At 50.1% G+C, this 288,358-nt stretch overlaps 1 protein-coding gene, 1 long non-coding RNA gene and 2 pseudogenes across 2 annotated transcripts; 1 reads left to right on the top strand and 3 right to left on the bottom strand.

Moving 5' to 3' along the window:
- Nucleotides 1-50,813: 50,813 nt before the first annotated feature.
- Nucleotides 50,814-284,956, top strand: LOC144097589 (uncharacterized). The gene is made up of 4 exons (XR_013307078.1): nucleotides 50,814-50,956; nucleotides 194,953-195,056; nucleotides 269,132-269,221; nucleotides 284,743-284,956. It is a non-coding gene; the product is annotated as an uncharacterized LOC144097589 (long non-coding RNA).
- On the bottom strand, nucleotides 214,761-224,976 carry LOC144096898 (uncharacterized; annotated as a pseudogene).
- On the bottom strand, nucleotides 245,987-247,450 carry LOC144096897 (uncharacterized). Its single transcript, XM_077629721.1, has 2 exons — nucleotides 247,445-247,450; nucleotides 245,987-246,955 (listed from the first exon to the last, which is right to left on the bottom strand). Exons 1-2 carry the CDS (start codon nucleotides 247,448-247,450, stop codon nucleotides 245,987-245,989), a joined length of 975 nt encoding a protein of 324 aa, XP_077485847.1.
- LOC144096895 (uncharacterized) lies at nucleotides 248,975-250,146 on the bottom strand (annotated as a pseudogene).
- Nucleotides 284,957-288,358: the final 3,402 nt, after the last annotated feature.

The following is a 288,358-nucleotide window of genomic DNA, read 5'->3' as shown; positions in this document are numbered from 1 at the left end:
GCATTTCTTCGACGTACATGCTGACAGTTTCGTTTGGGTGCTGCATCCGTGAGTCCAGCAGCATCTGCGCCTTTTCCTTCCGGAGAATGTTGGTAAACGCCTTCACGACTTCAGACTTGAATAATTTCCAGGTCTTCAAGGTAGTCTCGTGGTTTTCGTACCACGTTCTTGCAGGACCGTCAAGGGAAAAGAAAACATAGCGGAGCTTCATGTCATTTTCCCACCTGTTAAATGTAGCCACGCGCTCAAAGTTGTCTATCCAATCTTCCGGGTCGTCGCCAGGGTAGCCGTGGAAGGTTGGAGGCACCCGTGGCTGGTGGAGCATGACAGGGGTGGACGTCGCTGGCTCGGTCATGGTGGGCGCTGGAGCTTGTTATCGTTGTCGAGTAGGATCCGGTAGTAATCCGTGCTGAGCTTGCAGGCCTTGTAGACGGCGGCTTATTCGTACTTCGGGATCTTCTTGGCTCTCGATCTCTACGGTGGATCTTCCAGGTTGGGTTGGGTGCATTTACCCCGCACCCCCACCAGATGTCACGAGGTGGTGACGGGAACTCCGCCGGGGTCACGTAGCACCGACTGGGGTCCGGTCTTGAGGAAGGCACAGAGCAGCTCGTAAAAGAATACTTTAATAGGCTGGCTTACGCCCACTAAGAACAGCTCTGAAAACTCAGCGGCGGCGATAGCAGCGAACGTGCTCGGCGGCCGTCGACTAACAGAATGCCCGCCGCTCTTAGCCGTGCTCGATTTTAAAGGCGGCAAGGAAAGTTCCAGAACATAGTAGGCACACTTGTGCGAGGCTAGGAATAATCGAGATAACTCCGGTCGCGTCTCGCGTCCCAGAAAATTGATGATGCGGCGTGCCTGCCGCGATAAGAAGATCAGACAAAAAGCAAGCTTCGCGGCAATATAAACATCCAGAGGTGTTTCACAAGGGCCAGCCTTGTCGCCTATGCTATTTAATATCATAATGAAGTCTATTTCCAGCCATCAAAACTTTCGCACGTACGTCTATGCGGACGACATTGCGTTTTTCACTGCTGCAGCTGACATTCAAAATCTTTATGTGCGTCTTCAATCGTACCTGAATTTGCTTGAATGTTGGTTGTGTGACTTACGTCTCAGCTTAAATATAAACAAGTTCGCTGTACTTGTTTTTCAAATGAAAGTTCCTGTTCATCTGTCTCTCAGTTACCAGCGATAAATTATTCCTCAAGTTAAGTCATTAAAATATCTTGGTGTCATTTATGATGACAGCCTCACATGGCGTTCTCACATTGACCATGGCGCCGCGAAAGGGGCTCGCGCTGTGGGCATGTTGCATAGATAAAGTAATCGCCTGTCCAGATTGCGGCAAGATGAACTTTTGCTTATTTATGTTTTGCATGTCCGACCAATTTTAGAATTTGGATCTGTGCTGTTTTCTGGTACGGCTGCTTACAAAATTCGCCCGTTCGTTCTTTTGGAGCTGGAAGCGCTTCGGTTGTGCCTTGGCCTCCCCAAATTTGTGGCCAATAACGTGCTTTATCTTGAATCCCGTATTCCTCCGTTATCATCTAGATTTCAATTCCTAACTGTTCAGACGTACCTGAGGATATATGAATCAGATTTACACAGCTCCTTGTCTGTTTTTTGTTGCCTACCGACTTCTTTTTTTGAAGTCCACTGGCCTAGATTTCATACCCCTCAGGTAGTTCTGGTAAAAAATTTGCTACAACCGTTAATTGTTCTTTTGTAAAACATCCTTCCGACAAAAACAGTGGGTACTCTGTAGAAATTGTCTATGATGACATTGTCCCGAAAAACGCTAAACATTTACCACCCCCTATTTTAAATGGAGTTTTAGAAGACAATTTACTAAGCCTACCTGTTAGCTTAACAATAGCTATTGACACCTCCCAATGTGATGAAAAGGCAGGGGAGGGAATATATTGCCCGCTTCTAGATTGGTCTTTTTCTGTGCGGCTTCCCGTCTACACCCCAATTTTCCAATCGGAGTTTCTGGCGGTGGTGTTTGCTCTTCGCAAACTAGAGCCAGCCTTCTCTGCAGTGGCTGTCATTACAGACTCTCGTTCTGTTGTTCCTTGCTTCTGCTGTAGATTCGCCAATCCGAAACACCTTCTGTGTTTACTTCATCCGCATTTGAGACTTGTTCACATGATATGGGTGCCAGTTCATAGCGGTGTGACAGCCAATGAAGTTGCGGACTGCCTGGCAAAGGCGTCCCTCAATGGCCCCGTGCTCAGCAGTCTCATCAGGCCCCGTGCTCATGATTCTAAACGTCAGAGTCGATCTCCTGCATGCGTTATGCATTTCCCGTTTCATTTCGTTTTTCAATTTTGTTTACTTCTTCCTTCCTTGCCATTCTTTTTATTTTCGTCCAGGAAATATTTACCTGAAAAACTCTTTGTGCCCCCCCCCCCAATTCTTGGTCACTCCCTCTATGTGGAAAAAGATGTAGCGCAAAAGAGACGAGCACGGTAGGGAGACAGCACAAACACCAACGCGTTCGTCTTGGTCGTGTCTCCCTCCCGTGCTCGTCTTTTTTGCGGTACATCTTTTTTCAAGTATGTGTCACCAACTCGCCCAGCAACAAGTTTTATTGAACACCCTATGTGGGAATGTGCCATAGTATGAGGATAACAACAACAACAACAACAACAACAACAGCAACAACAACAACAACAACAACAACAACAACAACAACAACAACAACAACAACAACAACAACAACAACAACAACAACAACAACAACAACAACAACAACAACAACAACAACAACAACAACAACTACAACAACAACAGTGAAGTGGAGGTTCCGGCGGGTCAGGAGCGCTTTGGCTGGAAGACAGAAACGCCGGCTACTGCTCCGGTCAGCTCGACTTCTAAGGCTTCGCACCGTTTGCGTCCTGCCTTTCCTGAGCCCATTCCGGGAAGTCAACGCTACCACTTGCTACGGCCAGGGGGTGCCTCTAGCGCTGTTGCCACCCACCCAGGTGGTGCCCGCAACGCCAACATCGCCGCCATCACCTCCACGGGCGCTTGAACCGGGAGCTTGTAGGATGAGGTCAACGACGCCCGCAGCGACGAGAGCCTGAGCACTTCGGTCGCCACCTCGACGCCGGCCACTGGACCCATGCAACGCTGCATCAACACCGTACCGTGAGCACGAACGCCGACCGCTATTTGTAGAAAGCTTGCAGTAGACGCTGGTAGTAGTGTCCCCTCGGGTCTTATGTATTGGTAGTCTGTTTTTGTGTTAGTTTTGTTAGCTTTGTGTGCTAGTGTTTGTGTCACGTGGGGTGTGTCAAGTGTGCGTCTGTGTGGGTACACTTGTCGCCTAATCCATTCTTTCGGCCCGAGTGCTCTCCGAAAAGACCCGCGACAAAGTTACAACTTCGATTAACTTAAACGGTTCATTCTTCATTCAGGCTTTTAATCTAATAGAGATAGAAAATACAGAGTCAATCCTAATCCAGATATTGGATACGTTACTACAAGCAGAGAGCAACAGATCCAGAGGAAATTCAGAATCTCTGAGATACATTCCAGCAAGGGCGCAATTCATTAAAAACGTCTTGCCCATGGTCAGATCATTTCCTAGTGATTAATATCGGCGCTTTATCATTTCTTTTTTCCTGCCGTGACCCGTGCTTTCACCTCTCAATCCTCACCTGTTTCTTTTTCTTTCCTTTTTTTCTTTTGTTTCACTGAATTTATCTCTCGACTTTTTTATGCTCTGCACCTCCTTTTATCGTTTCTAAGAACGCTTGGCGTCCATATTTCTTTTCCTCGTCCTCTTTCATTCGCGCTTTCTCTGAAGTCAACCCCATTTTCTTGATTCTTTCAATTTCCTTTCTTGTATTGCCCCCTTCCCCGAAAATGGTTCCGTCGTGCTGCTCAATTCATTTATCCTAGTTTTTAAGGTCAACGCAGCCAGTCATAACAAGCCTCGCGTCCAGGCGGACAAAAAAGCATTTCAAGCCCTGGTTCGCTCTTTCAACGCTCCACACCCCTTGTTAACCATCTTTTGCAGCCTTCATACCGGGACAAGATTCGCCCTTACTATCCTAAACCCTACCCATTTCACGCCCTCCCCTCACCGGGGCCTTCCTCATCGGAGTGAAAACCCAATGATAAACATTTTGCCAATACGAAGAAACGTCCTCTTGTGGAAACGGCGCAAGCATCCTGAGGATTTCCTCTCCCAAAGAGCTGGACAGTCCCTGAATCTATGTTTGCCATCTTCCCCCCTTTGTTTTTTCTGAAATTTTCAGGACAGATGCAGAATCGTAGTTGAAACACCCTTCTTCCGTATTTACTCCCCTATTCCCTCCCCTACTAAGAGTCGCATGTTAACGATCATTCGCGCCATCTAAAATCTGTTTTCCATTAATGAGCTCTCTTTCTCTCTCTGTGTGACTTCGAAAGGGCTCCCTTTCTCGCTCTTACTGTTTGGCGCCGAGGGCAGGGAGGTCGACAGGCTGACGACCTTAGCCTCTACTGGTTGGATCACACCACACATACTTCCAGTTTGTGAAAAATTGTGGAAAGCACTAGACGGCCTGTAGCTGCGCCGTCCGAAACAACCCCTGTGAGTCGGAATACCCGAAGACGTGGTCTGCGGTCGATACCGACTGTGGGACCAGCTGTCATGGTGGCCCCCAGGTAGCTAATCCCGTCGTAGGTTCTCCTGTCTCAGGCGGTCGGAGCCCGTTGCGTTTGATGGGTGGTCAGGCATCCCGTGAGCAAGGCCGCACCACTGGACAATCTCGATGCCCCCCTGTCCTGGTCAGGCAGGCCAGTAGTAGAGTCGAGACATTCAATGAATCTGAACGAAAAACTCGATGACCCCATTTCCCTCCAAATTCCCAAAACCCATTAATCCAACCCCTTTCGGCTACTTCCGAGGGGATATCAGGGGAGTCTCCCCGGGCCCGCTCCCCCGGCTATGGGTCGCTATAGTAGAATTCGCTTACTGATTTCTTTTTATCCTTGGTTGGCAAAATTGCAATTGCTCCTGGGCCGCATCTTTTAAGTTACCATTGGGATTCCAACCGCGATACAGTTGTGGTGTGGTAGAGGCCATTATTCTTTTTCATTCGGTTGCCCCGACTTACTATATATGTTATTGCACATACATGCCCAAGAGGAAGTTTCTCAAACAGGGAGTGTCGCCAACGTGGAATTTCTCCAACAGGGAGTTTCTCCAACAGGGCCAGCAAAGGAGTCGACATTCGAAGGATCAGAGCAAAAAACTCGCTCTCCCCATTCCCATCCATATGCCCATAACCCCTTTCTCTTTCTCCATCATCCTCTCCGTTACTTCGCAGGGGAAATCTGGGGAGTCTTCCCGGGCCCGCTACCCCAGCTGTGGGTCGCTAGGTAGCTTTTAACCCCCCCCCCCCCCGCCCTGTCATTTTTTTTTCATTTTGCCCACCTACGGGTGGTAAAACTATACCATTGCCCTCGCACCTTTTCATTTGTGTTCAAATTATATTAGGCCTGTTATACATAAGTGGTGCAGGCAGGGGCTTATTTTTTAATCTTTTTTAGGTTGCCCCAACCTAATATATGTTATCACAAAGTATAACTGGCGCGCACAGTATACGTCACCGGAAACTGTTAAGGGTTATTCATGGCGGTTGACGTGGCTACAGACACCTAACTTGACTGATCTATTTATTTACATTACTTGAAGCGCCCGATGCCATTATTGCAGAGAGAAGAATACTTAATGTCTGCACGAGGCCGATGAAAGAAAAAGAAGACAAGAAAATTCAAAAGCAAAAACAAACAAAAATGGGAGTGCGCAAGCTGCTTTAAAACCGACAATAGAGCCCGAAATAAGATTTCATTCTGGCATTCAGTAATTTTCTGCTGTAGATGATTTGATTTACTGATGGTGTGTAAAAAACGCGTAATGAAAGGCATTGGTGCAACAATTAAATTTCATTCTTTTGACCACACGATCGCTTCTCTCGGACGTTAAATGAGGGGGCAAAAAGTAAGTTTCCACGTTACACGAACAATGCTGAAATATATGCTGTATAGCAATTCGCACCGATGTTTTTCTTTGCGTCCGCTTAAGAGTTCTAATCACACCCCACCATTAAGCTCTCTAACCCTAGACTTAAGGTTTTAATTCCCAATGTAGACTACAAAACGTTCTGACGTTAGTAAAGTAGCTCTTTGATTTTAGAGGTGCTTTTTTGAAATTACCTTCGATAAAAGCCAGCATTTTTTAAGCCCTTGCTGATATACATTAAACAATCATTGTCCAAGTTAACCAAGATGAAATATAAATCTCCCGGTATTTACATTAGTCATTCGCGACAGCTGTACAATGTGTAATGTATAATCAAAGAGGTGTATATTTCGTTCGGTGCTAACGTGACTATTAAACACCTAAAGGTATTCGCCACATTTGCCACTGTTGCAGACAATCATAATCAGAGGAACAATTTCAGTTTCAGTGTAAAAATCAAAATGCCAAATTGTGGCAAGTAAATTAATGTAAACACTAAGAGGTAACGCAAACATTAGGATTTATTTCAAAGAAGCGCATATAATCTTCATGCTCAGTGACTGCTGAAAAAGCTTGGTTTACTGAAGAAGCAGGACGCGGCGATGGCCCAGAGGTTGAGCATCCGCGTCGCGTGCAAGAGGACCGGGATTGGAATCCCAGTACAGCACAATTATAAACCGCGTTTAAAAAAAAGCTTCGCTTGTCGATGGAGTTGAGTTCCCCCTTCAGGTGGCGATGAGTGAAAACACCTTGTTGATGATGAAATCGGGGTTTCTTAATGACCCGGTGGTTATAACTCGCAAACATTCACGTCACTTGAAAAAAGAACGTTAGCTATTTATTTACAACATAAATAAAACAAGAAGAAACAAAGCAAGGTGAAAACTATTTACATGACTAAACCGTTGATCAGACAAATTCAGCCCTCAATAAACCCAGAGCGCTTGTTTGTAAACCCTCTGTCTCCGCCCTTAGCGGGCACAGCAACCAATAAGATTTCAAGCGACTCAGCTCACCAATCAGCGGTTAGCGAAAGGAAAACAAGGTTTCCACCAACTAATCACAGATTGACGAAAGAGTGCTGATTAAACATTTGGGAAAGTAGAGGTTGCAATCAAATACAAAAACAGCAAAACAGCAACCACCCACTCCCACGACACCCACGGCACAGCCGTTACCACTTTCCTATCTCTTTCGCACAGGCGACAAACATATGCCGACGAGACGATCACTAAAGTTGTTTACAGAACATCCAAAGAGAAGAAGACAGTCGTTTTACGGGAATAGGGGGTTTCACGGTCACTCCGCTATTACACAGCCGTATCTCGTGCATTCCCGAAGCCTCGGCAACCCCTTGACAACGAACACATGTCGACAGCTGTACATGGTTAGGCTTCTTAAGACGGGCTATGCCCGTGACGCCGGACTTAAAGACGTCCGCCGCACAAAGGAGAGGCAGGGACGGGCCGGGCCCCTTCGTTGGGGACTTCCGACCGCACTGCTGCGGCCTTCTTTGCGAACACGGGACCGACCAGTTCGCAGAAAGGTCAGCGAACTCTACACCTCCTAACCAAGAATGCAACGCGGACAATTGCAGCCAGTGTGACAGAAAAGTCCAGCAACAGTTCCTGGAACAAAATTACACACACAAGCGCACATGTATGCTCGGCTGCTCAATCAGTCTACAAACCCTCACATACACACACATTGCAGTTAATTCAATCCGCACACATCAGGTTAGGACATCAATCTGCACATTCCAGAATACACTATGTTAGATCAGTGCACCAAATTGTCAGAAATGATTTTTAGCCGCCTACATCTCGAAAAAGACGTTCATGTTTCTTTTTAGCTTTGTCAATAAGATTGGCTCCACATTTGGAATTATCCTGCACATCGCTGGTTGAAAAGGCTGCCGCCGCTCTCGGATCTGCATTGTCACCTCCCTCAAGATCGACTGAGCTCAAAAGCTCCCTAAAATATACAAATATTGCTGCTGTTATCGCGTCTGCATTCTTCCGTTCTCTGAATCTCGCACTAAAGTTAGCTTTCAGATCTTCTGCTTCACATACAGCTTCACATCGGGGTTCAGTTGAGGCTAGCTGTTTGCAGAGCTTGCAGCCGACGTTCTCATGAAAGAAAACCATCTCCTCAAGCATTCTTGTCCCACAATTACCTGGACCAGCTTGCTTCCGCACTTCTGGTAATGAGGTATTATGCCTCATGTTTTGACTTACAGGAATGAATGCAGTATCCAAATCTCCGAGTTTTCTACCTGCTGTGAAACTTTTTGCAGCTGCCCCTTTTAACTCCCAATCTTCTGAAAAAAACATTTGCAGCTTCCGGATCTGCCTGAAGCTCTACTGAAGCCTCTGGTTTGTCGCTAACAGATGCGTGCGAAATTTTGAAATGCTCTTTGACATCAGCTTTCTCCTTTTCTTCCTGCAGCTGCACCTTTTCTGGCTGCTCTGGCAGCGCGGTTGTCTCAAGTGTTATCAACTTCCCTACACCTATCTCTACATCTGCTGTCACTGCGCGCACTGTCATGTCCAGCTGGTTAACCAACCTAACTTTGGCAGCTAGCTTACCATCACCTGCAAGGAGTGTGCCTTTTATCAGATCCTGATTTACCCCTTCCTCGCGCGTTCCAGCTTCCTCAGAGTTCGCACCGACCTGCTCTTGCGCAATATTACTCTTTTTTCAAGAGAAGTACACCCCTGCGCCTCCTGGGTCTGCTCTATATCTGCTCACTCTGGCAGTGCGTGCTTAGCAGGTGTGACTTACGCCTCTATACCTTCAGCGATCCGTTCTGGCACGGCACACACTGTCAGGTCAGCTTGTGCGGCTTGAAGAACAACACCTTCTTGTTTTGTTATTTCGGCCCATGAATCCACACGGACTACTGAACTGTGACCTTCGGATTTCAAGTTGCAGCATGCCGGATCGTCCACCTTATCTGGTTTAATGACCTTATCAACAGTCATATCCGACTGGGAACTTAACTTACCAGGCGCCAATATCTCTACGTGCGCTACTAGCTCGCACACATCCCTCACCGCGGGAACATATTGTTCTTGTTTTGTCGGACAGTCAGTCATCGAATGGCCAAATTTCATGTAGACTGTGGGATTTGACATGGGGAGATAAGTACTTTCTCCCCACTCAATCGCGGCTGACACGGTTCAAAGCCGCCCGGACCCCACCCCGTGATCGCGTACGCTACCGAGCGCTCGCCGACCACGGCGGGCCTTGCTCTGGGGGAACAAAGGAAAGACACATTGGCTGACACAAACAGGCATTTATTGCTACAGAAACAATAACGCCGGCTAGCAACAAGGTACGCTAATGAATCACGGACGTCCGACTCACCAGCAAGGTTCCGAGCGAATGTTCGCCCGCGCTAGGGCAAGGGATATAAACTCCGCAGGCCGGACGGGACGAGTACGGGAGCCTGTCTCCCCGTCGCTTCTTCGCCCCGTCCGCGAAGAGCGGAGACCCGAGCGACGCGTCCGCTCAGGGTGATTATCCCGGCCGAAGAGACCCCATACCCCATCTTCCGCGGGCAGGCTTCAGCAGTCTCCCGCGCAGCCATGCTGGCGCCCTCTCTTGCCAGTTAATGTAACTCACAAGGGAATGCGCTCAGCCTCGAAGAGAGACCGCCGCTGCACAGTGCCTCGCGGGAAAGCAAACTCAGAGGGCTGCAGGGCAGGTCCCCACATCCCCCCAACCTTAAATAGACCCATGCGCCTGAAGGTACATGCTGTGGAGGAGTCTCCTGGTCTTCATGTCCTTGAGGCACGTCTTGCAGCGGAGGTCACGCCGACAGCGTCCACGCAGACTTCCGTGGTATTCCGAAGGCGGCGTGAAGGTCTCCGCTGGGACGACTCGTATGGCCCGCGGACTACCGTGTCCGCAGGCCCGCGAATCGAAGGCCGGTGGGAAAACTGCAGGCCAGGATCCTGCAGTAGTCGCCAGGGCAGCAGCAGCCGGAGGTGACTGCTGACTGGTCTCGCCACAGCTGCCCCGGATGGATGCGGCGAACAGGATACAGGCCGCTCCGTCGCAGCAGGTGGCAGCGAGACGATGTGCAACCGGTCAGCAAGCCTGGGTGGCTCCACCGGATCTGCAAAATTGTCGAAACGCTCTCGGCGTGCCTTTAACGTAGGTCACGGGAGGGGAAACGGCATCCGCAAGGGCCTCGTGGCACAATGCCTAACTCGCTAGCAAAACGTGTCGGCGGCTGTGCAAACGCAAAGTTCGAGTGAACAAAGCCCTTTCTTGAGTTGAACGAGACTGCTCAGTTCGTGCGAGGTTACAAAAAAAACGGACGGGCAGCAAAGTGCGCCCCCTCTCAACGTCACGGTCCGGTGGTCATGTCTCTTTTAATGTGGTGCAGGCAGCTCCGAAAAGCCTCAGGCCTAACGACCACTCCGACAACGACCGTGAACACAACAAAGACCCGAAACGGGTTTTGTGCGCGCAGCCGCGAGGAGACATCAGCTTTGTGGGGTGGTCCTACCCCGCTCACTGCGCAAAGCAGCTTCTGAGCGGTCGGCGCCCACCGTATCGGACGGTGTCGGAGCGCCCGGTGCCGAGCTGCAATACCAGCGAGCTCGTAGCGGCACCCGTGGCCCCAGGCCACCCGGCTCCCGGAGCCGCGACTCCCAGAGTCGAAAAAGAGATAGTAGAGAAAATATATACAGAAACTCGGACCACCCACGCGGCTTCCGTACTCACCCGCTTCGGGCTCGGCGACTCCGCGGGCGCTAGGCCTCGAACTCCCTCGATGCGGACCAAGTCATTCTCACGAAGAAACTCCAGGGAGAAAAATGTGCTGAGCATGTCGAAAAGTTCAAACATGCTGCAGCGCAATACACCTCGCACTCAAGAAAGCATGCCGCAGGTCCTAGCGATCAAAATTCACTCTAGGCCTAGCACTTGTCAAGTCCGGACAAAGAGCCTTCCTCGAACCGAACCGACAGTCATCCAATGTTCCAAGAGCAGGCCCCACGTTGGGCGCCAGATGTGGGTTTTGACATGGGGGGCTAAGTACTTTCTCCCCACTCAATCGCGGCTGACACGGTTCAAAGCCGCCCGGACCCCACCCCGTGATCGCGTACGCTACCGAGCGCTCGCCGACCACGGCGGGCCTTGCTCTGGGGGAACAAAGGAACGACACATTGGCTGACACAAACAGGCATTTATTGCTACAGAAACAATAACGCCGGCTAGCAACAAGGTACGCTAATGAATCACGGACGTCCGACTCACCAGCAAGGTTCCGAGCGAATGTTCGCCCGTGCTAGGGCAAGGGATATAAACTCCGCAGGCCGGACGGGACGAGTACGGGAGCCTGTCTCCCCGTCGCTTCTTCGCCCCGTCCGCGAAGAGCGGAGACCCGAGCGACGCGTCCGCTCAGGGTGATTATCCCGGCCGAAGAGACCCCATACCCCAACTCCCGCGGGCAGGCTTCAGCAGTCTCCCGCGCAGCCATGCTGGCGCCCTCTCTTGCCAGTTAATGTAACTCACAAGGGAATGCGCTCAGCCTCGAAGAGAGACCGCCGCTGCACAGTGCCTCGCGGGAAAGCAAACTCAGAGGGCTGCAGGGCAGGTCCCCACAAGACAAAACATTGAACTGATGCGAAAAAGACCTATATATCGGCTATCGCCTCCTGCGTTAATTTCCACTGCATCTCTGCAAGTTTGCTCTTTTGCAGCTCAATTTGGAGTTTGAGATTTTCAATTCCACTCAGCTTTTCTGCCTGCCCCTGCTCAACGCGTCGCATCATGCCTTCCCAATCATACCCTAAGGCAGCCATCTCCGTTTTCCGTGCTATCGTTTCTAGCACGTAACACTACACCGACATGGTGAATTCGTAGAAAGCAGAAAGGTCTCCTACATTACTATTTGCTCTCTGCTTTGGTGATCCCGTCGTGCTCAGTGTGGACGACAGGCTCCACCATGCGGACGACTTGAGCCCTAGATCTCTCAGCAGCTCGCTGACCTCTGCCTCGTTTGACTGGCTTGACTTGGTATCCTGATTTTTTCTGAACCTTTTCGGTGTGGACGCCTGGTCCCTTTGAGCAGCTTGCTGACTCGAACCCACGATTGCTTGCCGTTGCCCGGCTCCTTCAGCTCCTCGATGACTTGGGCCTCCGACGTCCACTCGACCACGACCAGTGTCCCGAAGCTCTCGACGCAGCTTCACGTTTTCTCCTTTAGGACAAACAGCTTGTCCACCGATTGTTCTCACCTTCTGTCCAATGCCTCGAGTAGAAAGAAGTTGCGATCCTGTCGGCTGCGCCAGTTGAGTTTAGCCCTCTAGGCGGCGATGAGAGGAAACACCTTGTTGATGATGAAATCGTGGTTTCTTGGTGACCCGGTGGTTCTAACTCGCAAGCATTCACTTAACTCGAAAGAAAGAAGGTTAGCTATTTATTTACAACATAAATAAAACAAGAAGAAACAAAGCAAGGAGAAAACTACTTACATGACTAAGCCGTTGATCAGACGAATTCGGCCCCCAATCAACCCAGAGCGCATGTTTTTAAACCCTTGGTCTGGGCCCTTAGCGGGGACATCAACTAATAAGATTACAAGCGACTCAGCTCACCAATCAGTGGTTAGGGAAAAAAAATTAAGGTTTCCGCGAACTAATCAACGATTTTGGAAAGAGTGCTGTTTAAATATTTGGGAAAGGAGAGGTTGCAATCAAATACACAAACAGGACAAACGCGAACACCCTCACCCACGGCACAGCCATTACCGCTTTCTATCTCTTTGGCACAGGCGACGAACATATGCCGAAGAGACGATCACTAAAGTTGTTTACAGAAAATCCAAAAGAGAAAACAGTCGTTGCGGGAATAGTGGGTTTCATGGTCACTCGGCTAATACTCAGCCGTATCTCGTGCATACCCGAAGCCTCGGCAACCGCTTGACAACGAACACATGTCGACAGCTGTACATGGTTAGGCTTCTTAAGACGGGCTATGCCCGTGGTGGCGCGGAGTAAACAAGAACGTTCGCCGCACGAAGGGGAGGCAGGGACGGGATGGGCCCCTTTGTTGGCGACTTCCGACCGCACTGCTGCGGCCTTTTTTACTAACACAAGTCCGACCAGTTCGCGGAAAGATCAGCGAACTCCACAGATGGAATAGACGATGGATGGATACGGTAGGTAGGTAGGTAAACTCTTTTATTGCGCCCAAAAACAGGGGACCAGTCAAAGGACCGGTTGCGCTGACTTAGAGGAGGTCGGCGGGGATCCTTTGGGATGCCGCGGCCTCCACCGCGCGCTTGATAAGCCAGCGTTGGTCTGCTGGCTTGGAAGTACACAGGAGAGACTCCCACGTCTCTGGGGTGTTTGCGTTGTCTGTGTTGTAATGTGTACAAGTCCACACCATGTGTATGAGTGTGGCCGGAGTTGAGCAGTGTTTACACATGGGGCTATCTGTTCCGGAAAGATCCTGCTGTATAAGAGGGGGTGTGGGAAGCTGCCAGTTTGTAGTTTGCGCCATTGGACGGCCTCGCGTCTTGTTAGATCGCGGTGTGCGGGAGGATATGTGCACCTTTGGAGTCGGTAGTGCTGGAGTATGTCCGTGTAAGTGGTGAGTAGAGATAGTGAAGCGCGTGGGATATTAGTGTCAGCGGAAGCAGGGTGGCTGATCATACTCTCGGCTCGGCAGCTGAGATCTCGAGCGAGAGTGTGTGCCTGGGCGTTTCCGCTGAGCGACTCGTGGGCTGGAGCCCAAAGAAGTAAGCGAGATGTGGAAGAGGGTGCTGTAGAACGTAGAATGTATAACGCCTGGCAAGAGATACGGCCAGCATCGTAATTGCGAATAGCCTGTTGAGAGTAAAGTCGTCATCAGTGGATGGATACGGCTGAACCCTTTAAATCGGCCGGTGCCTCAAGCCACCTAGCCAAGACATAAAATTTTACTCTTCTCTTGATTTTAGCCACCAATCAGATAACATTCGCTTGGTTACTTCTACCCGCTTAAAATCTATTTTCCCTTCACTGTCCTTAAACCCCAATGCTTTGGAAAAATAAGCGGAATGCACAGCGCCATCTGTAGGCGCTCCAAGAAAGAGGCCCACCGTTTTGCTTCGGTAATGAAAATGAAACCGCTGCCCAGAGTTGGGTTAAACTGTTAAAATGACTGCGCTCCGTTTGAAATTTGAAATGCCGATATATTGTTGCGCTACGTTGTGCGCTCTGCGAGGACTGTATGATGCCTGCGGGAACCAAATTTTTTTTTATTTCTTTGCAAAAGTTTAAAAACACCAGTTGTCACGCCGAGGTATCATGCGTCAACACGCTGACCACTGCGCGCCTTTCGCTTTCAGTGCTGATTTTTCACAGAGATTTACAGGTGCCTTCTGTTCAAACTAGGTTACGAAATGCAGTCTTTTTTCTCTCTGATCAAAATAGGGAAATTTTGCCCATTTACTAACTCTCCGATAGCGCTTATTCGGTCGGACATGAACATGTCGACGCGTACTTCAACAAGGGAACAGACGAAGCAAATTTTTCAGTCGGCCTAGGCCTGTGTTGCTCAATCATGTAGTCCATTCGCGAAGTACGCTCCATCTATGAACATCGCTCGCTCGTGCCGTGGCGAACTAAGTGTGCCAAAAGAACCACACGGGGATGACTGTTTAGTTTCCTAAGTTTTCACTTGAGTTTTGTCCAGTTCAATTGCTTTTCGAAAGGCTAGGATCGAAGCTGTCTCGGCCGTAGAGCTCTGGCAAGGTCCCAAGCGCTGTTTTCTTTAATGTCGTGCGATCGCTCCCGCTTGTTTTGCGCATTTATGCGTCTGTGTGATGTGGTACACATGATGTTTAAAAACTGTCGTGTGAATGCGTTATTTTTTCAGGTCACCCACTTTTTAATATGAACTGCTAACAACGAAATATTCACTCCATGACGCAGTTTCAACGAGCCGTACGTCTCATTGAATCAACGCTGCCAACGGCTTTCAAACAGTGACGTTGAAAATCTCGGATATGCGTTATAGATTGCAGTTAAGGGAATGGTAGTACGCAGTTGGGCCGAGGGTCATGTGTTATTGCATCGCAGTCAACGCAGCTGCTAGCCTCAGCGCACAGGATAGTCCGCTGTGCCACAGAAGTCGGTGAACACGATCCAGAAAGCGCAAAACAATAGCGCCGAAAAAACACACAGGCACAGTAGAAGAACGACGTAGGACGAGCGCTAACTTCATCTGACTTTATTCCTTGAAAGGCGAGCAAATACACAGAAAAATCTTGGCGTGCGCAGACAGAAATCTGACGTGCGATGAACAAAACCGTTCAAGATATACAATCTCAGCTTTTGCAAGGTTCACAGACGTATCGCTGACACACTCTTTTCCTCTTTTTCTGATATGGTACGCCTCTAAAACCTCTCGTCCCCTACTATAACCGCTCCTGCCCAGAATCTTTACCTCATCAAGTCGTGGTTCACACTTTTTAGAATGTTTGCAATTTTTCCCCGCCGAATGTTCCGCCGCTCGGTGACGCACCTTGCACTCTGCGCAGTGTTTGGGTAGATGCGCTCCTCCTGCTTCCTTGAGCGAGCGCGCATGCTGAGCTGCACGGTCATTGATGCACCAGCCAGCCCGTTTGGCCCACATAGGCCTTCCCGCAGGTCAGTGGTATCTCATATACCACACCGGTGCAGCACTTCACAAAGTGTTTTCTATGTTTTGCTGCAACCGTTCCTCTTTCCATCGCTGGCTACGCGTGCGCAGAGCTGAGCAAGCTTCCGTGGAGCCGAAAACACGACTGGCACGCCATGCCTATTTGCCACCTTTTTTACGTTGTGAGCGACCCTATGCACATACGGCACAACTTCAGGTCTCGCAGCTGGCTTCTTACGCTCCGAAGGCCGCCTAAACATGGCACCCTTGACTTTTTGTAAGAGGCCTTCTGCCACGCTTGTGATAACCGAGCTTGGGAACACGGCCCCCACCAATCGAGCCATTTGCTTAACAAAGCTTCTTTGCATATTATGCTGACACGACTTCAGGAGTGCCGATTCTAGGCAAACATTAACAATAGCGCGTTTCACTGTCTTTGAATGCGCCGATGCATACGGTAGCAGCTCCTTCTTAGCTCGAGGGGCATACTGCCAACATACGTGTTCTCGAAATGTAAGCCTTAGGACTAAAAATTGTGTGCAACCCTGCAAGGGCAACTCATGCGTGAAAACCAACCCCTTGCCGTCCTCTTTAAAAATCTCTAAAACATTACTTACAGCACCAGTGTATACTGTTCTAAACGGCACCGGTGGTTTGTGCGTTTTGGCAGCAAAAAATACAGTGAGAGCATTGCTTCTGGTGCCAACAATCTCATTGGCCAACCTGTTCAACAAGTCCCTGCACATCATGGCTGCCTTGCCTTTCACTCTCGTCTCACTGGCCCTTATAATTTTAAAGTTCTTGGAAATCGCATCACCTGCTATTCTTCTGAACTCCCCCTCCGGTAGAACCACATGAGTGCGGCGGCTGTGGAAACGCAAAGTTCGAGTGAACAAAAAGCCCTTTCTTGCGTAGAACGAGACTGCTGAGTTCGTACGAGGTTACGAAAAAAACGGCCGGGCAGAGAGACACGATCCGGTGGTCGTGTCTCTTCTGACGTGGTCCAGGCAGATGAGAAAACCTTCAGGCTTAACTACAACTACGACACGACTTTTGCCATGGGATCCTTGCCAGGCTTGGTGACGGTGTTACTGGTCGTCCTCATCAGCGCATCCACCCCATCGAGTAGGCATCTTTCCTTGTTTTCTTCTGAAGCCTTCCCTGCGATGCGCCTATTCAGAGCCAGGAACTCATGGCTTCGACGTTTTGCTCAAGGCTAAACTTACGGCCTTTGTTAAAGACTTGACTTATCTCTCCGGGAAGCTCAGCTTCACCGACAACCGTCAGCCCCGAAAGAGGTGGCTTCCTGTTCCTCTTCAACTCTTCAACTGAGCAGACGGCAGCAACTGGTTTGGTGTGTGAGCCCACCAAAACTCGCTCATCCTTCCTGTAAGACGACGAATCGCACGGAGCTTAATCTCTGCCACCCATCCGTGATCCATGTTGTAGCAGAGAGCACGCACATGGTCTTGATATCTTCTTGTTTGTCGCCACAGCTCCGCTTTCAGCAGTTTGCAAATACGCTTCGTGCATCGTGGGAAAGCAAACAAGGGGAGGCTGCGGGGCTGTCCCCACATCCCCCAAACTTAATAGACCCTCGCGCATGAAAACACATGCTATTGAGGAGCCTACTGGTCATCATGCTCTTCAGGCAGGTCTTGCAGCGGAGGTCATGCTGTCAGCCCGCGTAGTTTTCCGCTGTGTTCCGAAGGTGGCGTGAAGGTCTCCGCTGGGATGACTCGCATGGCCCGCTGACTCCGTGTCCGCAGGCCCGTGAAGAGAAGGTCGATTGAAAGCTGCAGGCCAGGATTCTGCAGTAGTTTTGAGGGGAACAGTAGTCGGAGGTGACTGGTCTCGCCACAGCTGCCCCGGATAGATGCGGCGAACAGGATACAGGCCACTTCGCCGCAGCAGGTGGCTGCGAGATGATGTGCACCGGTCAGCAAACCTGGGTGGCTCCACTGGATCTGAAAAATTGCGAAAACGCTCTCGGCGTGCCTTTAATATCGGTCACGGGAGGGGAAACGGCATCCGCCAGGACCTCGTAGCACAATGCCTAACTCGCTAGCGAAACGAGTCGGGCGGCTGTGGAAACGCAAAGTTCGAGTGAACAAAGCCCTTTCTTGCGTTTAACGAGAATGCTCAGTTCGTGCGAGGTTACAAAAAAAAACGGCCGGGCAGAGACACGGTCCGGTGGTCGTGTCTCTTCTGACGTGGTCCAGGCAGATGAGAAAACCTTCAGCCCTAACTACCACTCCGACAACTACCGTTAACATAACAAAGACTCGAAACGGGTTACGTGCGCGCAGCCGCCAAGAGACGTCAGCATTGTGGAGTGGTCCTACACCGCTCACTGCACGAAGCAGCTTCTGAGCGGTAGGCGCCCACCGTATCGGACGGTGTCGGAGCGCCCGGTGCCGAGCTGCAACACCAGCGAGCTCGTAGCGGCGCCCGTGGCCCAAGGCCACCCGTCTCCCGGAGCCGCGACTCCTAGTGACAAAAAAGAGACATCTGAGACATCCAATACATATCGAGCACTGACGGTTTCAGTGACCACAAAACAGTTATTTTCAACCTATCACTCCCGTTTCCCCAACGGCAGCGCTCTGTTAAGTTCATTCGCGATTATAAAAGGGGAGACTTCGCCTGTATCAACTCGGAGCTTGAGAACTTTTTTCTTCATTTCAAGCAGTCTGCATCTAATAGGTCTGTCGAAGAAAACTGGCTAACCTTCAAAAACAAACTTTCAAATCTGGTCGAAACCTATGTTCCGCTGATATGCATTCGCGGTGACTCCAACAAGCCCTGGTTCTCTAACTCCTTAAGGAGGCTTTCTCAAAAGAAAAAGCGTCTTTTTCGTGAAGCTAACAGAACTGCACTGGCTTATAAATGGACAAAATATTTCTCGTGCCTGCAGGATTACACGCGTCTCCTAAGGTGTACAAAAAGAAAGTTTTTCCACAATGATCTGTATGGCATTCTACTAACAAACCCAAAGAAATTCTGGCGGATGTTATCACCCAAATCAGGCAACACTCATTGCATTACCCTTTTCTATCCTGATGGTTCACAGGTGCCTCCAGAACTTCGATCTGACGTCATGAACTCTTATTTTACATCAGTCTTCACACATGAACCTGCCTGGAATACATCACACAAAGATTTTTTAAACTTTTCTGCGATGGCACCTATCAACATCACTACTGCTGGCATTTGTGCTCTGATAGACAAACTAAAGTTATCCAGTGCTGCCGGGCCTGACAACCTCACTGCCAAAATATTAAAAGCTACAAAAAATGTATCTTCTCATTTTCTAAAAATAATCTTTGATCAATCTCTTGCGAACAGTTCCATACCTAGTGACTGGAAAATTAACAAAGTCATTCCTGTGTTCAAGGCTGGCAGCCGGAGTGACCCGTCGAATTATCGTCCTATTTCATTAACTTGCATACCATGTAAATTTCTTGAGCATATTATATACTCGCATATTGCATCCCACCTCAATTCCAACTCCTTTTTCTTCAAAAATCAGCATGGCTTTCGTCACGGCTATTCATGTGAATCACAGTTATTTGAGTTTACCATGGACCTTCACTTAAACCTTGATTCTTTGTTCCAAACCGATGTCATCTATCTTCATTTTTCCAAAGCATTCAACCGTGTCCCACATCAACGTCTTATGTTCAAACTTTCAGGTCTTCACCTTCACCCACTTGTTTTAGACTGGATTCACAATTTTCTCACAGCTCGCTCTCAGTTCACCGTAATAGGCGGACTTCCTTCAAATTCTACTTCCGTCTCCTCCGGAGTACCACAGGGGTCTGTGTTGGGTCCGCTTCTCTTCTTAATATTTATTAACGACCTCCCACACAACATCTCATCCACCATCCGTCTTTTCGCAGATGACTGCCTTATCTACCGCCGTATAAATACTAAAGACGATCAAGCTGCCGTCCAAAACGATCTGAAGCTCATCGAAAATTGGTGCTCTTTGTGGATGATGGAACTGAACATTAGGAAGTGCAGTTTTATGCAAATTTCTCGGAAACGCTCCAATTTAACTTATCCTAACTCTTTATTTTCTGAGGACCTATTGCAAGTTGAATCTTATCGTTACCTTGGCATCACAATCAATAGCAAATTAACTTGGGTTGATCATATTACAAAAATCACGGCCGACGCTTCACGTACACTTGGTTTTATTAGAAGATCACTTCCCTCTTCCCCAGCTAACATACGTAAACTTGCATATGAAACTTTTGTCCGCAGTAGGCTGGAGTATGCATCCGCGATCTGGAGTCCTCATCAGTCCTACCTAATTAACATGCTCGAAGCCGTCCAGAACCGTGCAGCACGCTTCATATCGTCAACATACGACTTTCATTCCAGCGTAAGTTCCATTAAATCATCACTTGACTTCACTTCCTTAGCTCTCAGACGAAAAGTTGCGCGCCTTTGCTTGTTCCATAAGTTATACTTCAATTTCCCCTATCTCCGTGGTTCCCTCATATCTCCTCCCTTTCGTACATCGCGCCGCCTTTTTATTTCAAATAGCGTCCAACGACTTCATGGCTCCACCAATGCTTTCAACAAGTCCTTCTTTCCGACCGCAATTGAAGAATGGAACCTTCTGCCCGACTCACTAACAAATGTGCACGATGCGACAAGGTTTAAGGCGATGTTGTTAGATCACCTGGGTTGACATGTTTTTTTTTTGCCCTAACCTCTCGCCGACGTGTGTGGTGCTTGTGGCCTAAAGGCATTTCTTACATGCACCGTTCTAACTATTCGCGTTCCTTGCTTCTCTTTATGTTCCTATATTGCATTGTTATATTTTTGTGACCTTTATTTTTCCACATCAACCTTGTATACGCTCCCCACTTATGTAATACCCCGACAGGGGCCTTTAAGGGACAATAAATGATGATGATGATGATAATATATCCAGAAAACTATGACCACCCACGCGGCTTCCGTACTCACTCGCTTTGGGCTCGGCAACTCCGCGGGTGCTAGGCCTCGTGCTTCCTCGATGCGCACCAAGTGGTTCTCGTGAAGAAACTCCAGAGCAACTTGACGAAAATCATGCTGAGCATGTCGTAAAGACCAAACATGCTGCAGTGCAATACACCTCGCACTCAAGAAAGCATGCCGCAGGGACTAGCGATAAAAATTCACTCTAGGCTTAGGAGCTGAGATGCCCGGACAAAGAGCCTTCCTCGAACCGAACAGACAGTCTGTCGTCCAATGTTCCAAGAGCAGGTTTCACTTTGGGCGCCAGATGTAGGGTTGAATTAGGGGATAAATACGTTTTCCCCCATTTAACCGCTGCTGACACAGTTCAACACCGCCAGACCCCATCCCGTGATCGCGTATGCTACCGACCGCATGCCAACCACGGCGGGCATTGCTCTGACGGAAAAGAGGAACGACACACTGGCTGACGCAAGCAAGCATCCATTGCTACAGCAACAATAACGCCAGCTAGCAACAAAATACGCTCATGAATCAAGGTCTTCCGTCGCACCAGCAAGGTATCGCGCGAATGTTCGCCCACGCTAGGGCAAGGATACTCAAAAGACCGGACGGGACAAGATACGGGAGCATGGCTCGCCGAGACTTCCTCGCCCTGCTGGCGAAGAGCGGAGCCGCGTGCGAACGTCCCCTCGCGCCGACGATCCCCGCCGAAGAGCTTCCTGCCTCTCTCCCGCGTGAGCTGCAAGCCGTCTCTCGTGCTGCGACGCTGGCGCATTCTCTTGTTAGTTAAGGTAACTATCAAGGGAATGTATGTGCCCCTCCTCGAGGCGAGGCGGTATGGTGCATCGCAGGAAAACAAACAAGGGGAGGCAGCGGGGCAGTGTCCACAGCCTCCACTTGAAAATAATATAGCATTATAATGCCTGACGCTTGAATCGGTACTTAAATGCGCGTATTAAAATGAAAACGGCACAGCGTTCGACCTACGACTTTCCAACCCACTTTCCTGTGCCGATTCCTGCTATAATCAGCGCCAAATTTTAAGCGAAGCTGAAGACGCGGTAGAAGCACTCTGGCGCTGAGTAAAAGGCCCTAAATCTGATGAAAAGTGCGCAGAGCAAGCAGCACAATGACTGAGGCATTGGCTTTTGAAACTCCACTTGGGAGATTCACAATTACACTGGTATCTAAAAGTACGCATAGTAAACGACGCACCTGCTCGACGAGCTCGACCAAACCAAGATCGAAACCGGAAGCTGTGGGCACGGTTTTGCGTGACCGCCAAGTAGTTCCTCATCTCGTCTATTGCATAACAAGGCTTGGGGTGCGGCCTGACCTCTGTGACCAGAACCGAAAATGCACTCCCTCAGCAGAACAGGATTTGGCCACTCTAGGTAGTAACTGGCCACACCTTCCTATATGAGCAAATAATTAAACCTCGGCCCGTAATCCCCAGCAGCTGCCAGACCTGTGACGCAGCGGAGGGTGTTAAGAATCTCTGGCTTCGGATTGGCCGCCATTATAAACTGATCATAGCAACGTTCAATGCTAGAACCTTATTCAGTAAGCTACAGTAGAAGTGCTCTTAGAGCAACTAGAGAACTCTTAATGGGGTGCCATAGGGCTTAGTGAGCGTAGGCCGACCGTTGAAGCGTAAATGGAGGTAAAGGGCGAGCGCATACAATGTTATCGTGGATTAGTGGACAGACGACAGGCAGATGTGGGATTCTTCATCAATCACGATTTAGCTGGCAACGTAGGAGTTTTATTGTATTATCGAGAGGCTGGCAGCTATCGTAATAAGGCTCAAGAGGTACAAGACAAATGTGGTGCAGGCCCTCGAGCCGACATCCAGCCATGATGACAAGACCGTTGAAAGCTTCTTTGAAGACGTGGAATGAGCAAGGAACAAGGTATTATCCCAGTAAATTGTACTGATGGGCTAATTCAATGCCACACTGAGCCAAAACTTGTCCAGTGGGAGCAACACTGACATATTAGCCATACTCCTATTGCACCCATTCATGCACTGTATGGAATGTTCAATATATCCTGCAAGACTAAAGGGAGCTAAATCGTGCTTATCAATAAAGAAGGGGACGGTCGGTATCGTCAGCATATGTTTTGAAATAAATACTGCGTTATACAGTTAGAGAAACTAATAGCCAAGTACAACCTTTGGCTGTAAAGTTTTAAGACTGATTTATTTTCTTCTCTAGAAATAGTTCCGCAAAACTAATGTTGGTGCTTATGTGTAGCTCCACCTTTTCATGCTAGCCTGACTTTTTTATGTTAATTGCTCTGGCACCCGCTAGGCGGCACTACATGTAGAAATATACGTTGTCACTAGTTGTCTGCGCATTCTACTCTGAGTGGAGAGGTGGACGTCTACCTCGAACAGCGTGTAAACATGAAATTCTCTGTGAAGCTTGCCAAGAAAGCCACACAAACGTATGAGCTCCTTTGTTACGCTTACGGTAACGAAGCATTATCGCAGGCACGAGTTTTCGAGTGGCACAAGAGGTTCGTTTCGGTAGAACGTCCGTGGAAGCCGACACAAGGTAGATCGCCTTTTAACCTCACGGAATGAAAACAATGTGGCTCGGATCAAGGAAATCATACAGCAAGGCTGCACCATTACAGTCCGCAGGCTATCAGATGCTCTCGACATTAGTAAGACAACATACCACCAAATTTTGGCGTGTGAACTAGGGTAAACGAAAGCTGAGTGCCAGACTTCGGGCTAGAAGCTGTGCAGCTTGCCAGAAGTACAAGACCATGCAAGGCATCTCCGTGTTCAAGACCCACCTAGAATTCGCCAAAAAATGCAAAGAAACCAAGGTTGTACCCCAGAGCTTAGGACTACGACGCCTGGTTTCCACACCGGAAGGACGAAACATCATCAACAAGGCAGAACAGCACCTAGTGACGGCACGGATACATGAGTGCCCTAGCGTGATTAGGAAGAAAGAAATCGACGCCTTCTTCGCCCGCCGACAACTCGAGCACAAGATGCCCAACCTAGTGACGTCTATCGAGACATTTGCCAAAGAAACCGCATCATCAGAAGCCGACAAACACCGCACCAAGCAGACCGAGAAGTTGTCGAAACTTTAACGCCGGACCGAACAACCCCACCGGACCATTCTGACCTGGTCGCCAACTTCTCCTCCAGGAAGCTCACAACCACCGAAACGTAAATCCTAGCCAAGGGACACAAATTCAACCTCCAGGTTAACAGACCCCCCCCCCCCCCCTTCCAGCGATCGTATCTGCGCTTGAAGTCGGTATCCGGACAACTGGAACCTGGTGAACGAGAAGAGGTCAGGCTCAAAACAATAGGTGTACTCAATTCAGTGCAAGCACACCGAAAAGAATCAAACCTAAATCCGGACGAAAGGCAAGCCCTGCAAGACCTCAAGACAGACACCAACATAGTGATCCTCCAGCGGACAAGGGCAACACAACAGTCGTTCTGCACAGACGTGACTACGAAGAGAAAATATTCACCTTACTCAGCAGTCAAGAATATGCAAAATTGAAGGACCCTACAACCACTACCCCACCAAGGCTAAACAAAACATTGAAAGAAGTATTCGAAAAAACATACCACCTTCCGAAACCTGTGCCTTCAGTTATTGAGCACCAACGGATCGGCTCCAGCATTCTACGTCTTGCCCAAAGTCTACAAACCCGGGATCCCTTTGCGCCCGATTGTCGACTTTATTTGTTCCCCTCTTCGCTCGTTGTCAGAATACCTTCACCAACTAATATCCCCAATCGTAGGAAAAACAGCGACCCATATCCGTCATTCCAGTCACTTCATCTAACTGGTGTCCCAAACAACCTTTGAGGCCGACGAATGCTTTGTCTCCTCCGACGTGGTGTCCCTTTTCACAAACAGCCATGTGATGCTTGCGGTGGCCGCTGCCCGTGACGCCCTACAACGCGACGACACACTCAGCGCACGAACCCCGCTGAGTGTAAATGATGTGGCCGCCTCCTGGAGTTGTGCCTATCAAACACATACTTCTCGTCAAACGGAGAATTTTACCTACATATGAAAGGAACACCAGTGGGAGCATCCATCTCTTTCGTCATGGCCAATTTAACAATGGAACACTGCCGAACAAGGAGCCCTCAACTCATTCCACCCGAAACCAAAGATTTTCGTCAGGTATGTCGACGACTGCTTCGCCGTCATCAAAAAATGTGACTCAAAATTTCCTTCGCCATTTAAACTCCGCAGAACCTGACAATCAGTTCAAGCTAGAGGTGGAACAAGAAACCTCCCTGCCGTTTTTGGACGTCCTCGTGTCCCGAAATGACAATACCCTTTAATTCTCCGTATACCGCAAACCAACCCACTCAGGCCGGTATCTCCACTTCTCTTCAAACCACCCGACAGTCCATAAAGCATCAGCGATGAAGACGCTGTTCAGAAGAGTTGAGACTCACTGCAGCACAGAACTTGACAGAAAAAAAAGAACAGCGCACGATATTCAAAGAACTCGTCATGAACGGCTACCCAAAAGACTTTATTCAAAAAAAACCATTTCACGTCAAAAACACCACATTCGTCAAGAAATCAACGCACAAAGACCAAAGCCACCACCAAAATACGTCACTTTACCTTATGTCGAAGGTGTCAGTGAAACCATCGCCCGAATCCTGAAAAAATCGGGTCTCCAGGTTGCGCACAAGCTCACAAACACTGTCGCGCTTTTCCTACCTGTTCGCAAAGACCGGCCGCCGAGAGAAAGAGCCCAAGGCAGTGTCTACCAAATTCCATGCGCCGACTGTGACGCAAGCTACATCGGCGAAACCAAAAATTTCAAAGAAAGAATTCGCCAACATAAGAACGACGTCCGCTAATTCGCAAGAGAGCGCAATCGAGTAGCCGAACATTCCGAGGACTCCGACCATAGAATCAACTTTGAAGCAACCCGCATACTCGGAATCGAAACAAATTACCACAAGAGGCTCCTTCTGGAATCCTGGCATATCCAACCAGCCCCGAACAATATCAACCGCAAAAAAGGAAACCTGCCCCCAGTATATGCCCAGGGACTTCGCTCTTCAACGCAACGAAAATAGTCGCCATTCTGCACCTCCCTGCAGTGCGCCAGCGTGACTAACAGCCTAAACCCCCTCCCCCTCCCCCGTGCCTTCCGCGACACAGCTGTCGTTGTTTTCACCCCTCCCCTCCCTTCCATACTTAAAAGACGCTAGCTACTGCCCTCAGTCACCCCTGATGAAGGAGCCGAGTGAGCTTCGAAACGTTGGGTTTAAGTTAAAATTTTGGTTGGAGATGTGCAGTTTATTATCAGACTTGTGCCGCACTTTCTCGCACAGGACCAGAAGGACACGCGGGCGTCAGTGAGCGCTGATTTGCTCTCCGAGGTAGAGAAGGATGCTGCATTCGTCGACAGCATCATTGCTGAAGACGAAACATGGTGTTTTAAAAACGATCTTCAAAAAAAGAGGCAGAGCGCCGAATGGCGGTCCACAAGCTCTGCGGCGTCGAGAAATGTGCGGCGATAGAAGACCGAAACAATGACGACGCTGGTAGTTTTTTCTGATGCCAGAGGTGTCATACACCATGATTTCGTCCCACAAGGGCAGACGGTGAATCAAGAGTTTATTGTCCGCGTGCTCCAACACATGCGTGATGCACTGCGACGGAGTGTCGGCCTGACTTATGGGCATCTGGTCAATGGAGCCTTCTCCACGATAACGTAAGGCCACACACTGCTCTCAGCGTGACAAATTTCTCGCCAAGCATAGCATTACGGTACTTAAAATTACGGTACGTATTAAAAAAATTAGCTGTGTTTAAACTTTGGCTAAACCTGGTGAGAAGCGAAAGCTTCCTTTGTATGGCTACGTTAACAAACGCCACTTAAACTGCCAAACGGATTGTCTATAAAGCGTCGATGAAATGCCCGATGAGGCAGTTGCCACCTGCCGTGGCGGGCAGATGGAGATGACGTCAGTAGGTCAAATGGACTTGCCACGTGACACCTGTAACGTGGCTGCACTGACGCTGCCCTGTTGAAAACGTAGAGCAGTGAAGCTTTCGCTTCAAAAGGCATTCGATACGGTTAATCATACAATCCTAGTTGATAAGCTCTTTAAGTGTGGCTTCAGAGGAAAATTATCAATTTTTTTTCAATAGTTTTCTTAGAAACCGCGTACAGCATGTTGTGATGAGGTAAGATAATTTTTGGGGCGCACGCCGTGCTTACTGGGGTACCACAGGTCTCAGTTCTGGAATCAGTTTTCTTCTCTCTTTATATAAATGACCTGCCGTCCTTACTAAAATGTCCCAAGCAGTAATGCCCGCCGAATACATAGCTTTACTATTTATAGCAGACACATTTAACGAACTCAAAAAATAAGCGAAGAGCTGGAAATGGTTCTCGGGTGGCTTACAAACAACCATTTTTCAATTAACATTCAGAAACCAAATATACCTCGTTCCGTTTTATTTTACTATGAACTATTTAACTATGAACTTTTTGCATTGCATTTAAATAACCATCCAATACAGGAAGTAAAAAAATTCAATTATCTAGGCATATGCATTGATTTTGATGTGGACTGGAAGAGTCAAGTAGAGCAATTTTGCTCAAAGCTAGCATTTGGTATCCATATTTTATTGCAAGCGCAAGAATGCTTTAAGTTCCTTACACTCCGGATACTCTACTTTGCTTTTATTTAAAGCCAGCTAATCTACTCCATAGAGTCCTGGGGTAACGCGTACCCCACGTATCTCGAACTTGTAGTCTGATGGCAGAAGGGTTAGATAATAATAATTACCTAATCAAAATGTTCTGACTGTACTGAACCACTTTTCAAGCCAGAGAGACAAAAATCATTACCGCTCAAAATATTCTGGCTCTACCAATCTTTTTTCCAAGTCGACCGGTATTATACCTTTGATTTACATATATACTTTACATGTAGCCCAGACAATTCATAAAATACTACAGATGAATGAACCATTTTCCTAAAATATCTTTAAAAGTCATAAAAGGGAGACTAGAGCTGCTAGTGCTGAACATTTCAATTTTCTCCTTTGTATCAATACTTAGGGGCAAAGGTTTTTATAGTTCATTAGAGCATTAATCTTGAATAGAATTTTTAATTATGTTAAAGCACAAACTTTAAACAATCCCTTAAAATGTCCATGATGAATGTGTGAAGTTATGGTGCGAATTTTTTTTTGTGAAGAAAATTTTTGACAGTATTTTGTTTTTATTCCTGTATTTCCATTAAAATGTTCTAAAGTTTTAATTTTAACTTTATGAACAGAAGTGTTGGGCTCCACGTCCTTTAATAAATTGTTTTTTAATGCGATGTGCCCGGAACTAGCCCCCAGCTACGGGTCCAATATCATTACACATATTTTACTGTGCTAAATATCTTTCCGGATAAAAAAAAAAAACAGCCGTCACTCCCAGTGAGTAGCTTGAAACCAGCAACTCTGATGGCGCGCGTGCATTTTGCAAAACTCACGGAAGAAATTCTTAGTCCTTGGCCTGGAAAGAACTAATTGAAGGACGAACGGCAGAATTTGCTCCTTCTGCTCCGCCGTTACTCCCCAAACAAACATGGTGGTGCCCTTCAAAGAAGGGCCTCTCGCTTTAGACTGATTTCGTCGTTGTTACTGCCCTTTTCATTGAATTCACTAGAGATAAATGATGCACCGGTCTTTGACTTCGTCTCATTTTGCCCATAACAAAACGTACGAGTCATAGATTTGTATTATTTTTCAATTCGAGTGACGATTCTCCTGCTTCTAGGCTTAAAAGATGCGTCGGTTTGTTGAAAATAATGGCTACCGCACTGCAAACACTAGCCGTCTCTTTGACGCTCATCTTTCTGCCAATCCTGGTAGGGCATGAGCGTCATACAGAGTGAACATTGTTTTAGGTGTGAATAAGGGGGCAGGGAAAAGGAACGAGGAGCGCACCTTCTGCTTAGCTGCCGTTTGCTAACGTCATACGACCGACGACCTATCGCGATGAGGTCGCGTTTGGCGCCACGCGAACTCTGCGTGCAAAATGTTTCTTGGCCTCCTCTTGTGATCTTGGTATGGTTGTCTTGTGCAGGCCTTGTTTTTTCGTGTTCTCGCGCCATTTTGCTTTTTCCCTTTGGAGTGAAGACGGCAAGGCTAGCGCTTGGATTCATGGAAGCGGCTGCAGTGTCAACCCACATGCGCCTACTTAAGATATCTGTGCTGCATGCTTACAATATCTGCCTATATTTGCCTTTGGGAACGTGGTGGACGATACAAGCGCGGAGAGCCTTGTTCGAGCCGTCGTAGGGTGCACACCGCGGCGGCCGGCCTACGTTTGTCTCCTCGTGGATTCATTTCGCGCAGTGCTCGCCCTTTTTCCTCAGCACTCTACACCAGGGTTACCATCGCTGCGAACTTTCTTGTGCGCGCTCCTTGTGATCCCGCTCCTTGATAACGCGAGAGGTGGCCTTGTATGCTTGTACACACATGTCAAGGAAACATGCGAGTCCGTTGCGATGCAAGCCGATTGCGCGCGCGTGGCTTTTTTGAGCAACGTACTGCTTTCTGCATTAAGATGTGGTGTGACTGCTATACACCCCGAAGTGCTCTTCCGGCGCGTATTACGCTTTGGGATTAAATTAGCCTCACTGTTCTTAAGATTGTTACTCTTCCAAAAGTAGCATGAACGCATCATCTTGCTAAAGACGTGACCTGCCTCCAGTTTTAGACCAGCCACAGGGGCTCGATCGGCCCGCGTTGCGACGAGCTCCCGTGTTCCTTACCGTAATGCCCCTACCTGTAGTAGGTGCGTTCGCCTCTCCCCCGTCTTTGCGCACACATCGGGAGCACGCCTTTACCATTTACGCGCGCTCTGCCACGCCCATTTTATCTGTCCGGACCTCTCCTGTAGCCCTTCGGTCGATTCTACTCGCCCAGGTTTCTCATGCTGTAGGCGTGCAAGGTGGCGGCAGTGAGCCCACTGGTTGTTGTATGTTCCCGCTGCACTGGCCGCAATTACGCATGATGACTTCGAGGTCCGGTACGCGTTGTGCTGTTATGTTGTGTTTAATGGCGCATAGCCATCTAATGCTATGATGCGGTAAGCAAAATGTATAGGAAAATTGTTTTCTCCTGAATTTTACGAACATGCGAAAAACCATCAGTGGTGAAGAAGGCCGAAAACCATAGTTCGTGCTAATTGGTAACGAGAAAGGAAAGAAAATTAAAAAATCGATATAACTGAAAGCTTTAAAGAGCGTAAGGTAACCTCAGTGACCATACTTGCCTGGGCAATAATCTCGAGGCGCTTAAGCCACCAAATAAAAAACATCAGCCTTCTTCTCATGAACGAGAAGGTGGCTGAGGCGTATATCTATATGTAGCAATACGCAGGGTCGGAATTCAAAGCTTTTCAAGAAGACCTGTTTTCCATAAAAAGGTGAAAACACTCCGGATATTCGTAACTGCATCTCGACCTTAAGCAAAGCTGGGTGAAGAGAAATATGTTCTTCGTAGCATTCAGTAAAATACTTTTCTCTCAGTGATTCTAGTTATGCGCGTGATGGTAAGATGTGGTGTACTGTCATTTAATTTTGCATTTTTCACAACTAGATTTTTCTTTTTTTTAGTAGGGATTCCTTTTAAAGGTGTGTATGTCCAATACGAAGACGACATAAAATTTTTTCTGTAAAAAGTTCCTGGCAACAACAGGTTTTTCTTTCACCAATTATGGGTTTTACCAAATACAATTAGCTATTTACTTTATTCCCTCAGGTTTCCTGCCACTTAGGTTTGAGCTGTGCATTAATTTTACATAGTCTCTATTGGGTATGTTAACTTTCTTGATTTCATTACTGCGAGCTTGTGCAGCACCTTTGTAGGCTCTTTCTTTACCATATATTCCAACATGGCTCGGCACCCAGCAGAATTTTATTGTACGTCCCTGTGTTTTGACTTCTTCTATATTGACCGACATGTTTCCTACTGAGGGTTCAACCGCATTTCAGCAATGCAATGCCGTTAGCACGCGAAGTAAATCCGTGTATATTATGCTGTTTTGAATGCTGTGAAGAGCATTTATTTTTGGTGACGCCGAGGACGATGGAAACAGCGGTGAAGCAGTGACGGTCCGCCGTCGATCAGGATGATTAGGGTCTCGCTCGGAGCGATGACAGTGTGGCTGGGCTAATGCCCTTCTTCGCAATTGCCCCGGCGCGAAAACGAGTCATCTTGACGACTCATGGTTCTGATAATACAAACGGGTCCTTGTACGGCTTGAGGAGCTGAACATGCACTGTCTCGTGGCCACGGCAGCGGAGATCGGCAGACGGCGTGAGTGGTTCAATGATGCAGTTAACAGGGGATGTGCACTCCAGGTCGCAGGACAGGTTATGATATTTCAAAATGAGCTGCTTGGAGAGGCGAGGAGTACTGGAAGATATCCACAGCCATACGAGTGAACCGTAGATGAACTGAAGATTGGGCTAGTTGGTGTTGATGCATAATGGTGGTTCAAGAGCGCAAACACACACAGACCAAGAACGAGACGAGACTCAGAAACCTGCGCTGAACTTAAAACCGATTTTTATCATGAAGAAGCACGTCATATATCACCGTTATCATCATCATCATCATCAGTCTGATTACACCCACTGCAGGGCAAAGGCCTCTCCCGTGTCTCTCCAATTAACCTTGTCCTTTGCCAGCTGCATCCACCCTTTTAATCTCATCCGCCCACGTAACCTTCTCCCGCCCCCTGCTACGCTTACTTTCTCTTGGAATCCACTTCGTTACCCTCAAGGACCACCGGTAGTTCTGCCTTCGCATCACATGCTCTGCCCAAGCTGATTCCTTCCTCTTGGTTTCGACTATTGTGTCATTTATCCACGTTTGCGCCCTCACGCATCCTGCCCGCTTCCGGTCGCTTAACGTTGCACCTATCATTTTCTTTTCCATGGTTCGCTGTGCTGTCCTTTACTTAAGCTGAACCCTTTTCGTTAGCCTCCACGTTTCTGCCCCGTAGGTGAGTACCGGTAAGATACAGCTGTTGTACACAGCTACACACAGGAAAAAAAAACAGCGCACATGCGCAATGTCAATGAACTCCTAGTGCTGGTAAAAGATAAAACTGCTTAAAAGCACGCGTGCATTCGCAGAACCGCTACCCACTAGGCAGCATATTCATTTGCCGAAGAGATAATGTGACAGGTAGCGTACTCACGCACCCTTTACTTTTTATGATCATATGAAACGCTTCAGCGATTTCTGTAGTACGCTGGTCAGTATGAACGAATAAGACATCAATGTCATAAAAAAAACGGCGTGCATTTGCACGTGGAACAATGCTTCGCTAGGTTAGATTCTTTCTTTCTTACAGAACTGGCGTGCTCCATGAGCTGCACGTTAGTGCAACGGCCAGTCTGGCCTGTGTAGGTAAGGCCACAGGACAGAAGGATTTGATATACTATGCCAGTATTGAAGGGAGCATAGGGAACATATAGAGACCCTTCACAACAACAACGTACCAGAGTGCTTCCGCGGGAACGCGTTTGAGATGTGGAAGACTGGCGTGACCAGTTTGAACAAGTGACCAAGTTCAACTAGTGGAGGGCGGACCAGAAGCTTTGCAATGTTTATTTTGCACTTCAAGATAATGCTAGAACTTTGTTTGAAAGTCATGAAGCCAGCTTGCCCACATGGAATGACTTCCGCCGCCAGTTGGTGGACACTTTTGCCAGTACTGATCGACGAGAGAATGCGCTGCGCCTGCTTGAAGTGCGCGTCCAGAAGCCGAATGAAAGCGTAGCTATGTTTGGGGAAGAAATGGTTCGAGTTGCTCGCCGTGCCGACCGCGATATTACTGAGCAAACGAAGCTACGACATGCCATGCATGGCGTTAAGGAGCAGGTGTTTGCCGGCGTGGTGCGCAACCCACCTCAAACCGTTAGTGAGTTCGTCAAGGACGCTACAGCTATAGAGCGCGCCTTCCAAGAATGGTGCCGTCAGTACGACCGACCCTTCCATGGTGTTCCAACCACTGCGGCGGCGCTCACTGCAACCGATATGACCACTCTTCGAGAACTCATTCGGGAAATTGTACTTGAGGAGCTGCAGTGAATTACTGCTACGAGCGTTCAGTCACAATAGGCCGTCGCCGCAGCAGTAAGGAAAGAGCTCCGGTACGCCCTGTCTCTTTCTGCACATACCACGAGTCTCACCCAGTTGACAACGCGGCAGCCCGATAGCGACACGCCCTTCATTACTGCGCCTTACTACGAGCCGAAGACGCAACCCGCGAGCAATGCGGCAGTCCTTCGTCGCCCGCCGTCAGACCACGCCCAACCGAGCTCACCGAGCCGTCAGCAGACGCGATTCTTCCAGGGGCCTCAGTGGGCACCTCCCGGCCGCTCTCAACCTAGCCGAACAGACATGTGGTGCTCTTATGACAGCCGACCACTCTGCTTCTTCGGCGGACAACCTGGCCATGTGTATCAGTACTGCCGCTACCGCCAAGAGGGGCAGGCCATTTCGCCTGCTTCTGTTCTCCGCCATTTGGACGGTGGCCCTGCCCGAACCGAGGACCCGCAGCTCAGCAGGGAGGCCGACTCAACGGGGTTCCACTGCCGCTCCCCATCTCCACAGCGCTTTTCTTCGCCGGCACGTCGTAACGATGCTGACGCCAGCGGACGGCGGACCCCGAGCCCTCGCCGGGGAAACTAACAGCCGCAACCTCGCGAGGGGAGGTTGCTACCAGTCGAAGAGTTTCAAAGCCCTCACTACCGCCGCAGCTGCCTACTGCAAACCGTGACTCTGGCGCCGCTGCTCCCGTTGGCCCTGCCCCACTAGCACCGAAAACACCATCTACATTACCCCCGAATATGCCGCACCAGATGAGCAGCCCCGGCGACGAAACTGATAGCGCCGACCTTACTGCACTCCCGCTGCAAAGCCGAAAGAGACGAGCAACCCAGACGACGTTGTTAACGCTGAACTCGTCATTTGCATTGATGGGCTAGAGGTACACGCCCTGGTGGATACCGGGGCGGATTTTTCAATTCTTAACCAAAAACTGGCTGACAGGTTGGGCAAAATAAAAACCGAATGAACTGGGCTAGTAATAAGAAGCGCTGGGGGTCAGCTACTGGCATCGACTGGGAAATGCACTGCCCGGATAGGAATAGGCAACTCAGTGTTCGTTGGCAGCTTCTTCTCTCTGATTGTTGCAAAGACCTCTTCTTAGGCATGGGCTTTCTACGCCTTCATGGGGCTGTAATCAGCTTTCGGGACAACGTCGTTGCCTTCACCAAAAATCATGGAGACATAGCTTGTGCGGAAGTACAACTGATGCCCTTACGCGTCCCGAATGAGGCGGTGACATTACCTCCGCGATCATGCTCTCTTGTTGAAGTGAAGTGCGACGTGGCACATTCCGAAAAAAACGGAGAAAAGTTGGTGGTGGATTCTGTAGCAGTGTTAGAGTCGTACGTTATATAGAGAATAACGAGGTTCGTGTGTTTGGCAGAGACGTACATGGCCAGCAAATCATTAAGGGTGAGATTAAAGCGTTCGGTTAAACCATTTGTTTGTGGATAGTAGGCGGTACCATTCCGATTAATCATATTGCACTTCGCGAGCAAAGCTTCAACGACGTGGGACAAGCAGACGCGTCCTCTGTAACAGAGCAGTTCGCGAGGAGCACCATTTCGAAGAATGAAACGCTGCGGAATGAACGACGCCACAACCCCGAGCTGTAGCGGGTGGGAGTGCAGCGGTCTAAGCCTAACTGGTCATGTGATCAATGGCAACAATGACCCAATGGTTGGCAGCAGCGGTGTACGGCAGAGGGCCGTATTAATTGATTCCAACTCCGTCGAAGGGGCCAGGCGAACAGGATAGTGGCTGCAACTCGCCAGCGGCGCGATGAAGCTGTCGCTTACGGCGCTGGCGGGCCAGGCTCGAGCGGATATATTTGACGATGAATTTGTACATGCACCGCCAGTTATACCTGATGCGAATGCGAGAGTACTTCTTGAATAATCCGGCGTGGCTGCAATGGGGTCCGCGTGGAAACAAGTGCAGATTTAGGAGCGTACACGGCATGGAATGACGCGAAGCCATTTGATCCATCATGGCTATAGTTACGCCGATAAAGGAGGTTATCGTGAATGAGAAAATGAGCAGCTTATGGGGCGAAGGACACGGGATGCTGGAACCGTAGATGAAGCGGATAGAAAGCCAACAAGGGAGGCAATTTATTTATCTTTGCGCTGCTCTGAAGATAAGTCGAGGATGTTGAGAGAAGGCGCAGTGGCTTCGAGGGCGGGGAGGCTGGCAATCTAGGCCGATAGCCGGTAGCGGGACAAGGCATCGGCATTCTGCTGCTTGCAGCCCGACCGGTAGAGGACGCGCATGGTATATTATTTGAGGCGGAGAGCCCATCGAGCCAGGCGGCCGAAGGGCTCTTTCAAAGAGGAAAGTCTACGAAGCGCATGGTGGTCTGCGGCGACGTCAAAAAGAAGCCCAAGCGGCAAGGGAAAAACTTTCTGAGGGACCAAACAATGGCCAAGCACTCTTTTTCCGTGATGTAGTAGTTTGGCTCAGGTTTAGTCAGGGTGCGGCTGGCGTAAGCAACTACATATTCTTCGAATACAGATTTGCGTTTACCGAGCGCAGCACCTAGTACAATAACACTAGCACCCGTGTGTACTTCGGTTGGGGCTTGCGGGTCAAAGTGTCGCGGGATGGGAGGTACCATTCGGAGAGGGCGCAAGGTGTTGAAGACCGTCGCATGCATGCGATCAACTCGATGAATCCACATTGCTGCCAAGGAGCTGAGTTAAAAGGGAAACAATCGCAGCAATGTTCCAAATAAATTGCAAATAGGAACAGAGGCATAGGAAGCAGCACAGTCCCTTAACGAAGCAGGTTTGGGAAACGCAACCACAGGAAGAAGTTTGGCGGCGTCGGGATGGACACCTTTCTTTTAAACAACGTGGCCTAAAATGGTTAATTCGTGAGCAGCACTGGGACACTTTCTCGAGCTGAGCTACAGGCTGGCGTCCGTAAGGTAGGTCAATACGTGCTTGAGACGGGGCAGATAAGTCTCGAGGCCAGGCAAAAACGCCACGACGTCGTCCAGATAGCAGAGGCATGACTTCACCCTCAGGCCGCGCAAAACACTGTCCATCATGCACTCGAAAGTAGCGACAGCATTAGAGAAGCCGAAAGGCATGACATTAAATTCACACAGGCCGTCAGAAGTCACAAGTGCTGTTTTTGGGCAATCTTCGGCTGGCATTACGATCAGCCCGTAACAAGACCTCATATCCTGAGAAGAGAAAACGTCTGCTCCGTGGAGGCAGTCCAGAGCGTCATCATTGCATAGGAGAGGTAAAGCCGAAGCAAATGACCTACCGAACGGAACATCGGCTGAAGTCACAAAGTTTTTCGTGGAATGCATTCTTCTGCAACATGGTGCCCTTGATGGGCTCATCATGGACAGATGAACAGCGTTGACGGCGAAACTGACACAAGCCATGCTGCGTTACACCCAAACAAGCCACCACAGGATAACTGCATACCATCCGCAGACCAACGAACCGACCAAACGCCGGAACTAACAAAACCATCGCTGGCATGCTCGCCATGTATGTCTGTACCAAACACAGGACCTGTGACATCATCTTCTCTTAGATCGTCTTTGCCTACAACTCCGGCGTGCAGGAGAGCACCCAGATGACGCCTTTTAGGCTCGTCTAAGGCAGGGAGGCCACAATCACGCTAGACGCCATGCTGCCCAACGTTACCGAAGAACATAATTTCGACGTCGCCGCCTACCTTCAGCGCGCAGAAGCCCGACGACTTGCCCGATTGCGGATTGAAGACCAGCAGCGAACCAACGCCCCACACTACAACCTACGAAGACTCAACACGGAATACAAGCCAGGAGATCGAGTCTGGGTTTGGACGCCTATTCGCCGCCATGGATGGAGTGAAAAGCTTTAGTGCCGCTATTTCGGGCCGTATCAGGTGCTTCGTCGGCTAGGTGAACTGGATTATGAAGTCATCCTTGACGCAATGACTGCATCCCAGCGACGTTGCGTACGACTAGAAGTTGTCCATGTCGTCGATTTAAAGCCTTATTATGCGCACTAAAAGACGCTGTATTTCCAAACTCGGTGCTTACTTTTTCACAATTAATTTTATTTGTTTCTAGCCACTTTATTTGCTTTAAAGCATTCGATCGATGCTTCTGTGAGAGAGGAGTGATGCCGCGAGTCTTTGCAGTGTTTGTTCATTCTCACATGCCGCCGGCATGCCGCTTTATCGCTTTGTTTCGATTGATCTCGATTGATCGCACCCAGGCGGAGCCGATTCTTTGTTGTTACAGGATGTTCTAGTAACTTTGCACGTTTTATCTCGAAAGTTCGCTATCAGCTTTAAATCGAGCCTGGTCGAGAGCGGCTGGCATTCTGTTCGACAACCGCCGACCACGTTTGTTGCTACTCAGCCGCCGAGTCATCCAGTTCATTGTGGGCGCAATAAAGAGCTTCGTTTAGAAACCCTGTTCGCTCTCTTCCTGCTCGACAAACTGTCGTCACTCCTACGCAGCATCTGGGCCAAATGCCCAATCAATAAAGCTCGCAGAATTAGACACGTCTTACACATGAGTCGGTGTTGCCATTGAAGCAACCACAGTTACACCTGATCTTTGTTTATTATATCATCTTTGTTTGACATGTCTATGGCGAACTTGCGCTGAAGTTTGCGGTGCTGATTGCTGCGCCATAACACACTGTCTAGCGAGAAGAGCGAGCAGTTTTGGGTAGTACTATTAGTAGTTTTCCGCGCCACCTTCAGGCGCTTAACGGCGTGAGCCTCCGCGCTCTGTCGAAGGCGCACGTGCCGTGCGTCAGCTATCTGGGCTACGCCAGAGAGAAGCTAGGCAATGAATGCTGTCAGCCAAACGCCGGTAACTAATCGCGCAGAATGTGTTCTCGTGTTTGTAGTGGCCCAAGCGGCTGACAAAAGCAGTTTTGAGTCACCGAGTAGAACAATTGCAGTGCCACCTTGACAGCGCAGGTTCGCAATATGTAGCACGCACGTAGACACATCAGAATTGTTTCACTGGATCGGTAACAGTGGAAACAAGTGACCAACTATCTACCTTTTACATTAACCCTTTATTTGCATGCTACATCTAACCGTCAAGACAATATATTTCGTTAATATACATTCGTTGAAACATTTGGCGCGCTAGCACTAGATAGGTCACTAGCGAAAAAAGCCTTTAGATGCTGCAGTCGAGGAGGAAAGACGGTAAGCTCTCACCAGTGTCGCGCCAGCGGCAGCCAATGTGAGGAAGCTCGGGTAGGCTCCGAAGAGTGTCGATAAGGTGCTCACAGTTGAAGGAGAGCGTCGCGTCAGCTGCAGCCGAAGAAGAGGAAAGAACGCGGTTGCGTACATAGGCAGATGCCAGAAAAAAGTTGAGAAGGGTGAAGCCACCAGGGCAGAGTGCAGTGCAACAACGGAAAATGCATGAATTAAGCCTGTCCTGCCACAAATTCAAAAGCAGAACGACGTGTACGGTGGGCTCAACAGCAATTCAGAAGAAGTGAGCACCAGCCTGACTCAACCAATCCAGTCAATAGAGCGAGGAGGGGAGGTAAGGCGAATGACGAAGTCACCGGAGCAACGTGCAGCAGAGAGGCGAATATAAGTGCCTTGAGACCACCGAGAACAGGGCGTGTCACTAAAATTGAAACAAGAAGCTCAGGCGGCTCATCGCAGAAGGAAAGGCGAGGAACAACTGCAGGAATATTGGGGTGCCAATCGTATTTTCAACCTTTTGAAAAATCTAAAGAAATATCATCATCATCCTGACTATTGGGGCGCAACTGGTAGTTTCAAGCTTGTGCAAACTTAAACAAATATCACCAGCCCCACAACACCGGCAGCCGGGCAAGGGCCTCCCCCACGTCTCTCAATTTAACCCTCTCTTTTGCCAGCTGGGACCACCATAATCCAGCAAACTAGCTAATCTCATCCGTGCACCAAACTTTCTGCTACTCCCTGGCACGCTTGCCTTCTCTCTGTAGTCAAGAGTTTGACGAAACGTCGTCTGGTCAGGTAGAGTCATAATAAAAACGTAGGGTCACTGACCAAGTCAAAATTTTAAAGAAACGTATTGACGTTTCGGAAGCCCTACGGCTTCCTTGTTCACAATGGGTGAAACCAGGCAAAAGCATGCGTTTATATCTTATTCAAAAAATGCGTCGTAATGATCTTGCGTAGTCAGCAGGCAGATTTCCTTGCGTCCGATTTAGTGTACCGGGAGTGGTTTGTATCATCAAGGACTCTAGATACAGGCGTCTAGAAGTGATTCGTTCTCTGGCAAGCACACGTGCCCCGTCCAAATTGATGACATGTCCAGTCTCTTGCACGTGTTCGGCCAGAGCGTTAGCAGCACTGCGTCCTTTCGCCACGTCATTTTTGTGCTGCTGGATCCGTCTGCACCAGTTTCCGGATTCCCCGATATAATTCCGGTCGCAATCTTCACACGGAATCTTGTACACGACCCCAGGATATCTGTAGGGGGAAGCGGGTCTTTCACATTGACGAGCTCGTTTCTAAGCTTGCTTGTTGGAACATGGGCAACTTGCACGCCATACTTTCGGAATACCCGACCAAGTGCTTCACTGATATGTGGCATGTAGGGGATGGATGCGCGTTTTGGCTTAGAAGCATTGGCGACGTCAGAAGGTGGCGGTCGCTCCAGTAGTTTCTTTTTTGTGTTTGCCACAAAACTTCTTGGATAGCAATTTCTCGCCAAATCCCTTTCAACAGTCTTTAGCTCTTCCTTCAGGGACTGCTCGTTCGAGCACGTGTTTATTGCTCTTTCGACTAAAGAGCAGACGACAGAGCGCTTGTGTGCCATCGGGTGGACAGAATAAAAGTCAAGATAACGGCCTTTGTGCGTAGGCTTTCTGTACACGGTGAACTCCAGGCTCGTGGGTTTTCGCGTCACACGGGTGTCCAGAAAAGAGATGCAGCCATTCGCCTCCTCTTCCACAGTGAACTTGATTGAGGCTTCTATGCCGTTAAGGTGGTTTAAGAACCGTTGGACGTATTGTTTCTTTAAGATGCAAAAACAATCATCCACGTACCTGACGAATAATTTAGGGCGTGGCTCGAATGTTTCTAGGGCTTTCGTCTCGATGGCTTCCATTGTGAGGTTAGCCGCCGTCACGGAAATTGATGCTCCCATGGCTGTGCCGAAGGTCTGTCGATAGTAATTGCCACCGTACGAGAAATATGTGTTGGCAAGGCAAAAGGAAAGAAGCTTACATAGGTCGGGTACGTCGAAAGGTGTGCGCTCTTCAAGAGACGAGTCCTCGTTCAAACGAAGCTTGCAGGTTTCCACAGCCAGGTCAACCGGAACGCACGTGAAAAGGGAACAAACATCGAAGGAAACCATCACTTCCCCACTTTCAAGTGCGACGTTCTTCAATTTTTTAATGAAGTCCACTGTATTCCGTATATGCGTCTCGGTCTTGCCAACTAGAGGAGATAAAATCTTGTGCAGGTAGCGAGACAAACTTTGGAGTGGAGACCTTGTAAAATCCACAATAGGACGCAACGGAACACCTTCCTTATGAACTTTCGGCAGCCAGTAGATAGCTGGCGCCGATCCGTTTGTGCAGAGTAGCTTGTAAGATAGGCTTCTTTTTGACGGTGGAAGGAACTGAAAAATCGTTGACAGTAGCTTTTGAAGGTCCCTCTGGACTTTAGAAGTGGGGTCTTTGGGTAGGCGGCTGTAAGTTTCCGGGTCCTGAAGCAAATCTTCAATTTTGGCTTTATAAGACTCACGGTCAAGAATAACTGTGACGTTTCCTTTGTCGGCTGGTAGTATCGCAATCCTGCGGTTACTGCGTAGCCTTTCTAGTGACTTCCGCTCTTCTGAGGACAGAGGGCACACAGGGTCAGACTTGCGTATACATGAAAGTATCCCTATCGCCTTCGTACGGACTTCATCCCTGAGACCAACGTCTAAAAGTTGAAAAGCGCTTTCAACGGCAGAGATCACTTTTCGTGAATCTGGTGGCTTTCCTTGGTTGAAGTTCAGTCCGTGACTTAGAACCTGGGCTTCGCTCGGAGTCAGAGTGTAAGAGGAAAGGTTCCGTACCTCAGACAATGGTGTCGCCCGTATGCCCCTTTTTTCGGAGGTAAGTTTGTCGAGCTTCGATTCCTGGGTCATCTCGTGTTTTTCCTTTGTCAAGCGGGCTTCTTGGTTGGCAACGAGTTGGATCTCGTGAAAAACGTCTGGAGCCGAAGATTCTAGGAGGCGCCTTTCACAGAACACATCATTGTCAAGGCGTTTCAGAGTAAGTTTGCATTCTTCAATGCGGGCTTGGACGAGAAGGCGCTCCGCTTTGTTGATCACTTGGTGTCCAAAGGCAGATCTTACGGGTCTGTGCGGACGAAGGGATCTCGGCGTCACACGGTGAATCTTACAGGCCAAGTTGAATTGCAGATGCGTTCGGAAAGCTGCCAGTTTTGACGAACTACGAATGAAATGGCGGATGCTTGTAATGACTGGCTGCCCATACTTATGGCGTATGTTGATGTAGTCAAGAGTTTGACGAAACGTCGTCTGGTCAGGTAGAGGCATAATAAAAACATAGGGTCACTGACCAAGTCAAAATTTTAAAGAAACGTATTGACGTTTCGGAAGCCCTACGGCTTCCTTGTTCACAATGGGTGAAACCAGGCAAAAGCATGCGTTTATATCTTATTCAAAAAATGCGTCGTAATGATCTTGCGTAGTCAGCAGGCAGATTTCCTTGCGTCCGATTTAGTGTACCGGGAGTGGTTTGTATCATCAAGGACTCTAGATACAGGCGTCTAGAAGTGATTCGTTCTCTGGCAAGCACACGTGCCCCGTCCAAATTGATGACATGTCCAGTCTCTTGCACGTGTTCGGCCAGAGCGTTAGCAGCACTGCGTCCTTTCGCCACGTCATTTTTGTGCTGCTGGATCCGTCTGCACCAGTTTCCGGATTCCCCGATATAATTCCGGTCGCAATCTTCACACGGAATCTTGTACACGACCCCAGGATATCTGTAGGGGGAAGCGGGTCTTTCACATTGACGAGCTCGTTTCTAAGCTTGCTTGTTGGAACGTGGGCAACTTGCACGCCATACTTTCGGAATACCCGACCAAGTGCTTCACTGATATGTGGCATGTAGGGGATGGATGCGCGTTTTGGCTTAGAAGCATTGGCGACGTCAGAAGGTGGCGGTCGCTCCAGTAGTTTCTTTTTTGTGTTTGCCACAAAACTTCTTGGATAGCAATTTCTCGCCAAATCCCTTTCAACAGTCTTTAGCTCTTCCTTCAGGGACTGCTCGTTCGAGCACGTGTTTATTGCTCTTTCGACTAAAGAGCAGACGACAGAGCGCTTGTGTGCCATCGGGTGGACAGAATAAAAGTCAAGATAACGGCCTTTGTGCGTAGGCTTTCTGTACACGGTGAACTCCAGGCTCGTGGGTTTTCGCGTCACACGGGTGTCCAGAAAAGAGATGCAGCCATTCGCCTCCTCTTCCACAGTGAACTTGATTGAGGCTTCTATGCCGTTAAGGTGGTTTAAGAACCGTTGGACGTATTGTTTCTTTAAGATGCAAAAACAATCATCCACGTACCTGACGAATAATTTAGGGCGTGGCTCGAATGTTTCTAGGGCTTTCGTCTCGATGGCTTCCATTGTGAGGTTAGCCGCCGTCACGGAAATTGATGCTCCCATGGCTGTGCCGAAGGTCTGTCGATAGTAATTGCCACCGTACGAGAAATATGTGTTGGCAAGGCAAAAGGAAAGAAGCTTACATAGGTCGGGTACGTCGAAAGGTGTGCGCTCTTCAAGAGACGAGTCCTCGTTCAAACGAAGCTTGCAGGTTTCCACAGCCAGGTCAACCGGAACGCACGTGAAAAGGGAACAAACATCGAAGGAAACCATCACTTCCCCACTTTCAAGTGCGACGTTCTTCAATTTTTTAATGAAGTCCACTGTATTCCGTATATGCGTCTCGGTCTTGCCAACTAGAGGAGATAAAATCTTGTGCAGGTAGCGAGACAAACTTTGGAGTGGAGACCTTGTAAAATCCACAATAGGACGCAACGGAACACCTTCCTTATGAACTTTCGGCAGCCAGTAGATAGCTGGCGCCGATCCGTTTGTGCAGAGTAGCTTGTAAGATAGGCTTCTTTTTGACGGTGGAAGGAACTGAAAAATCGTTGACAGTAGCTTTTGAAGGTCCCTCTGGACTTTAGAAGTGGGGTCTTTGGGTAGGCGGCTGTAAGTTTCCGGGTCCTGAAGCAAATCTTCAATTTTGGCTTTATAAGACTCACGGTCAAGAATAACTGTGACGTTTCCTTTGTCGGCTGGTAGTATCGCAATCCTGCGGTTACTGCGTAGCCTTTCTAGTGACTTCCGCTCTTCTGAGGACAGAGGGCACACAGGGTCAGACTTGCGTATACATGAAAGTATCCCTATCGCCTTCGTACGGACTTCATCCCTGAGACCAACGTCTAAAAGTTGAAAAGCGCTTTCAACGGCAGAGATCACTTTTCGTGGATCTGGTGGCTTTCCTTGGTTGAAGTTCAGTCCGTGACTTAGAACCTGGGCTTCGCTCGGAGTCAGAGTGTAAGAGGAAAGGTTCCGTACCTCAGACAATGGTGTCGCCCGTATGCCCCTTTTTTCGGAGGTAAGTTTGTCGAGCTTCGATTCCTGGGTCATCTCGTGTTTTTCCTTTGTCAAGCGGGCTTCTTGGTTGGCAACGAGTTGGATCTCGTGAAAAACGTCTGGAGCCGAAGATTCTAGGAGGCGCCTTTCACAGAACACATCATTGTCAAGGCGTTTCAGAGTAAGTTTGCATTCTTCAATGCGGGCTTGGACGAGAAGGCGCTCCGCTTTGTTGATCACTTGGTGTCCAAAGGCAGATCTTACGGGTCTGTGCGGACGAAGGGATCTCGGCGTCACACGGTGAATCTTACAGGCCAAGTTGAATTGCAGATGCGTTCGGAAAGCTGCCAGTTTTGACGAACTACGAATGAAATGGCGGATGCTTGTAATGACTGGCTGCCCATACTTATGGCGTATGTTGATGTAGTCAAGAGTTTGACGAAACGTCGTCTGGTCAGGTAGAGGCATAATAAAAACATAGGGTCACTGACCAAGTCAAAATTTTAAAGAAACGTATTGACGTTTCGGAAGCCCTACGGCTTCCTTGTTCACAATGGGTGAAACCAGGCAAAAGCATGCGTTTATATCTTATTCAAAAATGCGTCGTAATGATCTTGCGTAGTCAGCAGGCAGATTTCCTTGCGTCCGATTTAGTGTACCGGGAGTGGTTTCTATCATCAAGGACTCTAGATACAGGCGTCTAGAAGTGATTCGTTCTCTGGCAAGCACACGTGCCCCGTCCCAATTGATGACATGTCCAGTCTCTTGCACGTGTTCGGCCAGAGCGTTAGCAGCACTGCGTCCTTTCGCCACGTCATTTTTGTGCTGCTGGATCCGTCTGCACCAGTTTCCGGATTCCCCGATATAATTCCGGTCGCAATCTTCACACGGAATCTTGTACACGACCCCAGGATATCTGTCAGGGGGAAGCGGGTCTTTCACAATGACGAGCTCGTTTCTAAGCTTGCTTGTTGGAACGTGGGCAACTTGCACGCCGTACTTTCGGAATACCCGACCAAGTGCTTCACTGATATGTGGCATGTAGTTGATGGATGCGCGTTTTGGCTTAGAAGCATTGGCGACGTCAGAAGGTGGCGGTCGCTCCAGTAGTTTCTTTTTTGTGTTTGCCACAAAACTTCTTGGATAGCCATTTCTCGCCAAATCCCTTTCAACAGTCTTTAGCTCTTCCTTCAGGGACTGCTCGTTCGAGCACGTGTTTATTGCTCTTTCGACTAAAGAGCACACGACAGAGCGCTTGTGTGCCATCGGGTGGAAAGAATAAAAGTCAAGATAACGGCCTGTGTACGTAGGCTTTCTGTACACGGTGAACTCCAGGCTCGTGGGTTTTCGCGTCACACGGGTGTCCAGAAAAGAGATGCAGCCATTCGCCTCCTCTTCCACAGTGAACTTGATTGAGGCTTCTATGCCGTTAAGGTGGTTTAAGAACCGTTGGACGTATTGTTTCTTTAAGATGCAAAAACAATCATCCACGTACCTGACGAATAATTTAGGGCGTGGCTCGAATGTTTCCATGGCTTTCGTCTCGATGGCTTCCCTTGTGAGGTTAGCCGCCGTCACGGAAATTGATGCTCCCATGGCTGTGCCGAAGGTCTGTCGATAGTAATTGCCACCGTACGAGAAATATGTGTTGGCAAGGCAAAAGGAAAGAAGCTTACATAGGTCGGGTACGTCGAAAGGTGTGCGCTCTTCAAGAGACGAGTCCTCGTTCAAACGAAGCTTGCAGGTTTCCACAGCCAGGTCAACCGGAACGCACGTGAAAAGGGAACAAACATCGAAGGAAACCATCACTTCACCACTTTCAAGTGCGACGTTCTTCACTTTGTTAATGAAGTCCACTGTATTCCGTATATGCGTCTCGGTCTTGCCAACTAGAGGAGATAAAATCTTGTGCAGGTAGCGAGACAAACTTTGGAGTGGAGACCTTGTAAAATCCACAATAGGACGCAACGGAACACCTTCCTTATGAACTTTCGGCAGCCCGTAGATAGCTGGCGCCGATCCGTTTGTGCAGAGTAGCTTGTAATATAGGCTTCTTTTTGACGGTGGAAGGAACTGAAAAATCGTTGACAGTAGCTTTTGAAGGTCCCTCTGGACTTTAGAAGTGGGGTCTTTGGGTAGGCGGCTGTAAGTTTCCGGGTCCTGAAGCAAATCTTCAATGGTTCCGGGTCCTGAAGCAAGCCTTCGTTGGTTCACTCCACGTATGTTACAAGTCGTATTGAGCGAAAGAGTACCTACACTACGGGGAACACACTTGTCCCTTTGCGAAGATTTTGCTTGCAACTTTCAATGTGGTTTCCTTACAGAGACCAATGTGAGGTCACTATCATCATCAAGTATAGTAAATTTTGAAGTAGGTAGCTGCCCAGGTTCCTGGGACTAAGAGTGCATTATGTATGTGTTCAATGACAGGGCAGCAAGGAGTGTGGTGCTTCACTTTTACTTTTTACACACCGATTAGTGCTAGTTGCACACACATTTAAATAGGCGGTGGCAACACATGCACATGGTCATATTGATATTACACAGAAAAACACTTTCTTCATTTCTTCATAGAGACTAATGCCATACAAGATATTTAAAAACCAAATATATGTAAGTATGAACACATGCCAAAGCGTCCAAGCAAGTACATGAGTCCAAGCATCTTTGTCCTGCAGAGCAATGTAACTGAAATAAATCATTGAAATTCACACACAAGCACAGTGCTCTTGGTAGTTACTGTAACATTCCAGAAGGCATGGCAGCATTTTGGAAATCCAAAGCGAGCTGTCGAAAGTGATCCTCTGAAAAGTGCAGTCTGTGCCATAATCAACCACAAAATCACATCAGGAGAGTCCAGTCAAAGCCAGTTGCCCCTGGACCTGGTAAAAGTACTTGTGCGTTGGTTTAAAAACTCCATTCTTCAGGTAGGTTGCCGTATTCACAGCATTTTCTAATTCATCACCCCGTTCCTTGGCAGCTGAGAGGGTCTTAACTTCAAGGAGACCAAAATCTCCTCCCTCCTCTACTTCACGGTTAGGCGTTGCACCAAGAACAGGGACACCAGGGTTGACACACAACCCACAACAGTAACTCCTAACTGGCACTGTTGTCTTCCCTATGTAACGCTGCACGGCTGCATCTTCATTCCTTAAACCATCAGCCATGTATTTGGTCTGCATCTGGCTAGACCCGAACAGCCTCTTGAAAAACTTCTCGTCAGCTGGCTTCTGCCGTGACACCACATCTCCGAAGTGTGAAGCAGTCAGGCTCTTGGATCTCTCGTAGTTCCATGTTGTAGACCCGCTTTGCATCCTAGTCGCTTGCTCAAGGGCCCATGAGTCTTCTAAAGTAAGCTCACAGGAGCCGAACTTGTACCCAGCTGGCACATGCTCAACCCACAGGGATTGCACCGGTAACCTGATTGGCATCTGGCTAAGAGCCTCCTCGTGAAGTGTTCTTTTCACTGGTACTGGCAAAAAGTGGTTGTCCTCCAGCGTCTTGCACAGCATGGAGTTTGGAATATTTTTCTGTGTCTGATGCATTCTCTTAATATAGTCTTCTGTAACTCTCAGAGAAACTGTGGTTTCTTGAGTCAGATGCCTGCCAGCCTTCATTGGCATATGTTTCACAAAACGTAGTTGTGAGATCTCGCGTGTGTGCACATTGGCCTTCTTAGCCCCAGTACCCCATGCTCTGGGTTTGTCTGTACACGACTGCGTGTCTCGCACGTAGGCTGCCCCAGAGCGCTTCAGGTCTAGTACAAACCATAATAATGCAACTACATTTTTACAAACACCTGCAGCTCCAGCCCGGCAGTTGCAGGTTCCTTCAACCACAGTTCCATTTGACGAGAGCACAGCAGCGGTGTTATATGATTTTGCCAAAGAGAACGATGCCTCCGCAGTTGCTTTAACAAAAGTGGACTTGTCAGCCTTGCAAATAAGAACATTTTGAACCTTCTCTGATTTAAACATCCTGTATCCGCTCACAGTATATTTCTGAGCACTATGTGCATTCTGATGTGCCAAGATTTCTTGCTCTGAGAACCCATCCGGCACGTCTTTTAACTGCTTTGTCCATGGTCCTTTCGGTAACCTTTCTTGACGTGGACCGCGACCGAGATGGTATGAGCTGTCAAACTCGTTGAATATGGCACAAACAGCAACTGCTATCTGTATTGAGATGCTATGCTCAGCTACACAGAATGTAACAGTGCTAATACAAGAGCTTGGTTCTGCTTCGTACTTGCTGCGCGCTATTCAAACAACACTACACACAAGAAAATGCGCTGGCACAAGCTTAGCGCCAACTCAGCTACTTACTTCTTGCAAGGTGTACGTTATGAACGTATGCTCTGTCCGTTTCATTCGACCATATACTTGTTTCAGAGTCGTCCGTAGAATAAATATAGATTAAATAGCACGCTTTAACCAAAAGACTGAATAGGCAGTGCTCGATAACGACGTATTTTGCTAAAATACAGCGCATTCATTCTCGCAAGAGGGTGTCGCACTGTTGCAACAAACAAAAATGTACTGTACGCTACGTACTACGCTTGCCGCCGGGACAGCCGCACAAACTTGGAAGGTTCGCGACGGGCGACCAGTAAATAAATGCACTGTTAGCGCGTGCTCACCAGCAAAACACGCCTGCTAGCCGTAGGATCGCACTCGTGTCTTCTGCAGCATAGATTTATAAAACGCTGACAACGGTGTTGCTATGCAACGCAAGCTGCGAGCGCGCGACACTGGCACATGTGTGCGCTTCTCGTGCGCTCACGTGCGAAAATACTCGCTTCGCGCTCGTAGCGTCGGCTGCATAACCACAGAAAAGTTGTACGGGAATGTAAAGATCACTTGTGCGGCGCAAATATGCAACAAATGTATTACTAGTGCTCCAAAAAACTTTTTTTTTACCTGCTGTTGCGCGGCGTCCCTAGCGTACCACTGCTCCGGCGGATCCTGCCCGGCAACCTCGCTCACAATTCCCAGCCTGCTTTGCGGTGGTCGCGTAGGAGGTGCGCGCAACTTTCCGAAATGGTCCATTATCACTTGACCTTAGACGGTCTGCGACGAGGACGACGACGTCATCGCACCTTAGCGGCAGCTTCTCTCTGTGTGGTATTATCTGTTGTCATTTGTTTGAGTACCGCCCTGTCCCTTTTCAGGTGAGGACAATCTTTTAAGGTAGCTTCGTGAGGGCCGTGGTAGTTGGCACGGCCCGGCAACAATCACCGCTTTGTGGCTGAGCACACCATGAGCACACTGTGGGGAAATTGCATAAAGTACTCAGGTGTCCTATCTGCATGCATTTCCTGCACTGGAGAGGCTTCGGGTCGAAAGGCCTAATTATATGCCGAAAGTGCCCATCCTTCAAGTACGTTGGAATGCAGTCGCCTTGGAAAGTCAACTTGATGCGCTTTGTCCTCACAAGACGCTGAGCTTGAGGTATGGCTACACCGTCAGTAACTGGTTGAATCAGAATGGGCGGACCAGAGCCGCCGAGCGTTCCGATGTTGCTCAAACTTTCAAGCGCGTTCCGGTCATTGACATCAATGGCGACGATATTCATAAAACGATTCACCCTCACATCTTTTATTGTTCCGGAGACGCGAGCCTCCAGAAACACCGACGTGGCTTGCCTATTGATGTGGTTGAGATTGTCGGTGGGGAGTCCGTGGCACAAACTGGACAGTATGTGCCGATGATCCTCGCTCCAGAGAGATTGTGGACGTACTCGACGACGAGTCTTCACCTAGGCACAGTCTCCGTTTGGCCTTCTTGCTTAGCACTCTGATGAAGCCGTCGTCAGCCGGAGTCATCACTGGTGGTCGAATACACCACGGTGGCCTGGCTGATTGCGTCATTCGGGAGGCCAAGGCGCTTCCTTTGGGCGGCAGCTGCTGACCCACCAGACTGAAGTCCAACAGCGGCCACTTCCTTCACTGTCAGCAAAAAAATAGTGGTTTAAATATAATGTCGCAAATCAAGGAAAAAACTGAAGAGGCGAATGGACGGCGTTCTCGTTTAAAGCCACTTCATCGCCTTCGTCGGAATCGGTCACCACTTTTCACACTAGAAAATAGGATATAAGTCTAGCTCGCTTTTCTTTTTATTCACTATGAACAATATGGTACTTTAAGAAGGTTGCTTTCTTTTTAACAAAAAGTGAGAGGCCACATCGGTCTGTCTTATTTTTAGAGAGCAACCATTTGAAAAGAACGAGGTCACCATAAAAATAAGTGTTCTTTGGCCATGGTGCCAGCTATCTATCATAGAGCCCAACTAGGGGACGGGAGAGGAACATAAGTCCGGCCCACACCAGCTGTGCACAACGTATATAACTTAATATGGAGCAACTCAGGGTAGTTACACAGCACAAATTTAACATTAGCCGCCTGTGAAAAATGTAAAAGCCGAGAAGAGAGGAGTCAGCAAAAGTTGCGAGAAAGATGATAGGAAAGTGAAAGTTCGAGGGGACGATAGGAAAAGGCAACTGCCAATTTCCTCCGGTCGGGTCAGGCGGGTGTGCCGTGTATAGGAACCAGGGGCCAAAGTGGTGCGCTTCCTCCACCGATGGGCCTTAAAGGTCCAAACGCTCGGATCGGCTCAACCTCCAGCATCCCTTTGTCCCCTGTCACGCGATGCCACGCACGGGTAAACGTGGGTGCTCTGGTCCTTGATGACGCACTGCTCACCATCATCCCCCTGCGGGGATGTCCCTGCAGATGCTCGGAAATGCGTTGTGTAGCAACTCACTAACATCTTCATGTTGCAGACGCTTCTGCAAGGCCCTGACTGAGGGGGAATCCCACACCTACTTCTCGTCTGTCCACCAATCCACGATAGGAAATTACGAGCCCGCCTCTTAGTACTGTATACACCTAATCGGTCCTCCTAACCTCACTGAGCCCTACGAAATCCTAGTTATTACAGTCTAGTTTCTCGAAAGGAATACTCGGCTAGCCTCACCGGATACGGTTCTAGCGTTAAGCGTTGCCAGGTTCAGTTTCCAATCGCGGTCTGCCCGGGGCCAGAGGGTCATATAATGTTCTGCTGCGTCACAAGTCTGACCACCGCCTTGGTCAGTTGCCCCTTTGCCGTAGCCGCAGGGCTATGTTACCTGTCACCACAGCCCATTCTCGGCCATCGGCATGACGAGAAAGAAAAAGGGCAGCTCGCAGTTCACGTATGCGCTCACAAAAAAGACTGGGAAAGGTCTGCCGCAAGAACGTAGGCCAGGATACATCTAAACGGGCGGTTGAAATCGCAATCGTTGTAATAAAGCTCTTTTATGGCTTCTTTATTTCTCCCAATCAAGCGTGAGTTATTATCGAGTGTAGGAAGAGAACAAAAAGAGGAATAGTGCCACAGCTGCGCTCCCAGTCACAACAGAATCGTTGTATAGCCCCTCCTCTGTAAACGAGCCTGAGGCATCATGGAAAGAACCTCGACTGAAACTCAAAAAATTATCTGTGTTACCTTGTTGGCTCTCAATTCTATCACAGCACGAATAGCAATTCGGCGGGCCTCCTTCTGCGTTCTGGGTGAGTACAGCTGAACAGCTCTGCACAAAATGGAAGGATATTCCGCGGTGACGAAGTGGATTCGGCATTCGGCTGCTAATCTGAAAGTACCGGGTTTAAAATCGGCCTTGTGGTCGTATTTCGAAGGAGGCGGTGCACGAAACGAGTGTGCTGTGCAATGTTAACGTGCAATCAAGGCCCCCAGCTGCTCTGAATCAATCCACAGGCATCAACTTAGGCGCCCCTAATAGCCGATACGTCGCACCTGGAGGCAAGCCGCAATATTTAGTTAATGAACTTTTTTCTTTTTGTGGAGTTTAACGCTTCATAGGGTTTATCCGCTTGGTGTTCATTCTGAAGACATCGCAGGTCGAAGGTTTCCTTGCACACATCAACGCGGTTGAGCGTTCTATTCAGTTCACACTAGAACGAGAACTGAAAAACACGTTGACATTACTGCACGTCCTTATTGGAAAACGGGAAGATCAAAAGTTCTGTGTGTATTGGAAGCCAACTCAAACCAGCCGCTAACTAAACTTAAATTGCATATCGTTAAGTCCTGGCCTTCGGTCAGCTCTCATAGAAGACTCGCCAGTGGTTGCCCAAGTGTTTTCTGTGTCTGAAGATACCGTCGTTCCAGCAATGACTGCCATATTCGTTCCCGTTGTGTCCTCGAGCACGATTTCTGATGCCTTCGATGCTGTGGTGGAACCTTGTTCCCTTAACTGTGCAAAGAAAAGTGTGCTAGTACCCCGCAGCGTCGTCCATGTGACCAAGGGCCATGCCACTCTTTGGACTGTCAATCATTCCAACGAACCTGCAGTATTGCCATGTGGTTGAAAACTTGCTGGCTTTGAAGAACGTTTTTCTGTACCAGTTGCCGCGATCACTGACAACGTGTCTCGTCCAACTAGACGCCGCGATCTGAGCGACTCTCAATTCCTAGCCATGGTCAACAAATCCCTACCCACTAGCGACCGCCAGGTACTAGTGGCCGTTCTTATGAAGCATGCGGACGTGTTTGACTTTGGTCGCGACCAACCACCGCCGATTCCAGCTTCCCGTACCCATCACATGATCAATACTGGATCTGCACAGCCGATTCGCCAAAAGCCGTACCGCGTCTCGCCTTCCGAACGTCAGATAATCGATGAACAAGTCCGTGACATGTTGCGCCGCGGCATCATTCAGGAATCTTTAAGCCCGTGGGCTGCTCCAGTGATCCTTGTCAAAAAGAAAGATGGCACTTGGCGATTTTGTGTCGACTACCGCCGGCTTAACACTGTCACAAAGAAGGATGTTTACCCGCTCCCGCGCGTTGATGATGCCATTGACTGCCTCCACTCAGCCTCCTACTTTTCCTCGGTGGATCTACGGTCCGGGTACTGGCAGATCCCGATGCACCGGCAAGACAAAGAGAAGACAGCATTCGTGACACCTGACGGGTTGTATGAATTTAATGTTATGCCTTTCGGCCTTTGCAACGCTCCTGCCACTTTTGAACGATTTATGGATACGCTTTTACGTGGCCTGAAGTGGCAAGTTTGCATGTGTTATCTGGACGATGTTGTTATTTTTGGTAGGACCTTCGCCGAACATAACAGCCGCTTAGCCATTGTCCTAGACTGCATAGAGAGAGCAGGCCTCGTGCTGAACTCGAAGAAGTGTCGCTTCGGTGAACGCCAAATTACTGTGCTTTGGTCATCTCGTTGACAAGGATGGCCTCAGACCGACCCGCAGAAGGTTGAAGCTGTAAGCAGTGTCAAAGAACCCAAATCAGTGAAAGAGCTCAGGAGTTTCCTAGGACTTTGCTCATATTTTCGGCGTTTCGTTCCCAAGTTTTCTGATTTAGCCTGCCCGCTTACAAGTCTCCTGCTGAAAGACACTCCTTTCCACTGGACTCCCGAATGCGACTCCGCGTTTCGGCAGCTCAAGTTTCTCCTCACCTCGCGGCCAATATTGCATCATTTCTGCCCGACAGCACCGACTGAACTCCACACTGACGCCAGCGGCATCGGCGTGGGTGCTGTGCTTATCCAACGCCACGAGGGCAATCAACACGTTGTCGCTTATGCAAGTCGCACCCTCAGCAAGTCGGAATGCAATTACACTGTAACAGACCAAGAGTGTCTCGCCGTTGTTTTCGGCGTACTACGGTTTCGTTCGTACCTTTATGGACGTGCTTTTACAGTCGTCACAGACCATCACTCTCTGTGCTGGCTGGTCAATCTACGCGACCCCTGCGGTCGGTTGGCCCGCTGGGCGTTACGCCTCCAAGAGTTTAACTTCAAAGTGTCTTACAAAAGTGGCCGCCAACACGCCGACGCAGATTGCCTCTCGCGGCTGCCGCTCATGGTTACTACTTCCGATGATGAAAACTTCGATGACTATCTCGCTGCCGTTTCCCAAGAGTTTCCAGATCTTGGCACTTTCCAGATGGAACAACGCAAGGATCAGCACTTGGCGCCGCTTTTTGCCGAAGCCCGTGACCCGACATCCGCAAGCCCTTTCTGCGTTCGCGACGGTTTACTCTACAGAACGAATTACTCGCCTGGAGGAGCGCGCTTTCTCCTCGTCGTTCCGGCTACTCTGTACTCCTCTGTTCTGCAGGCAATGCACGATGACGTCACGGCTGGGCACTTGGGGTTTGCCAGGACCCTTAACCGCATCAAAGAACGTTTTTACTGGCCAAAAATGCGTCACATGGTTCAGCGCTACGTGGCCACCTGCGTGCAGTGTCAGCGGTTCAAGCCTCCCACGACTTCTCCGCCTGGACGCCTGCATCCTTTGCCACCTCCAAGCACGCCATATGAACAAGTTGGACTCGATCTGCTCGGCCCGTTTCCCCGCTCGTCCAACGGTAACCGCTGGATTATAGTGTGCGTTGATCACCACACCCGTTACTGTGAAACCGCCGCCCTACCTTGCGCCACCGCTGCTGAGGTCTCGCTCTTCCTTCTTCGTGCTGTCATCCTCCGGCATGGACCTCCTCGAGATGTTATCAGTGACCGCGGTCGCCAGTTTACGGCAGACGTTGTGGAAGAGCTTCTGCGTCTTAGTTCATGCCATTTTCGCCACTCGACGCCGTACCACCCCCAGACTAATGGACTGGTTGAACGTACCAATCGGACACTCACGACCATGCTGGCCATGTATGTCGATTCCCGCCATAAGAACTGGGACGACGTGCTTCCCTTCATTACATACGCCTATAACACGTCGAGGCATGAAATAACTGGTTACAGCCCATTCTTCCTTCTTTATGCCCGTCCGCCTCGAAGCTCCCTCGACAGCATCTTACCTTTCTCTCTCGACACCGAGCCTTCTATTGCCAACACTCTATGTCGCGCTGAAGAAGCCCGTCGAAATGCCCGGATACGCACCTTGGCATCACAGCATCGCTCTAAGCAGCGCCGGCGCAAGGATGTCTCCTACCTGCCCGGTGACGTTGTATGGTTGTGGACGCCCCTACGCAAGCGTGGCTTATCAGAAAAGCTGCTATCCCACTACACAGGCCCGTTCATCGTTGTTGCTCGCCTCAATGACCTCAACTATGTCATCTCTCTCCAATCAACGCAAGGACGCCGCTCAAGGACAACCCAGGTCGTGCATGTCGCACGGCTGAAGCCATTCTACTCTCGGGATCCCGATTGATTGACTGGCCCAGAGGGCTTCGTCTGCGAACGGGGAAATGTCACGTGCTGCGCATGGGCTCTGAGGAATAAAGAAGACGTGCGGCGGCTGGAAGTAGAAGAGGAAGTCAAGTATCCTGCCGCCGGCGCACCAGGCTCCTCTCGACCTGCCTTGTAAATATTATTTGTAAATAGAACCTGTAACAATATTGCATATGAAGCCGACCACAACAGTGGTTCACAGGAAGAAGCGCAATCTGCCTGATAAGGAGCTGTTAACGGTGCGGTGCCGTCACGTGCACTTATATGAGCGGCCCTATACTACCCGTCAACATTATGAACAACGAATTCGTGAGAACAGCCAACGTTAATGCTTTAGAACCAACGTTTTTTGGCGAGTGAGCGTTTTCTGGATTCTCTCACCAGACGGTCTTCTGACCGGCCCTCAACGACAAATACCTTTATTTGTGCTTGTGCTGTTGTCGTTGCGGTGGATTTGGAACGGGTTCGATTGATGAGATTTGGCGCGTGACTCAGCAGACAATACGGTCTTGTTTGCTGAGCCGCTATTTGTTATTTAAACCACTTTTCAACTGAACAATAACATTTGGCTAATTACAGACACTACATCCGCCCCAGGTGAAAGGTTCAAAATGAATGAGTATAGAGTGTGATACGCGTTTCTCTATTGCAGATTCATTTCACACGAATGTCTGCTACGAATTACAAAGTTTCAGAGTGACGTAGTGAGTAGATAAAGGGGACATGGAGGTCTTCTGTTTCTGTTTGGGCAGCGATCTACAGAACTCTGCTGCAATGCAGGCAGTGCACGAGCTGGCACTTAAGGACTGGTTGCAAATTAGGTGGTGAATGCGTGATGTAATGAAAATCAAGTGGTTTTGTGGCTTGTGCTTGTTTAAGTCATGAGGCGTAATTGAATAAAAATTGCTGGTCGTTCAGCTCTGGTTAACCGTTGTCTTAAGCGAAAAGCTCCTCTCTATGGCTACGTTTGTGTTCGAGCGACCACCGTTTTCCTTAGACAGCCATACTGTCATCAACTGTCCATAGTCATGAACTGTTAGAGTCGGGGTGCTCACGCACGAGTCAATGGTTTTATGATAATTAATCGCTTCACTGATTTCCTGATCAATTCTGACCATCAATCCCTGATTTAAGTGATTGATGTATCACTATGGCTTTTGGTGCTGTGCACGCGCTCCTGGTTCTCAAGCAGCATATTTTGCGTGTTTTTTCTTATAAACTTTCATTTGATAGTGTCGGTCCAGTTGCCTTCTTCTTTCTTTATCCCTTGTCTCAGCGCTGCTTTCCCAGCAATAGGTACCCACCTGTTCAACTCTCCGTTTATTTGAACTTTACGCGCAAAGGTTGTGTTTAAAAAATGTTCTTTAGATTCTAATGTGGCCATTACGAAAGGCATCGCTAATCAAATCAGTCCATACAATTTTAAACGCACATGGCAGCAAAGTACTGTCGTCTCTGAGAACGTTTCGCGCAACTTCGGCTGGAGATGGCGAATCGTTTCTTGATGTCTTGCATTTTAATTTTCCGGAGTTCGAACACGGACGAGACGTCTCGCTTCTTTGGAACAGGTTCAAGACTATTGTCATGAAATGCATGAACACATTGATTCGAGTCCGGCGTAAGAAAACAAGGCATCACAACCCTTGGATCAGCCGTGATTTCATCCACCTAAAATGACGCTTAGCACGGAAGCGGAAATCAAAGGGTTGTCATGCTGACTTGCGTGCTCTCAAAGAAGATCTGGTTTCCAAACTGTGAAATGTGCGCAAAAACTTATATGAGGATAAGCATGCTTCTTTTATGAACGATTCTCCTGCAAGTTCTGGCGCTTTCTGTCGGGTAGTAAGCAGGCTGTAGATCAGCTACGCATTAATATCATTGTTAATTCTGATTGAAAGACAATGCTAGTGCCCTTATAAAAATCAGCATCGCCATTTCGTTGACCAACTGTTGACATCTTATAGAATACACAACCAGCCAACAAAAACGGAATGCTTGTTGAGTAGAGCCAACAGCAGTCACTAAAATTTATATTAAACTTAGCCAACACTGTCAGTGCCATTGACTGCAATCAACGGTTGTAAACAAATTTTATATTTACCTTGTCAACCAACTCGATGCTGTTGACTGCATTCAACGGGCATCAACAAAATTTACGCTATGTCAACAATGTCGATGCTGTTGACTGCATTCGACAGGTTTCAACAAAAATTATACTCAACTCAGTAGCACAAATGGGGATCTGAATTGCGGGCCCTTCTGGGCCCGGCACGGGCTGTCCATAGGGGCCCGACATGGGATATGTGCGGGATTTGCAACTCGGCATCGGGGGGACCCACAAGGGCAGCCCAGTGGGCTTACTGCATAGCCCCACGCTGCTCCGCGCTGGATTACCTTGGGCTGGCCCATTCCAGGCTCTCTTGGGCTAGCCCACTCGGGCCTCTTGGACTAGCCCATTCAGTGGCCTCTTGGGCTAGCCCGTTCTGGTCCCACTTCGGCTAAACTATAGTGCCTAGAATATACTTGCTAGTGTGCCGAGGGAGCTCGCTCGCGTGGCCGCTGCGGTGATGCCTTCCTGCGGCCACCGCGTGGCGGCGCTGCCATTCGCTAAGGTGCCACCACGCCGCGTTCGCTGCCGAGGCTGCGTAGGTGCGCTGCGCTTTTCGCTACGGAAGCCTGCCTCTGAACGCTTTGAGAGCACTTTTTGCATAAAAACACTACTGGCTGCAGACAATCTAACCGGCCTGGCATTACGAGGAGAAAATCCGGGACTGATACAGCGCTCGCCGAAGCGTTTGACTCGTACCACCAGGTCCAGTGTACTCAATTTTTATTCGTTTATTCTTTGTGGTGAGCCGCGGAAGGACTTAAGCAGATGTCATATTGACTGCATAATGTTCAGCGAGGTATCCAACTTGAAATACTCAACGAAAGTTGATGCGTTGGCCGCATTACGTTGTTGTGATTGAACGATCGAGTATGGTCCGGACTCATTGTTGCTACATGGAAACTTCCGATCGAGATTTTATTCGACTAGGGGCCAGTCGATTGCGATCCACGCATCGCGATCGCGGGTGAAGGATATCGTATACACCTTCATGCTGAGTGAGCGCTCAGCTAGCTCTGTCCAGGTGGAAAGACCGAGTCGTGGCCCCCATTCTCAACGGCGAGCAGATCATCTATCCCGGAATGGCTCGCATATAGGTAAAAGAAAAGCAGGGCACTCTCGCTCTTTCCCACCACGGGTTCCGTCTTCAAAGATCGCATGCGACGATCAACACAAGCAGTTGGAATAGGTCTCACTATTGATGTGTTTTATTTGCTAATCACAGCTGGCCTCATACAACTTATGCAGGCGTGTATGAGCTTGCGCTTCCCTTTGTAACAGAACAAAAGAAAATGGTGATTGTACCATATTGATTCTTATTTACAAATCTGGAATTGTTACGTTTCGCCTACGACGCGCGGTATAGCCGGCGCGGATGCAACGGACGCCGGGGCTTCGTTCAAAGTGGCGGTCATTTTGGGCCCGTTCAGTGCTGCCGTAACGCCTCCCGCCAAGCGCGTCCAGGCAGGTTTCAATGCCACGTGTCGTCGTGTGTGCGTGTGTGTGTGTGTGTGCATGTTGGTGCCTACGCTTGTCAAAGCGCGGCAGCCGGGGAGAGGAGCTCCCCAACTGGGAGGCGAGGAGGTCTGACCGGCGCCGGCCCGGCGGACGCGTCACTTCACGTCTCAACATGTCCGTGCGTCGCCGTCTCGTGCGACTCATCCCAAGCCGGACTCAGTGGGTATAAAAGCAGCTGCCCCGGACGCCAAAGAGAGACTTCGATTCCTTCCTTCGAGTAACGTGGTCGCCCTGACCGGCTGCTCTTTTGCGATGCCAGAATAAACAAGTTGTTCTGTTGAAAGTCGACTCATCCTTTGCCAGGACCTTCGGATGTTTCCAGCTGTGCCCCAGGTCGCCAGGCCAACGCTACCCTTGGGGCTTGCAACCCATTTGCAACAACTGGTAGCCAGCGGTGAGATCCCAACAACGGAGGACAGCAGCGAAGATATGTGGTCAACTGTATGCTGAGCAGCACAACGACCATCCGGGAGCAGTGCAACGAGCCCTGTGTGATGACTGGTTGCCTGCAGCGGAACGACTGCGCTGAATTCTTGGCTGCGAGGTTTGGTGAGTGCGGGACTTTCTTCTTCTGAGTTTTGCCAGGCTTTTGTTAGTGTCAGAAACAGAGCTGGTAATTGTGTTGTCGTTGCTGCCGGGTTAGTTTGCGGCAAGACAATAGTAGGCAGTAGAGAAAGCAGCATTCGGAGCAGCCATGGATTTGATGTCGTTGCGCAAACCGAAATTGCTGGAGCTTGCAAGAGAGTTGGGTCTGGATGTCTCAGACAAACTCAGAAAACCAGAACTGCTAAGGGCTATTCTTGAGTTGGAGGCTGAGGATGACGAGCTGTCGGAATGCCTTGAGACCATTGAGGAGAGGGAGCAAAAAAAGGAGCGCGAACGTAAAGAGCAAAAAGAGAAAGACGAGCTCGAACGTAAAGAACAAAAAGATAAAGACGAGCGCGACCGTCAACACGCTTTGGAAATGAAGCGTCTCGAGGTAGAGATGGAACGCGCTCGTAATAGAAGTCAGGCACACGGTGCAGGAGAACGGGTATCGTTCAAAATGACTGACCTGATGCGGCCGTTTAAGCTTGGAGAGGACATTGGTTTGTTACTGGTGAACTTTGAGCGAACGTGCGAGAAGCAGGTGTTCTCTCGGGAAACGTGGCCCCAGCGCTTGCTCACTTTGTTACCCGGCGAGGCGGCCGACGTAGTCGCTCGCTTGAAGAGAGAGGAGGCAGAGGATTTCGACCAAGTGAAATCGAGTCTGCTAAAAAAGTACAGGCTGTCAGCGGAGGCGTTCCGTCGGAAGTTTCGGGAAAATGAAAAAGGCAGAAGTGAGTCATATACAGAGTTTGCGTACAGGCTTATGTCAAACATGCAGGAGTGGCTCAAAGAAGAGAAAGCGTTTGGTGACCACGAGAAAATTCTGCAGTGTTTCGGGCTAGAACAGTTTTATAGTCGGTTACCTGAGAACGTGCGGTACTGGGTCTTGGGTAGGCCAGACGTTAGTACCGTGGCTAAAGCCGCCGAGCTAGCCGAGGAGTTTGTGACGCGTCGGGCTCGCGGAGCTAAGGACGGTCAAAAGGGTGAATTTGGCTCCAAGTCTGAGAGGCCGAAGTTCACACCCATGAGAGCAAAGGGGGACACACGTAGTGCGGATGCGAGTGAAAGCAGTCCGACCGAACGTAAGTAGACGGCGGCAGCCGAAGCCGAACGCAGAAAGCGGTTCGAGACGAGGCAAGCGCGCGTGTGTTATACGTGCCAGAAGCCGGGTCACTTTTCGGCGCAGTGTCCAGAAACGAAAAGAAAAGTCGTGTGTTTGTCATTGTGTAGCACTGACGAGAACATGAAGATTCTCGAGCCTTACATGCGAGACTTCCTCGTGAACGGGAAAGAGTGCCGAGTGCTTCGTGATTCCGCAGCTACAATAGATGTAGTTCACCCCTCTTACGTAGAACCCGATATGTTCACGGGCGAGTGCGCATGGATCAAGCAAGCCGTGGAAGCTCATAGCGTGTGTCTGCCCCTAGCTAAAGTGCTTATTGAAGGACCTTTCGGAGCAATTGAGACGGAGGCCGTAGTGTCATCTATGCTGCCCCCCCCCCCCAGTACCTCTACCTATTTTCGAACAGGTCCGATCACCTCCTGCGCGAGAAGGGGCTTTTGTTTGGTGAGGCTAGCGTTCAGGCCTTAACCAGATCGAGAGTTCGGGAGCTCGCTGCAAATGCGGTAGTTGCGGGGCCGACGTTGTCGAACAATGAGAAAGGGTCGGAGGCGCAGCAAGCTGATATTCAGAGCACGTCCGAACTGAATAAAATTGAGCCTGTAGCGTTGAAGGCACCAGGTACTGGAGAGGAAATGCCCGACACGGGAAAGTTAGAAGAGCTTCCGGTCGAGCTTCCGGGACTAGGCTCAGTGACGAACAGGGAAGACACTGATCAGGTCATTAGTGACTTAATCATTAAAGCACCGCTGTCGCCTGAGCAGAAAACCGAACTACACCAACTCTTACAAGAGTTTCAAGGGCAGTTCTCTGAGAGGCCTGGTAGGACTTCTGTCCTTACTCATGATAGAGAACTTACCTCCCCAGAGCCAGTACGATCCAAGGCGTACCGGGTGTCACCCCGCCAGCGCGATATTATGGAGGCTGAGGTAAAGAAAATGCTACAGCTCGGTGTTATTGAGGCGGGTGAGAGTGATTATACCTCCCCTTTGATTTTAGTTGAGGTACCGGGCAAGGAACCTCGTCCTTGAGTCGACTACCGCAGGCTTAATTCCATCACTAAGGAAAAAATTTATCCGATCCCTAACATCGAGGAGCGCCTTGAGAAAGTTAGTAGCGCTCAGTTTATTTCCACCCTAGATCTTGTCAGGGGTTATTGGCAGGTTCCACTTACAGAAGAGGCTAGTAGGTATGCGGCGTTCATTTCACCAATGGGAACATTCCGTCCTAAAGTTTTGAGTTTTGGTTTGAAGAACGCGCCATACTGCTTTTCAAGCCTCATGAACAAAGTGTTGCGGGGACACGAAGAATTCGCTTTACCGTATTTAGACGACGTAGCGATATTCTCCGCATCCTGGTCTGAGAATATGGCACACTTGCAAGCAGTGCTAACCCGCCTGCGCTAAGCGGGCTTGACAGTCAAGGCTCCCAAGTGCCAATTAGCACAGGCCGAGGTTGTCTACCTCGGTCACGTGATTGGACAGGGTCGTCGCCGCCCCTCTGAAATAAAGGTGGCCGCTGTGCGAGACTTCCCGCAACCGCGCACGAAGACCGATATTCGGTCGTTCTTAGGTGTCGCCGGCTACTATCAGAGGTACATCCCCAGGTACTCCGATATCGCGGCTCCCCTGACGGATGCTCTAAGAAAAACAGAGCCCCAAACAGTTGTCTGGAGCGAGACAAAGGAAAGAGCCTTTAGCGCCCTAAAGAGCGCCCTAACAAGCCAGCCTGTGCTACGATCGCCACACTACACAAAAGGGTTCGTTGTTCAGTGCGATGCTAGTGAGCGAGGCATGGGCGTTGTACTGTGCCAACGGGAAAATGGAGAAGTGGAACACCCCGTCCTGTATGCTAGTCGTAAGCTGACCTGTCGTGAGCAGGCGTACAGCGCCACCGAGAAAGAGTGTGCGTGTCTCGTGTGGGCCGTTCAGAAATTGTCATGCTACCTTGCGGCTCGAGGTTTATCATTGAGACGGATCACTGCCCTCTCCAATGGCTGCAGACCATCTCTCCCAAAAATGGCCGCCTCCTGCGCTGGAGCCTCGCTTTGCAACAATATTCCTTTGAGGTGCGTTACAAAAAGGGGAGTCTCAACGGTAACGCCGATGGCTTAAGTCGAAGCCCCTAACGTAGGAATCCGCCTCAAAGTTGTTTGTTACTGGTGTTTTCTTCCTGAGGCAGGATTTTTAACATATTGCTTTTGTTTAGTGTTTCAAAGTGATTATGTGCTTTCTAGTGCAATTTTCCAATTTGTGGAGCGTTCTGAGTGCTGCTTGACTACTGTAAGGAACTAGGCAGTAGTATAAAAGGGGAAAGAGCCTGGCAGAGCTTAGTGAGGGTTGTCTCGTGCTTGCTGACTGAGCGGTTGCGTTTCGGCGTAGTTCTAACGCTTGCTGGGAACGAGCACAAAAATGGCAACTCTCCCGAAGTCACTTTGCAGTGTCCTGTGTGATCCTGAACCTGAGAACGAGGACTTCTGTGTGCGCTGCGCTCAAGCAACGTCGAGGGACGACCGGTTTCAATTACGAGCATCATCGAGCGACATCCCTCCGGACAGCGGATGCAGTCCCCTGACCATCGGGATCTCCTTCTCCTGGCGGGGCGGTCTGTTACGTTTCGCCTACGACGCGCGGTATAGCCGGCGCGGATGCAACGGACGCCGGGGCTTCGTTCAAAGTGGCGGTCATTTTGTGCCCGTTCAGTGCTGCCGTAACGCCTCCCGCCAAGCGCTCCAGGCAGGTTTCAATGCCACGTGTCGTCGTGTGTGCGTGTGTGTGTGTGTGTGCATGTTGGTGCCCACGCTTGTCAAAGCGCGGCAGCCGGGGAGAGGAGCTCCCCAACTGGGAGGCGAGGAGGTCTGACCGGCGCCGGCCCGGCGGACGCGTCACTTCACGTCTCAACATGTCCGTGCGTCGCCGTCTCGTGCGACTCATCCCAAGCCGTTCCTTCTTGCCCTCGACTCCGAAGGTATAAAAAGCAGCTGCCCCGGACGCCAAAGAGAGACTTCGATTTCTTCCTTCGAGTAACGTGGTCGCCCTGACCGGCTGCTCGTTTGCGATGCCAGAATAAACAAGTTGTTCTGTTGCCAGTCGACTCATCCTTTGCCAGGACCTTCGGATGTTTCCAGCTGTGCCCCAGGCCGCCAGGCCAACGCTACCTTTGGGGCTTGCAACCCATTTGCAACAGAATACAGTAAAAACAGATAAAAAACAGAGCTTGTTGTAAGCACGCGCTTGCTTTGTTCTTTTCCGAGAAAATACACTGTAGTGACTACAAGGCTGCGTTCTGGCATCAAGCTTCCAAATGTTAGCATTCTTTCTATATAAAAAGTGGCAAAGTTGTTTTTCTCTGCTACATAACGTGCGTAGTCTGCAGAGCCAGCAGGTGTTTCAGATATTTTGGTCCAGATTGCAGGGATACAAATTGCGTCCTACGGATGCTGGTCTTTTTATAGCAGATCCAGGAGGGGGGCTGCCACGGGCAGTGATGGCGCTTGCGTTGTAGGTTGATTATGATGGGCGGTGAACCGATTACTTGTGGGCGATTCAGTGAACGCGTGGCGGCAGGTAGCTACCAGGAATGGTTGATTGCCTGTCTTTTTATAGCAGATTCAGGAGGGGGGCTGCCACGGGCAGTGATGGCGCTTGCGCTGTAGGCTGTTTATGCTGGGTGGTCAACCGATGACTTAACGGTGATTCAGTGAACGCGTGGCGGCAGGTAGCTACCAGGAACGGTCGGTAGTCAGCAGATTCGTGCAGGCCTCGCGTTCGCCGCAGTCGTTCAGTCACTACAGGTGTGAATGTACAGAAGTGGTTAGATGCAAGAATTCGGCCGCAAATCCCACTCGGCAGCAGATTGTCTTTTTATAGCAGATCTAGGAGGGGTGCTGCCACGGGCAGTGATGGCGCTTGCGCTGTAGGCTGTTGATCATGGGCGGTGAACCGATGATTTTGCGGTGATTCAGTGGCGGCAGGTATCTACCAGGAAAGGTCGGTAGTCGGCAGACTCGTGCAGGTTTCGCGTACGCCCCAGTTGTTCCGTCACTAGAGGTGTGAAGAACAGATGTGGTTAGATGCAAGAATTTGGCCGCAAATCCCACTCGGCAGCTGATTGTCTCTCTTTTTATAGCAGATTCAGGAGGGGAGCTGCCACGGGCAGTGATGGCGCTTGCGCTGTAGGCAGTTAATGATGGGCGGTGAACCGATGATTTGGCGGTGATTCAGTGGCGGCAGGTATCTACCAGGAAAGGTCGGTAGTCGGAAGACTCGTGCAGGTTTCGCGTACGCCCCAGTTGTTCTGTCACTACAGGTGTGAAGAACAGAAGTGGTTAGATGCAAGAATTCGGCCGCAAATCCCACTCGGCAGCTGATTGCCTGTGTTTTTAAAGCAGATCCAGGAGGGGGGCTGCCACGGGCAGTGATGGCGCTTGCGCTGTAGGCTGTTTATGATGGGCGGTGAACTGATGATTTCGCGGTGATTCAGAGAACGCGTGGTTGCAGGTAGCTACCAGGAACGGTTGATTGTCTTTCTATAGCAGGTGTAGGAGGGGTGGCTGCCACGGGCAGTGATGGCGCTTGCGCTGTAGGCTCTTTAAGACGGGTAGTGAACCGATGATTTGGCGGCGATTCAGTGAACGCGTGGCGGCAGAAAGCTACAGGGAACGGTCGGTAGTAAGCAGATCCGAGCAGGTTTTCCATTCGCCGCAGTCTTTCCGTCACTACAGTGTGAATGTACAGAAGTGGTTAGATGCAAGAATTCGGCCGCAAATCCCACTCGGCAGTAGATTGTCTGTCTTTTTATAGGAGATCTAGGAGGGGGGCTGCGACGGGCAGTGATGGCGCTTGCGCTGTAGGCTGTTTATGATGGGCGGTGAACCGATGACTTTGCGGTGATTGAGTGAACGCGTGGCGGCAGATTGCTACCAGGAACGGTTGGTTGTCTTTTTATAGCAGATCCAGGAGGGGGGCTGCCACGTGCAGTGATGGCGCGTGCGTTGTAGGCTGTTTTTGATGGGCGGTGAACCGATGATTTGGCGGTGATTCAGTGAACTCGTGGCGGCAGGCAGCTACCAGGAACGATTGATTGTCTGTCTTTTTATAGCAGATCCAGGAGGGGGGCTGCCACGGGCAGTGATGGCGCTTGCGCTGAAGGCTGTTTAAGATGGGCGGTGATCCGAAGACTTGGCGGTGATTCAGTGAACTCATGGCGGCAGGTAGCTACCAGGAAAGGTTGGTAGTCAGCAGATTCGTGCAGGTTTCGCGTTCGCCGCAGTCTTTCCGTCACTACATGTTTGAATGTACAGAAGTGGTTAGATGCAATTATTCAATTCGGCCGCAAATCCCACTCGGCAGCAGATTGTCTGTCTTTTTATAGCAGATCCAGGAGGGGGGCTGCCACGGGCAGTAATGGCGCTTGCGCTGTAGGCTGTTTATGAAGGGCGGTGAACCGAAGACTTGGCGGTGATTCAGTGAACTCGTGGCGGCAGGTAGCTACCAGGAACGGTTGGTAGTCACAGATTCGTGCAGGTTTCGCGTTCGCCGCAGTCATTCCGTCACTACAGGTGTGAAGGTACATGAGTGGTTACATGCAAAAATTCGGCCGCAAATCCCACTCGCCAGCTGATTGTCGGTCTTTTTATAGCAGATCCACCACGGCCAGTGATTGCGCATGTGCTTTAGGCTCTATAAGATGGGTGGTGAACCGATGATTTGGCGGTGATTCAGTGAACGCGTGGTGGCAGGTAGCTACCAGGAACTGTTGATTGTCTGTCTGTTTATAGCAGGTCCAGGAGGGGGCTGCCACTGGCAGTGATGGCGCTTGCGCTGTAGGCTGTTTAAGATGGGTATTGAACCGATGATTTGGCGGCGATTCCGTGAACGCGTTGCTGCAGGTAGCTACCAGGAACGATCGGAAGTAAGCAGATCCGGGCAGGTTTTCCATTCGCCGCAGTCGTTCCGTCACTACAGGTGTGAAGGTACTCGAGTGGTTACATGCAAACATTCGGCCGCAAATCCCACTCGGCAGCTGATTGTCTCTCTTTTTATAGCAGATCCAGGAGGGGGGCTGCCACGGGCAGTGATGGCGCTCGCTTTGTAGGCTGTTAATGATGGGCGGTGAACCGATGATTTGGCGGTGATTCAGTGGTGGCAGGTATCTACCAGGAAATGTCGGTAGTCGGCAGACTCGTGCAGGTTTCGCGTACGCCCCAGTTGTCCCGTCACTACAGGTGTGAAGAACAGAAGTGGTTAGATGCAAGAATTCGGCCGCAAATCCCACTCGGCAGCTTGTTGTCTGTCTTTTTATATCAGATCCAGGAAGTGGGCTGCGACGAGCAGTGATGGCGCTTGCGCTATAGGCTGTTTATGATGGGCGGTGAACCGATGACTTGGCGGTGATTCAGAGAACGCGTGGCGGCAGGTAGCTACCAGGAACGGTCGGTAGTTAGCAGACTCGAGCAGGTTTTGCGTACGCCGCAGTCGTTCCGTCACTACAGGTGTGAAGAACAGAAGTGGTGAGATGCAAGAATTCGGCCGCAAATCCCACACGGCAGCTGATTGCCTGTGTTTTTATAGCAGATCCAGGAGGGGGGCTGCGACGGGCAGTGATGGCGCTTGCGCTGTAGGCTGTTTATGATGGTTGGTAAACCGATGATTTGGCGGTGATTAAGTGAACGCGTGGCGGCAGGTAGTTACCAGGAACGGTTGATTGTCTTGTCTTTCTATAACAGATCCATGAGGGGGGCTGCCACGGGCAGTGATGGCGCTTGCGCTGTAGGCTGTTTATGATGGGCGGTTAACCGAAGACTTGCCGGTGATTCAGTGAACTCGTGGCGGCAGGTAGCTACCAGGAACGGTTGGCAGTCAGCAGATTCGTGCAGGTTTCCCGTTCGCCGCAGTCATTCCGTCACTACAGGTGTGAAGGTACATGAGTGGTTACATGCAAGAATTCGGCCGCAAATCCCACTCGCCAGCTGATTGTCGGTCTTTTTATAAGAGATCTAGGAGGGGGGCTGCGACGGGCAGTGATGGCGCTTGCGCTGTAGGCTGTTTATGATGGTTGGTAAACCGATGATTTGGCAGTGATTCAGTGAACGCGTGGCAGCAGGTAGCTACCAGGAAAGGTCGGTAGTCGGCAGACTCGTGCAGGTTTCGCGTAAGCCCCAGTTGTTCCGTCACTACAGGTGTGAAGAACAGAAGTGGTTAGATGAAAGAATTTGGCCGCAAATCTCACTCGGCAGCTGATTGCCTCTCTTTTTAAAGGAGAGCCAGGAGGGGAGCTGCCACGGGCAGTGATGGGGCTTGCGCTGTAGGCTGTTAATGATGGGCGGTGAACCGATGATTTGGCGGTGATTCAGTGGCGGCAGGTATCTACCAGGAAAGGTCGGTAGTCGGAAGACTCGTGCAGGTTTCGCGTACGCCGCACTCGTTCCGTCACTACAGGTGTGAAGAACAGAAGTGGTTAGATGCAAGAATTTGGTCGCAAATCACACTCGGCAGCTGATTGTCTCCCTTTTTATAGCAGATCCAGGAGGGGGGCTGCCACGGGCAGTGATGGCGCTTGCGTGGTAGGCTGTTTCTGATTGGTGGTGAACCGATGATTTGACGGTGACTCAGTGAACGCGTGGCGGCAGGTTGCTACGAGGAACGTTCGGTAGTCAGCAGATTCGTGCAGGTTTCGCTTTCGCCGAAGTCATTCTGTCACTACAGGTGTGAAGGTACATGAGTGGTTACATGCAAGAATTCGGCTGCAAATCCCACTCGGCAGCTGATTGTCGGTCTTTTTATAGCAGATCCAGGAGGGGGGCTGCCACGGGCAGTGATGGCGCTTGCGCTTTAGGCTCTTTAAGATGGGTGGTGAACCGATGATTTGGCGGTGAGTCAGTGAACGCGTGGCGGCAGGTAGCTACCAGGAACGGTCGGTAGTAAGCAGATCCGTGCAGGTTTCCCGTTCGCCGCAGTCGTTCCGTCACTACAGGTGTAAAGAACAGAATTGGTTAGATGCAAGAATTTGGCCGCAAAAACCCACTCGGCAGCTGACTGTATGTCTTTTTATAGCAGATCCAGGAGGTGGGCTGCCACGGGCTGTGATGGGGCTTGCGCTGTAGGCTGTTTAAGATGGGTTGTGAACCGATTACTCGACTGTGATTCAGTGAACGCGTGGCGGCAGGTAGCTACCAGGTGCCTGTCTTTTTATAGCAGATCCAGGAGGGGGGCTGCCACGGGCAGTGATGGCGCTTGCGCTGTAGGCTGTTTATGATGGGTGGTCAACCGATGATTTGGCGGCGATTCAGTGAACGCGTGGCGGCAGGTTGCTACCAGGAACGGTCTGTAGTCAACAGATTCATGCAGGTCTCGCGTTCGCCGCAGTCGTTCCGTCACTACAGGTTTGAATGTTCAGAAGTGGTTAGATGCAACTTGCGACTTGGATAAGCTAAGAACCACAGCATTTTCAACGGGTGACTAACCTGATAGTTAAGGCGGGAGCCGATGGTGAACGTTACGTACTGCCACACGAGCTTGAAAGTCACCTAGGTCAAGCATATATGAAGTCTTTGAAGTGCTTTCACCTTAACATACGATCAGTAAAGCATAAAGAATCTGAACTTGGCCTCTTTTTTCAACAACACGATAACATGTTTAATGTGATAATGCTCAGAGAAACATGGAGCACAGATGATACGAATGTTTTTCGTTTACCTTCCTACCAGACGTTTTACTTAAATAGGGCAACTGGTCGCGGTGGTGGAGTGTGCCTCTTGGTAAAAAATGATTTCCCATGTGAACTACTCGAAACTTTCTGTACAAGTACAGGCGACTGTGAATTTATGGCACTGAAATTGCAAAACACTGTACTTGCCGTTGGTTATCGACCTCTGAATGGGGTGGTGGCATCGTTCTTAGATTACTTAGAAAATGGTTTTGAATTTGTAAACAATTCTCACTTTGACATTATTTTTGGTGGCAACGTGAATATAAACATGTTAAACAATGATTCCTCCAAACTAAAACTGGATGTTCTGCTGAGGGCGAATGGTCTCACAAATGTCATAAATCTCCCAACTAGAGTGACACTAAATACATCAACATTAATAGATATTTTTGTTACAAATATAACTCCGGAGAGAATCAGAGCAGGCGTTATTGTGGCTGAGCTGAGTGATCATTTGCCTATTTTTTTGTGCTGTACCAAAAAGGTCAACACAAAGAAAAACGTGCCTGCAAGCTTAATACAACGTGTGTCACAAAAAAAATCTTTCCACATTTCTGGAAAAAGTTTCACTGGCATCATGGGATAGTGTGTACAAAAAAACTGATGCTAGCGCAGCTTACGAAGAACTGCCTAATATTCTTAAACCTATATACGCAGATTGTTTCCCTTTTGTGCGATTGAAAGTAAACACAAAAATCCGCAAACCATGGATAACACCCGACCTGGCAGCGAAAATACGTGAGAAAAATACAATGTTCAGCAGGTTTATCAAGAGCAAGGATCCAGACGCGTTGAAGCAGTTTAGAACTTGCCGTAATCGTTTAGATAAAGAGCTGAAAAGGGCACGAAAACAGCATTTTAACAACTTATTCACCTCTCTTTCTGGACGCACACATGCTCTGTGGAAAAACCTGAGCTCAGTATTAAACTATAATGTTAAGAATGACTCAGTTCGTGAAATAAAATACAATGTTACCGTGCTGTCAGGCAAAGCCTTAGCCAATTCCTTCAATAGCCACATTGTAAATACTGCCGCTCAAATAACAGTGAATATTAATCTAGACAATGTTCACTACAATAATGGCTCAGTTTTTCTTGATCCTGTCAGCGAAGCCGAAGTGACGGAAGTAATAAAAAGTCTTAATAACAGCAGCGCTATTGATGTTGATGGCATACAAATGAAACCTTTGAAACACGTCATCTGTGTCCTTGCTCCCTGCATAAATTACGTTTTCAATTTATGCCTTGAACAAGCGGTATTTCCACACCAAATGCAAGTTGCACGTGTGAAGGTATTGTACAAGAAAGGTGATAAGAATGATATGGGGAATTACAGGCCTGTTTCCATACTACCTGTCCTATCAAAGGCATTCGAAAAAATCATTCTCAAGCGATTTTCGAAATTTGAAGAGAAACATAACCTCATAGTTGATTGCCAGTATGGATTCCGAAAGGGAGTTAGCACCGAGTCGGCACTTCTTGCCCAAAAAGAGTATATTTTAGACCACATTGAACAAGAAAACGTAATATTAGGCATATTTATAGATTTTTCAAGAGCCTTTGACCTCATAAATCATCAGATACTGATCACCAAGCTAGAAAGATATGGCTTTCGGGGTGTGGCTGCGGCGTTAATCCGATCATATTTAACCAATAGGAAGCAAATTGTAGATATAGAGGGATTTTGTTCGGATTCACTAGCAGTTAACTGTGGCGTGCCGCAAGGCAGTATTTTGGGGCCATTCCTTTTTAATCTCTACGTGAATGACATAGTAAGCGTAACCCCATCCACAAAATTTGTCATTTACGCAGATGATACGAGTCTATTCTTTTCAGCAAATGATCCTGATCAATTAATTCGCCATGCGAATGAAAGCCTAGCCAAGCTAGAGAAATGGACTGAAGAAAACCTTTTAAAAATAAACATACAAAAAACAAAGGCTGTTCTATTTCACGCCAGAAATAAAACTATAACAACTAGCCACAGTGTTCTGCTCAAATCAACCCCAGTTGAAATAGTGCCTTGGATTAAAACATTAGGTGTTACGTTTCATGAGAACTTATCTTGGGATGCACATATTAACTGCTTAACCAAAAAACTTTCTCAAGTAGTCGGCCTCATATATCGAAATGCAAGTGTACTACCGCGTAATGTAATGATAATGCTGTATAATACCTTGTTTTGTTCAAGACTTAATTATTGCCATTTAGTTTGGGCCTCTACGACGCAAAACAATATACACAAAATTCATATTCTGCAAAAAAGTTTCTACGTGCCGTTGCAAGTGTCCCCATGTGCTATCCCTCGGAACCATTATTTCACATGTATAACGTGATGCCTGTTACGAAGATTTATGGTTATCGTCTGTGCAAACAATACAAACAAGAGATAAAAAATGGTACTTGTTTCTTGCGTCAGATAGCCAACTTAAGTAGTCATCCTAAAGCATACAACACGCGAAATTTTGAGAGGTGGAAAGTTGAAACATGTAGGACAACATATGGATTACAAATGTTAAAAAACCGGTTACCAAGGCTTTTAAATACGTTGCATAAAAAAAACATAGCAACCCCGAAAATATTACTTTCAAGAAACTTCGCCACTACTTTACGAACTAAAAATAAGAACAACAATATAGTCTCACAATATTCTATCTCAAAGCGTCACTTTCATTTTGATATGTTGTCTATATAGCTCCGGCGATGAGATTTGTTGAAAGTGTGTGCCCTCTTGTTGCAGTCAGGTTTTCGTGGTAACTTCCTTTTTTCAAGGTATAGCTTTTGTATGCGGTTTCACACTTTCATGCATTTGTTTTGTGGTTGCTGACCGCTACCTGTAGTTGCCAGTGTGGGGGCCTGTGGCCTTGTCAAGCTGCCTTAATGACAGCTTTTTCTGCTGGCCTCCGGCATCATGTACGTGTGATGCAAATAAAGTTATTATTATTATTTCGGCCGCAAATCCAATCGGCAGCAGATTGTCTGTCTTTTTATAGCAGATCTAGGAGGGTGGCTGCGACGGGCAGTGGTGGGGCTTGCGCTGTAGGCTGTTTATGATGGGCGGTGAACCGATGATTTGGCGGTGATTCATTGAACGCGTGGCGGCAGGTAGCTACCAGGAACGGTTGATTGTCTTTTTATGGCAGATCCAGGAGGGGGGCTGCCACGGACAGTGATGGCGCTTGAGCTGTAGGCTGTTTATGATGGACGGTGAACCGATGATTTCTCGGTGATTCAGTGAACGCGTGGTGGCAGGTACCTACCAGGAACGGTCGGAAGTCAGCAGATTCGTGCAGGTTTCGCGTACGCCGCAGTCGTTCCGTCACAACAGGTGTGAAGAACGGAAGTGGTTAGATGCAAGAATTCGGCCGCAAATCCCACTCGGCAGCTTGTTGTCTGTGTTTTTATAGCAGATTCAGGAGGGGGGGCTGCCACGGGCAGTGATGGCGCTTGCGCTGTAGGCTGTATATGAAGGGCGGTGAACCGATGATTTCGCGGTGATTCAGTGAACGCGTGGTGGCAGGTAGCTACCAGAAACGGTTGATTGCCTGTCTCTTTATGGCAGATCCAGGAGGGAGGCTGCCACGGGCAGTGATGGGGCTTGCGCTGTACGCTGTTTGAGATGGGTTGTGAACCCGGTACATGACGGTGATTCAGTGAACGCGTGGCGGCAGGTAGCTACGAGGAACTGTTGATTTCCTGTCTTTTTATAGCAGATCCTGGAGGGGGGCTGCCACGGGCAGTGATGGCGCTTGCGCTGAAGGCTGTTTATGATGGGCGGTTAACCGATGACTTGGCGGTCATTCAGTGAACGCGTGGCGGCAGGTAGCTACCAAGGAACGGTCGGTAGTCAGCAGATTCGTGCAGGTTTCGCGTTCGCCGCAGTCGTTCCGTCACTACAGGTGTGAATGTGCAGAAGTGGCTAGATGCATGAATTCGGCCGCAAATTCCACTCGCCAGCAGATTGTCTGTCTTTTTATAGCAGATCAAGGAGGGGGGCTGCCACGGCCGGTGATGGCGGTTGCGCTGTAGGCTCTTTATGATGGGTGGTGAACCGATGACTTGGCGGTCATTCAGTGAACGCGTGGTGGCAGGTATCTACCAGGAACGGTTGATTGTCTTTTTATAGCAGATCCAAGAGGGGGGCTGCCACGGGCAGTGATGGGGCTTGCGCTGTACGCTGTTTGAGATGGGTTGTGAACCCAGTACTTGACGGTGATTCAGTGAACGCGTGGCGGCAGGTAGCTACGAGGAACTGTTGATTTCCTGTCTTTTTATAGCAGATCCTGGAGGGGGGGCTGCCACGGGTAGTGATGGCGCTTGCGCTGTAGGCTGTTTATGATGGGCGGTGAACCGATGATTTGGCGTTGATTCAGTGAACGCTAGCGGCAGTTAGCTACCAGGAAAGGTCGGTAGTCAGCAGACTCGTGCAGGTTTCGCGTACGCCGCACTCGTTCCGTCACTACAGGTGTGAAGAACAGAAGTGGTTAGATGCAAGAATTCGGCCGCAAATCCCACTCGGCAGCTGATTGTCTCTCTTTTTATAGCAGATCCAGGAAGGGGGCTGCCACGTGCAGTGATGGCGCTTGGGCTGTAGGCTGTTTCTGATTGGTGGTGAACCGATGATTCGACGGTGACTCAGTGAACGCGTGGCGGCAGGTAGCTACCAGGAACGGTTGGTTGTCTGTCTTTTTATAGCAGATACAGGAGAGGGGCTGCCACGGGCAGTGATGGCGCTTGCCCTGAAGGCTGTTTATGATGGTTGGTCAACCGATGACTTGGCGGTGATTCAGTGAACGCGTGGCGGCGGATAGCTACCAGGAACGGTCGGAAGTAAGCAGATTCGTGCAGGTCTCACGTTCGCCGCAGTGGTTCCGTCACTTCAGGTGTGAAATTAGAGAAGTGGTTAGATGCAAGACTTCGGCCGCAAATCCCACTCGGCAGCACATTGTCTGTCTTTTTATAGCAGATCTAGGAGGGGGGCTGCCGCGGGCATTGATGGCGTTTGCGCTGTAGGCTGTTTATAATGGGCGGTGAACCGATGACTTGGCGGTGATTCAGTGAACGCGTGGTGGAAGGTAGTTACCAGGAACGGTTGGTTGTCTGTCTTTATATAGCAGATCTAGGAGGGGGGCTGCCACGGGCAGTGATGGCGTTTGCGTTGTTGGCTGTTTATGATGAGCGGTGAACCGAAGGCTTGGCGGTGATTCGGTCAACTCGTGGCGGCAGGTAGCTAGCAGGGAACGGTCGGTAGTCAGCAGATTCGTGCAGGTCTCGCGTTCGCCGCAGTCGTTCCGTCATTACAGGTGTGAAGAACAGAATTGGTTAGATTTTAAGAATTCGGCCGGAAATCCCGCTCGGCAGCTGGTTTTCTGTCTTTTTATAGCATATCCAGGAGGGGGGCTGCCACGGGCAGTCAAGGCGCTTGCGCTGTAAGCTGTTCATGATGGGTTGTGAACCGATTACTTGACGGTTATTCAGTGAACGCGTGGCGGCAGGTAGCTACCAGGAACGGTCGGTAGTCATCAGATTCGTGCAGGTCTCGCGTTCGCCGCAGTCGTTCCGTCACTACAAGTGTGAATGTACAGAAGGGGTTTGATGCAAGAATTCGGCCGCTAATGCCACTCGGCAGCAGATTGTCTGTCTTTTTATAGCAGATCTAGGACGGGGGCTGCCGCGGGCAGTGATGGCGCTTGCGCTGTAGGCTGTTTTTGATGGGCGGTGAACCGATGACTTGGCGGTGATTCAGTGAACGCGTGGTCGCAGGTAGCTACCTGGAACGGCTGGTTGTCTGTCTTTTTATAGCAGATCCATGAGGGGGCTGCCACGGGCAGTGATGGCGCTTGCACTGTAGGCTGTTTAAGATGTTTAGTGGCCGACGATTTGGCGGTGATTCAGTGAACCCGTGGCGGCAGGTAGCTATCAGGAACGGTCGGTAGTAAGCAGATCCGTGCAGGTTTCCCGTTCGCCGCAGTCGTTCCGTCACTATAGGTGTGAAGAACATAATTGGTTAGATGCAAGAATTCGGCCGCAAATCCCACTCGGCAGCTGGTTGTCTGTCTTTTTATAGCAGATCCAGGAGGGGGGCTGCCACGGGCAGTGATGGCACTTGCGCTGTAGGCTGCTTATGATGGGCGGTGAACCGATGACTTGGCGGTGATTCAGTGAACGCGTGGTGGCAGGTATCTGCCAGGAACGGTTGATTGTCTTGTGTTTCTATAACAGATCCATGAGGGGGGCTGCCACGGGCAGTGATGGCGCTTGCGCTGTAGGCTGTTTATGATGGGCGGTTAACCGAAGACTTGGCGGTGATTCAGTGAACTCGTGGCGGCAGGCAGCTACCAGGAACGGTTGGCAGTAAGCAGATTCGTGCAGGTTTCACGTTCGCCGCAGTCATTCCGTCACTACAGGTGTGAAGGTACATGAGTGGTTACATGCAAGAATTCGGCCGCAAATCCCGCTCGCCAGCTGATTGTCGGTCTTTTTATAAGAGATCTAGGAGGGGGGCTGCGACGGGCAGTGATGGCGCTTGCGCTGTAGGCTGTTTATGATGGTTGGTAAACCGATGATTTGGCGGTGATTCAGTGAACGCGTGGCGGCAGGTAGCTACCAGGAAAGGTCGGTAGTCGGCAGACTCGTGCAGGTTTCGCGTACGCCCCAGTTGTTCCGTCACTACAGGTGTGAAGAACAGAAGTGGTTAGATGCAAGAATTTGGCCGCAAATCTCACTCGGCAGCTGATTGCCTCTCTTTTTAAAGGAGAGCCAGGAGGGGAGCTGCCACGGGCAGTGATGGGGCTTGCGCTGTAGGCTGTTAATGATGGGCGGAGAACCGATGATTTGGCGGTGATTCAGTGGCGGCAGGTATCTACCAGGAAAGGTCGGTAGTCGGAAGGACTCGTGCAGGTTTCGCGTACGCCGCACTCGTTCCGTCACTACAGGTGTGAAGAACAGAAGTGGTTAGATGCAAGAATTTGGTCGCATATCACACTCGGCAGCTGATTGTCTCCCTTTTTATAGCAGATCCAGGAGGGGGGCTGCCACGGGCAGTGATGGCGCTTGCGTGGTAGGCTGTTTCTGATTGGTGGTGAACCGATTACTCGACTGTGATTCAGTGAACGCGTGGCGGCAGGTAGCTACCAGGAATGGTCGGTAGTAAGCAGATCCGTGCAGGTTTCCCGTTCGCCGACGTCGTTCCGTCACTACAGGTGTAAAGAACAGAATTGGTTAGATGCAAGAATTTGGCCGCAAAAACCCACTCGGCAGCTGACTGTATGTCTTTTTATAGCAGATCCAGGAGGTGGGCTGCCATGGGCTGTGATGGGGCTTGCGCTGTAGGCTGTTTAAGATGGGTTGTGAACCGATTACTCGACTGTGATTCAGTGAACGCGTGGCGGCAGGTAGCTACCAGGTGCCTGTCTTTTTATAGCAGATCCAGGAGGTTGGCTGCCACGGGCAGTGATGGCGCTTGCGCTGTAGGCTGTTTATGATGGGTGGTCAACCGATGATTTGGCGGCGATTCAGTGAACGCGTGGCGGCAGGTTGCTACCAGGAACGGTCTGTAGTCAACAGATTCATGCAGGTCTCGCGTTCGCCGCAGTCGTTCCGTCACTACAGGTGTGAATGTTCAGAAGTGGTTAGATGCAACTTGCGACTTGGATAAGCTAAGATAAGAACCACAGCATTTTCAACGGGTGACTAACCTGATAGTTAAGGCGGGAGCCGATGTTGAACGTTACGTACTGCCACACGAGCTTGAAAGTCACCTAGGTCAAGCATATATGAAGTCTTTGAAGTGCTTTCACCTTAATATACGATCAGTAAAGCATAAAGAATCTGAACTTGGCCTCTTTTTTCAACAACACGATAACATGTTTAATGTGATAATGCTCACAGAAACATGGAGCACAGATGATACGAATGTTTTTCGTTTACCTTCCTACCAGACGTTTTACTTAAATAGGGCAACTGGTCGCGGTGGTGGAGTGTGCCTCTTGGTAAAAAATGATTTCCCATGTGAACTACTCGAAACTTTCTGTACAAGTACAGGTGACTGTGAATTTATTGCACTGAAATTGCAAAACACTGTACTTGCCGTTGGTTATCGACCTCCGAATGGGGTGGTGGCATCGTTCTTAGATTACTTAGAAAATGGTTTTGAATTTGTAAACAATTCTCACTTTGACATTATTTTTGGTGGCGACGTGAATATAAACATGTTAAACAATGATTCCTCCAAACTGAAACTGGATGTTCTGCTGAGGGCGAATGGTCTCACAAATCTCATAAATCTCCCAACAAGAGTGACACTAAATACATCAACATTAATAGATATTTTTGTTACAAATATAACTCCGGAGAGAATCAGAGCAGGCGTTATTGTGGCTGAGCTGAGTGATCATTTGCCTATTTTTTTGTGCTGTACCAAAAAGGTCAACACAAAGAAAAACGTGCCTGCAAGCTTAATACAACGTGTGTCACAAAAAAATCTTTCCATATTTCTGGAAAACGTTTCACTGGCATCATGGGATAGTGTGTACAAAAAAAACTGATGCAAGCGCAGCTTACGAAGAACTGCTTAATATTCTTAAACCTATATACGCAGATTGTTTCCCTTTTGTGCGATTGAAAGTAAACACAAAAATCCGCAAACCATGGATAACACCCTACCTGGCAGCGAAAATACGTGAGAAAAATACAACGTTCAGCAGGTTTATCAAGAGCAAGGATCCAGACGCGTTGAAGCAGTTTAGAACTTGCCGTAATCGTTTAGATAAAGAGCTGAAAAGGGCACGAAAACAGCATTTTAACAACTTATTCACCTCTCTTTCTGGACGCACACATGCTCTGTGGAAAAACCTATGTTCAGTATTAAACTGTAATGTTAAGAATGACTCAGTTCGTGAAATAAAATACAATGGTACCGTGCTGTCAGGCAAAGCCTTAGCCAATGCCTTCAATAGCCACATTGTAAATACTGCCGCTCAAATAACAGTGAATATTAATCTAGACAATGTTCACTACAATAATGGCTCAGTTTTTCTTGATCCTGTCAGCGAAGCCGAAGTGACGGAAGTAATAAAATGTCTTAATAACAGCAGCGCTATTGATGTTGATGGCATGCAAGTGAAACCTTTGAACACGTCATCTGTGTCCTTGCTCCCTGCATAAATTACGTTTTCAATTTATGCCTTGAACAAGCGGTATTTCCACACCAAATGCAAGTTGCACGTGTGAAGGTATTGTGCAAGAAAGGTGATAAGAATGATATGGGGAATTACAGGCCTGTTTCCATACTACCTGTCCTATCAAAGGCATTTGAAAAAATCATTCTCAAGCGATTTTCGAATTTTGAAGAGAAACATAACCTCATAGTTGATTGCCAGTATGGATTCCGAAAGGGAGTTAGCACCGAGTCGGCACTTCTTGCCCAAAAAGAGTATATTTTAGACCTCATTGAACAAGAAAAAGTAATATTAGGCATATTTATAGATTTTCCAAGAGCCTTTGACCTCATAAATCATCAGATACTGATCACGAAGCTAGAAAGATATGGCTTTCGGGGTGTGGCTGCGGCGTTAATCCGATCATATTTAACCAATAGGAAGCAAATTGTAGAAATAGAGGGATTTTGTTCGGATTCACTAGCAGTTAACTGTGGCGTGCCGCAAGGCAGTATTTTGGGGCCATTCCTTTTTAATCTCTACGTGAATGACATAGCGTAACCCCATCTACAAAATTTGTCATTTACGCAGATGATACGAGTCTATTCTTTTCAGCAAATAATCCTGATCAATTAATTCGCCATGCGAATGAAAGCCTAGCCAAGCTAGAGAAATGGACTGAAGAAAACCTTTTAAAAATAAACATACAAAAAACAAAGGCAGTTCTATTTCACGCCAGAAATAAAACTATAACAACTAGCCACAGTGTTCTGCTCAAATCAACCCCAGTTGAAATAGTGCCTTGGATTAAAACATTAGGTGTTACGTTTCATGAGAACTTATCTTGGGATGCACATATTAACTGCTTAACCAAAAAACTTTCTCAAGTAGTCGGCCTCATATATCGAAATGCAAGTGTACTACCGCGTAATGTAATGATAATGCTGTATAATACCTTGTTTTGTTCAAGACTTAATTATTGCCATTTAGTTTGGGCCTCTACGACGCAAAACAATATACACAAAATTCATATTCTGCAAAAAAGTTTCTACGTGCCGTTGCAAGTGTCCCCATGTGCTATCCCTCGGAACCATTATTTCCCATGTATAACGTGATGCCTGTTACGAAGATTTATGGTTATCGTCTGTGCAAACAATACAAACAAGAGATAAAAAATGGTACTTGTTTCTTGCGTCAGATAGCCAACTTAAGTAGTCATCCTAAAGCATACAACACGCGAAATTTTGAGAGGTGGAAAGTTGAAACATGTAGGACAACATATGGATTACAAATGTTAAAAAACCGGTTACCAAGGCTTTTAAATACGTTGCATAAAAAAAACATACAACCCGAAAATATTACTTTCAAGAAACTTCGCCACTACTTTACGAACTAAAAATAAGAACAACAAAATAGTCTCACAATATTCTATCTCAAAGCGTCACTTTCATTTTGCTATGTTGTCTATATAGCTCCGGCGATGAGATTTGTTGAAAGTGTGTGCCCTCTTGTTGCAGTCAGGTTTTCGTGGAAACTTCCTTTTTTCAAGGTATAGCTTTTGTATGCGGTTTCACACTTTCATGCATTTGTTTTGTGGTTGCTGACCGCTACCTGTAGTTGCCAGTGTGGGGGCCTGCGGCCTTGTCAAGCTGCCTTAATGACAGCTTTTTCTGCTGGCCTCCGGCATCATGTACGTGTGATGCAAATAAAGTTATTATTATTAATTCGGCCGCAAATCCCAATCGGCAGCAGATTGTCTGTCTTTTTATAGCAGATCTAGGAGGGTGGCTTGCACGGGCAGTGATGGCGCTTGCGCTGTAGGCTGAATATGATGGGCGGTGAACCGATGATTTGGCGGCGATTCAGTGAACGAGTGGCGGCAGATAGCTACCAGGAATGGTTGATTGCCTGTCTTTTTTATAGCAGATCCAGGAGGGGGGCTGCCACGGGCAGTGATGGCGCTTGCGCTATAGGCTGTTTATTATGGGTGGTCAACCGATGACTTGACGGTGATTCAGTGAACGCGTGGCGGCAGGTAGCTACCAGGAACGGTCGGTAGTCAGCAGATTCGTGCAGATTTCGCGTTCGCCGCAGTCTTTCCGTCACTACAGGTGTGAATGTACAGAAGTGGTTAGATGCAAGAATTCGGCCGCAAATCCCACTCGGCAGCAGATTGTCTTTTTATAGGAGATCTAAGAGGGGGGCTGCGACGGGCAGTGGTGGGGCTTGCGCTGTAGGCTGTTTATGATGGGCGGTGAACCGATGATTTGGCGGTGATTCAGTGAACGCGTGGCGGCAGGTAGCTACCAGGAACGGTTGATTGTCTTTTTATGGCAGATCCAGGAGGGGGGCTGCCACGGGCAGTGATGGCGCTTGAGCTGTAGGCTGTTTATGATGGGCGGTGAACCGATGATTTCTCGGTGATTCAGTGAACGCGTGGTGGCAGGTACCTACCAGGAACGGTCGGTAGTCAGCAGATTCGTGCAGGTTTCGCGTACGCCGCAGTCGTTCCGTCACAACAGGTGTGAAGAACGGAAGTGGTTAGATGCAAGAATTCGGCCGCAAATCCCACTCGGCAGCTTGTTGTCTGTGTTTTTATAGCAGATCCAGGAGGGGGGCTGCCACGGGCAGTGATGGCGCTTGCGCTGTAGGCTGTATATGATGGGCGGTGAACCGATGATTTCGCGGTGATTCAGTGAACGCGTGGTGGCAGGTAGCTACCAGTAACGGTTGATTGTCTGTCTCTTTATGGCAGATCCAGGAGGGAGGCTGTCACGGGCAGTGATGGGGCTTGCGCTGTACGCTGTTTGAGATGGGTTGTGAACCCGGTACTTGACGGTGATTCAGTGAACGCGTGGCGGCAGTTAGCTACGAGGAACTGTTGATTTCCTGTCTTTTTATAGCAGATCCTGGAGGGGGGCTGCCACGGGCAGTGATGGGGCTTGCGCTGTACGCTGTTGTTTGAGATGGGTTGTGAACCCGGTACTTGACGGTGATTCAGTGAACGCGTGGCGGCAGGTAGCTACGAGGAACTGTTGATTTCCTGTCTTTTTATAGCAGATCCTGGAGGGGGGCTGCCACGGGTAGTGATGGCGCTTGCGCTGTAGGCTGTTTATGATGGGCGGTGAACTGATGATTTGGCGTTGATTCAGTAAACTCTAGCGGCAGTTAGCTACCAGGAAAGGTCGGTAGTCAGCAGACTCGTGCAGGTTTCGCGTACGCCGCACTCGTTCCGTCACTACAGGTGTGAAGAACAGAAGTGGTTAGATGCAAGAATTCGGCCGCATATCCCACTCGGCAGCTGATTGTCTCTCTTTTTATAGCAGATCCAGGAGGGAGGCTGCCACGGGCAGTGATGGCGCTTGCGCTGTAGGCTGTTTCTGATTGGTGGTGAACCGATGATTTGACGGTGACTCAGTGAACGCGTGGCGGCAGGTAGATACCAGGAACGGTTGGTTGTCTGTCTTTTTATAGCAGATACAGGAGAGGGGCTGCCACGGGCAGTGATGGCGCTTGCCCTATAGGCTGTTTATGATGGTTGGTCAACCGATGATTTGGCGGTGATTCAGTGAACGCGTGGCGGCAGATAGCTACCAGGAACGGTCGGAAGTAAGCAGATTCGTGCAGGTCTCACGTTCGCCGCAGTCGTTCCGTCACTTCAGGTGTGAAATTACAGAAGTGGTTAGATGCAAGACTTCGGCCGCAAATCCCACTCGGCAGCATATTGTCTGTCTTTTTATAGCAGATCTAGGAGGGGGGCTGCCGCGGGCAGTGATGGCGCTTGCGCTGTAGGCTGTTTATAATGGGCGGTGAACCGATGACTTGGCGGTGATTCAGTGAACGCGTGGTGGCAGGTAGTTACCAGGAACGGTTGGTTGTCTCTCTTTTTATAGCAGATCTAGGAGGGGGGCTGCCACGGGCAGTGATGGCGTTTGCGTTGTAGGCTGTTTATGATGAGCGGTGAACCGAAGGCTTGGCGGTGATTCGGTGAACTCGTGGCGGCAGGTAGCTAGCAGGAACGGTCGGTAGTCAGCAGATTCGTGCAGGTCTCGCGTTCGCCGCAGTCTTTCCGTCACTACAGGTGTGAAGAACAGAATTGGTTAGATTTTAAGAATTCGGCCGGAAATCCCGCTCGGCAGCTGGTTTTCTGTCTTTTTATTGCATATCCAGGAGGGGGGCTGCCACGGGCAGTCAAGGCGCTTGCGCTGTAAGCTGTTTATGATGGGTTGTGAACCGATTACTTGACGGTTATTTAGTGAACGCGTGGCGGCAGGTAGCTACCAGGAACGGTCGGTAGTCATCAGATTCGTGGAGGTCTCGCGTTAGCCGCAGTCGTTCCGTCACTACAGGTGTGAATGTACAGAAGGGGTTTGATGCAAGAATTCGGCCGGAAATCCCGCTCGGCGGCTGATTGTCTGTCTTTTTATAGCAGATCCGGAAGGTGGGCTGCCACGGGCAGTGATGGCGCTTGCGCTGTAGGCTGTTTAAGATGGGTAGTGAACCGATAATTTGGCGCTGATTCAGTGAAGGCGTGGCGGCAGGTATCTACCAGGAACGGTCGGTAGTCAGCAGATTCGTGCAGGTCTCGCGTTCGCCGCAGTCGTTCCCTCACTACAGGTGTGAAGGTACATGAGTGGTTACATGCAAGAATTCGGCCGTAAATCCCACTCAGCGGCTGATTGTCTGTCTTTTTATAGCAGATCCGGAAGGTGGGCTGCCACGGGCAGTGATGGCGCTTGCGCTGTAGGCTGTTTAAGATGGGTAGTGAACCGATGATTTGGCGGTGATTCAGTGAACGCGCGGCGGCAGGTAGCTACCAGGAACAGTCGGTAGTCAGCAGATTCGTGCAGGTTTCGCGTTCGCCGCAGTCGTTCCGTCACTACAGGTGTGAAGGCACATGAGTGGTTACATGCAAGAATTCGGCCGTAAATCCCACTCGGCAGCTGATTGTCTGTCTTTTTATAGCAGATCCAGGAGGGGGGCTGCCACGGGCAGTGATGGCGCTTGCGTTGTAGGCTGTTTAAGATGGGTAGTGAACCGATGATTTGGCGGTGATTCAGTGAAGGCGGGGGGGCAGGTAGCTGCCAGGAACGGTCGGTAGTCAGCAGATTCGTGCAGGTCTCGCGTTCGCCGCAGTCGTTCCGTCACTACAGGTGTGATGAACAGAATTGGTCAGATGCAAGAATTCGGCCGCAAATCAAACTCGGCATCTGATTGTCTCTATTTTTATAGCAGATCCAGGAGGGGGGCTGCCACGGGCAGTGATGACGCTTGCGCTGTAGGCTGTTTATGATGGGCGGTGAACCGATGACTTGGCGGTGATACATTGAACGCGTGGTGGCAGGTAGCTACCAGGAACGGTTGATTGTCTGTCTTTTTATAGCAGATCCAAGAGGGGAGCTGCCACGGGTAGTGATGGCGCTTGCGCTGTAGGCTGTTTAAGATGGGTAGTGAACCGATGATTTGGCGGTGATTCAGTGAACGCGTGGCGGCAGGTAGCTACCAGGAATGGTCGGTAGTCAGCAGATTCGAGCAGGTTTCGCTTTCGCCGCAGTCGTTCCGTCACTACAGGTGTGAAGGTACATGTGTGGATACATGCAAGAATTCGGCCGTAAATCCCTCTCGGCAGCTGATTGTCTGTCTTTTTATAGCAGATCCAGGAGGGGGGCTGCCACGGGCAGTGATGACGCTTGCGCTGTAGGCTGTTTATGATGGGCGGTGAACCGATGACTTGGCGGTGATACATTGAACGCGTGGTGGCAGGTAGCTACCAGGAACGGTTGATTGTCTGTCTTTTTATAGCAGATCCAAGAGGGGAGCTGCCACGGGTAGTGATGGCGCTTGCGCTGTAGGCTGTTTAAGATGGGTAGTGAACCGATGATTTGGCGGTGATTCAGTGAACGCGTGGCGGCAGGTAGCTACCAGGAACGGTCGGTAGTCAGCAGATTCGTGCAGGTTTCGCGTTCGCCGCAGTTTTTCCGTCACTACAGATGTGAATGTACAGAAGTGGTTAGATGCAAGAATTCGGCAGCAAATCCCACTCGGCAGCAGATTGTCTGTCTTTTTATAGGAGATCTAAGAGGGGGGCTGCGACGGGCAGTGGTTGGGCTTGCGCTGTAGGCTGTTTATGATGGGCGGTGAACCGATGATTTGGCGGTGATTCAGTGATCGCGTGGCGGCAGGTAGCTACCAGGAACGGTTGATTGTCTTTTTATGGCAGATCCAGGAGGGGGGCTGCCACGGGCAGTCATGGCGCTTGAGCTGTAGGCTGTTTATGATGGGCGGTGAACCGATGATTTCGCGATGATTCAGTGAACGCGTGGTGGCAGGTAGCTACCAGGAACGGTTGATTGTCTTTTTATGGCAGATCCAGGAAGGGGGCTGCCACGGGCAGTGATGGCGCTTGCGTTGTAGGCTGTTTATGATGAGCGGTGAACCGAAGAACTCGTGGCGGCAGGTAGCTAGCAGGAACGGTCGGTAGTCAGCAGATTCGTGCAGGTCTCGCGTTCGCCGCAGTCGTTCCGTCACTACAGGTGTGAAGAACGGAAGTGGTTAGATGCAAGAATTCGGCCGCAAATCCCACTCGGCAGTTGATTGTCTGTCTTTTTTGTCTTTTTATGGCAGATCCAGGAGGGGGGCTGCCACGGGCAGTGATGGCGCTTGAGCTGTAGGCTGTTTGAGATGGGCAGCGAACCGATGATTTCTCGGTGATTCAGTGAACGCGTGGTGACAGGTAGCTACCAGGAACGGTCGGTAGTCAGCAGATTCGTGCAGGTTTCGCGTACGCCGCAGTCGTTCCGTCACAACAGGTGTGAAGAACGGAAGTGGTTAGATGCAAGAATTCGGCCGCAAATTCCACTCGGCAGCAGATCGTCTGTCTTTTTATAGCAGATCAAGGAGGGGGGCTGCCACGGCCGGTGATGGCGCTTGCGCTGTAGGCTGTTTATGATGGGTAGTGAACCGATGACTTGGCGGTGATTCAGTGAACGCGTGGTGGCAGGTATCTACCAGGAACGGTTGATTGTCTGTCTTTTTATAGCAGATCCAAGAGGGGGGCTGCCACGGGTAGTGATGGCGCTTGCGCTGTAGGCTGTTTATGATGGGCGGTGAACCGATGATTTGGCGTTGATTCTGTGAACGCTAGCGGCAGTTAGCTACCAGGAAAGGTCGGTAGTCAGCAGACTCGTGCAGGTTTCGCGTTCGCCGCAGTCGTTCCGTCACTACAGGTGTGAAGGTACATGTGTGGATACATGCAAGAATTCGGCCGTAAATCCCTCTCGGCAGCTGATTGTCGGTCTTTTTATAGCAGATCCAGGAGGGGGGCTGCAACGGGCAGTGATGGCGCTTGCGCTGTAGGCTGTTTCTGATTGGTGGTGAACCGGTGATTTGACGGTGACTCAGCGAACGCGTGGCGGCAGGTAGCTACCAGGAACGGTTGGTTGTCTGTCTTTTTATAGCAGATGCAGGAGAGGGGCTGCCACGGGCAGTGATGGCGCTTGCCCTGTAGGCTGTTTTTGATGGTTGGTCAACGGATGATTTGGCGGTGATTCAGTGAACGCGTGGCGGCAGATAGCTACCAGGAACGGTTGGTTGTCTCTCTTTTTATAGCAGATCTCGGACGGGGGCTGCCACGGGCAGTGATGGCGCTTGCGTTGTAGGCTGTTTATGATGAGCGGTGAACCGAAGGCTTGGCGGTGATTCGGTGAACTCGTGGCGGCAGGTAGCTAGCAGGAACGGTCGGTAGTCAGCAGATTCGTGCAGGTCTCGCGTTCGCCGCAGTCGTTCCGTCACTACAGGTGTGAAGAACAGAAGTGGTTATATGGAAGAATTCAGCCGCAAATCTCACTCGGCATCTGAGTGTCTCTATTTTTATAGAGATCGATCCAGGAGGGGGGTTGCCACGGGCAGTGATGACGCTTGCGCTGTAGGCTGTTTATGATGGGCGGTGAACCGATGACTTGGCGGTGATTCAGTGAACGCGTGGCGGCAGGTAGCTACCAGGAACGGTCGGTAGTCAGCAGATCCGAGCAGGTTTTCCATTCGCCGCAGTCGATCCGTCACTACAGATGTGAAGGTACATGAGTGGTTACATGCAAGAATTCGGTCGTAAATCCCACTCAGCGGCTGATTGTCTGTCTTTTTATAGCAGATCCGGAAGGTGGGCTGCCACGGGCAGTGATGGCGCTTGCGCTGTAGGCTGTTTAAGATGGGTAGTGAACCGATGATTTGGCGGTGATTCAGTGAACGCGTGGCGGCAGGTAGCTACCAGGAACGGTCGGTAGTCAGCAGATTCGTGCAGGTTTCGCGTTCGCCGCAGTCGTTCCGTCACTACAGGTGTGAAGGCACATGAGTGGTTACATGCAAGAATTCGGCCGTAAATCCCACTCGGCAGCTGATTGTCTGTCTTTTTATAGCAGATCCAGGAGGGGGGCTGCCACGGGCAGTGATGGCGCTTGCGTTGTAGGCTCTTTAAGATGGGTAGTGAACCGATGATTTGGCGGTGATTCAGTGAAGGCGTGGGGGCAGGTATCTACCAGGAACGGTCGGTAGTCAGCAGATTCGTGCAGGTCTCGCGTTCGCCGCAGTCGTTCCGTCATTACAGGTGTGATGAACAGAATTGGTTAGATGCAAGAATTCGGCCGCAAATCAAATTCGGCATCTGATTGTCTCTATTTTTATAGCAGATCCAGGAGGGGGGCTGCCACAGGCAGTGATGACGCTTGCGCTGTAGGCTGTTTATGATGGGCGGTGAACCGATGACTTGGCGGTGATACAGTGAACGCATGGCGGCAGGTAGCTACCGGGAATGGTCGGTAGTCAGCAGATTCGAGCAGGTTTCGCGTTCGCCGCAGTCGTTCCGTCACTACAGGTGTGAAGGTACATGAGTGGTTACATGCAAGAATTCGGCCGTAAATCCCACTCGGCAGCTGATTGTCGGTCTTTTTATAGCAGATCCAGGAGGGGGGCTGCCACGGGCAGTGATGGCGCCTGCGCTGTAGGCTGTTTAAGATGGATAGTGAACCGATGATTTGGCGGAGATTCAGTGAACGCGTGGTGGCAGGTATCTGCCAGGAACAGTTGATTGTCTGTCTTTTTATAGCAGATCCAAGAGGGGAGCTGCCACTGGTAGTGATGGCGCTTGCGCTGTAGGCTGTTTATGATGTTTGGTCAACCGATGACTTGACGGTGATTCAGTGAACGCGTGGCGGCAGGTAGCTACCAGGAACGGTCGGTAGTCAGCAGATTCGTGCAGGTTTCGCGTTCGCCGCAGTTTTTCCGTCACTACAGATGTGAATGTACAGAAGTGGTTAGATGCAAGAATTCGGCCGCAAATCCCACTCGGCAGCAGATTGTCTGTCTTTTTATAGGAGATCTAAGAGGGGGGCTGCGATGGGCAGTGGTGGGGCTTGCGCTGTAGGCTGTTTATGATGGGCGGTGAACCGATGATTTGGCGGTGATTCAGTGAACGCGTGGCGGCAGGTAGCAACCAGGAACGGTTGATTGTCTTTTTATGGCAGATCCAGGAGGGGGGCTGCCACGGGCAGTCATGGCGCATGAGCTGTAGGCTGTTTATGATGGGCGGTGAACCGATGATTTCGCGATGATTCAGTGAACGCGCGGTGGCAGGTAGCTACCAGGAACGGTTGATTGTGTTTTTATGGCAGATCCAGGAGGGGGGCTGCCACGGGCAGTGATGGCGCTTGCGTTGTAGGCTGTTTATGATGAGCGGTGAACCGAAGACTTGGCGGTGATTCGGTGAACTCGTGGCGGCAGGTAGCTAGCAGGAACGGTCGGTAGTCAGCAGATTCGTGCAGGTCTCGCGTTCGCCGCAGTCGTTCCGTCACTACAGGTGTGAAGAACGGAAGTGGTTAGATGCAAGAATTCGGCCGCAAATCCCACTCGGCAGTTGATTGTCTGTCTTTTTTGTCTTTTTATGGCAGATCCAGGAGGGGGGCTGCCACGGGCAGTGATGGCGCTTGAGCTGTAGGCTGGTTATGATGGGCAGTGAACCGATGATTTCTCGGTGATTCAGTGAACGCGTGGTGACAGGTAGCTACCAGGAACGGTCGGTAGTCAGCAGACTCGTGCAGGTTTCGCGTACGCCGCACTCGTTCCGTCACTACAGGTGTGAAGAACAGAAGTGGTTGGATGCAATAATTCGGCCGCAAATCCCACTCGGCAGCTGATTGTCTCTCTTTTTATAGCAGATCCAGGAGGGGGGCTGCCACGGCCGGTGATGGCGCTTGCGCTGTAGGCTGTTTATGATGGGTAGTGAACCGATGACTTGGCGGTGATTCAGTGAACGCGTGGTGGCAGGTATCTACCAGGAACGGTTGATTGTCTGTCTTTTTATAGCAGATCCAAGAGGGGGGCTGCCACGGGTAGTGATGGCGCTTGCGCTGTAGACTGTTTATGATGGGCGGTGAACCGATGATTTGGCGTTGATTGTGTGAACGCTAGCGGCAGTTAGCTACCAGGAAAGGTCGGTAGTCAGCAGACTCGTGCAGGTTTCGCGTACGCCGCACTCGTTCCGTCACTACAGGTGTGAAGAACAGAAGTGGGTAGATGCAAGAATTCGGCCGCAAATCCCACTCGGCAGCTGATTGTCTCTCTTTTTATAGCAGAGCCAGGAGGGGGGCTGCAACGGGCAGTGATGGCGCTTGCGCTGTAGGCTGTTTCTGATTGGTGGTGAACCGGTGATTTGACGGTGACTCAGCGAACGCGTGGCGGCAGGTAGCTACCAGGAACGGTTGGTTGTCTGTCTTTTTATAGCAGATGCAGGAGAGGGGCTGCCACGGGCAGTGATGGCGCTTGCCCTGTAGGCTGTTTATGATGGTTTATCAACCGATGATTTGGCGGTGATTCAGTGAACGCGTGGCGGCAGATAGCAACCAGGAACGGTCGGAAGTAAGCAGATTCGTGCAGGTCTCACGTTCGCCGCAGTCGTTCCGTCACTTCAGGTGTGAAATTACAGAAGTGGTTAGATGCAAGACTTCGGCCGCAAATCCCACTCGGCAGCAGATTGTCTGTCTTTTTATAGCAGATCTAGGAGGGGGGCTGCCGCGGGCAGTGATGGCGCTTGCGCTGTAGGCTGTTTTTATTGGGCGGTGAACCGATGACTTGGTGGTGATTCAGTGAACGCGTGGTGGCAGGTAGTTACCAGGAACGGTTGGTTGTCTGTCTTTTTATAGCAGATCTCGGACGGGGGCTGCCACGGGCAGTGATGGCGCTTGCGTTGTAGGCTGTTTATGATGAGCGGTGAACCGAAGGCTTGGCGGTGATTCGGTGAACTCGTGGCGGCAGGTAGCTAGCAGAAACGGTCGGTAGTCAGCAGATTCGTGCAGGTCTCGCGTTCGCCGCAGTCGTTCCGTCACTACAGGTGTGAAGAACAGTAGTGGTTATATGAAAGAATTCAGCCGCAAATCTCACTCGGCATCTGAGTGTCTCTATTTTTATAGAGATCCAGGAGGGGGGTTGCCACGGGCAGTGATGACGCTTGCGCTGTAGGCTGTTTATGATGGGCGGTGAACCGATGACTTGGCGGTGATTCAGTGAACGCGTGGCGGCAGGTAGCTACCAGGAACGGTTGATTGTCTGTCTTTCTATAGCAGGTGTAGGAGGGGTGGCTGCCACGGGCAGTGATGGCGCTTGCGCTGTAGGCTCTTTAAGATGGGTAGTGATTCGATGATTTGGCGGCGATTCAGTGAACGCGTGGCGGCAGGTAGCTACAGGGAACGGTCGGTAGTAAGCAGATCCGAGCAGGTTTTCCATTCGCCGCAGTCGATCCGTCACTACAGATGTGAAGGTACATGAGTGGTTACATGCAAGAATTCGGCCGTAAATCCCACTCAGCGGCTGATTGTCTGTCTTTTTATAGCAGATCCGGAAGGTGGGCTGCCACGGGCAGTGATGGCGCTTGCGCTGTAGGCTGTTTAAGATGGGTAGTGAACCGATGATTTGGCGGTGATTCAGTGAACGCGTGGCGGCAGGTAGCTACCAGGAACGGTCGGTAGTCAGCAGATTCGTGCAGGTCTCGCGTTCGCCGCAGTCGTTCCGTCATTACAGGTGTGATGAACAGAATTGGTTAGATGCAAGAATTCGGCCGCAAATCAAACTCGGCATCTGATTGTCTCTATTTTTATAGCAGATCCAGGAGGGGGGCTGCCACGGGCAGTGATGACGCTTGCGCTGTAGGCTGGTTATGATGGGCAGTGAACCGATGATTTCTCGGTGATTCAGTGAACGCGTGGTGACAGGTAGCTACCAGGAACGGTCGGTAGTCAGCAGACTCGTGCAGGTTTCGCGTACGCCGCACTCGTTCCGTCACTACAGGTGTGAAGAACAGAAGTGGTTGGATGCAATAATTCGGCCGCAAATCCCACTCGGCAGCTGATTGTCTCTCTTTTTATAGCAGATCCAGGAGGGGGGCTGCCACGGCCGGTGATGGCGCTTGCGCTGTAGGCTGTTTATGATGGGTAGTGAACCGATGACTTGGCGGTGATTCAGTGAACGCGTGGTGGCAGGTATCTACCAGGAACGGTTGATTGTCTGTCTTTTTATAGCAGATCCAAGAGGGGGGCTGCCACGGGTAGTGATGGCGCTTGCGCTGTAGACTGTTTATGATGGGCGGTGAACCGATGATTTGGCGTTGATTGTGTGAACGCTAGCGGCAGTTAGCTACCAGGAAAGGTCGGTAGTCAGCAGACTCGTGCAGGTTTCGCGTACGCCGCACTCGTTCCGTCACTACAGGTGTGAAGAACAGAAGTGGGTAGATGCAAGAATTCGGCCGCAAATCCCACTCGGCAGCTGATTGTCTCTCTTTTTATAGCAGAGCCAGGAGGGGGGCTGCAACGGGCAGTGATGGCGCTTGCGCTGTAGGCTGTTTCTGATTGGTGGTGAACCGGTGATTTGACGGTGACTCAGCGAACGCGTGGCGGCAGGTAGCTACCAGGAACGGTTGGTTGTCTGTCTTTTTATAGCAGATGCAGGAGAGGGGCTGCCACGGGCAGTGATGGCGCTTGCCCTGTAGGCTGTTTATGATGGTTTATCAACCGATGATTTGGCGGTGATTCAGTGAACGCGTGGCGGCAGATAGCAACCAGGAACGGTCGGAAGTAAGCAGATTCGTGCAGGTCTCACGTTCGCCGCAGTCGTTCCGTCACTTCAGGTGTGAAATTACAGAAGTGGTTAGATGCAAGACTTCGGCCGCAAATCCCACTCGGCAGCAGATTGTCTGTCTTTTTATAGCAGATCTAGGAGGGGGGCTGCCGCGGGCAGTGATGGCGCTTGCGCTGTAGGCTGTTTTTATTGGGCGGTGAACCGATGACTTGGTGGTGATTCAGTGAACGCGTGGTGGCAGGTAGTTACCAGGAACGGTTGGTTGTCTGTCTTTTTATAGCAGATCTCGGACGGGGGCTGCCACGGGCAGTGATGGCGCTTGCGTTGTAGGCTGTTTATGATGAGCGGTGAACCGAAGGCTTGGCGGTGATTCGGTGAACTCGTGGCGGCAGGTAGCTAGCAGAAACGGTCGGTAGTCAGCAGATTCGTGCAGGTCTCGCGTTCGCCGCAGTCGTTCCGTCACTACAGGTGTGAAGAACAGTAGTGGTTATATGAAAGAATTCAGCCGCAAATCTCACTCGGCATCTGAGTGTCTCTATTTTTATAGAGATCCAGGAGGGGGGTTGCCACGGGCAGTGATGACGCTTGCGCTGTAGGCTGTTTATGATGGGCGGTGAACCGATGACTTGGCGGTGATTCAGTGAACGCGTGGCGGCAGGTAGCTACCAGGAACGGTTGATTGTCTGTCTTTCTATAGCAGGTGTAGGAGGGGTGGCTGCCACGGGCAGTGATGGCGCTTGCGCTGTAGGCTCTTTAAGATGGGTAGTGATTCGATGATTTGGCGGCGATTCAGTGAACGCGTGGCGGCAGGTAGCTACAGGGAACGGTCGGTAGTAAGCAGATCCGAGCAGGTTTTCCATTCGCCGCAGTCGATCCGTCACTACAGATGTGAAGGTACATGAGTGGTTACATGCAAGAATTCGGCCGTAAATCCCACTCAGCGGCTGATTGTCTGTCTTTTTATAGCAGATCCGGAAGGTGGGCTGCCACGGGCAGTGATGGCGCTTGCGCTGTAGGCTGTTTAAGATGGGTAGTGAACCGATGATTTGGCGGTGATTCAGTGAACGCGTGGCGGCAGGTAGCTACCAGGAACGGTCGGTAGTCAGCAGATTCGTGCAGGTCTCGCGTTCGCCGCAGTCGTTCCGTCATTACAGGTGTGATGAACAGAATTGGTTAGATGCAAGAATTCGGCCGCAAATCAAACTCGGCATCTGATTGTCTCTATTTTTATAGCAGATCCAGGAGGGGGGCTGCCACGGGCAGTGATGACGCTTGCGCTGTAGGCTGTTTATGATGGGCGGTGAACCGATGACTTGGCGGTGATACAGTGAACGCGTGGTGGCAGGTAGCTACCAGGAACGGTTGATTGTCTGTCTTTTTATAGCAGGTCCAGGAGGGTCTGCCACGGGCAGTGATGGCGCTTGCGCTGTAGGCTGTTTATGATGGACGGTGAGCCGATGACTTGGCGGTGATTCAGTGAACGCATGGCGGCAGGTAGCTACCAGGAATGGTCGGTAGTCAGCAGATTCGAGCAGGTTTCGCGTTCGCCGCAGTCGTTCCGTCACTACAGGTGTGAAGGTACATGAGTGGTTACATGCAAGAATTCGGCCGTAAATCCCACTCGGCAGCTGATTGTCTGTCTTTTTATAGCAGATCCAGGAGGGGGGCTGCCACGGGCAGTGATGGCGCCTGCGCTGTAGGCTGTTTAAGATGGATAGTGAACCGATGATTTGGCGGAGATTCAGTGAACGCGTGGTGGCAGGTATCTGCCAGGAACGGTTGATTGTCTGTCTTTTTATAGCAGATCCAAGAGGGGAGCTGCCACTGGTAGTGATGGCGCTTGCGCTGTAGGCTGTTTATGATGTTTGGTCAACCGATGACTTGACGGTGATTCAGTGAACGCGTGGCGGCAGGTAGCTACCAGGAACGGTCGGTAGTCAGCAGATTCGTGCAGGTTTCGCGTTCGCCGCAGTTTTTCCGTCACTACAGATGTGAATGTACAGAAGTGGTTAGATGCAAGAATTCGGCCGCAAATCCCACTCGGCAGCAGATTGTCTGTCTTTTTATAGGAGATCTAAGAGGGGGGCTGCGACGGGCAGTGGTGGGGCTTGCGCTGTAGGCTGTTTATGATGGGCGGTGAACCGATGATTTGGCGGTGATTCAGTGAACGCGTGGCGGCAGGTAGCAACCAGGAACGGTTGATTGTCTTTTTATGGCAGATCCAGGAGGGGGGCTGCCACGGGCAGTCATGGCGCATGAGCTGTAGGCTGTTTATGATGGGCGGTGAACCGATGATTTCGCGATGGTTCAGTGAACGCGTGGTGGCAGGTAGCTACCAGGAACGGTTGATTGTCTTTTTATGGCAGATCCAGGAGGGGGGCTGCCACGGGCAGTGATGGCGCTTGCGTTGTAGGCTGTTTATGATGAGCGGTGAACCGAAGACTTGGCGGTGATTCGGTGAACTCGTGGCGGCAGGTAGCTAGCAGGAACGGTCGGTAGTCAGCAGATTCGTGCAGGTCTCGCGTTCGCCGCAGTCGTTCCGTCACTACAGGTGTGAAGAACGGAAGTGGTTAGATGCAAGAATTCGGCCGCAAATCCCACTCGGCAGTTGATTGTCTGTCTTTTTTGTCTTTTTATGGCAGATCCAGGAGGGGGGCTGCCACGGGCAGTGATGGCGCTTGAGCTGTAGGCTGTTTATGATGGGCAGTGAACCGATGATTTCTCGGTGATTCAGTGAACGCGTGGCGGCAGGTAGCTACCAGGAACGGTCGGTAGTCAGCAGATTCGTGCAGGTCTCGCGTTCGCCGCAGTCGTTCAGTCACTACAGGTGTGAATGTACAGAAGTGGTTAGATGCAAGAATTCGGCCGCAAATCCCACTCGGCAGCAGATTGTCTTTTTATAGCAGATCTAGGAGGGGTGCTGCCACGGGCAGTGATGGCGCTTGCGCTGTAGGCTGTTTCTGATTGGTGGTGAACCGGTGATTTGACGGTGACTCAGCGAACGCGTGGCGGCAGGTAGCTATCAGGAACGGTCGGTAGTAAGCAGATCCGTGCAGGTTTCCCGTTCGCCGCAGTCGTTCCGTCACTATAGGTGTGAAGAACAGAATTGGTTAGATGCAAGAATTCGGCCGCAAATCCCACTCGGCAGCTGGTTGTCTGTCTTTTTATAGCAGATCCAGGAGGGGGGCTGCCACGGGCAGTGATGGCGCTTGCGCTGTAGGCTGTTTCTGATTGGTGGTGAACCGGTGATTTGACGGTGACTCAGCGAACGCGTGGCAGCAGGTAGCTACCAGGAACGGTTGGTTGTCTGTCTTTTTATAGCAGATCCAAGAGGGGGGCTGCCACGGGTAGTGATGGCGCTTGCGCTGTAGGCTGTTTATGATGGGCGGTGAACCGATGATTTGGCGTTGATTCTGTGAACGCTAGCGGCAGTTAGCTACCAGGAAAGGTCGGTAGTCAGCAGACTCGTGCAGGTTTCGCGTACGCCGCACTCGTTCCGTCACTACAGGTGTGAAGAACAGAAGTGGTTAGTTGCAAGAATTCGGCCGATAATCCCACTCGGCAGCTGACTGTCTCTCTTTTTATAGCAGATCCAGGAGGGGGGCTGCCACGGGCAGTGATGGCGCTTGCGCTGTAGGCTGTTTCTGATTGGTGGTGAACCGGTGATTTGACGGTGACTCAGCGAACGCGTGGCAGCAGGTAGCTACCAGGAACGGTTGGTTGTCTGTCTTTTTATAGCAGATACAGGAGAGGGGCTGCCACGGGCAGTGATGGCGCTTGCCCTGTAGGCTGTTTATGATGGTTGGTCAACCGATGATTTGGCGGTGATTCAGTGAACGCGTGGCGGCAGATAGCTACCAGGAACGGTCGGAAGTAAGCAGATTCGTGCAGGTCTCACGTTCGCCGCAGTCGTTCCGTCACTTCAGGTGTGAAATTACAGAAATGCTTAGATGCATGAATTTTGCCGCAAATCCCACTCGGCAGCAGATTGTCTGTCTTTTTATAGCAGATCTAGGAGGGGGGCTGCCGCGGGCAGTGATGGCGCTTGCGCTGTAGGCTGTTTATAATGGGCGGTGAACCGATGACTTGGCGGTGATTCAGTGAACGCGTGGTGGCAGGTAGTTACCAGGAACGGTTGGTTGTCTGTCTTTTTATAGCAGGTGTAGGAGGGGTGGCTGCCACGGGCAGTGATGGCGCTTGCGCTGTAGGCTCTTTAAGATGGGTAGTGAACCGATGATTTGGCGGCGATTCAGTGAACGCGTGGCGTCTCTATTTTTATAGAGATCCAGGAGGGGGGTTGCCACGGGCAGTGATGACGCTTGCGCTGTAGGCTGTTTATGATGGGCGGTGAACCGATGACTTGTCGGTGATTCAGTGAACGCGTGGCGGCAGGTAGCTACCAAGAATGGTTGATTGTCTGTCTTTCTATAGCAGGTGTAGGAGGGGTGGCTGCCACGGGCAGTGATGGCGCTTGCGCTGTAGGCTCTTTAAGATGGGTAGTGAACCGATGATTTGGCGGCGATTCAGTGAACGCGTGGCGGCAGAAAGCTACAGGGAATGGTCGGTAGTAAGCAGATCCGAGCAGGTTTTCCATTCGCCGCAGTCGTTCCGTCACTACAGATGTGAAGGTACATGAGTGGTTACATGCAAGAATTCGGCCGCAAATCCCACTCGGCAGCTGATTGTCGGTCTTTTTACAGCAGATCCAGGAGGGGGGCTGCCACGGCCAGTGATGGCGCTTGTGCTGTAGGCTGTTTATGATGGGCGGTGAACCGATAATTTGGCGGTGTTTCAGTGAACGCGTGGCCGCAGGTAGCTACCAGGAACGGTTGATTGTCTGTCTTTCTATAGCAGGTGTAGGAGGGGTGGCTGCCACGGGCAGTGATGGCGCTTGTGCTGTAGGCTCTTTAAGATGGGTAGTGAACCGATGATTTGGCGGCGATTCAGTGAACGCGTGGCGGCAGGTAGCTACAGGGAACGGTAGGTAGTTAGCAGATCCGTGCAGGATTTCCATTCGCCGCAGTCGTTCCGTCACTACAGGTGTGAAGAACAGAATTGGTTAGATTTTAAGAATTCGGCCGGAAATCCCGCTCGGCAGCTGGTTTTCTGTCTTTTTATAGCATATCCAGGAGGGGGGATGCCACGGGCAGTGAAGGCGCTTGCGCTCTAAGCTGTTTATGATGGGTTGTGAACCGATTACTTGACGGTTATTCAGTGAACGCGTGGCGGCAGGTAGCTACCAGGAACGGTCGGTAGTCAGCAGATTCGTGCAGGTTTCGCGTTCGCCGCAGTCGTTCCGTCACTACAGGTGTGAAGGCACATGAGTGGTTACATGCAAGAATTCGGCCGTAAATCACACTCGGCAGCTGATTGTCGGTCTTTTTATATTAGATCCAGAAGTGGGGCTGCAACGGGCAGTGATGGCGCTTGCGCTGTAGGCTCTATAAGATGAGTAGTGAACCGATGATTTGGCGGTGATTCAGTGAACGCGTGGCGGCAGGTAGCTAAGAGGAACGGTCGGTAGTCAGCAGATTCGTGCAGGTTTCGCGTTCGCCGCAGTCGTTCCGTCACTACAGGTGTGAAGGCACATGAGTGGTTACATGCAAGAATTCGGCCGTAAATCTCACTCGGCAGCTGATTGTCTGTCTTTTTATAGCAGATATAGGAGGGGGGCTACCACGGGCAGTGATGGTGCTTGCGTTGTAGGCTGTTTAAGGTGGGTAGTGAACCGATGATTTGGCGGTGATTCAGTGAAGGCGTGGGGGCAGGTAGCTACCAGGAACGGTCGGTAGTCAGCAGATTCGTGCAGGTCTCGCGTTCGCCGCAGTCGTTCCGTCACTACAGGTGTGAAGAACAGAATTCGTTAGATGCAAGAATTCGGCCGCAAATCAAACTCGGCATCTGATTGTCTCTATTTTTATAGCAGATCCAGGAGGGGGGCTGCCACGGGCAGTGATGACGCTTGCGCTGTAGGCTGTTTATGATAAGCGGTGAACCGATGACTTGGCGGTGATACAGTGAACGCGTAGTGGCAGGTAGCTACCAGGAACGGTTGATTGTCTGTCTTTTTATAGCAGGTCCAGGAGGGTCTGCCACGGGCAGTGATGGCGCTTGCGTTGTAGGCTGTTTATGATGAGCGGTGAACCGAAGACTTGGTGGTGATTCGGTGAACTCGTGGAGGCAGGTAGCTAGCAGGAACGGTCGGTAGTCAGCAGATTCGTGCAGGTCTCGCGTTAGCCGCAGTCGTTCCGTCACTACAGGTGTGAAGAACGGAAGTGGTTAGATGCAAGAATTCGGCCGCAAATCTCACTCGGCAGTTGATTGTCTGTCTTTTTTGTCTTTTTATGGCAGATCCAGGAGGGGGGCTGCCACGGGCAGTGATGGCGCTTGAGCTGTAGGCTGTTTATGATGGGCGGTGAACCGATGACTTGGCAGTGATTCAGTGAACGCGTGGCGGCAGGTAGCTACCAGGAACTGTCGTTAATAGGCACATCCGTGCAGTTTTCCCGTTCGCCGCAGTCGTTCCGTCACTACAGGTGTGAAGAACAGAATTGGTTAGATGAAGAATTCGGCCGTAAATCCCACTCGGCAGCTGGTTGTCTGTCTTTTTATAGCAGATCCAGGAAGGGGGCTGCCACGGGCAGTGATGGCGCTTGCGCTGTAGGCTGTTTATGATAGGCGGTGAACCGATGATTTTGCGCTGATTCAGTGAACGCGTGGTGGCAGGTAGCTACCAGGAACGGTTGATAATCTGTCTTTTTATAGCAGATCCAGGAGGGATGCTGCCACGGGCAGTGATGGGGCTTGCGCTGTAGGCTGTTTAAGATGGGTTGTCAATCGATTACTTTACGGTGATTCAGTGAACGCATGGCGGCAGGTAGCTACGAGGAACGGTTGATTGCCTGTCTTTTTATAGCAGAGCCAGTAGGGGGGCTTCCACGGGCTGTGATGGCGCTTGCGCTGTAGGCTGTTTATGATGGGTGGTCAAGCGATGACCTGGCGGTGATTCAGTGAACGCGTGGTGGTAGGTTGCTACCAGGAACGGTCGGTAGTCAGCAGATTCGTGCAGGTTTCGCGTTCGACGCTGTCATTCCTTCACTACAGGTGTGAAGAAGTGGTTAGATGGAAGAATTCGGCCGAAAATCTCACTCGGCATCTGATTGTCTCTATTTTTATAGCAGATCCAGGAGGGGGGTTGCCACGGGCAGTGATGACGCTTGCGCTGTAGGCTATTTATGATGGGCGGTGAACCGATGACTTGGCGGTGATTCAGTGAGCGCGTGGTGGCAGGTAGCTGCCAGGAACGGTCGGTAGTCAGCAGATTCGTGCAGGTTTCGCGTTCGCCGCAGTCGTTCCGTGACTACAGGTGTGAAGGTACATGAGTGGTTACATGCAAGAATTCGGCCGCAAATCCCACTCGGCAGCTGGTTTTCTGTCCTGTTATAGCAGATCTAGGACGGGGGCTGCCGCGGGCAGTGATGGCGCTTGCGCTGTAGGCTGTTTATGATGGCCGGTGAACCGATGACTTGGAGGTGATTCAGTGAACGCGTGGTAGCAGGTAGCTACCAGGAACGGTTGATTGTCTGTCTTTTTATAGCAGGTCCACGAGGGGGCTGCCACTGCCGGTGATGGCGCTTGCGCTGTAGGCTGTTTATGATGGGTAGTGAACCGATGATTTGGCGGCGATTCAGTGAACGCGTGGCGGCAGGTACCTACAGAGAACGGTCGGTAGTAAGCAGATCCGTGCAGGTTTCCCATTCGTCGCAGTCGTTCTGTCACTACAGGTGTGAAGAACAGAAGTGGTTAGATGCAAGAATTCGGCCGCAAATACCGCTTGGCAGCTCATTGTCTTTTTATAGCAGATCCAGGAGAGGGGCTGCCACGGGCAGTGATGGCGCTTGCGCTGTAGGCTGTTTAAGATGGGTAGTGAACCGATGATTTGGCGGCGATTCAGTGATCGCCTGGCGGCAGGCAGCTACCAGGAACGATCGGTAGTCAGCAGATTCGTGCAGGTTTCGCGTTCGCCGCAGTCGTTCCGTCACTACAGGTGTGAAGGTACATGAGTGGTTGCATTCAAGAAGTCGGCCGCAAATCCCACTTGGCAGCTGATTATCTCTGTTTTTAGAGCAGATCCAGGAAGGGGGCGGCCACGGTCTGTGATGGCGCTTGCGCTGTAGGCTTTTTATGATGGGTGGTGAACCGATGACTTCGTGGTGATTCAGTGAACGCGTGGCGGCAGGTAGCTACCAGGAACGGTCGGTACTCAGCAGATCCGTGCAGGTTTCGCGTTTGTCGCAGTCGTTCCGTCACTACAGGTGTGAAGGTACAGAAGTGGTTACATGCAAGAATGCGGCCGCAAAAACCCACTCGGCAGCTGATTGTCTGTCTTTTTGTAGCAGATACAGGAGGTAGGCTGCCAAGGGCAGCGATGGCGCTTGCGCTATAGGCTGTTTATCATGGGCGGTGAACCGGTGCCTTTGCGGTGATTGAGGGAAAGCGTGGCGGCGGGTTGCACCAGGAACGGTTGATTGTCTCTCTTTTTATAGCACATCAAGGAGGGGGCTGCCACGGGAAGTGATGGGGCTTGCGCTGTAGGCTGTTTAAGATGGGTGGTGAACCGATCATTTGGCGGTGATTCAGTGAACGCGTGGCGGCAGGAAGCTACCAGGAACGGTCGGTAGTAAGCAGATCCGTGCAGGTTTCCTGTTCGCCGTAGTCGGTCCGTCACTATAGGTGAGAAGAACAGAAGTGGTTAGATGCAAGAATTTGGCTGCAAATCCCACTCGGCAGCTTATTGTCTGTGTTTTTATAGCAGATCCAGGAGGGGGGCTGCCACGGGCAGCGATGGCGCTTGCGCTGTAGGCTGTTTAAGATTGGCGGCGAACCGATGACTTGGCGGTGATTCAGTGAACGCGTGGCGGCAGGCAGCTACCAGGAACGGTTGATTGTCTCTCTTTTTATAGCAGATCCAGGAGGGGGGCTGCCACCGGCAGTGATGGCGCTTGCGCTGTAGGCTGTTTATGTTGGGCGGTGAAGCGATGATTTGGCGGTAATTCAGTGAACGCGTGGCGGCAGCTAGCTACCCGAAACGGTTGGTAGTCAGCTGAATCGTGCAGGTTTCGTGTACGCCGCAATCGTTCCGTCACTACAGGTGTGAAGAACGGAAGTGATTAGATGGAAGAATTCGGCCGCAAATCCCACTCGGAAGCTAATTGTCTGTATTTTTTATAACAGATCAAGGAGGGTGGCTGCCACGGGCAGTGATGGCGCTTGCGCTGTAGGCTGTTGATAATGGGCGGTGAACCGATGATTTGGCGGTGATCAGTGAAAGCGTGGCGGCAGGTAGCTACCAGGAACGGTTGATTGTGTGTCTTTTTATAGCAGGTCCAGGAGAGGGGCTGCCACGGGCAGTGATGGCGCTTGCGCTGTAGGCTGTTAAGATGGGTAGTGAACCGATGATTTGGCGGCGATTCAGTGAACGCGTGGCTGCAGGTAGCTACCAGGAACGGTTGATTGTGTGTCTTTTTATAGCAGGTCCAGGAGAGGGGCTGCCACGGGCAGTGATGGCGCTTGCGCTGTAGGCTGTTAAGATGGGTAGTGAACCGATGATTTGGCGGCGATTCAGTGAACGCGTGGCTGCAGGTAGCTACCAGGAACGGTCGGTCGTAAGCAGATCTGTGCAGGTTTTGCATTCGCCGCAGTCGTTCCGTCACTACAGGTGTGAAGAACAGAAGTGGTTAGATGAAAGAATTCGGCCGCAAATCCCACTTAGCAGCTGATTGTCTCTGTTTTTATAGCAGACACAGGAGGGGGGCTGCCACGGTCTGTGATGGCGCTTGCGCTGTAGGCTTTTTATGATGGGTGGTGAACCGATGACTTCGCTGTGATTCAGTGAACGCGTGGCGGCAGGTAGCTACCAGGAACGGTCGGCAGACAGCAGATTCGTGCAGGTTTCGCGTTTGTCGCAGTCGTTCCGTCACTACAGGTGTGAAGGTACAGAAGTGGTTAGATGCAAGAATCCGGCCGCAAAAACCCACTCGGCAGCTGATTGTCTTTTTATAGCAGATCCAGGAGGTGGGCTGCCACGGGCAGTGATGGCGCTTGCGCTATAGGCTGTTTATGAAGGGCGGTGAACCCTGTGGGGACCTGCCCTGCAGCCCCCTGAGTTTGCTTTCCCGCGAGGCACCGTGCAGCGGAGGTCTCACCTCGAGGCTGAGCGCATTCCCTTGTGAGTTACATTAACTGGCAAGAGAGGGCGCCAGCATCGCTGCGCGGAGTCTGCCAAAGCCCGCGCGCGGGAGAGGGGCAGGGAGGCTTCGGCTGGGATCGTCGGCCTGAGCGGACGCGTTGCTCGGGGCTCCGCTCTTCGCCGGCGGGGCGAGGAAGCGACGGGGAGACAGGCTCCCGTACTCGTCCCGTCCGGCCTTCGGAGTATATATCCCTTGCCCTAGCGCGGGCGAACATTCGCTCGCAACCTTGCTGGTGAGTCGGACGACCTCGATTGATTAGCATACCTTGTTGCTAGCTGGCGTTATTGTTTCTGTAGCAGTAAATGCCTGTTTGTGTCAGCCAATGTGTCCTTCCTTTGTTCCCCCAGAGCAAGGCCCGCCGTGGTCGGCGTGCGCTCGGTAGCGTACGCGATCACGGGGTGGGGTCCGGGCGGCTTTGTACCGTGTCAGCCGTGATTGAGTGGGGAGAAGGTACTTATTTCCCCAATTCAACCCCCACATCTGGCGTCCAACGTGGGGCCTGCTCTTGGAATATTGGACGACTGTCGGTTCGGTTCGAGGAACGCTCTTTGTCCGGACTTGACAAGTGCTAGGCCTAGAGTGAATTTTGATCGCTAGGACCTGCGGCATGCTTTCTTGAGTACGGGGTGTATTGCGCTGCAGCATGTTTGAACTTTTCGACATGCTCAGCACACTTTTTTCCCTGGAGTTTCTTCGTGAGAATCGCTTGGTCCGCACCGAGGGAGCGCGAGGACTAGCGCCCGCGGAGTCGCCGAGCCCGAAGCGAGTGAGTACGGAAGCCGCGAGGGTGGTCCGAGTTTCTGTATATATTTTCTCTACTGTCTCTTTTTCGACTCTGGGAGTCGCGGCTCCGGGAGCCGGGTGGCCTGGAGCCACGGGTGCCGCTACGAGCTCGCTGGTATTGCAGCTCGGCACCGGGCGCTCCGACACCGTCCGTTACGGTGGGCGCCGACCGCTCAGAAGCTGCTTTGTGCAGTGAGCGGGGTATGACCACCCCACAAAGCTGATGTCTCCTCGCGGCTGCGCGCGTATAACCCGTTTCGGGTCGTTGTTGTGGTCACTGTCGTTGTCGGAGTGGTAGTTAGGCCTGAGGCTTTCAGAGCTGCCTGCACCACGTTAAAAGAGACGCGACCACCGGACCGCGTCGTTGAGAGGGGGCGCACTTTGCTGCCCGCCCGTTTTTTTGTTTGTAACCTCGCACGAACTGAGCAGTCTCGTTCAACTCAAGAAAGGGCTTTGTTCACTCGAACTTTGCATTTGCACAGCCGCCGACACGTTTTGTTAGCGAGTTAGGCATTGTGCCACGAGGCCGTTGCAGATGCCGTTTCCCCTCCCGTGACCTACGTTAAAGGCACGCCGAGAGCGTGTCGGGCATTTCTCAGATTCGGTCGAGCCACCCAGGCTTGCTGTCCGGTGCTCATCGTCTCGTTGCCACCTGCTGCGACGGAGCGGCCTGTATCCTTTCCGCCGCATCCATCCGGGGCAGCTGTGGCGAGACAAGTCAGCAGTCACCTCCGGCTGCTGCTACCCTGGCGACTGCTGCAGGATCCTGGCCTGCAGTTTTCCCACCGGCCTTCTATTCGCGGGCCTGCGGACACGGTAGTCCGCAGGCCATACGGGTCGTCCCAGCGGAGATCTTCACGCCGCCTTCGGAATACCGCGGATGTCTGCGTGGACGCTGTCGGCGTGACCTCCGCTGCAAGACGTGCCTCAAGGAGATGAAGACCAGGAGTCTCATCCATTGCATGTACCTTCAGGCGCGTGGGTCTATTTAAGGTTGGGGGGATGTGGGGACCTGCCCTGCAGCCCCCTGAGTTTGCTTTACCGCGAGGCACCGTGCAGCGGCGCTCTCACCTCCAGGCTGAGCGCATTCCCTTGTGAGTTACATTAACTGGCAAGAGAGGGCGCCAGCATCGCTGCGCGGAGACTGCCAAAGCCCGCGCGCGGGAGAGGGGGCAGGGGGGCTTCAGCTGGGATCGTCGGCCTGAGCGGACGCGTCGCTCGGGGATCCGCTCTTCGCCGGCGGTGCGAGGAAGTGACGGGGAGAGAGGCTCCCGTACTCGTCCCGTCCGGCCTTCGGAGTATATATCCCTTGCCCTAGCGCGGGCGAACATTCGCTCGGAACCTTGCTGGTGAGTCGGACGACCTCGATTGATTAGCGTACATTGTTGCTAGCTGGCGTTAATGTTTCTGTAGCAATAAATGCCTGTTTGTGTCAGCCAATGTGTCGTTCCTTTGTTCCCCCAGAGCAAGGCACGCCGTGGTCGGTGTGCGCTCGGTAGCGTACGCGATCACGGGGTGGGGTCCAGGCGGCTTTGAACCGTGTCAGCCGCGATTAAGTGGGGAGAACGTACTTATCTCCCCAATTCAACCCCCACAACCGATGACTTGGCGGTGATTCAGTGAACGCGTGGCGGCAGGTAGCTACCAGGAACGGTTGATTGTCTGTCTTTCTATAGCAGGTGTAGGAGGGGTGGCTGCCACGGGCAGTGATGGCGCTTGCGCTGTAGGCTCTTTAAGAGGGGTAGTGAACCGATGATTTGGCGGCGATTCAGTGAACGCGTGGCGGCAGGTAGCTACAGGGAACGGTCGGTAGTAAGCAGATCCGTGCAGGTTTTCCATTCGCCGCAGTCGTTCCGTCACTACAGGTGTGAAGGTACATGAGTGGTTACATGCAAGAATTCGGCCGCAAATCCCACTCGGCAGCTGATTGTCGGTTTTTTATAGCAGATCCAGGAGGGGTGCTGCCACGGCCAGTTATGGCGCTTGCGCTGTAGGCTGTTTATGATGGGCGGTGAACCGATAATTTGGCGGTGATTCAGTGAACGCGTGGCGGCAGGTAGCTACCAGGAACGGTTGATTGTCTGTCTTTCTATAGCAGGTGTAGGAGGGTTGGCTGCCACGCTCAGTGATGGCGCTTGCGCTGTAGTTTCTTTGAGATGGGTAGTGAACCGATGATTTGGCGGCGATTCAGTGAACGCGTGGCGGCAGGTAGCTACAGGGAACGGTATGTAGTAAGCATATCCGTGCAGGTTTTCCATTCGCCGCAGTCGTTCGGTCACTACAGGCGTGAAGAACAGAATTGGTTAGATGCAAGTATTCGGCCGGAAATCCCACTCGGCAGCTGGTTTTCTGTCCTTTTATAGCATATCCAGGAGGGGGGCTGCCACGGGCAGTGAAGGCGCTTCCGCTGTAAGCTGTTTATGATGGGTTGTGAACCGATTACTTGACGGTGATTCAGTGAACGCGTGGCGGCAGGTAGCTACCAGGAACGGTCGGTAGTCATCAGATTCGTGCAGGTCTCGCGTTCGCCGCTGTCGTTCCGTCACTACAGGTGTGAATGTACAGAAGGGGTTAGATGCAAGAATTCGGCCGCAAATTCCACTCGGCAGCAGATTGTCTCTCTTTTTATAGCAGATCTAGGACGGGGGCTGCCGCGGGCAGTGATGGCGCTTGCGCTGTAGGCTGTTTATGATGGCCGGTGAACCGATGACTTGGAGGTGATTCAGTGAACGCGTGGCAGCAGGTAGCTACGAGGAACGGTTGATTGCCTGTCTTTTTATAACAGATCCAGTAGGGGGGCTTCCACGGGCAGTGATGGCGCTTGCACTGTAGGCTGTTTATGATGGGTGGTCAAACGATGCCTTGGCGGTGATTCAGTGAACGCGTGGCGGCAGGTAGCTACCAGGAACGGTCGGTAGTCAGCAGATTCGTGCAGGTATCGCGTTCGACGCAGTCGTTCCATCACTACAGGTGTGAATGTACAGAAGTGCTTAGATGCAAGAATTCGCCCGTAAATCCCACTCGGCAGCTGATTGTCTGTCTTTTTATAGCAGATCCAGGAGGGGGGCTGCCCAGGGCAGTGATGGCGCTTGCGCTGTAGGCTGTTTAGGATGGGTAGTGATCCGATGATTTGGCGGTGATTCAGAGAAGGCGTGGCGGCAGGTAGCCACCAGGAACGGTCGGTAGTCAGCACATTCGTGCAGGTTTCGCGTTCGCCGCAGTCGTTCCGTCACTACAGGTGTGAAGGTACATGAATGGTTACATGCAAGAATTCGGCCGTAAATTCCACTCGGCAGCTGATTGTCTTCCTTTTTATAGCAGATCCAGGAGAGGGGCTGCCACGGGCAGTGATGGCACTTGCGCTATAGGCTGTTTAAGATGGGTAGTGAACCGATGATTTGGCGGTGATTCAGTGAACGCGTGGCGGCAGGTAGCTACCAGGATCGGTCGGTACTCAGCAGATTCGTGCAGGTTTCGCGTTCGCCGCAGTCGTTCCGTCACTACAGGTGTGAAGGTACATGAGTGGTAACATGCAAGAATTCGGCCGTAAATCCCACTCGGCAGCTCATTGTCGGTCTTTTTATAGAAGATCCAGGAGGGGGGCTGCCACGGGCAGTGATGACGCTTGCGCTGTAGGCTATTTATGATGGGCGGTGAACCGATGACTTGGCAGTGATTCAGTGAACGCGTGGCGGCAGGTAGCTACCAGGAACTGTCGGTAATAAGCACATCCGTGCAGTTTTCCCGTTCGCCGCAGTCGTTCCGTCACTGCAGGTGTGAAGAACAGAATTGGTTAGATGAAGAATTCGGCCGCAAATCCCACTCGGCAGCTGGTTTTCTTTTTATAGCTGATCCAGGAGGGGGGCTGCCACGGGCAGTGATGGCGCTTGCGCTGTAGGCTGTTTAAGATGGGTAGTGAACCGATGGTTTGGCGGTGATTCAGTGAACGCGTGGCGGCAGGTAGCTACCAGGAACGGTCGGTAGTAAGCAGATCCATGAAGGTTTCCCGTTCGCCGCAGTCGTTCCGTCATTACAGGGGTGAAGAACAGAATTGGTTAGATGCAAGAATTCGGCCGCAAATCCCACTCGGCATCTGATTGACTCTATTTTTATAGCAGATCCAGGAGGGGGGCTGCGACGGGCAGTGATGACGCTTGCGCTGTGGGCTGTTTATGATGGGCGGTGAACCGATGATTTGGCGGTGATTCAGTGAACGCGTGGTGGCAGGTAGCTACCAGGAACGGTTGATTGTCTGTCTTTTTATAGCAGGTCCAGGAGGGGGCTGCCACTGCCGGTGATGGCGCTTGCGCTGTAGGCTGTTTAAGATGGGTAGTGAACCGATGATTTGGCGGCAATTCAGTGAACGCGTGGCGGCAGGTAGCTACAGAGAACGGTCGGTAATAAGCAGATCCGAGCAGGTTTCCCATTCGTCGCAGTCGTTCCGTCACTACAGGTGTGAAGAACAGAAGTGGTTAGATGCAAGATTTCGGGCGCAAATACCACTTGTCAGCTCATTGTCTTTTTATAGCAGATCCAGGAGGGGGGCTGCCACGGGCAGTGATGGCGCTTGCGCTGTAGGCTGTTTAATATCGGTAGTGAACCGATGATTTGGCGGTGATTCAGTGAACGCGTGGCGGCAGGTAGCTACCAGGAACGGTCGGTAGTCAGCAGATTCGTGCAGGTTTCGCGTTCTCCGCAGTCGTTCCGTCACTACAGGTGTGAAGGTACATGAGTGGTTACATGCAAGAATTCGGCCGTAAATCACACTCGGCAGCTCATTGTCTTTTTATAGCAAATCAGGGAGGGGGGCTGCCACGGGCAGTGATGGCGCTTGCGCTGTAGGCTATTTATGATGGGCGGTGAACCGATGACTTGGCAGTGATTCAGTGAACGCGTGGCGGCAGGTAGCTACCAGGAACTGTCGGTAATAAGCACATCCGTGCAGTTTTCCCGTTCGCCGCAGTCGTTCCGTCACTGCAGGTGTGAAGAACAGAATTGGTTAGATGAAGAATTCGGCCGCAAATCCCACTCGGCAGCTGGTTTTCTTTTTATAGCTGATCCAGGAGGGGGGCTGCTACGGGCAGTGATGGCGCTTGCGCTGTAGGCTGTTTAAGATGGGTAGTGAACCGATGGTTTGGCGGTGATTCAGTGAACGCGTGGCGGCAGGTAGCTACCAGGAACGGTCGGTAGTAAGCAGATCCATGAAGGTTTCCCGTTCGCCGCAGTCGTTCCGTCATTACAGGGGTGAAGAACAGAATTGGTTAGATGCAAGAATTTGGCCGCAAATCCCACTCGGCATCTGATTGACTCTATTTTTATAGCAGATCCAGGAGGGGGGCTGCGACGGGCAGTGATGACGCTTGCGCTGTGGGCTGTTTATGATGGGCGGTGAACCGATGATTTGGCGGTGATTCAGTGAACGCGTGGTGGCAGGTAGCTACCAGGAACGGTTGATTGTCTGTCTTTTTATAGCAGGTCCAGGAGGGGGCTGCCACTGCCGGTGATGGCGCTTGCGCTGTAGGCTGTTTAAGATGGGTAGTGAACCGATGATTTGGCGGCAATTCAGTGAACGCGTGGCGGCAGGTAGCTACAGAGAACGGTCGGTAATAAGCAGATCCGAGCAGGTTTCCCATTCGTCGCAGTCGTTCCGTCACTACAGGTGTGAAGAACAGAAGTGGTTAGATGCAAGATTTCGGGCGCAAATACCACTTGTCAGCTCATTGTCTTTTTATAGCAGATCCAAGAGGGGGGCTGCCACGGGCAGTGATGGCGCTTGCGCTGTAGGCTGTTTAATATCGGTAGTGAACCGATGATTTGGCGGTGATTCAGTGAACGCGTGGCGGCAGGTAGCTACCAGGAACGGTCGGTAGTCAGCAGATTCGTGCAGGTTTCGCGTTCTCCGCAGTCGTTCCGTCACTACAGGTGTGAAGGTACATGAGTGGTTACATGCAAGAATTCGGCCGTAAATCACACTCGGCAGCTCATTGTCTTTTTATAGCAAATCAGGGAGGGGGGGCTGCCACGGGCAGTGATGGCGCTTGTGCTGTAGGCTGTTTATGATGGGCGGTGAAGCGATGACTTGGCGGTGATTCAGTGAACGCGTGGCGGCAGGTAGCTACCAGGAACGGTTGATTGTCTGTCTTTCTATAACAGGTGTAGGAGGGGTGGCTGCCACGGGCAGTGATGGCGCTTGCGCTGTAGGCTCTTTAAGATAGGTAGTGAACCGATGTTTTGGCGGCGATTCAGTGAACGCGTGGCGGCAGGTAGCTACAGGGAACGGTCGGTAGTAAGCAGATCCGTGCAGGTTTTCCATTCGCCGCAGTCGTTCCGTCACTACAGGTGTGAAGGTACATGAGTGGTTACATGCAAGAATTCGGCCGCAAATCCCATTCGGCAGCTGATTGTCGGTTTTTTATAGCAGATCCAGGAGGGGGGCTGCCACGGCCAGTTATGGCGCTTGCGCTGTAGGCTGTTTATGATGGGCGGTGAACCGATAATTTGGCGGTGATTCAGTGAACGCGTGGCGGCAGGTAGCTACCAGGAACGGTTGATTGTCTGTCTTTCTATAGCAGGTGTAGGAGGGGTGGCTGCCACGGGCAGTGATGGCGCTTGCGCTGTAGTTTCTTTGAGATGGGTAGTGAACCGATGATTTGGCGGCGATTCAGTGAACGCGTGGCGGCAGGTAGCTACAGGGAACGGTATGTAGTAAGCAGATCCGTGCAGGTTTTCCATTCGCCGCAGTCGTTCGGTCACTACAGGCGTGAAGAACAGAATTGGTTAGATGCAAGTATTCGGCCGGAAATCCTACTCGGCAGCTGGTTTTCAGTCCTTTTATAGCATATCCAGGAGAGGGGCTGCCACGGGCAGTGAAGGCGCTTCCGCTGTAAGCTGTTTATGATGGGTTGTGAACCGATTACTTGACGGTGATTCAGTGAACGCGTGGCGGCAGGTAGCTACCAGGAACGGTCGGTAGTCATCAGATTCGTGCAGGTATCGCGTTCGCCGCTGTCGTTCCGTCACTACAGGTGTGAATGCACAGAAGAGGTTAGATGAAAGAATTCGGCCGCAAATGCCACTCGGCAGCAGATTGTCTGTCTTTTTATAGCAGATCTAGGACGGGGGCTGCCGCGGGCAGAGATGGCGCTTGCGCTGTAGGCTGTTTATGATGGCCGGTGAACCGATGATTTGAAGGTGATTCAGTGAACGCGTGGCAGCAGGTAGCTACGAGGAACGGTTGATTGCCTGTCTTTTTATAACAGATCCAGTAGGGGGGCTTCCACTGGCAGTGATGGCGCTTGCACTGTAGGCTGTTTATGATGGGTGGTCAAACGATGATTTGGCGGCAATTCAGTGAACGCGTGGCGGCAGGTAGCTACAGAGAACGGTCGGTAATAAGCAGATCCGAGCAGGTTTCCCATTCGTCGCAGTCGTTCCGTCACTACAGGTGTGAAGAACAGAAGTGGTTAGATGCAAGATTTCGGGCGCAAATACCACTTGTCAGCTCATTGTCTTTTTATAGCAGATCCAGGAGGGGGGCTGCCACGGGCAGTGATGGCGCTTGCGCTGTAGGCTGTTTAATATGGGTAGTGAACCGATGATTTGGCGGTGATTCAGTGAACGCGTGGCGGCAGGTAGCTACCAGGAACGGTCGGTAGTCAGCAGATTCGTGCAGGTTTCGCGTTCTCCGCAGTCGTTCCGTCACTACAGGTGTGAAGGTACATGAGTGGTTACATGCAAGAATTCGGCCGTAAATCACACTCGGCAGCTCATTGTCTTTTTATAGCAAATCAGGGAGGGGGGCTGCCACGGGCAGTGATGGCGCTTGTGCTGTAGGCTGTTTATGATGGGCGGTGAAGCGATGACTTGGCGGTGATTCAGTGAACGCGTGGCGGCAGGTAGCTACCAGGAACGGTTGATTGTCTGTCTTTCTATAACAGGTGTAGGAGGGGTGGCTGCCACGGGCAGTGATGGCGCTTGCGCTGTAGGCTCTTTAAGATAGGTAGTGAACCGATGTTTTGGCGGCGATTCAGTGAACGCGTGGCGGCAGGTAGCTACAGGGAACGGTCGGTAGTAAGCAGATCCGTGCAGGTTTTCCATTCGCCGCAGTCGTTCCGTCACTACAGGTGTGAAGGTACATGAGTGGTTACATGCAAGAATTCGGCCGCAAATCCCATTCGGCAGCTGATTGTCGGTTTTTTATAGCAGATCCAGTAGGGGGGCTGCCACGGCCAGTTATGGCGCTTGCGCTGTAGGCTGTTTATGATGGGCGGTGAACCGATAATTTGGCGGTGATTCAGTGAACGCGTGGCGGCAGGTAGCTACCAGGAACGGTTGATTGTCTGTCTTTCTATAGCAGGTGTAGGAGGGGTGGCTGCCACGGGCAGTGATGGCGCTTGCGCTGTAGTTTCTTTGAGATGGGTAGTGAACCGATGATTTGGCGGCGATTCAGTGAACGCGTGGCGGCAGGTAGCTACAGGGAACGGTATGTAGTAAGCAGATCCGTGCAGGTTTTCCATTCGCCGCAGTCGTTCGGTCACTACAGGCGTGAAGAACAGAATTGGTTAGATGCAAGTATTCGGCCGGAAATCCCACTCGGCAGCTGGTTTTCAGTCCTTTTGTAGCATATCCAGGAGGGGGGCTGCCACGGGCAGTGAAGGCGCTTCCGCTGTAAGCTGTTTATGATGGGTTGTGAACCGATTACTTGACGGTGATTCAGTGAACGCGTGGCGGCAGGTAGCTACCAGGAACGGTCGGTAGTCATCAGATTCGTGCAGGTCTCGCGTTCGCCGCTGTCGTTCCGTCACTACAGGTGTGAATGTACAGAAGGGGTTAGATGCAAGAATTCGGCCGCAAATTCCACTCGGCAGCAGATTGTCTGTCTTTTTATAGCAGATCTAGGACGGGGGCTGCCGCGGGCAGTGATGGCGCTTGCGCTGTAGGCTGTTTATGATGGCCGGTGAACCGATGACTTGGAGGTGATTCAGTGAACGCGTGGCAGCAGGTAGCTACGAGGAACGGTTGATTGCCTGTCTTTTTATAACAGATCCAGTAGGGGGGCTTCCACGGGCAGTGATGGCGCTTGCACTGTAGGCTGTTTATGATGGGTGGTCAAACGATGCCTTGGCGGTGATTCAGTGAACGCGTGGCGGCAGGTAGCTACCAGGAACGGTCGGTAGTCAGCAGATTCGTGCAGGTATCGCGTTCGACGCAGTCGTTCCATCACTACAGGTGTGAATGTACAGAAGTGCTTAGATGCAAGAATTCGCCCGTAAATCCCACTCGGCAGCTGATTGTCTGTCTTTTTATAGCAGATCCAGGAGGGGGGCTGCCCAGGGCAGTGATGGCGCTTGCGCTGTAGGCTGTTTAGGATGGGTAGTGATCCGATGATTTGGCGGTGATTCAGAGAAGGCGTGGCGGCAGGTAGCCACCAGGAACGGTCGGTAGTCAGCACATTCGTGCAGTTTTCACGTTCACCGCAGTCGTTCCTTCAATACAGGTGTGAAGGTACATGACTGGTTACATGCAGGAATTCAGCCGTAAATCCCACTCGTCAGCTGATTGTCAGTCTCTTTATAGCAGATCCAGGAGGGGGGCTGCCACGGGCAGTGATAGCGGTTGCGCTGTAGGCTGTTTAAGATGGATAGCGCACCGATGATTTGGCGGTGATTCAGTGAACGCGTGGCGGCAGGTAGCTACCAGGAATGGTCGGTAGTCAGCAGATTCGTGCAGGTTTCGCGTTCGCCGCAGTCGTTCCGTCACTACAGGTGTGAAGGTACATGAATGGTTACATGCAAGAATTCGGCCGTAAATTCCACTCGGCAGCTGATTGTCTTCCTTTTTATAGCAGATCCAGGAGAGGGGCTGCCACGGGCAGTGATGGCACTTGCGCTATAGGCTGTTTAAGATGGGTAGTGAACCGATGATTTGGCGGTGATTCAGTGAACGCGTGGCGGCAGGTAGCTACCAGGATCGGTCGGTACTCAGCAGATTCGTGCAGGTTTCGCGTTCGCCGCAGTCGTTCCGTCACTACAGGTGTGAAGGTACATGAGTGGTAACATGCAAGAATTCGGCCGTAAATCCCACTCGGCAGCTCATTGTCGGTCTTTTTATAGAAGATCCAGGAGGGGGGCTGCCACGGGCAGTGATGACGCTTGCGCTGTAGGCTATTTATGATGGGCGGTGAACCGATGACTTGGCAGTGATTCAGTGAACGCGTGGCGGCAGGTAGCTACCAGGAACTGTCGGTAATAAGCACATCCGTGCAGTTTTCCCGTTCGCCGCAGTCGTTCCGTCACTGCAGGTGTGAAGAACACAATTGGTTAGATGAAGAATTCGGCCGCAAATCCCACTCGGCAGCTGGTTTTCTTTTTATAGCTGATCCAGGAGGGGGGCTGCCACGGGCAGTGATGGCGCTTGCGCTGTAGGCTGTTTAAGATGGGTAGTGAACCGATGGTTTGGCGGTGATTCAGTGAACGCGTGGCGGCAGGTAGCTACCAGGAAAGGTCGGTAGTAAGCAGATCCATGAAGGCTTCCCGTTCGCCGCAGTCGTTCCGTCATTACAGGGGTGAAGAACAGAATTGGTTAGATGCAAGAATTCGGCCGCAAATCCCACTCGGCATCTGATTGACTCTATTTTTATAGCAGATCCAGGAGGGGGGCTGCGACGGGCAGTGTTGACGCTTGCGCTGTGGGCTGTTTATGATGGGCGGTGAACCGATGATTTGGCGGTGATTCAGTGAACGCGTGGTGGCAGGTAGCTACCAGGAACGGTTGATTGTCTGTCTTTTTATAGCAGGTCCAGGAGGGGGCTGCCACTGCCGGTGATGGCGCTTGCGCTGTAGGCTGTTTAAGATGGGTAGTGAACCGATGATTTGGCGGCAATTCAGTGAACGCGTGGCGGCAAGTAGCTACAGAGAACGGTCGGTAATAAGCAGATCCGAGCAGGTTTCCCATTCGTCGCAGTCGTTCCGTCACTACAGGTGTGAAGAACAGAAGTGGTTAGATGCAAGATTTCGGGCGCAAATACCACTTGTCAGCTCATTGTCTTTTTATAGCAGATCCAGGAGGGGGGCTGCCACGGGCAGTGATGGCGCTTGCGCTGTAGGCTGTTTAATATCAGTAGTGAACCGATGATTTGGCGGTGATTCAGTGAACGCGTGGCGGCAGGTAGCTACCAGGAACTGTCGGTAGTCAGCAGATTCGTGCAGGTTTCGCGTTCTCCGCAGTCGTTCCGTCACTACAGGTGTGAAGGTACATGAGTGGTTACATGCAAGAATTCGGCCGTAAATCACACTCGGCAGCTCATTGTCTTTTTATAGCAAATCAGGGAGGGGGGCTGCCACGGGCAGTGATGGCGCTTGTGCTGTAGGCTGTTTATGATGGGCGGTGAAGCGATGACTTGGCGGTGATTCAGTGAGCGCGTGGCGGCAGGTAGCTACCAGGAACGGTTGATTGTCTGTCTTTCTATAGCAGGTGTAGGAGGAGTGGCTGCCACGGGCAGTGATGGCGCTTGCGCTGTAGGCTCTTTAAGATAGGTAGTGAACCGATGATTTGGCGGCGATTCAGTGAACGCGTGGCGGCAGGTAGCTACAGGGAACGGTCGGTAGTAAGCAGATTCGTGCAGGTTTTCCATTCGCCGCAGTCGTTCCGTCACTACAGGTGTGAAGGTACATGAGTGGTTACATGCAAGAATTCGGCCGCAAATCCCACTCGGCAGCTGATTGTCGGTTTTTTATAGCAGATCCAGGAGGGGGGCTGCCACGGCCAGTTATGGCGCTTGCGCTGTAGGCTGTTTATGATGGGCGGTGAACCGATAATTTGGCGGTGATTCAGTGAACGCGTGGCGGCAGGTAGCTACCAGGAACGGTTGATTGTCTGTCTTTCTATAGCAGGTGTAGGAGGGGTGGCTGCCACGGGCAGTGATGGCGCTTGCGCTGTAGTTTCTTTGAGATGGGTAGTGAACCGATGATTTGGCGGCGATTCAGTGAACGCGTGGCGGCAGGTAGCTACAGGGAACGGTATGTAGTAAGCAGATCCGTGCAGGTTTTCCATTCGCCGCAGTCGTTCGGTCACTACAGGCGTGAAGAACAGAATTGGTTAGATGCAAGTATTCGGCCGGAAATCCCACTCGGCAGCTGGTTTTCAGTCCTTTTATAGCATATCCAGGAGAGGGGCTGCCACGGGCAGTGAAGGCGCTTCCGCTGTAAGCTGTTTATGATGGGTTGTGAACCGATTACTTGACGGTGATTCTGTGAACGCGTGGCGGCAGGTAGCTACCAGGAACGGTCGGTAGTCATCAGATTCGTGCAGGTATCGCGTTCGCCGCTGTCGTTCCGTCACTACAGGTGTGAATGCACAGAAGAGGTTAGATGAAAGAATTCGGCCGCAAATGCCACTCGGCAGCAGATTGTCTGTCTTTTTATAGCAGATCTAGGACGGGGGCTGCCGCGGGCAGAGATGGCGCTTGCGCTGTAGGCTGTTTATGATGGCCGGTGAACCGATGACTTGAAGGTGATTCAGTGAACGCGTGGCAGCAGGTAGCTACGAGGAACGGTTGATTGCCTGTCTTTTTATAACAGATCCAGTAGGGGGGCTTCCACTGGCAGTGATGGCGCTTGCACTGTAGGCTGTTTATGATGGGTGGTCAAACGATGATTTGGCGGCAATTCAGTGAACGCGTGGCGGCAGGTAGCTACAGAGAACGGTCGGTAATAAGCAGATCCGAGCAGGTTTCCCATTCGTCGCAGTCGTTCCGTCACTACAGGTGTGAAGAACAGAAGTGGTTAGATGCAAGATTTCGGGCGCAAATACCACTTGTCAGCTCATTGTCTTTTTATAGCAGATCCAGGAGGGGGGCTGCCACGGGCAGTGATGGCGCTTGCGCTGTAGGCTGTTTAATATGGGTAGTGAACCGATGATTTGGCGGTGATTCAGTGAACGCGCGGCGGCAGGTAGCTACCAGGAACGGTCGGTAGTCAGCAGATTCGTGCAGGTTTCGCGTTCTCCGCAGTCGTTCCGTCACTACAGGTGTGAAGGTACGTGAGTGGTTACATGCAAGAATTCGGCCGTAAATCACACTCGGCAGCTCATTGTCTTTTTATAGCAAATCAGGGAGGGGGGCTGCCACGGGCAGTGATGGCGCTTGTGCTGTAGGCTGTTTATGATGGGCGGTGAAGCGATGACTTGGCGGTGATTCAGTGAACGCGTGGCGGCAGGTAGCTACCAGGAACGGTTGATTGTCTGTCTTTCTATAGCAGGTGTAGGAGGGGTGGCTGCCACGGGCAGTGATGGCGCTTGCGCTGTAGGCTCTTTAAGATAGGTAGTGAACCGATGTTTTGGCGGCGATTCAGTGAACGCGTGGCGGCAGGTAGCTACAGGGAACGGTCGGTAGTAAGCTGATCCGTGCAGGTTTTCCATTCGCCGCAGTCGTTCCGTCACTACAGGTGTGAAGGTACATGAGTGGTTACATGCAAGAATTCGGCCGCAAATCCCATTCGGCAGCTGATTGTCGGTTTTTTATAGCAGATCCAGGAGGGGGGCTGCCACGGCCAGTTATGGCGCTTGCGCTGTAGGCTGTTTATGATGGGCGGTGAACCGACAATTTGGCGGTGATTCAGTGAACGCGTGGCGGCAGGTAGCTACCAGGAACGGTTGATTGTCTGTCTTTCTATAGCAGGTGTAGGAGGGGTGGCTGCCACGGGCAGTGATGGCGCTTGCGCTGTAGTTTCTTTGAGATGGGTAGTGAACCGATGATTTGGCGGCGATTCAGTGAACGCGTGGCGGCAGGTAGCTACAGGGAACGGTATGTAGTAAGCAGATCCGTGCAGGTTTTCCATTCGCCGCAGTCGTTCGGTCACTACAGGCGTGAAGAACAGAATTGGTTAGATGCAAGTATTCGGCCGGAAATCCCACTCGGCAGCTGGTTTTCAGTCCTTTTATAGCATATCCAGGAGGGGGGCTGCCACGGGCAGTGAAGGCGCTTCCGCTGTAAGCTGTTTATGATGGGTTGTGAACCGATTACTTGACGGTGATTCAGTGAACGCGTGGCGGCAGGTAGCTACCAGGAACGGTCGGTAGTCATCAGATTCGTGCAGGTCTCGCGTTCGCCGCTGTCGTTCCGTCACTACAGGTGTGAATGCACAGAAGAGGTTAGATGCAAGAATTCGGCCGCAAATGCCACTCGGCAGCAGATTGTCTGTCTTTTTATAGCAGATCTAGGACGGGGGCTGCCGCGGGCAGAGATGGCGCTTGCGCTGTAGGCTGTTTATGATGGCCGGTGAACCGATGACTTGAAGGTGATTCAGTGAACGCGTGGCAGCAGGTAGCTACGAGGAACGGTTGATTGCCTGTCTTTTTATAACAGATCCAGTAGGGGGGGGGGGCTTCCACTGGCAGTGATGGCGCTTGCACTGTAGGCTGTTTATGATGGGTGGTCAAACGATGACTTGGCGGTGATTCAGTGAACGCGTGGCGGCAGGTAGCTACCAGGAATGGTCGGTAGTCAGCAGAATCGTGCAGGTTTCGCGTTCGCCGCAGTCGTTCCGTCACTACAGGTGTGAAGGTACATGAGTGGTTACATGCAAGAATTCGGCCGTAAATTCCACTCGGCAGCTGATTGTCTTCTTTTTTATAGCAGATCCAAGAGAGGGGCTGCCACGGGCAGTGATGGCGCTTGCGCTATAGGCTTTTTAAGATGAGCAGTGAACCGATGATTTGGCGGTGATTCAGTGAACGCGTGGCGGCAGGTAGCTACCAGGATCGGTCGGTAGTCAGCAGATTCGTGCAGGTTTCGCGTTCGCCGCAGTCGTTCCGTCACTACAGGTGTGAAGGTACATGAGTGGTTACATGCAAGAATTCGGCCGTAAATTCCACTCGGCAGCTGATTGTCTTCTTTTTTATAGCAGATCCAGGAGAGGGGCTGCCACGGGCAGTGATGGCGCTTGCGCTATAGGCTTTTTAAGATGAGCAGTGAACCGATGATTTGGCGGTGATTCAGTGAACGCGTGGCGGCAGGTAGCTACCAGGATCGGTCGGTAGTCAGCAGATTCGTGCAGGTTTCGCGTTCGCCGCAGTCGTTCCGTCACTACAGGTGTGAAGGTACATGAGTGGTTACATGCAAGAATTCGGCCGTAAATCCCACTCGGCAGCTGATTGTCTGTCTTTTTATAGCAGATCCAGGAGGGGGGCTGCCACGGGCAGTGATGGCGCTTGCGCTGTAGGCTGTTTAAGATGGGTATTGAACCGATGATTTTGCGGTGATTCAGTGAACGCGTGGCGGCAGGTAGCTGCAGGTTTCGCGTTCGCCGCAGTCGTTCCGTCACTACAGGTGTGAAGGTACATGAGTGGTAACATGCAAGAATTCGGCCGTAAATCCCACTCGGCAGCTCATTGTCGGTCTTTTTATAGAAGATCCAGGAGGGGGGCTGCCACGGGCAGTGATGACGCTTGCGCTGTAGGCTATTTATGATGGGCGCTGAACCGATGACTTGGCAGTGATTCAGTGAACGCGTGGTGGCAGGTAGCTACCAGGAACGGTTGATTGTCTGTCTTTTTATAGCAGGTCCAGGAGGGGGCTGCCACTGCCGGTGATTGCGCTTGCGCTGTAGGCTGTTTAAGATGGGTAGTGAACCGATGATTTGGCGGCAATTCAGTGAACGCGTGGCGGCAGGTTGCTACAGAGAACGGTCGGTAATAAGCAGATCCGAGCAGGTTTCCCATTCGTCGCAGTCGTTCCGTCACTACAGGTGTGAAGAACAGAAGTGGTTAGATGCAAGATTTCGGGCGCAAATACCACTTGTCAGCTCATTGTCTTTTTATAGCAGATCCAGGAGGGGGGCTGCCACGGGCAGTGATGGCGCTTGCGCTGTAGGCTGTTTAATATGGGTAGTGAACCGATGATTTGGCGGTGATTCAGTGAACGCGTGGCGGCAGGTAGCTACCAGGAACGGTCGGTAGTCAGCAGATTCGTGCAGGTTTCGCGTTCTCCGCAGTCGTTCCGTCACTACAGGTGTGAAGGTACATGAGTGGTTACATGCAAGAATTCGGCCGTAAATCACACTCGGCAGCTCATTGTCTTTTTATAGCAAATCAGGGAGGGGGGCTGCCACGGGCAGTGATGGCGCTTGTGCTGTAGGCTGTTTATGATGGGCGGTGAAGCGATGACTTGGCGGTGATTCAGTGAACGCGTGGCGGCAGGTAGCTACCAGGAACGGTTGATTGTCTGTCTTTCTATAGCAGGTGTAGGAGGGGTGGCTGCCACGGGCAGTGATGGCGCTTGCGCTGTAGGCTCTTTAAGATAGGTAGTGAACCGATGTTTTGGCGGCGATTCAGTGAACGCGTGGCGGCAGGTAGCTACAGGGAACGGTCGGTAGTAAGCAGATCCGTGCAGGTTTTCCATTCGCCGCAGTCGTTCCGTCACTACAGGTGTGAAGGTACATGAGTGGTTACATGCAAGAATTCGGCCGCAAATCCCATTCGGCAGCTGATTGTCGGTTTTTTATAGCAGATCCAGGAGGGGGGCTGCCACGGCCAGTTATGACGCTTGCGCTGTAGGCTGTTTATGATGGGCGGTGAACCGATAATTTGGCGGTGATTCAGTGAACGCGTGGCGGCAGGTAGCTACCAGGAACGGTTGATTGTCTGTCTTTCTATAGCAGGTGTAGGAGGGGTGGCTGCCACGGGCAGTGATGGCGCTTGCGCTGTAGTTTCTTTGAGATGGGTAGTGAACCGATGATTTGGCGGCGATTCAGTGAACGCGTGGCGGCAGGTAGCTACAGGGAACGGTATGTAGTAAGCAGATCCGTGCAGGTTTTCCATTCGCCGCAGTCGTTCGGTCACTACAGGCGTGAAGAACAGAATTGGTTAGATGCAAGTATTCGGCCGGAAATCCCACTCGGCAGCAGATTGTCTGTCTTTTTATAGCAGATCTAGGACGGGGGCTGCCGCGGGCAGAGATGGCGCTTGCGCTGTAGGCTGTTTATGATGGCCGGTGAACCGATGACTTGAAGGTGATTCAGTGAACGCGTGGCAGCAGGTAGCTACGAGGAACGGTTGATTGCCTGTCTTTTTATAACAGATCCAGTAGGGGGGCTTCCACTGGCAGTGATGGCGCTTGCACTGTAGGCTGTTTATGATGGGTGGTCAAACGATGACTTGGCGGTGATTCAGTGAACGCGTGGCGGCAGGTAGCTACCAGGAACGGTCGGTAGTCAGCAGATTCGTGCAGGTATCGCGTTCGACGCAGTCGTTCCATCACTACAGGTGTGAATGTACAGAAGTGCTTAGATGCAAGAATTCGGCCGTAAATCCCACTCGGCAGCTGATTGTCTGTCTCTTTATAGCAGATCCAGGAGGGGGGCTGCCACGGGCAGTGATAGCGGTTGCGCTGTAGGCTGTTTAAGATGGGTAGTCCACCGATGATTTGGCGGTGATTCAGTGAACGCGTGGCGGCAGGCAGCTACCAGGAATAGTCGGTAGTCAGCAGAATCGTGCAGGTTTCGCGTTCGCCGCAGTCGTTCCGTCACTACAGGTGTGAAGGTACATGAGTTGTTACATGCAAGAATTCGGCCGTAAATTCCACTCGGCAGCTGATTGTCTTCTTTTTTATAGCAGATCCAGGAGAGGGGCTGCCACGGGCAGTGATGGCGCTTGCGCTATAGGCTTTTTAAGATGAGTAGTGAACCGATGATTTTGCGGTGATTCAGTGAACGCTTGGCGGCAGGTAGCTGCAGGTTTCGCGTTCGCCGCAGTCGTTCCGTCAATACAGGTGTGAAGGTACATGAGTGGTAACATGCAAGAATTCGGCCGTAAATCCCACTCGGCAGCTCATTGTCGGTCTTTTTATAGCAGATCTAGGAAGGGGGCTACCACAGGCAGTGATGGCGCTTGCGCTGTAGGCTGTTTATGATAGGCGGTGAACCGATGATTCTGCGCTGATTCAGTGAACGCGTGGTGGCAGGTAGCTACCAGGAACGGTTGATAATTTGTCTTTTTATAGCAGATCCAGGAGGGTGGCTGCCACGGGCAGTGATGGGGCTTGCGCTGTAGGCTGTTTAAGATGGGTTGTCAACCGATTACTTTACGGTGAATAAGTGAACGCGTGGCGGCAGGTAGCTGCGAGGAACGGTTGATTGCCTGTCTTTTTATAGCAGAGCCAGTAGGGGGGCTTCCACGGGCAGTGATGGTGCTTGCGCTGAAGGCTGTTTATGATGGGTGGTCAAGCGATGACCTGGCGGTGATTCATTGAACGCGTGGTGGCAGGTTGCTACCAGGAACGGTCGGTAGTCAGCAGATTCGTGCAGGTTTCGCGTTCGACGCTGTCATTCCTTCACTACAGGTGTGAAGAACAGAAGTGGTTAGATGGAAGAATTCGGCCGAAAATCTCACTCGGCATCTGATTGTCTCTATTTTTATAGCAGGTCCAGGAGGGGGGCTGCCACGGGCAGTGATGGCGCTTGTGCTCTAGGCTGTTTATAATGGGCGATGAACCGATGACTTGGCGGTGATTCAGTGAACGCGTGGCGGCAGGTAGCTACCGGGAACGGTCGGTGGTCAGCAGATTCGTGCAGGTTTCGCGTTCGCCGCAGTCGTTCCATGACTACAGGTGTGAAGGTACATGAGTGGTTACATGTAAGAATTCGGCCGTAAATCCCACTCGGCAGCTGATTGTCTTTTTATAGCGGATCCAGGAGGGGGGCTGCCACGGGCAGTGATGGCGCTTGTGCTGTAGGCTGTTTATGATGGGCGGTGCAGCGATGACTTGGCGGTGATTCAGTGAACGCGTGGCAGCAGGTAGCTACCAGGAACGGTTGATTGTCTGTCTTTCTATAGCAGGTGTAGGAGGGGTGGCTGCCACGGGCAGTGATGGCGCTAGCGCTGTAGGCTCTTTAAGATGGGTAGTGAACCGATGATTTGGCGGCGATTCAGTGAACGCGTTCCGGCAGGTAGCTACAGGGAACGGTCGGTAGTAAGCAGATCCGTGCAGGTTTTCCATTCGCCGCAGTCGTTCCGTCACTACAGGTGTGAAGGTACATGAGTGGTTACATGCAAGAATTCGGACGCAAATCCCACTCGGCAGCTGGTTTTCTGTCCTGTTATAGCATATCCAGGAGGGGGGCTGCCACGGGCAGTGAAGGCGCTTCCGCTGTAAGCTGTTTATGATGGGTTGTGAACCGATTACTTGACGGTGATTCAGTGAACGCGTGGCGGCAGGTAGCTACCAGGAACGGTCGGTAGTCATCAGATTCGTGCAGGTCTCGCGTTCGCCGCAGTCGTTCCGTCACTACAGGTGTGAATGTACAGAAGGGGTTACATGCAAGAATTCGGCCGCAAATCCTACTCGGCAGCAGATTGTCTGTCTTTTTATAGCAGATCTAGGACGGGGGCTGCCGCGGGCAGTGATGGCGCTTGCGCTGTAGGCTGTTTATGATGGCCGGTGAACCGATGATTTGGAGGTGATTCAGTGAACGCGTGGCAGCAGGTAGCTACGAGGAACGGTTGATTGCTTGTCTTTTTATAACAGATCCAGTAGGGGGACTTCCACGGGCAGTGATGGCGCTTGCACTGTAGGCTGTTTATGATGGGTGGTCAAACGATGCCTTGGCGGTGATTCAGTGAACGCGTGGCGGCAGGTAGCTACCAGGAACGGTCGGTAGTCAGCAGATTCTTGCAGGTATCGCGTTCGACGCAGTCGTTCCATCACTACAGGTGTGAATGTACAGAAGTGCTTAGATGCAAGAATTCGCCCGTAAATCCCACTCGGCAGCTGATTGTCTGTCTTTTTATAGCAGATCCAGGAGGGGGGCTGCCCAGGGCAGTGATGGCGCTTGCGCTGTAGGCTGTTTAAGATGGGTAGTGATCCGATGATTTGGCGGTGATTCAGAGAAGGCGTGGCGGCAGGTAGCCACCAGGAACGGTCGGTAGTCAGCACATTCGTGCAGTTTTCACGTTCACCGCAGTCGTTCCTTCAATACAGGTGTGAAGGTACATGACTGGTTACATGCAGGAATTCAGCCGTAAATCCCACTCGTCAGCTGATTGTCAGTCTCTTTATAGCAGATCCAGGAGGGGGGCTGCCACGGGCAGTGATAGCGGTATCGCTGTAGGCTGTTTAAGATGGGTAGCGCACCGATGATTTGGCGGTGATTCAGTGAACGCGTGGCGGCAGGTAGCTACCAGGAATGGTCGGTAGTCAGCAGATTCGTGCAGGTTTCGCGTTCGCCGCAGTCGTTCCGTCACTACAGGTGTGAAGGTACATGAGTGGTTACATGCAAGAATTCGGCCGTAAATTCCACTCGGCAGCTGATTGTCTTCCTTTTTATAGCAGATCCAGGAGAGGGGCTGCCACGGGCAGTGATGGCACTTGCGCTATAGGCTGTTTAAGATGGGTAGTGAACCGATGATTTGGCGGTGATTCAGTGAACGCGTGGCGGCAGGTAGCTACCAGGATCGGTCGGTACTCAGCATTTTCGTGCAGGTTTCGCGTTCGCCGCAGTCGTTCCGTCACTACAGGTGTGAAGGTACATGAGTGGTAACATGCAAGAATTCGGCCGTAAATCCCACTCGGCAGCTCATTGTCGGTCTTTTTATAGAAGATCCAGGAGGGGGGCTGCCACGGGCAGTGATGACGCTTGCGCTGTAGGCTATTTATGATGGGCGGTGAACCGATGACTTGGCAGTGATTCAGTGAACGCGTGGCGGCAGGTAGCTACCAGGAACTGTCGGTAATAAGCACATCCGTGCAGTTTTCCCGTTCGCCGCAGTCGTTCCGTCACTGCAGGTGTGAAGAACAGAATTGGTTAGATGAAGAATTCGGCCGCAAATGCCACTCGGCAGCTGGTTGTCTTTTTATAGCTGATCCAGGAGGGGGGCTGCCACGGGCAGTGATGGCGCTTGCGCTGTAGGCTGTTTAAGATGGGTAGTGAACCGATGGTTTGGCGGTGATTCAGTGAACGCGTGGCGGCAGGTAGCTACCAGGAACGGTCGGTAGTAAGCAGATCCATGAGGGTTTCCCGTTCGCCGCAGTCGTTCCGTCATTACAGGTGTGAAGAACAGAATTGGTTAGATGCAAGAATTCGGCCGCAAATCCCACTCGGCATCTGATTGACTCTATTTTTATAGCAGATCCAGGAGGGGGGCTGCGACGGGCAGTGATGACGCTTGCGCTGTGGGCTGTTTAAGATGGGTAGTGAACCGATGATTTGGCGGCAATTCAGTGAACACGTAGCGGCAGGTAGCTACAGAGAACGGTCGGTAATAAGCAGATCCGAGCAGGTTTCCCATTCGTCGCAGTCGTTCCGTCACTACAGGTGTGAAGAACAGAAGTGGTTAGATGCAAGATTTCGGGCGCAAATACCACTTGTCAGCTCATTGTCTTTTTATAGCAGATCCAGGAGGGGGGCTGCCACGGGCAGTGATGGCGCTTGCGCTGTAGGCTGTTTAATATCGGTAGTGAACCGATGATTTGGCGGTGATTCAGTGAACGCGTGGCGGCAGGTAGCTACCGGGAACGGTCGGTAGCCAGCAGATTCGTGCAGGTTTCGCGTTCTCCGCAGTCGTTCCGTCACTACAGGTGTGAAGGTACATGAGTGGTTACATGCAAGAATTCGGCCGTAAATCACACTCGGCAGCTCATTGTCTTTTTATAGCAAATCAGGGAGGGGGGTTGCCACGGGCAGTGATGGCGCTTGTGCTGTAGGCTGTTTATGATGGGCGGTGAAGCGATGACTTGGCGGTGATTCAGTGAACGCGTGGCGGCAGGTAGCTACCAGGAACGGTTGATTGTCTGTCTTTCTATAGCAGGTGTAGGAGGAGTGGCTGCCACGGGCAGTGATGGCGCTTGCGCTGTAGGCTCTTTAAGATAGGTAGTGAACCGATGATTTGGCGGCGATTCAGTGAACGCGTGGCGGCAGGTAGCTACAGGGAACGGTCGGTAGTAAGCAGATTCGTGCAGGTTTTCCATTCGCCGCAGTCGTTCCGTCACTACAGGTGTGAAGGTACATGAGTGGTTACATGCAAGAATTCGGCCGCAAATCCCACTCGGCAGCTGATTGTCTGTCTTTTTATAGCAGATCTAGGACGGGGGCTGCCGCGGGCAGAGATGGCGCTTGCGCTGTAGGCTGTTTATGATGGCCGGTGAACCGATGACTTGAAGGTGATTCAGTGAACGCGTGGCAGCAGGTAGCTACGAGGAACGGTTGATTGCCTGTCTTTTTATAACAGATCCAGTAGGGGGGCTTCCACTGGCAGTGATGGCGCTTGCACTGTAGGCTGTTTATGATGGGTGGTCAAACGATGACTTGGCGGTGATTCAGTGAACGCGTGGCGGCAGGTAGCTACCAGGAATGGTCGGTAGTCAGCAGAATCGTGCAGGTTTCGCGTTCGCTGCAGTCGTTCCGTCACTACAGGTGTGAAGGTACATGAGTGGTTACATGCAAGAATTCGGCCGTAAATTCCACTCGGCAGCTGATTGTCTTCTTTTTTATAGCAGATCCAGGAGAGGGGCTGCCACGGGCAGTGATGGCGCTTGCGCTATAGGCTTTTTAAGATGAGCAGTGAACCGATGATTTGGCGGTGATTCAGTGAACGCGTGGCGGCAGGTAGCTACCAGGATCGGTCGGTAGTCAGCAGATTCGTGCAGGTTTCGCGTTCGCCGCAGTCGTTCCGTCACTACAGGTGTGAAGGTACATGAGTGGTTACATGCAAGAATTCGGCCGTAAATTCCACTCGGCAGCTGATTGTCTTCTTTTTTATAGCAGATCCAGGAGAGGGGCTGCCACGGGCAGTGATGGCGCTTGCGCTATAGGCTTTTTAAGATGAGCAGTGAACCGATGATTTGGCGGTGATTCAGTGAACGCGTGGCGGCAGGTAGCTACCAGGATCGGTCGGTAGTCAGCAGATTCGTGCAGGTTTCGCGTTCGCCGCAGTCGTTCCGTCACTACAGGTGTGAAGGTACATGAGTGGTTACATGCAAGAATTCGGCCGTAAATCCCACTCGGCAGCTGATTGTCTGTCTTTTTATAGCAGATCCAGGAGGGGGGCTGCCACGGGCAGTGATGGCGCTTGCGCTGTAGGCTGTTTAAGATGGGTATTGAACCGATGATTTTGCGGTGATTCAGTGAACGCGTGGCGGCAGGTAGCTGCAGGTTTCGCGTTCGCCGCAGTCGTTCCGTCACTACAGGTGTGAAGGTACATGAGTGGTAACATGCAAGAATTCGGCCGTAAATCCCACTCGGCAGCTCATTGTCGGTCTTTTTATAGAAGATCCAGGAGGGGGGCTGCCACGGGCAGTGATGACGCTTGCGCTGTAGGCTATTTATGATGGGCGGTGAACCGATGACTTGGCAGTGATTCAGTGAACGCGTGGTGGCAGGTAGCTACCAGGAACGGTTGATTGTCTGTCTTTTTATAGCAGGTCCAGGAGGGGGCTGCCACTGCCGGTGATTGCGCTTGCGCTGTAGGCTGTTTAAGATGGGTAGTGAACCGATGATTTGGCGGCAATTCAGTGAACGCGTGGCGGCAGGTAGCTACAGAGAACGGTCGGTAATAAGCAGATCCGAGCAGGTTTCCCATTCGTCGCAGTCGTTCCGTCACTACAGGTGTGAAGAACAGAAGTGGTTAGATGCAAGATTTCGGGCGCAAATACCACTTGTCAGCTCATTGTCTTTTTATAGCAGATCCAGGAGGGGGGCTGCCACGGGCAGTGATGGCGCTTGCGCTGTAGGCTGTTTAATATGGGTAGTGAACCGATGATTTGGCGGTGATTCAGTGAACGCGTGGCGGCAGGTAGCTACCAGGAACGGTCGGTAGTCAGCAGATTCGTGCAGGTTTCGCGTTCTCCGCAGTCGTTCCGTCACTACAGGTGTGAAGGTACATGAGTGGTTACATGCAAGAATTCGGCCGTAAATCACACTCGGCAGCTCATTGTCTTTTTATAGCAAATCAGGGAGGGGGGCTGCCACGGGCAGTGATGGCGCTTGTGCTGTAGGCTGTTTATGATGGGCGGTGAAGCGATGACTTGGCGGTGATTCAGTGAACGCGTGGCGGCAGGTAGCTACCAGGAACGGTTGATTGTCTGTCTTTCTATAGCAGGTTTAGGAGGGGTGGCTGCCACGGGCAGTGATGGCGCTTGCGCTGTAGGCTTTTAAGATAGGTAGTGAACCGATGTTTTGGCGGCGATTCAGTGAACGCGTGGCGGCAGGTAGCTACAGGGAACGGTCGGTAGTAAGCAGATCCGTGCAGGTTTTCCATTCGCCGCAGTCGTTCCGTCACTACATGTGTGAAGGTACATGAGTGGTTACATGCAAGAATTCGGCCGCAAATCCCATTCGGCAGCTGATTGTCGGTTTTTTATAGCAGATCCAGGAGGGGGGCTGCCACGGCCAGTTATGACGCTTGCGCTGTAGGCTGTTTATGATGGGCGGTGAACCGATAATTTGGCGGTGATTCAGTGAACGCGTGGCGGCAGGTAGCTACCAGGAACGGTTGATTGTCTGTCTTTCTATAGCAGGTGTAGGAGGGGTGGCTGCCACGGGCAGTGATGGCGCTTGCGCTGTAGTTTCTTTGAGATGGGTAGTGATCCGATGATTTGGCGGCGATTCAGTGAACGCGTGGCGGCAGGTAGCTACAGGGAACGGTATGTAGTAAGCAGATCCGTGCAGGTTTTCCATTCGCCGCAGTCGTTCGGTCACTACAGGCGTGAAGAACAGAATTGGTTAGATGCAAGTATTCGGCCGGAAATCCCACTCGGCAGCAGATTGTCTGTCTTTTTATAGCAGATCTAGGACGGGGGCTGCCGCGGGCAGAGATGGCGCTTGCGCTGTAGGCTGTTTATGATGGCCGGTGAACCGATGACTTGAAGGTGATTCAGTGAACGCGTGGCAGCAGGTAGCTACGAGGAACGGTTGATTGCCTGTCTTTTTATAACAGATCCAGTAGGGGGGCTTCCACTGGCAGTGATGGCGCTTGCACTGTAGGCTGTTTATGATGGGTGGTCAAACGATGACTTGGCGGTGATTCAGTGAACGCGTGGCGGCAGGTAGCTACCAGGAACGGTCGGTAGTCAGCAGATTCGTGCAGGTATCGCGTTCGACGCAGTCGTTCCATCACTACAGGTGTGAATGTACAGAAGTGCTTAGATGCAAGAATTCGGCCGTAAATCCCACTCGGCAGCTGATTGTCTGTCTCTTTATAGCAGATCCAGGAGGGGGGCTGCCACGGGCAGTGATAGCGGTTGCGCTGTAGGCTGTTTAAGATGGGTAGTCCACCGATGATTTGGCGGTGATTCAGTGAACGCGTGGCGGCAGGCAGCTACCAGGAATGGTCGGTAGTCAGCAGAATCGTGCAGGTTTCGCGTTCGCCGCAGTCGTTCCGTCACTACAGGTGTGAAGGTACATGACTTGTTACATGCAAGAATTCGGCCGTAAATTCCACTCGGCAGCTGATTGTCTTCTTTTTTATAGCAGATCCAGGAGACGGGCTGCCACGGGCAGTGATGGCGCTTGCGCTATAGGCTTTTTAAGATGAGTAGTGAACCGATGATTTTGCGGTGATTCAGTGAACGCGTGGCGGCAGGTAGCTGCAGGTTTCGCGTTCGCCGCAGTCGTTCCGTCACTACAGGTGTGAAGGTACATGAGTGGTAACATGCAAGAATTCGGCCGTAAATCCCACTCGGCAGCTCATTGTCGGTCTTTTTATAGCAGATCCAGGAAGGGGGCTACCACAGGCAGTGATGGCGCTTGCGCTGTAGGCTGTTTATGATAGGCGGTGAACCGATGATTCTGCGCTGATTCAGTGAACGCGTGGTGGCAGGTAGCTACCAGGAACGGTTGATAATTTGTCTTTTTATAGCAGATCCAGGAGGGTGGCTGCCACGGGCAGTGATGGGGCTTGCGCTGTAGGCTGTTTAAGATGGGTTGTCAACCGATTACTTTACGGTGAATAAGTGAACGCGTGGCGGCAGGTAGCTGCGAGGAACGGTTGATTGCCTGTCTTTTTATAGCAGAGCCAGTAGGGTGGCTTCCACGGGCAGTGATGGTGCTTGCGCTGAAGGCTGTTTATGATGGGTGGTCAAGCGATGACCTGGCGGTGATTCATTGAACGCGTGGTGGCAGGTTGCTACCAGGAACGGTCGGTAGTCAGCAGATTCGTGCAGGTTTCGCGTTCGACGCTGTCATTCCTTCACTACAGGTGTGAAGAACAGAAGTGGTTAGATGGAAGAATTCGGCCGAAAATCTCACTCGGCATCTGATTGTCTCTATTTTTATAGCAGGTCCAGGAGGGGGGTTGCCACGGGCAGTGATGACGCTTGCGCTGTAGGCTGTTTATGATGGCCGGTGAACCGATGACTTGGAGGTGATTCAGTGAACGCGTGGCAGCAGGTAGCTACGAGGAACGGTTGATTGCCTGTCTTTTTATAACAGATCCAGTAGGGGGGCTTCCACGGGCAGTGATGGCGCTTGCACTGTAGGCTGTTTATGATGGGTGGTCAAACGATGCCTTGGCGGTGATTCAGTGAACGCGTGGCGGCAGGTAGCTACCAGGAACGGTCGGTAGTCAGCAGATTCGTGCAGGTATCGCGTTCGACGCAGTCGTTCCATCACTACAGGTGTGAATGTACAGAAGTGCTTAGATGCAAGAATTCGGCCGTAAATCCCACTCGGCAGCTGATTGTCTGTCTCTTTATAGCAGATCCAGGAGGGGGGCTGCCACGGGCAGTGATAGCGGTTGCGCTGTAGGCTGTTTAAGATGGGTAGTCCACCGATGATTTGGCGGTGATTCAGTGAACGCGTGGCGGCAGGCAGCTACCAGGAATGGTCGGTAGTCAGCAGAATCGTGCAGGTTTCGCGTTCGCCGCAGTCGTTCCGTCACTACAGGTGTGAAGGTACATGACTTGTTACATGCAAGAATTCGGCCGTAAATTCCACTCGGCAGCTGATTGTCTTCTTTTTTATAGCAGATCCAGGAGACGGGCTGCCACGGGCAGTGATGGCGCTTGCGCTATAGGCTTTTTAAGATGAGTAGTGAACCGATGATTTTGCGGTGATTCAGTGAACGCGTGGCGGCAGGTAGCTGCAGGTTTCGCGTTCGCCGCAGTCGTTCCGTCACTACAGGTGTGAAGGTACATGAGTGGTAACATGCAAGAATTCGGCCGTAAATCCCACTCGGCAGCTCATTGTCGGTCTTTTTATAGCAGATCCAGGAAGGGGGCTACCACAGGCAGTGATGGCGCTTGCGCTGTAGGCTGTTTATGATAGGCGGTGAACCGATGATTCTGCGCTGATTCAGTGAACGCGTGGTGGCAGGTAGCTACCAGGAACGGTTGATAATTTGTCTTTTTATAGCAGATCCAGGAGGGTGGCTGCCACGGGCAGTGATGGGGCTTGCGCTGTAGGCTGTTTAAGATGGGTTGTCAACCGATTACTTTACGGTGAATAAGTGAACGCGTGGCGGCAGGTAGCTGCGAGGAACGGTTGATTGCCTGTCTTTTTATAGCAGAGCCAGTAGGGTGGCTTCCACGGGCAGTGATGGTGCTTGCGCTGAAGGCTGTTTATGATGGGTGGTCAAGCGATGACCTGGCGGTGATTCATTGAACGCGTGGTGGCAGGTTGCTACCAGGAACGGTCGGTAGTCAGCAGATTCGTGCAGGTTTCGCGTTCGACGCTGTCATTCCTTCACTACAGGTGTGAAGAACAGAAGTGGTTAGATGGAAGAATTCGGCCGAAAATCTCACTCGGCATCTGATTGTCTCTATTTTTATAGCAGGTCCAGGAGGGGGGTTGCCACGGGCAGTGATGACGCTTGCGCTGTAGGCTGTTTATGATGGCCGGTGAACCGATGACTTGGAGGTGATTCAGTGAACGCGTGGCAGCAGGTAGCTACGAGGAACGGTTGATTGCCTGTCTTTTTATAACAGATCCAGTAGGGGGGCTTCCACGGGCAGTGATGGCGCTTGCACTGTAGGCTGTTTATGATGGGTGGTCAAACGATGCCTTGGCGGTGATTCAGTGAACGCGTGGCGGCAGGTAGCTACCAGGAACGGTCGGTAGTCAGCAGATTCTTGCAGGTATCGCGTTCGACGCAGTCGTTCCATCACTACAGGTGTGAATGTACAGAAGTGCTTAGATGCAAGAATTCGCCCGTAAATCCCACTCGGCAGCTGATTGTCTGTCTTTTTATAGCAGATCCAGGAGGGGGGCTGCCCAGGGCAGTGATGGCGCTTGCGCTGTAGGCTGTTTAAGATGGGTAGTGATCCGATGATTTGGCGGTGATTCAGAGAAGGCGTGGCGGCAGGTAGCCACCAGGAACGGTCGGTAGTCAGCACATTCGTGCAGTTTTCACGTTCACCGCAGTCGTTCCTTCAATACAGGTGTGAAGGTACATGACTGGTTACATGCAGGAATTCAGCCGTAAATCCCACTCGTCAGCTGATTGTCAGTCTCTTTATAGCAGATCCAGGAGGGGGGCTGCCACGGGCAGTGATAGCGGTATCGCTGTAGGCTGTTTAAGATGGGTAGCGCACCGATGATTTGGCGGTGATTCAGTGAACGCGTGGCGGCAGGTAGCTACCAGGAATGGTCGGTAGTCAGCAGATTCGTGCAGGTTTCGCGTTCGCCGCAGTCGTTCCGTCACTACAGGTGTGAAGGTACATGAGTGGTTACATGCAAGAATTCGGCCGTAAATTCCACTCGGCAGCTGATTGTCTTCCTTTTTATAGCAGATCCAGGAGAGGGGCTGCCACGGGCAGTGATGGCACTTGCGCTATAGGCTGTTTAAGATGGGTAGTGAACCGATGATTTGGCGGTGATTCAGTGAACGCGTGGCGGCAGGTAGCTACCAGGATCGGTCGGTACTCAGCAGATTCGTGCAGGTTTCGCGTTCGCCGCAGTCGTTCCGTCACTACAGGTGTGAAGGTACATGAGTGGTAACATGCAAGAATTCGGCCGTAAATCCCACTCGGCAGCTCATTGTCGGTCTTTTTATAGAAGATCCAGGAGGGGGGCTGCCACGGGCAGTGATGACGCTTGCGCTGTAGGCTATTTATGATGGGCGGTGAACCGATGACTTGGCAGTGATTCAGTGAACGCGTGGCGGCAGGTAGCTACCAGGAACTGTCGGTAATAAGCACATCCGTGCAGTTTTCCCGTTCGCCGCAGTCGTTCCGTCACTGCAGGTGTGAAGAACAGAATTGGTTAGATGAAGAATTCGGCCGCAAATGCCACTCGGCAGCTGGTTGTCTTTTTATAGCTGATCCAGGAGGGGGGCTGCGACGGGCAGTGATGACGCTTGCGCTGTGGGCTGTTTATGATGGGCGGTGAACCGATGATTTGGCGGTGATTCAGTGAACGCGTGGTGGCAGGTAGCTACCAGGAACGGTTGATTGTCTGTCTTTTTATAGCAGGTCCAGGAGGGGGCTGCCACTGCCGGTGATGGCGCTTGCGCTGTAGGCTGTTTAAGATGGGTAGTGAACCGATGATTTGGCGGCAATTCAGTGAACACGTAGCGGCAGGTAGCTACAGAGAACGGTCGGTAATAAGCAGATCCGAGCATGTTTCCCATTCGTCGCAGTCGTTCCGTCACTACAGGTGTGAAGAACAGAAGTGGTTAGATGCAAGATTTCGGGCGCAAATACCACTTGTCAGCTCATTGTCTTTTTATAGCAGATCCAGGAGGGGGGCTGCCACGGGCAGTGATGGCGCTTGCGCTGTAGGCTGTTTAATATCGGTAGTGAACCGATGATTTGGCGGTGATTCAGTGAACGTGTGGCGGCAGGTAGCTACCGGGAACGGTCGGTAGTCAGCAGATTCGTGCAGGTTTCGCGTTCTCCGCAGTCGTTCCGTCACTACAGGTGTGAAGGTACATGAGTGGTTACATGCAAGAATTCGGCCGTAAATCACACTCGGCAGCTCATTGTCTTTTTATAGCAAATCAGGGAGGGGGGTTGCCACGGGCAGTGATGGCGCTTGTGCTGTAGGCTGTTTATGATGGGCGGTGAAGCGATGACTTGGCGGTGATTCAGTGAACGCGTGGCGGCAGGTAGCTACCAGGAACGGTTGATTGTCTGTCTTTCTATAGCAGGTGTAGGAGGAGTGGCTGCCACGGGCAGTGATGGCGCTTGCGCTGTAGGCTCTTTAAGATAGGTAGTGAACCGATGATTTGGCGGCGATTCAGTGAACGCGTGGCGGCAGGTAGCTACAGGGAACGGTCGGTAGTAAGCAGATTCGTGCAGGTTTTCCATTCGCCGCAGTCGTTCCGTCACTACAGGTGTGAAGGTACATGAGTGGTTACATGCAAGAATTCGGCCGCAAATCCCACTCGGCAGCTGATTGTCGGTTTTTTATAGCAGATCCAGGAGGGGGGCTGCCACGGCCAGTTATGGCGCTTGCGCTGTAGGCTGTTTATGATGGGCGGTGAACCGATAATTTGGCGGTGATTCAGTGAACGCGTGGCGGCAGGTAGCTACCAGGAACGGTTGATTGTCTGTCTTTCTATAGCAGGTGTAGGAGGGTTGGCTGCCACGGGCAGTGATGGCGCTTGCGCTGTAGTTTCTTTGAGATGGGTAGTGAACCGATGATTTGGCGGCGATTCAGTGAACGCGTGGCGGCAGGTAGCTACAGGGAACGGTATGTAGTAAGCAGATCCGTGCAGGTTTTCCATTCGCCGCAGTCGTTCGGTCACTACAGGCGTGAAGAACAGAATTGGTTAGATGCAAGTATTTGGCCGGAAATCCCACTCGGCAGCTGGTTTTCAGTCCTTTTATAGCATATCCAGGAGGGGGGCTGCCACGGGCAGTGAAGGCGCTTCCGCTGTAAGCTGTTTATGATGGGTTGTGAACCGATTACTTGACGGTGATTCAGTGAACGCGTGGCGGCAGGTAGCTACCAGGAACGGTCGGTAGTCATCAGATTCGTGCAGGTCTCGCGTTCGCCGCTGTCGTTCCGTCACTACAGGTGTGAATGCACAGAAGAGGTTAGATGCAAGAATTCGGCCGCAAATGCCACTCGGCAGCAGATTGTCTGTCTTTTTATAGCAGATCTAGGACGGGGGCTGCCGCGGGCAGAGATGGCGCTTGCGCTGTAGGCTGTTTATGATGGCCGGTGAACCGATGACTTGAAGGTGATTCAGTGAACGCGTGGCAGCAGGTAGCTACCAGGAACGGTCGGTAGTCAGTAGATTCGTGCAGGTATCGCGTTCGACGCAGTCGTTCCATCACTACAGGTGTGAATGTACAGAAGTGCTTAGATGCAAGAATTCGGCCGTAAATCCCACTCGGCAGCTGATTGTCTATCTCTTTATAGCAGATCCAGGAGGGGGGCTGCCACGGGCAGTGATAGCGGTTGAGCTGTAGGCTGTTTAAGATGGGTAGTCCACCGATGATTTGGCGGTGATTCAGTGAACGCGTGGCGGCAGGCAGCTACCAGGAATGGTCGGTAGTCAGCAGAATCGTGCAGGTTTCGCATTCGCCGCAGTCGTTCCGTCACTACAGGTGTGAAGGTACATGAGTGGTTACATGCAAGAATTCGGCCGTAAATTCCACTCGGCAGCTGATTGTCTTCTTTTTTATAGCAGATCCAGGAGAGGGGCTGCCACGGGCAGTGATGGCGCTTGCGCTATAGGCTTTTTAAGATGAGTAGTGAACCGATGATTTGGCGGTGATTCAGTGAACGCGTGGCGGCAGGTAGCTACCAGGATCGGTCGGTAGTCAGCAGATTCGTGCAGGTTTCGCGTTCGCCGCAGTCGTTCCGTCACTACAGGTGTGAAGGTACATGAGTGGTTACATGCAAGAATTCGGCCGTAAATCCCACTCGGCAGCTGATTGTCTGTCTTTTTATAGCAGATCCAGGAGGGGGGCTGCCACGGGCAGTGATGGCGCTTGCGCTGTAGGCTGTTTAAGATGGGTATTGAACCGATGATTTTGCGGTGATTCAGTGAACGCGTGGCGGCAGGTAGCTGCTGGTTTCGCGTTCGCCGCAGTCGTTCCGTCACTACAGGTGTGAAGGTACATGAGTGGTAACATGCAAGAATTCGGCCGTAAATCCCACTCGGCAGCTCATTGTCGGTTTTTTTATAGCAGATCCAGGAAGGGGGCTACCACGGGCAGTGATGGCGCTTGCGCTGTAGGCTGTTTATGTTAGGCGGTGAACCGATGATTTTGCGCTGATTCAGTGAACGCGTGGTGGCAGGTAGCTACAAGGAACGGTTGATAATTTGTCTTTTTATAGCAGATCCAGGAGGGAGGCTGCCACGGAGAGTGATGGGGCTTGCGCTGTAGGCTGTTTAAGATGGGTTGTCAACCGATTACTTTACGGTGAATAAGTGAACGCGTGGCGGCAGGTAGCTGCGAGGAACGCTTGATTGCCTGTCTTTTTATAGCAGAGCCAGTAGGGGGGCTTCCACGGGCAGTGATGGTGCTTGCGCTGAAGGCTGTTTATGATGGGTGGTCAAGCGATGACCTGGCGGTGATTCATTGAACGCGTGGTGGCAATTTGCTACCAGGAACGGTCGGTAGTCAGCAGATTCGTGCAGGTTTCGCGTTCGACGCTGTCATTCCTTCACTACAGGTGTGAAGAACAGAAGTGGTTAGATGGAAGAATTTGGCCGAAAATCTCACTCGGCATCTGATTGTCTCTATTTTTATAGCAGGTCCAGGAGGGGGGTTGCCACGGGCAGTGATGACGCTTGCGCTGTAGGCTATTTATGATGGGCGGTGAACCGATGACTTGGCGGTGATTCAGTGAGCGCGTGGTGGCAGGTAGCTGCCAGGAACGGTCGGTAGTCAGCAGATTCGTGCAGGTTTCGCGTTCGCCGCAGTCGTTCCGTCACTACAGGTGTGAAGGTACATGAGTGGTTACATGAAAGAATTCGGCCGTAAATCCCACTCGACAGCTCATTGTCTGTCTTCTTACAGCAGATCCAGGAGTGGGGCTGCCACGGGCAGTGATGGCGCTTGCGCTGTAGGCTGTTTAAGATGGGTAGTGAACCGATGATTTGGCGGTGATTCAGTGAACGCGTGGCGGCAGGTAGCTACCAGGTACGGTAGGTGGTCAGCAGATTCGTGCAGGTTTCGCGTTCGCCGCAGTCGTTCCGTCACTACAGGTGTGGAGAACAGAAGTGGTTAGATGCAAGAATTCGGCCGCAAATCACACTCGGTAGCTCATTGTCTTTTTATGGCAAATCCAGGAGGGGGGCTGCCACGGGCAGTGATGGCGCTTGTGCTCTAGGCTGTTTATAATGGGCGATGAACCGATGACTTTGCGGTGATTCAGTGAACGCGTGGCGGCAGGTAGCTACCGGGAACGGTCGGTGGTCAGCAGATTCGTGCAGGTTTCGCGTTCGCCGCAGTCGTTCCATGACTACAGGTGTGAAGGTACATGAGTGGTTACATGTAAGAATTCGGCCGTAAATCCCACTCGGCAGCTGATTGTCTTTTTATAGCGGATCCAGGAGGGGGGCTGCCACGGGCAGTGATGGCGCTTGTGCTGTAGGCTGTTTATGATGGGCGGTGTAGCGATGACTTGGCGGTGATTCAGTGAACGCGTGGCAGCAGGTAGCTACCAGGAACGGTTGATTGTCTGTCTTTCTATAGCAGGTGTAGGAGGGGTGGCTGCCACGGGCAGTGATGGCGCTAGCGCTGTAGGCTCTTTAAGATGGGTAGTGAACCGATGATTTGGCGGTGATTCAGTGAACGCGTGGCGGCAGGTAGCTACCAGGAACGGTCGGTAGTCATCAGATTCGTGCAGGTCTCGCGTTCGCCGCAGTCGTTCCGTCACTACAGGTGTGAATGTACAGAAGGGGTTACATGCAAGAATTCGGCCGCAAATCCTACTCGGCAGCAGATTGTCTGTCTTTTTATAGCAGATCTAGGACGGGGGCTGCCGCGGGCAGTGATGGCGCTTGCGCTGTAGGCTGTTTATGATGGCCGGTGAACCGATGACTTGGAGGTGATTCAGTGAACGCGTGGTGGCAGGTAGCTACCAGGAACGGTTGATTGTCTGTCTTTTTATAGCAGGTCCAGGAGGGGGCTGCCACTGCCGGTGATGGCGCTTGCGCTGTAGGCTGTTTATGATGGGTAGTGAACCGATGATTTGGCGGCGATTCAGTGAACGCGTAGCGGCAGGTAGCTACAGAGAACGGTCGGTAGTAAGCAGATCCGTGCAGGTTTCCCATTCGTCGCAGTCGTTCCGTCACTACAGGTGTGAAGAACAGAAGTGGTTAGATGCAAGAATTCGGCCGCAAATACCACTTGGCAGCTCATTGTCTTTTTATAGCAGATCCAGGAGAGGGGCTGCCACGGGCAGTGATGGCGCTTGCGCTGTAGGCTGTTTAAGATGGGTAGTGAACCGATGATTTGGCGGCGATTCAGTGATCTCGTGGCGGCAGGCAGCTACCAGGAACGATCGGTAGTCAGCAGATTCATGCAGGTTTCGCGTTCGCCGCAGTCGTTCCGTCACTACAGGTGTGAAGGTACATGAGTGGTTACATTCAAGAAGTCGGCCGCAAATCCCACTTGGCAGCTGATTATCTCTGTTTTTAGAGCAGATCCAGGAAGGGGGCTGCCACGGGCAGTGATGGCGCTTGCGCTGTAGGCTGTTTATCATGGGCGGTGAACCGGTGCCTTTGCGGTGATTGAGTGAAAGCGTGGCGGCGGTAGCTACCAGGAACGGTTGATTGTCTCTCTTTTTATAGCAGATCCAGGAGAGGGGCTGCCACCGGCAGTGATGGCGCTAGCGCTGTAGGCTGTTTATGTTGGGCGGTGAAGCAATGATTTGGCGGTAATTCAGAGAACGCGTGGCGGCAGCTAGCTACCCGAAACGGTTGATTGTCTCTATTTTTATAGCAGATCCAGGAGGGGGGCTGCCACCGGCAGTGATGGCGCATGCGCTGTAGGCTATTTATGATGGCCGGTGAACCGATGACTTGGCAGTGATTCAGTGAACGCGTGGCGGCAGGTAGCTACCAGGAACTGTCGGTAATAGGCACATCCGTGCAGTTTTCCCGTTCGCCGCAGTCGTTCCGTCACTGCAGGTGTGAAGAACAGAATTGGTTAGATGAAGAATTCGGCCGCAAATCCCACTCGGCAGCTGGTTGTCTGTCTTTTTATAGCAGATCCAGGAAGGGGGCTGCCACGGGCAGTGATGGCGCTTGCGCTGTAGGCTGTTTATGATAGGCGGTGAACCGATGATTTTGCGCTGATTCAGTGAACGCGTGGCGGCAGGTAGCTACCAGGTACGGTAGGTGGTCAGCAGATTCGTGCAGGTTTCGCGTTCGCCGCAGTCGTTCCGTCACTACAGGTGTGGAGAACAGAAGTGGTTAGATGCAAGAATTCGGCCGCAAATCACACTCGGTAGCTCAATGTCTTTTTATGGCAAATCCAGGAGGGGGGCTGCCACGGGCAGTGATGGCGCTTGTGCTCTAGGCTGTTTATAATGGGCGATGAACCGATGACTTGGCGGTGATTCAGTGAACGCGTGGCGGCAGGTAGCTACCAGGAACGGTCGGTGGTCAGCAGATTCGTGCAGGTGTCGCGTTCGCCGCAGTAGTTCCGTGACTACAGGTGTGAATGTACAGAAGGGGTTACATGCAAGAATTCGGCCGCAAATCCCACTCGGCAGCAGATTGTCTGTCTTTTTATAGCAGATCTAGGACGGGGGCTGCCGCGGTCAGTGATGGCGCTTGCGCTGTAGGCTGTTTATGATGGCCGGTTAACCGATGACTTGGAGGTGATTCAGTGAACGCGTGGTGGCAGGTAGCTACCAGGAACGGTTGATTGTCTGTCTTTTTATAGCAGGTCCAGGAGGGGGCTGCCACTGCCGGTGATGGCGCTTGCGCTGTAGGCTGTTTATGATGGGTAGTGAACCGATGATTTGGCGGCGATTCAGTGAACGCGTGGCGGCAGGTAGCTACAGAGAACGGTCGGTAGTAAGCAGATCCGTGCAGGTTTCCCATTCGTCGCAGTCGTTCTGTCACTACAGGTGTGAAGAACAGAAGTGGTTAGATGCAAGAATTCGGCCGCAAATACCACTTGGCAGCTCATTGTCTTTTTATAGCAGATCCAGGAGAGGGGCTGCCACGGGCAGTGATTTGGCGGCGATTCAGTGATCGCGTGGCGGCAGGCAGCTACCAGGAACGATCGGTAGTCAGCAGATTCGTGCAGGTTTCGCGTTCGCCGCAGTCGTTCCGTCACTACAGGTGTGAATGTACATGAGTGGTTACATTCAAGAAGTCGGCCGCAAATCCCACTTGGCAGCTGATTATCTCTGTTTTTAGAGCAGATCCAGGAAGGGGGCGGCCACGGTCTGTGATGGCGCTTGCGCTGTAGGCTTTTTATGATGGGTGGTGAACCGATGACTTCGTGGTGATTCAGTGAACGCGTGGCGGCAGGAAGCTACCAGGAACGGTCGGTAGTAAGCAGATCCGTGCAGGTTTCCTGTTCGCCGTAGTCGGTCCGTCACTATAGGTGAGAAGAACAGAAGTGGTTAGATGCAAGAATTTGGCTGCAAATCCCACTCGGCAGCTTATTGTCTGTTTTTATAGCAGATCCAGGAGGGGGCTGCCACGGGCAGTGATGGCGCTTGCGCTGTAGGCTGTTTAAGATTGGCGGCGAACCGATGACTTGGCGGTGATTCAGTGAACGCGTGGCGGCAGGTAGCTACCAGGAACGGTTGATTGTCTCTCTTTTTATAGCAGATCCAGGATGGGGGCTGCCACGCGCAGTGATGGCGCTTGCGCTGTAGGCTGTTTATGATGGGCGGTGAACCGATGATTTCGCGGTGATTCAGTGAACGCGTGGTGGCAGGTAGCTACCAGGAACGGTCGGTAGTCAGCAGATTCGAGCAGGTTTCGCGTTCGCCGCAGTCGTTCCGTCACTACAGGTGTGAATGTACAGAAGTGCTTAGATGCAAGAATTCGGCCGCAAATCCCACTCGGCAGCAGATTGTCTGCCTTTTTATAGCAGTTCTAGGAGGGGGGCTGCCACGGGCAGTGATGGCGCTTGCGCTGTATGCTGCTAATGATGGGCGGTGAACCGATGATTTGGCGGTAATTCAGGGGCGGCAGGTATCTACCAGGAAAGGACGGTAGTCAGCAGATCCGTGCAGGTTTCGCGTACGCCCCAGTTGTTCCGTCACTACAGGTGTGAAGAACAGAAGTGGTTAGATACAAGAATTCGGCCGCAAATCCCACTCGGCAGATGATTGTCTGTCTTTTTATATCAGATCCAGGAGGGGGGCTGCCACGGGCAGTGATGGCGCTTGCGCTGTAGGCTCTATAAGATGGGTGGTGAACCGATGATTTGGCGTTGATTCAGTGAACGCGTGGCGGCAGGTAGCTACCAGAAACGGTCTAAAGTTAGCAGATCCGTGCAGGTTTCCCGTTCGCCGCAGTCGTTCCGTCACTACAGGTGTGAAGAACAGAATTGGTTAGATGCAAGAATTCGGCCGCAAATCCCACTCGGCAGCTGGTTGTCTGTCTTTTTATAGCAGATCCAGGAAGGGGGCTGCCACGGGCAGTGATGGCGCTTGCGCTGTAGGCTGTTTATGATGGGCGCTGAACCGATGATTTCGTGGTGATTCAGTGAACGCGTGGTGGCAGGTAGCTACCAGGAACGGTCGGTAGACAGAATAATCTTGCAGGTTTCGCGTACGCCGCAGTCGTTCCGTCACTACAGGTGTGAAGAACGGAAGTGGTTAGATGGAAGAATTCGGCCGCAAATCCCACTCGGCAGCTGATTGTCTGTATTTTTATAGTAGATCCAGGAGGGGGGGCTGCCACGGGCAGTGATGTCGCTTGCGTTGTAGACTGTTTAAGATGGGTAGTGAGCCGATAATTTGGCCGCGATTCAGTGAACGCGTGGCGGCAGGTAGCTACCAGGAACGGTTGATTGTCTGTATTTTTATAGCAGATCCAGAAGAGGGGCTGCCAAGGGCAGTGATGGCGCTTGCTCTGTAGGCTGTTTAAGTTTGGTATTGAACCGTTGATTTGGCGGTGATTCAGTAAACGCGTGGCAGCAGGTAGCTACCAGGAACGTTCGGTAGTCAGCATATTCGTACAGGTTTCGCGTTCGTCGCAGTCATTCCGTCACTACAGGTGTGAAGGTATATGAGTGGTAACATGCAAGAATTCGGCCTCAAATCCCACTCGGCAGCTGATTGTCGGTCTTTTTATATTAGATCCAGAAGTGGGGCTGCAACGGGCAGTGATGGCGCTTGCGCTGTAGGCTCTATAAGATGAGTAGTGAACCGATGATTTGGCGGTGATTCAGTGAACGCGTGGCGGAGGTAGCTACGAGGAACGGTTGATTGCCTGTATTTTAATAGCAGATCCTGGAGGGGGGCTGCCACTAGCAGTGATGGCGCTTCCGCTGTAGGCTGTTTATGATGGGTGGTCAAGCGATGACTTGGCGATGATTCAGTGAACGCGTGGCGCCAGGTAGCTACGAGGAACGGTCGGTAGTCAGCAGATACGTGCAGGTTTCGCGTTCGCCGTAGTCGTTCAGTCACTACAGGTGTGAATGTACATAAGTGCTTAGATGCAAGAATTCGGCCGCAAATCCCACTCGGCAGCAGATTGTCTGTCTTTTTATAGCAGATCTAGGAGGGGGGCTGCCACGGGCAGTGATCACGCTTGCGCTGTAGCCTGTTTATGATGGGCGGTGAACCAATGATTTGGCGGTGATTCAGTGAACGCCTAGCGGCAGTTAGCTACCAGGAAAGGTCGGTAGTCAGAATACTCGTGCAGGTTTCGCGTACGCCGCAGTCGTTCCGTCACTACAGGTGTGAAGAACGGTAGTGGTTAGATGGAAGAATTCGGCCACAAATCCCACTCGGCAGTTGATTGTCTGTATTTTTATAGCAGATCCAGGAGGGGGGCTGCCACGGGCAGTGATGGCGCTTGCGTTGTAGGCTGTTTAAGATGGGTAGTGAACCGATGATTTTGCGGTGATTCAGGGAACGCGTGGCGGCAGGTAGCTACAAGGACCGGTTGATTGTCTGTCTTTTTATAGCAGGTCCAGGAGGGGGGCTGCCCCGGGCAGTGATGGCGCTTTTGCTGTAGGCTGTTTAAGATGTGTAGTGAACCGATGATTTGGCGGCGATTCAGTGAACGCGTGGCGGCAGGTAGCTACCAGGAACGGTCGGTAGTAAGCAGATCCGTGCAGGTTTCCCATTCGCCGCAGTCGTTACGTCGCTACAGGTGTGAAGAATAGAAGTGGTTAGATGCAAGAATTCGGCCGCAAATCACACTCTGCAGCTGGTTGTCTGTCTTTTTATAGCAGATCCAGGAAGGGGGCTGCCACGGGCAGTGATGGCGCTTGCACTGTAGGCTGTTTGTGATAGACGGTGAACCGATGATTTCGCGGTGATTCAGTGAACGCGTGGTGGCAGGTAGCTACCAGGAACGGTCGGTAGTCAGCAGATACGTGCAGGTTTCGCATTCTCCGCAGTCGTTCCGTCACTACAGGTGTGAATGTACAGAAGTGCTTAGATGCAAATATTCGACCGCAAATCCGACTCGGCAGCAGATTTTCTTTTTATAGCAGATCTAGGAGGGGGGCTGCCGCGGGCAGTGATTGGGCTTGCGCTTTAGGCTGTTTAAGATGGGTTTTGAGCCTATTACTTGACGGTGATTCAGTGAACGCGTGGCGGCAGGTAGCTACCAGGAACGGTTGATTGTCTGTCTATTATAGCAGATCCAGGAGGGGGGCTGCCACGGGCAGTGATGGCGCTTGCGCTGTCGGCGGTTTATGATGGGTGGTCAAGCGATGACTTGGCGGTGATTCAGTGAACGCGTGACGGCAGGTAGCTACCAGGAACGGTCGGTAGTAAGCAGATCCGTGCAGGTTTCCTATTCGCCGCAGTCGTTCCGTCACTACAGGTGTGAAGAACAGAAGTGGTTAGATGCAAGAATTCGGCCGCAAATCACACTCGGCAGCTGATTGTCTGTCTTTTTATATCAGATCCAGGAGGGGGGCTGCCACGGGCAGTGATGGCACTTGCGCTGTAGGCTCTATAAGCTGGGTGGTGAACCGATGATTTGGCGGTGATTCAGTGAACGCGTGGCGGCAGGTAGCTACCAGGAACGGTCGGCAGTCAGCAGATTCGTGCAGGCCTCGCGTTCGCCGCAATCGTTCCATCACTACAGGTGTGAATGCACAGAAGTGGTTAGATGCAAGAATTAGGCCGCAAATCCCACTCGGCAGCTAGTTGTCTGTTTTTTTATAGCAGATCCAGGAAGGGGGCTGCCACTAGCAGTGATGGCGCTTGCGCTGTAGGCTGTTTATGATGGATGGTCAAGCGATGAATTGGCGGTGATTCAGTGAACACGTGGCGGCAGGTAGCTACCAGGTACGGTCGGTAGTCAGCAGATACGTGCAGGTTTCGCGTTCGCCGCAGTCGTTCCGTGACTACAGGTGTGATTGTACAGAAGTGCTTAGATGCAAGAATTCGGCCGCAAATCTCACTCGGCAGCAGATTGTCTGTCTTTTTATAGCAGATCTAGGAGGGGGGCTGCCACGGGCAGTGATCACGCTTGCGCTGTAGCCTGTTTATGATGGGCGGTGAAACAATGATTTGGCGGTGATTCAGTGAACGCCTAGCGGCAGTTAGCTACCAGGAAAGGTCGGTAGTCAGAATACTCGTGCAGGTTTCGCGTACGCCGCAGTCGTTCCGTCACTACAGGTGTGAAGAACGGTAGTGGTTAGATGGAAGAATTCGGCCGCAAATCCCACTCGGCTGTTGATTGTCTGTATTTTTATAGCAGATCCAGGAGGGGGGCTGCCACGGGCAGTGATGGCGCTTTTCGTTGTAGGCTGTTTAAGATGGGTAGTGAACCGATGATTTTGCGGCGATTCAGGGAACGCGCGGCGGCAGGTAGCTGCAAGGAACGGTTGATTGTCTGTCTTTTTATAGCAGGTCCAGGAGGGGGGCTGCCCGGGCAGTGATGGCGCTTGTGCTGTAGGCTATTTAAGATGTGTAGTGAACCGATGATTTGGCGGCGATTCAGTGAACGCGTGGCGGCAGGTAGCTACCAGGAACGGTCGGTAGTATGCTGATCCGTGCAGGTTTCCCTTTCGCCGCAGTCGTTCCGTAACTACAGGTGTGAAGAACAGAAGTGGTTAGATGCAAGAATTCGGCCGCAAATCACACTCGGCAGCTCATTGTCTGTTTTTTATAGCAGATCCAGGAGGTGGGCTGCCACGGCAGTGATGGCGCTTGCGCTATAGGCTGTTTATGATGGGCGGTGAACCGATGACTTTGCGGTGATTGAGTGAACGCATAGCGGCAGATTGCTACCAGGAACGGTTGATTGTCTCTTTTTATAGCAGATCCAGGAGGGGGGCTGCCAAGGGCAGTGATGGCTCTTGCGCTGTAGGCTGTTTAAGATTGGTATTGAACCGATGATTTGGCGGTGATTCAGGGAACGCGTGGCGGCAGGTAGCTACCAGGAACGTTCGGTAGTCAGCAGATTCGTGCAGGTTTCGCATTCGTGGCAGTCACTCCGTCACTACAGGTGTGAAGAACGGAAGTGGTTAGATGGAAGAATTCGGCCGCAAATCCCACTCGGCAGCTGATTGTCTGTATTTTTATAGCAGATCCAGGAGGGGGGCTGCCACGGGCAGTGATGGCTCTTGCGCTGTAGGCTGTTAATGATGGGCGGTGAACCGATGATTTGGCGGTGATTCAGGGGCGGCAGGTATCTACTAGCAAAGGTCGGTAGTCAGCAGATCCGTGCAGGCTTCGCGTACGCCCCAGTTGTTCCGTCACTACAGGTGTGAAGAACAGAAGTGGTTAGATGCAAGAATTCGGCCGCTAATCCCAATCGGCAGCTGGTTTTCCTGTCTTTTTATAGCAGATCCAGGAAAGGGGCTGCCACGGGCAGTGATGGCGCTTGCGCTGTAGGCTTTTTATGATGGGTGGTCAAGCGATGACTTGTCGGTGATTCAGTGAACGCGTGGCGCCAGGTAGCTACCAGGAACGGTCCAAAGTTAGCAGATCCGTGCAGGTTTCCCGTTCGCCGCAGTCGTTCCGTCACTACCGATGTGAAGAACAGAATTGGTTAGATGCAAGAATTAGGCCACAAATCCCACTCGGCAGCTGGTTGTCTGTCTTTTTATAGCAGATCCAGGAAGGGGGCTACCACGGGCAGTGATGGGGTTTGCGCTGTAGGCTGTTTAAGATGGGTTGTGAGCCGATTACTTGACGGTGATTCAGTGAACGCGTGGCGGCAGGCAGCTACGAGGAACGGTTGATTGTCTGTCTTTTTATAGCAGATCCAGAAGGGGGGCTGCCCCGGGCAGTGATGGCGCTTGTGCTGTAGGCTGTTTAAGATGTGTAGTGAACCGATGATTTGGTGGCGATTCAGTGAACGCGTGGCGGCAGGTAGCTACCAGGAACGGTCGGTAGTAAGCAAATCCGTGCAGGTTTCCTATTCGCCGCAGTCGTTCCGTCACTACAGGTGTGAATGTACAGAAGTGCTTAGATGCAAGAATTCGGCCGCAAATCCCACTCGGCAGCAGATTGTCTGTTTTTTTTATAGCAGGTCTAGGAGGGGGGCGCTGCCACGGGCAGTGATGGCGCTTGCGCTGTGGGCTGTTTATGATGGGCGGTGAACCGATGATTTGGCGGTGATTCAGTGAACGCCTAGCGGCAGTTAGCTACCAGGAAAGGTCGGTAGTCACAAGACCCGTGCAGGTTTCGCGTACGCCGCAGTCGTTCCGTCACTACAGGTGTGAAGAACGGAAGTGGTAAGATGGAAGAATTCGGCCGCAAATCCCACTCGGCAGCTGATTGTCTGTATTTTTATAGCAGATCCAGGAGGGGGGCTGCCACGGGCAGTGATGGCGCTTGCGTTGTAGGCTGTTTAAGATGGGTAGTGAACCGATGATTTGGCGGTGATTCAGTGAACGCCTAGCGGCAGTTAGCTACCAGGAAAGGTCGGTAGTCAGAATACTCGTGCAGGTTTCGCGTACGCCGCAGTCGTTCCGTCACTACAGGTGTGAAGAACGGTAGTGGTTAGATGGAAGAATTCGGCCGCAAATCCCACTCGGCAGTTGATTGTCTGTATTTTTATAGCAGATCCAGGAGGGGGGCTGCCACGGGCAGCGATGGCGCTTTTCGTTGTAGGCTGTTTAAGATGGGTAGTGAACCGATGATTTTGCGGCGATTCAGGGAACGCGTGGCGGCAGGTAGCTGCAAGGAACGGTTGATTGTCTGTCTTTTTATAGCAGGTCCAGGAGGGGGGCTGCCCCGGGCAGTGATGGCGCTTGTGCTGTAGGCTGTTTAAGATGTGTAGTGAACCGATGATTTGGCGGCGATTCAGTGAACGCGTGGCGGCAGGTAGCTACCAGGAACGGTCGGTAGTAAGCTGATCCGTGCAGGTTTCCCTTTTGCCGCAGTCGTTCCGTCACTACAGGTGTGAAGAACAGAAGTGGTTAGATGCAAGAATTCGGCCGCAACTCACACTCGGCAGCTCATTGTCTGTTTTTTATAGCAGATCCAGGAGGTGGGCTGCCACGGGCAGTGATGGCGCTTGCGCTATAGGCTGTTTATGATGGGCGGTGAACCGATGACTTTGCGGTGATTGAGTGAACGCATAGCGGCAGATTGCTACCAGGAACGGTTGATTGTCTCTTTTTATAACAGATCCAGGAGGGGGGCTGCCAAGGGCAGTGATGGCTCTTGCGCTGTAGGCTGTTTAAGATTGGTATTGAACCGATGATTTGGCGGTGATTCAGGGAACGCGTGGCGGCAGGTAGCTACCAGGAACGTTCGGTAGTCAGCAGATTCGTGCAGGTTTCGCATTCGTGGCAGTCATTCCGTCACTACAGGTGTGAAGGTACATGAGTGGTTACAGGCAAACATTCGGCCGCAAATCCCTCTCGGCAGCTGATTGTCGGTCTTTTTATAGCAGATCCAGGAGAGAGGCTACCACGGGCCGTGATGGCGCTTGCGCTGTAGGCTCTACAACATGGGTGGTGAACCGATGATATGACGGTGATTCAGTGAACGCTTGGTGGCAGGTAGCTACCAGCAACGGTTGGTTGTCTGTCTTTTTATAGCAGATCCAGGACGGGGACTGCCACTGGCAGTGATGGCGCTTGCGCTGTAGGCTGTTTTGATGGGCGGTGAACCGATGATTTCGCGGTTATTCAGTGAACGCGTGGTGGCAGGCAGCTACCAGGAACGGTCCGTAGACAGAATACTCGTGCAGGTTTCGCGTACGCCGCAGTCGTTCCGTCACTACAGGTGTGAAGAACGGAAGTGGTTAGATGGAAGAATTTGGCCGCAAATCCCACTCGGCAGCTGATTGTCTGTATTTTTATAGCAGATCCAGGAGGGGGGCTGCCACGGGCAGTGATGGCGCTTGCGTTGTAGGCTGTTTAAGATGGGTAGTGAGCCGATAATTTGGCGGCGATTCAGTGAACGCGTGGCGGCAGGTAGCTACCAGGAACGGTTGATTGTTTTTTTTTTTTAGCAGGTCCAGGAGGGGCGCTGCCTCGGGCAGTGATGGCGCTTGTGCTGTAGGCTGTTTAAGATGTGTAGTGAACCGATGATTTGGAGGCGATTCAGTAAGCGCGTGGTGGCAAGTAGCTACCAGGAACGGTCGGTAGTAAGCAGATCCGTGCAGGTTTCCCATTCGCCGCAGTCGTTACGTCACTACAGGTGTGAAGAATAGAAGTGGTTAGATGCAAGAATTCGGCCGCAAATCACACTCTGCAGCTGGTTGTCTGTCTTTTTATAGCAGATCCAGGAAGGGGGCTGCCACGGGCAGTGATGGCGCTTGCACTGTAGGCTGTTTATGATGGGCGGTGAACCGATGATTTCGCGGTGATTCAGTGAACGCGTGGTGGCAGGTAGCTACCAGGAACGGTCGGTAGTCAGCAGATACGTGCAGGTTTCGCGTTCGCCGCAGTCGTTCCGTCACTACAGGTGTGAATGTACAGAAGTGCTTAGATGCAAAAATTCGGCTGCAAATCCCACTCGGCAGCAGATTGAATTTTTATAGCAGATCTAGGAGGGGGGCTGCCACGGGCAGTGATGGCGCTTGCGTTGTAGGCTGTTTAAGATGGGTAGTGAGCCGATAATTTGGCGGCGATTCAGTGAACGCGTGGCGGCAGGTAGCTACCAGGAACGGTTGATTGTCAGTATTTTTATAGCAGGTCCAGGAGGGGGGCTGCCTCGGACAGTGATGGCGCTTGTGCTGTAGGCTGTTTAAGATGTGTAGTGAACCGATGATTTGGAGGCGATTCAGTAAGCGCGTGGTGGCAGGTAGCTACCAGGAACGGTCGGTAGTAAGCAGATCCGTGCAGGTTTCCCATTCGCCGCAGTCGTTACGTCACTACAGGTGTGAAGAATAGAAGTGGTTAGATGCAAGAATTCGGCTGCAAATCACACTCGGCAGCTCATTGTCTGGTTATAGCAGACCCAGGAGGTGCGCTGCCAAGGGCAGTGATGGCGCTTGCGCTGTAGGTTGTTTAAGATGGGTAGTGAACCGATTATTTGGCGGCAATTCAATGAACGCGTGGCGGCAGGTAGCTACCAGGAACGGTTAGTAGTCAGCAGATTCGAGCAGGTTTCGCGTTCGCCGCAGTCGTTCCGTCACTACAGGTGTGGAGGTACATGAGTGGTTACATGCAAGAATTCGGCCGCAAATCCCACTCGGCAGCTGAATGTCTGTCTTTTTATAGCAGATCCAGAGGGGGGCTGCCACGGACAGCGATGGCGCTTGCGCTGTAGGCTGTTAATGATGGGCGGTGAACAGATGATTTGGCGGTGACTCAGGGGCGGCATGTATCTACCAGGAAAGGTCGGTAGACGGCAGACTCGTGCAGGTTTCGCGTACGCCCCAGTTGTTCCGTCACTACAGGTGTGAAGAACAGAAGTGGTTAGATGCAAAAATTCGGCCGCAAATCCCAATCGGCAGCAGATTGTCTGTAATTTTATAGCAGATCTAGGAGGGGGCTGCCACGGGCAGTGATTGGGCTTGCGCTTTAGGCTGTTTAAGATGGGTTGTGAGCCGATTACTTGACGGTGATTCAGTGAACGCGTGGCGGCAGGTAGCTACCAGGAACGGTTGATTGTCTGTCTTTTATAGCAGATCCAGGAGGGGGGCTGCCACGGGCAGTGATGGCGCTTGCGCTGTAGGCTGTTTATGATGGGTGGTCAAGCGATGACTTGGCGGTGATTCAGTGAACGCGTGGCGGCAGGTAGCTACCAGGAACGGTCGGTAGTCACCAGATACGTGCAGGTTTCGCGTTCGACGCAGTCGTTCCGTCACTACAGGTGTGAATGTACAGAAGTGCTTTGATGGAAGAATTCGGCAGCAAATCCCACTCGGCAGCAGATTGTCTGTCTTTTTATAGCAGTTCTAGGAGGGGGGCTGCCACGGGCAGTGATGGCTCTTGCGCTGTAGGCTGTTAATGATGGGCGGTGAACCGATGATTTGGCGGTGATTCAGGGGCGGCAGGTATCTACCAGCAAAGGTCGGTAGTCAGCAGATCCGTGCAGGTTTCGCGTACGCCCCAGTTGTTCCGTCACTACAGGTGTGAAGAACAGAAGTGGTTAGATGCAAGAATTCGGCCGCTAATCCCACTCGGCAGCTGGTTTTCCTGTCTTTTTATAGCAGATCCAGGAAGGGGGCTGCCACGGGCAGTGATGGGGTTTGCGCTGTAGGCTGTTTAAGATGGGTTGTGAGCCGATTACTTGACGGTGATTCAGTGAAGGCGTGGCGGCAGGTAGCTACGAGGAACGGTTGATTGTCTGTCTTTTTATAGCAGATCCAGAAGGGGGGCTGCCCCGGGCAGTGATGGCGCTTGTGCTGTAGGCTGTTTAAGATGTGTAGTGAACCGATGATTTGGTGGCGATTCAGTGAACGTGTGGCGGCAGGTAGCTACCAGGAACGGTCGGTAGTAAGCAAATCCGTGCAGGTTTCCTATTCGCCGCAGTCGTTCCGTCACTACAGGTGTGAATGTACAGAAGTGCTTAGATGCAAGAATTCGGCCGCAAATCCCACTCGGCATCAGATTGTCTGTTTTTTTATAGCAGATCTAGGAGGGGGGCGCTGCCACGGGCAGTGATGGCGCTTGCGCTGTGGGCTGTTTATGATGGGTGGTCAAGCGATGACTTGTCGGTGATTCAGTGAACGCGTGGCGCCAGGTAGCTACCAGGAACGGTCCAAAGTTAGCAGATCCGTGCAGGTTTCCCGTTCGCCGCAGTCGTTCCGTCACTACAGATGTGAAGAACAGAATTGGTTAGATGCAATAATTAGGCCGCAAATCCCACTCGGCAGCTGGTTGTCTGTCTTTTTATAGCAGATCCAGGAAGGGGGCTACCACGGGCAGTGATGGGGTTTGCGCTGTAGGCTGTTTAAGATGGGTTGTGAGCCGATTACTTGACGGTGATTCAGTGAACGCGTGGCGGCAGGTAGCTACGAGGAACGGTTGATTGTCTGTCTTTTTATAGCAGATCCAGAAGGGGGGCTGCCCCGGGCAGTGATGGCGCTTGTGCTGTAGGCTGTTTAAGATGTGTAGTGAACCGATGATTTGGTGGCGATTCAGTGAACGCGTGGCGGCAGGTAGCTACCAGGAACGGTCGGTAGTAAGCAAATCCGTGCAGGTTTCCTATTCGCCGCAGTCGTTCCGTCACTACAGGTGTGAATGTACAGAAGTGCTTAGATGCAAGAATTCGGCCGCAAATCCCACTCGGCAGCAGATTGTCTGTTTTTTTATAGCAGATCTAGGAGGGGGGCGCTGCCACGGGCAGTGATGGCGCTTGCGCTGTGGGCTGTTTATGATGGGCGGTGAACCGATGATTTGGCGGTGATTCAGTGAACGCCTAGCGGCAGTTAGCTACCAGGAAAGGTCGGTAGTCACAAGACCCGTGCAGGTTTCGCGTACGCCGCAGTCGTTTCGTCACTATAGGTGTGAAGAACGGAAGTGGTTAGACTGAAGAATTCGGCCGCAAATCCCACTCGGCAGCTGATTGTCTGTATTTTTATAGCAGATCCAGGAGGGGGGCTGCCACGGGCAGTGATGGCGCTTGCGTTGTAGGCTGTTTAAGATGGGTAGTGAACCGATGATTTGGCGGCGATTCAGTGAACGCGTGGCGGCAGGTAGCTACCAGGAACGGTTGATTGTCTCTTTTTATCGCAGATCCAGGAGGGGGGCTGCCAAGGGCAGTGATGGCGCTTGCGCTGTAGGCTGCTTATGATGGGTGGTGAACCGATTATTTGGCGGCAATTCAGTGAACGCGTGGCGGCAGGTAGCTACCAGGAACGGTTGATTGTCTGTCTTTTATAGCAGATCCAGGAGGGGGCTGCCACGGGCAGTGATGGCGCTTGCGCTGTAGGCTGTTTATGATGGGTGGTCAAGCGATGACTTGGCGGTGATTCAGTGAACGCGTGGCAGCAGGTAGCTACCAGGAACGGTCGGTAGTCAGCAGATACGTGCAGGTTTCGCGTTCGACGCAGTCGTTCCGTCACTACAGGTGTGAATGTACAGAAGTGCTTTGATGGAAGAATTCGGCAGCAAATCCCACTCGGCAGCTGGTTGTCTGTCTTTTTATAGCAGTTCTAGGAGGGGGGCTGCCACGGGCAGTGATGGCTCTTGCGCTGTAGGCTGTTAATCATGGGCGGTGAACCGATGATTTGGCGGTGATTCAGGGGCGGCAGGTATCTACCAGCAAAGGTCGGTAGTCAGCAGATCCGTGCAGGTTGCGCGTACGCCCCAGTTGTTCCGTCACTACAGGTGTGAAGAACAGAAGTGGTTAGATACAAGAATTCGGCCGCAAATCCCACTCGGCAGCGTATTGTCTGTCTTTTTATATCAGATCCAGGAGGGGGGCTGCCACGAGCAGTGATGGCGTTTGCGCTGTAGGCTCTATAAGATGGGTGGTGAACCGATGATTTGGCGGTAATTCAGTGAACGCGTGGCGGCAGGTAGCTACCAGAAACAGTCTAAAGTTGGCAGATCCGTGCAGGTTTCCCGTTCGCGGCAGTCGTTCCGTCACTACAGGTGTGAAGAACAGTATTAGATGCAAGAATTCGGCCGCAAATCCGACTCGGCAGCTGATTGTCGGTCTTTTTATAGCAGATCCAGGAGGGGGCTGCCACGGGCAGTGATGGCGCTTGCGCTGTAGGCTCTATAAGATGAGTGGTGAACCGGTGAATTGGCGGTGATTCAATGAACGCGTGGCGGAGGTAGCTACCAGGAACGGATGATTGCCTGTCTTTTTATAGCAGATCCAGAAGAGGGCTGCCACGGGCAGTGATTGCGCTTGCGCTGTAGGCTCTAGAAGATGGGTGGTGAACCGATGATTTGGCGGTGATTCAGTGAACGCGTGGCGGCAGGTAGCTACCAGGAACAGTCTAAAGTTAGAAGATCCGTGCAGGTTTCCCGTTCGCCGCAGTCGTTCCGTCACTACAGGTGTGAAGGACAGAATTGGTTAGATGCAAGAATTAGGCTGCAAATCCCACTCGGCAGCTGGTTGTCTGTCTTTTTATAGCAGATCCAGGAAATGGGCTACCATGGCAGTGATGGCGCTTGCGCTGTAGGCTGTTTATCATGGGCGGTGAACAGATGATTTCGCGATGATTCAGTGAACGCGTCGCGGCAGGTAGCTACGAGGAACGGTTGATTGCCTGTCTTTTTATAGCAGATCCAGGAGGGGGGCTGCCACAAGCAGTGATGGCGCTTGCGCTGTAGGCTGCTTATGATGGGTGGTCAAGCGATGACTTGGCGGTGATTCAGTGAACGCGTGGCGCCAGGAAGCTACGAGGGACGGTCAGTAGTCAGCAGATACGTGCAGGTTTCGCGTTCGCCGCAGTCGTTCCGACACTACAGGTGTGAATGTACAGAAGTGCTCAGATTCAAGGATTCGGCCGCAAATCCCACTCGGCAGCAGATTGTCTGTCTTTTTATAGCAGATCTAGGAGGGGGGCTGCCACGGGCAGTGATGGCGCTTGCTCTGTAGACTGTTTATGGTGGGCGGGGAACCGATGACTTGGCGGTGATTCAGTGAACGCGCGGCGGCAGGTAGCTACAAGGAACGGTCGGTGGTCACCAGATTCGTGCAGGTTTCGCGTTTGGCGCAGTCGATCCGTCAATACAGGTGTGAAGGTACAGAAGCGGTTAGATGGAAGAATTCGGCCGCAAAAACCCACTCGGCAGCTGACTGTCTTTTTTTATAGCAGATCCAGGAGGTGGGCTGCCACGGGCAGTGATGGCGCTTGCGCTATAGGCTGTTTATGATTGGCGGTGAACCGATGACTTTGCGGTGATTTAGTGAACGCGTGGCGGCAGGCAGCTACCAGGAACAGTTGATTGTCTGTCTTTTTATAGCAAATCCAGGAGGGGGGCTGCCACCGGCAGTGATGGCGCTTGCACTTTAGGCTGTTTATGATGGGCGGTGAACCGATGACTTGGCGGCGATTCAGTGAACGCGTGGCGGCAGGTAGCTACCAGAAACGGTCGGTAGTCAGCAGATTCGTGCAGGTTCGCGTTCGCCGCAGTCGTTCCGTCACTACAGATGTGAAGGTACATGAGTGGTTACATGCATGAATTCGGCCACAAATCCCACTCGGCAGCTGATCGTCTGTGTTTTTATAGCAGATCCAGGAGGGGGGCTGCCACGGGCAGTGTTGGCGCTTGCTCTGTAGGCTGTTTATGATGGGTGGTGAACCGATGATCTGGCGGGGATTGAGTGAACTCGTGGCGGCAGGTAGCTACCAGGTACGGTTGGTAGTCAGCAGATACGTGCAGGATTCGCGCTCGCCGCAGTCGTTCCGTCACTACAGGTGTGAATGTACAGAAGTGCTTAGATGTAAGAATTCGGCCGCAAATCCCACTCGGCAGCAGATTGCCTTTTTATAGCAGATCTAGGAGGGGGGCTGCCACGGGCAGTGATGGCGCTTGCGCTGTAGGCTATTTATGATGGGCGGTGAACCGATGATTTGGCGGTGATTCAGTGAACGCCTAGTGGCAGTTAGCTACCAGGAACGGTCGGTAGTCAGAAGACTCGTGCAGGTTTCGCGTTCGCCGCAGTCGTTCCGTCTCTACAGATGTGAAGGTACATGAGTGGTTACATGCATGAATTCGGCCACAAATCCCACTCGGCAGGTGATTGTCTGTATTTTTATAGCAGATCCAGGAGGGGGGCTGCCACGGGCAGTGATGGCGCTTGCGTTGTAGGCTGTTTAAGATGGGTAGTGAACCGATGATTTGGCGGCGATTCATTGAACGCGTGGCGGCAGGTAGCTACCAGGAACGGTTGATTGTGTGTCTTATTTTAGCGGATCCAGGATGGGGGCTGCCACGGGCAGTGATGGCGCTTGCGCTGTAGGCTGTTTATGATGGGCGGTGATTCAGTGAACGCGTGGCGGCGGGTAGCTACCAGGACCGGTCGGTAGTCAGCAGATTCGTTCAGCTTTAGCTTTCGCCGCAGTCATTCCGTCACTACAGGTGTGTGGGTACAGAAGTGGTTAGATGCAAGAATTCGGCCGAAAATCCAACTCGGCAGCTGATTGTCTCTGTATATATACTAGGTCCAGGAGGGGGCTGCCACGGGCAGTGATGGCGCTTGCGCTGTAGGCTGCTTAAGATGTGTAGTGAACCGATGATTTGGCGGCGATTCAGTGAACGCGTGGCGGCAGGTAGCTACCAGGAACGGTCGGTAGTAAGCAGATCCGTGCAGGTTTCCCATTCGCCGCAGTCGTTCCGTTACTACAGGTGTGAAGATCAGAAGTGGTTAGATGCAAGAATTCGGCCGCAAATCACACTCGTCAGCTCATTGTCTGTTCATAGCAGATCCAGGAGGGGGGCTGCCACGGGCAGTGATGGCGCTTGCTCTTTAGGCTGTTTATGGTGGGCGGTGAACCGATGACTTGGCGGTGATTCAGTGAACGCGCTGCGGCAGGTAGCTACAAGGAACGGTCGGTGGTCAGCAGATTCGTGCAGGTTTCGCGTTTGGCGCAGTCGATCCGTCAATACAGGCGTGAAGGAATAGAAGCGGTTAGATGCAAGAATTCGGCCGCAAAAACCCACTCGGCAGCTGACTATCTGTTTTTTTATAGCAGATCCAAGAGATGGGCTGCCACGGGCAGTGATGGCGCTTGCGCTATAGGCTGTTTATGATGGGCGGTGAACCAATGACTTTGCGGTGATTGAGTGAACGCATGGCGGCAGATTGCTACCAGGAACGGTTGATTGTCTCTTTTTATAGCAGATCCAGGAGGGGGGCTGCCAAGGGCAGTGATGGTGCTTGCGCTGTAGGCTGTTTAAGATTGGTATTGAACCGATGATTTGGCGGTAATTCAGTAAACGCGTGGCGGCAGGTAGCTACCAGGAACGGTCGGTAGTCAGCAGATTCGTGCAGGTTTCGCGATCGCCGCAGTCGTTCCGTCACTACAGATGTGAAGGTACATGAGTGGTTACATGCAAGAATTCGGCCACAAATCCCACTCGGCAGCTGATTTTCGGTCTTTTTATAGCAGATCCAGGAGGTGGGCTGCCACGGGCAGTGATGGCGCTTGCGCTATTGGCTGTTTATGATGGGCGTTGAACCGATGACTTTGCGGTGATTGAGTGAACGCGTGGCGGCAGGCAGCTACCAGGAACGGTTGATTGTCTTTTTATAGCAAATCCAGGAGGGGGGCTGCCACGGGCAGTGATGGCGCTTGCGCTGTAGGCTGTTTATGATGGGCGGTGATCCGATGACTTGGCGGCGATTCAGTGAACGCGTGGCGGCAGGTAGCTACCAGGAATGGTTGATTGCCTGTCTTTTTTATAGCAGATCCAGGATGGGGGCTGCCACGGGCAGTGATGGCGCTTGCGCTGTAGGCTGTTTATGATGGGTGGTCAACCGATGACTTGACGGTGATTCAGTGAACGCGTGGCGGCACGTAGCTACCAGAAAAGGTCGGTAGTCAGCAGATTCGTGCAGGTTTCGCGTTCGCCGCAGTCGTTCCGTCACTACAGATGTGAAGGTACATGAGTGGTTACATGCATGAATTCGGCCACAAATCCCACTCGGCAGCTGATTGTCTGTGTTTTTATAGCAGATCCAGGAGGGGGGCTGCCACGGGCAGTGTTGGCGCTTGCTCTGTAGGCTGTTTTTTATGGGTGATGAACCGATGATCTGGCGGTGATTCAGTGAACGCGTGGCGGCAGGTAGCTACCAGGTACGGTCGGTAGTCTGCAGATACGTGCAGGATTCGCGCTCGCCGCAGTCGTTCCGTCACTACAGGTGTGAATGTACAGAAGTGCTTAGATGTAAGAATTCGGCCGCAAATCCGACTCGGCAGCAGATTGTCTTTTTATAGCAGATCTAGGAGGGGGGCGGCCACGGGCAGTGATGGCGCTTGCGCTATAGGCTCTTTATGATGGGCGGTGAACCGATGATTTGGCGCTGATTCAGTGAACGCCTAGCTGCACTTAGGTACCAGGAACGGTCGGTAGTCAGAAGACTCGTGCAGCTTTCGCGTACGCCGCAGTCGTGTCGTCACTACAGGTGTGAAGAACGGAAGTGGTTAAATGGAAGAATTCGGCCGCAAATCCCACTCGGCAGCTGATTGTCTGTATTTTTATTGCAGATCCAGGATAGGGGCTGCCACGGGCAGTGATGGCGCTTGCGCTATAGGCTGTTTATGATGGGCGGTGATTCAGTGAACGCGTGGCGGCGGGTAGCTACCAGGAACGGTCGGTAGTCAGCAGATTCGTTCAGCTTTAGCGTTCGCCGCAGTCATTCCGTCACTACAGGTGTGTATGTACAGAAGTGGTTAGATGCAAGAATTCGGCCGAAAATCCAACTCGGCAGCTGATTGTCTCTGTATATATACTAGGTCCAGGAGGGGGGCTGCCACGGGCAGTGATGGCGCTTGCGCTGTAGGCTGCTTAAGATGTGTAGTGAACCGATGATTTGGCGGCGATTCAGTGAACGCGTGGCGGCAGGTAGCTACCAGGAACGGTCGGTAGTAAGCAGATCCGTGCAGGTTTCCCATTCGCCGCAGTCGTTCCGTTACTACAGGTGTGAAGATCAGAAGTGGTTAGATGCAAGAATTCGGCCGCAAATCACACTCGTCAGCTCATTGTCTGTTCATAGCAGATCCAGGAGGGGGGCTGCCACGGGCAGTGATGGCGCTTGCTCTTTAGGCTGTTTATGGTGGGCGGTGAACCGATGACTTGGCGGTGATTCAGTGAACGCGCTGCGGCAGGTAGCTACAAGGAACGGTCGGTGGTCAGCAGATTCGTGCAGGTTTCGCGTTTGGCGCAGTCGATCCGTCAATACAGGCGTGAAGGAATAGAAGCGGTTAGATGCAAGAATTCGGCCGCAAAAACCCATTCGGCAGCTGACTATCTGTTTTTTTTATAGCAGATCCAAGAGATGGGCTGCCACGGGCAGTGATGGCGCTTGCGCTATAGGCTGTTTATGATGGGCGGTGAACCATTGACTTTGCGGTGATTGAGTGAACGCATGGGGTAGATTGCTACCAGGAACGGTTGATTGTCTCTTTTTATAGCAGATCCAGGAGGGGGGGGCTGCCAAGGGCAGTGATGGCGCTTGCGCTGTAGGCTGTTTAAGATTGGTATTGAACCGATGATTTGGCGGTAATTCAGTAAACGCGTGGCGGCAGGTAGCTACCAGGAACGGTCGGTAGTCAGCAGATTCGTGCAGGTTTCGCGATCGCCGCAGTCGTTCCGTCACTACAGATGTGAAGGTACATGAGTGGTTACATGCATGAATTCGTCCACAAATCCCACTCGGCAGCTGATTGTGTTTTTATAGCAGATCCAGGAGGGGGGCTGCCACGGGCAGTGTAGGCGCTTGCTCTGTAGGCTGTTTATGATGGGTGGTGAACCGATGATCTGGCGGTGATTCAGTGAACGCGTGGCGGCAGGTAGCTACCAGGAACGGTCGGTAGTCAGCAGATACGTGCAGGTTTCGCGTTCGCCGCAGTCGTTCCGTCACTGCAGGTGTGAATGTACAGAAGTGCTTAGATGCATGAATTTTGCCGCAAATCCCACTCGGCAGCAGATTGTCTGTCTTTTTATAGCAGATCTAGGAGGGGGGCTGCCACGGGCAGTGATGGCGCTTGCGCTGTAGGCTGTTTATGATGGGCGGTGAACCGATAATTTGGCGATGATTCAGTGAACGCCTAGTGGCAGTTAGCTACCAGGAAAGGTCGGTAGTCAGAAGACTCTTGCAGGTTTCGCGTACGCCGCAGTCGTTCCGTCACTAAAGTGTGAAGAACGGAAGTGGTTAGATGCAAGAATTCGGCCGCAAATCTCACTCGGCAGCTCATTGTCTGTTTTTTATAGCAGATCCAGGAGGTGGGCTGCTGCGGGCAGTGATGGCGCTTGCTCTGTAGGCTGTTTATGATGGGTGGTGAACCGATGTCTTGGCGGTGATTCAGTGAACGCACGGCGGCAGGTAGCTACCAGGAACGGTCGGTAGTCACCAGATTCGTGCAGGTTTCGCGTTTGGCGCAGTCGTTCTGTCAATACAGGTGTGAAGGTACATGAGTGGTTACATGCAAGAATTCGGCCGCAAATCCCGCTCGGCAGCAGATCGTCGCTCTTTTTATAGCAGATCCAGGAAGGGGGCTGCCACGGCCAGTGATGGCGCTTGCGCTGTAGGCTCTATAAGATGGGTGGTGAACTCATAATTTGGCGGTGATGAAGTGAACGCGTGGCGGAGGTAGCTACGAGGAACGGTTGATTGTCTGTCTTTTAATAGCAGATCCAGAAGGGGGCTGCCACGGGCAGTGATGGCGCTTGCGCTGTAGGCTCTAGAAGACGGGTGGTGAACCGATGATTTGGCGGTGATTCAGTGAACGCGTGGCGGCAGGTAGCTACCAGGAACGGTCGGTAGTAAGAACATACGGTCGGGTTTCCCGTTCGCCGCAGCCGTTCCGTCACTACAGATTCGAAGAGCAGAATTGGTTAGATGCAAGAATTCGGCCGAATATCCCACTTGGCAGCAGATTGTCTGTCTTTTTATAGCAGATCCAGGAGGGGGCTCCCACGGGCAGTGATGGCGCTTGCGCTATAGGCTGTTTATGATGGGCGGTGAACCGATGATTTGGCGGTGATTCAGTGAACGCGTGGTGGCAGGTAGCTGCCAGGAACGTTCGGTAGTCAGCAGATTCGTGCAGGTTTCGCGTTCGTCGCAGTCATTCCGTCACTACAGGTGTGAAGGTACATGAGTGGTTACATGTAGGAATTCGGCCGCAAATCCCACACGGCAGCTGATTGTCGGTCTTTTTATAGCAGATCCAGGATGGGGGATGCCACGGGCAGTGATGGCGCTTGCGCTGTCGGCTGTTTATGATGGGCGGTGAACCGATGATTTCGCGGTGATTCAGTGAAGGCGTGGTGGCAGGTAGCTACAGGAACGGTTGATTGTCTGTCTTTTTATAGCAGATCCAGGAGGGGGGCTGCCACGGGCAGTGATGGCGGTTATGATGGGTTTATGATGGGTGGTATACCGATGACTTGGCGGTTATTCAGTGAACGCGTGGCGGCAGGTAGCTACCAGGAACGGTCGGTAGTCAGCAGATTCGTGCAGGTCTCTGGTTCGCCACAATCGTTCCGTCACTACAGGTGTAAATGTACAGAAGTGGTTAGATGCAAGAATTCGGCCGCAAATCGCACTCGGCACCTGATTGTTTTTTTATATCAGATCAAGGAGGGGGGCTGCCACGGGCAGTGATGGCGCTTGCGCTGAAGGTTCTATAAGATGGGTGGTGAACCGATGATTTGCGGTAAATCAGTGAACACGTGGCCGCAGTTAGCTACCAGGAACGGTCTTAAGTTAGCAGATCCGTGCTGGTTTCCCGTTCGCCGCTGTCGTTCCGTCACTACAGGTGTGAAGAATAGTATTAGATGCAAGAATTCGGACGCAAATCCGACTCGGCAGCTGATTGTCGGTCTTTTATAGCAGATCCAGGAGGGGGGCTGCCACGGGCAGTGATGGCGCTTGCGCTGTAGGCTCTATAAGATGAGTGGTGAACCGGTGAATTGGCGGTGATTCAGTGAACGCGTGGCGCAGGTAGCTACCAGGAACGGTTGATTGTCTGTCTTTTTATAGCAGATCCAGAAGAGGGCTGCCACGGGCAGTGATAGCGCTTGCGCTGTAGGCTCTAGAAGATGGGTGGTGAACCGATGATTTGGCGGTGATTCAGTGAACGCGTGGCGGCAGGTAGCTACCAGGAACAGTCTAAAGTTAGAAGATCCGTGCAGGTTTCCCGTTCGCCGCAGTCGTTCCGTCACTACAGGTGTGAAGGACAGAATTGGTTAGATGCAATAATTAGGCTGCAAATCCCACTCGGCAGCTGGTTGTCTGTCTTTTTATAGCAGACCCAGGAAGGGGACTACCATGGCAGTGATGGCGCTTGCGCTGTAGGCTGTTTATCATGGGCGGTGAACCGATGATTTCGCGGTGATTCAGTGAACGCGTGGCGGCAGGTAGCTACGAGGAACGGTTGATTGCCTGTCTTTTTATAGCAGATACAGAAGGGGGGCTGCCACAAGCAGTGATGGCGCTTGCGCTGTAGGCTGCTTATGATGGGTGGTCAAGCGATGACTTGGCGGTGATTCAGTGAACGCGTGGCGCCAGGAAGCTACGAGGAACGGCCGGTAGTCAGCAGATACGTGCAGGTTTCGCGTTCGCCGCTGTCGTTCCGACACTACAGGTGTGAATGTACAGAAGTGCTTAGATTCAAGGATTCGGCCGCAAATCCCACTCGGCAGCAGATTGTCTGTCTCTTTATAGCAGATCTAGGAGGGGGGCTGCCACGGGCAGTGATGGCGCTTGCGCTATTGGCTGTTTATGATGGGCGTTGAACCGATGACTTTGCGGTGATTGAGTGAACGCTTGGCGGCAGGCAGCTACCAGGAACGGTTGATTGTCTGTCATTTTATAGCAAATCCAGGAGGGGGGCTGCCACGGGCAGTGATGGCGCTTGCGCTGTAGGCTGTTTATGATGGGCGGTGAACCGATGGCTTGGCGGCGATTCAGTGAACGCGTGGCGCCTGGTAGCTACCAGGAATGGTTGATTGCCTGTCTTTTTTATAGCAGATCCAGGATGGGGGCTGCCACGGGCAGTGATGGCGCTTGCGCTGTAGGCTGTTTATGATGGGTGGTCAACCGATGACGACGGTGATTCAGTGAACGCGTGGCGGCAGGTAACTACCAGAAACGGTCGGTAGTCAGCAGATTCGTGCAGGTTTCGTGTTCGCCGCAGTCGTTCCGTCACTACAGATGTGAAGGTACATGAGTGGTTACATGCATGAATTCGTCCACAAATCCCACTCGGCAGCTGATTGTGTTTTTATAGCAGATCCAGGAGGGGGGCTGCCACGGGCAGTGTAGGCGCTTGCTCTGTAGGCTGTTTATGATGGGTGGTGAACCGATGATCTGGCGGTGATTCAGTGAACGCGTGGCGGCAGGTAGCTACCAGGAACGGTCGGTAGTCAGCAGATACGTGCAGGTTTCGCGTTCGCCGCAGTCGTTCCGTCACTGCAGGTGTGAATGTACAGAAGTGCTTAGATGCATGAATTTTGCCGCAAATCCCACTCGGCAGCAGATTGTCTGTCTTTTTATAGCAGATCTAGGAGGGGGGCTGCCACGGGCAGTGATGGCGCTTGCGCTGTAGGCTGTTTATGATGGGCGGTGAACCGATGATTTGGCGATGATTCAGTGAACGCCTAGTGGCAGTTAGCTACCAGAAAAGGTCGGTAGTCAGAAGACTCTTGCAGGTTTCGCGCACGCCGCAGTCGTTCCGTCACTAAAGTGTGAAGAACGGAAGCGGTTAGATGAAAGAATTCGGCCGCAAATCTCACTCGGCAGCTCATTGTCTTTTTATAGCAGATCCAGGAGGGGGGCTGCCGCGGGCAGTGATGGCGCTTACTCTGTAGGCTGTTTACGATGGGTGGTGAACCGATGTCTTGGCGGTGATTCAGTGAACGCACGGCGGCAGGTAGCTACCAGGAACGGTCGGTAGTCACCAGATTCGTGCAGGTTTCGCGTTTGGCGCAGTCGTTCTGTCAATACAGGTGTGAAGGTACAAGAGTGGTTACATGCAAGAATTCGGCCGCAAATCCCGCTCGGCAGCAGATCGTCTGTCTTTTTATAGCAGATCCAGGAGGGGGCTCCCACGGGCAGTGATGGCGCTTGCGCTATAGGCTGTTTATGATGGGCGGTGAACCGATGATTTGGCGGTGATTCATTGAACGCGTGGCGGCAGGTAGCTGCCAGGAACGTTCGGTAGTCAGCAGATTCGTGCAGGTTTCGCGTTCGTTGCAGTCATTCCGCCACTACAGGTGTGAAGGTACATGAGTAGTTACATGTAAGAATTCGGCCGCAAATCCCACTCGGCAGCTGATTGTCGGTCTTTTTATAGCAGCTCCAGGAGGGGGGATGCACGGGCAGTGATGGCGCTTGCGCTGTCGGCTGTTTATGATGGGCGGTGAACCGATGATTTCGCGGTGATTCAGTGAAGGCGTGGTAGCAGGTAGCTACAGGAACGGTTGATTGTCTGTCTTTTTATAGCAGATCCAGGAGGGGGGCTGCCACGGGCAGTGATGGCGGTTATGATGGGTTTATGATGGGTGGTCAACCGATGACTTGGCGGTGATTCAGTGAACGCGTGGCGGCAGGTAGCTACCAGGAACGGTCGGTAGTCAGCAGATTCGTGCAGGTCTCGCGTTCGCCACAATCGTTCCGTCACTACAGGTGTAAATGTACAGAAGTGGTTAGATGCAAGAATTCGGCCGCAAATCCCACTTGGCACCTGATTGTTTTTTATATCAGATCAAGAAGGGGGGCTGCCACGGGCAGTGATGGCGCTTGCGCTGAAGGTTCTATAAGATGGGTGGTGAACCGATGATTTGCGGTAATTCAGTGAACACGTGGCCGCAGTTAGCTACAAGGAACGGTCTTAAGTTAGCAGATCCGTGCAGGTTTCCCGTTCGCCGCTGTCGTTCCGTCACTACAGGTGTGAAGAATAGTATTAGATGCAAGAATTCGGCCGCAAATCCGACTCGGCAGCTGATTGTCGGTCTTTTATAGCAGATCCAGGAGGGGGGCTGCCAAGGGCAGTGATGGCGCTTGCGCTGTAGGCTCTAGAAGATGGGTAGTGAACCGATGATTTGGCGGCGATTCAGTGAACGCGTGGCGGCAGGTAGCTACCAGGAACGGTTGATTGTGTCTCTTTTTAGCGGATTCAGGATGGGGGCTGCCACGGGCAGTGATGGCGCTTGCGCTGTAGGCTGTTTATGATGGGCGGTGATTCAGTGAACGCGTGGCGGCGGGTAGCTACCAGGAACGGTCGGTAGTCAGCAGATTCATTCAGCTTTAGCGTTCGCCGCAGTCATTCCGTCACTACAGCTGTGTAGGTACAGAAGTGGTTAGATGCAAGAATTCGGCCGAAAATCAAACTCGGCAGCTGATTGTCTCTGTATATATACTAGGTCCAGGAGGGGGGCTGCCGCGGGCAGTGATGGCGCTTGCGCTGTAGGCTGCTTAAGATGTGTATTGAACCGATGATTTGGCGGCGATTCAGTGAACGCGTGGCGGCAGGTAGCTACCAGGAACGGTCGGTAGTAAGCAGATCCGTGCAGGTTTCCCATTCGCCGCAGTCGTTCCGTCACTACAGGTGTGAAGATCAGAAGTGGTTAGATGCAAGAATTCGGCAGCAAATCACACTCGGCAGCTCATTGTCTGTTCATAGCAGATCCAGGAGGGGGGCTGCCACGGGCAGTGATGGCGCTTGCTCTGTAGGCTGTTTATGGTGGGCGGTGAACCGATGACTTGGCGGTGATTCAGTGAACGCGCGGCGGCAGGTAGCTACAAGGAACGGTCGGTGGTCAGGAGATTCGTGCAGGTTTCGCGTTTGGCGCAGTCGATCCGTCAATACAGGCGTGAAGGAACAGAAGCGGTTAGATGGAAGAATTCGGCCGCAAAAACCCACTCGGCAGCTGATTGTCTGTATTTTTATAGCAGATCCAGGAGGGGGGCTGCCACGGGCAGTGATGGCGCTTGCGCTATTGGCTGTTTATGATGGGCGTTGAACCGATGACTTTGCGGTGATTGAGTGAACGCGTGGCGGCAGGCAGCTACCAGGAACGGTTGATTGTCTGTCTTTTTATAGCAAATCCAGGAGGGGGGCTGCCACGGGCAGTGATGGCGCTTGCGCTGTAGGCTGTTTATGAAGGGCGGTGAACCGATGACTTGGCGGCGATTCAGTGAACGCGTGGCGGCAGGTAGCTACCGGGAATGGTTGATTGCCTGTCTTTTTTATAGCAGATCCAGGATGGGGGCTGCCACGGGCAGTGATGGCGCTTGCGCTGTAGGCTGTTTATGATGTTTGGTCAACCGATGACTTGACGGTGATTCAGTGAACGCGTGGCGGCAGGTAACTACCAGAAACGGTCGGTAGTCACTAGATTCGTGCAGGTTTCGTGTTCGCCGCAGTCGTTCCGTCACTACAGATGTGAAGGTACATGAGTGGTTACATGCATGAATTCGGCCACAAATCCCACTCGGCAGCTGATTGTGTTTTTATAGCAGATCCAGGAGGGGGGCTGCGACGGGCAGTGTAGGCGCTTGCTCTGTAGGCTGTTTATGATGGGTGGTGAACCGATGAACTCTCGGTGATTCAGTGAACGCGTGGCGGCAGGTAGCTACCAGGAACGGTCGGTAGTCAGAAGACTCTTGCAGGTTTCGCGTACCCGCAGTCGTTCCGTCACTAAAGTGTGAAGAACGGAAGTGGTTAGATGCAAGAATTCGGCCGCAAATCTCCCTCGGCAGCTCATTGTCTTTTTATAGCAGATCCTGGAAGGGGGCTGCCACGGTCTGTGATGGCGCTTGCGCTGTAGGCTTTTTATAATGGGTGGTGAACCGAGTACTTCGCGGTGATTCAGTGAACGCGTGGCGGCAAGTAGCTACCAGGAACGGACAGTAGTCTGAAGACTCGTGCAGGTTTCGCGTACGCCGCAGTCGTTCCGTCACTACAGGTGTGAAGAACGGAAGTGGCTAGATGGAAGAATTCTGCCGCAAATCCCCCTCGGCAGCTGATTGTCTGTATTTTTATAGCAGATCCAGGAGGGGGGCTGCCACGGGCAGTGATGGCGCTTGCGTTGTAGGCTGTTTATGATGGGTAGTGAACCGATGATTTGGCGGTGATTCAGTGAAGGCGTGGCGGCAGGTAGCTACCAGGAACGGTCGGTAGTCAGCAGATCCATGCAGGTTTCCCATTCGCCGCGCTCGTTCCGTCACTACAGGTGTGAAGAACAGAACTGGTTAGATGCAAGAATTCGGCCGCAAATCTCACTCGGCAGCTCATTGTCTTTTTATAGCAGATCCAGGAGGGGGGCTGCCACGGGCAGTGATGGCGCTTGCGCTGTAGGCTGTTTATGATGGGCGGTGAACCGATGACTTGGCGGCGATTCAGTGAACGCGTGGCGGCAGGTAGCTACCAGAAACGGTCGGTAGTCAGCAGATTCGTGCAGGTTCGCGTTCGCCGCAGTCGTTCCGTCACTACAGATGTGAAGGTACATGAGTGGTTACATGCATGAATTCGGCCACAAATCCCACTCGGCAGCTGATCGTCTGTGTTTTTATAGCAGATCCAGGAGGGGGGCTGCCACGGGCAGTGTTGGCGCTTGCTCTGTAGGCTGTTTATGATGGGTGGTGAACCGATGATCTGGCGGTGATTCAGTGAACGCGTGGCGGCAGGTAGCTACCAGGTACGGTCGGTAGTCAGCAGATACGTGCAGGATTCGCGCTCGCCGCTGTCGTTCCGTCACTACAGGTGTGAATGTACAGAAGTGCTTAGATTCAAGGATTCGGCCGCAAATCCCACTCGGCAGCTGACTGTCTGTTTTTTTATAGCAGATCCAGGAGGTGGGCTGCCACGGGCAGTGATGGCGCTTGCGCTATAGGCTGTTTATGATGGGCGGTGAACCGATGACTTTGCGGTGATTGAGTGAACGCGTGGCGGCGGGTTGCTACCAGGAACGATTGATTGTCTCTTTTTATAGCAGATCCAGGAGGGGGGCTGCCAAGGGCAGTGATGGCGCTTGCGCTGTAGTCTGTTTAAGATAGGTGGTGAACCGATTATTTGGCGCCGATTCAGTGAACACGTGGCGGTAGGTAGCTACCAGGAACGGTTGATTATCTGTCTTTTTATAGAAGATCCAGAAGGGGGCTGCCACGGGCAGTGATGGCGCTTGCGCTGTTGGCTCTATAAGATGGGTGGTGAACCGATGATTTGGCGGTGATTCAGTGAAAGCGTGGCGGCAGGTAGCTACAAGGAATGCTCGGTAGTAAGCAGATCCGTGGAGTTTTCCCATTCGTCGCAGTCGTTCCGTCACTACAGGTGTGAAGAACAGAAGTGGTTAGATGCAGGAATTCGGCCGCAAATCCCACTTGACAGCTGATTGTCTCTGTTTTTATAGCAGATCCTGGAGGGGGGCTGCCACGGTCTGTGATGGCGCTTGCGCTGTAGGCTTTTTATAATGGGTGGTGAACCGAGTACTTCGCGGTGATTCAGAGAACGCGTGGCGGCAAGTAGCTACCAGGAACAGACGGTAGTCAGAAGACTCGTGCAGGTTTCGCGTACGCCGCAGTCGTTCCGTCACTACAGGTGTGAAGAACGGAAGTGGCTAGATGGAAGAATTCTGCCGCAAATCCCCCTCGGCAGCTGATTGTCTGTATTTTTATAGCAGATCCAGGAGGGGGGCTGCCACGGGCAGTGATGGCGCTTGCGTTGTAGGCTGTTTAAGATGGGTAGTGAACCGATGATTTGGCGGCGATTCAGTGAACGCGTGGCGGCGGGTAGCTACCAGGAACGGTTGATTGTCTGTCTTTTTATAGCAGATCCAGGAGGCGGGCTGCCACTGGAAGTGATGGGGCTTGCGCTGTAGGCTGTTTATGATGGGCGGTGAACCGATGATTTGGCGGTGATTCAGTGAACGTTTGGTGGCAGGTAGCTACCAGCAACGGTTGGTTGTCTGTCTTTTATAGCAGATCCAGGACGGGGGCTGCCAGTGGCAGTGAAGGCGCTTGCGCTGTAGGCTGTTTTTAAGATGGGCGGTGGACCGATGACTTGGCGGTGATTCAGTGAACGCGTGGCGGCAGGTAGCTACCAGGAACGGTCGGTAGTCAGCAGATTCGTGCAGGTTTCGCGTTCGCCGCAGTCGTTCCGTCACTACAGGTGTGAAGGTACATGACTGGTTACATGCATGATTTCGGCCACAAATCCCACTCGGCAGCTGATTGTCGGTCTTTTTATAGGAGATCCAGGAGGTGGGCTGCCAAGGGCAGCGATGGCGCTTGCGCTATAGGCTGTTTATGATGGGCGGTGAACCGATGACTTTGCGGAGACTGAGTGAACGCGTGGCGGCAGGTTGCTACCAGGAACGGTTGATTGTCTCTCTTTTTATAGCAGATCAAGGAGGCCGGCTGCCACTGGAAGTGATAGGGCTTGCGCTGTATGCTGTTTATGACGGGCGGTGAACCGATGATTTGGCGGTAATTCAGTGAATGCGCGGCGGCAGGTAACTACTAGGAGCGGTCTTAAGTTAGCAGATCCGTGCAGGTTTCCCTTTCTCCGTAGTCGTTCCGTCACTACAGGTGTGAAGAACAGAATTGGTTAGATGCAAGAATTCAGCCGCAAATCCTACTCGGCAGCTGATTGTCTCTCTTTATATAGCAGGTCCAGGAGGGGGGCTGCCACGGGCAGTGATGGCGCTTGCGCTGTAGGCTGCTTAAGATGGGTGGTGAACCGATGATTTGGCGGTGATTCAGCGAACGCCTGGAAGCAGGTAGATACCAGGAACGGTTGATTGTGTCTTTTTTTAGCGGCTCCAGGATGGGGGCTGCCACGGGCAGTGATGGCGCTTGCGCTGTAGGCTGTTTATGATGGGCGGTGATTCAGTGAACGCGTGGCGGCGGGTAGCTACCAGGAACGGTCGGTAGCCAGCAGATTCGTTCAGCTTTAGCGTTCGCCGCAATCATTCCGTCACTACAGGTGTGAAGAACAGAAGTGGTTAGATGCAAGAATTCGTCCGCAAATCACACTCGGCAGCTTATTGTCCTTTTATAGCAGATCCATGAGGGGGGCTGCCACGGGCAGTGATGGCGCTTGCGCTATAGGCTGTATATCATGGGCGGTGAACCGATGACTTTGCGGTGATTGAGTGAACGCGTGGCGGCGGGTTGCTACCAGGAACGATTGATTGTCTCTTTTTATAGCAGATCCAGGAGGGGGGCTGCCAAGGGCAGTGATGGCGCTTGCGCTGTAGTCTGTTTAAGATTGGTGGTGAACCGATGATTTGGCGCCGATTCAGTGTAGGCGTGGCGGTAGGTAGCTACCAGGAACGGTTGATTTTCTGTCTTTTTATAGAAGATCCAGAAGGGGGCTGCCACGGGCAATGATGGCGCTGGCGCTGTTGGCTCTATAAGATGGGTGGTGAACCGATGATTTGGCGGTGATTCAGTGAACGCGTGGCGGCAGGTAGCTACAAGGAATGTTCGGTAGTAAGCAGATCCGTGCAGTTTTCCCATTCGTCGCAGTCGTTACGTCACTACAGGTGTGAAGAACAGAAGTGGTTAGATGCCGGAATTCGGCCGCAAATCCCACTTGACAGCTGATTGTCTCTGTTTTTATAGCAGATCCTGGAGGGGGGCTGCCACAGTCTGTGATGGCGCTTGCGCTGTAGGCTTTTTATTTGGGTGGTGAACCGAGTACTTCGCGGTGATTCAGTGAACGCGTGGCGGCAAGTAGCTACCAGGAACGGACGGTAGTCAGAAGACTCGTGCAGGTTTCCCGTACGCCGCAGTCGTTCCGTCACTACAGGTGTGAAGAACGGAAGTGGCTAGATGGAAGACTTCTGCCGCAAACCCTACTCGGCAGCTGATTGTCTCTCTTTATATAGCAGATCCAGGAGGGAGGCTGCCACGGGCAGTGATGGCGTTTGCGCTGTAGGCTGTTTATGATGGGCGGTGAACCGATGACTTGGCGGTGATTCAGTGAACGCGTGGTGGCAGGGAGCTACAGGAACGGTTGGTTGTCTGTCTTTTTATAGCAGATCCAGGACGGGGGCTGCCAGTGGCAGTGATGGCGCTTGCGCTGTAGGCTGTTTTTAAGATGGGCGGTGAACCGATGACTTGGCGGTGATTCAGTGAACGCGTGGCGGCAGGTAGCTACCAGGAACGGTCGGTAGTCAGCAGATTCGTGCAGGTTTCGCGTTCGCCGCAGTCGTTCCGTCACTACAGGTGTGAAGGTACCTGACTGGTTACATGCATGAATTCGGCCACAAATCCCACTCGGCAGCTGATTTTCGGTCTTTTTATAGGAGATCCAGGAGGTGGGCTGCCACGGGCAGCGATGGCGCTTGCGCTATAGGCTGTTTATGATGGGCGGTGAACCGATGACTTTGCGGTGACTGAGTGAACGCGTGGCGGCAGGTTGCTACCAGGAACGGTTGATTGTCTCTCTTTTTATAGCAGATCAAGGAGGCGGGCTGCCACTGGAAGTGATAGGGCTTGCGCTGTATGCTGTTTATGACGGGCGGTGAACCGATGATTTGGCGGTAATTCAGTGAACGCGTGGCGGCAGGTAGCTACCAGGAGCGGTCTTAAGTTAGCAGATCCGTGCAGGTTTCCCTTTCTCCGTAGTCGTTCCGTCACTACAGGTGTGAAGAACAGAATTGGTTAGATGCAAGAATTCGGCCGCAAATCCTACTCGGCAGCTGATTGTCTGTATATAGCAGGTCCAGGAGGGGGGTTGCCACGGGCAGTGATGGTGCTTGCGCTGTAGGCTGCGTAAGATGGGTGGTGAACCGATGATTTGGCTGTGATTCAGCGAACGCCTGGAAGCAGGTAGATACCAGGAACGGTTGATTGTGTCTTTTTTTACCGGCTCCAGGATGGGGGCTGCCACGGGCAGTGATGGCGCTTGCGCTGTAGGCTGTTTATGATGGGCGGTGATTCAGTGAACGCGTGGCGGCGGGTAGCTACCAGGAACGGTCGGTAGTCAGCAGATTCGTTCAGCTTTAGCGTTCGCCGCAGTCATTCTGTCACTACAGGTGTGAAGAACAGAATTGGTTAGATGCAAGAATTCGTCCGCAAATCACACTTGACAGCTGATTGTCTCTGTTTTTATAGCAGATCCTGGAAGGGGGCTGCCACGGTCTGTGATGGCGCTTGCGCTGTAGGCTTTTTATAATGGGTGGTGAACCGAGTACTTCGCGGTGATTCAGTGAACGCGTGGCGGCAAGTAGCTACCAGGAACGGACGGTAGTCTGAAGACTCGTGCAGGTTTCGCGTACGCCGCGCTCGTTCCGTCACTACAGGTGTGAAGAACAGAACTGGTTAGATGCAAGAATTCGGCCGCAAATCTCACTCGGCAGCTCATTGTCTTTTTATAGCAGATCCAGGAGGGGGCTGCCACGTCCAGTGATGGCGCTTGGGCTGTAGGTTGTTTAGTATGGGCGGTGAACCGATGATTTCGCGGTGATTCAGTGAACGCGCGGCGGCAGGTAGCTACCAGGAACGGTCGGTAGTCAGCAGATACGTGCAGGTTTCTTGTTCGCCGCAGTCGTTCCGTCATTACAGGTGTGAATGTACAGAAGTGCTTAGATGCAAGAATTTTGCCGCAAATCCCACTCGGCAGCAGATTGTCTGTCTTTTTATTGCAGATCTAGGAGTGGGGCTGCCACGGGCAGTGATGGCACTTGCGCTGTAGGCTGTTTATGATGGGCGGTGAACCGATGATTTGACGGTGATTCAGTGAACGCCTAGCGGCAGTTAGCTACCAGGAAAGGTCGGTAGTCAGAAGATTCGTTCAGGTTTCGCATACGCCGCAGTCGTTCCGTCACAAGTGTGAAGACAGAACTGGTTAGATGCAAGAATTCGGCCGCAAATCTCACTCGGCAGCTCATTGTCTTTTTATAGCAGATCCAGGAGGGGGGCTGCCACGGGCAGTGATGGCGCTTGCTCTGTAGGCTGTTTATAATGGGCGGTGAACCGATGACTTGGCGGTGAGTCAGTTAACGTGCGGCGGCAGGTAGCTACCATGAACGGTCGGTAGTCAGCAGATTCGAGCAGGTTTCGCGTTTGGCGCAGTCGTTCCGTCAAAACAGGTGTGAAAGTACATGAGTGGTTACATGCAAGAATACGGCCGAATATCCCACTCGGCAGCAGATTGTCTGTCTTTATATAGAAGATCCAGGAGGGGGGCTGCCACGTCCAGTGATGGCGCTTGGGCTGTAGGTTGTTTAGTATGGGCGGTGAACCGATGATTTCGCGGTGATTCAGTGAACGCGCGGCGGCAGGTAGCTGCCAGGAACGGTCGGTAGTCAGCAGATACGTGCAGGTTTCTTATTCGCCGCAGTCGTTCCGTCATTACAGGTGTGAATGTACAGAAGTGCTTAGATGCAAGAATTTTGCCGCAAATCCCACTCGGCAGCAGATTGTCTGTCTTTTTATTGCAGATCTAGGAGTGGGGCTGCCACGGGCAGTGATGGCAATTGCGCTGTAGGCTGTTTATGATGGGTGGTGAACCGATGATTTGGCGGAGATTCAGTGAACGCGTGGCGGCAGGTAGCTACCAGGAATGGTCGGTAGTAAGAGCATCCGTGCAGGTTTCCCGTTCGCCGCAGTCGTTCCGTTACTACAGGTGTGAAGAACAGAATTGGTTAGATGCAAGAATACGGCCGAATATCCCACTCCGCAGCAGATTGTCTGTCTTTTTATAGAAGATCCAGGAGGGGGGCTGCCACGTCCAGTGATGGCGCTTGGGCTGTAGGTTGTTTAGTATGGGCGGTGAACCGATGATTTCGCGGTGATTCAGTGAACGCGTGGTGGCAGGTAGCTACAGGAACGGTAGATTGTCTGTCTTTTTATAGCAGATCCAGGAAGGGGCTGCCACGGGCAGTGATGGCGCTTATGATGGGTGGTCCACTGATGACTTGGCGGTGATTCACTGAACGCGTGGCGGCAGGTAGCTACCAGGAACGGTCGATAGTGAGCAGATTCGTGCAGGTCTCGCGTTCGCCGCAATCGTTCCGTCACTACAGGTGTGAATGTACAGAAGTGGTTAGATGCAAGAATTCGGCCGCAAATCCCACTCGGCAGCTGATTGTCTGTCTTTTTATATCACATCCAGGAGGGGGGCTGCCATGGGCAGTGATGGCGCTTGCGGTATAGGCTCTATAAGATGGGTGGTGAACCGATGATTTGGCGGTGATTCAGTGAACGCGTGGCGGCAGGTAGCTACCAGAAGCGGTCTTAAGTTAGCAGATCCGTGCAGGTTTCCCTTTCACCGTAGTCGTTCCGTCACTACAGGTGTGAAAAACAGAATTGGTTACATGCAAGAATTAGGCCGCAAATCCCACTCTGCAGCTGGTTGTCTGTCTTTTTATAGCAGATCCAGGAGGTGGGCTGCCACGGGCAGTGATGGCGCTTGCGGTATAGGCAGTTTATGATGGGCGGTGAACCGATGACTTTGCGGTGATTCAGTGAACGCGTGGCGGCAGGTAGCTACCAGGAACGGTCGGTAGTGAGCAGATTCGTGCAGGTCTCGCGTTCGCCGCAGTCATTCCGCCACTACAGGTGTGTAGATACAGAAGTGGTTAGATGCAAGAATTCGGCCTCAAATCCTACTCGGCAGCTGATTGTCTCTCTTTTTCAGAAGGGTAGCGGATCGGGCTAGTTGGTGCAGATTTGACATTTTCAGAAGCGCTAAAACACCGAGGACGCAGAGGGAACAGACAGTGACGAGCGCTCGTCCCTGTCTGTTCCCTCTGCGTCCTCGGTGTTTTAGCGCTTCTCAAAATGTCTCTCTTTTTATAGCAGATCCAGTAGGGGGGCTGCCAAGGGCAGTGATGGCGCTTGCGCTGTAGGCTGTTTATGAATGGGTGGTCAAGCGATGACTTGGCGGTGATTCAGTGAACGCGTGGCGCCAGGTAGCTACTAGGAACGGTCGGTAGTCTGCAGATACGTGCAGGTTTCGCGTTCGCCGTAGCCGTTCTGTCACTACAGGTGTGAATGTACAGAAGTGCTTAAATGCAAGAATTCGGCCGCAAATCCCACTCGGCGGCAGATTGTCTGTCTTTTTATAGCAGATCTAGGAGGGGGGCTGCCACGGGCAGTGATGGCACTTGCGCTGTGGGCTGTTCAAGATGGTTAGTGAACCGATGATTTGGCATCGATTCAGTGAACGCGTGGCGGCAGGTAGCTACAAGGAACGGTTGATTGTCTGTCTTTTTATAGCAGGTCCAGAAGGGGTGCTGCCCCGGGCAGTGATGGCGCTTGTGCTGTAGGCTGTTTAAGATGTGTAGTGAACCGATGATTTGGTGGCGATTCAGTGAACGCGTGGCGGCAGGTATCTACCAGGAACGGTCGGTAGTAAGCAGATCCGTGCAGGTTTCCTATTCGCCGCAGTCGTTCCGTCACTACAGGTGTGAAGAACAGAAGTGGTTAGATGCAAGAATCCGGCCACAAATCCCACTCGGCAGCTGATTGTCTGTCTTTTTATATCAGATCCAGGAGGGGGGCTGCCACGGGCAGTGATGGCACATGCGCTGTAGGCTCTATAAGATGGGTGGTGAACCGATGATTTGGCGGTGATTCAGTGAACGCGTGGCGGCAGGTAGCTACCAGGAACGGTCTTAAGTTAGCAGATCCGTGCAGGTTTCGCGTACGCCGCAGTAGTTCCGTCACTACAGGTGTGAAGTACGGAAGTGGTTAGATGCAAGAATTCGACCGCAAATCACACTCGGCCGCTCATTGTCTGTTTATAGCAGATCCAGGAGGGGGGCTGCCACGGGCATTGATGGCGCTTGCTCTGTAGGCTGTTTATGGTGGGCGGCGAACCGATGACTTGGCGGTGATTCAGTGAACGCGCGACGGCAGGTAGCTACAAGGAACGGTCGGTGGTCAGCATATTCGTGCAGGTGTCGCGTTTGGCGCAGTCGATCCGTCAGTACAGGTGTGAAGGTACAGAAGCGGTTAGATGCAAGAATTCGGCCGCAAAAACCCACTCGGCAGCTGACTGTCTGTTCTTTTATAGCAGATCCAGGAGGTGGGCAGCCACGGGCAGTGATGGCGCTTGCGCTATAGGCTGTTTATGATGGGCGGTGAACCGATGACTTTGCGGTGATTGAGTGAACGCATGGCGGCAGATTGCTACCAGGAACTGTTGATTGTCTCTTTTTATAGCAGATCCAGGAGGGGGGCTGCCAAGGGCAGTGATGGCGCTTGCGCTGTAGGCTGTTTAAAATTGGTATTGCACCGATGATTTGGCGGTGATTAAGTGAACATGTGGCGGCAGGTATCTACCAGGAACGGTCGGTAGTAAGCACATCCGTGCAGGTTTCCCGTTCGCCGCAGTCGTTCCATCACTACAGGTGTGAAGAACAGAATTGGTTAGATGCAAGAATATGGCCGAATATCCCACTCGGCAGCAGATTGTCTGTCTTTTTATAGAAGATCCAGGAGGTGGGCTGCCACGGGCAGTGATGGCGCTTGCGCTATTGGCTGCTTATGATGGGCGTTGAACCGATGACTTTGCGGTGATTGAGTGAACGCGTGGCGGCAGGCAGCTACCAGGAACGGTTGATTGTCTGTCTTTTTATAGCAAATCCAGGAGGGGGGCTGCCACGGGCAGTGATGGCGCTTGCGCTGTAGGCTGTTTATGATGGGTGGTCAACCGATGACTTGACGGTGATTCAGTGAACGCGTGGCGGCAGGTAGCTACCAGAAAAGGTCGGTAGTCAGCAGATACGTGCAGGATTCGCGCTCGCCGCAGTCGTTCCGTCACTACAGGTGTGAATGTTCAGATGTGCTTAGATGTAAGAATTCGGCCGCAAATCCCACTCGGCAGCAGATTGTCTTTTTATAGCAGATCTAGGAGGGGGGCTGCCACGGGCAGTGATGGCGCTTGCGCTGTAGGCTCTTTATGATGGGCGGAGAACCGATGATTTGGCGGTGATTCAGTGAACGCCTAGCGGCACTTAGCTACCAGGAACGGTCGGTAGTCAGAAGACTCGTGCAGCTTTCGCGTACGCCGCAGTCGTGTCGTCACTACAGGTGTGAAGAACGGAAGTGGTTAGATGGAAGAATTCGGCCGCAAATCCCACTCGGCAGCTGATTGTATTTTTATAGCAGATCCAGGAGGGGGCTGCCACGGGCAGTGATGGCGCTTGCGTTGTAGGCTGTTTATGGTGGGCGGTGAACCGATGGCTTGGCGGTGATTCAGTGAACGCGCTGCGGCAGGTAGCTACAAGGAACGGTCGGTGGTCAGCAGATTCGTGCAGGTTTCGCGTTTCGCGCAGTCGATCCGTCAATACAGGCGTGAACGAACAGAAGCGGTTAGATGCATGAATTCGGCCGCAAAAACCCACTCGACAGCTGACTATCTGTTTTTTTATAGCATATCCAAGAGATGGGCTGCCACGGGCAGTGATGGCGCTTGCGCTATAGGATGTTTATGATGGGCGGTGAACCAATGACTTTGCGGTGATTGAGTGAACGCATGGCGGCAGATTGCTACCAGGAACGGTTGATTGTCTCTTTTTATAGCAGATCCAGGAGGGGGGCTGCCAAGGGCAGTGATGGCGCTTGCGCTGTAGGCTGTTTAAGATTGGTATTGAACCGATGATTTGGCGGAAATTCAGTAAACGCGTGGCGGCAGGTAGCTACCAGGAACGGTCGGTAGTCAGCAGATTCGTGCAGGTTTCGCGACCGCCGCAGTCGTTCCGTCACTACAGATGTGAAGGTACATGAGTGGTTACATGCAAGAATTCGGCCACAAATCCCACTCGGCAGCTGATTGTCGGTCTTTTTATAGCAGATCCAGGAGGTGGGCTGCCACGGGCAGTGATGGCGCTTGCGCTATTGGCTGTTTATGATGGGCGTTGAAACGATGACTTCGCGGTAATTGAGTGAACGCGTGGCGGCAGGCAGCTACCAGGAACGCTTGATTGCCTGTCATTTTATAGCAAATCCAGGAGGGGGACTGCCACGGGCAGTGATGGCGCTTGCGCTGTAGGCCATTTATGATGGGTGGTGAACCGATGATCTGGCGGTGATTCAGTGAACGCGTGGCGGCAGGTAGCTACCAGGAACGGTCGGTAGTCAGCAGATACGTGCAGGTTTCGCGTTCGCCGCAGTCGTTCCGTCACTGCAGGTGTGAACGTACAGAAGTGCTTAGATGCATGAATTTTGCCGCAAATCCCGCTCGGCAGCAGATTGTCTGTCTTTTTATAGCAGATCTAGGAGGGGGGCTGCCACGGGCAGTGATGGCGCTTGCGCTGTAGGCTGTTTATGATGGGCGGTGAACCGATTATTTGGCGGTGATTCAGTGAACGCCTAGCGGCAGTTAGCTACCAGGAAAGGTCGGTAGTCAGAAGACTCTTGCAGGTTTCGCGTACGCCGCAGTCGTTTTGTCACTAAAGTGTGAAGAACGGAAGTGGTTAGATTCAAGAATTCGGCCGCAAATCTCACTCGGCAGCTGTTTGTGTGTTTTTTTATAGCAGATCCAGGAGGGGGGCTGCCGCGGGCAGTGATGGCGCTTGCTCTCTAGGCTGTTTATGATGGGTGGTGAACCGATGTCTTGGCGGTGATTCAGTGAACGCACGGCGGCAGGTAGCTACCAGGAACGGTCGGTAGTCACCAGATTCGTGCAGGTTTCGCGTTTGGCGCAGTCGTTCTGTCAATACAGGTGTGAAGGTACATGAGTGGTTACATGCAAGAATGCGGCCGCATATCCCGCTCGGCGGCAGATCGTCGGTCTTTTTATAGCAGATCCAGGAGGGGGGCTGCCACGGGCAGCGATGGCGCTTGCGCTGTTTATGATGGGCGGTGAACCGATGATTTGCCGGTGATTCAGTGAACGCGCGGCGGCAGGTAGCTACCAGGAACGGTCGGTAATCAGCAGATATGTGCTGGTTTCTTGTTCGCCGCAGTCGTTCCGTTACTACAGGTGTGAATGTACAGAAGTGCTTAGATGCAAGAATTTTGCCGCAAATCCCACTCGGCAGCAGATTGTCTTTTTATAGCAGATCTAGGAGGGGGGCTGCCACGGGCAGTGATGGCACTTGTGCTGTAGGCTGTTTATGATGGGCGGTGAACCGATGATTTGACGGTGATTCAGTGAGCGCCTAGCCGCAGTTAGCTACCAGGCAATGTCGGTAGTCAGAAGACTCGTGCAGGTTTCGCATGCGCCGCAGTCGTTCCGTCACAAGTGTGAAGAACGGAAGTGGTTAGATGGAAGAATTCGGCCGCAAATCCCACTCGGCAGCTGACTGTCTGTATTTTTATAGCGGATCCAGGAGGGGGGCTGTCTCGTGCAGTGATGGCCCTTGTGCTGTAGGCTGTTTGTGATGGGTGGTGAACCGATGATTTGGCGGGGATTCAGTGAACGCATGGCGGCAGGTAGCTACCAGGAACGGTCGGTAGTAAGCAGATCCGTGCAGGTTTCCCATTCGCCGTGGTCGTTCCGTCACTACAGGTGTGAAGAACAGAAGTGGTTAGATGCAAGAATTTGGCTGCAAATACCACTCGGCAGCAGATTGTCTGTCTTTTTATAGAAGATCCAGGAGGGGGGCTGCCACATCCAGTGATGGCGCTTGGGCTGTAGGTTGTTTAGTATGGGCGGTGAACCGATGATTTCGCGGTGATTCACTGAAAGCGTGGTGGCAGGTAGCTACAGGAATGGTAGATTGTCTGTCTTTTTATAACAGATCCAGGAGGGGGCTGCCACGGGCAGTGATGGCGCTTATAATGGGTGGTCAACTGATGACTTGGCGGTGATTCAGCGAACGCGTGGCGGCAGGTAGCTACCAGGAACGGTCGGTAGTGAGCAGATTCGTGCAGGTCTCGCGTTCGCCGAAATCGTTCCGTCACTACAGGTGTGAATGTACAGAAGTGGTTAGATGCAAGAATTCGGCCGCAAATCTCACTCGGCAGCTGTTTGTGTGTTTTTTTATAGCAGATCCAGGAGGGGGGCTGCCGCGGGCATTGATGGCGCTTGCTCTGTAGGCTGTTTATGATGGGCGGTGAACCGATGACTTTGCGGTGATTGAGTGAACGCGTGGTGGCGGATTGCTACCAGGAACGATTGATTGTCGCTTTTTATAGCAGATCCAGGAGGGGCGCTGCCAAGGGCAGTGATGGCGCTTGCGCTGTAGTCTAAGATTGGTGGTGAAGCGATGATTTGGCGCCGATTCAGTGAACGCGTGGCGGTAGGGAGCTACCAGGAACGGTTTATTGTCTGTCTATTTATAGCAGGTCCAGAAGGGGTGCTGCCACGGGCAGTGATGGCGCTTGCGCTGCAGGCTCTATAACATGGGTGGTGAACCGATGATTTGGCGGTGATTCAGTGAACGCGTGGCGGCAGGTAGCTACCAGGAACGTTCGGTAGTCAGCAGATTCGTGTAGGTTTCGCGTTCGCCGCAGTTGTTCCGTCACTCAGGTGTGAAGCTATATGAGTGGTTACATTCAAGACTTAAGCCGCAAATCCCACTCGGCAGGTGATTGTCTGTATTTTTATAGCAAATCCAGGAGGTGGGCTGCCACGGGCAGTGATGGCGCTTGCGCTGTAGGCTGTTTATCATGGGCGGTGAACCGATGATTTGGCGGTGATTCAGTGAACGCGTGGCGGCAGGTAGCTACCAGGAACGGTCGGTAGTGAGCAGATTCGTTCAGGTCTCGCGTTCGCCGCAATCGTTTCGTCACTACAGGTGTGAATGTACAGAAGTGGTCAGATGCAAGAATTTGTCCGCAAATCCCACTCGGCAGCTGATTGTCTGTCTTTTTATATCAGATCCAGGATAAGGGTTGCCACGGGCAGTGATGGCGCTTGCTCTGTAGGCTCTATAAGATGGGTGGGGAACCGGTGATTTGGCGGTGATTCAATAAACGCGTGGCGGCAGGTAGCTACCATGAACGGTCTTAAGTTAGCAGATCCGTGCAGGTTTCCCGTTCGCCGCAGTCGTTCCGTCACTACAGGTGTGAAGAACAGAATTGGTTAGATGCAAGAATTAGGCCGCAAATCCCACTCGGCAGCTTGTTGTCTCTATTTTTATAGCAGATCCAGGAAGGGGGCTGCCACGGGCAGTGATGGCGCTTGCGCTGTAGGCTGTTTAAGATGGGTTGTGGGCCGATTACTTGACGATGATTCAGTGAACGCGTGGCGGCAGGTAGCTACTAGGAACGGTTGATTGCCTGTCTTTTTATAGCAGATCCAGGAGGGGGGCTGCCAGTAGCAGTGATGGCGCTTGCGCTGTAGGCTGTTTATGATGGATGGTCAAGCGATGCCTTGGCGGTGATTCAGTGAACGCGTGACGGCAGGTAGCTACCAGGAACGGTCGGTAGTCAGCAGATTCGTTCAGCTTTAGCGTTAGCCGCAGTCATTCCGTCACTACAGGTGTGTAGGTACAGAAGTGGTTAGATGCAAGAATTCGGCCGCAAATCCTACTCGGCAGCTGATTGTCTCTCTTTATATAGCAGATCCAGGAGGGAGGCTGCCACGGGCAGTGATGGCGCTTGCGCTGTAGGCTGTTTATGATGGGCGGTGAACCGATGACTTGGCGGTGATTCAGTGAACGCGTGGTGGCAGGTAGCTACAGGAACGGTTGATTGTCTGTCTTTTTATAGCAGATCCAGGAGGCGGGCTGCCACTGGAAGTGATGGGGCTTGCGCTGTAGGCTGTTTATGATGGGCGGTGAACCGATGATTTGGCGGTGATTCAGCGAACGCCTGGAAGCAGGTAGATACCAGGAACGGTTGATTGTGTCTTTTTTTAACGGCTCCAGGATGGGGGCTGCCACGGGCAGTGATGGCGCTTGCGCTGTAGGCTGTTTATGATGTGCGGTGATTCAGTGAACGCGTGGCGGCGGGTAGCTACCAGGAACGGTCGGTAGTCAGCAGATTCGTTCAGCTTTGGCGTTCGCCGCAGTCATTCCGTCACTACAGGTGTGAAGAACAGAAGTGGTTAGATGCAAGAATTCGTCCGCAAATCACACTCGGCAGCTTATTGTCTTTTTATAGCAGATCCATGAAAGGGCTGCCACGGGCAGTGATGGCGCTTGCGCTATAGGCTGTTTATCATGGGCGGTGAACCGATGACTTTGCGGTGATTGAGTGAACGCGTGGCGGCGGGTTGCTACCAGGAACGATTGATTGTCTCTTTTTATAGCAGATCCAGGAGGGGGGCTGCCAAGGGCAGTGATGGCGCTTGCGCTGTAGTCTGTTTAAGATTGGTGGTGAACCGATGATTTGGCGCCGATTCAGTGAACGCGTGGCGGTAGTTAGCTACCAGGAACGGTTGATTATCTGTCTTTTTATAGAAGGTCCAGAAGGGGGCTGCCACGGGCAGTGATGGTGCTTGCGCTGTTGGCTCTATAAGATGGGTGGTGAACCGATGATTTGGCGGTGATTCAGTGAACGCGTGGCGGCAGGTAGCTACAAGGAATGTTCGGTAGTAAGCAGATCCGTGCAGTTTTCCCATTCGTCGCAGTCGTTCCGTCACTACAGGTGTGAAGAACAGAAGTGGTTAGATGCAGGAATTCGGCCGCAAATCCCACTTGACAGCTGATTGTCTCTGTTTTTATAGCAGATCCTGGAGGGGGGCTGCCACGGTCTGTGATGGCGCTTGCGCTGTAGGCTTTTTATAATGGGTGGTGAACCGAGTACTTCGCGGTGATTCAGTGAACGCGTGGCGGCAAGTAGCTACCAGGAACGGACGGTAGTCAGAAGACTCGTGCAGGTCTCGCGTTCGCCGCAGTCATTCCGCCACTACAGGTGTGTAGACACAGAAGTGGTTAGAAGCAAGAATTCGGCCGCAAATCCTACTCGGCAGCTGATTGTCTCTCTTTTTCAAAAGGGTAGCGGATCGGGCTAGTTGGCGCAGATTTGACATTTTTAGAAGCGCTAAAACACCGAGGACACAGAGGGAACAGACAGGGACGAGCGCTCGTCCCTGTCTGTTCCCTCTGCGTCCTCGGTGTTTTAGCGCTTCTGAAAATGTCTCTCTTTTTATAGCAGATCCAGTAGGGGGGCTGCCAAGGGCAGTGATGGCGCTTGCGCTGTAGGCTGTTTATGAATGGGTTGCAAACCAATGACTTGGCGGTGATGCAGTGAACGCGTGGTGGCAGGTAGCTACCAAGAACGGTTGATTGTCTGTCCTTTTTTGCAGGTTCAGGAGGGGGCTGCCACGGGCAGTGATGGCGCTTGCGCTGTAGGCTGTTTATGATGGGCGGTGAACCGATGATTTCGCGGTGATTCAATGAACGCGTGGTAGCAGGTAGCTACAGGAACGGTTGATTGACTTTTTATAGCAGATCCAGGAGAGGGCTGCCACGGGCAGTGATGGAGCTTGCGCTGTAGCCTCTTTAAGATTTGTTGTGATCCGATTACTTGACGGTGATTCATTGAACGCGTGGCGGCAGGTAGCTACCATGAACGGTTGATTGCCTGTCTTTTTATAGCAGATCCAATAAGGGGGCTGCCACGGGCAGTGATGGCGCTTGCGCTGTAGGCTGTTTATGATGGGTGGTCAACCGATGTCTCGGCGGTGATTCAGTGAACGCGTGGCGGCAGGTAGCTACCAGGAACGGTCGGTAGTCAACAGATTTGTGCAGGTCTCGCGTTCGCCGCAGTCGTTCCGTCACTACAGGTGTGAAGGTACAGAAGTGGTTAGATGCAAGAATTCGGCCGCAAATCCCACTCGGCAGCAGATTGTCTGTCCTTTTATAGAAGATCAAGGAGGGGGGCTGCCATGGGCAGTGATGGCGCTTGCGCTGTAGGCTGTTCATGATGGACGCTGAATCGATGACTTGGCGGTGATTCACTGAACGCGTGGCGGCAGGTAGCTACCAGAAACGGTTGGTTGTCTGTCTTTTTATAGCGGATCCAGGAGGGGGCTGCTGTGGGCAGTGATGGCGCTTGCGCTATAGGCTGTTTATGATGGGCCCTGAACCGATGACTTTGCGGTGATTGAGTGAACGCGTGGCGGCGGGTTGCTACGAGGAACGATTGATTGTCTCTTTTTATAGCAGATCCAGGAGGGGGGCTGCCAAGGGCAGTGATGGCGCTTGCGCTGTAGTCTGTTTAATAAGATTGGTGGTGAACCGATGATTTGGCGCCGATTCAGTGAACGCGTGGCGGTAGGTAGCTACCAGGAACGGTTGATTGTCTGTCTTTTTATAGCAGATCCAGGAGGGGGGCTGCCAAGGGCAGTGATGACGCTTGCGCTGTAGTCTGTTTAAGATTGGTGGTGAACCGATGATTTGGCGCCGATTCAGTGAACGCGTGGCGGCAGGTAACTACCAGGAACGTTCGGTAGTCAGCAGATTCGTGCAGGTTTCGCGTTCGCCGCAGTTGTTCCGTCACTACACGTGTGAAGGTGTATGAGTGGTTACATGCAAGACTTCGGCCGCAAATCCCACTCGGCAGCTGATTGTCTGTATTTATATTAGATCCAGGAGGGGGCTGCCACGGGCAGTGATGGCGCTTGCGCTGTTGGCTGTTTAAGATGGATAGTGAACCGATGATTTGGCGGTGATTCAGTGAACGCGTGGTGGCAGATAGCTACCAGGAACGGTCGGCAGTAAGCAGATCCGTGCAGGTTTCCCGTTCGCCGCAGTCGTTCCGTCACTATGGGTGAGAAGAACAGAAGTGATTAGATGCAAGAATTCGGCCGAACATCCTACTCGGCAGCTGGTTATCTCTCCTTTTATAGCAGATCCAGGAGGGGGCTGTCACCCGCAGTGATGGCGCTTGCGCTGTAGGCTGTTTATTATGGGCGGTGAAGCGATGAATTGGCGGTGATTCAGTGAACGCATGGCGGTAGGTAGCTACCAGGAACGGTTGATTGTCTGTCTTTTTATAGCAGATCCAGAAGGGGGGCTGCCACGGGCAGTGATGGCGCTTGCGCTGTAGGCTCTATAAGATGGGGGTGAACCTATGATTTGGCGGTGATTTAGTGAACGCGTGGCGGCAGGTAACTACCAGGAACGTTCGGTAGTCAGCAGATTCGTGCAGGTTTCGCGTTCGCCGCAGTTGTTCTGTCACTATACGTGTGAAAGTATATGAGTGGTTACATGCAAAACTTCGGCCGCAAATCCCACTCAGCAGCTGATTGTCTGTATTTATATTAGATCCAGGAGGGGGCTGCCACGGGCAGTGATGGCGCTTGCGCTGTAGGCTGTTTATGATGTTCGGTGAACCGATGACTTGGCGGTGATTCAGTGAACGCGTGGCGGCAGGTAGCTACCAGTAACGGTCGGTAGTCAGCAGATTCGTGCAGGTTTCGTGTTCGCCGCAGTCGTTCCGTCACTACAGGTGCGAAGGTACATGAGTGGTTAGATGCAAGAATTTGGCTGCAAATCCCACTCGGAAGCTGATTGTGTTTTTATAGCAGATCCAAGATGGGGCTGCCACGGGCAGTGATGGCGCTTGGGCTGTAGGCTGTTTACGATGGGCGGTGAACCAATGACTTGACGGTGATTCAATGAACGTGTGGCGGCAGGTAGCTACCAGGAATGGTTGATTGTCTCTCTTTTTATAGCAGTCCAGGAGGGCGCTGCCACGGGCAGTGATAGCGCTTGCGCTGTAGGCTGTTTATGATGTGTGGTGAACCGATTACTTGGCGGTGATTCAGTGAACGCGTGCGGCGGGTAGCTACCAGGAACAGTCGGTAGTAAACAGATCCGTGCAGGTTTCCCATTCGCCGCAGTCGTTCCGTCACTACAAGTGTGAAGAACAGAAGTGGTTAGATGCAAGAATTCGGCCGCAAATCCCACTTGGCAGCTGATTGTCCCTGTTTATATAGCAGACCCGGTAGGAGGGCTGCCAGGGGCCGTGATGGCGCTTGCGCTCTAGGCTGTTGATAATGAGCGGTGAACCGATGATTGTCGATCATTCAGTGAACGCGTGGCGGCAGGTAGCTACCAGGAACGGTCGGTAGTCAGCAGATTCGTGCAGGTATCGCTTGGCGCAGTCGTTCCGTCACTACAGGTGTGAAGGTACAGAAGTGGTTAGATGCAAGAATTCGGCCGCAAATCACACTCGGCAGCTGATTGTCGGTCTTTTTATAGCAGATCCAGGAGGGGGGCTGCCACGGGCAGTGGTGGCGCTTGCGCTGAAGGCTCTATAAGATGGGTGGTGAACCGATAATTTGGCGGTGATTCAGTGAACGCGTGGCGGCTGGTAGCTACCACGAACGGTCGGAAGTAAGTAGATCCGCGCAGGATTCCGTTCGCCGCAGTCGTTTCGTCACAACAGGTGTGAAGAACAGAATTGGTTAGATGCAAGAATTCGGCCGCAAATCCCACTCGGCAGCTGATTGTCGGTCTTTTTATAGGAGATCCAGGAGGTGGGCTGGCACGGGCAGCGATGGCGCTTCCGGTATAGGCTGTTTATGATGGGCGGTGAACCGATGACTTTGCGGTGATTCAGTGAACGCGTGGCGGCAGGTAGCTACCAGGAACGGTCGGTAGTGAGCAGATTCGTGCAGGTCTCGCGTTCGCCGCAGTCATTCCGCCACTACAGGTGTGTAGACACAGAAGTGGTTAGAAGCAAGAATTCGGCCGCAAATCCTACTCGGCAGCTGATTGTCTCTCTTTTTCAAAAGGGTAGCGGATCGGGCTAGTTGGTGCAGATTTGACATTTTCAGAAGCGCTAAAACACCGAGGACACAGAGGGAACAGACAGGGACGAGCGCTCGTCCCTGTCTGTTCCCTCTGCGTCCTCGGTGTTTTAGCGCTTCTGAAAATGTCTCTCTTTTTATAGCAGATCCAGTAGGGGGGCTGCCAAGGGCAGTGATGGCGCTTGCGCTGTAGGCTGTTTATGAATGGGTTGCAAACCAATGACTTGGCGGTGATGCAGTGAACGCGTGGTGGCAGGTAGCTACCAAGAACGGTTGATTGTCTGTCCTTTTTTGCAGGTTCAGGAGGGGGCTGCCACGGGCAGGGATGGCGCTTGCGCTGTAGGCTGTTTATGATGGGCGGTGAACCGATGATTTCGCGGTGATTCAATGAACGCGTGGTAGCAGGTAGCTACAGGAACGGTTGATTGACTTTTTATAGCAGATCCAGGAGAGGGCTGCCACGGGCAGTGATGGAGCTTGCGCTGTAGCCTCTTTAAGATTTCTTGTGATCCGATTACTTGACGGTGATTCATTGAACGCGTGGCGGCAGGTAGCTACCATGAACGGTTGATTGCCTGTCTTTTTATAGCAGATCCAATAAGGGGGCTGCCACGGGCAGTGATGGCGCTTGCGCTGTAGGCTGTTTATGATGGGTGGTCAACCGATGTCTCGGCGGTGATTCAGTGAACGCGTGGCGGCAGGTAGCTACCAGGAACGGTCGGTAGTCAACAGATTTGTGCAGGTCTCGCGTTCGCCGCAGTCGTTCCGTCACTACAGGTGTGAAGGTACAGAAGTGGTTAGATGCAAGAATTCGGCCGCAAATCCCACTCGGCAGCAGATTGTCTGTCCTTTTATAGAAGATCAAGGAGGGGGGCTGCCATGGGCAGTGATGGCGCTTGCGCTGTAGGCTGTTCATGATGGACGCTGAATCGATGACTTGGCGGTGATTCACTGAACGCGTGGCGGCAGGTAGCTACCAGAAACGGTTGGTTGTCTGTCTTTTTATAGCGGATCCAGGAGGGGGCTGCTGTGGGCAGTGATGGCGCTTGCGCTATAGGCTGTTTATGATGGGCCCTGAACCGATGACTTTGCGGTGATTGAGTGAACGCGTGGCGGCGGGTTGCTACGAGGAACGATTGATTGTCTCTTTTTATAGCAGATCCAGGAGGGGGGCTGCCAAGGGCAGTGATGGCGCTTGCGCTGTAGTCTGTTTAATAAGATTGGTGGTGAACCGATGATTTGGCGCCGATTCAGTGAACGCGTGGCGGTAGGTAGCTACCAGGAACGGTTGATTGTCTGTCTTTTTATAGCAGATCCAGGAGGGGGGCTGCCAAGGGCAGTGATGACGCTTGCGCTGTAGTCTGTTTAAGATTGGTGGTGAACCGATGATTTGGCGCCGATTCAGTGAACGCGTGGCGGCAGGTAACTACCAGGAACGTTCGGTAGTCAGCAGATTCGTGCAGGTTTCGCGTTCGCCGCAGTTGTTCCGTCACTACACGTGTGAAGGTGTATGAGTGGTTACATGCAAGACTTCGGCCGCAAATCCCACTCGGCAGCTGATTGTCTGTATTTATATTAGATCCAGGAGGGGGCTGCCACGGGCAGTGATGGCGCTTGCGCTGTTGGCTGTTTAAGATGGATAGTGAACCGATGATTTGGCGGTGATTCAGTGAACGCGTGGTGGCAGATAGCTACCAGGAACGGTCGGCAGTAAGCAGATCCGTGCAGGTTTCCCGTTCGCCGCAGTCGTTCCGTCACTATGGGTGAGAAGAACAGAAGTGATTAGATGCAAGAATTCGGCCGAACATCCTACTCGGCAGCTGGTTATCTCTCCTTTTATAGCAGATCCAGGAGGGGGCTGTCACCCGCAGTGATGGCGCTTGCGCTGTAGGCTGTTTACTATGGGCGGTGAAGCGATGAATTGGCGGTGATTCAGTGAACGCGCGGCGGCAGGTAGCTACCCGAAACGGTTGGTAGTCAGCAGATTCGTGCAGGTTTCGCGTACGCCGCAATTGTTCCGTCACTACAGGTGTGAAGAACGGAAGTGGTTAGATGGAAGAATTCGGCCGCAAATCCCACTCGGCAGCTGATTGTCTGTATTTTTTATAACAGATCCAGGATGGGGGCTGCCACGGGCAGTGATGGCGCTTGCGCTGTAGGCTGTTGATAATGGCCGGTGAACCGATGATTTGGCGGTGATTGAGTGAACGCGTGGCGGCGGGTTGCTACCAGGAGCGATTGATTGTCTCTCTTTATAGCAGATCCAGGAGGGGGGCTGCCAAGGGCAGTGATTGCGCTTGCGCTGTATTCTGTTTAAGATTGGTGGTGAACCGATGACTTGGCGCCGATTCAGTGAACGCGTGGCGGTAGGTATCTACCAGGAACGGTTGATTGTCTGTCTTTTTATAGCAGATCCAGAAGAGGTGCTGCCACGGGCAGTGATGGCGCTTGCGCTGTAAGCTCTATAACATGGGTGGTGAACTGATGATTTGGCGGTGATTCAGTGAACGCGTGGCGGCAGGTAGCTACCAGGAACGGTCTGTAGTCAGCAGATTCGTGCAGGTTTCGCGTTTGGCGCAGTCGTTCCGTCAATACAGGTGTGAAAGTACATGAGTGGTTACATGCAAGAATTAGGCCGCAAATCCCACTCGGCAGCTTGTTGTCTGTCTTTTTATAGCAGATCCAGGAGGTGGGCTGCCACGGGCAGTGATGGCGCTTGCGCTGTAGGCTGTTTATGATGGGCGGTGAACCGATGATTTGGCGGTGATTCAGTGAACGCGTGGCGGCAGGTAGCTACCAGGAAAGGTCGGTAGTGAGCAGATTCGTGCAGGTCTCGCGTTCGCCGCAGTCATTCCGCCTCTACAGGTGTGTAGATACAGAAGTGGTTAGATGCCAGAATTCGGCCGCAAATCCTACTCGGCAGTTGATTGTCCCTCTTTTTATAGCAGATCCATGAGGAGGGCTGCCACGGGCAGTGATGGCGCTTGCGCTGTAGTCTGTTTAAGATTGGTGGTGAACCGATGATTTGGCGGTGATTCAGTGAACGCGTGGCGGCAAGTAACTACCAGGAACGTTCGGTAGTCAGCAGATTCGTGCAGGTTTCGCGTTCGCCGCAGTTGTTTCGTCACAACAGGTGTGAAGAACAGAATTGGTTAGATGCAAGAATTCGGCCGCAAATCCCACTCGGCAGCTGATTGTCTGTCTTTTTATAGGAGATCCAGGAGGGGGCTGCTACGGGCAGTGATGGCGCTTGCGCTGTAGGCTGTTTATGATGGGCGGTGAACCGATGATTTCGCGGTGATTCAATTAACGCGTGGTACCAGGTAGCTACAGGAAAGGTTGATTGACTTTTTATAGCAGATCCAGGAGGGGGGCTGCCACGGGCAGTTATGGGGCTTGCGCTGTAGCCTCTTTAAGATGGGTTGTGATCCGATTTTTGACGGTGATTCATTGAACGCGTGGCGGCAGGTAGCTACTATGAACGGTTGATTGCCTGTCTTTTTATAGCAGATCCAGGAGGGGGGTTCCACGGGCAGTGAATGCGCTTGCGCTGTAGGCTGTTTATGATGGGTGGTCAACCGATGTCTTGGCGGTGATTCAGTGAACGCGTGGCGGCAGGTACCTACCAGGAACGGTCGGTAGTCAGCAGATTTGTGCAGGTCTCGCGTTCGCCGCAGTCGTTCCGTCACTACAGGTGTGAAGGTACAGACGTGGTTAGATGCAAGAATTCGGCCGCAAATCCCACTCGGCAGCAGATTGTCTGTCCTTTTATAGAAGATCTAGGAGGGGGCTGCCACGGGCAGTGATGGCGCTTGCGCTGTAGGCAGTTCATGATGGGCGGTGAACCCATGACTTGGCGGTGATTCAGTGAACGCGTGGCGGCAGGTAGCTACCAGGAACGGTTGGTTGTCTGTCTTTTTATAGCAGATCCAGAAGAGGGCTGCTGTGGGCAGTGATGGCGCTTGCGCTATAGGCTGTTTATGATGGGCCCTGAACCGATGACTTTTCGGTGATTGAGTGAACGCGTGGCGGCGGGTTGCTACGAGGAACGATTGATTGTCACTTTTTATAGCAGATCCAGGAGGGGGGCTGCCAAGGGCAGTGATGACGCTTGCGCTGTAGTCTGTTTAAGATTGGTGGTGAACCGATGATTTGGCGTCGATTCAGTGAACGCATGGCGGTAGGTAGCTACCAGGAACGGTTGATTGTCTGTCTTTTTATAGCAGATCCAGAAGGGGGGCTGCCACGGGCAGTGATGGCGCTTGCGCTGTAGGCTCTATAAGATGGGGGTGAACCTATGATTTGGCGGTGATTTAGTGAACGCGTGGCGGCAGGTAACTACCAGGAACGTTCGGTAGTCAGCAGATTCGTGCAGGTTTCGCGTTCGCCGCAGTTGTTCTGTCACTATACGTGTGAAAGTATATGAGTGGTTACATGCAAAACTTCGGCCGCAAATCCCACTCAGCAGCTGATTGTCTGTATTTATATTAGATCCAGGAGGGGGCTGCCACGGGCAGTGATGGCGCTTGCGCTGTAGGCTGTTTATGATGTTCGGTGAACCGATGACTTGGCGGTGATTCAGTGAACGCGTGGCGGCAGGTAGCTACCAGTAACGGTCGGTAGTCAGCAGATTCGTGCAGGTTTCGTGTTCGCCGCAGTCGTTCCGTCACTACAGGTGCGAAGGTACATGAGTGGTTAGATGCAAGAATTTGGCTGCAAATCCCACTCGGCAGCTGATTGTGTTTTTATAGCAGATCCAAGATGGGGCTGCCACGGGCAGTGATGGCGCTTGGGCTGTAGGCTGTTTACGATGGGCGGTGAACCAATGACTTGACGGTGATTCAATGAACGTGTGGCGGCAGGTAGCTACCAGGAATGGTTGATTGTCTCTCTTTTTATAGCAGTCCAGGAGGGCGCTGCCACGGGCAGTGATAGCGCTTGCGCTGTAGGCTGTTTATGATGTGTGGTGAACCGATTACTTGGCGGTGATTCAGTGAACGCGTGCGGCGGGTAGCTACCAGGAACAGTCGGTAGTAAACAGATCCGTGCAGGTTTCCCATTCGCCGCAGTCGTTCCGTCACTACAAGTGTGAAGAACAGAAGTGGTTAGATGCAAGAATTCGGCCGCAAATCCCACTTGGCAGCTGATTGTCCCTGTTTATATAGCAGACCCGGTAGGAGGGCTGCCAGGGGCAGTGATGGCGCTTGCGCTCTAGGCTGTTGATAATGAGCGGTGAACCGATGATTGTCGATCATTCAGTGAACGCGTGGCGGCAGGTAGCTACCAGGAACGGTCGGTAGTCAGCAGATTCGTGCAGGTATCGCTTGGCGCAGTCGTTCCGTCACTACAGGTGTGAAGGTACAGAAGTGGTTAGACGCAAGAATTCGGCCGCAAATCACACTCGGCAGCTGATTGTCGGTCTTTTTATAGCAGATCCAGGAGGGGGGCTGCCACGGGCAGTGGTGGCGCTTGCGCTGAAGGCTCTATAAGATGGGTGGTGAACCGATAATTTGGCGGTGATTCAGTGAACGCGTGGCGGCTGGTAGCTACCAGGAACGGTCGGAAGTAAGTAGATCCGCGCAGGATTCCGTTCGCCGCAGTCGTTTCGTCACAACAGGTGTGAAGAACAGAATTGGTTAGATGCAAGAATTCGGCCGCAAATCCCACTCGGCAGCTGATTGTCTGTCTTTTGATAGGAGATCCAGGAGGGGGGCTGCTACGGGCAGTGATGGCGCTTGCGCTGTAGGCTGTTTATGATGGGCGGTGAACCGATGATTTCGCGGTGATACAGTGAACGCGTGGTAGCAGGTAGCTACAGGAACGGTTGATTGTCTTTTTATAGCAGATCCAGGAGGGGGGCTGCCACGGGCAGTGATGGAGGCTTGCGCTGTATTCTCTTTAAGATGGGTTGTGAACCGGTTACTTGACGGTGATTCATTGAACGCGTGGCGGCAGGTAGCTACCAGGAACGGTTGATTGCCTGTCTTTTTATAGCAGATCCAGGAGGGGGCTTCCACGGGCAGTGATGGCGCTTGCGCTATAGGCTGTTTATGATGGGCGGTGAACCCATGACTTTGCGGTGATTCAGTGAACGCGTGGCGGCAGGTAGATACCAGGAACGTTCGGTAGTCGGCAGATTCGTGCAGGTTTCGCGTTCGCCGCAGTTTTTCCGTAACTACACGTGTGAAGGTATATGAGTGGTTACATGCAAGACTTCGGCCGCAAATCCCACTCGGCAGCTGATTGTCTGTATTTTTATAGCAGAGCCAGGAGGGGGCTGCCAAGGGCAGTGATGGCGCTTGCGCTGTAGGCTGTTTATGAATGGGCTGTGAACCGATGACTTGGCGGTGATTCGCTGAATTCGTGGTGGCAGGTAGCTACCAGGAACGGTTGATTGCCTGTCCTTTTTTGCAGGTTGAGGAGGGGGCGGCCACGAGCAGTGATGGCGCTTGCGCTGTAGGCTGTTTATGATGGGCGGTGAACCGATGACTTGGCGGTGATTCAGTGAACGCGTGGCGGCAGGCAGCTACCAGTAGCGGTCGGTATCAGATGATTCGTGCAGGTTTCGTCTTCGCCGCAGTCGTTCCGTCACTACAGGTGCGAAGGTACATGAGCGGTTACGTGCAAGAATTCGGCCGCAAAACCCACTCGGCAGCCTATTATCGGTCTTTTTTTAGCAGATCCAGGAGGGCGGCTTTCACGGGCAGTGATGGCGCTTGCGCTGTAGGCTTTTTATGATGGGTGGTGACCCGGTGACTTCTCGGTGATTCAGTGAACGCGTGGCGGCAGGTTGCTACCAGGAACGCTCGGTAGGCAGCACATTCGTGAAGGTTTCGCGTTAGTCGCAGTCGTTCCGTCACTACAGTTCTGAAGGTACAGAAGTGGTTAGATGCTAGAATCCGGCCGCAAAAACCCACTCGGCAGCTGATTGTCTGTCTTTTTATAGCATATCCAGGAGGTGGGCTGCCCCGAGCAGTGATGGCGCTTGCGCTATAGGCTGTTTATGATGGGCGGTGAATCGATGACTTTGCGGTGATTGAGTGAATGCGTGGCGGCGGGTTGCTACCAGGAACGGTCGGTAGTCAGGAGATTCGTGCAGGTTTAGTGTTCGCCGTAGTCATTCCGTCACTACAGGTGTGTAGGTACAGAAGTGATTAAATGCAAGAATTCGGCCGAAAATCCTACTCGGCACCTGATTATCTCTCTTTTTATAGCAGATCAAGGATGGGGGCTGCCACGGGAAGTGATGGGGCTTGCGCTGTAGGCTTTTGAAGACGGGTGGTGAACCGATGAATTGGCGGTGATTCAGTGCACGCGTGGTGGCAGGTAGCTACCAGGAACGGTCAGTAGTGAGCAGATCCGTGCAGGTTTCGCTTTCGCCGCAGTCGTTCCGTCACTATAGGTGAGAAGAACAGAATTGGTTAGATGCAAGAATTTGGCTGCAAATCCCACAAGGCAGCTGATTGTCTGTGTTTTTATAGCAGATCCAGGAGGGGGGCTGCCACGGGCAGTGCTGGCGCTTGGGCTGTAGGCTGTTTACGATGGGCGGTGAACCAATGACTTGACGGTGATTCAGTGAACGTGTGGCGGCAGGTAGCTACCAGGAATGGTTGATTGTCTCTCTTTCTATAGCAGATCCAGGAGGGCGCTGCCACGAGCAGTGATGGCGCTTGCGCTGTAGGCTGTTTATGATGGGTGGTGAACCGATGACTTGGCGGTGATGCAGTGAACGCGTGACGGCGGATAGCGACCAGGAAAGGTCGGTAGTCAGGAGATCCGTGCAGGTTTAGCGTCCGCCGCAGTCATTCCGTCACTACAGGTGTGTAGGTACAGAAGTAATTAGATGCAAGAATTCGGCCGAACATCCTACTCGGCAGCTGATTATCTCTCTTTTTATAGCAGATCCAGGAGGGGGCTGTCACCCGCAGTGATGGCGCTTGCGCTGTAGGCTGTTTATTATGGGCGGTGAAGCGATGAATTGGCGGTGATTCAGTGAACGCGCGGCGGCAGGTAGCTACTCGAAACGGTTGGTAGTCAGCAGATTCGTGCAGGTTTCGCGTACGCCGCAATTGTTCCGTCACTACAGGTGTGAAGAACTGAAGTGGTTAGATGGAAGAATTCGGCCGCAAATCCCACTCGGCAGCTGATTGTCTGTATTTTTTATAACAGATCCAGGAGGGGGGCTGCCACGGGCAGTGATGGCGTTTGCGCTGTAGGCTGTTGATAATGGGCGGTGAACCGATGATTTGAGGGTGATTGAGTGAACGCGTGGCGGCGGGTTGCTACCAGGAACGATTGATTATCTCTCTTTATAGCAGATCCAGGAGGGGGGCTGCCAAGGGCAGTGATTGCGCTTGCGCTGTATTCTGTTTAAGATTGGTGGTGAACCGATGATTTGGCGCCGATTCAGTGAACGCGTGGCGGTAGGTATCTACCAGGAACGGTTGATTGTCTGTCTTTTTATAGCAGATCCAGAAGGGGGGCTGCCACGGGCAGTGATGGCGCTTGCGCTGTAGGCTCTATGAGATAGGTGGTGAACCGATGATTTGGCGGTGATTCAGTGAACGCCTGGCGGCAGGTAGCTACCAGGAACGTTCGGTAGTAAGCAGATCCGTGCAGTTTTCCCATTCGTCGCAGTCGTTCCGTCACTACAGGTTTGAAGAAAAGAAGTGGTTAGATGCAAGAATCCGGCCGCAAAAACCCACTCGGCAGCTGATTGTCTGCCTTTTTATAGCAGATCCAGGAGGTTGGCTGCCACGGGCAGTGATGGCGCTTGCGCTGTAGGCTGTTTATGACGGGCGGTGAAGCGATGATTTCACGGTGATTCAGTGAACGCGTGGCGGCAGGTAGCTACCCGAAACGGTTGGTAGTCAGCAGATTCGTGCAGGTTTGGCGTACGCCGCAATTGTTCCGTCTATACAGGTGTGAAGAACGGAAGTGGTTAGATGGAAGAATTCGGCCGCAAATCCCACTCGGCAGCTGATTGTCTGTATTTTTAATAACAGATCCAGGAGGGGGCTGCAACGGGCAGTGATGGCGCTTGCGCTGTAGGCTGTTTAAGATGGGTAGTGAACCGATGATTTGGCGGTGATTCAGTGAACGCGTGACCGTAGGTAGCTACCAGGAACGGTCGGTAGTAAGCAGATCCGTGCAGGTTTCCCATTCTCCGCAGTCGTTCCGTCACTACAGGTTTGAAGGTGCATGAGTGGTTACATGCAAGACTTCAGCCGCAAATCCCACTCGGCAGCTGATTGTCGGTCTTTTTATAGCAGATCAAGGAGGGGGGCTGCCATGGGCAGTGATGGCGCTTGCGCTGTAGGCTGTTTATGATGGGCGGTGAACCGATGATTTGGCGGTGATTCAGTGAACGCGTGGCGGCAGGTAGCTACCAGGAACGGTCGATAGTCAGCAGATTTGTGCAGGTCTCGCGTTCGCCGCAGTCGTTGCGTCACTACACGTGTGAATCTACAGAAGTGGTTAGATGCAAGAATTCGGGCGCAAATCCCACTCGGCAGCAGATTGGCTGTCCTTTTATAGAAGTTCTAGGAGGGGGCTGCCACGGGCAGTGATGGCACTTGCGCTATAGGCTGTTTATTTTGGGCGGTGAACCGATGACTTCGCGGTGATTGAGTGAACGCGTGGCGGCGAGTTGCTACCAGGAACGATTAATTGTCTCTTTTTATAGCAGATCCAGGAGGGGGGCTGCCAAGGGCAGTGATGGCGCTTGCGCTGTAGGCTGTTTATGTTGGGTGCTCAACCGATGACTTGGCGGTGATTCAGTGAACGCGTGGCGCCAGGTAGCTACCAGGAACGGCCGAATGAAGAGGACAATATTGCTCTAATAGCATACATGTATTATATTGGTGTGGTATTTTCAATTTATCTAATAAACTTAAAAAAACGTGTCTTCCCTTCCGCTGCTGCATACGCCTGATGCATCAGGAGTTAATATATTAGTGGGCCTTCACTATCCTGAAATACGAAGGTTTGTTAAATGCACCCATCAATGTGCTTTCCGAAAAGTCTTCGCCTGCTTTTTCGATAACAGAAGCCAGTTGCTTTGCACATTACGACGGAGGAGCTGCTTTAGCTTCTTCCAGGTTATATCAGACTTGCAGATAACGTTGTTGGAGAACATATGCATCTCTTTGAGAATTTTTTCCAATTGCGCCTTTTCTTCCTAAACTCAACCTACAGAGGTCTTCAATTCCTCGTAGCACTGGTTCATGAAAGCCAGTCAAGCTTTATTAACCCTTATGTTCTTTCTAAGCTGTCGCTCCAGGGGTTTCACGCGTCACAAAGACGCTGTTTGAGCTGGCAATTGAAGTACTCGAATAACTTTGTTGATACCTTTAACATTGCTGAGCTACAGAAATCTGACAACGCAACACGAAAACTTCCGACCTGAACGGCGTACGTTAGCAGTCAATAGCAAGCCAAATAGTCAGACACTATTTAATACTAGAGCAGTGGCAGCAAGAGTTACAGCACTAGAATTTCAGTGCTAGAATTCACGTAAGTTCTGACCACCAGCATGTGTGGTAACAAAGTAGGCTGAGCGATATCCGGACAGAGCAATTGCTTCTGCCAATTGAGAAGGGGCTTGTAGGACTGATTATTTTACATCGCGTTTTCAGGAGCCGCGCCGACGCAGTCACGGTCAGATTTGTTGCTGTTGTACTCATGCCGCGGCGAAGTATGAAGATTGGATCTGTACGCCTTGCCCGGGCTTTGTATATATTCGTCTGATGTACTCTGCTGCTCAACATGCGGCGGAAACACCTAGGCTGTATCGTAATAGGCTCAGTCGATTTCCGGGAGCCGTAACTGCTGCTGCCTACTGAAGAATATATGAATGATTCATATAAATGTGATAAAGAGAAAAACATTGGCCATGCTTAGTTCCAAACAAGCCCATCAAAATTTTGAACACCTTTGACATTTCCGTCCGGCCCCACCCCAGAGATGAAGAGAAACCTTTCCATAGTGGTGTCAAGTGGATTTATAGCCATCCTCACTGCCGCATATTTGGGCCGCATAAAGGTTTTCTTGGATGCCATGGGTCAGGTACTCTATAATTTCTATTTACGGTTCTTATGAATCGATTGACCAAGCTCATATAACTGCAACTCGATTATGATGCCCTGCTCTTTGCCTCCAGTGCATGATAACCTATGTAGAACATCACCAACCGAACTCGTCGTAGAGAGAGAGAGAGAGAAAGACGAACGGAAAGGCAGGGAGGCGAACTCATAGTGAACTCTCGTTGAGTGACTGCCCTTGTAGTCTTAGTCGCTTTTCTTGGTAGGTTACCGCCGTTTCTCTGAGAGAACTCACTCGATATTTCAGGGGCAGAAGACAGACATTAAACAATGGACGAAGTCACCCTCTTCGCGCTTTGTATGCTGGGACTCTCAACGACGTTTTTTCAACTTACCATTGCCTGCGCGGCGGTGAGTTTTGACGAATGGCAAGGAGCTTATTTTAAATTATTCATCCAGAATTATATTATTGGTGAAAACTTTGAATGTCAACTAATTAATGCTTTGATATATTTAATTTGTTTAATTATTACGTACTGCTTCAGTGCCCACCGTGAGAGCAGGAGGGAGGGAATGATGAAAAAAATGTTTTATAAGATCGCGAAAACCAAACCTACAATAGCAGAAAGAAAAACAATACAGAACAATACAGAACTGATCTTCAGTGCAGAATTCAATGATTACAGAAACTAGTCACTGATCGTCAGAAGAAATTAGTTCTTGAATTCTTGCATCCGTCCAAAACTTGATTATCAGACGGTGGTTCTCGTTCAGCGTTAACTAGGTGTGATACGCTATTCCTAACATAAAGTGTCCCTGTGCTTAAATAAGGAATTCCAACCTAAACTTTTCTTAAGAATTATGACGCTGGTTCGATAGTTTTTATTAAATACTTAGAAAAGGCATCTCAGTAAATACAGAAGAATGGTCAGTTGGGCTAGTTGGATATAGTTCATTTTAATCAAAATTGTCGATTGGGCGATTTGGTGGGATGTGATTCGAAATGACCAGCGCAGAAACCGCCGAAGACACGAGAAGAAAAAACACAACAAGACGGGCGCTGTTTGATGAAAACCCAAAACAATATATGCCAAAAACCACGTGAGAGTCAGGGAGCCAAAGATTAAAACTTAAATCACAGTCATCAAACGGCGGCAGACACATGCATGAACCGGGAGGAAAAAACCAAAACCCAGGCCATTTGGCCCAACATTCAGCGCGGAGGAACGAAAGACACTGGAAGGCGGACACAGTGGGGACAATGGGGGAAGCAGCCCACGAAGCAACCTTCCTGAACTTTTTCATGGGGTGGGGGGTGGGGGGGGGCGGCTTGCAGGCGTATGCAGTAAGGATAGAACTGGCAGTAGTAGCCGACCATCCCGAGAAAGCGGCGCATGGCCTTCACGTCGTTCGGCGCTGGAAATTCCGGGATCGAGCGAAGCTTCTCCGGGTCCAGGAGCACTTGTATCCGCCGCACACGGCAGCCGAGTAGTCATTCCGCTCTGCACAGCTGCGCTTTGGCGGGGTTGAGTGTGAGGCCTGCTTCTCTGAGCTTTCTCAGAACATCCCCGAGATGATCGAGGTGCTCCTCGAAGGTCCGGTAGTAGGTGACGACGTAGTCCAACCAGACGAGGGCGCGATGCCATTTGGCGTCGCCCAGCACACAGTCAATCAGCCGCTGAAAGGTGCTAGGCCTTCCGGAAAACCCGATGGGCATCCTTAAGAACTCGTCGAGACCCCTGTGGCATGTGAATGCCACTTTGCACTCGTCGCCTGGTCTCATTTCTACTTAGATAGCCTTTAATGGCATCCAGAATAGAACAAAAAATTAAGGGAGGAACTTTGTCGACCTAAATTGCGAAAGGCTTTAGCGCGTCATTGCTGCTTGTTTCGCTGTCATTCATTAGCGCACGCACGCTTGGTAGCTGGGGACACTGGAGAGCGTTTAGGCGGTATCCTTCGAGATCGCAGTTCAGGACACGTATGGCTAGATTGCCTAGGGAGCACCCCTCTCAAACGGTAGTGGCACCACTCGATCACGTCACACGCATGCGCAGTAGGCCGAAGTGTAGGTGCATTTTCTGCTGGCGCCTTGCGCATGCGCAGCGCATTATTGTGTACTGAGTTTCCAGTTGCTGCACCAACCTCTACTCTTTCTAATTAGCTTATTGGTAATTAATGCTTAAAGAGTAACCAATCAACCATACATAATCACCGCCTGGATCATTACTAATTAACTATTCAGAAATTCGTGATTGACTATTTGCTAATTATTATCTAGCTTTGAGGACACTTTGCTTACATGGTGGAATGCAAAAACATGTGTTTTGCGGAAAGGAGGCAGTAGCTCTCAGATCTGGAAATCTCGGCGTACACCAGAACTACGTTTGATTGACAGCTATACTGTGACAGTTTTCTGCTAACATCCCCGCTTGCGAGGCATGAGCCTATAAAGGCTTTCGCCGTAATACTTCGCTCCGCCAGGTGTGAGGAGATATCGTCAATGCTAATGAAGCGGTGCGTATCCTTCTGTGTGACCGCATTCAATCGCCTGTAGTCCACGCACAAGCGCGAGCTACCGTCCTTTTCGGGCACGACTTGAACTTGAACTTGAACTTGATCTTTATTTTCCTGAAAGGCTGGTGGGTCACCCGGGCTAAAAGCTGTAATCAAACAGCTTGACGAGGTCCAGGCAACTCTTACAAGGCAACATAGACGAGACCACTAAATAATAATAACACTAATAAAAATGATGACAAAAGGTTAACATGAAATATTCAGCTTTACAAAAGAAACACTTTCAGGTAGGTCGATAGAAAACGTGCACACAAAGACTGCATTTTTTGTTACAGATTGACACAAATCGCATGAATAATGAGAAGGCATCTTCGTGGAGGGAAGCTGTAAAAGAATAACTAAGAAACACTGTAGCGAAAAAAAAGCGCATTACAAATTGGAAAAAAGCTGTAGCAGTTGAACAGGTGTTAAACATTTGATGTGTTGATATTTGTTTAATACGGACGGAAGATTGTGACGTAAAGACTGGAGCTTGTAATCGATGCGGAAGAAGGGTACGAGCCGTGTGTCTTTACTGCGTGTGTTAAGGATGTTAGTGTGATGCTGCAAAGGACCAGATATTGCTAAAAGTGACCGCAAGCTGACAGGTGAAAAGTAATGTGAGCGTAAGAGTCTGTATTCGTACATGCAGTTGGCATGAGGAATTTTGTACTGCTGGAAAAAATGTAGGGTTGAAGATGGATAATCTAGACAAAATATAAAACGAATAGCCTTTTCTTGTAGCACGAGAATTTTGTTCAGGTTCTGTTTAGTTGTTAGCCACACCTAGCTGCAGTAAATAATATGTGAGGCAAACAAAGCGTAATATATTTGAAGTTTTATTTTTACCGGAAGAATGGCGCGTGCACGTGATATTGACCCAGTTGCAGAAGAAAGCATCTTACATAATTTATCAACGTGTAAATCCCATGTTAAATATGAGGAGAATGTAACGCCAAGAATCTTGTGGTGCTCAACCACTTCGATATCCTGTCCATAAAATTTAATTGGTTGATCTAAAACGAATACTTTATTTCAAACCCGAAGAAGCATGACCTTGGTTTTTTTGGGATTGATTTTGAGCTGATTTGATTGTGACCAATGACCAAATTTTTCAAGCAAATGATTACATCTGATCACTAAATTATTTGCATCGGTACCTGAAAGGAGAATATTGCAATCATCAGCATATATAACGAAATTACCTGTCGTGTCGACACAAACTATGTCGTTAATGAATAGATTAAATAAAAGAGAACCTAACACGCTCCCTTGCGGGACGTAATTTAATATCTGTGATGGGGATGACAATTGATTGTTAACACAAACGGATTGTGATCTGTTTTCTAATTATGACGAATAGTTGAAGAGGTTTACCACGAACGCCATTTATTGAGAGTTTTTTATTTAAAACATCATGATGAAGAGAGTCAAAAGCCTTGATAAAGTCGACAAACAACCCAAGGGTAAATTGTCGGTTTTCAACATTTTGGATAATGTGTTCTTTTAGCGTCAGGATTGCTGACTCTGTTGACCTTCCCTTTCTGAAACCATACTGCTCATCCGAAATAACGCCTATTCTATTGAAAAAGTTATTTAATCTCGTGTATAAAATTTTCTCAAAGACCTTCGAGAACACGGGCAGAACAGATTAGGTCGATATTTTGTGGGTTCTTTCGTATCACCTCCTCTATACAACACCGACACCCTAGCTCGTTTCATGGCACTGGGCAATTCGCCAATGTCAATGGCAAGGTTAAAGATTTAACTAAGTACTGGAGCAATGATCTGAATGACTTGTTTTATTTGCTTATTTTGCATATTGTCTATATCCAATGATCTACTGTTCTTTAGTGACATGAATATTGTATTTACTTCTATCTCATCTGTGGGAGTAATAAATAGGCTATCAACAGAATTCGAAGCCGACTTATTATGCCGTGAAAGCGAGGGATTGTATGGCTTAGCTATATTAACAAAAAATTTGTTAAAAAAATCCACCAGCTCTCTCCGGAAAGTACTCGTTCATTATGTTTAATGCAATCAGGTAAAGCGTCTTTCCTTTTATCCCGGCCTAGTAGATTATTTACCACTTTCCAGGCAGCTTCAGGGTGGTGGGAATCCCCAGGGACTCGTTGAGCAGCGTACAATACCCGCATCGAGCAGCTCTTGCAGCGCCGCGTCAATCGCCTGCCGTTTGGCGGGGCTGACCCGGTCTGGGATTCCATGGCTGTGCGTCCCCTTCTTCGATGTGGTGCTGTACTAGGTGTGTGCAGCCGGGGGGGGGGTTCCTAAATATCTCCTCGAAGTAACTTAACAAGAAGAAGATGCGGCCACGCTAACGCCACATCATGTCCCCGCGTTTGCGAGGAGACCGTGCAATTTCGCGCCCTAACTCTGCACAAAAGGAGCGGGGACGGGCCGTAGCTACTGACTGCAGCGGCTTAGGTGATCCGTTGTTCTTTCCAGAGGCATTCCTCCTCTACGATTCCCGATTTTGCCAGGAAATCTCGTCCGAGAGTGAAGGGGACAGTGAGTCCAGGCAGATGAATGAAGCGCTGTCGTCGTCCACGCTGATTCCAGCGCATCGCAAGGCTCGCATCACCTCCGGAGCACGCATCTCCGCGCGCGGGTTGGAGGGGCAGGTTGCACTTTCGCAGCCGAATGCCCTTTCGTCCCAGATGAGAGACGACTTCTTCGACTAGCGACGAGCTCGCGCCAGTATCAAATAGTGCTCTGAACGTAAATCCTCTGATTGCAAGTTCTATGAACGGAGTAATCACCCTGCTCGGCGTTCTGACCCTGAACACAGAAAGGGCCGCGATTGCGGCTGCACCGCCCGGTTCCGCCGCAGCCGCCGGCGCTACTACTGGCGGCCTGCCTCGATTCCCTGGTAGGGCACGCACGTGCATTGTGACTCAACTTGCCACAGTTGAAGCAGCGCACAGAGTTCCGTGCATTGGGCAGCGACGGACAAGGCTGCTCTCGCGCACGGCCATCCGTGAGCGCGTTGCTAAACGGCGTGTTTACCCGGTGACGGTGTCTGTTTGGAGGTATAACCCCCTCGCGATCGTTTGACAAGGTTGGGAATCTCTGTCTTGCCGATGGCGTCAGGCTGACCAGATTCTCGGCTGTGTGACCTCTCTTTGCCTCACCCCGTACGAGTGTGGGTCCACAGCGCTATCCGAAACTTCGAAAAGCGCGCCTTCTCCCGAGAACCGAGCCGGTGCCCGAGTGGAATCGTGCCGTGCGCGGTGCTGCCGTTCCAGGCGCAGCTGGAATCCAGTGATTCCAATGGAGTTTGTGGGGCGCGCTACTCACGGGCTGCCGAAATTTCGGCTTGTACCCGACGCGCTTCGACAGCCTGCTCGTTGAAGTCTCCGCAGCGACATCCCCGCATAGAGAGACCAAACTTGGGGTGGCTATGTCGACTATCCTTTCCACTCACTCCACAATCGAAGCTCCGGGTTCGGCGTAATCGTATATCTACTGCACCGCCCTGACGTCGACTAGAGGTTTGTCAGGGGCTTGCGTGCGCAGCTCCAACTCCCGCCGTATCCGCAGCTGATAGTCGTAAGGCAGGAACTCCTCCCTGAACATCCTGTGGAAGTCGGTGATCGTGCTCGCGGTGTGACCGACCAAACGGTACCATCGAGCGGCCTGATCGACGAGTGCAACGCGGATCACTCTTCGTAACACATCACGCTCACTCGTGCCAGTTGTCTGATCGTGGTGGTCGAGAGCCAGCAAAAAGCGGTTGGCGCTGGTATCAACGCTGTAGCCACTACCAGAGATGGACATCCTCGCTAGGGCGAGACCTCATGAGGGCGCCTCACCCTCCCCTCATAAAGGTTTCACTCGGTGAGGTGATGGTGAGGGAGGAAGGGCGCATGAAAATACGTGAGGACGAGGGTGAGGGAGGAAAGAGATGGTGAGGTGAGGGCGAGTGAAGGGAGATATAATGTGGTGAGGGTGAGGGAGGGCATGATGCACTGTCTGAGAGCGAGGGTGGGGGCCCACACTGCACTCAGGGTTAACGTTTTTTCTCTGTGCAGCCCGTTATGAATTCCCATTTTACAGCGATAGTTTTTGGGAGGAGGTTCACGGAGAAGACGCAGTTTCTGCAATTTGGAGTTACACGAGGCGAACACGAAAAGCGGGGAGCTGCACGCCTTCTCCATCGTCGCGATGTACTACACCGCTGACAATGCTATGTCGAAAACAAGCGCTCTTCTAAGTTAAAAACCCTATTTTTTTTAAATTGTCAACTCTTAGGTGAAACACCCTGTATAGTAAGGGGGCACTGGCCGGCCCGTGCGGGTGGCCGCCGGTCCAGCCGGAACTGGTACCGCAGTCAACATTTTCGTTATCAGCCCCGGCTCTGTCAGATGATCAGAGTGCAGAGTAAAACATGTAGAAATCATACCTACGAAGGCTGATGAATTTCCAAGTTGTAAGCCTTGTTTTCGGGAATGAAGTCCGAAATAAGATCAGTAAAGTTTGAAAGAACTGGCTGAGAATAAATTTTTTTTGCGAAATTCCACTGTAAAATCAAAGCCTGTAGACGGCGTTGGTGCGCGAGTTTTTCATTCACAGTGTGTGCAGCTCAGTGCAGTCGGATCTTCATTATAATTTATAACTGCGCTGGAATTTCAATATAGAAAATCAGTTCCGCAGTGTGGTGGGCAAATCCAACCACTGTAGTCTTGCCACGGAAATAAAGCAGCTGCTTAACCATCTTGGTCTGAATCATCACCCGCTCTGCCTTGCATTGTACGATGTGCTAAAAATAAAAAAGTTTTGCTGCTGTCCAAATAACAGGAACATCTCTTGGTTCATTTTTGTCAGAGGTGAGACCTGTGGCCACATAATCGGGCGCCTGAATTTATGAACCATATTTCTTACAGGCATGGTAGTGAATTGGCGCTTAATGTTTGGATAGTGCGTAGACATGGACGCAAAAAATCACGGGCGGTTTAGCTCGGGGTTAACCAGGAATTATCGCGCTCTATAGTAGGATACAACTTAAAAAAAACAGCAGTTGTTAACACTGGGCACAAAGTCCGTGCGCGCTGTGTTGCTTCGTCCGCCAATCAGAGACGCAAAAAAAGTCAACGTCATGAGACCTTTTTAAGATGTCGTCTTCATATCACACGTCTCACTGTACTCCGCGCCGTCTGCTGTTGTTGAAGAGTGTTTTCATCAGTGGAAGCGGTGATGTGTACAGCAGACGTGGACAAAATGTAAAGAATTTGAACATTTTACTCTTAAAAATGCCACGGTATAGCTCATTTTATCGCTGGAGCTTCGTAGTCGCTGCTTGCTGAGCTCGTTTTACCTAGAGTTGAGTGAGCGTCATTATTTCCCGGTCGTAGTTTTCGATCACAAGTGAAACTTGAAAATTAATAGCTGCAGTGAAGGAAGCCAGTATTTTCGACATCATGCAGTTTCTTACTTCTCTGTGCTACTGATCGAGGTGGCAATTTATACTCAGCTGCGTACTGATGCTCCAATTGTTCCCGTGCGTTCATCCCCTCGTTAAATCCATGCTGTTAATTCATATCGTTAAGGTCAGCCTGTAAAATGCGTTTCATTGTAAATTTTTGTTTGTGGTCAGCAGTACCAATGAAGAGCCGCTGTCAGTTCGCTGGCGTGCTCTCCGAATTGATCGCTGTGCAAAGGTGAGTGCTGTCATTGCGGGCATTCTGTTGACTCGGTTGCTGAGGCCGATGGCGGGTTCAATTCTAGGCACGCCGGCCGCGTTTTGATAGAGGCGAAGCAAGAGACGGCCGTGTACTATGCGACGACAGAGTCATGAGCTGCGTTTGACGATTTGTAGACGCCATGCATTTCTTGTATGCTTCAGATAAACTGTCTTTGCACAGCTTTGAGCAGAACTACCTTAAATGTGCAAGGTGAATGAGGTGGTGCTCTTTGCAGTAGAGAGCAAGTGAGCAATTGCTTCCTCTAACCATGAACATTAAAGGCTGCAATAGTTTCAAATGTCCTGGGTGCAAATATGCTTCATACACTAGTCAAACATTGCCTTATATTAAAGTGCGCGCCACATGACGTTTTTGTCTCGTAGCTCATGTACAGCTTACGGATGTTATTCCATACTGTTCATAGAAGCACCCTATGTAAAATGCATAGTATGCTTGATTAGCAAAGACCATAGGCAGAGTACTGCGAAAAGAATTCTTGTAAAGTTTATACCGCTGTACATTAAAAAATGAACCTGCATATGATGAGAATTTTGAAAGCTCTTCTGCCCAAAATATTGGCTTGGTTAAGTGCATCAAGCAGCTGGGTGGTATGAACATGTAATATTTAATAATCAGCTACTGCAACAAACCTGATTTATGCTGAGCATCATTATATAGAAGTCCTCGAGGCAGCATTGCTGGATCAACTTTTCACTGCTGTTAGTGTTCTCAGTGTTTCGAGTTGCGGCAAAACATCTGTGAGACATGGATAGTACAATGACCTGATGCTTACTGTTCCATTCAGACAATATTCCCGTGTTGTGCCAGGGCGATCCGAGTGAAGACAGCCAAGAGTCAGTGGCTTCAGGAAGACTAAAGTGCGTTTATAAGACTAGGATGACATTCACAAATATGAACAGATATACATACATTGTATTCGCACTTCAAAATTTCGAATTTCGATGGAGGCGAAATTCTAGGGGCCGTGTACTGTGCGATGGCAGTGCACGTTAAAGAACCCCAGGTGGTTTCAAATTCTGCAGCCCTTCACTACGGCATACCTCATAGCCAGAGTCACTTTGGGATGTTAATCCCCCATAAACCAAAAAACCGACTGTGGTTGTGGACCCACTGATAAACACAGAATGTGTTGTCGAGATAACACATGAAGTTGGCGTACTTCTTGCTTTGCCATCAAAGATAAAATCCTGAGTGAATATTATCTGTCACTGCTCGCTGTTAATGTGCACTCTTAAAAGAGAGAGTCCAAATGGGAGATGATTTCAATGGGCCAGCATCACTAAGCAATGCAGAGCATTTCACAACACTAAAAGGATGCACACTGTGCTCTCCTGCAGTTACATCTCTGACGGCACTGAACACAAATCGAAGGGGCATCGCTGACAGCACTGAGTTCATCTATGGAGATGTATATACTGACAACATTGTGAAGCGAGCTTGTTCTTCAGAAGTCTCTGATGTAGTTGGTCTCACAATGGTTCAATACCAGAGAGCTCGGTTTCTGAAGTGCTGTGATCACTTCCCACTCTGATGATTGGCTCCAGCTTGTCGCTAAACCCACGCTTCTCTCTGAACAGCATTTCGACATCTTTCACATGCCGCACAGCATTGGCTTCGTTTTCCGACGTGACCTTGGGTACTTCCGCAAGCAGAAGAGTGTGCACATCCCTGATTTTGAATGTGGTGTTGAGCGCTGCCACTGCATTCTTAATCTGCGCCCAAATTAGTTCTATAGGGTTAAACTCACAGTGGTAAGGAGGCAGCCTGAGGACAGCACACCCGGCACTTTCAGCAGCCGCATCAACCCGGTACTTTATATATTTACTCTTGACGGTGGCCACCGTGTCAAGTAGCTGCTTCTTTGTCATAGTGGCGTGGAACATGGTATTGCCTTCGAGGCCACCCATGCTTGTATGTCTGCTTTCCGCCACGAGAGTGACGAGACGTTCTCCATGCGTCTGGATTGAGAGGACGCATTGTCCATGACAATGACGCTTCGCGGTGGCAGCTTATCGAGGAGAGAACTAAACCATGCCTCGAAACGGTCGCCGTCCATTTCATTGGGGTAGTCACCTGTTTTCTTACCCAGGAACACATCAAGGCAGTCGTCAACAAATCCGTCATCACTACCGATGTGAGTCACAATCAGCCGATGCCCTTTTCCTGACGGCTGTTTCAGCCCTGTTGTCAAGCCGCTCAAGCACGCGTCGCGTGACGACTGGATTGTCTTGTCAGACCTTACCTTACTCACTGTGTGGCCAGCGGTGACCCACGTTTCGTCCAAGTAGAATACTTTGCGGCCTTCTTCCCTGTAAAGGGCGATCTCGTAAAGGTACTTATGCTCCCACTGCAATAAGTCATCGCGCTCAATGAGCAAGGAGTGCCGCCCATGTTTTTCGCTCTTGAAGCCGATGTCCAGGAGGAGGCGGCGGATGGTCCATGGCTGAAGAGTCGGCAGCTCTTCTGAATAGTCCGCGGATGCCAATTCTGAACCAATCTTCTTCACTGTCGGGACCTCGTTGCACCGGAAAAGGCCGTGCACGCAGTTTCTTAATGCGGTCAGCACAAAGCTGTCATAATTCTGTAGGAGCCTTCTGCAGCCTTCACGTCTAGGCCGCTTCCGCGGAGGAGTCCGTAGCTCACCGTCGATTCTTTTCGCATTGCTCCTGACTTCATAAACTTTGCGCAAGCTGATACCGGTTAGGTGGCTCACCCTCTCGCAGATATCCGTGATCGCTGTCTTCGGTTGCTCTTCTCGGAGGTTCATATAAACATTCAGCACGATTTGTTGGGCGCCACTGCAGAGGGCATTTCCACTGCTGTTCTTCTTGAAGAACCCCATCGGTGTCGTCGCGCTGTCCTGGAGCGCCTGAGGCGCACCTGATGACTGCGCATTCGATGAAGGCGAGCTCGATGAAGCAGCTGGTGGAAAGGCAGATGCATAATTATGCTCAGCCAGAAACGAATCCTAAGGAATGACATCCATGTTGGAAACAGAAGTGTCTAAGTCCCGAATCATTTAGCACAAACAATAATTTTATGACGCAGTAAACAATATTGACAGTTAATATATATTAATTTTTATTGCAGAAAGTTAGAATATTTGCATGGTCGCAAAAAAAAATGTGCAAAATTATGATTGTCGCCTCCTGTGAAGTTGCGTGGTGCGCGCCGGGGTTTTGCGTCGCAAACGTTTTATTCCAGCTCCATCATGAAACACTGTGGAGAACCTGTTTCCCCCCTCCGTTTCCATGCGGCCCATCTTCATCGTCGGCCGTCGGGACGAACAGCCCCCGGCTGGGCGAGGAGGGAAGTCTCCCTCATGGGGGAAAGAGAACGGCGACGGGAGCGCCACCTCGTAGGTTACGCGGAATTCTGCGGAACCGGAGAGAACCCTTCGGGATCCGGCCAGCGTGGTGAGCGGTTGGAGCCGCACGCTCCCGTCACCTTCCGCGGCAGGCGCACGGGGATCCGTTGTGCCTTGCCGCTGGACTTCTGGTTCCAGGCAGCGAAGCGAGCGCAGCAAACGCGCGCTCTGACCGCCTTCCCCAGCAAATGCTAGGGAATGGCTTTGCCCCAAGAATGCAGCGCGCACGGGAAAACCCGGCCGCCATTAACGGCGCATACAAATGTTCGCCGCCGATACCTCCGAAGTCGCGCCCTTGCCCCAGCCGGTAAGTCGGAAGTCCTTCTTACGTAGCCTTCTATTTCCGAGGAATGCCTCGTTGATGTTTTGTAGCTAGCTGGCCCGCTCTGTGTATTGATTACAAGTGTAATAAATAGCATATGAGTGTTCACGCTGTGTCGTCCCTTCCCTTTGTCCCTCGAGCACGAACCCCTCCGCGGTTAGCGAGCGGGTACGCTGCATCCGCGGAGTGGGAGTGCGGGCGGGGCGAAAGGTTTGTTTCCCCCGTATTTCCACAATGGGTGGCGCTCCCGTCGCCTTCCACGGCAGGCGCACGGGGATCCGTTGTGCCTTGCCGCTAGACTTCTGGTTCCAGGCAGCGAAGCGAGCGCAGCAAACGCGCGCTCTGGTCGCCTTCCCCGGCAAATGCTAGGGAATGGCTTTGCCTCAAGAATGCAGCGCGCACGGGAAAACCCGGCCGCCATTATCGGCGCATACAAACGTTCGCCGCCGATACCTCCGAAGTCGCGCCCCTGCCCCAGCCGGTAAGTCGGAGGTCCTTCTTACGTAGCCTTCTATTTCCGAGGAATGCCTTGTTGATGTTTTGTAGCTAGCTGGCCCACTCTGTGTATTAATTGCAAGTGTAATAAATAGCATATGAGTGTTAACGCTGTGTCGTCCCTTCCCTTTGTCCCTCGAGCACGAACCCCTCCGCGGTTAGCGAGCGGGAACGCTGCATCCGCGGAGTGGGAGTGCGGGCGGGGCGAAAGGCTTTGTTCCCCCATATTTCCACAATGGCGTCCCAACGTGTGGCAAGCTCTTGGGACGAGGGACGACAGTCAGTTCGGTTCGTGGAATGCCCGCCCGGATTTGGAACAGCGTTAGGCCTGACCCGAATTCGGAGTGGCTAGCAAGGCGAAGATGCTTTCTTGACAGCGAGATGAGCGTAATAGCAGCATGGGAGGATTGCCGTGCATGCTATGCTTTTGATGAGCACTTCATCGGTACACCTGTGGAAGGTGAACCTACGAGGTCCGCTCATGGAGAGCGAGACCGAGACGTCCACGGAGAACAGCAAGCCAGAAGCGAGTGAATGCGGAAGCCTGAAGGGTGGCCCGATTTTTCTTGTAAATAGTTGTAAATATTCTCTGTTCTGTCTCTTTGGCTCTGGGAGCCGGGTGCCGTAGTCAGCTGTTTTGGATTGCAGTCGTGACTACAGGAAAAGCACCGGGGCGCTGCGACACCGCGAGAAGCGGTAGGCGCCGTTCGCGTTAGGGTCACCTTGGCACAGACGTATCTCCTCGTGGCGTTGTGTTCTAGCTATTGTCCTTGGCCCTTTGTTGGCACCCGGAAGTGTAAGAGCGAGTAGGCCTAAGGCTCTTCGGGAGCTGCCTGTCGCTTTTGGGAGGACACCGTCGTACCGTGGAACAAGCACGCGCAAACGGGCTTGCTTGTTGTATATTTAACCTCGCTAGAGCCGAGAGGTCTCGCTCAACTACAGAAAGCTGACTTTGTTCGAACAAACCTATTTTTGGGCTGCGAAGCGAATTTATAATTTCGCGGAACCAGAGACGCTAACGCAGCTCAAGTGAGCATAACATCACCATGCCGGAAAGCGAACCGCGAATGTGCTTCGTCCGAAGAGAGCCAGCTACGTTCAAATTAACCGAGCGTTTGGGCGGTGCCGGATAGGATTGTTTGGCACTTGCATTGCTCCGCACTTTACCAAATGGTGAGTTTACGCGGTCTCCATTGTTTTTGATGCAAACTTTTGGAGATCCTAGGAGCGATATGCAGAGTTCAAGAGAAGCTGCCCCGGCCTGCTGTCCATTGTATGGGTCTCTGCCTGCTGCCTTGCGGCCATGAGTCATCGAGCTGCAGTCTCCGGCGAGCAGTTTGCAGCGGCTACGAGAGGGGGGGCCAGCCCCTCTACCTTCCAACAAAGGCGCGTCGGCGCGAACAACACCCTCCCGACACGCTAATTTTGGATGCCTGCCGCGGGACAAGGACGGGTGCCTGGTGACCTTGCTGCTCATCGGATGACCCCGGCACCCCGCCTGTACGAGCTGTCTTGCAGTCATCATCGCAACGCTCGTGGCCCCTTCTTCGATGGCATCCATGGACGGGTTCAACCGTAGGCCGACATTTAAGGAGGGAGGGATGTGGAGAACCTGTTTCCCCCCTCCGTTTCCATGCGGCCCATCTTCATCGTCGGCCGTCGGGACGAACAGCCCCCGGCTGGGCGAGGAGGGAAGTCTCCCTCATGGGGGAAAGAGAACGGCGACGGGAGCGCCACCTCGTAGGTTACGCGGAATTCTGCGGAACCGGAGAGAACCCTTCGGGATCCGGCCAGCGTGGTGAGCGGTTGGAGCCGCACGCTCCCGTCACCTTCCGCGGCAGGCGCACGGGGATCCGTTGTGCCTTGCCGCTGGACTTCTGGTTCCAGGCAGCGAAGCGAGCGCAGCAAACGCGCGCTCTGACCGCCTTCCCCAGCAAATGCTAGGGAATGGCTTTGCCCCAAGAATGCAGCGCGCACGGGAAAACCCGGCCGCCATTAACGGCGCATACAAATGTTCGCCGCCGATACCTCCGAAGTCGCGCCCTTGCCCCAGCCGGTAAGTCGGAAGTCCTTCTTACGTAGCCTTCTATTTCCGAGGAATGCCTCGTTGATGTTTTGTAGCTAGCTGGCCCGCTCTGTGTATTGATTACAAGTGTAATAAATAGCATATGAGTGTTCACGCTGTGTCGTCCCTTCCCTTTGTCCCTCGAGCACGAACCCCTCCGCGGTTAGCGAGCGGGTACGCTGCATCCGCGGAGTGGGAGTGCAGGCGGGGCGAAAGGCTTGTTTCCCCCGTATTTCCACAACACGCTTTCAATGTTCCACTCTAATAAGCGAGTCAAAACGTTCAAATTTATGTCTGTATAATGTTTCTTTGTGATTGTCTTTTTATTTAGGTTAGAAGAAAAGCATTAACAACGGACTCTTTTGCAGCCTCGCGGAGGAACAGTGGCTGGCGGTAATAAAGGTGTGGGCGGAGCCTCACTGCAGACTTAAGTTGCATCCGACTATAGTACCATTAGCCATGGTTTTGCGCCGTGTATCTTGACTTTCTATGCTTTTGCTTGACCTTAACTTGTTTACTTTGGTTGATATATCATATGATGTAATTTTGTGTGGTACTGCATCATTTTAGGCTTGTAGTGCGGTAGAATTGCTCATTGTCTACAATCACAGATCCCTAGCTGGAAGTCGTGATTCCGCTCCTGGTGCAGAGGGGCAACAGTTTAGCTACGCGCCATTGCCCTGCGATGGCATGTGCTGCCATTGTTCGGGCTTCTGACACCTATGTTGTTCCTGAGGAATCTCTAGCGACTAATTATTAAATTGAACTGCCACGGTTGGCAATTTGCTCACAATCCGATGGGCAGCTTTTGATGGCAGTAGCGGTGACACAGGAAACATCGTTCTAAGCCGCACTCCTGTTTTTCACAGGCACGACAACTTGGCAGGTCCATCGTCTCTTCAATTGACCGTGGTCATCCCCAGAGGCTGTAATCACACGCTGTGATTCAACTGCTGCGCAGATCTGCTCCGAAGCAACACTTCGTCGAGTTTCAAGGCACCGCAAGGACCGACTGCCGTCACACGTGCCAAGGCTGACAGCTACATAAGCCGAGGAAGAAGTGACCTGCTTTCACTCTGGCAGCAGCGGTGACACAGGAAACATCGTTCTAAGCCGCACTCCTGTTTTTCACAGGCACGACCACTTGGCAGGCCCATCGTCTCTTCAATTGACCGTGGTCATCCCCAGAGGCTGTAATCACACGCTGTGATTCAACTGCTGCGCGGAAGATCTGCTCCGAAGCAACACTTCGTCGAGTTTCAAGGCACCGCAAGGACCGACTGACGTCACACGTGCCAAGGCTGACAGCTACATAAGCCGAGGAAGAAGTGACCTGCTTTCACTCTGGCAGCAGCGGTGACACAGGAAACATCGTTCTAAGCCGCACTCCTGTTTTTCACAGGTTGGTGTCTTTCCGTGTACTCTAAGTAGTTTTCTGTCATTCCTTCGTGTCCCTGCTGCTGCCAAAAGTGTGTATTTTGCTCTGAATGATGAGTGATGATAACTGCTTAACGTGTGTAGCGTGCAATGTAGAGGTCAACAGTGAACATTACCTAAAATGTAATGAGTGTGAATACGTCTACCACTTAGGAAAGTGTTGCGGCACCTCAGAAACGCAATATATTGCAATGAGGGAAGTGACACGAAAGACATGGCGATGTCAGACATGTCGTGTTAGCAAATCAAGAGGTAATGCGAAAGGAAAGCACAAGGCTGAGAGCAGTGTTGCGCAGCAGAATGAGGACAGGCCTGACATCAGCTATGTCTTATACGACATTCAAGAGAAGCTCAGCGCTCTCATGTCATTGAAAGACACTGTTGAAAACATTGAAGCATCTGTACAGCTAATGTCGGATAAATATGACAAAATTCTTGCTGACACCGCGCGTCATGACAATGAGATAAAGGACATCAAGAACAGAGTCCAGGCGCTAGAAGCAAAGACAGACATTTCATTGCCATCCGTACAGGAGCAACTGAATGATTTGGAATGGCGGAACCGCAAGCTCAACCTAGAAATACACGGTATCAAGGAAACAGAAAATGAGGACCTGCTAGCAAAAGTAAATGATGTAGCGCAATCACTGGAAGTCACACCCCTCTCGAAAGCAGACATTGTAACAGTTCATCGATTGCCGCCTAAGCCAGATAAGACGCCCGGTGAATGCCAGATAAGACGCCGCGGGACGAATGGTTTCAGAAAAGGCATGCGCTAAAGACATCTGGAACTTCAGTTTACATTCAAGAAAACTTGACTAAGCATTGCAGGACTCTTCTTTAGGACGCGAAACAATGGGCGAAAAGCCACAACTTCCAGTATGCATGGCACAGGAATGCAAGGATCTTTGTCAGGCGGAAAGATGGCGAGAATGCGTGGCGCGTCAAGACAGTAAGTGACCTGGCAACGATAGAACTGTAGTTTCCATGGTTTATTTATTTATTTATTTATTTCAGTACCCTCAGGGCCCGAAGGCATTACAGAGGGGAGTGGGGTACAACAGACAAAATAACAAAGGAACAGCAGTAACAAGTAACGCAAAAATGTGAACAAGAATATGGCTCGCACAAATCAGTAGGTTACAGCAAATACAATCAAACAAATTAACAGTCATTTAACACGAAATTATGAGCAAAGAATAAAAGTATGCATAAAAGTAAGCATACCACGCAAACAAGCATACCACGCAGACCAGGTCTGTTTGAACTACCACATAAGCTGAAAAGAATAAACGGCAGGGCGCAAGAATTACATGTACTATGTTACCATCAAGTTAAAGCCGATTTAAACACAGAATGGTCACTTATTTCGACGACCGATCGGGGAAGGTGATTCCATTGTGCCGATGTGCTGGGGATGAATGAGTTGAAAAAGTGGTTTGTTTGGCATGAAAGAATACCAACTTTATGACGATGATCGATCCGAGCTGAAACGTAGCAAGGTGGCGTTATAAATTTTCTCTTATGGATAGGGTTCTCGTAGTAAATTTTATGGAATAGACAAAGGCGGGATATATTTCTACGTTGCGACCGTAGCGGGAGTGATAAGCTTGATTTCATGGCACTGACACTAGAGTTACGGTGATAATTCGAGAGAATGAAACGGGCCGCACGGTTCTGTATAGATTCGAGTTGGTATATTAGTGTCTCTTGATAGGGGTCCCAGATAGATGCAGCATATTCTAGTTTACTACGAACCAACGACTTGTAGAGAAGCAGTTTTACGGAGCTAGAAGAAAGATTAAAGTTACGGCGTATGTAGCCCAGCATGCGGTTAGCGTTATTGCTTACATAGTCTATGTGTACTTTCCAAGAAAGATTATGGGAAATGAAGACACCTAAATATTTGTAAAAAGGCACAGACTCAAGGCTGCAATTGTTAAGACGATATGAAGGCAATGTGGTGTTACGACGAGAAACCCGCATGTACTTGCACTTTTTTATGTTTAGTTCCATGTTCCATTTGTTAGTCCATTAAAGAGCATGATCAATATCCGATTGAAGAAGAGCTATATCAGAGTCACTGTTAATTTCGCGGTATATGACGCAGTCATCAGCAAAAAGATTTATTGTTGAACATAGATTGTCAGGTAAGTCATTGATATATATAAGAAAAAGCAGAGGCCCTAGAACAGAGCCTTGTGGTACTCCAGATCCAACTGGAGAAGTGAAGGAAGAAACATTATTAGCGGTGGCAAATTGTGAACGATTAGTGAGAAACGAATGCAGCCACCTAAGAACGTTAGGGTCGAGGTTAAGTTTACTAAGTTTAAAAAAAAAGCAGTTGATGAGAGGCCTTGTCAAACGCCTTTGAGAAATCGAGGAAAATGCAGTCGACAACGGAACCCCTGTCGAGGAATGAGTTTAGATCATGTGTGAAGGTTAAAAGCTGTGTTTCGCAAGAAAACCACTTCCGAAATCCATGTTGACTGTCCGTAAAAAAGGCAATAAAATCAAGGAACGATGCAAGGTGAGAGTAAATAACATGCTCCATGATTTTACCCGGAGTGCTGGTAAGTGAGATGGGTCAATAATTATGCGGGAAATGTTGATCACCTGATTTATGCAAGGGAATCACCTTCCCAACCTTCCAGTCATCAGGTATACATGCTGTTTCAAGAGATTGCTGAAATAGGTTAGAGAGTATTATTGCGCTGTATACTTTGGTTTTAATCAAGAACTTAGAACTAATGTTATCAACACCACATGATGAAGAAACCTTTTGTTTTTCGACTATTTTTTCCACTCCAGCAGGATCAAAGACAATAGAATCCATCGGTAAAAAGTCAGCACTGTTATATGCAGGGGTTACCGAACACTGATTTTTGGAAAAAGTTGAAACGAATACACTGTTTAGAACATTTGCACATTCATTAGGATGAATTAGTTGGTCACTGGAGTCTCTAAGGCTGATGGATGAATTGTCTTTTTTGTTAACTACGGTCCAAAATTGCTTAGGGTTATTTATCAAAAGGGAAGGTAAAGTGTCATTGAAAAACAAATCTTTGGCATCCTTCAGTGCACTTTTATATTCAAGGGCCGCGGCCTGATAAGCAGTCCAACGTTCTTGGGAACCGGTTAGTTTTGCAGAGCGGAACATACGTTTTTTCTTATTACAGAGCCGTTTTAACGATTTAGTGAACCATGGTGATTGACGGTTAGAGGTGATGACTAAGCGTGGAACATATTTTTCAGTGAGCGCAGCAACTTTTTCTTTAAACAGGCTCCAGTTAGCATTCACGCAGCGGTCATGAAAGCTTAGCAAGTAATGGTCTAGAAAAACAGACAGTTCAAGGTTAATAGCATCAAAATCAGCATTGTTGTAATCATGGATATAATTACTGTGGTTACGTTGATGGGGAGCTGCGCAGGTCAAAGCAAAATGAAGGAGTAGGTGATCACTTAACCCTGGCAAGTATGATATGGGCTGGAAAAAATCAGGCGATGTGGTGAGTACCAGATCGAGGATATTAGACGCAGTAGGTGAAATACGAGTAGCCTGCGTTACAAGCTGGGATAAGTTAAAATCACTGCACAATTTCAAGAACATGTCGCATTCACTTGAATAAGGTTCACAATAAGAACTCACATTAGACCACACTATGTTGGGGAAATTAAAATCACCCAGTAAGATAAAGGGACTGCTCGGATAACGGACTGTAATCATATGAATGACATCATGAAGATCGTTTACAAAGGTGGGGGAGGTAGACGGCGGACGATAGCAAACGCCCACTATCAATTTCCTAGAGCATGTACGAATTTCAACCAGTACAAGTTCCAACGCGCTTACAAAATGGATCGGAAAAGACATAACAGTATCAGCAACAGCTACAAGCACGCCTCCGCCACATCTAGAACCCCTGTCGCACCGATAAATGTTATATCTCTTTTTACACGTAAGAAGTTCACAGCTATCTATCTTCGCCGATAGCCAGGTTTCAGTAAGACATACAATATCAGCATCGCAAGCATCAATTACAGAACAAAGATCATCTAGTTTAGGTATTATGCTGCGAATATTTGTGAACAAAAAAGAAAGTGGGGTAATGGCCGGGGACTTAGTTCCACTGCCCCTCGCGCAGTGCTAATTAGTAACAAGTTCGGTCGGTGGCGCGGAGGCGCTGTGGGTATCATTCGTAGGGTCCTCAGAACGGTTGGTTGGCAGCAGGAAGGCGCTTGGGATTTCATGAACGGAGTCATCAGAGTGATTGTAGGAGTAGCATTTATTTTTTATGTAAAGCTTATTGAAGCGAAACTTGAAAGTGAGCGGCTGGGATTTGCCATATTCGAACAGTTTTTTTCTAGCGTGACGGGTGGAAAAAGAAATCCTCGCTAAGCGTAATTTTTTCATCCTTCAGCTTAGAACAGTTAAGCAGTATTCTCTGCTTTACCTTGAAGGATGAAAATTTGGCAATAATTGGTCGACATTTTTCCGATGCGAACCTACCGAGCCTGTGCGCTCTGTCGATCAAAATTTCAGAGGACGGAATTTCCAAGCAGGATGAAAGAACCTTGACTAGCTTTTCTTCTGACTGAGCCCAGGACTCTGATTGCGCGTCAGGTATGCCATAGAACAGAAGGTTATCGCGTCGCTGCCTGTCTTCAAGTTCAGACAGGCGCGCACGCAGCTGATAGTTTTCACAAGAAAGTTGGTCAACTAACTGCTGATAAGGATGTACTTCCTTCTCGGTTTCGTCAATGGTAACAGTTTTGCGCTCAACGTTAGTTAATCTTTTGTTCCTTTCACTCAAATCTTCTAACTTCAGCTGGGACTTCTTAAGATCATCAAAAGACTTTATGAAAGCCTCTTGGTCCAGTTGCATTTTCGCAGTTCGCGTGTTCAAAGCCTCCAGTATTGCAGATATATCTTCCAACTGCTTAGACTGGACGTCAGGAAGAGAGTCCTGTACCTGATGCCTCGTGTTAGGCCCAGGGTTGAGCTCGACGTCCCCGGACAACGCCAGAAGTTGGTTTACAATATCGAAGCATTCACTGAACACACAAAGCAAAACTCCCGTGCGTGGGAACAGCAACAGGCATACGTCATTAGATTTCTTAGTGTACAGGGAAGTAACAGAACTAACCTGGACGAAGAAGCAGAGCGGATTAGGTGGCCGCATCCTGGTGCTGTTCTCACGCCCACTAAGGGCGCCGGGGACCCGCCAGCTGTTCATATAGGCAGCAAATGATGTCGCTGTTGATCTGGATCTTTCATGTGATGGAGGGATGGCGATGAAAATGTGCCTGTCTTGCGGGCATGCGGCATCACAAGTGTCGTTGAAGTGGCAGGGCAGCTTGGTGATCTCATGGGTAGGTGACGATAGCGGCGCATTGCTGAACAGGGCCCATGCCGTAACCTGGACGAAGAAGCAGAGCGGATTAGGTGGCCGCATCCTGGTTGGTTAAGCGGATTCTTTTTTTTTCTTGAATGTCAGGTGAATGTTACATAGATCCAGATAATATATACAACTTTCTTGGTGCAGGTTTCCAAACTTCGTTTAAGGTATTTCACGTGAACACGCAGTCGGCAAGAAAGAAAAGTACTTTACAAGACACATTTTTCAGTCAGTCAAGAATTCAGTATCAGGTTATAATGTTCTCTGAAACTTGGTACACATGTGATATGGACGCCTACAGACTTCCTGGTTACATACATGCAACTTTAACAGAACATACAGTCGTGGAGTGGGTGTATCCTTATTATTACATGACACCATAAAGTATGAGCTGCTGCCATCTTTTACACTTTGCACTAGAGATATAGAAGTACTATCAGTACTATGCGACAAAACCATACTGGTAACAATATACAGGCCACCAGAAGGAAATTATTCACCTTTTTTTCCATTTCTCGAACGTCTTTTTACATATGTTAATGAGAATAGATGTCATGTTGTCTGTGGCGGTGATTTTAATCTTAACATTCTTTCAAATTCATCAGCTGTGAAAGAGCTCAGTCTTCTACTTAAGACACATTACATAAAAAATACCATTAAACTACCCACAAGAGTTACATGCAGTTCTGCAACGCTAATTGAATTATTTATAACTAATCACGAATTAAACCAAACTGTGTCAGGAGTTATGGCTTACGGCTTCAGTGATCATCTTCCAATTTTTATATGTGTTAAGTTAGGTAGAAAACGAATAAACACCGCGCGATCTGTTTTGTATCAGAAAATTTTGCCTTCAAGTTTGATAAGGTTTCGTCAGGATCTACAGAACGTCAATTGGTCGTATGTGATAAATGCTGTAAACGCAGGTGACGCATTTGATTTGTTCCGTGACAAATTAAGTACACTTTATAATCAATACTTTCCTGTTATAGAATATCGTACCTCTAAAAGAATTCGAAAACTTTGGATAACAACTCAATTGTTAACCAGAATTACCATGAAGAATCAACTGTTTCGCAAATTCTTAGCCACCCGTGAAGTCAGCGACTTGCGCGAGTTAAAAAAAACCGCAACAATCTTAATAAAGCACTGAAGGTTGCTAAAGTCAGTTACCTAGAAAATTCGTTTCAATGTACCGCCAGTGACGTTAAAGTTACGAGGAACAAACTTAACAGTCTCTTAAATCGGTCAGCATCTTCAAGTTCTGTAGACGATCTTGTCATAAATGGTCGAACAATATCCGGTTCTGACTTAGCGAATGTATTCAATGAATACTTTACTAATTTGCCGACACCGACGTTGACCGGTGCTGCAAGTTCTTTTATAAAACCTAACCACACAAGCAGTATGTATCTCCGTCAAATAACTGAGAACGAAGTAATCACCGCGTTTATGTCCCTCAAAAACAGTTGCAGCTGTGATGCGTATAACATGCAAATCAAGCCTATCAAATTTGTACTAGACAACATAGCCCCCATGCTTACTGATATATTTAATATGTCCTTCAGAGATGGTGTCTTTACTGCATCAATGCAGTTAGCGAAAGTAACTGTCATCCATAAAAAAGGTGAAAAAAATAATCTCAATAACTACCGTCTTATTTCTATCTTGCCAGTCTTCTCGAAAGGACATGAAAAATTAATTCACAAACGGCTTACATCATACTGTGAAAAGATGAATATACTAAGCGACGATCAGTGCGGTTTTCGCAAGTACCGATCAACTCAGTTAGCTCTTCTTAAGCAGAGAGAATATATAATTAAAAATCTGGAGGCTAAGAAATTTGTACTAAGCATATAATTGATTTCACTAAAGCATTTGACTACATGAATCGCAATCCTCTTAGTGACAAATTACAATATTATGGTATATACGGCCCACCTTTAGACTTACTGAAGTCTTATTTGAGTAATCGCTCCCAGTACGTAAGCATAAACGATCACCCATCATGTCCGTTGCCAATTTGGGGTTCCTCAAGGCAGTATATTGGGTCCACTTTTATTTACCATATATCTTAATGACATCGCAGCAATTGATGCACGAGCAGAATTGGTAATATATGCAGACGACACCACCATATTACTCTCATCAGACACGTGCACAGAACTTCTTGATACCGGTAACTCAATCCTACATAAAGTTAGTAACTGGGCAAGGGCAAATGGTCTAGTAATTAATGAAACAAAAACTAAAGCCATCATTTATCGCGCAAAGTCTCGATCTGTTCCGCAAAACACAACACTTACCCTCAATAATTGCACAGTAGAGATAGTACCTAGTTTTAAAACGCTAGGCGTATTATTTACAGAAACCTTGTCTTGGGACGCCCATGTGGACCACATAGCTTCCAAGTTAGGAAACATGGTAGATATTTTTTATCGCCATAGAGACTACCTTCCTCAGAAAATAGCATTAAACCTATACAATTCTCTGTTCATTTCGCACATAAATTATTGCATTCTTGTATGGGGTACTACCACACTATGCAACAAGTTAAAACTGTCCCGGCTCCAAAATAAGGCAATCCGTGTTATGACCCGGTCTGCCTATGATCATCCGATTGCACCCTTGCTCCTTAACCTGAATTTGCTAAGCGGTAATGATATACATAGATACCAGCTTTGTAAATGTTTGATTCGTGGCAAACTACAGCACAATAATTATCTTATTAACCTTGGTGAGTTGGAAATCAAAGAGCCATCGGTTTATAATACGCGAAATCTCTTATACTGGAAAGTAGAGCATTATCGAACTAATTATGCAACACAATCTCTAAAATATCAGATACCAACTCTTCTCAACAATTTTCCTCAAGAAAATATAGACATTCTTAACATTCACCTCAAACATTTAAAACAACTTTTTTTTCCTTCATGATAATTCACGACACTATTTTTGTAATGCCCTTATTAGTTTTATATCTTAAGCAATGTGCAGCTGTATCATACTTTTGTGTCCTTATCGCTATTTTTAATGCTCAGCGAGTAAGAACCTAACCGTTTTTCCTTTGTTTTTCTATGTCAAATGATGTGCTAGACATTTTTATGTGCCTTCATTGCTTCACGTCATAATATGCTGTGCTACTCATGCTCCTTCCGTACCCATAATTCCTTCATTGTGTACATTGTCGACTTGGCCTATCACTGCATTTTGTGTTTGGTCCTAACCGAAATTTGTTTTTCTTTTGCGCAGATACTTGAATCTATTGTACATTTGTAACTATTGTCTTCATTATTCTTTGTTACTATTTTCTGATCGGTGTTCGGTCTGTGTTCACTACTGTTTTGCCTTTGAGGGGATAAGGCCTTAGTCAAGCTGCGTACGCAGCTTTTTGCCTTATCTCCTCCATTATATGTAATGAAAGACCAATAAACTTCTTCTTATTCTTCTTCTGACCAAGGTGGCCGACGTGCTAGAAGCAGGCTTCGGACAGACATACAACCGCTTTTCAGCGAAATGGAAGCGCTAGGGCACTGAAATGGCAACCAGAGAAATCGTTCACTCCCGATTATAGGAGTTAGTGATAACCAATATTCAATTCAGCCCAAATGCTGCATTTTTGCGACCTGTTTTATATTTAAGTGGCCTCAATAATGTTTTATTTTAAGCGAGAGCATAACTGCCTCACTACAGCAAAAAGCCGGTATCGCATTGGGGGAAGACACTAAAGAAATAAAAAATTTCATAGCTAGGAGTCTGGGATCCGAACCCACGGCAGCGCTAAAAAATCAGTTCCTCTCGCCGCTGCCTCAGACTACTACACCATCGTCACAGCTTTTTTAAAGCATGGTTTTTATTACATTGAAAATGTAGTCAATATACCTTAACTAAATTATTTACAAAGCAGTTAGGAATGGCCACGAAACACATCACAAAAAGACAGAGCAACAGAGCACTAGATGCGAGATAAGGCTGAGCACATCACCAAGAGGGAGTGCTACTCCGGCTTAAAGTAGGTCGGTTCATGCACTTCCTTGAGGTTAACAGTCAGTTGGGAGAAATCTTAACAGCCTGCCTGAATGAACTGCTAACCTCTCAAGCTGTTGTTGCAATGCCGTCATCTTTGTCACGTACCGGCGTTCACGCACGTGGAAGCGTCATAAGACGAGCATGTAGCAAACCGCTGAAATGGCCGGAGATTAGAAGTGAAATTCAGAAGACCCAGTGCTATCATAATGTCATCGGGTAATGGTAATTAAGCGACCTACAAATTTTTCTTGTTCTGAGTCTACTCTTTGCTTAGCACTTATTTTAACTGTCGCAGTAAAAGCTATTGGATTGTTTTCTAAATATTCTTGGGGTGCCGTAGTTATTGCACACAGACACAACGCATTAACAGTTAATCAGTGCCTATACCGGGTGTCCCAGCTAACTAGAGCCAATGGTTAAAAATGAATTATTAGAGACAGGCGAGTGAAACCAGTCGCATATTGGTTGATAGCCATCTTGTGCACCACACGCAATTTTTGTTTCGCAATTAAGAAGTATCTTAACTAGCTTAATTATTTAAATTAATAATTATTGAATTTGGGCAACAAATTGTATTTGCAAAGTTGCAGAACGCCTTCGTAAACCCCCATTCCATCATTAACGTTAAGGAAATACTCACGTGTGGGTTTTTTTTTCCGGCTGGAAAGAGAGCCCGCGAAATACAAAAAAAAAAAACACCTGTCTAACACATTCGCGCGCCTCGATTTTGTTGCTCTCAAGCGTGGTTTAAGGAAACGAAATTAACTGCAGCCTTCACTCCACAGCCCTGCAGAAGCGGCAGGCCGACATGTTGGCGATGGTTTCTTGTGCGCGTCAGCCTGTTGGCCCGCGTCACGGTGCAAGTTGCAGCGAGCGCGGCGCGATTTTGCGATAACGCCATAGTCCCAATCTCACAAGATACTGAGATGGCGAGTTTGCTTTGTCACTGAGAAGCAAAAGAGAAATTCAACACATACTTCTTTGTCGGGAGTTGTTAGCGGAAGTGTTGTCGCTACTTCCTAAAGAGGATTTTGAATGCTGGAAGCAGTGGCCAGGCAAACTTTGTCGTGTGCTTTTTTGATGCCAGTCACAAGCGAGATGGAAGCTTTGGCGTCGTGATTTCCAGCGTTTAAGACATGCTGTTTACAAATGAAGAGAAAGCAGACATGGTTCTGGCTCTAGGAGCATCTCATAGGAACAGAAGGCGCGCTGCAGACCTTCTGCAACAATGGCACTCAGTCAGGCGGCCAAGTCCAAAAACGATCTTGCGCACATTCCAGACGCTGCGACGGACAGGCAGCTTTGCCTCCACACGAGGCAGAGCACCCGTTTTTGGTGAGGATCTCGAGACAAATATTGTATCGCTATTCGCTTTGCATCCCCAGGCAAGCGTCCGGAGCGTCAGCCAGGATACCAGGGTTTCCAAGTCATCAGTGTGGCGGATACTGTGGGAGAACCGCCCGCACCCGTACCATGTACAGTTGCATCAAACTCTGGTGCCACGGGACTTCGAAAGCAGGACAGATTTTGCTAATTGATTTCTCCTAGAGATTCAAGACGATCCGGATTTTTTGAGCATAGTGATATGCAGAGACGAGGCGAGTTTTTCGCGAAATGGGCAGGTAAACCTACACAATGCCGGATCTAACACATTCGCGCGCCACGATTTTATTGCTCTCAAGCGTGGTTTGAGGAAACGAAATTAGCTGCAGCCTTCACTCCACGGCCCTGCAGAACCGGCTGGCCGACAGGTTGGTGGTGGTTTCTTGTGCACGTCAGCCTGTTGGCACGCGTCACAGTGCAAGTTCAACGAGCGCGGCGCGAATGTGTTACACAAGGACAAATTTTGCTAATTGGATTCTCCTACAGATTCAACACGATCCGGATTTTTTGAGCAAAGTGATATGCAGAGACGAGGCGAGGTTTTCGCGAAATGGGCAGGCAAACCTACACAATGCCCACTACTGGAGCGGGTCAAATCCCCGCTGTGTTTCACAGACGCGGCAACAGCACCAATGGTCGTTCAGTGTTTGGTGCGGAATTTTCGCCGCTCATTTGCTCGGGAATGTGCTTTTCGACCATGCTCCGACAGCAGAGTGCTGCGTCAATGACATCCTCGAATGACCTGTTGTTGATTTCCTTTTGAATTTCGCGCTCGCCAGGGCCACAGGTCTGCGGTTTCTGCACGATGGCACCCCTGCGCACAGCAGCGCCAAGGCTCGGACCTGGCTCGGCGCAGCGTTTCCGCAGAAATGAATAGGACGAATAGGTCCCGTGAATTGGCCAGCAAGGTAACCTGATATGACACCTCTGGGCTATTTTTTGTAGGGTTACATTAAGGACAAGGTGTACAGCGCACCATCTTCCGCACCGCAGGATCTGAAAGATAAAATAAGGCAAGTGTGCTTGAATATGCCTGAGGCGGTCGTAAGAAATGAAACGGCTCATGTGGAGACAAGATGCCAGAGCTGTATTGTTGCGCAGGGGGATCTATTTGAGCACTTGTTGTAACTGGTAGCAAACGAAATGAAATGGGTTCAGGACAACCACGGACCACGGCTTTTATCGTCGCACAGCGAAGTCGTAAACCGGCACTATCGTTTCTTTATAACTGGCAAATAAAGTTCCTTCCACTTGTATCCTTCGAGCTTGGTAGTCTTAATCGCGACTGCAAAGAGCGGCGCGCACGCTGCAACTCGCACCGTAATGTGTGCAACTGGCTGACGCAGACAAGAAACCACCGCCAACATATCGGCCTGCCGCTGGTGCGAGACCGTCGAGTCAAGTCTGGAGGAGATTTCGTTTCCTCAAACCACGCTTCAGAGCAGCACGATCGTGGCGCGCAAGGGCGTCCGTCCCGTCGTTTATTTTGTAATTCGAGGGGCTTTTCTTTGCAGCCGGGAAGAAAACACACACGTGAGTGTTTGCTTATCGTAATTGATGGAAGGGGGGTTTGTGAAGGTGCTCTACAACTTGGTAAATATAATTTGCTGCCTAAAATCAGTATTTATAAGTTTAAACAATTTAACTTAATTAAAGTAATAATAAATCGTGAAACAAAATTGCCTATTGTGCGCAAGATCTCTGTCACCAATATGCAGTTGGTTTCACTCGCCTGTCTCTAATGTTTTATTTTTTAACCCTTGGGTCTAGTTAGCTAGGACACCGCGTAGATAACAATGAAACTTGATGAGTGCCGGGAACATATATATATGCAGTGATATTTTGGGGCACAAGTCGTAAATATCTTGGTTTTTTCTCATGTATGAGCTCAAACAACGCGCACACGCACTACTATGTAATCATCTAGCCTCTCGTCCAATAGTGCCTTGAGGGCTTGTCTTGTATGTTTATTACTCAGTAATATCGCGAGAAGTTGCCGACTACAAAAAATATCTCGAGTTCTATAAGGACACTTCATGAGGGAGAGGGAGGGCCGACAATGTGAGGGCGAGGGCGAGGGAGGGCCAGCAAATTTTCGGAAGTGAAGATGAGGGGAGGGAGGTCTGGACAACTCTTCAAAATCAGGGCGAGGGTGAAGGAGGGCCATGAACTCAGAATTGAGGGTGAGGGGAAAAAGTAAAAATGAGAACATTTGCCCGTCTCTGGCCACTGCACGTACTTAGGGATCGGAGTTACGATCCGCGAACTGGACTGTGCTGATTGCACCGCTTGCTGTAATGCTCTAGTCATAACTTGGGCTAGATTCGTCGCGTTAACCGGTGTCCCTTTTTTAAAACTCTCCTTTCTCTCTTACTTTTTTTCTGCAATGCAAAATTCCTTTTATTGTCATCCTTTTGTATTATATTATTGGTTTGAGCCCATTGTGGCGCGCGGCTGGTGCAGGCTGGGCTTTAATATTTTTAATTATTTTTTAAAGCCCACTGTAACTTCTCTCTGGTGCAGCCACTAGCCTGTTATATGTCACTGGTGCAGGCAGGGGCTTATTTTTTTTCAATCTATTTAGGTTGCCCCAACCTATGTCAGGTTGTTAGGTTGCCCCAGCATATGTCAGGAGCCGTGATGGGCGGTGACCTCATCGCATCTGGCGCAATCTCGGTTGTGCCGTTTGGCATCTGTGAGACGAAGGGCGATGTGGCCGTCCTGTGCACAGGCGGCATGCGCCGATGTGAGTGGACGCCAACGCTTGGCCTGCTGGTACCGTGGTACTTGGCGCAGTTTTCCGGCGCCCACGATGTTGCGTAAGTCGCGCCTGCGGCGATGTGTCTTCCCGTTCGTTGAACTGGGTGCGCTGCTGGAGTGTCTTGGCTAGAGCGTTCCCTAGGCCCCTGGACGAGCTCTGTGAGCCACATCAGATCAGGCAGTGAACCCGGCGGAACCGCCATGGTCACCAGGAGCGAGTTGCTCGAGCGCGTCAGCTCGTGAGAACCACTTTGAGGCGTAGGTTTTGGGCATTCTTATAGAGAGGGAAAACATATATCTAGAACAACCGAAAGTATTTTCCGCCGCTCCCAAAGCAGCTGCGTCGAGGAAGCCAAAAAAGGAAGATGAAATCTCATGAGTTTAGCTGCACACGCTTACAAACAGACCTTTTTTATCCAAATGTCATCGCTAGATATCGAGTGTTTATCCCGAAACACGCTTAGAACGTGTTCTAGAAAAGCCTTTTGCCCTCTGTACAATGCGTTGAGCTTCCTTTGAGGTCTCGGCCACGAACTCTGAGCTTCCGGTATCGTCCGGTATCTCATACCACGCGCGGCCGTTCTCACTGCGGCATAGCGGAAATGCGAATAAGAACACAACACGGTACAGGACGCTTTGCCCGTCTGGCTTCGTCGTGCGGATGATGGGGCAAGATGGCGAAAACAAAGAGGAAAGATGGGAGGTATTTCTACTAGAAGGATATAAAAAACTTGCTGGAGTGGAAGCCTCCTATACTTACCAACGGGCCTGCGTGAAGCCGGTGGCGGCCATCTTGTGGTGGGCAAATACCGAGTAGAACAACGCCTTGGTACCACAGTCGAAGCAGCTTTCAATACTTTTTCAATTAAATTTAATTTATGCTACATAAAATACCGCAAAAAACAAGTAATCACTATTTATTCAAAGTTTTTGAGGAAGAATGTTGGGCTAAATCAGCCTCTTCGCCATTCATGTTTCGCAATGAGGATAAAATCTCACGAGTTTAACTGCACATGCTTACATGCAGACCATTTTTAACCAAATGTTATTGCTAGATATCGTGTGTTTAGCTTATCATTTTACGGATTTTTGATAATAACCAGACTTTAAAGAATAACATCTCTCACTTTCTTCTTAATTACCTCCGGTTTCTCCCTTTTGTCATGTGGCAGAGTCTTATCTCGATGTAGTATTGGACTACCTACTTGCAAAAATTATATACACGCTTATCCAGCGCGTCGAGGTGCAGAAGATGCTTATTCAGCTGGACATACCAATTTTTCTCTGCTGTGCGGCTCAGTACCTATAATAGTAGCTGCATGGTCCTTCCGTGAATTGTTTCCAACTTTTTAGACTGCCATCAGAGCAAGGTTACGGAGGTCTGGAGTGTACTTTCCTTTTTTTCTGCCGTTCCTATGCACAGAAGCTGCTGAAGGTCAGGAGAAAATGCCACCTCAAATACCCCGGGTTCTTTCTAAGACAAAAAGCTTCTTTTCCTTGAAATATCTAATAATTAGTTCAGCTGTATGATTCCTTCTGGCCAGTCTTCACTTGCTTTGCTATACCGTGTAACTTTTTACTCAGATGCAGGGCCTCTGAGCTTTGCAATTTCTATTTATATCATTGCTTCGTGGGTGAAGCTCAGGCACCTGTTTCCTCAAACCAAGGCGTTTAAAGATCCTCGGTAACTGGAGCTACTCGCGGCTTCGGTGCCGGTCGTTTCGTCTTTACCTGAAATGAAAGTTTTGCAGCGTTAGCTTTTTGATCGAAGCTCTTTTTCTGTTTTGCGCTGTCGTCTGCACCGCCAAGCCCGCCTACATAGCAGCAACCTCCCACCTACCACGTACCGCACTCCCAGCACCTGTCGGATACAACGCGAATGCTCCAACCACTAGGTCACCGCTGCGGTAGCATAACGGTTAATACATCCACTCTAATATATCTACAGCAAAATGTTTACATTTTGTGGCGATCAAAAAGCAGCTCGTGCTGGATTATTTTGTTTATGATCTGGTAACCGCCCTGCGATTCCTTCTCCTATTTGATTTTCTCTCAGTCATTAGTTGCCTTTCATGAAACAAAGCTTAACGTGATAGTACCATAGAGCACAGCAGCTAAATTGTCTCTCTTGAATCAGTCCGAAGTCTCTTGTGTTTGCAGCATGCTCTTTAAATTAGCAATGAAACACTCGTACCATTTTATACTTCCATTTCATTGCGGTGCGTAAGTGCACTTCTGGCAAGCGAGGGCATGAAGAAAGAAACGAAAAGCCTCACGAGAGACAGTCTCTAAGTGTTCATAATTCCATTAAAGGACACTTTTCACTGGACAGCCGGAGTAAACCTCAGTGCAAAAAATAAGAAGCGCAATGCGCGACTCTCGCGTATTTACGCTGGCCGTGTTTCCTCTTGCATGATGTTATCGCGAACACCGGCACGAAGAACTCTTCGCTCACTTAGGGAAGCTGAAACGGTTTTCAAATCGCACGAAACGCTGTGGTTGGGAAGAAAGGACCTTGAAAATCTAGTGTGTAAATTTTATCCCGATTATGTCCGCAAACAGAGCGGCAATCGCTTCTTAAAAACCCGACGCCGGCACGCGCTCGTCGCTTCCGGAAGCGCTGGGTGGAGGACGGCTGACAGGGAGAACTGGCGGAAGTGACGCCCTGCACGGAGAGTCAGCCGGCCGTCCGGCTGCGCTTGCTTCGCTGCGGCCCGCGCTTTGGCGAACCACAGATCAACGTAATCTTCTACCAGCGCCGTTTACTTTCTCTCGTTCGGGCGTTTCTTGTAATGCTTGAAGGCTGTATATAAACCAGTTTTGGCATGGTACTTCTTTCGAAGAGCGCTCAGCACACAGCTTGGTAGAATCCGTCGGTTCTCCCCCAGCCTCTTCCACGCTGAGCTAAGGCCCCTTCCGGCATAGTCTTTAAGGCACAGAGTCTTGAACTCTTTTGAGCTCGTTAAGCACGGTGTGCCTTTTTGCTTTTTCCTGATTGCTTGCACCACATGGAAGCACAAGAAATTCTCTTAATCTTTAATCAGCGCGCAGCCAACGCAGCTGCAACAAACTGAACAAAAAAGCCATTATATAAGCCAAGTATACTTGAGCAAAGAAAACATTTGCAATCTTGAGGGCTTGGTCATGGCTGTCGATCGACAATGGCGCCAGAATTCATGCTAATTTGTCCTTGGGTCAGAACGGCAATGTTGTCGAGTCGCGGTACGCATACATTTATTTCATCCACAAGTAATTGTGCTGGTTATCTCGACGCGCAACAGCAGCAACTATATCTCACAGCACACTAGTTTTGATGAGAAGCACTGCGAACTCCGATATGCAGCCATAATTATTCTTCAAAATGCGTGTTCAGCATGCAAAAAAAAAAACCCAGTGGGTAAGTGCAGAAGTTTCATGGTTGAACTTAGCACGAACATGCGAAAGAAGGAAAGAGCACATGGGAGCTTCCTCCCGCTCGCCTCGTCTCTTCGCGCTGCAGTACAGCTGTGAACCAACTCCAACTCATCCAGTTCGGCATTCTTTTGTAGTTCTAAAAGGCCTTCGGGAGTAATTAGGCAAGTAACTATAAATAACTGAACAAACAAATGCTTTACCTCGCGCGACTCGTGTAAGCATGCCGGGGATCTTATTTAGACCATGTTTACAGGCGTTACAAGATGTTCGTCAAGAGAAAAAAAACAGCGAAAAAAAAAGACGCAGGATCAGGAGAAGACACACAAAGACAGTCGCCGGAAAGAAGTTGGCGGCCAGGCATTTTGCAGCAGCGGTACACAAAAACGATCGGCGCATTTTCCTTTTTTTATTGCCACTTGCACATGCACCTACACAAAATATATGCACGCGCATGCACCAACGAAAAACATACGTATCAGTCCAGATTTGGTTTTCGTGTTACCTTGGTAGGACGTGAAAGGCCTATACTAGGTTAACGAAATCTGGGGCTTGCAGGCGCCGCCATGCGGTCGCTTCTCTATTACAGCTTCTTATCCGGCGGTGGCACAAGTTTTCTGTTTAGTCTGTAGTTCTCAACGATTTCGTAATAGTCAAGCGGTTCCACGGTTACCCGGAAGCAAAGCATATAAGAATGCGCCGACTACCCCGCAGTCTACGAACATATTGATAGCAGAGAAAGCTAGGAAGCCCTGCTGCTCAGCGGAGAACCTGCTTGGCAGAAAAAAGCCAATCCGCCTGGCGGCTGAGGCCGCGAAGAGATAAAATCTCTTTGTTAACCTTTAGTCACGGAGGCTCCGGCCCCCGCCTTCCACGTCTGCGTGCCGGGGGCGGTGAGTAGTAGGGTGTCTCCATTTCCAGTGAAAATAAAAGCTGTAATCCATCCATCCATCTAGTCGAGATTTCCAACACGTGAAAATTTCGCGACTTGATTTTTGCGGCCGGAGCACTCCGCGGCGTCGTTGGTTCCGCCGTTTCCTGAAGCTGCTGATGGCTCTAACATGCATGGTGAAGTCAAAACTGTTCAACACTGCTTGAATTATTCATAATTTCTAAAACGTACTCCTTAAAAGCCAGCTGAAGCTATGCCATTGGGGCAGGCCGGAGATCCCCGTGGATGACGTCACGACAGTCCCGGCCAATCGCGGGCAAGAGCGGCGTTCGCTCGGCGCCCTTAGGCGATGGGGCGCGTTTTCTTCTAAAAACAGCTTTCTGCGTTTATTTCAGCTCTTTTTGAATTTGGATGAGCTATTCTTTTTCAGCGGAAAAGAAGCTATAAAATACCGTCGAAAACTCAATTTTTTTTCGAAAACTGCTTCAGCTTCCCTTTAACGGCACTTGTAGATGACTTAGAAATGCTGGAAACGAAGTGGGCACTGTCCCAGATCGCAGTTGTTTAGTCTGGCCAGTTCGATCAAAGCACTTCGGAGCAAAGTGTTCTCAACATAGGTAATCTCCATTTTAGGCGGCCAGCGTTTTACTACGGAGTTCTCGTTCGCTGCTTTAAAAACCTTCCGCACACCGATTAATAGTGTCAGCTGTCTAAAAACAAAACGAACATCTAGCCATTTGCTACCAAAAGCAGTTCTCTCATGCTGACCAGTGGAATGTGATTCTAGCCACCGAAATGACACGGTCTGTGCACCCGTACGGTACGAAAGATGCAGCCATGATTGTTGCATCTGCTTTTGACAGCGCTCGAGTTCACAACTTTAGGCGTTGTTTTGCGCGCGCAAAATATCATGCGGCGGACAGGCAATCTTTCTTTTTTTTTGCCCACCACAATTAGGCGCCGCCGGCTTCTCATCAATCGCGCCGTCTCCGCTGCAGCAGTTTTTTCATATCCTCCTTATATTTACCTTACGCCCTCCCGCTGTAACAGCTCGCTGTCGTCTCTCCTCTCGGCGCACTTGCCCGTTATCACTTTCGGCCAATCAGAAACCGTTTCCGTGGCGCCTGGCGGTGCGCGCTAGCGACCGATTTGAGGAAGGAGGCGGCACAGCGCTCTCGAGCGGACCTTCTGGCTACTCGCCCGTCGGGTTACTCGCCCTTCCTTCGTTTCCACGGCACGCCTCGTCAGATACGGCACAGCGAAATTCCCACAGCCTCCTAAAGTGTGTTTGTTTTTGTAGCGAGAGCTACACTGGGCTACCAGTGGAACATTTCGCGGTGGTTGGGAGAGGCCAGTCGTGCGCATGCGCCGTTACCATGGCAACCGGAGAGGAGAAGCAGGTGCGGCGTGCGCTTCGCCGTCTCCGCGGCCGAGCGCCCGCTCCAACGTCGGAACCAAGCGCGCCGCGCGCTTCGTCGCCGCCCCGCCACACGCCGCTCCGTCATCCGAACCGCGCGTGCATTCGCTGTATTGCGTATAAAAGGCGGAGGTGTAAAGGGCGGCTGTATCACAACGTTTGGCATGTGTGAAGAAAAAGAGTCCAGGCGCTGCTAAATGGTGTTATAGACAAGAAAAGTTTAACTCTTCCGATCCGGAGGTTGTCGCCTGCCACTTGGCTATTCAACAAAGAGAGAATGAGCGTAAGAGGGCGACAGCAGCGGATGCGCCCGAACAGAGAGAGGAACGCCTTGCCAGACGGAGCTGCCAGACTGCTGAGCGTAATAGACGGCGAATAGCCGCCGACATGGACCTCAATGTCTGTCATTGCTTAACATACAGTGACCACAACAAGGTCAGCCATGGAAACGTACTAATTTCTCGCTACGTATATCCTGGCATAACCGAGCGAAGCCGCTGCCAAATTTTTTTTTTTGAACAAGTGCCAGCTCAAGCACCACATCACAGTGCCTATACTAGCACCATGGGAAAGAATCTATGATGGCTATGATGATGTGTGCACCAAGAAAAGATAAGAATTTATTTAAAAACGCATCTTCCATCTGCATAAAAAGCATGGATCAGTAATCTTGCTATTTTCGTTGTGGATGTAGAGAAGTCCGTAATAGTGCACTAGCTTTACTTTACCGTTAAATATATTTCTAGATCTTGGCATTTGCAAACTTCTTGCATTTCAAGAAAATTTACCCCTTTTTTCAAACACAGCTTGACTAATACTTTAGCTGTTTAATATCAGAAAAGACATAGACACAAACACAGTTTTCAATTTGCGGATACTACAGTATATTGCCGCGAATCTTGGTTGTGTTTGTTGTGTTTGCGGGGCAAGATGCGACCAGATTTAGCTCGATCGCATCCAGGCGGAGCCGATGCTACGTTGTTCCTGAATGTTGTAGCTTTGCAAGCTTTATCTATAAACTTCGCCAGCAGGTTTAAATGGAGCACGGCCGAGAGCGGTGGCCATTCTGTTCGAAGACCGCCGGGCACGCTCGTTGCTACGCCGCCGCCGAGTGATACAGATTCAGTCCACTGTGCGCACAGGTCAGCCCAAATTAAGCGTTAAGTTTAGACGCCATTTTCGCTGTCTTTCTGCTCTCCAACTGGTAATCACCACTTTGTGACATTATATACAGCACTGCTGATCCCAGCTGAATTATAGCCGCGTTTATATGAACGCGATTTTTCAACTTCCTTGCGTATCGCACGAAGGGAATGCACCAGGACAGCATATGTATCAAGTTAACGCGCCAGACGGGGGAAGGTCAAGACTGACAAGCTGACCTCACCCGTTAATGGAAACCGGTGACGCAGAGCCAGCTGGATCGCGGGCAGGGACCCAACCCTACCACCTCCACTCGATACAACCCCTGTCCTTAGCAAAAGCATTCTAAGCAGAAGTTGAATGCGGCTTTCCTCTGCGCGGCCTGCATTGGGCATGGCACAACCATTATTTATGTGGTGCATGTAAACGTTGGAGCAACAGCTGAACAAGGTAGACGAGGAAAATGCCAGAATCGCCTTTCTGTAAATGTCGCATATACCGCCTAAAGAACTCTCTCAGGAAACTTTTAATTAATACAAAAACTATTACTTTGCAAGAAGTGCTGCTTCATTTGAATGTTTCATGAAATGTTGTATGTTATTTATTGGAGTGCTTTCTTACCAGCGTTGAATTTCGGTCGTCAAGAAATTTTGGATCTTTCAGGAAAAATGCTCAAACCACTAGACGATAAATTTCACCTATGAATGACCATTTCTGTCTAGGTAGCAGCACATTCACCACTTCAGACGAAGCAAGGCATGGCACTGCATGCTGGGCAATTAGTAGTCCTGTGATCGCACCCTGGCAGTAATTTGTGCGAGATCTATGTTTATCTATAAGGCTGACAAAAAGATATCTCTGTTTTCTTCATTAATTTTTTTCCGGTCTAGCTGGCCCATGTCGCCTCAGAGGCGGGCGTTGGACGGACAACCGTTTCATTTCTACTGGAAACATCAAAAAGCAGTGTGAGAAAACGCAAATTTATATAAATTCCTGGCATCAAAAAGCGGATTGTGAGACAGCATTCTCAAACCGACAAACATAGCAGCGCGCTGAGGCGGGTTAAAAAAAAGGCAGGAGAGAAGGAAAATAACGCAGGAGAAAGATCTAAGAAGCTTCAGTAAATAAAGCAATTCACTGTTAAATTGTTCTTATGCTCCCCAAATCTTATCACCTCTTAGGGGAAATGCTCCATTTGCCGCATGTGAGGATAGTGTGGCGCTAGATGGCAGATATCTCAAAAATTCCTGGTAGTATTCCAAGTGCCATGGATGCAATATAATCAATAACAAACGATTGGCCATTGCAATACTGCATGCTGCAGTTTAGTCAATGACATAACTTGAAAAGCAATTGCAATGTAATAATCAATACAATGATATTTTAACTCGTTTAATATATTGTGGGAGTGCAAGGATTTCTGGTTTTAAAAACACAAATCTTGTTATGGCGGTGTCTGGCTTATCACAATGTTGGACTCTTTCGCTAGCTTTTGCGGTGGCCCTCAAAACATCCGCTCTTGCAATATGCAAGCTGCTATGAAATTTATTTCAGCAGCTTGAAAGAAAGTCATTTGGTGAAAGCGGCCATCATTGATCAAGAGTCGAACAATGCCAAGCTGTCAAACATGCTCATCTATTCTACTAGAAGCCATTCTACTATAAGACAACAACTGAACATTTCAAAACCAGATTGACAAAGCAAATAAAAGGGAATCGTGCAGATGACTGCACGATGCCTTTTGCTGACATGAGATGTTACGTACGCTAGACAGGTGTTCAGCGAATCTGTGTCTGCGGCGCTACTGAGTCTCATTGCCATTGAGGAGCCTCCTTTTGATGTCAGATTTACATCATACCGCGAGGGAAGGCGGATAAGTTTTTGACAACTTCAACAGTTCTGCCCCGGAAAAGCAGAACGAAAAGTTCCGGTACACAAGCTATGGAGGGCTCAGAACGCCATGCCTTCCTTAGGTTTTTCAGTAAGGAGGATTCCCCGATGGCGTTTTGGTTACCGTTGGGACAAGCAACAGCACTCCGTGGAAGTTTTGCAAATTACAATCACAGCCTTGCTTCTGCTGAGGACTGTTCTAAAAGAAGAATTAATTCACTCATCTTCATCCTCGTCAATTGCAGCAAGGCCCCTTTCACGCATATTTCGCAACAATTCGTCACGAACATGCCTGGTATGAGACACCTATGTGTACTAATTCATGGCCGCTCTAAAAACATCAGATTTGGCAAACGTTTCAAGCTTTCTAAGGGAAACTGCTAAGTGACAACAAATGCATTCGTCACCAAATTGGAGCGTATTTCCACATTGCTGTCGCCGAGCTGCACACCAACCAAGGCGGATTTAAAGTGGTGGCGAAGGCTGGGCCGAAAAGTGGTTTAGCGCGACTGCAGCACAACCAGAGGTTGGGGGGCAAAACACTCATATAAAGAAATGATAAAGCTACAAAATTGGAATGTAATCTGCCAATAGAAAAGAAAAAAATATATTAGCACCTTGTTTTATGAAAGAGGTAAGTCATTTTATTAAAACCTGGCAAATTTTGTATTTTTGCAACACTCTTGACATGCCCCCTATTCATGAGTGTGCGGTGCATTACAGCGCGTCTTTGCAGGCCTTGTTTCGATACCCGGCTAACCCGGCCACAGTGGCGGGAGCTTACGAAGCGATTTCTTATCGCCAGCTGTCTGCGATGGCGCGCCTGGTAAAGCGTATAAATTTAGCTCGCCGGTCTCAAAATGCTCCTTTTGCGAAGTTTTCGTCGTCCTTGCACGCCGCTTCTTTGTCACCGTTCGGTAAGATTTGCACCCCGCTTCACCGCTGCGGCAGTTTTCTCGGTTTTGTCGTTTCCTTCGGCGTGCGGCCAGTGCGAAGTCTTTTTCCGTCTTTGCACGCTTCGCGCTCTTCTTTTGAAGCGCTTAGCGCTTCATTTCAAGATGAGCTTGCGGCATGTGAAGAAACAATGCTCCGTGGTACACTGCGACAGCGTGGATAGTACCATTGGTGTCACGCTACACCGATTCCCGCTGGACTTTCACAGGTGTGTCGTCTGCTCTAGGTATGCGCGATAGCTTCGATATGGTCTGTGTTGATGCGCCTACTTATGTCATGTTATGTTTGCTTCAATTGAAGCTGTCGTAGCATTGTTTTCTATACTTTTCAATTTCCTAACTGACAACGTTCGTGGCACTTCAGTGCTTTTTCCTATCTGCACTGTGACTATTGAGATGATTAGCCAACTTAAACAATACTGCTTGTGCTGCCTGTGACATGTATTTTTTGTTTGTGTGCCAAGGGTGTGCTTTGTGACTGTAATTGTTTGGTTGCTGCAATAAACAATGAATATGAAACTATGAAAACCATTCTTGCCGTACACTCTATTGCGAACTGTGCACTTGTGCCAGTGCTTTGTGCATCATACCTTGCATCATACCTTGCTGTACTCAAAAGCTCTAAAAAGCACTAGCACCAGTATTTGCACTACGAATCATGCATGCTTCGCCAGTGTCTGGAAGTGTTGCTGCCTTTCTATGCTGCCCCTCCTTTACCAGTCACTTTCATTGCGTTCCCAATTGCACATTAACAAGGCCATAACTAGCAGGAACTCCAAGCGAGCACATTTGACTGGCAAAGGTTGGGGCGCGCTGAAAGGCAGCAACCTTCGAGAGGTACGGGCTCGAAAACGCGGATTCTACAGAAAGACCGCTTTATAATTCGCGCCAAAAGCATACGTATGCGTGACGTCATTCTACGTCACGTTTGCGTAGTTTGCCCCCCAAAATCCAGGGGGCGCTGGAGTGCCCATGAGCCGCCATTTTTTGGACCAATGGGCGTCTATAGAGCCTTCGCTACCAGTGTACATCTACCTTGCACCAACCATGAGCCACATTAGACAGCAAGGCCCCGATTCAACTGACCCTGCGAGTGTCTTCACATGATATGAAAATGTTGTTTATCATGTCGAAGGCACTCTTGTGAAGAACTTCCTTGACCTGAGGACTACAGAGACATGTGAGAAAACATTCCTTGCAGCATAATGTGGCTATCACCAAGATAAACACAATTTTTGGCACTACTCAAGGAGAATTTTGTTCCTGAGCACCTTTTAAAGTCAGCCGCTGCATCCTCTGAAGAATGTCTAAATTTTATAAAGGAATTAGAATGGGCATTCAGACAAGAAATTGTGTACAGTAAGGAACTCTTTGAAGGGATGCAAAACCAGCGGGTTATTTTTTGTTCAGTAGGCTGCAGCCTAAAATTATTCTGCCGCATGTCATCATTGCTATATCTCATTTATCAGCAGATGCACAGCAACAAAATCGTAACACAGTGCTACCGCCAGAAAGAAGTTGGTTGGTTGGTTTTTTTGGGTGGAAAGGAAATGGCGCAGTATCTTTCCCATGTATTGTTGGACACCTAAACCGCGCAGTAAGGGATGGGATGAAGGAGGGAGTGAAAGAAGAAAGGAAGAAAGAGGTGCCGTAGTGGAGGGCAGCTCACGGGCGCCTTAGCGTTTTGCCTCCATGAGAACGAAGCCGCCGCGGTCGGGTTCGAACCCGGGAACTCCGGATCAGTAGCCGAGAGCCCTAACCACTGAGCAACCACGGCGTGTCAGGAAGAAGCGCAAATTACGATTTCGGACGTATCTTGAGGAGGGGGTAATTCGACAACGGGTGGACGTACACAAATGGGACCGGTACCAAATGATCTGTTTTGACGAGATCTATCGAAAAAAAGGCAAATATTAAACTAATCACGTGACCGTAATTTCTCTGATAGATGGCACTTGGCGTTGATCACTCCACTAGGCAGCCTGCTGGAGTTTGCTTGAAGATTAAGACAAATTAATGAATGTGACTTTGTTTACTACGCGATCTATAAGGGCTCATTTCAGAGAGCTCTCTAGTGGTCGCCTTGTGGCCAAGGCGGACGCTATCGTGATTACGGAAACTGGCGTTCAGCAAGACGAGGTGGACTACTTGAAAGACAGCAGGGTGGCCCGTGCTAAGCGATCGTTGGAAGGCTCCTCGAGGAATGGCGTGTTTCAATATATGTAAACACGAAAACTTCAGCGGCCGAAGAACTCAATCCTCGTAGTTTCACCCAACACGGATAGAAGTGTTAGATCGTTGTCAATCACTAATTGTGGTTGGTGGCATTTATTCGGCGCCCAATGGGGGCATTCAAGACACCATAGCCGTCATATCCAAGTATGTTGCTACGATTGCAAGTCTGCCTGCGTTACTCGTGGGTGATTTCAACGGCAAAGAGAGTAGCTTTCACTCAAGAATAGAAAACTCGCTCGGGCTGAAACCAGAATCAGACGTTAACCAACCAACCACCCAGTGAGAAATTGCATTGGACTTGGTTTTGTCTGACTTCGTTTGAAGGGGTACGCAATTCGTCGTGAACCGAACAACTTACATTCTTAACTAGTTCACTTATATCACAGTAAGTGTGTTTGTGCTAATTAAGAAGAGCCGAGAAGAACAATATGAATCCATTAATAATGAAGAAAGTGCTATGGAAGAAGACCGTTCGTGTAATCAATCAAGTGAAGAACTTCATGAAGGTGCCACTGAAAATGTTAATCAGTGATGTATGTGACAGTTGGTTTCAATATGTACAAGTGAAATGTTTGTGAGTGTGTGTATCACATGGGAAAAACATTGTACAAATTCGTATTTCCATTGATGTGCCTCACTTTAATCTCTTTCATATCAATTCTTGTAAACCAAACAGTTAGCACTCGTTACTTCAACATCTTCCAGACTGTGGAGGCATCTCTCTACACATTTACACTCGTAATAGGAGTGTGCCGGTAACAAAGAAGGCATCCGTTAAATACCCTTCGCACTCCTCAGATCCCCGACCAGGGAATAAGGTTCGGAGAATAATGTCCAAACAAGGGAACGGATGAAGACACGGCAGGTGACGGTGCTGATGCTCTCTCTCAGCTCGGTCGATGTAAAGGGGGAAAGACAATCCTCGAACGCTGTCGCTTCGATGCCACCACGGCTGTCAGGGGGGCGACCCCGTGGGAACGGAATGTCCAGCCGACTCCCAGAGCGTGGATATAACCCTTGCACTTGCCCGCCTGTTGCCCGAGACGGTGGTACCCTGTCGAAGTCGCAGTCGTATTTCAAATAGTCCCAGCGTGGCCCATGAATAGCATATCTCCGTCCGGGGAGCCGAGGCAGACACAGCACCTAGCGCCTCCATTGACGCCGCTGCATCCGCGAACACCAACCTGAGCAGCCGCGTGTCTTGATTCTGACTCATCCGCATTCGAATTGTTCCCAGGTCCGAATTCTCCAAACTGAACGCCGCGTTAGGTACGATGGTTGGATGGGCGATGGTTGGATGGGCGGTGGTTGGAAGAAGGTGGTGGTGGTGTGTCACATATATTAAGGAGCCTAAATTAAATTTTAAATGAAAGAGATGCGAAGAGGACGACGTGGATTAACCAAAGAATAAAGGAGAGGAAGAAGAAGCATTCGGTGAGGTGGAGAGAGATGATTGGTGGAGAAGAGAAGAAGACGACGACAAGGCTTACGTGGACTAACACCGATTCAACTGTCTGAGAAAAAGGTTGCAGGAGGAGCCCTTGCAGTATCTTGGCCTTAGTTTGAGCAGCCCGCTCATGCTATCATATGGCGCCACCACATTTGGGTTCAGCCACAGATCTGTTTGTACCGCTGCTCTAAATTTCCTGATAAAATTTCACCGACTGCCTTTCTAAGTGTTCCAAGCTTATCTTTTCTATCAATTATTACATTTTTACTTAATCATTATTATTTAATCCCTCTCTTTATTATTATTCTTATAATTTTAAAACGAAAACTCACATCCCTTTTCTGTTCATGAGGAAGAATTCACCGGTGTTGCGCTCCCACGTGCTTTTCCTTTTTATTAACTGCGTTCAGGTGAATAGCCACCCGATTCTTGGCCCATCCCCCAGTGTGGGCATGTGCCATCTTTTGAGAGGCTAATAACAACAACAACTAACAACGAGGCTATAAAAGGGCGAGTGAGAGCGAGGCACGGGGAGGAACATCAGAGAATCGGAGTCTCCAGCGGGTCAGGGACACTTTGGCTGGAAGAGAGCGACGCCGGCTACTGCTCCGGTGAGCTCGCTTTATACGGCTTCGCATCGTGGACTACCTGCAGTGCCTGAGCCCGTTCCGGGAGTCAACGGAGGACGCGACCACCTGCTACGGCCAGAGGTATCTCCAGCGCTGTTCCCACCCATCCGGGTGGTGCCCCCAACGCCAACAACACCAGCATCACATCCACGGGCGCTTGAACCTGGAGCTTATACGACGCAGCCAGCGACGCCGCCAGCGACGCCAGTCCAAGCACGTCGAACGCCGCCTCGACGCCGGGTACTGCATCCATACAACGCCGCAGCCGCTCCGAACCAACCGGGAGCACAAACGCCGACCACGAATAGTAGAACACTAGTTGTAGACGCTGGTAGAAGTGTGCCGGAGTCGTGTGTATTTATAGTCTGTGTTTTTTGTTTGTTTTGTTAGTTTTGTGTTCTAGTGTGTATGTGTAACGTAGGGTGTATTAAATGTGCGTTTGTGTGGGTACAACCGTCGCCTAGTCCATTCTTTCGGTCCGAGTGCTCTCTGGGGAGATCCGTGACAAAGATAAGTGGCGAGCAACTGCTAGGATACATTTCCTTTTTCTTTTTTGCTTTGTCTAAGATCTTTCCGATCTCTCGACGGCAGAAAGTGTGGATTTGGCAAAAACATTAGAACTGGCGCTCAAGCTCGGGTTAAGCAAGGAAGAGGCGATGCGTCTCTATGAGGAGGAGGCAAAGAGGCAGAAAGAGGAGGCAGATAGGCGGAAAGAGGGAAGGACGCAAGCACGCGCAGACGCACGCGCAGACGCTCGTGAAGCAGAAGAGCGCGAGGCTAAAAGAGCTCGCAAGGCAGAAGAGCGAGAGGCTAGAAGGATAGAACGGGAGAAGTAGTTTATTTTGTGGAAACAGGCGCATGTCGCGGGAAGATATGAGGAGATCACGGACAATAATCAGCGTTCGTTAGCGGATACAAAATCTTCTAGACCGGCTAGAGTTTGTCCAAGAAAGTTGATGGCTCCTTTTGATGACAAGAGAGATGATTTGGATGCATATCTGCAACGATTCGAGCGGATAGCTTTGGGGAAAGGCTGGGAGCGCAGTGAATGGGCCACGGCATTGAGCATGTGTTTAGTCGGAGAGGCGCTGAATGTGTTTGGAAGGATGCCTGCTGCTGATTCCATGGACTACGAGAAAGTAAAAAAGGCGCCACTCCAAAGATTCAGGCTTACGACAGAGGGTTTTCGTGAGAGACTTCGCACCGCGAAACCTGAGGATTCAGAAGCCACTAAGCAGTTTTCCTGCAGGCTATACAACATTTTGATAGGTGGCTTGATATGTCAAACACAGAAAAGAGTTTTTAAGGTGTGCGTGACAAGCTTGTCGCAGAGCAATTTTTAGCGTGTTGCAGCTCAAAGCTAGCGCTGTTCCTGATAGAAAGAAAGTTGTGTTCATTGGAAGAGTTCGCCGACACTGCAGACCAATTCCTCAAGGCTCAAGGACTAAGAAATTTGAGTAAGGCAAATGAGGAAACCCAAAAGACCCTAGGGACAGATGCGGCTAAACAAAGAGCATATGGCGGTGCATTTAAGGCGCCAGTAAGGTGTTTTCTCTGCTGCAAGGTGGCACACCGGGCAGCTGACTGTCGGACTAGTAGCGCTGCCCAGAAAACACAGGTTGTGTGTCAAGGTTGGAAGAGGAGGGGTCATAATCTGGATGACTGCAGATACAGAACGCAGGACCGAGCTGCATGCGTTGTCGACTCTAGGGTAGAACTTGTCACGCCACCCGAAGTTCCACAGCTGAAAGGAGAGCAAACGCCGCTGGAAAATGAGGCAGTGATTGGAACACCCAAGTCGAAAGCAGCAATGCCAGTGGTGGTTGGGCAAATAGGGGACCGTCCTATACTGGTGCTTAGAGACAGCGGAGCCAACACAGTCTTGGTTCGGAGAAGCCTGGTGAAGGACGAGGATCTTACAGGGGAAGCGTCGGTCGTCACTCTCGTAGATAGCACAGTAAGGTACCTTCCAGAAGCCAGGATTCTAGTGTCCACGCTATATTACACTGAGCAGGTAGTGGCAAAATGAGTGGACCAACTCATCTACGCTCTCATCTTGGGAAACATTACGGGTGCAAGAAGTGTCCAAGACCCCGATACCGAGTGGAGGATGCTCGACGTTGAAGAACATCCAAAGGAGAAAAGGCCCGCGACAGCTCAGACGGGTGCAGTCAGTTTCTCGTCGGCAGTGGAGACAAGAGCTCAAGCGAAAGCCCGAGCAACGCAGCGTCCGCTCGCTACTCCTGTTGCGATGCGCCTGAGCGTAACACCGGGCGAAATTGCAATTAGGCAAAAAGAAGACCCGAGCTGGAAAGCCTGCTTCGAAAGAGTCGGGGAAAAACTGAAAAGAAAGAAGAGTAATTGGTAAATGGTCTGCACAGGGAATACCTATTTAGTTCAGGAAGGCGGGCCCAACAGCTGGTGTTAGCGAGAGATATGCGAGAGACCGTGCTACGCTTAGGACATGACACCATTATGGCCGGACACCAGGGTGTTCAAAAAAACGGTGTCTTTTGGCCGGGTGTTCAGAGTGACGTTAAGCGCTTTGTTCGCTCATGCGACGTGTGCCAGCGCACAGTTCCGAAGGAAAGAGTTGGTCCCGTACCTCTGGGCAAGATGCCAGCCATCGACCTACCGTTTCAGCGAGTGGCGATTGACATTGTGAGGACAAAATCTTTAGTATCCGCCAAAGGCAATAGATATGTGCTTACTCTGGTTGAGGTGGCCACTCGTTATACTGACGCTATTCCACTGAGAACTATTGACAGTGTCCAAGTGGCGGAGGGTCTCGTGGTAATGTTTTCGCGTTATGGGTTCCCGAGGGAAGTTTTGAGTGACCGGGGCTCGAATTTCACATCGGAACTAATGAAGGAGGTTAACCGCCTTTTGTCAGTAAGGCAATTACTGACAACGCCTTACCATCCCATGTGTAATGGGCTTGTAGTGCGGTTGAACGGCATCCTCAAAAACATGATAAAGAAAATGTGCCAGGAAAGACCTACTGATTGGGATAGATATCTCCCAGCTCTTTTGATCGCTTACCGCGAAGTACCGCAAACGAGTCTTGGTTTCTCGCCCTTCGAGATGTTGTATGGAAGAATCTTTAGAGGTCCACTTACAATGCTCAAGGAGCTGTGGGCTAATAAGGAAATTGCATCAGATCTCAAGACAACATACACATACGTTCTTGAGCTGCGGTACAAGTTGGAAGAAACATGCAGGGTTGCACATCAAGGCCTGGAAAGAGCGTGCGAACGCTATAAGGGCTACTATGACAAGAAAGCCACTCACAGGAGTCTGAATCCAGACGACAAGGTTCTCATCTTGCTACCCACGGATCATAAGTTTCTGATGCAGTGGAAGGGCCCTTACCTTGTGAAGCAGAGGAAAGATGACATGGATTATGAGTTACAGATAAATAACACCAAGAAGGTTTACCATGCAAACATGTTGAAAAAGTACGATGAAAGAGTTCCCGTACGGCGCGCCCCCAAGGTAGCATGCTCGGTAGTAGCCGAGGAGACAGATGATGGTGTCGAGATGCCCACATGCAGTGGGAAGAAAACTGTAGGTTGGGATAAGGCGCTAATAAACCCCAATTTGAATGAAGACCGAAGTTCACAGATAAAGGCCCTACTCCAAAGCAAAGGGGATGTGTTTTCGGATAGCCGGGCAAAACGAATGTCATATGTTGCAGACTAGATCTCTCTAGAGATAGACCAATCAGCGTGAAGCAATACCCGCTACCTTAACCAGCACAAGAATCAATAGAAAAGGAGGTTCGGGATATGTTGGAGCTTTGTGTGATTGAGAAGTCGTGGTCAGCATACAATGCGCCTCTCGTGATTGTAAAAAAAACCCGATGGTACTAACAGACTGTAGATTTTCGTCGCCTAAATAATATCATAGTACCCAATGCAGAATCCATACCAAGAGCGGACGTGGTGTTCGCTATGGTGGCTCACAAAAGGTTTTTTTCTAAATTTGACTTAGCTAAAGGGTATTGGCAAATACCAATGGAAGATTCGTCTAAAGAGAAGACTGCCTTTTCGTGCTCAGGTGGTTTATTCCAGTTTAAATTCATTCCTTTTGGTTTGAAGACAGCATCCGCAATATTCACGAAGGTTTTGGACGGGCTCCAAAATGTAGAACACTATATTGATGACATCCTGGTGGCAACAGATACGTGGGAAGAGCATGTAATTACGCTGGAAAAACTATTTGATAGAATTCAGCAAGCCAGGTTGATCACAAAACCGGCAAAATGTCAGGTGGGCATTGAAGCCATTTCTTTTCTGACACAAGCTGGAGATGGGCCGCATCGCGACGAAAGACGACATCTTGGATAAAATACAGCAGGCCCAGACACCGACGACCAAGAAGGAGGTACAGTCGTTCCTGGGTTTAACGGGATACTACAAGGACTTTATTCCCGATTATGCTCGCATAGCCGATCCGCTTGTCGAACTCACTAAGAAGTAGGCAAGCAATAAGCTGAATTGGACTGCTGAACATGAAAATGCATTCGAGATGTTAAAAGGGTATATGGCAAAACCGCCCTTTCTGCTTGCTCCGAATCCGGGTAAAGAGTTTGTGCTTCGCACTGATGCCTCAGACCGAACTTTAGGAGCTGTATCTTGCCAGAAGAGAATCGTGTGCTACATCCGGTATTTTTCGCAAGCAAGAGATTATCGGCTAGTGAACGCAACTGCACCACTGCTGAAAAGGTATGTTTGTCGGTGGTGTGGTTGGTAAAAAAATTCCACATTTATCTTTATGAGAGACATTTCAGGATTAAAACGGATGATCAGCCGCTTGAATACTAAAAAAGGACAAAATGAACAATAGAAAAGTCATGAGATGGAGTTCGGCCGTGCAAGAATATTCATTTCAGGTGGAATATAATAAAGGCAGAGATAACGTTGGAGCAGACTTCATGAGTAGAGCCAACTGAACAGCTATAGGTATCTCTGGGATGTATCTTGTTGTTGTTGCTGTGTTAATGTATCTCTGAGATTTATCTTGTTGTTGTTGCTGCTGTTGTTGGCGTTATGTAATCATACAAGGGAGTGTGTTGTGGACACGAACATTTTCATTTCATTTCACTTATTTACCTTTCATTTATTTACCTTTCATTTATGTATGGTTCATGGCCGAGTGAGCTGTAATAAAATTTATGAAAAAGAGATAGGGTTGCGACGCGACGACGGCAAGAAAGACTTCGTAAGCTGGACAGTGATTTCAGGGATGTCACACTGACCTCGTATGAATATTGGGAGTGAATGAAACGGGTGGCGCGATTTTGCATGGCTTCAAGTGCATCGATTACATATGCTTGATGGTGGCTCCAAATGGGGGATGCGTATTCCAGTTTTGGTCTTACCAATGATGTGTAAGCGAGTAATTTGACCTCTTTTGTTGCGTGACGTAAATGGCGCTTCAGATAGCCAAGGGTTCTGTTTGCAGATGAAATAACATTAGTAACATGTTCCCGCCAAGTTAGATCATGACACACAGTGATACCTAAGTATTTGTATGAATGAATGTGCTCTATTGGATTGTTAGAAATTCTATAGGAAAGGGACAACGGATTAAGTGTGCGGTGAAACGAAATAAGCTTGCATTTGTTAGGGTTAAGTGTCATTAGCCAATCATCACACCATTTTTCAATGCGGTTAAGATCATCCTGAAGGGCTTTTTGCTCGGAAGTGTTAGTTATTGAGTGGTAGATAGCGCAGTCGTCGGCGAATAAACGGATATTGCATGATAGGTGTTCTGGCAAGTCATTTATGTATATTAAGAAGAAAGGAGGACCTAGGACCGAGCCCTGAGGTACGCCTGAGGTTACGGGGGCAGAAGGGGATGACTGGTTCTTAACAGCAACTGACTGAAAGCGACACGTTAGAAATGCTTCAATCCATTTTAAGATGTTAGGATGCAGGTTCAGCTGCGAAAGTTTTAGCATCAAACGTCGGTGGGAAACCTTGTCGAAGGCTTTAGCAAAGTCTAAAAAAATTGCGTCAGTCTGGATTTTTAAGTCGAGGTTCGCATGCAGATCGGGAAGAAAGAGTGCTGATTGTGTGTTACAGGAATAGTTTTTGCGAAATCTATGTTGAGCAGGATGAAAGAATTTGTTACCATCGAGGACCTGCATGATTTCTGAGTAGATGATATGCTTCATGATTTTACACGGTACACTTGTGAGCGAGATAGGACGGTAATTTAGTGGTGAATTTTTGTTACCAGATTTGTAGACTGGGACGACCTTTCGAAACTTCATCAGGTATGGTGCCGGTGGAAAGTGACTGAGCAAACAGTAACAATAAACATTCGGCAGAAATGCACTTTGTGTTTTTTAAAAGTTTAGAGTTTATTTCGTCCATGCCTGCTGCAGATGAAAGTTTAATTTTATCTATTAAGGACATTATTCCATTAGCAGAAACATTGGTTACAGGCATGGTGTGCGGAATGGTTGTAGGCAGAATAGGTAAGGGCGCATCGGGCTCGCTTGTGAAGACAGAGGAAAAAGCAACTGAAAAGATATTAGCACATTCAGTATCGCTAAATGGCTCTCCTGAATCTTTATTCAGGGTAACTGAATGCGTATTAGTAGGGTTTATAATTTGCCAGAACTTTTTTGTGTTACTTTTTAGGATTCTCGACAAGTCGTCGTGATAAATGTGTTGCTTAGCGTTTTTGACAGCTGATAAATACGAGCTCTCGGCGGCATAATAGTTGTCCCATGAGCAGGTGCTGTGATTGGCTTTAGCTGCGCGGAATAGGCGTTTCTTTTATTTTTGAGTTTTTTCAGTGACTTCGTGAACCACGGCCGGTTTCGAGTGTCATGAAAAGTAGTCTTCGGGATGTATTTATCTGCCAGAGAGTTAAGCTTTTGTTTAAATATTGACCAGTATTCCTGGATAGATCTGCTTTGAAAAGTTGCGTTAAATGATGGAAAGAAGGCGTGCAGCTCGCTATTTATTGCTTCATAGTTGCCTTTATCGTACAGCCGGATTGTCTTTCCCGGACTGCGGCGAGGAATTGGTTTGAAATTAAAGACTGTGTGGATGACTTATTGGTCACTAATTTCCCGCAAGTAAGTCATGGAGGAGAAACTTTCAGGATGGCTTGTTAATACTAAATCTAAAATATTTGCAGTGTCGTTTACTACACGCGTAGGTTCTAGTACAAGTTGGGCAAGATTAAAATTCGAGCAGATATCAAGAAATTTTCTTGTATCTGCTCGATTATCTATGGAGTGCACCGGGTTATGCCAGTTAATAGTCGGGTAATTAAAATCCCCGAAGAGGAGAATGTGAGCGTTGGGATACCGCGAGGTTAATTTAAACAAGGTTGCGTTCAGCTGGCGGCAAAAATGGAGAGTGTTGTGTGGCGGCCTGTAGCAGACACCCAGCAGCACGGAATGTGGTGCGGATCGCCAGATTAGCCAAATTAATTCAAGGTCGGATGAAATGTTTAAAGCAGTGCATGATAAGTGGTTGCTTCCCGCAATCAGAACACCACCACCACGTGCGTTTCTACGATCTGAACGAAAAAGAGAAAAATTAGGCAGATCAGCAAGCACCTCGCTATCACTAATGTTTTTGTTAGCCACGTTTCAGTTAATATAAGCAAGTTGCTATCAGATGATAACACCAGTTTTGACACGAGCTCTCGCTTCGGGATGAAACTGCGTATATTGGTAAAGATTGCCGAAAACGTAAAATTAGGACGAGGACATGTTTGGGAACGGTGTAGTGCCGACTTGCATCGCCGTGGTGGCTAGAAGATTTCTTTTACTGTTTGCTCAGACTCATCAAAAAAATTGCGTTTGGGGCCTATATGGAGGGTTTTGTACCGCAAAGAAAATTTAGTTGTTTTTGATTTGGCAAACGCGACAAGTTGCTTTCTTATATTTTGAACTCGGCGGGAGAAATCTTCACCAATGCTGAAATCAGTATCTTTTAGATTGGGGCCATTTGAGAGGATCATTTGTTTAGTCTTAAAAGACGCAAACTTTACAATTATGGGGCGCTGGCGTTCTGTGTTGTGACACCCAAGACGGTGTGCACGTTCGATATCTTTACTATCTAACGACACATCGAGCTGATCGGAGCAGTGGCGGATTATGACTTCTTCGGAATCGGCAAATGACTCGGATGGTGTAGAATCGGAAAGGCCGTAAAAAATCAGATTGCATCTTCGTGAGCGGTTTTCGGCGTCATCAAATCGGGCTTCCAGATCCCGCACCTGTTGAGTAGATTTTTCTGTGTTGCATTGCATACATTCGACATCTGTTTTCAAAGTAGCCAGGTTCTGGTAGTGGCTCTCTAAATCGGCAATCCTCTGAATTAGATCTGTAATGGTTTTCTCTGTAGTTGTTAACTTGTTTTTGATGTCTTGGACGTCACTAATTATTGTAGCCTGACCTGAGGACAACTTCTTCAATTCAGCAAGTACTGCCTCTGCACTGGCAGGTCCCGGATTCGTTTCTATGTCCCCGGACAATAGTAGCAAGATGCGAATCGTTTCTAAACATTCAATAACAACATCGACACAACACTGTGGTCTCGGAAGCTGCACCAGGCAATAATTACTAGTTTTCTTAGCAAATAAGGTGTATGGGTTACTGACCTGCATTATGAGCAGAAGCGGATTAGTGGTCTGCTTCATGGTACAGCCACCAAGCCCACAGAGTGCAGCCGGTGATTGCCGCTCTTTTATACACGGTGTGCCAGGTGCCGTCGATGACTATGGGTGTGTCCAAGGTTCCGGAAGTGTCCAGGGTTCCAGCGATGACGCTGGCACGTTTGAAGCGCTGATGGCTTTGAGACGACGGACATGGGTATCACTACAGGGGTATCCAGGCAGGTCTGACGGCGCGCATTCCACCCCAGCCGAAACCAGGGCGGGAAGCAGCGCGTGTGTGACGACTGCTGCGAGCACCTGCATTATGAGCAGAAGCGGATTAGTGGTCTGCTTCATGGTACAGCCACCAAGCCCAGCATTAAGGACTGTGTACGGACAGCCAGGTGCCGTCGATGACGATGGGTGTGTCCAAGGTTCCGGAAGTGTCCAGGGTTCCAGCGATGACGCTGGCACGTTTGAAGCGGTGATGGCTTTGAGACAACGGACATGCGTATCACTGCAGGGATATCCAGGCAGGTCTGACGGCGCGCATTCCACCCCAGCCGAAACCAGGGCGGGAAGCAGCGCGTGTGTGACGACTGCTGCGAGCACCTGCATTATGAGCAGAAGCGGATTAGTGGTCTGCTTCATGGTACAGCCACCAAGCCCAGCATTAAGGACTGTGTACGGACAGCGGCAGTGGTGTGTTAGTGTTCTGAAAACGCAATTTGTTCTGCTGTGTTAGTGGTGTGCGTTTTGTGTGGGCTGGAACTCTGTGGTGAGTTGTGTGCTGGGTCCAGAATCGCCACAGAAGATAGTCGGTTGGCTGGATGGCTTGAAGATGAGTATGCCGTGAGCAGTTTTTCATGGAAAAACTGTTGAAGGAGGGGGCCCTTGCGACATATATTATGGAGCCTAAATTAAATTTTAAAGAAAAGAAGTGTGAAGAAGACGACGTGGATCAACCGAAGAATAAAGAAGAAGAAGCATTCGGTGAGGTGGAGAGGGATGATTAATGGAGAAGAGAAGAAGACGACGACAAGGCTTACGTGGACTAACACCGAAGCTATAAAAGGGCGACTGAGAGCGAGGCCCGGTGGGGAAGAGCAGAGAAGCGGAGGCTCCGGCGGGCCAGGGACACTTTGGCTGGAAGAGAGCGACGCCGGCTACTGCTCCGGTGAGCTCGCTTTCTACGGCTTCGCATCGTGGACTTCCTACCGTGCCTGAGCCCGTTCCGGGGAGTAAACAGAGGACGCGACCACCTGCTACGGCCAGGGGTATCTCCAGAGCTGTAGCCATCCATCCGGGTTATGCCCCCAACGCCAACAACACCGGCATCACATCCACGGGCGCTTGGACCTGAAGCTTATACGACGCAGCCAGCGACGCCGCCAGCGACGCCAGACAAGCACGTCGAACGCCGCCTCGACGCCGGATACTGGATCCATACAACGCCGCAGCCGCTCCGAAACAACCGGGAGCACAAACGCCGACCACGAATAGTAGTACGCTAGTAGTAGACGCCGGTAGAAGTGTGCCCGAGTCGTGTATATTTATAGTCTGTGTTTTGTGTTAGTTTTGTTAGTTTTGTGTTCTAGTGTGTGTGTGTGTGTGTGTGTGTGTGTGTCACGTAGGGTATATTAAATGTGCGTTTGTTTGGGTACACCCGTCGCCTAGTCCAATCTTTCGGTCCGAGTGCTCTCCGGGGACATCCGTGACATTGTGGTAGTGGTTTTTATTAAAATAATAGCAAAAATGGAGGAACAGATTTTTGCTAGCCCCGGCATCTGCCATCGATACGGAAGCACCTGTGCTGGTGCAGCGGAAATAAAGGATAGCAGGCAGAATGGAGAAATGAAGTGAGTGAAAGAGGTGAGGGGACAGGAAGGGAGGATAGGGGGAGAAGTAATATATACAAACTATTTACATAATAAGAAATGTGTCAAGGTTGTGGGCGTAGTTAGTCCATGCTGGAGGAATTAAAACGCGCACTGCACTGTGTTCGCTACAACTGGAGTGGGGCGTCCAGTTATTAATGTACAGAGGCTCACCAAGGTTCGCTCACGAGCGAGCGCACTGCCCTGCGGCCACATAGCGTCTTGTTTGGGAACGGTGTAGTGCCGACTTGCGTCGCCGTGGTGGCTAGAAGATTTCTTTTACTGTTTGCTCAGACTCATAAAAAAAATAGCGTTTGGGGCCTATATGGAGGGTTTTGTACCGCAAAGAAAATTTAGTTGTTTTTGATTTGGCAAACGCGACAAGTTGCTTTCTTATATTTTGAACTCGGCGGGAGAAATCTTCACCAATGCTGAAATCAGTATCTTTTAGATTGGGGCCATTTGAGAGGATCATTTGTTTAGTCTTAAAAGACGCAAACTTTACAATTATGGGGCGCTGGCGTTCTGTGTAGTGACGCCCAAGACGGTGTGCACGTTCGATATCTTTGCTATCTAACGACAAATCGAGCTGATCGGAGCAGTGGCGGATTATGACTTCTTCGGAATCGGCAAATGACTCGGATGGTGTAGGATCGGAATGGCCGTAAAAAATCAGATTGCATCTTCGTGAGCGGTTTTTTCGGCGTCATCAAATCGGGCTTCCAGATCCCGCACCAGTTGAGTAGCCTTTTCTGTGTTGCATTGCATACATTCGACATCTGTTTTCAAAGTAGCCAGGTTCTGGTAGTGGCTCTCTAAATCGGCAATCCTCTGAATTAGATCTGTAATGGTTTTCTCTGTAGTTGTTAACTTGTTTTTGATGTCTTGGACGTCACTAATTATTGTAGCCTGACCTGAGGACAACTTCTTCAATTCAGCAAGTACTGCCTCTGCACTGGCAGGTCCCGGATTCGTTTCTATGTCCCCGGACAATAGTAGCAAGATGCGAATCGTTTCTAAACATTCAATAGCAACATCGACACAACACTGTGGGCTCGGAAGCTGCACCAGGCAGTAATTACGAGTGTTCTTAGCAAATAAGGCGTATGGGTTACTGACCTGCATTATGAGCAGAAGCGGATTAGTGGTCTGCTTCATGGTACAGCCACCAAGCCCACAGAGCGCAGCCGGTGATTGCCGCTCTTTTATACACGGTGTGCCAGGTGCCGTCGATGACGATGGGTGTGTCCAAGGTTCCGGAAGCGTCCAGGGTTCCAACGATGACGCTGGCAGGTTTGAAGCGCTGAGGGCGTTGAGACAACGGACATGCGTATCAGTGCAGGGGTATCCAGGCAGGTCTGACGGCGCGCATTCCACCCCAGCCGAAACCAGGGCGGGAAGCAGCGCGTGTGTGACGACTGCTGCGAGCACCTGCATTATGAGCAGAAGCGGATTAGTGGTCTGCTTCATGGTACAGCCACCAAGCCCACAGAGCGCAGCCGGTGATTGCCGCTCTTTTATACACGGTGTGCCAGGTGCCGTCGATGACGATGGGTGTGTCCAAGGTTCCGGAAGTGTCCAGGGTTCCAGCGATGACGTTGGAAGGTTTGAAGCGCTGATGGCGTTGAGACAACAGACATGCGCATCACTGCAGAGGTATCCAGGCAGGTCTGACGGCGCGCATTCCACCCCAACCGAAACCAGGGCGGGAAGCAGCGCGTGTGTGACGACTGCTGCGAGCACCTGCATTATGAGCAGAAGCGGATTAGTGGTCTGCTTCATGGTACAGCAACCAAGCCCAGCATTAAGGACTCTGTACGGACAGCGGCTGTGGTGTGTTAGTGTTCTGAAAACGCAATTTGGTGTGCTGTGTTAGTAATGTGCGTTTTGTGAGTGCTGGACCTCTGGGGTGTGTTGTGTGCTGGGTGCAGGATCGCCGCAGAAGATCGTCGGTTGTCTGGTTGGCTTGAAGATGAGTATGACGTGAGCAGTTTTTCATGGAAAAACTGTTGAAGGAGGGGGCCCTTGCCACATATATTATGGAGCCTAAATTAAATTTTAAAGAAAAGAAGTGTGAAGAAGACGACGTGGATTAACCGAAGAATAAAGAAAAAGAAGAAGCATTCGGTGAGGTGGAGAGAGATGATTAATGGAGAAGAGAAGAAGACGACGACAAGGCTTACGTGGACTAACACCGAAGCTATAAAAGGGCGACGGAGAGCGAGGCCCGGTGGGGAAGAGCAGAGAACCGGAGGCTCCGGCGGGCCAGGGACACTTTGGCTGGAAGAGAGCCACGCCGGCTACTGCTCCGGTGAGCTCGCTTTCTACGGCTTCGCATCGTTGACTTCCTACCGTGCCTGAGCCCGTTCCGGGGAGTCAACAGAGGACGCGACCACCTGCTACGGCCAGGGGTATCTCCAGAGCTGTAGCCATCCATCCGGGTTGTGCCCCCAACGCCAACAACACCCGCATCACATCCACGGGCGCTTGGACCTGAAGCTTATACGACGCAGCCAGCGACGCCGCCAGCGACGCCAGTCCAAGCACGTCGAACGCCGCCTCGACGCCGGATACTGGATCCATACAACGCCGCAGCCGCTCCGAACCAATCGGGAGCACAAACGCCGACCACGAATAGTAGTACGCTAGTTGTAGACGCTGGTAGAAGTGTGCGCGAGTCGTGTATATTTATAGTCTGTGTTTTGTGTTTGTTTCGTTAGTTTTGTGTTCTAGTGTGTGTGTGTGTCACGTAGGGTGTATTAAATTGTGTTTGTGTGGGTACACCCGTCGCCTAGTCCATTCTTTCGGTCCGAGTGATCTCCGGGGACATCCGTGACATTGTGGTAGTGGGTTTTATTAAAATAATAGCAAAAAGGGAGGAACAGATTTCTGCTAGCCCCGGCATCTGCCATCGATACTGAAGCACCTGTGCTGGTGCAGCGGAAATAAAGGATAGCAGGCAGAATGGAAAAATGAAGTGAGTGAAAGAGGCGAGGGGACAGGAAGAGAGGATAGGGGGAGAAGTAATATATACAAACTATTTACACAATGGGAAATGTGTCCAGGTTGTGGGCGTAGTTAGTCCATGTTGGAGGAGTTAAAACGCGCACTGCACTGTGTTCGCTACAACTGGAGTGGGGCGTCCAGTTATTAATGTACAGAGGCTCACCAAGGTTCGCTCACGAGCGAGCGCACTGCCCGGCGGCCACAATAGCGTCTTGAGGGAGTCTGGTAGTATTCCCAGCGCCCTGTAGACCGCAAGCGTATCCCGACGAGCATCGGCGAACGCGGCACAGTGAAGGAGCAGGTGTTCTAGTGTTTCCACTGCACCGCATCCGTCACACACATGAATTGTCGCGGTTTCGTGACGCTGCCGTCTTTCAGCGGGTCACACGCAGCCAATGCGCGCGCGGAGGATCATTACACGTTGCGACCGTATAAGTGCGCGACAGCCGGTGATACGATCGATGCGCTCACCTCCTGCAATACGTGGGTCGGGCAAGGCGAATTTAAAGTGGTGGCGAAGGCTGGGCCGAAAAGTGGTTAGCGCGACTGCAGCACAACCAGAGGATGGGGGGCAAAACACTCATATAAAGAAATGATAAAGCTACAAAATTGGAATGTAATCTGCCAATAGAAAAGAAAAAATATATTAGCACCTTGTTTTATGAAAGAGGTAAGTCATTTTATTAAAACCTGGCAAATTTTGTATTTTTGCAACACTCTTGACCTGCCCCCTATTCATGAGTGTGCGGTGCATTACAGCGCGTCTTTGCAGGCCTTGTTTCGATACCCGGCTAACCCGGCCACAGTGGACTACGAAACATGCATGCTTCGCCAGTGTCTGGAAGTGTTTCTGCCTTTCTATGCTGCCCCTCCTTTACCAGTCACTTTCATTGCGTTCCCAATTGCACATTAACAAGGCCATAACTAGCAGGAACTCGAGCACATTTGACTGGCAAAGGTTGGGGCGCGCTGAAAGGCAGCAACCTTCGAGAGGTACGGGCTCGAAAACGCGGATTCTACAGAAAGACCGCATTATAATTCGCGCCAAAAGTTTACGTATGCGTGACGTCATTCTACGTCACGTTTGCGTAGTTTGCCCCCCCCAAAATCCAGGGGGCGATGGAGTGCCCACGAGCCGCCATTTTTTGGACCAATGGGCGTCTATGGAGCCTTCGCTACCAGTGTACATCGACCTTGGGTCGGGGTGCTGCTTTTGGAGATGGTCGTGGATGGCCGCACGCACGTCTTCCAGCGCAAGGTGCAGATCGCTGGCAGGTAGTTGATGTGCAGTGGTCGCGAGGTCGTCAGCTTCTTCCTTGCCGGCGATGCCGCAATGACCGGGCACCCACTGTGCACGCTCGGCACATCCTCTCTTTGCGAGGCGCTCGATACGCGAGCGAATTTCTCGCACTAGTGGGGTACCGCGGCCGTTAGATTGTAGGCGGCTAAGGGCGGTGCGGGAGTCGCACAGCAGAGCCCTCCTGTGCGGCGGTGGGCCGAGGGTGAGCAGCAGGTCCAGCCCGAGCCGGATCACCATCAACTCCGCCGTGGTGGAGGAACCCAGAAAGGTTGCGTGTTGCTGGCTGTGCAGTCGCAGGGCGGGGATCGTAGCCGCCGGTGAACTGCTGTAGAGGAAAATTCCGCCGACCTCGCGGCGAGAGGTATTTCTGCTTCTCGACTGGTCTCCGCGCGCCTTGTGTGGATGGTGTCTAGATGGTTGACGCTAGGACCAACGGAGTGGCCTCAGGCAACGCTCAGTGGGCTTCCTCACAATAATCTTGAGGACAGCAGAGCGAGAGCTGAGGTGTTGCACATCACTACAAAACCGGCTGCACAGCTGCCGACGTTGCAATGTTCAGTTCAGTGCCAGTGTTGAATAGAACAATAACCTGGATTTTCAGATTCTTCTATAACATCCGTTATACGGAAAAGCGACCAGGCTCCTTGACAGTGGACGAGACAACAAAGCCAAGAGCGCATTGGTTGAAAGAAGTACAGCGCTCCGTGTTTCTTGCTGAGCTTCGTTGCGCAACCGACGGAACCAAGGTCCCACCTAGCTGTGCTCTGCGAAAATTTGCATTTTTTATCGACACAGTCGGAGTACTAAGGATCAAAGGGCGCCTTCCCTCTGCGACCATGGCACCTGACGACAGGAATCCCATTGTCCTGCAGAAGGACCATCGGTATACTGCTCTCCTGTCGATCGATGCACACCGACAGATGATGCACACAGGAGCAAGGGGCACTGTCGTGCAACTGCGCTAGAGGTACAGGGTCCTGCGCGGTAAAGAGCCGGTGATAAAAAGGGCGCGTGCTTGTGTCACTTATAAATGGTTCAGTGCTTCGCCGCTAAGTGTTCCTACGGAAGCGGTACTAGAAGAATGGACAACAGGATCTGACCCTTTCAGAGTGGTCGGCATAGACTTTGCGGCACCGCTATATGTAAAGAACAATAGTCGCACTTGAACTCGCAGAGTGCTCTTTACTATTGCGATCAAGCGAGCTGTGCACCAGGAGCTTATCAATGACATGTCGACAAGAATTTTTCTGTTCGCGTTCCGAAGATTTCTGTCGTGAAGGGGACTGTGCCTTATCATCTATCCGGACAGCACTCAGACCTTCAAGCGAACAGCAGAGGAACTGACTGAACCGTTGAATACGCTGCAACACCCCATGTCGTAGATAATTTTGCATGTGCAGGAGTGGAGCTTTATTGTCGAGCTGGCGCCATGGTGGGGTGGTTTCTACGAAACGATGGTGCGCTCAGTGAAGGTGGCATCAAGAAAAATGATCGGAAAGAAATGCTTAGAAGCTGAACGCTTAGTCATCATCCTTTGAGAAGTTGAAGCCGTTTTGAATTCTGGGTCATTGACTTCTGTGCACAAAGAGGTCAAAGAAGGCGACCCCCTAACACCATCAAGCATCCACCTCAGGAGGCGGCTAACGACTCTGCCGACGGCGGATAGGGAGCAGCCCGCTTCGACCCCAAAGATGCTTTGCTCGTTTTTTGCGGCAGAAAACCAGGTTCTAGAACCAATTATGCGTGGCTTGAAGAGCAGAGTATCTCCGTGAGGGAAGATCAGCTTCCGCGACAAACCAAAATCAGTATCCCTCACCTAAAGTCGGACAACTAGTGCTAGTCAGAGAACTGCTTCCCTCACCGCCTGCTATGCAAGCTAGGGAGAGTGGAAAGATGTTCAACGGCAGGGACCACAAAGCACATTCTTGAAAGTTAAGAGTGTCTCGCGGCTCTGTTCTCCAAAGGCCGGTGCAGCTTACTTACCCGCTGGAGGTGACAGAACTCTAGAATGCGGGAGGGGGGGTTACCTTGAGATAAGTAGGTGCCTGACGCGCGGGACCCCTCGCACAACGACCTCGAAAGGGATTGTATTCCCTTTTCTGAAAGAGGAGTCTTTCTCCCTCGCAGATGAAGGAGAACAGGAAGGCCCGTTATGGTCGTGGAGAGGGCTGGTAGGCGGTGTTCGTAGTCGTTGACTTTCCGTCGTCTGTGATGTAGCGTGGCGACTTTTCTTCCATGGATTAAATGGTGGATGTCGTGTTGCAAAAAAAGAATGGGTGTTGAGTGATTGACAACGTCGATCGCATCGCTCCGTTGCTACAGATATTGCCATGCCACTGATGCCTAGAATCAACACTTTGTACATCCATTGTCATACGGATGTTTGCTTCAATAAACTGTTGTTTGCACATAATTATTTACACTTTTGCTTCTCGAGCGGCCGCCCTAAGCAGCTACTAAGCAGTTGTACCGCTCGCCGCCATGTGACATGCTACCCAACAGCACATCCAAGTACAAGTGGCAATAAGCACATTACGTATTTAGAAAACACGCGGAATAGAAGCACTGAGGTTTAACTCATTTAACCCTAGTTATACAAAGCGAGAGCCAACCGTTCATATGACGGCGACTTCACTTCCACGGGTTACGTGGTTGACGTTACCGCGGCTTCAGCCGAAGCCTTCTTCTGTCGCCGTTCCTGTTCTTGGCGTCGTCGTTTTGCGGGCCGTTCGGTCTGCTCTTTTTCGGTCTGGGACGCTAGCCTTAAGCGACCAGCATTCCGCTTCGACTCAAGCAGGCAGCTCGCCAGGCGATATCCACGAGGTGTCCTGATGTAGCTTGCCGACGACGTTGCACAGTCCTCTCCGTAGCGCTGTGAAATGGCCTAGAATCGCTTTTATCCATGGCAAAGCGCACACTAAGTTGCCTAGAACCTTCTCCCGTGAGGCTAGCTTAGCAATGCTGTTCTAGGAACTGGATGTCACAATGTTGAGTGCAGTTAAGAGAACGGGTGAGGCGCATACAATGCTAACGCGGGCACATACTGTGTAATCGTGAATTAGCGGATGCACGAGAACTAGGTGTGGAATTCCTCATTAATCAGAATATAGCTGGCAACGTAGAGGAGTTGAATAGTATTAACGAGCTTGTGGCAGCTATCGCAATTAGGCTCTATAGAAGGTACAAGGTGAAGGGGGTGCAGGCCTATGCGGCCAAATTCAGCCATAATGAGCAGATCGTTGAAAACTTACATGAAGACATGGAATCGGCAATGAACAAGGTAAAATAACAGTACACTGTAAATATGGGCTAGTACAATGCGAGGGTAGGCAAGAAGCAGGCTGGCGACGAAGTGGTACGCGATTATAGGGGTGGTTCTAGGAATAGTAGTGGCGAGTTTTTAGTAGAGTTCACGGATGGATATAAATTATGTGTCATGAGCACCTTCTTCCGCAAAATAGTGAACAGGAAGTGGGCGTGGAAGAGCGTCAATGGTGAGACTAAAAATGAAGTAGACTTCATACTATGCACTCAAACTGGCATCATGCAGGATGCGGAGGCCGTCGCAGATGTGCGTTCTAGCGACCACAGAATGGTAAGGTCTCGGATTAGCCTATATTTGAAGAGGGAGCGGGATATACTACAGAAGCGGAAGGCGTTGAACAAGTTAGCGGTAAGAAAGAACTTAGCTCAGTTCAGGATGTCGCTACAGAACATATATTTGACCTTAACTGAGGAAGACGATATTATTGTTCTAACAATGAAAGATCATCTCACTGCTATCATTACCGAACCCGCTCTAGAAGTAGGCGTTTGGATGGCTCGAGCGGATAATGGTAAGCTATCTCAGGAGACGAAAGATCTGATGAAAAAACGCCAAATTATGAGGCCGACTAACTTTATACACTGAAAAGCTAGTAGAGCCAGGCAAGTAATAAATAAGCGCCAGGTAGCCGACATAAGGAAGTTTCATATAGAGAGAAATGAGCATGCTCTAAAGAACGGAAGTAGGGTAAAAGCAGTTAGGAGGACACTAGGAATAGGTAAAGCAAGATATATGCGTCAAGAGACCAAAAATCAATGTCTCAAGCAATATGGATACGATAGCTAAAGTAGCTGAAGAGTTCACATGTCTATGCAGTAGCCAATGTAAGCAGAACGTTAATGAGACGCAGTAGCATACACAAATGGTACACCCCGCTAGTAATGAAAGAGGAAATAAAGAAAGCCTTAGGGAGTAAAGCAAAGTGGAAAACAACTGCTGAGGATCAGGTAACAGCAGATCTGCTTAACGACGCAGGGGACATTGTGTCAGAAAAACTAGTCACCCTGTATACGCGTGCCCTCTGATCTCGATCGCATGAGAAGCTTGGAAGGACGGCAACGGCAACATTATCTTAATTCATTAGAAAGGAGTTGTCAAGGACTTTAAAAAGAATTGTCAGTGTCTTAGTTCGGCTGTGCCAGGATATACGTAGCGAGAGATACGTTTCTCTGGCTGAGCTTTTGTTCACTGCATGTTTAGCAATGAGATACATTGGACTCCATCTCGGCGCCTATGCGCCGCCTATTACGCTCGGCAGTCTGGCATCTCCGTTGGGCTAGCTGGTCCCCTCGTTGTTCTGGCGTTTCAGCTTCTCTCTTTGACTTCTTACTCTCATTCTCTCTTTGGTGTGCAGCCACCCAGACAGCACAACAGCATTGGCCGAACGTTGGGCTATCATTGGCAAAAATTGGCACGAACATCGGTCCTTTACTGGCATTTACGCTGAGCGCTACCATTTTGACATATTGGCCCTACTTTCATGCCAATTTAGGGCCAACGTACGGCTGATCAAGGGGCCAACGTAGGCCTGGCGTTCGTTCTGCGACATTGGCCAGTAAAGGTCTCAGATTGGCATCCAGCTTTCGAAAATCGGCATCCAGGTTTCGAACATTTGCATCCAGCCTTCTAACATTGGTATCCAGCCGTCGAACATTGGTATCCGGCTTTCCAACAATGGCATCCAGCTTTATGCAACCTGGGCCAGTAAAGGTCTCCGACTGGCATCCAACTTTCAAACATTGGTACCCAGCTTTCGAATAATGGTATCCAGGCTTCGAACCATGGCATCCAGTTTTTGAGTAATGATATCCAGCTTTCGAACACCGGCACAAGCAAAACAGGCTACTCGTTACTGACGAGCATTTTCTATTTAGTCTTCGAAAGTAACCAGGCTGCATGGCTGGCATCTTGCTCTGAGTAACAAATATGTGTAGGGTAAGAACCCTAGGATGTCCTCAATATCCAACACTCGTCTCTAGGTAAGGGCAACCCTATACAAAGGAGATGCAAACCTTGCACCCTGGTTACTTTTCGCAAACATGGTACTATTCCACCTACCAGCTCGCAGGAAGGTAAGCAAGAAAAGAGCCAACCAAAAGTATTAAAAAGAAGCTCTTTATTCAAAGCAGCTGTGATGCGCTTGAGGTAGTGTGCCTATAGGCAGGGCTCGGGCAGGGGTCAGGACCTGAAGTGGGGTGCAGGGCTTGTGGTGGGGCTCTGGGCAGAACTTGTGGTGGGGTGCTGGGCAGAACTTGGGGTGGGGTACATTTATTTTCATGTTTGCTGCGTGCCGATGATTCAGGTTAGACAACAAAGCTCGGCAACCTGCTGTAGCATGGCTAAGAGATCCATAAAGTGCTTAACGAAGCTGTCCTCCTGTAAACTGATCAGTCATATCTGAAGTAATCGTTGCACTCCTCTTGCAAAAGGACTTTTCTACTGCACTCAAATTCCTTGTTCAGCTCTCGCACGATGACCGCACAATGCGTCGAGCCTGCAAAGAGAGGCATGATGTCATGATGAACCTAAATGTGGCCGTCACAGGACAAAGACAGAAATGATTAAATAACATTGAATTTTCTGAGGCACAGTCGGCGTGAAAACACAAGGCGCATTTTCAAGTCCGCGATATCATTTCTTATTGCCTGTTGTCCTTCTATCAAGGATTGAAACATTTCTTCAACTGTTGGCCCAGGATTTTCCTCAACATCGCCACACAACATCAGTTTGCAGGAGCAAAAACAATCATAGGCTATACTTATACAAAGTTGAGGGCACGGCAGCACAACTAAAAACCCATTGTCACTACGAAACGAACAGTTGTGACCAACCTGTACAAAGAAGATGAGGCGCATGGTGAACGACCTGCGCCATGCGCTTTCGCCGTGCCCCCTGAAGATCCTCGGGTGCGGGACAGTCTTTATAGGGGTAATGGCCGGTGACGTCACGAATCCATGGCTTGGGAAAGGGGGCGATTCGATGATGACCTTGAGTATCCGAGCTTGATTGCTGACGCTTGGTGTTGTCGATACCGGCGTTAGCGTGGTTGCAGGCGATAAACCTTGCGCTGACAGCAACAGAGCCTTTACAAAGAAGATGAGGCGCATGGTGAACGACCTGCGCCAAGCGCTTTCCCCGTGCCCACATAAAAGTCGTCCTCGTGCTTTGTCTCGTTCTCTTTTCCTGCCGGAAAAAATTAAGCCGCATGTAGTCAGAGCAACACTTATAATAATAATAATAATAATAATAATAATAATAATAATAATAATAATAATAATAATAATAATAATAATAATAATAATAATAATAATAATAATAATAATAATATTAATAATAATAATAATAATAATAATAATAATAAGAACAATAATAATAATAATAATACTTTATTTCCATCACCATGCAGTGTTGGAGGGGATGGGGATAAAAGCGGTTAACGCTTGACAATGTCCCCACCCCCGTACAGCAAGTAGGCAGTGGCATGCGACGGCACTTCACACAATCACCAATGCGATGGTACTTCACACGCACAAAAATACACAATCACCAATGTGTGTAGAAAATCAATAAGGGTTAAAGCAATAACAATAAAAGCAACAAAAAAGAAACAAATAGCGCTGTTATAAAGATTGCAAGAAGAGCAATGTTCCAAGTATGAAGACTAGGAAAATGTGGCTTCAAAAATAAAGTAGTCGAGGAGGTCAGAGCTGCTAATGTTTTATATATCAATATTTGCAGCGATTAATCTATTCAGAAGTGAGGGAAGTTGAAATGTTACCATTTGGCGTCCATAGTTTGTTCTCACTACAGGTACTACACAGTGAGGTTTGCGACGGCGTGGGTATGTGCATTGAAATAACTGAATCGGGGCTAAGTCAGATATATTTGTTATGCATCTTCTTTGTTCTATTTTATAGGTGCGCAATAGTTTATAAGCATACAAGTTGAAAACATTAATAATCTTGTGCCAGGAAGTTGAGCATCTATGTGGCAGGTTATGAACAATTCTGAGGGCCCTGTTTTCAAGAACAGCAAGTTTTTTCAGACTCGTTCGTGTAGCAGTACCCCGTACTAATGAACAGTAGTTTAGATGTGAGCGAAATAATGCACGATACAATAGAAGTTTTGCCTTTTGTGGGACACAACATTTAAAAAGCGTCATAAATCCTACGGCTCGAGATGTCTTTAATGCTATATGATTTATGTGATCGTCCCATAGCATATCTTCAGTGAATAATACACCAAGCGATTTAAATGACTTTACTAACTCAATCTGGTCTCGGTTGTAACGTAGTTCACCGAATTCGCTGCACTTTTTGTTTTTTGGATGTAAAAGTATTGCCTTAGATTTTGTTGCATTAACTGAAAGAAGATTGTTACCGGACCATGTCTTTATTTTTTCCAGGAGTATGTTTGCATTTTCAAGTAACTTACTACCAGAACCATCGGATAAAAATAAACTGGTGTCATCAGCATAAATTATAAAGCGAGCGTTGTCATCCACACTAATGATGTCGTTAATATACAGGTTGAAAAGCAATGGTCCAAGAATACTTCCTTGGGGCACTCCACTGGCGACTGTTCGAAGAGTTGACTTGTATTCATTTATTTGGACATACGGTTTTCTATTGGACAAGTAAGATTTCAGTAAGAGTAACGCTGTACCTCTAATTCCATAACATTCAAGTTTTTTCAATAAGATGCTATGGTTTATGCAGTCAAATGCTTTGCTGTAATCTAAGAAAATTCCCAAGACCAGGTTCCTACTTTCAAAATTCCTCAATATATATTCCTTCTGGTGCAAAAGAGCAAGTTCGGTTGACCGGTTTTTTCTGAAGCCATACTGCCAGTCGGTAATTATGGCGCGTTTATTTAAAAAGCTTTCAACTCGTTTAAGAATCAGTTTCTCGAACGCTTTAGAGAAGACGGGCAAAATTCTAATTGGTCGATAGCTTCCAAAACTGTTTTTGTTTCCTTTTTTGTATATGACTGCTACTCTAGCAATCTGCATTCTTGCAGGGAAGGTGGAAGTTTCTATGCATAGGTTGTATATATACTCTAATGGCGCATCGATGATGTCGATGACATATTTAACTGCACGAATCTGGATATTATCTGCATCACACGAGGTACTGTTCTTTAGGTCACTAAAAGGTGACAAAATTTCTCTGGTAGAGACAGGTTCAAGGAACAAAGAAGGTGGGCGCCTGTAAATGAATATGTAAGATATATCAGCAGAGGGGTTCAACGCAGGAGTATAATGGTTATTAAACTCTTCTGCGAGACGGTTACCTGTGTATTCTATGCCGTTGTTAGTAATTTTATCGGGATTACCAGCCTGTGAAAGGTCAGAGTCAAGTGAGCGGATTTTACGCCAGAGTTTATCAGGGCGATTACCTGTATCTGCGAAGTAGTTCTCGTAATGCTTAAATTTTGCCACTCGTATGTCAGAGTTTATATTATTTCTATACTTCTTGAAAATCACAATGATTTCCGAACGTATCTCAAGATAAAATATTTGTAGTACTTACAAGTAAGGTATTGCAGGCCAGGGAAGTGAATCCCGTCGGAGCTCTCATATAGTATCGGATGTGGGTTTTCGCTTGCGCAGACTACAAACGGAGCCAGCTCGAGTGCGCATGCTCTTTCGTCGCGTTGGTTGCGCGGTTGGGCGCCGCCGTGCCAGGTAAGCCAAGACTCGTCCGGTCAAGAATGTGTCCTGGCGATACATCGCGATGTGACGAATGGCAGGGGAGACGCCGTTGATGCGAGGGAGGGGCATCAAGGAGGGGAGTCATTTTCTTTGACACAGCTTTTGTGGTCCCCAATAAAATGTTGCGAGCTGAAAGGTAGAGAAAAGAAAATCTTTGGGGGGGGGGGGGGGAAGGGAGGGAGGGGGCAACGATCCGCGCAGCGCGTACCTGCGCATGGAAGAAGCAGCTAGGAGAAAGCGAGTAAAAAAAAGCGCTTCGGGGGGGAGGGGGGGGGGGTGTAGCGCGCTGCCTTGAAAAGGGCATGTGTGGGGGATGAGTCGGGGAGATAGGAGTCTTCTAAAGAGAGAGGGGAGGGGGGGCGGAACATGTGAAAGAGGCTTGGAATTTTCCTAGAATGAGTCATAAGCAGTTTTTAAGGTAAGGCTGCGGAAAACGTGGAAGCGTCAAAGTATTCTTGCAAAGCCGCTGGAGAAGCATCTGTCCGGCGACCGAAAACTTAGAAGCGAAAAATGTGGAGCTCGAGATGGACTTCGCCAAAGCGACTTCAGACACTCGCGCGTTCTGTGGGGCCATGTGTTAGTTCAGGGTGGCTTAAAGGTGATCATGAAATAACAAAACAAAAAACAATAAATTAAATATTATGCAAGCAAATTCGCATTCTTTCATAGTATTACATACCGGACATGTGGCAAACAAGCTAGGTTAACATGCGTCTAACACCAATTGTCAGTACATTTATTCGCTGGTCGTCGAAAAATCCTCCAACGTTTTGTTGGTGCGGAAATTTCACACAAAATGCTAAAAGAAACAAAATCGTGTTGAACTGTGGCTCGCAACTATTTCCGATGCTTTTCATCAATAACGGTAATATTCGAAAAAAAAAATTAATTTGCGAGCAAATAAGTAAACACGTCAGCAAGAGCTATAGCCCTCAATGTAAATTACGCAACAGAGCAATAATATGCACAAAAAACAACATTTTGAAACATTTCGATCTGCAGAAAAGGAAGGAAAAAGCAAATCGAAAAACACAGGGCAAGGCGCGATCACAGGGAACGACGTACGGAAGCGTAGGAATCGCTTACCACGTGTTGAAGCGGCGGCCTAATGTTTCGCGCGTGCGCAACTTATAATTGTAAATTACGAGGCCACAGCTTGGTTTCTGGACGTTGCTAAAATTGCGCACAAAATCGGCTTAGGGAACGCACTTGCCCAAAGTTATTATGTTTGATTTAGTATCTCTATCACTACGCTTTTATGCAGCTGGAACTTTCCAGGTAGTGACTGGGGACCTGGTAAATATTTTGCAGCCCACTGTGTCGCTAATCGTTGAGCGCATCACTACAGTGATAGCTGCCAGATTGTTTCCGGAACTCGCAAAACTACCAGACAGCACGCAAGCCCCACAAATAATGCTGGAGTACTACAGATTGGGTGGTTTTCCTGGAGTGACAGGTTGCTTGGATTGTACGTACGTCCGCATCAAGAGTCCCGGAGGTGACAATGCCGAGGTGTGCAGAAATAGAAAAGGATACTTTTCTATCAATGTTCAGGTATGTGGTCGCTACTTCAGGATATTGCAATGGGCAAAGTTAGCTGGAGAATTTTTTTCAGTTTTGTTTTTTATGCTCTATAACTTAAAAAACTTGAACACATGTTATTTTGTATCAATATGAGTGAGATATAAGCGGAAAATAATAACAGCACTACAGGTTTGCATAGAATCTGTTTTCAAAAATGACTGCAGTTATTTAGCCTTCGCATTGCTGGAACGAGGCGCAAGGTAATTAAAAGTGCTACTGAAACTGCTGTCAAATGACTCCTCATTATTACTGGCTTGTTCCCATGCTAGTCATATCAAACTGTTTAGTTTTGAAAGGTAGTCAACTTGAATACAATCTCTTCTGCTCCTGCTGCTGCAGCACTATCTTAAATAGCGAAGTGGCATAACCCTGAAAGAATAATCGTAGCTCGACAGCGAATACGAATAATGAGAACGATAGCATACATCCCCTGTGTTAAAACTGGCTAGTTACCATTAATCATGTCAAAGTGTTCTTGTCCTGCAATAGGGTGCAGATGAGTTAACTGCAAAGACATCTTGTTTTCACAGGCAATCACAGGGCCTGGATTACAATTTTTGGACCTTCTCGCGAGGTGGCCTGGCTCTGCCTATGACAGCCGCATCTTCGACAGCAGCTATGCTAGAGCCCATTTCGAAGATGGTGCTGTGCCAGGAATCTTGCTAGCGAACCCTGGCTATGCGTGTCGCCAGTATCTAATGACTCCATTTAAGGAGCCTAAAAACAGCACTGAGCGAAGGTAAGTTGCAACTACAACAGGATCCTGTGGCGCATTTATGCCATATTGACAAGTGTGGTTTTTAAGACAACACTTTCTTTCTAGGTACAACACCTCACAGAAAAGGACACGCAACCGTGTAGAGAGAGTGTTCGGGATTTGGAAACGGCGCTTTCTATGCCTAGACATGAAACTACAGATGAAAACAACTCCTGCATCGGTAATAACGGCGTGTGGTACCCTCCACAACCTGGCCCTGCAACTGAAAGATACGATTCCTCCCGACGTCCAGCACTGCGCCCCCACAATGTCTTCTCCTGTTGTGCTTCATCCTGCAGGAACAGTGCAAGCAGGTGCACAGGCACAACCACAGGGCACCCGAAATGGGTTCAGAGTCCGTAACGAGATCGTTCGGCAGCACTTTTCGTCACACTAGTGCGGCAAACTTCCTGCTGCTGAAAGGTTTATCAATACTGTGTACAACAGACAATACAGGTCCATAACACAGGTGCAGCAAGTAGGAATGATGGTGTCAAGCCATCACTCCGAACTAATCCCAAGTACCTTTATTTTATACAATAAACTTTGATACAAAACCAAATAATGACAGTAATTTTTGTTTTTATAATTATTCAAATACTAACTTGAAAGATTGCGATTACATCTTTTTCAGTTATTCTTTGTTTGTATAAGGCTGCATGGATTGTAAAGATAAAACATTACAATGTTTAACCTCTTGAGGCGTCAAAAGTTTTGTTGTATTATGAATATGCATGCAACCTTCCTATGATGACGGCTTCCTAAAAAGAGTAAAGTCTTATATATATATAGATGGTTTGCCTGTCAGCGTAGTGCTTCCTGTACGCACTTTAGCGCTGTGCATTTCGGCCCACACAATTCAGACATAGTGAAGCCAGTCAGCCCAAACTGGACTGCTCACTTTTTATTGAGCAGTCGAAAGTTGCACCTGCTTCTGCAGCAACTGCAATTTCAGTTTCAATAATGCACATTTTGATTTTGCATTCTGCAACTTTTGAATGTTAAGTGCTTTTTTTTTCTTTCCTTTCTGCACGTATCATGCGCATGCGCTGCACGTGTTCGGATCTTCTATGACTTTTTTCTTCGGCAACAGCTTGAAGGCGGGCTTCCAGCTCCTCGTCCACTGCTGTTCGGCGTCGACTGGTCCTACTTTGAGGACCTGCGTTGGTGCCTTGGGTAACGGAGCTCGTGCTGTTCTGACGTGCCCCTTGGACCGCAACAGAGGGCTGTGGAGTTGAGTGCCGTGGTGGTGGTGCTGGCAGTTGATCAGTTGATTTTGGGGACATTACCTCTGTGTCACCCTCATAGATGAACTGAAGCAGTTCGTCGACACCTGGAAAAGAATGTTTTGCCATGAGTATTTTTTGTACTTTTACTCTTTGCTGTGGACAGAACACAATAATGAATTGTGCCGCTTGAAGTCTGTTCAGGCCGCATCCTCTCGGAGTTTAAAATCATGCTTTCGTTTTTTTATTATTTCGCAAACTTGCCATCTGCCATACTAGAAAAAGATAATGTTTTCATTTTTTAATCCAGACGAGTCCATCTTAAAACACTGCAAAACACAAATAACATTCAGTGCACTGCCAAATCCTTACCTTCGTTCCCATTGAGCGCAACACTTACTGCAGTAATCGCCTGCGTTTGCATCGGCGCCAGCAACCCAGCCACAGCTGCCGTGCATTCGTCGGCGGAGGCTGCGTTGGCTCCTTCCTGTCGCGGGCGGTCGCCATCGAAAGGGTTGTCTATAACCTCTGACATGAGCGACGCCACAGTCCCAACCCTTTCGAGCTCCTCCGTCAACGATGACGGCACCGCTGAGCCGCCGCCTTAAAAACGCAAGAGAAAATTTCATGAATATCAGGCTATCCTTAAACATTCCCTCTTAAAACTACACTAAATAGTAGCTGCTCGCACAAAAATCCACACTTGTTACGAGATTTTGCAGGATATGAACCCGGTGGAAAGAAACAAGTTTACTGTAGCGGCACACTGATGCGACAAGAAGACAGCTTACCTGTACGGAACAACTCCTTTGTGTCAGTCGCCTTGCCTCTGCGCCACTTTACTTTAAGATTATCCCAGCATTTGTGAAGCTGCGGACTGCGGCGTGGCCGCACGCCGTGCTGGCTGTTGAAGGAAGGAAGGAAGGAAGGCCTCAGACGTTGCTGGCACATACCCACTACGGGGGAGTGGCCAAGACACAGGCGGTTAATTGCTGGATACAGGAAACTTTTGACGGGAAAAGGAGTGGTAATAGGATGTAGCCTGATAGATTGGAAGACGGAAGGACAGGGGTCCTGTTAACTTGGAGATTGAAGACGGGACAATGCTTTATGTGCATAATACTATACAATGCCTGTAATGTTCCAATGTCGTACTGACTGAGAGCGGGAAGAAGAAATTAGAAAGGGAGGCGCTGCGTTTCTTGAAGAAAATTTTGCACAGCAGAGCAAACACTCCTGTCGCTTCGTCCAAGCAAAGAAGCGCCAATTGAACTGAACCAATTGTTGTTGAACTGCTGCTTAATCTCCAGCCACACTTTCTTCTTCTGGTTGACCGACACTGCGTCTGTCCGCTTAATTTCAATCACGCTTTTACGCCGATTCACGAGGTCGATCAATATTCTTCTTTCTTCCTCCGTAAAATTGATTTTCTTTCTTTCTCCTGCCATTGCATAACGTAATATACTAACTAGGCCATCAAAATAGAAAATATATACAAAAACAAAACAAACAGCTGTTTTTCAGGGAGAGAAAAAGAAAAAAGCAGTTCCAAACAACACGTGAGCAAAAACAGCGAAGAAACACAGTTTGGATTGGATTGGATCTGAACGACCGCAGCTTTGGCCAGGCTTTGAAAACGACGATTGGCTGAACATAGCATTTGTGCCTCCAATTTTATCTCAACCTTTGCAAACACAAGAATCAGCACTTTATTTTTATTTATAGTCGCTAGCAGCTTCTTAATTAGGAAACAAACGTACAATTAAGTGCTGAAATAGTTGGTAGCCTCGTTCTCAGGCATACTTTTCTGCACGATAAGTGGCTCTTTCATAAGGCTTCCTTTTGGTGCGTTAAGGCGGGTTTTCGAGTCGCACTTAACCTTGGCCTCATTCTTGTACAATTTGTATCCTTATGAATGTTGCCCTTTTGCTATAAGTGTAAGGCTGGTTTGTGAATACGGGAGTTAGATCCGAATATCTTTTCCGCAGCGATGTCCTGAATTCGTCTTCTTTCCCTCTTACCGCTAAATCTTTAATGTGTTTCCACTTAACTAATTTGCTCCGTTTCCTCTACAGGTCTAAGCTAATTCGAGACCTCACCAGTAAAGTGTATAGAGTTTGCACAAAGTATTCGTAGTCAGAGTCATGAATCTCATTCTCTAAATTGGCATGACACTGTACTAGTAGTGAAGTCATGACAAGTAGTTATAGTCAAGGCTCATGACTCACCCCTTTACTACTTCAACACAGCTTGACTCAGCCTTTTGCAGTTAACATAATAAAACGTTTATAGTCATGGTTTGTAGTCATAGTCATGGCTCTTGATTCATGGTCATTCTGCAATCTAGCACGACTCAGCATTTTAATGCTTTAGCATTCACACTCGTAAGCAGTCTTAGGTGTCTCTGCCGATTTTTTTTACTTAAAACAAGGAGTTCTTAGTCATTTCATTGAATGAATCTCATCCAATGATCGTATGCAACGTACCGTGTTTTGCCAAGAGGAGCTTATTATGACTTTGTGGCTAAATATACGGGAAAGACCACATTTCTCGTGTTTAGAATTTATTATTTCCAACATGCTGATGATGTTGTAATTTAATGGGGCAAGGGCATCTGAGGCCAAGGAGCGTAAAACACCAGGTAACGTGTCGACTCCGGCCAGTCTGACACGATTCACATGTTTTGCGGTCGTAACAGGTTTATTGGTTCGTATACGTTGTGGGCTATAGAGGAAAAAACAGGTAAGGCATGCTGTATGAAAAGTGTTTGTCAGACTTTGTTAAATAAATTATGCTTATTTCTATATTTTCTATGAAAAACTAAAAGAATTAAATTGGGTCGCTATGTTTGGAGGTGGTATCCCTTCAATTGATGTGAAAAAAAGTGTCAGCTATATATAAACGATATCATTTCCCTTAAATTTTCTCTTAAAGTATGTTGTACTGCTGCAATAAAGCTTGCTGTTGTGATAGTTGGTGCATACTTAAAAGGAGATGAGCGCAAGGAAACAGAGGGCAGGCAATAAAAAGTGAAATACCTGCTAGAAATCTACAAATAAACAAGAACAGTGCTGTACGAGTGAATTTTCTGCCTTCCATGTCTCCTAGCGCTGTTCTCAGCCTTTTAAAGATGTTTCATGATGTTTTACTATCAACAGCGAACATAGGATGGCGGCTACGACGAAGAAATTTTTTCCCCAATACCACTGACACAATAGACTATGATATTTTGAAATACCTCAGAGAGTTTAGCGCAAGGAAACAGACAGGTGTTAATGATATACTGGTGCAACTTAAGAAGAAAAATTGAGCATCGGCACTGCATACAGCAGAAAGGGAAACAATGTAGCCGCAGCTGGTACAGTTACAGGAAATTGTCATTTAAACGGATATTGGGGATGCCTTTGCTCTGGTGTGGAGGCTGTTAGACTGTTCCACGATGGCGATGACTTGCAACTAATGCGATGCACTAACAACCTCTTGCACATTTCGTCCACCCTCCTCGCCACAGAGACCGCCGGCACTTTTTCCTCTGCAATTTTATGCAGCTACAATAGGCTGTAAAGGGTCGCCTGAAAACTGCTCTGGAAGGAACCAGATGGTGAGTTTACTGAAACGGCTGTAGTACCATCCACAGCGAACGTTACCCCACATCACTGCAACCACTCGCTGCTTTTGAGGCCGGAAGTTATGATGAGCTGTTCGCGAGGGCCATGGGACTGCGAGCGCTAGTGTGCTTTGGGCCAAGAGTGGTTAAAATGTGAGCAATGGCAGCCCTGCGTCCTTCAGACAAATGTCTATTTCGTGGGTGGAATAACCATGTCTAACGCTCTAATACTAGTCTCAGTTCTGGGTTCGCAACTTAGGCATACGTGCTGTGGCTGCTACGCTTTTGCAGAAGCTGAAAAATAGCCGTGAAAAATATTCGTGCCAAAGCGATCCGGTGAGATCTGGTCATCTACGTACGTAAGGTGTAGTAATTGAAGAATGTAGCGAGAAGACAGAGGGCGCCGGCTGCCCTTTCAGCCCGCACAAGTTCATCTCAGCATGCCTGAGGATGGTGCATGTAGGGAAGAATGTTTCAAACAGTCTTAAGCCAGACGCCGGTGTTCACGAGCAATGTCTACGACGGCCAAACCCCTGGTTTCATTAATGAACGTCTGGGCAGTAGGAGCCTACGGCTTAGACTCTAAAGGAATGGCATGGGGGAGCCATTAGTAGTGTTCGCACCGAGAAACAATTCACAGATCATGAATACCTCCTTCCAGAATACGAGAAAACAGGAAAGGCATGTGGCCAATGGTGAAACTAAAAATGAAATACACTTCATAATATGCGCTCACCCTGGCATAGTGAATGATGTGCGGTCTTCTAAAAGGTGCGCAATAGAGTCTATAGGATGGGAAGGTCTCGAAAAATCCTATGATTGAAGATGGAGTGAAATAAACTAGAGCAACGGAAGCCCGTTAATAAGTTATGAGTGAGAGGGAAAAGAGAGGAATTCACGATGTCGTTCCTTCACTGATATTCGGCTTTAACTGAGGACGCCGACTTTAACGTTCAAGTAGCGCGCTACAACCTCAGTGCTGTTGTTACGGAATGTGAAGTAGAATGATGCGGTAGGCTGATTCAGCAAGTTAACGACAAGCAATCTCAAGAGAAGAAAGAGCAGGTGAAGGAACGCCAAAGCATCAAAGCGTCAAGCCCCATAGAGAGTATAGAACTGGCGAAGGTTTCGAAGGTAATTATTAAGCGCCAGGTAGCAGGCATAAGGAAGTTTAATACCTGTATGACATAGAATCTAGCATGCTCTACAGAACGGAAGAAGCCTAAAAGCGATGAGCAGGAAACAAGCCTTAGGCTAAAAACTCTGAAAGCGTTAAGAGAGAGTGAGAGCAGTGTCATTCTCAATATCGACAAAGTTGTTAAAATGGATGTAGAGAACTATACAAATCTGAACACAAACCAACGTAATGAGTTCGTTAAAGAAAGAGGAGTAGCTCGCAGCATTGGGCCAGCCTGTCAGTAACGAAGGAGGAGAAACAGAAAGCTTTGAGAGCAATCAAAACGGGGAAATCAGCTGCTGAGGGTCAGGTAAGAGGAGATCTGCTGAACGCCGGAGGGAAGATAGTGCTAGAAATACTATGAACCCTGTAAATAGACCGCATTAAGAACTCTAGCGTGCCAGAAGGTTGGAAAAATGTAACACAATCTTATTCCAAAACGAACGAAAAATGAGACTTTAAAAATTACAGATCGATCAGCTTATTGTACGGTGCCTAAAATGTATTCACTAGCCTATTAGGTATTACAGTTAGGACAGCCACAGCCTGACACATCAATCCCCCAAATGCTTAAGCAGCCTTTCGTAAAGGGTGCTTTACAATAGACCATATTCACACTATCAATCAGGCGATAGAGAAATGCGCAGAGTATAACCCATCCTTAATATAGCCTTTATAGAACACGAGAAAGGAACTCAGTCGAACCTTCGGCAGCCATACAGGCGTTGCGGAATCAAGGTGTAGAATACCCTTATGTAAAAATACTGGAAGATATCTACAAAGAGTATGGTGGAGCTGCCATAAAAAACGTAAACCAATAAGCTCCTGCCTGTACCACTAAAGTATCACAGGCTTAACCCAATCGTAATATAAATGAAAAGGCCCGAAGGCAATGTTGTGCTTTTGCCACCCGCAGGTGGGAAAATAAAAAAATGAGGTAATGCTACTAAGCCACCCACAGCCGGGGGAGCGGGCCCGGGGAGACTCCCCTGATCTCCCCTGGGACGTAGCGGAGGGGGTGGGACATAGGTTGTAGGAATGGGACTGAGGGAGCGGTTATGGGTAATGTGATGGGAATGGGAACCGCGAGATATTGACCCTCATTTTATCATCGCTCGACTCCTGTCTGGCCAGGACAGGGAGGGTGTCGATGTTGTCCAATGGTGCGGCTCCACTCACGGGATGCCCGACCACCCAACGACGCAATAGCTCCGACTCGGAGACAGGGAATCCTAACCCGGGGCAGCTGCCTCGGGCTCCTCCACAACTTTCAGGGGTCCGGTTCGGACTTGCGTAACGCTCCCAGCTACTAACCGTCAAGTGTTTTTCGCGGCTTTTCAGACTCCGGAAGTATGTGTGGTGGATCCAGCCAATGGAATTAGACTCCCAGGGACCCACCTGTGCTTCCTACCAACCAACCTTGCACTTATTTCCTCCCCTGGCTTGCTCCACACCTACTGAGGAGGGAGTGTTCAGGGCCGGGCTGACCGGGCCACAAACCATGAACCTGGCCGAGGGTGAGATAACCCGGGCCTACTCCACCGCTACTCCACAACATCGACGGTTTTTGCATCGGTCCTACTAAGGTCCCCCTTCCCTCGGCGTCCCGCGCTCTAGCCTCACGGCCCCGCGGTCAGCCATCCCTGGCTGCTTCCCCGAGGACATCGCTCCCAAGGAGCCCTTCTGCTGGAAACCCCCGCGCGGACCTGGCCTCTCCGTGGCCAGAAACCGACGCGCCAGCCGGTAGCCACGCACGCCACCGCGTGCAGAGGCCTTTTGATCTTCGAGCACTTTTTGAGCCAATTCCGTGAGTCCAACCTGATTATGAAACCAGGCCTGCCTCCGCACAGGCATCGGACCTCACGTGCGCGACTGGCCCACTCAGTCGCTTGGGAGTCGCTGCCACTCCCATGGGGTTTTGCATCCCCAGGGGACGGGCCCCGGCCAGCCTATCCCCACCGCTGGCGTTGCACTGGAACAAAGCCTAGTAGCCGAAACTACACCGGCCCGTATCCGGTGGCAGGGGGGGCCACGGCAGGCCGCACAGTCGGATTTCCCCCCCTGGAAGATATCTACAGCGGGTTTCCGGCAACCGTAGTCCTAGATAAAGTAGGCAAAAAATATACAAAACAAATAATGTCTGACAAGGAGAGAAGATTTCGCCAATGCTATTCACCGCCTGTTTATAGGAGGTATTCAGAGCCCTGGTTACGGAACAGTTGAGGATAATAGTTAATAGAGGGTACGTTAATAGTACGTGTTTCAAGAGTGCATGTTGTTGGGCGAGCCGGTCGTACATTGTTGAGTAAAGGTACTGCGCAAAATAATACAAACAAGGACCAAAAGGCCACAAGGACGGGCGCAGACTCGCGACTGGGTTTATTCAGAAGAACAACGCAAACTTATAACTTCCACACCGCCATGTCAGTCACTAAGCGGAAGCCAGAAACCTGCTTTCTGTCTGATAAAGTCTTATCGAGGTACCACTCACACAATAATCTTTTTTGTTCCTAATGAAAAAAGCCTCGGCAAGTTCACGCGCCATCTGGTCACGGCTACGCATCAAAATCCTCGTTTTCGGCAGCAAAGGCAGAAATGGGTTAACACGCGTAGCCGAAAGGCATGCGCTGCAGAGTAAGGGCAGATTAGACCCTTCTCCGGTCTCAATTGAAAGCTGTTGTTCCCTCATCCGGTCGTTTACACATCGGCCCGTTTCACCGATGTAAGCTTTTCCACAGGTCAGGGGATTTCGTAAACAACCTCTGAGCACCTGACGAACGCAGTGGCGTGACGCTTCTTGCCTTCTTGCACGCTCCTTTCTCTGGAAGCAATCCGAAGGCAGAGTGAGGACAATTTGCGCGGGGCAGAAAACACAACCGACACGCATTCAACATTTCCTGGCTATGGGCGCCGGGTGGTGCGAACGGCAAATGCGCTGTGGCTGGAACTTCCTGCAAGACAAATATATAACGCATGTGCAGTGGCTAAGTACAGAAAAGGCGGAGTATCGAAAAAGTACTTGTCCCCTTCATTGATGAGCAGGCATTAAAAGCAGCTGGTTATGCTTAGCGGAGAACCAATGCAAATCGTTCAAGCTTTTTGCGAGTCTACCGCATGGTTGAGCGAGACATTTCAACACATAGCTGCATTGCTGTTTGTGGTTGTGGATTTGAAAACACCATGAACTAAAGGCCAGCAGTGTGCATGGATTGTTCCAAATGGAGATGCCAGGCGCCAGTGAAAAGCGCCCTCTCCGGCCGACACCCCACAACTCACCGGGCAGGCAGGTTTCCACTCCCATAGAGTGGCTGCGCCAGTAGCGCGCTTTTTCTTGAAAAAGTGTGGAATCAGTTCGCCGGCTTCTCCCACTGTCTTCGCCTGCGACACATGCGGCAAACTGTACCCTGCTCAAGAGCTTTTGAAAGAGCACGAGCGAAGAAAACATCTGCAGAGGCCGCAGAGAAGGTACGGCTGGGGCTATCGCCACTACAGCAGCGATTACAGGTAAACCGAGATCCAATGTGACCAGGCACGAGCGGACCCACACGAGCGTGCGGCCCTTCATGTGCAAGGTGTGCGGAAAGGGCTTTCGACTGCGCGGTCATCTCGCCCAGCACCTGCCGGTTCACCAAGCATCCAGCCTGTCGCGCCACCACAGAGAGCAGAGCATTTTTGTCAGCGGGTGTACGTCACTAATGCAACTCCGCTTCAGAGAAGTTTTCTCAGAGATACCTCTTGACGCACCCGGAGGAAAGACCCATGCGTAAGATATTCCATGCGGCGCCGTAAGAGGTTCCCGCAGCACAGCCAGGCTCAGAAGTACCACAGCACTGTGGGATGGGCATATGTAATATTGTCACGTGGTCCAAGGCGGGAACAACGCAAGAACGCCCCGGGCACAGCAGGCAGGTCAAGAGCACAGGGCCCACACAGAGCACAGCACAGAGCACTGAAGCCCGGGGCACGTGCACCTCCTAGACACTTCGTTCACCTCGTCTTCACCAATAATAACCGTTCCACGGCCCCCGGTTGCAAAAACACCGTCTCAGTGTAGATTAGGGCGTGGCAACGGATGGCGAGAGGTAGGGCTGGAGGCGAGAGACGTGAACAACGTCACGCTGAGGTTCACGGGAGGTGGTCTTCGGGAAGGCCGGAGTGATCTCGTAGGTGACAGCGGTGACCTGGCGGAGCGCACGGGTTGGGCCAACATACCAGGACAGAAGTTTTTCGCAAAGCCCGGCACGGTGTGATGGCGACCAAAGCAAGACGAGGGCTCCAGGGGAGAAAGTTACCATGCGGTGGCGGCGGTCGTAGTAGTCCTGCTGCGAAGCCTGCGATACTTGTAGTCGGTATCTAGCCAGCTGGCGGGCGTGGTCGGCCCGGCCAATTGCGTCGTGTGCATATTCAGAAGGCGGTGAAGGAGATGTCGGAAGCAGCGTGTCCAGCGGTAACTGGGGCTCACGGAAGTACAAAAGATAAACCGGCGAACTTCAACTTCCTTCAATCCGTGCGCCAACAGCGTCAACGTCTTTCCCCTGTTCTTTTCAATCTCTTACTCAGTTCGATTCCGACCTCTCAAGACGTGACTACGTACATGTATGCAGACGATATAGCTTTCTTTGTTGCTGCGAGTGATTTACATTCTGTTTATATGGTGTTACAGTCGTATTTAAATTCACTTGACCGATGGTTATCTGAAATTCACTTAAGTCTTAATGTAAACAAGTGCGCTTTGTTACCTTTTCCGATTTCTCAACGGGTAAACATTTCACTGGTTTATCGTCATCACGTGATTCCTCAGGTATGTTCTCTAAAGTATCTCGGGGTAACTTATGACATCTCTCTCTCTTGGCGGTCACATATAGGTCTCTTGGCGGTTGCTGCGAAAGGGGTTCGGGCAGTCGGACTTCTGCGAAGGCTGAGTAGCCTACGCTGTGGTATGCGCCGACATGCTCTTCTGATGATTTACAAAATATATATCCGGCCTATCTTGGAATTCGGCTGCTTTCTGTTTTTTGGAGCGGCTGCATATAAACTGCGCTCACTTCTGTTTTTAGAGCGTAAAGCTTTGCGCCCGTGTTTGGGTCTCCCTAAATACGTGGCAAACAATGTTTTGTATCGGGAAGCGCGGGTGCCGCCTCTTACTGCAAGGTTTCGGCTGTTGACGGTACATACGTTTTTAAAATTTTGCGACTCGGAGCACCATGCATCCCATTTGATCTCCCTTGGGCAGCGAGTGGAGTTCTTGGGCGTAGGTTGGTCTCGGCTTCAAACTCCCCAAATATGTTTCGTTGAATCCTTGCTGGGCCCACTAAATGTGCGAATACCTGAAATTGTTCCGGTGCGGTTCATCCCCACAACTGTGACCATCATCTTCGACGATATTTACCCACGTAATGCCAAAATTACTGCCTTATTCTTTGTTAAATGGTATGTTGCAGGATTTCTTGTCGACCTTCTGAACACATGTTGCTATTGCGACTGATGGCTCGGGGTATGACGAAAAGGCACGTGTAGGCATTTACTCCCAGTCCCTTGACTGGTCGTTTTTTCTCCGTCTTCAAGATTTTACACCTATCTATCTGGCTGAGTTTCTAGCAGTGGTTCTGGCTCTGCGCAAGGTACACATCTCTTTATCAGCGGTGATAATAGTTACGGACTTGTTATCCTTACGCACTTCCCTGTCTGCGTGCACTTAATCGCAGCTATTTCAGATACTAAAATTCCTGATCCCTCAACATATCAAATAAATTCGATTTAATTGGGTTCCTGGGCAGAGGGGTCTTCTATTAAATGAATCAGCTGATGCTCTAGCGAGGGCAGCCCCTAGTGGACCGAATGTTGACCCCCTTCCAACAACAGTTTACATCACGGCGGCACGATTTCGAATGTCCACTGAAATGAAAGAATTTGGCGCATCAGCGCTTACTTCATTGGACGACTTCCAACACCTCCTTTTGTATGGAGAAGCACAGCATGGAGATCGCGCAAACTTGAAGTTTCCTTCTGGCGATGTCCCCATTGTGTCCGTATTGTGCTGAGCCGGAAACAATAGAGCACTTTCTTCTCATTTGTCGTCGCTACTCATAGATCCGGAGGCGGCTATTAGAGGTCCCAATGCAGAATCTCAATTTGCGTCTGCCTTCTGCGGTTGTTCTGTACCTTGGCGCTTCTTTGCTTGGCCATACCAGTGGGAATGTTTGCTCTGCCGTTCAAAATTATCTCCTAGAATCAAAACGTCTACCATCATAAGCTTTCGTACTGCCCATACCATCATAAGCTTTCGTATTTGGGTAACTACTTTTTGCAATTGCTACTCTCTCTCTCAATCTCGCATTTTTTTACTGTTTCCCTTACCTAATTTTCATTTTTTTAGGTCGGCCTAACCTCCTGCAACCTCCTCTGCTACGGGCACAGAGTTACACAATTTTTGTTAGGTCATCCCACGCTTGTGATATGCAATCTGCAATTTAAATAGTTGCCGCCTGGTTATGGCCAATCCCCCTTGTGGGCATGTGCCATTTTGTGAGGGGAACGACAACAACAATATGAAGGGCGTTGACCACTGTCAGTCAGCCCGAGCCGCCGTTCAAACTGCAGAGAAGCGCAAACGCACGACTCCCGAGTAAACACCAGTCGCCCAGCCACGGTCTAGCGAGGGAGCTTGCGCCAGCCTACGGGACGGCTTCGTCGTGTTCCTCTGGTAGACGGACTGTCGCAGTGCTCCGTGGACATATAGTGTTTTGTTTGCTTGTCTCTCTCCTGTATTAGGGGACTTTGGGTGCAAAGCTTTTGTTGTATTGTAATCTCTCTCTAGGGTTACTTTGCTCGAGTTGCATTATATTGCAAATAACTGTGTATGTGCTCGTACTAGTCATTGTTAAATCCTCTTTACTGTCATTTGCTATACGATCTTTGTTTTGTGTGCGGACTTTGCGCTCTGACGCATTCTCTGCTTTTGACCGGCGAAAGCTGGGCACCAAACAACCACCTTTCTTGTAACTTGGTAGCTGGTTTCTTACTGAGCTTGCCACGCTGAGCCGAGGGCACCGCCTTTGTGACCGAGGACGCTACCCCTACACGCTCTAACATGGTCTAAAGTTGTCTGGAAGTGCACGGTAAAGGGCGCGAAAGTGTGACAGCACGTATTGTCCATTGCTCCGAATCATGCGAGGGAAATAAATAAAAGAATAAGATTGCGGCGGAGTGCCTATGGTAGGCTCCCTAAGATCATGAATAGCAGCTTACAAATATCCCCCAAAGAAATGTGTTCAACAGCTGTATCTTACCGGCACTCACCTACGAGGCAGAAACATGGTGGCTAACGAAAAGGGTTCACCATAATTTAGTGACAACGCAGTGAGCTATGAAATAAAAATGACAAGTGTAAGGTTGAGAACGGAAGCGGGCAAAATGGATATCTTACTTTAATGACATCCTAGTCGTATTTTAATGACGCGCTAGTAGAACTTAAGAGAAAGAAGTGGGCTTTGGTAGGGCTTTTAATGTGACGGCAAGATAACCGTTGGTACTTAAGGGTGACAGAGTGGATTCCAAGAGAAAGCAAGCATAGCAGGGGCCGGCAGAACGTTGGGTGAGCGGATGAGAGTAAGAAGTTTGCGTGGATACGGTGGCGACAGCTGGGAAAGAACAGGGTTATTTGGAGAGACATGGGAGAGGCCTTTGCTCTGCAGTTGGCGTAGGCAGGCTTACTATGATTATGCGCTTGAGCCTCAAGTAACCTACTGAGTACGCAATGACCTAAATGTTGACTTGCACTAAAGAACGGGGGAGCAGATTTCTGAGACAATGCTCGTCAATGGGATGCAAAAGGCGCAATGTGCCGGTCGTTCTTTCTGTTGTGCCCCTTTCTTGTTGGTTCTACCAAGTAGCAATGTCCGAGAAGCAAGGAGAGTCCGTCGCACAGGAAGCATTGAACAGGCGCTGTTGTTAACGCCATGTCCCCCGTTCCTGCGGCGTCGGTATTGTTGTCGTAACGGTGACGACCTTGAGACAGAGATACGGATCCGAACCGATGATGGTGATCGTGAGTTTTATAGGCGCAAGGAGAGGTTCTGCCAAAAAGAGCCGCGTCACAAGGAATTCAGCGCTTGCATATACTCCGTCTCACATGTTCCTTGTCGTACTGCGGAAAGTGGGGCACCCTGAAAGAAGATGACATCGTCCTTTTATTACAGCAATTTTGCTCTCAATTTTCTGTCCTAATGCTGTCGGAAACTTGGTATACAAACAGCAGCAAAATGTTGGAACTAGATGGTTACAATAACTTCTTTCTTAATCGTAAAAACAGCAGGGGTGGTGGCGTCGCAATTCTAGTTGCAAAGCACAAGAAGTGTGAAATTTTGCCGGAATTCAGTAAGACCACTGTGGATTATGAAATCTTGACGCTGAAAAATAAACAAGAAATAATTTCTGTCTTGTATCGTCCACCAACTGGGAATGTTGCACGCTTCTTAGAATTTTATGAAGACTTCTTGGAATTTATTTGTATAAACAACCTTAGGCTCATCAGTGGTGGTGATTTTAACATAAACATGCTAGAGGAAAATAACTGTGTTCGTGACATTAGCACAAAACTGGTTTCATCTGGTTTCATAAATGTGATTAAAACACCAAATCGAATTACATGTTCTGCATCATCCATGCTAGATCTCATTGTTACGAATCTTGACACTGAAATTTACAATGCAGGCACAGTTGCCTGCGACGTTAGTGATCACTGTCCTACTTTCTTAACATATCGCATTGATTCACTGGACAGGAATGTGAAAAGGGAAACATTTTTTGTTCAGCGCATTACCGAAGGAAAGCTAATCTCGTTCAAGAATGATATCATGAACCATGATTGGTCTGCCATGCTAAAAATGTGGATGCGAATGACGCGTATAACGAATTCATAAATTGTTTTGTGTGCATCTATGCTAAACATTTCCCTTTGCAAACTATCGTGCCAACAAAAAAGATTAAGAAACCATGGGTCACTCGAGAACACTTACAAATGATCAAAAATAAAAATCGTCACTTTCATTCTTTCTTGCGTGCACGTTCAAAAGAAACTCTAAAGGAGTTTAAAATATTGCGGAATAAGCTAAACGCTGAGCTTCGGAGAGCCAAATCTTTATACTATGAACAGTTATTTGCAGACTGCGCTCGACAACGCCCGGATGCTGCATGGAAAGCAATAAACACTGTTTTGGGTCGTAAAAGTAAAAGTTCCCTTCCGGATGTTTTAACACATGAAGGTGGTGAATTGAGCGGTAAAGCGCTTGCGGATTACCTTAACAATCATTTTGTGAGTATTGCAAATCCTTGTGACTATCCTCCAGATACAACTGGAATCTGCACTAGTACAATGAAAACAATATACCTTCAGCCTACTGATGAGCAGGAGATTTATAACACTTTCATGTTGCTCCGAAACAGTAAGGCGCTTGATATTAAAAACATTCAAATCATGCCGATAAAGTATGTATTGACCTTACTTACATCCGTACTTGCTTACATATTTAATTTAATACTGGATTCGGGCGTCTTTCCTGAAAAAATGAAATGTGCCAGGGTTTCTGTAATCTTCAAGGGCGGCGACCCAAACTTGGCAACAAACTATCGCCCAATTTCAGTCCTCCCTGTATTTTCTAAGGCACTAGAAAAAATCATTTTTGCTCGTATAACTAACTTCTTTAACAAAGAAAACATAATAACAAATGCACAGTTCGGTTTTAGGAAGGACAGATCGACGGAAACTGCTTTACTAACATTAAAAGAAAATATTTTACGAAACATAGAAAGTAATTTGTTCTCGTTGGCTGTTTTTATAGATTTCAGCAAGGCTTTTGACTGTCTGGACAATAACATTCTTCTATCCAAAATACAAGCTTACGGGATCCGCGGCACGTGTCTAGCTTTGCTGAAATGCTACCTCAGCAACAGGTTTCAGAGAGTGTTTGTCAAAAAACTGCAGCTCATCCCTTTTTCCGATAAAGAGTGGCGTACCCCAGGGAAGTGTGTTAGATCCGCTGTTGTTCAATACATACGTTAATGACTTGGTGAATATTGATAATACAGTAAAACTAGTGATATATGCTGATGATAGTACTATTCTTATTTCTGGCCCAAATGCTGATGGTTTAATTATGCAATGTAATGAATTTTTAGCTAAGCTATCCACATGGTCCAAGTTAAACAGACTTCAAATCAATTGCACTAAAACTAAAGCTATTATATTCCGCGCTAAAAACAAATTAGTTGAAATAAATCACACTATAACCTATGAGCACCAAGAAATTGAAATCGTTGACAACGATAAAATATTAGGTGTACATTTTTCCTCACATCTAACCTGGGATGCTCACATTGATCACCTTCGTAAAAAACTTTCCTCGATTACAGGAGTTATATCGCGCTGTCGTACTGTACTTCCACCCAAGATAAAACTTCAAGTATATCATGCTTTGTTTAACTCTCATTTAAGATACTGCAGTCTAGTTTGGTGCACAACCAGAAAAACCAATTTAAATAAACTCCTGGTTTTACAGAAAAAAATCATCCGTTACATAGCAAATATTGAGCCCATGGAAACTACAAAGGGTGCATTTGAATCATTCTATATCACAAGTGTAGACAAGTTGTATGAATTTCGCCTATTACAGTCAATCTACTTTTCCTCCCCTGAAGTTACTAACCTTCTAAAGTCCTTGGCATCCTTAGAGCGACGAAATATTAGCGTGCAAACAAGAAATGTTGATGCGTGGGCAGTTCCTCATTTTCGTACATTTTATAAATATCAGTCACTTACCCATAACCTCCCTACAATACTAAACAAATATAGACACACAGTGCGCTTGAACAAAAAACAATTACATTCCTGTTTTGTGCAGTTGTGATCCATTAATTTCTGTTTGTTGTTTCCGCGTATGTGCTTTTCAGTTGTTTTATTTTGGTTTCAGTTCATTACTGGTAGCTTTATGTGATTGACATCATTATTACCTGTCACAGTAACTGTTTTATTATTTCCCTATTACTGTCTACCTATGTACTATTCATCTATTATGTTTCTATTCTTTACGCTGCTGCCTTGTAATGGTCTCTTGGGCCTCGTCAAGCTTTTGTGTAGCTTTTAGCCGAAGAGACCATCCAGTTGTCTTCTGGAAATAAATAAAAATAAATAAATAAAAAAAGCAGATTTAAGGCTTGTGATTACTTAGATATCATTGCAAAACACGGACTTGAAAGCATCACTGACATTCCAACTAGGGAAGAATTACTTCTTAATTATTTAGTAAAATCTTGTATAGAGCATTTCAACATCCGCACCGAGATTGCTTCAGTTCTCGGTGCAGTAATACAGCAAAATATTGCTGACCATTACTTTATTGCCTGTCAGTTGCGCTTCCCGTCTCTTTCATCATGTTCTAGATCTAAGATCTGCCGGTCTGTTACTGATGCTGTTACTTTTGATAAACTTGTAGCTTTGTTCGACTGGCCAGGTCTGCTTGAAACCACCGACAGGTCCGAACTATACGATATTTTCTTGCTCGATAGAATCGATTTACAAATCCAGTGAAAGGAAAGTTTTTGTCCGCCAACGCCGCCCGAATCAATAGCAAAAAATTGCTGACCATTACTTTATTGCCTGTCAGTTGCGCTTCCCGTCTCTTTCATCATGTTCTAGATCTAAGATCTGCCGGTCTGTTACTGATGCTGTTACTTTTGATAAACTTGTAGCTTTGTTCGACTGGCCAGGTCTGCTTGAAACCACCGACAGGTCCGAACTATACGATATTTTCTTGCTCGATAGAATCGATTTACAAATCCAGTGAAAGGAAAGTTTTTGTCCGCCAACGCCGCCCGAATCAATAGCAAAAAATTGCTGACCATTACTTTATTGCCTGTCAGTTGCGCTTCCCGTCTCTTTCATCATGTTCTAGATCTAAGATCTGCCGGTCTGTTACTGATGCTGTTACTTTTGATAAACTTGTAGCTTTGTTCGACTGGCCAGGTCTGCTTGAAACCACCGACAGGTCCGAACTATACGATAAATTTTCTTGCTCGATAGAATCGATTTACAAATCCAGTGAAAGGAAAGTTTTTGTCCGCTAACGCCGTCCGAATCAACCCTGGATAAATGGCGAGATTTTATCCGCTATTAAGGAAAAAGACCTTCTATGGCAACGTTGCCGACGAACGCCCAGTGATAGTGCCCTGCGTGCTCAATTTAGAACTTCTAGAAATAAATAAATGCCCTCATTCGTGCAGCCAAGCGTTCGTACAATAGAAACCGCTTCCATCAATCTCGTCATAATGGCAAGAAAATATTGTCTCTTATAAAAGAGGTGAGAGGTTTACCTTCAAAGTCGACTAACGATGTTCAGAACAATTTTGGTTCAGATTTAGCAATAGTCGTTAACAACTTTAACCAATTTTTCGCTAAGTTTTCTGGGGTGTCCAAGCATTCATGTTACACTGCAAGCACAACTAATCCGGTAGTTGAATCTGCTTTCCTTCCCTCTATCACGTAAGAAGAACTGTACTCTTTATTAGGCAGCTTCGACATTCATCAATCACCAGGAGTCGAAAAAATCCGCATGTTTGATCTTTACAGGAATTTCGGCACTTTGAAGAAAGTCCTGTTAGAAATTTTAAACGGGATAATTGAAAGCGGAAGCATTCCTGCACGTTTAAAAACAGCCGTTGTGCGGCCCCTTTTTAAAGGCGGCGATGCCAAGTGTGTGCATAATTACCGCCCCATTTCCATCCTGCCGAGTTTAGCGAAAGTTTTAGAGAAACACATATGATTAGTAATGAACAGCTGTATTTCTAAATCGGGAGGGTTTTCCGATTGTCAGTATGGGTTTATCGAAAAATGAGGCACTCAGGCCTTACTAGAAGAAATGAGTGACCACTTGTTTTCTTCTCTAGAAAGAAATCTCGTATCATGGGTACTTTTTTTGGATGTCGCAAAAGCGTTCGACACGGCATGCCATGCTATATTATTAGATAAGCTCTACAGTTTTGGTTTTCGTGGTCCTTTTTTTCGCTTGTTGCATAACTTCCTTACAGATCGTTCCCAGCTTGTTTCCATTTCAAACACCTGCAGCTCCCGTGTTTTTCTCAAGGCTGGCGTACCACAAGGTTCCATGTTGTCTCCCTTACTTTTTAATATATACGTTAAGGACATGTGTACTGTGCTCCCTACTTGCAAACTATTTCAATATGCGGATGATACTGCACTTGTAGCTACCCACGTGAACTTTTCCAACGCATTTTCAATGCTTCAGACTGACGTCAGAAAATTAATGGATTGGTTTGATATGAATTTAATAGATATTAGTCATTCTAAATCAAGGTTAGTTTGCTTCCGCAGCCCACTCAAGTGTGTGTCACTTTCTTACCCCCTTTATCTACACTCATCCCGATGTATAAACTGCTCTTGCCCTCCAGTACAGTTTTCAGATTCTGCAAAGTATTTGGGGATTTGGTTTGATTCCGGTCTTCTTTTTTCTATTCACTTATCCTACGTGTGTGCAAAACTTCGCAAAGTCGTCTGTTTGTTGTATCGTATTAAGATGTTTCTACCTATTTCGGTGAGGAAATTATTGGTTCATTCTTTAGCCTACAGTACTTAGGTATGGAATCACAACTTTTGTTCATTGCTCTGGTATCTGGCATCAACGTGTAAATAGATTGTTAAAATGCATGCTAAAGAGTGTTACTTACGATGTGTGTACTCCGCAAGATGTCGACCTTTTTCAGATGCTAAGGATGCCCAATTTTCCATCCCTTTTTGTTCATACTGTGGTACTAAAACATTTCTGGAGCGATACATTTAAAGTCCCCATTGTGCTTCCCCGGCCTTTACGTCAGGCTCCTGCATTTTTAGTTCCTCGCGCGCGGACCAGATTTGGTAAATATGCTCGAGCTTATTATGTTCCAAATATATTTAATGCTCTTCCCTCTGAAATTAATTCCTGTGAGTCTATACGTGATATTCGCAATAATCTAAAGAAATGGTACTTAGAATAATTAAACTGTATAGTTCAATTTCTATGCACAGCAAAACTTTTCGGTTTCCACCTATTTTGTGTTTGATGTGATATTACTTACTGTCTGTTTTGTATCTTTAATGTCTCCTTTTTTTTAAAAAATATACTCAATTTTGCGGCCGAGTTTGGCTGTCGACTGTCAGGCTTCGCGTGACAAGCCACAGTGATGGCTTAGGCGAACCTGGTTTCTGCTATTGTATCGAGTTTTGTTGAATAAAATTATTATTATTATTATTATTATTATTATTATTATTATTATTCTGCTTCCCTTTCAGTGCATTGCTTCCAGTGAGTGCTGCGTACCATTTATGTGCCTTGAAAGCCGATGTCGACTGACCTGGCGCTGACACGAAGACGACACTGGCTGTAACAAAAACGCAAAGAAGAAAGGTGGAGCGCGAATAGCCTCTTGCATGTTTTGTTTTTCACATTTACGACCATTTTGTAAAACTTCGGTCTCGCATTCTGAGATTGTAGAATAAACACACAAACGAGAAGGAAGCAAATAAGCGTCCTGACTGTATTTGTGATGCAATTTTTGAAGGGCAGACCCTATTGAGTAATCAAAAGCGGTCTCTAATAAATCACTCACAAAAACAAAAATGTGGCTCCAATCCATGCTATGAAGGTGGTTGGACAGCGAAGCTACGCTTTTTGCATTCAATTTTAGCCTCGAGTTTTTTTGCATACAACTACACGAAAACGCGATCGTAATCTTTTCCGGGCGCCCGTGTGCTGTGTGATGTCAGTGGATGGTAAAGATCCCCACGTTGTCGGAATTATTCCGGAGCCCTCCTCTAGGCACCTTTCTCCCTTTCTTATTTCACTCCCTTCTTTATCCCTTCCCTTACAGCGCGATTCAGGTGTCCGCAGATATGTGAGACAGTTACTGGGCCGTTTCCTTTCCCCAAAAACTAATTTTCAAATTTTTTCATATACACACGGGAAGAAGGAACGTTTTTCGCATTGTTTGCAGGCACCGTTGTCGTACAATATGCAGTTTGCACTTCACACGAGAGCTTCCAATGACGTCCTCCCCTTTCAAAGGAGCTGCAATTCTAATGTTTACTGGAACGCGTAGTTTCAATTGTCTGCACCGCGCGTGGAAAATATTCGTCCCTTACGGCACGGTTTAGGTATCCACCGAGATATGTGAGACATGAGTAATTTGTTTTCTTTAAAACAAATTTTCATTTCATGTTCCTTGCTTTACGGCGCGATTCGTGTGTCCACCAAGATATGTGCGACCGGCGTCATTTCCTTTCAATAAAATCTCTAACGGGCAAGGCGTCGCGCCGAACAGACGATGACGTTCCGTGGACCCATTGGCAACGCTAAAACACGCTGTCGCGTCCCGCTCTTCAAGACGAAGATCAGTTTTTTTTTTTCGTTTTGTAAATTTTCTTTTACTTCATTATATTTTTCCTTTGTTTCTATTACGGCTGCTTCATGATGTGTAAGGTGAGAATTCAAGGATGTGTCCATCTCTTAGAAACATAATTATAAGAGTCTCAAAGATCATGGTTCTCTGCGATATTAAAATATATCACTTATACCTTTGCAGTTTGCATTCACGTGAAAAACTGCTGTGACTCCAAAATCACAAACCCAGTATTTTTCGTTCTTCTCTATACACCTGCGGCTTCGGAGGCGATAACACGCTGTTGTTGTCTATACCAGTTTTAAAACTCGAGCACACGCAAAAAAGACGTTATGCTATCCATACATGCAGCATAATAATTATTTGAGAAGTGCGCCACATACTATTCGATGGGAGGTGCGGCGCACATGTACAAAGTAGTAAGGTCTCGAGTTTTGGTTTTTGCGAAAGCAATAAGGTTTTTAAAGAGCAAGTGGAGAATTGAAGCTTTAAACCAATTGCCCTTTCTGGTCTTCGATGCTAGATCAAGCTGCAAAGGGCAAGAGTAACCGGTATAGACACGACCATGAAATTGGTTTCTGTTTCACTTTTTACCCATTTTGCCACGAGGCGGCGGAAATGATAGTGGATGGGAAAGTCCCCGATGAATGGCGATTATGTAGAATGAACATGATACATAAGGGAAAGGGGACAAAGCTGACGTAACTACCGTCCCTTAAAAGTGACATCTGTGGTTTACAGGGTGGTGATGCAGATTATAAAGGACAGATTGCAGGCTTGGGTGGAGAACGAGGGGGTGCTAGGGGAGCTACAAAATGGGTTCCGGAAACAAAGGAGGTTGGAGGACAATTTGTTTTCATTGACGCAGTCTATAGAGATTGCCGAAAAGGAACACAGGCCCCTATGGCAAGCATTTCTGGATATTAGGGGAGCCTACGACAACGTTACTCAAGAGTATTTGTGAGACATACACGGCACAGTGAATGTGGAGGATGGAGTAATTACTCCTTTAAAGATAAATATATATAGAGGCAACAGAGTGTGCATAAAATGGGGAAAAATGTATGAGGGCCTCTAGAGACACAGCGGGGGCTTAGGCAAGGATGTCCTCTCTCTCCTTTGTTGTTCATGTTGTACCTGCAAGGGTTGGAGGCCAAGCTAGAGAAGAGCGGAATAGACTTCAACCTTTCTTTTCTCAAGCAAGGCAAATGGATTAAACCGTCATTACCGGGACTAATAAACGCGGATGATATAGTGCTAATGGCTGACAACAAGGAAGACTTGCAGAAGCTGATCGACATATGTGGTACAGAGGGAGATAGACTAGATTTCAAGGTTATCAAGGAAAAATTGGCAGTCATAATAATTAATTATGAGGGCGGCGAGCATAGAATGCCGGAGTTCACGCTACAAGTATTGGATTAGTACAAGTGTCTTGGGGTGTGGATAAATAACGGTGCTGAGTATCTGACAGAGCATGAAAAATATGTAATTAAAAAACCAATTATTATAATTAAAGTTAGTAGGAACGCAGCGGTCATAAAAAACAGGGCACTGTGGAATTACAGTAGTTATGAAGTGGTAAGAGAGATCTGGAAAGGGGTGATGGTTCCTAGCCTGACTTTCGGTAATGCGATCCTGTGCATGAGACCAGACGTTCAAGCAAGGTTAGAAATCAAACAACGCGGCCAAGGCAGGCTATCTTGGGCAGCACATGGCAATGCACCGAATCAGGAGTACATAGTGATATGGGCTGGGCGTCGTTCGGGAGCAGAGAAGATAGCAATAAGACAGCATTTGAGGAGTGGTTGAGAAAAATTGAGGAAGATCAGTGGGCTAGGAAAGTTTTCAGATACCTGTACATAAGGAATATTAGCACGAAATGGAGAAAGCGACTAGAAAATTGACAATAAAATATCTGGACAGCAGTAGGGGGGGGGGGGGGGGGCAAATTAGCAATTATCGGTAAAGAAAAAGGTTAAAGAAACAGAAAGATGTCTATGGAAAACAGAGATGCTGACGAAATCGGCACTGGGAACCTACATGATCTCAAAGCAGTAAATTTTCCAAAAAATATCTATGGATAATGTAGGGGATGCTCTTTTTTGTTTGAGGCCAGGCCGGGAGTTTTGCGCACTAAGACATATAGAGTCCGGTACCACGAGATAGCCACGTTGTGCGTTGCGTGCAGAGAGGAGGAGGAAACGGCTGAGCACTTGACACTTTTCTGTAAAGAGCTTCACTCTACAGTGGAAAGCACCGGGGCTGATTTATGCAAGGCGTTGGGGTTTAAGGACAGTGAAGAGAAAGTAGTTTTTAAGCGGGTAGAAGTAACGAAGCTTAGGTTATCCGGTTGGTGGCTAAAATCAAGACAAGAGTACAATTTCGCAAGTAAAGGCTAGGTGGCTTCAGCGACCGCCCGATTTAAAGGGTTCAGCCTTTTTTATCCATCCATCCATCCATTCATCCATCCATCCATCCATCCATCCATCCATCCATCCATCCATCCA

This window comes from Amblyomma americanum, chromosome 7, assembly GCF_052857255.1.
Source record: "Amblyomma americanum isolate KBUSLIRL-KWMA chromosome 7, ASM5285725v1, whole genome shotgun sequence".
NCBI lineage: Eukaryota > Metazoa > Arthropoda > Arachnida > Ixodida > Ixodidae > Amblyomma > Amblyomma americanum.
Note: the sequence above shows the minus strand (reverse complement) of the source record. Positions and strands in the feature narration are given on the sequence as shown.